We start from the raw sequence: 288,358 nt of genomic DNA, 5'->3' as shown, positions 1-288,358 counted from the left end.
TATAAGCTTAAAGTTGGTACAAAGACTATGACGCATGTATCCACTACATTTTATTTTGTTTTCTGTATGTTGTATACTCATGTACTGCTAATAAAACAAATTTAAAAAACCATAATAATATATATCTACTGTTATATTCCATTTACAGGTGCGGTCTCTTTTGTCCCCCAGTACATCTAATATCAAGAGCAAATCGTGGTTGAATAGGCTTTCAGATTTCAAGTTCTACACATATTGCACTATTATTAGCGTGGGAAAAAATATCGAATATGAAATAACATGCAGTTTTACCACTGGTAAAACCAAAATAACATGCAGTTTTACCACTGGTAAAACCAAAATAACACATGTTTCTACTCTTATTCTCTCTCTTGATAAATGAAATGCCTCCATGGACTTCAATGGTGTCAACCTAATCAGACACCTATATCACCCTAGGAAACTGTTTATTCCCTATTCACTTTAATAGAATCACTCTCTTAACCATCAAACTTAACTCACATTTCACAGTCAACAGTAAGGCAAGTTTGACCATATTTTACCCTTATTCCGGCAGGGAGTCTCCCAATCTAATTTCCTGCCTGTAAAAACGTATGCTGATAGTATTTTCCCTCGGCAGAATTACCATCATATTAACTTGACCTAACTCACAATGAGGGGAGTAGTACTCAATAGAGAAGGGGTTATGGACTGGCACAATTGTCCATGTTAAAGCTGAAATAAAGGGCACTTCGTTTGAGTGCAGAATGTGCAGCAATAACAATAATTGTTACCAATAGGGATGGAATTTACTATATATTTCAGGATTCCTGAGCATCAATGTAAGAAGTAAACACCACAAATATCAGCCTCTTCAACAAGAAGAAGAAACGGGTATGTCAACTATAGAAAGCCTGCTCAGAATTGTCTAAACATAGGGGCCGATTAGGATTGCGGTGATTCTGCATCCTCCAGGCCGGCGGAAGCCACCGCCTTCCCGGAGGATGCGGAATCACCGCAGCAGTGCCTCCAAAGACCTCCCGCCAGATTAAGATGGCTGGGGGGTCATCGGCGGACGGGAAAACCATCTGCCGCTTTTCCGCCGCTGTCGCCTTTCGACCGTGGTGGAATAGCTCTAATATGATGGCGGTGTCTATCAGACACCGCCAGCCATATTAGGATGGGGCTGAAAACATGCTTTTCCATGGCGGCTTTTCCGCCGTGGAAAAGCATGTGGTCTTTTCAGTTTGGGGGCCCGTTGTGGGCCTCCAGGGTGTCAGGGGGTGGGGGTGCACATGGGGGTACCTATGGTACTCCCCTGCATTTACATGAACAAAGCGGCAGGCAATGTGCGGTGCAGCGGCTTTGTGCATGTAAATGCAATACATGCATTTTTAACCTCGCGGCGGGTGCTGCTTCAAGCAGCACCCGCCGCAAGGTTAAGGATATGGGATGTGACCGCCAGGGTGGCGGTCACATCCTAATTTGCATGGAGAGACCGCCGCTGCCCATGCGGACGGTCCCTCTACCTCAGGGGTGTCTGTCCACCATCCTAATGATCCCCAAAGTACGGTGCCATTTTAGCCGGACTGCCACACCACACAACTATGTAGATATTAAGTAAATGAACAGAGCGGGAGAGTCTGCCTTGTAACATGGCAGCTTGCCTTGTTCAGGAGAGGCACTGAAAAAAGTAAACAATATATTAAGCTTCTTGAGATATGGGGGTTCTCAGAGTGTATGTTACTGTAACAACACTACTAGCCTCTTCTCTACTGTTATGAATGCCTCCTCCAAACCTTGCAGAACCAAGGACCTGATATAGATCTTGAGGAAGGGGAACACTCCATAACAAACTTAACAGATACATGGCTGGACTGGCCATAGCGGGCACAGGGTATTTCCCCTGTGGGCCGCTAGGGTGGTGGCTGTTTTTGTTACATGGCCGTTTTTGCAGCATAGCTGTAAAAACGGCCATGCAACAAAATCGGCCGAAACTGGCCCTGGCAAACAGCTCGGCCGATCCCAGGGGTGCCGGTCAAGCTCTTTGCCAGGACCAGTTTTGTTCCCAGTACGGCCCTGAACAGATATCCTGTACGCCGTATTACGATCTCATTATATCCTATGGGGAACGTAATATGGTGGATGGGATATCCGTCACGTTTGTGAACTCAGCCGAGATCTAGATCAGACCATATATCCACTGGGCCATCTTATCTACCTTAAAAGTCTGTGCGGAAAATAACCAAGTCAGCCACTTGGTCCCGAGTGAAGAAAACGTTCATGAAAATTTAGTATCTACCTTCTGTAGAGATGATTGTGTTGTGTGAAAAAAAAGAAACATGCACAAGCAAGGTTTCACACTTTGTTCACAAGATCTTACCCTACACTACGCAATCATCAATGTGGCTGCTAGATGGTAATGTTTCGCACTAATACGTAAGTAGTGATAGAAATACAAGTCAACATATAACAAACAAACATATATTTTAGGAGGCTGATGCAGACTTGCAAAAAGAGTGACACTGTTTAAATGTACAGCGTAAAGTTGGGTTTTAGGAAGGTGACACCCTCCAAATGAGGGTGAGTTGACTGGTATGGGTTTCACCCACAATCCAAGCCAGACCGTATCAGATATTTATAAATGCAGAGGAGTTGGTTTGAACAAACTAAAGTCACGTGCAAAAAGGTGTAGAAGGCGGTTTGCTTAGCTTGTGTGGGAACATTTCTGCTAGCTCTGCTTTACTCAGGAGTCCACTTGCGAGCTTCCAACCTAGGGCGGTTTTCTACAGTTGCCATGCCAAGCCTGAACTCTACATTATCAGCAATAAACACAAACACGCTATTTCAAGGAAATAAAAAGATGAAAAGGCTGTACAGCGAATGTTCCTGTTGCGTTACATCAAGCAACCTTTAAATGTAAAGGGGCATATTTACGTCTTCTGGCGCATCTCTGCAAATCAGCCGGGATGCGCCAGAATAGATGCATCACGTAATCCCCCCCATTGCGCCACCACAGATGCGTCGCATTTACAATGCGGCGCACCATGGTGCAAGGAGGGGCAGATGCATGACACATCTTGAGGCGCACGGGCGGCCCATTGCTGGAGTTACGTCCCAAGCGCGACGCAACTCCTGCAATGAACAGGGGCTGCCCATACTCAACATGATCCTCACTCCTTACGCCTGCTTCAAGCAGTCGTAAGGATTTGACACAGCAGTGTCGTAAAACTGACTCATTGAAATCTTGTAGATTTCACTACATCAGTTTTATCCGGCTTTCCTGCGATGGAACGCCCACCCTGCGACAGAACGCCCACATGAAACCTGACGCAGGTTTCATGTGGCGCAGGGCTTTACAACGTGACGCATCTGCCTAGATGCGTCACGTTGTAAATAAGTCGCAATGTGGCTCATGGTTTATGCCGCCGCTGCGTCACAAAATTGACGCAACAGCTGCGTAAAAGTGTCGCAAGGGGCTTGTAAATCTGCCCCAAAGTACTTAGCATTAGTATTCTGATTCAGATGTTCTCAGAGGGTTGTGGGGTGACAAAAAAGATGTGGAAAGATGGGGACAAGCAAGGACAATGCAGGAGGGATGGGTCAAGCAACAAGGATGAAGGGGTGGGAGAGACAGAGACGGGTAGAGAGGGCCTGTAAACACATATACTCTTATGACGTGCTAGTGTAAAAATAGAAAACAGTAACTGCCAGTGGGCGGCCTGTGGAAGGACACTGGCCTCAAACCAGGAAACTGTACTTGGTTCAAGCTTCATGGAAGACCGGAAGAACGAAAGAGAAAGTGGAAGGAGGTAGCGCTGCCCAGTGAGAAGCAAGGCAATGAGAGTGACATCAGATCCAACCAATGATAAGTAAAGGTAAGTAATAGGCGGGCTCTAAGCCAGTTTCTAGCTTTTTTAAAATTAACAATAGATTTCACAAAAACAGCGCAAGTGCTTTGCGGGCAAAATCTAAAAACAAGTTCCGGTCCACAAAAATGAGTGCGAGTGCACACTACTAGCAAATTTTAAGCACCAAACCAAATGATCCCCACACGCAGATCACAGTGCCCCATGACTCTCCTTTAATCTAGCAGTAGGTCGAATGTCTCTGACATCATTTGGCTTTGCAACAACCAAAGAGTACCAAGAAATAGTTTTGCAATAGCCTGGTAGGCCCCTGATTTTTGAGAGAAGAAATATCTTTAAAACGCTCTCTTAACTGGTGTGCATTCTTAATATCCATGCAGAGCTCCAAATAAAATGACTGGCTTAGATACAAACCACAGAGTTTGAAGATTGTTATGAGCTAACCATATGTTTCAGTCCAAGAGGAAAGTGTCCAAGTCCCACAGCAAGGGTTATATGTAATACGTGTTTGATCAGACAAACGTATCTAATGAACTAATAATAAATACTATTGCTTTACTGTAGTAGTAGTGGCAGTATTTTAGGCTAATTCTGATTTTAGATACTATTGCTTTAATGTAGTGGTCGTGTAATTTTAGGCTAATATAAATTAAAAATGACTTATTTAGTGTAGTAGTAGTGGTAGTATTTTAGGCTCAATATTTACACCATAAAAAACTACATCTTAAGACAAACATGTTTACAAAATCACTAAAATAATTTGATTCTCAAATTCATCACATTTTACAAAAGCTGCTTTTAGTGTGAAATGATCGTCTCACCTTCGATTATTAAACATCTAGGGGCAGATTTATGAGGCCGTTGCGCCTCTTTGCGCCGCAATTGCGTCACTTTATTTGACGCAACTGCGGCGCAAACAATGCGCCCTATTTACAATGTGACGCATCTAGGAGATGCGTCACGTTGTAAAGCACTGCGCCATAAGGAGGTGTTCCTGCGCAGGGGGGGGCGTTCCTGCGCAGGAACGCCTCCTGAAAGTGGCTGAGTGAAATCTATGAGATTTCACTCAGTCACTTTTAGGGCAATGCTGCGTCAAAACCCTGCGCCTGCTTGAAGCAGGTGTAGGTCTTGACGCAGCATTGTGCAGATGGTGTACCCCTGAACCTTGCTGGAGCTATGTCGCGCTTGCGACGCAACTCCAGCAATGCGCCACATTTCCGGCACAGATGCGTCACGCATCTGTGCCGTTTTTGCACCATGGTGCGCCGCATTATAAATGCGGCGCACCATGGGTGGCGGAGCTGTGGCGCACTGTGGCGCATGTTAACTGGCGCATCCCTGGGGATGCGCCAGTTAACATAAATCTGCCCCCTAATTATTATTTGCTTAAATGTGATATGCATACTATGTGATATGCATACTATGGCTCACATCCTATCTAATGAATACATCACAAAAAGTGGTGCATAGTAATGTGCGAAGCACTGATTTTTAACCAGTGGCAATTGCCATTCCTTCATCTCTGTTTTTAGCTTGTTGGTTCCCTCCTGGAAGGATGTCATCCTTGAGGAAATCAATCTTGGCACTGCCCCAAAAAAACAATAGTGCATGAAGTGGTAAGGGATGCACCTCTGTATTGACTAGAAGCAGCCACAGATTAAATTAGAGCACTTAAATACAGTTAAAATTTGTAGCCAGAGTGGGATCTCATCTGAACCTGCCTTTCACTGTTAGGAAGACTCACTGTGACAGTAAAAAAGTAACGAATTATAATGTATAGGGACAACGCTTCCCATTCACTAAGGGTTTTATTGGCAGTATTGTATGTCAATGTTTTACTACTTTTCTATTCTATTACAGAAGGCGACAAACCCTCCACAAAAGACATTCTTGACCCCCCCCCCCCACCCCTGCGCATCTGATATACATTGGGATCGATGAACAAAAAAATATGTAAATCTAAACTCTCAGTTGCATGATCGCAATGGGTGCAGATTTACGACTTATTACAGCTTTCGAGATTTAACAAATGTTTGCATAGGTTTGACTAACAACCTATTTAGACCTCCAGGAGCCCGTTTCCGACAGTGTGACAAGATTTACGCATGCGTACTTGTACATCGTGTAAAATGGATCAAGAGGGATGGCATCACCTTGATGCAAGGGAGCACACAGTCAAGGAGAAAATATATTTCTCTGCGGAGAAACACCACACCCTACTTATAACCAATTTCGGGGATGTTACTATCCCATTCCCGTTGTGGAAAGGATTCTTTGGCCATATTATCAAGAAAGGGCGATACATTATCGCCACTTTTATCAGCAGGAAACTGCCGCTAAGGCGGCGATAATGGGCTTGATAATATGCCCTTGTGAATTCCCATAGAAGCCCAGGTTAACACCAAAACCTGGGCTTCTATGGGAATTTACAAGGGCATATTATCAAGCCCATTATCGCCGTTTTAGCAGCAGTTTCCTGCCGATAAAGGTGGCGATAATGAATCGCCCTTTCTTGATAATATGGCCCAAAGTCCTGTGCTTATCAAAGGTACATTTTCAAAATTTTACAAAGTGAAATTGTGAAATGAGATTTTGTGAATACCCTCAAATATATGTTTGTGAGTTGGTGGCTGAACACAAACACACCGGTCATTACAGCCCTGGGACTCCAACTCTTCCCCATTCCCAGCCCATGGGTAGATTTATTCGTACAAAGATCCATAGGCAAACCCTTCTGTGAGAGCAAACCAAACGTTTTGTTTTTTTCAAATTTTATTTTAACTATATAGTGTGGTTTTGCACGCATTTGAAAGTTTATTTGCACTTGTAAGCCAAACTTAAATGTCTTTTGGTTATGTTTCCATTCAGTTGCGGCCTTGTAGCTGAAGCTGGATTGCTCCTTTTAGGGGCGTGGCCAGGTCTGATTTACATATAGTTGTATCAAGAATCCTCTCCTTCGACAATTTGTTGTGTAAATATATCCTGAGACACGCTCTCACTTTCACCTCCAGGCTGAATGTGTCTGGAATCGTCCTGCAGTGCAGGGCCCTAAGCTATATGGCTGGATCATAGTTTAACGGTGCTCTGTCACGATGACGTCTAAAACACTGTTATAAAACAGTTATTTTCTATTGACAACTCTTAATTTTCTTCTTGAGAAACCACATTTTTTTCCTCCTATCAAGAATAAGTTCACTGATGTGTGTGGCAACATCTTTGGAAGAAAAAAAGTTCATTCATTCTCCTGTGAGAAAAAGTGTTAGCTCTTAAAAGACCGAACCACATCAAAAGGCTCTTAAGCAGCACAACCTTAAGTCTTCACACACAGTTGGTGAATACACTCTCTGTTTCAGTGCACTGTTTTTGGGACAAAATACGTGGGGAAACTGTTTTGACTCTAGGGTGTCTGTGGTCTCACCTCTGGTTACATTTCTTCTATTTTCCAGTATCTTACTGCTTGAATTACCTAGGAATCCTGCATGGTACCTCCACTGTTCTCCCATTTAAAGATCAGAGGGTATACGTCAGAACATTCTGGTATATTTTGCATATTTTGCCTTGGATCCCTTTGGCAGGGTTCAATTGTTGGTGGAATTCTTGCTCTCGTGGTGGTGAGGTTGCGTCGATCACAGCGTGAACTGCATTGCTTTTCTTTCATTCACGGGCATACATTGCTTCACAACATCCGGGGTTGCACGTACTTTCAAGCCATTGAGCAACCATTAGCTCTTGATCCAAACGCCTTCCTTTCTTGTTATGAAAAGTATATGGTTTCTGTTTTGCCTGGTTAACACGAATCGTTTCATAAATTAATACTTTGGGACTATTTTCAAACAACGCTGGGCCTAAAACAGTGCAGGAACTTGTCTAAAAGAAGAGTAAACAGCGTCCTTTGTGCTGTGTGAAAATGAACCTGGATCCTAATTTATGAATTCAGATTAAACAGAACTAGTGCCCTGATCCACCTGCAAGTCCTCCATAAATAAGGACCTCATCTTTTTAGAATAAAACATACCTGGGTCTCATTTATGAAAAGTGACTCATCGCTGCAGGAAAACAGAGATGCGTCACTTTTCATTAGACCTCCTTACGACATGCTGGATGCGTCATGGCGCATCATGTCGCAAGGACTTACAGATACTTCCGTATTTTTCTGGCGTATCTGTAGGCGCAATAATTACGCATTGCTGGAGTGTGACACAAAAGTGACGCAACTTCTGCAATGGGCCATTTAACATGTTCAAGTCCCATTTCAATGTGCCTGCGTCCGTTGTACCCTGCTGTGAGGCAGGCGTAAGATAATGACGCATTTGTGTCCTATAAGTGACGCAGTGAAATTGCATAGATTTCACTGCGTCATTTCTACAAGGCTTACTTGCGTCAAAACGCCCACCCTGCATACATTATACCTGGCGCAGGCATAATGTGGCACAGGGTCTTACAAGTGACGCATCTACTTAAATGCGTCACTTTCTAAATATAACGCAACATTGAGCATTTTTAACCCTTCTGGTGCGTCACAAAAAGCGACGCACCAGCTGGGCACAAGTGAGGCAAGTGCTCATACATATGCCCCACCTGTACCCACGGCAGTATATGATTTTCTATAACACTGTTAAGGAGATTTCTGGCCTCCCTAGGCATATGAAGTGTAGTATAAATGCCCCCTACATGGACCATGCAGGGCCTTTTTAACTTGAATCAAGCCACCCCCCCCCACACTGCCCCCCTCCCCAGCAATCACTTGAATATGGAGCACATGTGGTCAAATATGTGATCCATCCTCAGGCCCTCTTTTATTTGTTTTTGTTGTAGGGCAAGACTGCAGGCCTTCCTGCAGCATTGCCCTACGGCAAAAGAAAAGAGCAGGAATATGCTGTGTCTATCAGATACAGCGCATTCCTGTCTTTTGCCCCTACATTGGCGCACAATGGGCGTGTGTGCGCCATTGCAGGCACCCTTGCACCATGGTGCAAGCGTGCCTGCGCTGAGAGGATGATTGTTTTTGTGCTGGAAGGGAAAGTGGCTTTTTTCTCTTTCTATGCATGCTGCAGAAGGCAGCACACATAGAAAAAGGAAAAATGAGGAGAAATAAAGACATTTCTCCTCGTTGTGCCTCTCTTACTCTTCCCATGGGGAGGTGTAAGTTTTTGGCCCTGCCTCAGATTTACGAATTCTCATAAATCTGGGGCTGTTTAAAAAAGAAATGAATGTTGCTGAGAAAGCCCCAGCAAAACCCACTGCACACCCCTTTAAGACAAAAAACTGCGTTAAAGGGAACAATATTTATCAGGCAGAATTAAGCCAAAAAAAGTTGCATAGTACTGCCTGATAAATATCACACAAGCTTCTTCACCAGGGAACATCACAAAAAGTGACGTTCCGTTGGCGCAATAGTGTCCGTAGAGCCTCATAAATGAGGCCCAACGATTTTATGGATGGCAAAACGGCACTCAAAGTTTGACATAAAAACTTTCAAAGTAACTTTTATTACAAAATCAATTTATATTAGAGATGCAGTTCTAAAGATCATTAATTCTTGCAGACATGTTTAGGTTACGTCCTCTTTCCAATACATGACGATATGAACACAGTGTTGCTTTCATCTGAGCAAAGAGCTGCTATCAACACGGAACATATATCTTAATTTAAAAAACTAACTTTATGCACGCTTGCTTAAAAATCCAAACTACAATACTGTAATAATAAACCAGTTTTCTTGAGAAAATGCTAAAGACCTACTGATTCAGGATTTCCTTATTTTTGTAACTATGGGAAAATCCTTTGTAAATAAGTGCCCGAGGCTTTAAGACGGTTGCCAGAAATAATAATCAAACGTAAACGTTACTGAACTAAGCCCGGACCTCTGATTAACATGCAGGTGCATTTTAAGAATGAATTGAAGAGAACTGCATTGAATTGTGTTAAGGCGCCACCTACTGACACGTTACTGAAATATTCCATCATCACTTCATTAGCTATGTTGCTAAACTGCTTTCAAGAATCAAGACAGTATGGGGAGACTCACAAAAGCATTTATTGCCAAAGACAATACTACCACGGGAGTTCTCCTATGTATCGTACATGCTTTCTTGAAAGGGCCCCTAAACATAAAACACAGGCTTGTAGGAGTAAGTCGAAGAGTAGTACTGGAGTATTATTGTACATACTTCTATTTTTTTTTAATAGGACCCATTAATTCGATCTTTGGCCTCGATATGTTTTTCCATGAATTATATTCACAACTTATTTTGGATCAATATGTGATTCTCTACTAAAAATTATTTGGGAAAAGTGCCACGTCTACGGCTACTTCGAAGAATACTCTGAGCTATAAGGAAAAGAGAACGCAAAGCATTACCTCTATGTATTTCTATTAGAGAGGGGCCGACAGCCTTTCTCTCCAAAACTCCCCCTGGAAACCTCAATCTAGACCTGTTTGGAAAACACTAGCCGACTATTTCGCACACACTAAACCCCTGACACCTACATATTGAGACACTCTACAACGACACAACTAGTCATTATCAGAATACTCAAACTCTCTACCAACTGTTTGCAACTTTTTCAGATGGATATTGTCTTATTCTATCCTGAAAAATGTCATGCCTTCTGTTATAGCTTTCTTTAATTTCACTTTAGTTGTCTGTTTCAATGCGATATGTTATATTATATTTTGCTATGGATTGTTATTCAGGAGACGATGTAAATCAAGATCATATTTTGTTTCCTTTTTTTTGGATCATCATTTCTCCTATGGTCACATGTTCATCAATACAAATGTATTGTACGGTCTACCTGTTGACCCCACATGCGCTTTGTACTACTGTACCATGTAACCTTTTGTTTGTCTCGTTTTTGTTGTTCAAAGTAATATAGCCTTTACAATAAAAAAACATTATTTTATGAATTTTAATGTATTGTATATGCATGAAATGTGTAAACTTTTCAATCTGCATTTAGTATTTTGGGGGCATATTACCAACAACTAGCGATAATTTTTGTCTCTAACTTGTTTAGAGACAAAAATTATCGCCGCACATCGGCGATTTTTATCGCAGATAAACCTTGCTATTAACAAGGTTTATCGCAAATGCGATAAAAAACGGCCGAAATGCATGAATATCGCTGAAAAGTCAGCGATATTCATGCATTATCGAGCAAATGCTCTTAGCCATGTTATCCACCTCCCATTGGATAACATGGCTAAGAACTGCTCAGGGCAGGTGTTAGCTTTTGGAGATATTCCCGCTTAGCGCGAATATCTCCAAAGGTTGGTAATAGGAGATAGCGATGTTAGCAACTGTTTTCAGTCTCTAACATCTTGGCACGCCCACTTTGCATCTCATTAGTGATAAATATCACTGACATGCAAAGTGGGGCCCAAGATGGTCGCTATCTCCTACTAGCTGTCGCTAACTGGTGTTAGCGACAGCTTGGTAATAGGGAGATAATTTTATCTCCGCTTTCTTGGCTTTTAAAGCCAAAAAAGCGGAGATAAACCCCCTTGATAATATGCCCCTAAGCTCGTTAGATGCATGTGCTACCAAGAAAAAACATCACACTTAGCCAGAGTAAAAACAATAGATGATGTAATATTAGATGAGAGAACAGTACAACGCAATGGCTCAGCTGTCAAAAGACCACGCATTGCTACACATTCTGATGTACTTCTCTATTGTGGTGTCTTCGTTTTACAATTAAGCTTTAAATGCGAACAACGGTGTATCTGGGACAGCTTAGAATAAGCCTGATGCCCACTCTGTGTTACCACGAAGTGTAACAAGTGAGGAAGTTGTTTGAACAAGTAAAAAACGACTCCGGAAGTCAATATCATGCAAATACTGTGGGGGATATTCACACGGAAGTGGCGGAGAGACACCTTAGCCTTCTTGGCTTAACGCCTCTCTCCGCCACTTAGGAAATGCAAGGTTGCACCATATTCACAAGGATATGGTGCAGCCTTCCGTTTCCCCCTGTGATGGTGCTAAGTTTAACAACTTAGCTCCAACGCAGGCACCTTTCGCCAGAGTGCAAGTGTGTCTGTGTGCAGGGGAGGTTTGATTATGTGTAGGAAGGTGTCCCTTCCTGCACATAAACAGTCCTAAATGCAATTCTCTCAGTTTCATGTGTGCTGCCTTATGCAGCACAGAGGAAAGTGACAGAATGGCTTTTTTTAAAAAAAAGGTTTGTTTATGTACAGGAAGGGACATATTCATGTACATACACAAACCAGGGCAATTTGCTTTTTCCATGTATGTTGCACAACGCAGCACACATGGAAAAAGCAAAACCGAGGAGAAATAAAGTATTTCTCCTCGTTTCAAATGTTTAAGAATAGGATTTTCCTGGTTTTAATTTTGGCACCGCCTCCTCTTTACGCTGCCCTTGCGAATAGGGGGCAGTGTCAAAACCAATGGATTTTGCGGTGGAACGCCCACCGCAACACCCATTACCCTCCCCTTTCACGCTAAATACAGCATGAAAGGATGCCTTATTCACAAGGCAGCGTTAAGTCATGTTAAGTGGCTTACACTGCCTTGTGAATAAGGCAAGGCCCGTATCGCCATCACAACATCACTGAAAGGGGCATTGTGGTGGCGATCGGGGTTTGTGAATATGCCACTGTGTGTTCAGTAGCTACCCTTTTGAAAGGTGGCCGTCCATAATATCTGAACAGTAAATATATGTTTGGCATGGCAGTGAAAATAAACGGGGCACATTAACATTTGCTATTTAGAACAACTGTACTATAAATGCATATTCTCATATTCATTACTGCAGCGCAAAGGACACATTTAAGTTTATTGCGACAGTACAGTAAAATGAACACGAGAAAAATGCTTTTTGCTACCGAACACATTACATGTATCAATCGCTTTACACAGAGGAACTGCTCCTCTAATAGCCATGACATATCTGGAAAGTGTAGTTACTGTTCGTACACATTTTAAATCTTTGCATCCTGCTTTTCGTAAAATACCTTTTGTTAAAAACAAGTGCACATGAAAAAATACTATGCCACAATCCATAAATAGAAATGTACAATATGCTAGTTATTACTATTATTGAGGGAGAAGAGGAGCTCTATAACTCACTCTAGGCTTGTCTCTTGTGAGCAATGAACAACCCCTCACCAGCAACAATGGTAATAAATAGAATATTTCAATATGTATATCTGCATGCAAACTATTTATGCCACGGTGATGCAAAACAGTGTGGTCTATTTAGAGTATACGTACTAATAAACAGATTCAAACATTTATTACTTCAGTACAAAGGTCTACTTTGAGTTGATTTACCGAAAAATTGGCATCAGAAGAACACGTTTCACTGCCTCAATGATTCCACTTACAATTACTTTACAACTGGAACTACTCTCCCAATAGTTACAAGGTCTCTTTAATCCGATTTTACCATATTTCACAAATAAATATAACCCCTTGCGTTGTGAGTTTGGTTAAATATCTTTTGTTTAAGCACCTACACATGAAAAATACCATGGCATTATTAATATGGAATTAATAATATGTGCAGATGTGAAGAGTATGATATGCCATTTCTTCTTAATATTGCCGAAGAAGGGGAGGGGCATCTTAACTGATCAGAGGCTTCACCTCCAGTGAGTCACTGCCCCTCTCCCACTCGAGACTGGTAATAAATACAGCAATTTAAAACGTTTAAATGCTTGGTTCTAATTGTGCCACACTGTGCTACTCCACTCACTATAAAAATGTTTGCCTGGTAGCTCAGTGGGCCTCCAGAGTGCACTGCCTGGAGTCGCTAAAATGGTGCTCTTCCTCCTTTTTTCTCATGAATGATGTATTCTTGCATTTTGCCTCCAGCCATACTTTTCCACCCTAGGAATACTTAAAGTGGCCAGTAAATGTACTGTAGATGGCTCCCAGAAGTTTATTCTGAAAATACGCATATGCAAGATGCTAAATCTAGGCAAAAAGCGACGTATTCTGGTTGAATATTTAAAATGAAACTATTGCATTGTTTTAAGTAGAAGCATTTTTTTACACACCGAATATACACAGAGTAATAGTATTTCTCAAAAAGTTCTTCCCAGTAGAAGAGTAACTTTTGCATTGCCCAACATCACTGTAAATAAATTATTAATCAACATATTTTTTCCAGATATTATAAGCCGTAGGCACTGGCGTGTTTTTATTTTCAAGGCATATCTACATAGACGTCCCATGTTATCTCATTTCACTGTGATGGAAAGAGGCTGGATTTATCATAATAATTTCTAAGCACTCAGGGCCACGTTTGCAAATCTTTTACCATATGCAAGTGTGATTAATACACAGAAATTTGTTTGGTAAATTACTCCTGCAGTTTTTTTACAATTCGTAAAATGATACTGTGCTTGGAGATGTTTCTGGATGTGCCGATTTGATGTAAACCATGTTTAAATTGGGTGATCCACAGGGATATATAAGAGTGCTTGGCCAGAAGAGTATCAGTGGAGGTACCTGGGCGCGTGTTTTAAGGGTTGGCATGCATAGGAATATGACTCTGCTTTTTTTAGGAAGAAGTGAATGCAGAAAATAATTTGTGGCTCTAATATATATTTACATCATAGCTGTAGGGTTAAGGAGATGACAGAAAATCACCTATCCTTGCGTTCATCATTCACTTCCCCGTAATGCACACTTGGGTCTGAAGGAAATAATTGTGAATGCTCAAACAGGCATAACAATGTATATTTAGGTATACTAAGGATTTCATAAAAGATGACTGTGCGCCTGATTTACAAATATTTTTCTGTGACGTAGTCTTGTAGTACTCCTGAGTTTACTCCTGATTCCAGAATAAAACTCAGAGTAAGCCAATCTCTTAGGCTTAGGCCAATGTCATATTTGCAAAGCGATTGTTGTTATTTAATGTTATATTACTCCCAACTCACTCATAGAAATCAGATGTTAGCTATGTGTGCTTTAGAAGTGGTGCAACAGTAAGTCACATCTGTACACAGCAAAATCATTAGGCATGGATCACAATGTGTTAGAAATGGGATTTCTGGTTGGCTAAGGCTTGCGCCAAAGCCAGGCAGAATCCACCACTCTAGCCAGGGCAAGGGCGTTACATGCCAAAGAAAACCCCTGCTCACCCCCTTGGTAGCTTGGCACGAGCTGTCAGGCTTATCCCGGAGGCAATGTGTAAAGCGTTTTGCAAACACCCACACAGCAGCAACACAGTAGGCACACCACAAAAGCAACTCCACACAAGGTTATATAAAAAAAAATAGCCTTTGTATTGTCATAAACACATTAGATCATAATCACACAAGGTACACTGTGCCAACTGGCACTAGGCAGTATTTACCGTGGACTATTTAAACAGGACAGAGCCAATGGGGCCACTGTCAAAACCATCACAAAGCACCAATTGTAAATGTAGCACAAATAGTAAATGTTGTGCACAACCAATAAATGTAGAGCACAACCAGTAACTACTGGTGAAATACTAAACTGAGACCTAGTTCCTGTAACATAAAATATAGGATGCCTAAATCATGTCAGGCATGAATCACATTAGCATAGACCACATTAGTATACCCACAGGGTGCACTAACATCCTATACATAAATATATTACACATGAGGTATCACCATTAGGCCAGAACATTGCGCATAAATCTCCTGACTTCACCCAGGCCTCTCCTCACCTGGCAGTATCTTCTATTCCCGATGGGGAAACTCTGCTCTGCGATCTCTAGAGGCTCCGGTCGGACCCTTCTCTTCTCGGGCTCCTCTTTCAGTGCCTGTCTCATGCGCTGTCCTAGGATCCTCTTGAGGCTGAAAACGTCGGGACTCCTGGTCAGCTAGAAGATGCTCGCGGGGCTCTCCTCACCTTACGGGAGCCCCACCACAAGGGCAGTGCGGTCGGTCTCTCTTTGTCTGGTCCCCCTTCTTGGGACCGGGACTGCACAGGGAAACCCGGGAGGCGCTGCATGGCTTCCCTCAGGCAGGGGAAAGCAGAAGTCGAGCTCACCAGGCCCCGCTCACAGTCGGGCAACGGCTCCTACATGTGTTCCCAGTCACCGCGGGCAGCGCGGCCACTCCCAGGCAGGGGCACGAACGGGCAGGTTGGGCTCCAGCTCTGGTTAAACATAAATAAAATAGAAATACACTGGGTGGGCACCCTTCGAATTAGCACAAATGCAGGATGGGCTCCCATAACTTAAGTGGCAAAAATGCAGGGTGGGCACCCGTGCATTACCACAAATGCCGCCAACGAGCACCGCAATGCGGGGTGTTATGTTATGTTATTATGTCTCTTTTATAGCGCACGGCTACCCCAAGGGGTATCCCGGCACTTTGGCAAAGAGAACTGGAGAAGAAAACACAACACAGCAACTTGCAGAAGCCGAAAGAAATCATACAGAAAAAAGCCAGGTCTTCAACTCCTTTCTAAAGGAAAGGAGATTGTTGGCTTTCCTTAAGGAAACAGGAAGCTCATTCCAGCAATGTGAAGCCAAGTATCGGAAGGAGCGACCTCCGATCCTGGTGAGTCTGATAGGAGGAACAACGGTTTTGGCCAACAAGGCCAACCGTAAAGTCCTCCTCGGCGCATAAAAGGCCAGGCGCTTCCCCATGTATTTAGGGCCAATCGAATGAAGGGCCTTAAATCAAGGGTCAAAACCTTAAAAGTAATTCTTTTAGAAATAGGCAACCAATGCAGTCTCTTAAGCAATTTGGAGGCTTTTGCGTTGCGCGGAAGACCAAAGATGGCTCTTGCCGCCGAGTTCTACACAATTTGCAGACGGGCCAGGAGATATTTAGGCAGCCCTAGATATAGGGCATTCGCATAATCCAGTCGCGATCCTATTAGAGACTGAACAATGATTTTTTTGTGCTGCAGAGACAACAGCGGAAGAAACTTCCGTAGCATTTTCAAAATGCCAAAGCATTTCCCAGACAACCCGATGATCTGGGGTCTAAAAGAAAGGCCATCATCACACAACACACCAAGGTTTTTTGCTTTTGCGGAGGCCACATCAGGTGGAAACATGTCCTGGGGCCGCCATGTTTTCCAGCTGGGATCAAGCGCACATCCGAAAAAAAGCAGCTCTGACTTATGGGAGTTGCATTTCAGACTGTGCCGCCGGAACTAGTCAAAGACCGCACCCAGGTAATCTTTGATCCGACTACCATCAAAAGCCTCTCCTTCTTACATGTAAAAAGGAGCTGGGTGTCATCAGCGTAAGATATGATCCGGGCACCGAAGAACTCCGCTACCGCCGCCAGAGGGGCCATATAGATATTAAAAAGGGTGGGGCTCAGGACAGACCCCTGGGGAACCCCCACCTCTAGCGGCGGCATTTCAGCGGAGAACGGAGGTGCCCAGACCACTTGACGGCATCCGGTCAAAAAAGATTTAAACAAGTTCCACACCCTCCGACGAAGACTGATGTCCCAGAGTCTGAAAAGGAGACCGTCATGAGGGACGGTGTCGAAAGCCGCCGACAGGTCCAGCATAACCAGAATAGCCTTACCCCCGAGGTCAAGAGTCTCTCTGATGGCATCGGTGATCTCAAGAAGGGCTGTCTCCGTGCTAAAATTAGCATGGAAACCTGATTGAGAGTAATGTAAGATGTTATTGCTCTCAATAAAGTTGGAAATAGAGAGCTGCACATGTTTCTCAATCACCTTTGCCAGAGCAGGGAGGAGGGAGATCGGCCTATAGTTAGCGTGAACAAGGGGATCCAAGGTGGGCTTTTTGAGCAGCGGCAAGATCAAAGCATGTTTTTTTTTAAGCCAAAGGTACCTCTCCCGTGATCAGGGAGAGATTGAGCAGCGGATTAAGCAGGATGTTAACTGCAGGCGCTACTCTTCCCAGGCATTTCGCTGGACAGGGATCAAGTGGCGAACCAGATTGAAGCCGGGACAAAAGGTCGAGCGAGGTAGCAAAAGGCAGAGGAGGAAATACCAAGAGAACAGGACCGTTCTCTTCCGATGATAAGGGGAAGGTAATCGGTTGACTAACCGTAGAACTGAGGCCAGCATCAGGGAAAGAATCCTGAATAGACTTAATTTTATTTACGAAAAAATCCCCAAGTTGGCTGATCCAAGCTTCGTGTGAGAATGAGAGGGCGAGCTCAAGGAAGGGGAGGTAAACTCCTTTACTATCCTAAAGAGTTCTTTACTGATATTTTCCGCCTCATCAATTCTGCGCTCCAAATATACTTTTTTTCCGTCAAAGATGTGCTTATGATAAAGCCTAATTGCATCCCGATATTTTGCTTTATCATCTGGATCATACTTGCACCTCCACACTCTTTCAGCTTTTTTACAATCTTGACGCATTTTCCCAAGGAGGGGGGTAAACCAAGGGGCCGAGACATGTCTGGCCTCGGACTTAGCTGGCTTAACCGGGGCTAGCTCATAAAATCTGGCAGTCAGCCACTTCTGGACCGATTCTAAATTTTCCTCCAGATTACCAGTAAGCTCACAGGGATGACGGCGAAGAGCATCGGACAGCAATTCCGCCGTAACTTGATGAAATGGCCTCACTGGCCGTTTCACATCTTTCAGCACTCTAGGGCCAGTCGTAGCAGAGGAAGGAATACAAAAATTGATTAAAAAATGGTCTGACCATAAGACTGGGAGCGGCGGGGACACATCAATCAGCCTGGTCGAGAGAATCTGATCAATAGTATGGCCTTTGATATGAGTGGGGCTGGTGATATACGAGATCAGCCCTAACGGAGAAACAATATCCTGCAACTTAATCGTGTCAGGATCCGCTGCATTGTCCATATCGAGATTCAGATCACCCAGAAAGATGCAATGCTCCGATCTCAGGCAGGGCACAGAAAGCGCCATCTGCAAATTAAAATATGCATGGAGAAATCCCTCGAAGTTGATTGCAGCTCAGCGCTGCAGGTCCAGAAACGGAGGCACTCCTCCCAACAATAAAGAGCAAAGCGCTCTTCCCAAATCTTGTGGTCTCTTACCTCCAAGACACGACCGACTTTATAAATAAGTTGGATGAGGTCAGTTTCAATAAAGGGAAGGATCTTTTGGTTAAATTGGATGTGACATCCCTTTATACTCACATTCCCCAGGACGAAGCAGTGGCAGTGCTTTCTCATTTACTAGAAAAAAGAAATAGCTCAGTATAGGTGCCAACCCAATTTTTAGTTGACTTGGCATATTTTGCCCTAAAAAAAAACTATTTTTGTTTTGTAAAGGAGTTCTTTTTTCAAATCAAAGGAGTGGCGATGGGGTGCCCATTCGTCCCAAAGCTGGCCGTACTGTTGTTGTATGAAGACACCTATGTCCACAATAATAATACATTATCAGAGGTCATCGGAACGTGGCTACGTTTTATTGATGACGTGTTTCTGGTTTAGACAGGTGGTGAGGAAAAACTCCAACTTTTCCACGATTGGTTGAATTCCAGAATAGTGGATATTCAGTTTAGTATCTCCCATTCAGGTAAAAAAATATCTTTTCTGGATGTTGAGGTATACCCTTCTGAAGGAAAGTTGGTGACTACACTTTATACCAAACCAACGGACAGAAACAAGGCCCTGCTATTTTCTAGTAATCACCCTAGAAGCTCAAAGGAAAATCTGCCGTACGGCCAATTTTTACGCATCCACAGGAATTGTTCCTTTAATGAAGACTACAACTTACATGCGGGAAACTTGGTAACTAAACTATGTGAACGAGGTTACCCTAAAAAATTGGTCAAAAATGCCATGAAAAGAGCAAAATGGACTCTAAGGGAACGTTTACTAGAAAGCAAGAGTAGACCACAGACACAGAGCCAAGTCTGTGTCACCACATTCTGTCCCAATTCTAACAAACTAAAGAGAGTCAGTGTACAAAATTGGCATTTAGTGAAGAACTTGGATACCAGCTTACAGTCACCACCTCTGTTCGCTTTAAAAAAAAGAAAGCAGTCTTTCCAATTACGTCATTAGGGCAGCAGCCCCCAAAGAGGTACAGCCCACACTAAGACAATTAATGGGCCTTACCTCTATCATCGGCCATCACAAATGCAGAACATGTGTGTGTTGTGATCTCACAATGGAAGGCTAACTATTTCAACATAGGGGAATCTTTTGAAACACGACTCCTTCATTAATTGCAAATCTAAATATGTCATCTATGGAGTACTATGCCCGTGTGGACAACTTTACATCGACAAAACCAACCAGGAAATTTGCCACAGGATCTCTAAGCACAAATCTCGTATTAAGAACAAAGTCGAGACTGCACTCCTGGTGAATCACTGTATGAGACAAAACCATTTAACCAGCGATCTCAAATGGACAGTTATTTCTAAAGTTGGAAGAGATCCACGTGGAGGGGATTTAGAGCTAAAACTATCTCAAAGAGAGGCCCTTTTGATTGTCAAATTTGAGACGGCTGTGTCAGGCCTCAACGAGCTGTCAGAAATGTATAAATTGTAAACATTTACAGCATTCTTGGTCGTTTATTATGGTTCTGATTCTTGTGTGTTTTTTAATTTCCCGCAGATTGACCTCTGCCCGTTGACACTAATCTTTTAACACATTCCCTGTCCCCTTTTCGGCCGTTTGAAGTTACAAGTACCCTAGTCCTGGTTGCCTGTCATACTACTTTTTCCATATGAGCGCCATTATTTTTATTTGGCTGCTGTGCCTTCAAAAATATGAGCATTTGAGTTATACTCACATGTGTCAATCGTAGTCATTGCCTGTGAAGAAGTTGATTCGACCCACTGTCCATATTGGAACTCTTCAATAGTGCTGGATCTCGTGTGAAGCACTCCTGGACAATTGCATATTCATTTGTGCTTATAGTATTTCCCCGTGCATGCACAAATTTGGACTACATTACCCAGTACCCCTACTGGGTGTGCATACATTTCGGGTTCGGTTCCCGATGCGGACTATAAAGAATACCTACAATTCCAATCATGGACATTTACAGGCTGCCATTCCGTTCATTGTATGATTATTCACAAACTATGTATCAAGGGATGTTCTCGATTGTATCAACATTTATGGTCATACTAATGCCGCCTTCTAATGAACTGATTCACCGCGCATGCGCCCACCCTGGACTACATTACCCGGCGTTCCATGCGGGTGCCGTATTGGTTTCAGCATCTTCCGGTCCGGATTCATACCGTGACACGGTTTCCCCTTCGTTGCATCATTGCAAACTCGGTAAGTGGTACAGACCATTTTGTAACTTGTGTAGGGACTTTCTGCCTCCATAAAAGCCTTCCTTACTACCTCCTTGTGCTTTTCAGCTCGGCGATTGAATCCCCGCTTGTCCGTCCTTCGAACTGGTAGTCAGAGCATTTTGAGCATCTCTTTACCCGGACGCACTTCCTGGCGCTTCATGGTAAGAGGCTCCCCAGTTTTGTTTGATTTCCCGGTTTTGTTTAAAGACCCGGATTTGGCTAACTACAGGGATTCAACTCCAGTCTAGTATAACTATATGCAAACTATCCATTTCCTCACTCCGATCTCGTCCTTTAACAGGTCACCCTGGCTCTTATGGGGTCAGTGCCTACTTATTGAATATTACGCACCACCAGGACACACGGTGGACTTTACTGAGGTAAGCCGTCAGTGCTCATGATATAATTCTGATGGCAGTAGGCTAACTAATGGGTTCACTTGGTTTTTTATTTGGAGTTGTCAGACACATAGTGTTTTTTTGTTTCCTTCCACAGAGTTGTTTGGCCCTGAGGAGATCCCAAGATTCATAGGGATTCGAAACGCGTAGGCCGATGGGTCTGCTGGTTTGCCCTTCTGCTAAATTGTTTATGCAATTGTATTGGCAATAAACCCCCAAACCTTGTTGCATATGTCTATATTAAGGTATTCAACTGCATCAGAAATGGTGTATTTTTCTTAATAATATATATTGTTTTTGATTCTGTGGCAGACCAAGTACTCTACATATTGGTGTATTCATTCTCCAGTTGTTTGAGTACACTGTTTGAATGAATGGATGTGAGAGGTTTGATTGTGATATGATTGAAGATTTATGAGTGACAGTATGTGTGATGTTTTGGTTCACTTTTGTGTCCTGCTTTTCATTATTGTCATATAAATTTGTCTGAGTTGCATTCTGAATTTCGAAAAGATTTTTGCATGTCAAGTATTTTTGAATAAATAGCTATTTCTTAGCACCCAGAGGTATTGAACTGTGGTCTATACATTTGTTACCATTGTTTTGCTTTAAATATAGTATCAGTATTGGCATTTTCCTTTGTTGTTTATTATACCAGGCTCAGCCTTACTGATTAGAGCATCCCTTCCTTTGTTACTAGACTTCCCAAATAAGGGCAAAGCGCTCCCAAGGCACTAGAAAGTTTAAAGTCTGAGGGGGGCAAAAGGCTGGACCCAGGCACACAGGGCCCTCCAGCAGGGAATCAGTTCCTTGTGGTGGTTCCTCCTGGAGCCCGGTAGCAGCAGCAGGCCCACCCCCCACAAGTCAGGAACAGCACAACATTTTCATGGGGTCACAGCCCCTTCTTTTATGGGGCATTTTCATTTGTGACTCAGCACATGGCTTGGGAAACCAGATGCAACTGGTTTTAGAGCACTCTGTGTACCAGGCTCCTCTTCCCTATTGTTAGGTGCCTGTTCAGTGATCAGACACACCAGTCACCATAAATCTGTGCACACCATTGCGCAGCATTTTTTCTCACAAGTTCATGATTAGTAAACTCACCCATTCACTCCTCTCATACCAGGAATTACCATGACACACATATCCCCATGCATTCATATGGGAGGGCAGGTCAATCTCACCACTTTACACTGGGCCACAGTGCTAAAGTGTGCAGAGGCGAAACACTACCAATATCAGGTCACAGAAAAGGCAAAAAGTTTAGGGGTGAATCTGCCAAAAGGGCCAAGTCCAACACAATGCACTGCCAAGTTTTTACTATAGTACAGCAAAAGTCACTTGAGTAAAAAACAATGTGTTGTCTCACAGGTTAAATGTTATATTGATTATACACGGAGTAATTTCTCTTTATAGTCTCAGAGCCTATTCACAGTGATATTATCTCACAGCACAAATGTAACCCCTTGAGACCTCGTTTTGGTTAAATTGTTAAATACATTTATATATTATTATTCCATTAAAAGTTTGTGCATATATTTATATATTATGCATCTACATATATATATATATATATATATATATATATATATATATATATACATTTATATATATATATATATATATTACCTACTGGCGGTCGCCAGTAGGTAGTTATAGTTAGGACCTAGCTACCATAGGAAATCCGCAACATTCTATTGGGAATATCTTTGGCGCCGGTTGAGGAATTTGCGTGTAATTTTCAAAAATTTTGGCCAGCTCTGCTCCGCTCCTTCCATGAAAGTTGAAAGTTTCAGGTGGATTCGTGAAGTGGGGGCTGAGAAAAAAAGGGGGGTCCCAAAACGTGTTTTCCCCATGTTAATTTCCATAGGACGGTCTGACAAATCTACAGCCCGAACCGCTGAACGGAATTACACCAAACTTGGTAAAATTGTAGGGACTAGTACGCAGATGTGCCTTTTCTATATTTGGTGAAAATTGCTCCAGTGGTTTTTATGAAAATTAACTTCAAAAACACATATATATCTATAGGCGTGCTCCGAGCGCTCACTGGTATGCGTACCTGGGAGAGCACTCTACGCGCTACGGGAGTGTGCGAGCGGAAAGCTGATTGGCTGTCGGATGTCTGTCAACATTTTAAACAGTCCGGAGAGTCCACCATCTTGTGTCTCGGTAGAATCGAGACATCTGAAGTGAAAAAAAAGGGGGAAATGATTAAAAGGGGGCAGGGTAGACACCCCGTGACCCCCTAGGTTTTCTGAGGGGGGCCTAGAAGGACCCTGAAGGCTAAAAAAACTATTTTTTATTTTTTATTTTCGCGGGGTAAGCGCTGGGTACGTTCCCCGGTGCGCTCTCCGGTGCGCGCACCCTGAGCGCACCACAGGGTAAAACAGTGAAAGAAAATATTTTTTAATAAGAATTTGGATTGCTTAGAGGTAGGGTAGCTCTAAAAAGAGCTGTTGTGTTATTTGGGTGATTTAAGTACCTACAAGTAGGTACTGATGCAGAGTCTAAAATTCAAGAGCAAAACTCTGTTCTCCTCATCTGAGAAATGTACATCGTCTCCTCTGTAGATATCTTGCTTGTTGTAATGCAAGTTATTGTGGTATATTCAACTCATACCATAGTCTCTCAGGAAAGCAGAAAAAGATCCTTTTGGGACCTACTGAGAAAGTCTAGGGGGTGAGGGGCACTCTACCCTGCTCTCTTTTCAAGTTTTGAAGAATTACATTTCATTCTCTTCAGAAACTGCACAAAATGGCGGCAATAGGGTGCATCAGAGACAGACAGTGGGAGAAAGGATTCAGAAAAGGGGGTGGTGATGAACAGAGTGTCTGAATTAAGCAGACCACTCTTACCCAGTCCAAAGATCAGGGCTTGATCCATCACTGTAATGTATCTCACTGCACCATCCCAGCTCAGAACCTGGCTATATGCAAATCAGTCTGTCCCTGGCCCAGTGCATCATGGAAACAGGGCAGACTAAACTACCAAGCCAATTCTTCACCAGAAAGGAGACAAGCTACCGGGGACCGGTTTCTGGCATTTCAGCCGTCTTTGGCCCGGCTTGCTTGAATCCTAATGGTGCAGTGAGAAAGGGACTCATGTCTGAGTATACCCTGCCACACCTATAGTGGCCAAAATCGATTCAGAAAAGGGGGTGGTGATGAACAGAGTGTCTGAATTAAGCAGACTACTCTTACCCAGTACAAAGATCAGGGCTTGATCCATCACCGTTATTTATCTCACTGCACCATCCCAGCTCAGAACCTGGCTATATGCAAATCAGTCTGTCCCTGGCCCAGTGCATCATGGGAACAGGGCAGACTAAACTACCAAGCCAATTCTTCACCAGAAAGGAGACAAGCTACCGGGGACCGGTTTCTGGCATTTCAGCCATCTTCGGTACGGCTTGCTTGAATCCTGATGGTGCAGTGAGAAAGGGACTCATGTCTGAGTATACCCTGCCACACCTATAGTGGCCAAAATCGATTCAGAAAAGGGGGTGGTGATGAACAGAGTGTCTGAATTAGGCAGACCACTCTTACCCAGTCCAAAGATCAAGGCTTGATCCATCACCGTTATTTATCTCACTGCACCATCCCAGCTCAGAACCTGGCTATATGCAAATCAGTCTGTCCCTGGCCCAGTGCATCATGGGAACAGGGCAGACTAAACTACCAAGCCAATTCTTCACCAGAAAGGAGACAAGCTACCGGGGCCGGTTTCTGGCATTTCAGCCGTCTTCGGCCCGGCTTGCTTGAATCCTGATGGTGCAGTGAGAAAGGGACTCATGTCTGAGTATACCCTGCCACACCTATAGTGGCCAAAATCGATTCAGAAAAGGGGGTGGTGATGAACAGAGTGTCTGAATTAAGCAGACCACTCTTACCCAGTCCAAAGATCATGGCTTGAACCATCACCGTTATTTATCTCACTGCACCATCCCAGCTCAGAACCTGGCTATATGCAAATCAGTCTGTCCCTGGCCCAGTGCATCATGGGAACAGTACAGACTAAACTACCAAGCCAATTCTTCATCAGAAAGGAGACAAGCTACCGGGGACCGGTTTCTGGCATTTCAGCCGTCTTCGGCCCGGCTTGCTTGAATCCTGATGGTGCAGTGAGAAAGGAACTCATGTCTGAGTATACCCTGCCACACCTATAGTGGCCAAAATCGATTCAGAAAAGGGGGTGGTGATGAACAGAGTGTCTGAATTAAGCAGACCACTCTTACCCAGTCCAAAGATCAGGGCTTGATCCATCACCGTTATTTTTCTCACTGCACCATCCCAGCTCAGAACCTGGCTATATGCAAATCAGTCTGTCCCTGGCCCAGTGCATCATGGGAACAGGGCAGACTAAACTACCAAGCCAATTCTTCACCAGAAAGGAGACAGCTACCGGGGACCGGTTTCTGGCATTTCAGCCATCTTCGGCCCGGCTTGCTTGAATCCTGATGGTGCAGTGAGAAAGGGACTCATGTCTGAGTATACCCTGCCACACCTGGGAGAAAGGAGGTAGGAGATGAAGAAGAGATGTCAAATATACATTGGTAAAAATACAGTGGGAGAAGTGCAGTAAATATGAGTAAACTTGCTATGTAACATGAAAATGTTGCACTCTATACTATAAGTATTACATTATACTACAATCACTTTACTTTTACCTCATAAATGAGAAACAAAAATGAATAATATGTCAACTACTTTTTAATTTGTAATTAATAATTTATTGTTCAGATTTCTCATAATTTACTAGAACTTGAAGTATGTCCTCATCTGGTATTTCATTTTCATTCATAAATTTAATCTCATCATGAAAATTGTTCATTGTTGTTTGTTGCCATTCTATTTCATCCAAACATTCAATTAATTCTTCATCTAGAGATTGATTTAAAAAATCTTTTAAGTCTTCTTCTCCTTGGAAAGAAATGGTGTTTTCATTTTCCTAGACATTTTCATTTTCAATATATGTTGATGTAATTTCAAATGAAATTTCCTTGCTCTCCTCCATTTTAATTTCACATTTCTTGCTGTATATTGCAGAAAAAAGTAATCACTTTCATTTATCGTTTTTTGGTAATATATAACATAAAACTAGCTTAATCAAGTATCTAGTTCTTTAAAATTATTTGGGCAGTGTATAGTATCAGGCAGGAACTAGAAATATAAAGCACTGCATGAGATGAAGCCTATGTTAATTCATAATTATAACAGAAGGGCTGTAAATAACTAACAGAAAACATTTTTCAAATTATCTTAAAGTGTACAACATAGTTCCCCTTACAAATTAACAACTCACCTTTTTGAAAGTAGAAGAGTAAGTACTGTGTATTTGAAAGTCCAGAAATTGACCAGCCAAAATTCCTCTCAAAAGTACCTCTGACAGGAGTATCACAAAATGGCGGTGTTTTCCTCTCATTTAAGATATATACATAACCAATCATACATCATCACATTGAAATTCAAAACGTAAGTTACATTTTGATTGGTTCTAATTTTCAATAGTTTCAAATGTGTTTTCCCCATGCAGTTTTCCATAGGACATTTAGATATGGCTACAGCCCAAACTGCTAAACGGAATTACACCGAACTTGGTAAAATTGTAGGGACTGGTACGCAGATGTGCCTTTGCTATGTTTGGTGAAAATTGCTCCAGTGGTTTTTATGAAAAGCAACTTCTTAAACACATATATATCTGTGGGTGCGCTGCGAGCGCTCACCGGTACGCGTACCGGGGAGCGCACCCGGCGCGCTACGGGAGTGCACGAGCGGAAAGCTGATTGGTTGTCGGATGTCTGTCAACATTGAAAACAGTCCGGAGAGTCCGCCATCTTGTGTCTTGGGAAAATCGAGACACCTGAGGTGAAAAAAAAAGGGGGAAATGTGTATAAAAGGGGGCAGGGTAGACACCCTCTGACCCCCTAGGTTTTTTGTGGATGGCCTAGAAGGACCCTGAAGGGTAAAAAAACTATTTTTTTTGTGCTATTTTTGCGGGGTAAGCGCTGAGTGTGTTTCCAGGTGCGCTCTCCGGTACGTGCACCCTGAGCGTACCACAGGGAAAAACAGTCAACAAAAATAGAGTAAAAAAATAATTTAGAGTGCTTAGAGGTAAATTAGCTCTGAAAAGAGCTGTTGTGTTATGTGGGTGTTTTTTGTACCTACAGGTAGGTACCAATGCAGAGTCTCAAATTCAAGAGGAAGACTTTATTCCCCTCCTTCACTCTTTTCCCTTTCTTTACACAAAATGATAGGACAGGTCTTGCTGTCTCCAAAGTGAAAGAAGAAGTGAAGGAAATGGGTGGGGTTTTCATTAGTTGTAAAAAAAACTGTTAACAACCAATGAATGGAGTTATTTTAAGGTCACATGACTTGACGCGCTCACGCTGCGCACTCCGGAGCGCTCACTGACCATGTCATGAATGATGTAATATGTGACATCTTCAGCAGTGGATTGCGGGCGCGCAAGTTATAGTGAGTCCAACTAACTATAACGTGGGAATTTCAATGGTTTTGTATGAGTAAAATGTCCAGCTACCTATAACTGGTGTTAAACCTATGGTTTTTTCAGTGAATTTCAAAGGTTTTTTAAATGCTAATTCCTAACTATAACGAGTGTTAAACCTATGTTTTTTTCAGTGAATTTCAAAGGTTTTTTAAATGCTAATTCCTAACTATAACGAGTGTTAAACCTAAGGTTTTTTCAGTGAATATATATATATATATATATATTCACTGAAAAAACCATAGGTTTCACACAAGTTATAGTTAGGAATTAGCATTTAAAAAACCTAGTAAATTCACTGAAAAAACCAGAGGTTTCACACCAGTTATAGTTAGCTGGAAATGTTACTGACATAAAACCATTGAAATTCCACGTTATAGTTAGTTGGACTCACTATAACTTGCGCGCCTGCAATGCACTGCTGATGACGTCACATATTACATCACTCATGACATGGTCAGTGACATCACTCATGACACTCATCACTCACTTCAATTTATTAACGCACAAACAGGACGCATTTTGGCGAACGTGCCTTTTTCCCCTGTTTCAACCTGATTACAGAGTCTGCCGCCATTTAAAGCATTTGAAAAGAGCAAAATCACATTTTTTTCTCTCGTGAATTCATTAAAACAGAAAAAGGACAAGTTTGACAATGTTACTTTGGCGGCCATTTTAGAGTGGTTATATGCAGTTAAAAAAGCAATCATATTACCGCATAATGCTATACAATACGTTGAAAATTGTATTACTCATAATAATAGCATTTCAATTCAAAGTTTAAATAAATGGTAACTCTAAGGCCATAATTAGCAGTTTAAAATCCTACGCATCTAAATTATGCAGAATAACAACACAATTGAGCCCTGTATGGGCAAAGTCACTTTCCCGATGGTGTTTCTAATTAATGCTGATAAAATAAAAAGATTATTCAAACATAGACATAACGATACATGGCACATTCATGCATCTCAGTCAATGACCATCCTAATTGCACTTGATACAGAGACTTATTTGTTGCTGCAAATAGAGAAGACTCAACCTTATGGGCCTGAGGAATCATGGCATTATTAGCCCAAGTGTATTGAGAGTTCTTCTTCAGAATCTAGACCAAAAGGAATAATGGTATGCAGATCAATAATGTACCTCAATTCAAGTCTGCGTAATCTTTGTAGTCTATATCCACCCCGTTTACTCACTGGGACATGGTCAATACAATAAAACTTCAGTAATGAGCGGTCACTATTGTGGATTTCGGAGAAATGTCAGGCCACCGGATATGTGGGATCCCTGTTCTCGATGGCTCGAGCATGCTCTAGAATTCTCTTTTAAGCAGGATGTTTTGTGCTGCCAACATACATTTTCATGCAGGGACATACTAAACAATAAACACAAAAAGGTTTGGTGCAAGTCAGAAAATGATTAATCTTTTTCGTGACATTTTTGCCTGGCAACTGGAATGTTTGAACCTTTGTGCTATTCTTGCATGCCTTGCATTTTGAGCAGGGAAAAAATCTTATCATAGCATCCAGCCTAGGGACAAAAGGAACTGGTTGATAATGACTCTTCGCTAAATGATCTTTCAGTGATCTACTTGGTCTGAAAGTAATCTGTGGTTGTTCTTCTAAGTCCTTGCCAATCACCAGATCTGCCTTGAGTATATGCTACTTCCGATGTAATATCTTTCTTAGTCCCTCAGCTTCTCCAGCGAACGTGGTGATAAATCTACTCAATTTTACATCACATTCTGTGGGTTGTCCGCGTTCTTTCAAAAGGCTGCTGCGTGAAATTTTCTTTACTTTTTCCAGAGCTTGACTAAGTAACCCACTCTTGTATCCTCTGACCTTAAAACGATCAATAGCATCTGTTGCTGCTTGTTCAAAATCCATATCATTTGAACAATTCCTCTTGATGCGAAGTAGTTCCCCATAGGGGATGCTATTCTTCAATGATTTCTGATGGCTGCTGCATATATATATATATATATATATATATATATATATATATATATATATATATATATATATATATATATATATATTCACTGAAAATAGTTAGCTGAACATTTCACTCGTACAAAACCTTTGAAATTCCGCCGATATAGCTACTAATTCCTCCATCCAGACACTTATACATCCACTCAGTCTTCAATGCACATTGCCATATATGTAATACTTATTTAAATCTCAAACCAAACCACATTCACTGGATGATGTCATCAGTGATGTCATTGGTGATGTCATTTGAGATGTCATCAGTGATGTTATCAGTGATGTCACTGATAATGTCATGAATGATGTAATATGTGACATCATCAGCAGTGGATTGCGGGCGCGCGAGTTATAGTTAGTACAACTAACTATATCGGTTGAATTTCAATGGTTTTGTATGAATGATATATCCAGCTAACTATAATACCCCTAAAACCTTTGGTTTTTTCAGTGAATTTCAAAGGTTTTTTAAAAGCTAATTCCTAACTATAACACCCCTAAAAACTATGGTTGTTTCAGGGAATTTCAAAGGTTTTGTAAATGACTAATTTTAAATGTATTTTTTGTTATATTTATTTTTTTATACTGATTTACTTCTTTTTATACACTATGTATTTTTAGATTTTTTTTAAATGACATTATACATTACATTACAAAATGTACCTTCTCAGAATGAATTACTTTAGTTTAAATACTTTGGAAATAGGATATAGACCTTTAAGTACAGTTGTTGCAATGGGCAACACAATTTCAAATACAATGCAACATTAAGCACAATGTGCATTTCTAGTTAAATGCAATTAGTTACTTTATGGATTACTTTTCTAACCACAGTTCTGGTACCTAGATTCAGTCCTTGGACATCTCCTGAGTTGAGTAAAAGCGTTTTGGTTACAGTAGTGATTTTTAAGGAATATTATTGTATTTTCACATAGAATTACCAATGTTATCATAAGGGAGGAAATTCACTTGGCAGGTAAGTAGTGTTATCGTTAATTTTTCTTACTCAGTGATGGATCCTGGATCCAGCACTGATGCATATCCTGTAAACAGTTGACAGAATGCGTTTAAGTCATACAGGCGATTTTTAAGGAATATTTGTAGTTTGTGAAAATCAACACTTAGAAACTTTTCTGGTGAAACCCAGACAATGGATTCCTATGCAAGGAAATACAAGTTACTGGTAAGTACAGGTTCAGTGCTGGGCTAAAAGATGCAGCATCGGGTTCTCTTCTGATAACATGTGGTAAATCGGAATTCGTTGTTCTGATGATTTTAGGTGAATATTTTAAAGTTTGAAAACTCTACACTTAGAAGAATTTCCAAGTGAAACCAGTCAATGTTAGCCTATGAAAGGAAATTCAAGTTACTGGTAAGTATGGTTAGAATTACTTTTCAGGATCAGTGCTGGGCTCAAAGATGCAGCACTGAGGTCTCTCCTGATAACAGGTAAGTAAATAAGAATCCGTAGTATATCCAGTAAGCGCCACAGAGCTGCGTAGCAGAGAGATGTAAAAAGGGGCACGGCCTGCACCACCTCTCTGCAATGCAGCGCTGAGGCGTTTACTGGAAGCACCTGGTGTGCTACTTGGCTCCCATGGTCCCTCAGGTTTGAAGTGGATTTTTTTCCCCAACTTAAAACGCGCCACAGGGCGTGTTTGCACACATCGCGCCAGGCCCCGTCCTCTCCCTTCGCCATTGTGTAAACGCACCCTGTCATCGTTCTAAATTGAGAGATTGAGTCCCCTTCAATCCTGAGGGTCCCTAGGTCAAACTAGCCCACTAGGTACCTCCAGTAAGTGCCTCAGAGCTGAATTGCAGAGAGGTGTAAAAAGGGACATGGACTCTTGATAGAGCGGGCAGGTCATCCGACTCAGTTTATCATACTCCCATGGGCCCATAAAACAACTCAACTTATTGTGAGTTTAATCAGATAACCTGTGGTCTTACTCTCATCAGTGATTTATGAATTTCAATTAGGACCTATACTATTGACTTAAGAATCCTCATCATCGGTACTTAGAGTCCTAAGGGATCAAAAGGAGTTTAGAATAATAGGTAGAATAATAACATTTGCACTTATTTAATAACCACAAACTGGGGAAAGGTTTGAACTCTTTATCTAAATTTCTTAATTGTCTTCATCCAAATATTAAACGTCAGGAATCTTGCAATAAAGAAAATAATGATTAGAATGAAAATATGCAGAAGTTTTATAAAGCAAACTTTACGCATTTGACATTAGGGTGGGAAGAGAGAAGGAAATAGTACAATGACATACCCACATTGAATATTTACCTAATATGGAGTGAAGAACTAACACTGGCCACGGGTCAGTTTAACGGACAGAACCCGAGAGTGCAGGCACCATTAAGGCAAGCAGGTGCAGATCAGAATCAGGACAGATAAAGCCAATTTGGATCAGGACAGGACCACCACAGGCTAAGATTGGCACCCGCAGTGAAAGTTGCAACGCCTGCGTTACTCCCTCTCTGCAGCTAACAGCCAGAACCCGGTAAGAGTTATCGATCTCTCCGACAAAGTGCTTCACCAGCACTTCAGCTCTCAAACACCGATCTCGGTTTCGAACCTTCTGATGGAGGGCTCTGCCAGCACCTCTGCTCCCGATCACCTGTTTAGTGCGTTGGGTCAGTGACAGGTCAGCTATTCGGACAAGTTGGACAAATTGACTAGCTAAGCCTACCCTAGTTAAACTATTTTACAGGTCAGTGTACCACCCCCCAATGTTGCAAGTGTAAGGATCCCCAATTTTGATTGGGCAAAAGGATAAGGGGAGGTCATCACAGCATACCAAAATGAAACTTTTAGAATGAATATTAATGTTTGCGTTCCCGCTCATCAATGTATTTTCCCATGCACTTTTATTCCACCCGGCAATCAATGTAACAATATCAAACAATGTATTTATGCTTGTCCAGTCCAGCTTCTTCTTGTGGGGTTGAAAGTTCACTCTCTCATGAGCATCATCTGGTAGGACAGGAGCTGGCATGGGTTCAATGCCACAGCTTGAGTTTTCGTGCAAACTTTGCACATGCGTGGATGGTGTTTCAAATGGAGTCACAGATACATTTCAGGCCCAAACACGAGCTGATAGTAAAGCAGAAAAGAAACAGTTTTAGAACAAAAAATAAATGAATGCACTGTATACCACTTATCTCTACTCTATTCCCATTACTTTATATTTAACTATTGCGTGAGAGTTAAGCCGAACGGACAGCTTGGCATAAGCAGCAGTGCAAGCTTCATGCATGCTTTAGGACACAGCCAGCCATCTTAGTTCTAGTGCGCAGAAGCAAAAGATTCCCTCCAAAGCAGGAAGTACGTCATGTCACGTGAGTGTGACAGATGCATGCACAGTAAGAAATCCTGACTAGCAGCGGCTTTATCAATGCAAGCGGATTATCGTTAGTAAAAGCACATATGCAAACTTCACCTAGATGTCATGTAATGCAATAATAATAGGACAAAACATGTTGATTAGGACATTAACGTTATGTCGAGAAGACTGAATACAAGAAAGTCGCATTACGTGCGAATCCTTGCTCCATCACTCTGAACACCAGTCTGCAACACAGCTCCCTGGCGCTTACTGGAGATACCTGTTGGGCTATTTGGCCCTCAGGGACCCTCGGTATTAAAAGAGAATTAATTCCCCAACTTAAAACGCGCCACAGGGCGTGTTTGCACAGTGGTGAAGGAAGGGGGCATGGCCTGAGGTGATACGTCTGCAAACACGCTCTGTGGCGCGTTTCAAGTTAGAGAATTCATTCCCACCAGGTACCTCCAGTATGCGTCAGGAGGCTGCGTTGCAGAGAGGTGTTCAGAGGCCACGCCCCTTTTTACAACACTCTGCAATGCAGCTCCGTGGGTCCTACTTGAGGTACCTGGTGGGCTTGTTGGCCCCCAGGGACCCTCAGGATTGACAAGGAATTAATCCAACTTAAACCACGCCACAGGATGTGTTTGCACACATGTGAACTCAGGTCCGCCCCCTCCATTCACCACTGTGCAAATGCGCCCGTGGCACGTTTTAAGTTGGGGGATTAACTCCCCTTGAATACTGAGGGTCCCTGGGGTGCAACAAGCGCACCAGCTACCTCCATTAAGCGCCACAGAGCTGGGTTGTAGAGAGTTGTAAAAAGTGGCATTGCCTCAGAACACCTCTCTGCAATGCAGCTCCCTGGCACATACTGGACGTACCTGGTGGGCTACTTGGCCCCCAGGGACCCTCAAGATTGAAGAGGAATTAATTCCTCAACTTAATACGCACCACAGGGCAGTGGTGTTTGGGTAGTTTAGGGGGTCGTGCCAGGGTGGTGTTTTAGGAATTAGGTTAGCTCAGTGGTGTTTGGGTAGGGTAGGGGGTTGTGCCGGGGTAGTGTTTTAGGATTTAGGGTAGCACACTGATGTTTGGGTAGTGTAGGGCATCGTGCCAGGAGTAGTGTTTTAGGGTTCAGGGTAGCGCACTGGTGTTTGGGTAGTGTAGCGCATCGTGCCAGGGGTAGTGTTTTAGGGTTCAGGGTAGCGCACTGGTGTATGGGTAGTGTAGGGGGTCGTGCCGGGGGTAGTGTTTTAGGGTTTAGGGTAGCTCAGTGGTGCATGGGTAGTGTAGGTGGTGTGCTCGGGGTAGATTTAGGGTTTAGGGTAGTGCAGTGGTGTTTGTGCAGTGTAAGGGGTCGTGCTGGGGTAGTCTTTAAAGGTTTAGGGTAGTGCAGTGGTGTTTGGGTAGTGTAGGGGTCGTGCTGGGGGTAGTGTTTTAGGGTTTAGGGTAGTGCAATGGTGTTTGTGTAGTGAAAGGGGTCGTGCTGGGGGTAGATTTACTGTTTAGGCTAGTGCAGTGGTTTTTATGTAGTGTAGGGGGTCGTGCTGGGGTAGATATAGAGTTTAGGGTAGTAGTCATGCTGAGGTAGACTTTTAGGGTAGTACAGTGGTCTTTGGGTAGTGTAAGGGGTCGTACTGGGGTAGATTTAAGGTTTAGGATAGTGCAATGGTGTTTGGGTAGTGTAGGGGTCATGCTGGGGTAGTGTTTTAGGGTTTAGGGTAGTGCAGTTGTGAATGGATAGTATAAGGGGTCATGCTTGGAGTAGATGTAGGGTTTAGGGTAGTGCAGTGGTGTTTGTGTAGTGTAGGGGGTCGGGCTGGGGGTAGTGTTTTAGGGTTTAGGGTAGTGCAATTGTGTTTGTGTAGTGTATGGGGTCGTGCTGGGGTAGTCTTTTAAGGTTAGGATAGTGCAGTGGTGTTTGGGTAGTGTAGGGGTCGTGCTGGGGTAGTGTTTTAGGGTTTAGGGTAGTGCAATGGTGTATGTGTAGTGTAGGGGTCGTGCTGGGGGTAGATATAGTGTTTAGGCTAGTGTAGTGGTTTTTATGTAGTGTAGGGAGTCGTGCTGGGATATATTTAGAGTTTAGGGTAGTACAGCGGTGTTAGTGTAGTGTAGGGGGTCGTGCTGGGGGTAGTGTTTTAGGGTTTAGGGTAGTGCAATGGTGTTTGTGTAGTGAAAGGGGTCGTGCTGGGGGTAGATTTACTGTTTAGGCTAGTGCAGTGGTTTTTATGTAGTGTAGGGGGTCGTGCTGGGGTAGATATAGAGTTTAGGGTAGTAGTCATGCTGAGGTAGACTTTTAGGGTAGTACAGTGGTCTTTGGGTAGTGTAAGGGGTCGTACTGGGGTAGATTTAAGGTTTAGGATAGTGCAATGGTGTTTGGGTAGTGTAGGGGTCATGCTGGGGTAGTGTTTTAGGGTTTAGGGTAGTGCAGTTGTGAATGGATAGTATAAGGGGTCATGCTTGGAGTAGATGTAGGGTTTAGGGTAGTGCAGTGGTGTTTGTGTAGTGTAGGGGGTCGAGCTGGGGGTAGTGTTTTAGGGTTTAGGGTAGTGCAATTGTGTTTGTGTAGTGTATGGGGTCGTGCTGGGGTAGTCTTTTAAGGTTAGGATAGTGCAGTGGTGTTTGGGTAGTGTAGGGGTCGTGCTGGGGTAGTGTTTTAGGGTTTAGGGTAGTGCAATGGTGTATGTGTAGTGTAGGGGTCGTGCTGGGGGTAGATATACTGTTTAGGCTAGTGTAGTGGTTTTTATGTAGTGTAGGGAGTCGTGCTGGGATATATTTAGAGTTTAGGGTAGTACAGCGGTGTTAGTGTAGTGTAGGGGGTCATGCTGAGGTAGTCTTTTTGGGTAGTACAGTGGTTTTTGGGTAGTGTAAGGGGTCGTACTGGGGTAGATTTAAGGTTTAGGGTAGTGCAATGGTGTTTGGGTAGTGTCCGGGTAATGCTGGGGTAGTGTTTTAGGGTTTAGGGTAGTGCAGTGGTGAATGGATAGTGTAAGGGGTCATGCTGGGGGTAGATTTAGGGTTTAGGGTAGTGCAGTGGTGTTTGTGTAGTGTAGGGGGTCGTGCTGGGGTTAGTGTTTTAGGGTTTAGGGTAGTGCAATGGTGTTTGTGTAGTGTATGGGGTAGTGTTTTAGGTTTTATGGTAGTGCAGTGGTATTTGGGTAGTGTAGCGGTTCGTGCTGGGGGTAGATTTAGGGTTTAGGGTAGTGCAGTGGTGTTTGGGCTGTGCAGGGGGTTGTGCTGGGGGTAGATTTAGGGTTTAGGGTAGTGCAGTGTTGTTTGTGTAGTGTTTGTGGGATTGTGCTGGGGGTAGAGTTTTAGGGTTTAGGCTAGTACAATGGTGTTTCTGTAGTCTAGGAGGTCATGCTGGAGGTTGTGGTAAATATTTGATTTACCGTCTTAATTTCTATGCAGGTAAGTACTTAAACAAAAATAACTCAATCGGAAAGAAAGAGGCAGAGTCCGTGGTGTTAGAGTTCTTAGGGGTTTTATTCCTTAAAAAGGAATGGTCATGGTACCAGATCGGATATCGGGTTCCTGCCACCACTGGGGTGCAGGAAGGGATAGAGCCATATTTTATTGACAATACATAGCTTATATACTTAAATCATATAATAGAAACCAATACAGTAGGCGTAACAGCTGAGAGAAACAAGATAAGAGCACACACGTGGTAGTGATACGTAATTAGAAGGCGTGAACTAGGCGTGAACTAGGCGTGAATATAGAAAACGTCACATGTAAGTGTCACAAGCAGGTGGGTACAAAGCAGAATATTGCAATGTCAGCAGAAATCTGAAGTCTGGATGCGCGCGCAGCTGCATGACGTGTGCATGACGTGTGACTGGAGGGTGCAGGGGACTTGACATTTACATAGCGGAAAGAGACAGAAGTCTGGCATGTCAGATCAACTTGTACCACTATCATATCTAATATCTGATGTTTAGGAACCATATTATCGAAAGGAAAAGGTCTCTGGGGCAGAAGCTATTCCATACTGACTGTGAGTGCGTGTATAAGCGTCTAAGTGTCTGCATGAGATTCGAGGGGGCATGGGCCTACCATGGTAACAGAGGCTATGAATTACTTGCACGGAGACAGTGAGGCCGGGCCCTTTGCTCTGCAGCTGGGGGGATGTTTACTTAAACTAGTAGGTAGGAATGTATTTTCGAGGAGCGGAACAGATAATGCGAAGGTTGAATTTGGTCTTGGCAGGCAGCAGGCTGAGCTAAGCGTCGTGAGCCGCGCAGGGAGTAAGGCAGAGGTCACGGGCACAGAGGCAGCCCAGGCTGAGGCGTTCAGAGTCAGAAGGCGGAAAAAGGCTCGATGGCAGAATTCAGGGCCTACTTCGCCAGAGCTGAAAAACGTGTAAAGTACACCACAAAAAGACATTGGCATAGCATATTTAGGAACTGAATATTCAACCCGTTCATGGCGGGTCTGAAAGAGGACATGTTAACGTTGGACGCAAATGTATTTGCGTCTTCATAGCTGGCACAGGAGGGAAGTTACATGCACTTTAAGCTGGTACATGGAGACGGTGGGGTACACGCTAGGGAACATTTCTTGACCATAAAATTTATATTTCCTCATTCCCTCCTTGTTCCCTACGGACCCTTCATGATATATCGATCCTCATGAATCGATCAGTCTGTTCTTGTAACATCATTTGCTCTTCTTTCTTCTTTTTGCGTTTTGAGTGAAAACTGGAATGTGCAATGCACGATGTGGCGCACAGACCGCAAATCGCTGGCCCACATTGTAGACATAAGCAACAACTGAATACTATGACAAGGGCAATGCCTAGGAAGGATAGGATCTTCCATCCCCAAGCAGTCAATGTTGTCCAGAACCAACCGGACCAAGTCCAGGTGCCTGGATTCTGATGTATCAAACTTGCAATTTTATGAAGACATGTAATAGCTTGGTATACCGTTGGTGCGTTTTCTGGAATGAAAACACAGCAACTTGACCCGATGACCTTACAAGCTCCGCCTCTATCTGCCAAGATGACGTCAATAACAAGACGGTTTTGAAGAACAACAACCCGCATGGCGGACTGCTCCTCTGTTAAGTTGCCTAGAGCGGAGGTAGTTTCATTCACTACTGCTTCGAGTGTTCTAGTTAATCTACGTATTAGTTTACTGTTTTGGACGGGGCCTGTGAAGAAAAAGAATCTTTTATTGAAATCTGTGTATTGCTCCCATGCCGTTTCAGTATAGTCGACAATCGGGAGATCTCTTCTGAGTCTACTCTTTACTAGATTTGTATTTCTGTGATAATCAGGAGGGGCTAGAAAAACAGGTGGCAGAAGGAAGGCAATGTAACAGGTACCATCCCAATCTGGAGGTAAGCGTATGTATGCGGTATGGCCACAGACAAAATAGGAATGACGAGTAGCTCTAAAGGAAGACTTACCATGATCACTGAATTCGACCATGGTAGTACATTTACTATGACCTAAGTGTACTGAACCCTTCTTTCTGACACATAAGTCACCTGTGACTGGTAATACTGACATAGCAGGGAGAACTGGTGCAGCTTCGGATTCAACAGTAAGAATCATGAGGTTAATTGTATAATTACCTAATCCATATACTTCATTTTCTAGATCAGTTCCTGTCCTAATGGGAAGTCCCTTCTTGTCAGGGTAGCAGACGATGAGCAGAACTAGGTTCAGGTTTCCCCAAATCCAATTCCCCTCGAAAACAGCAATATCAGAATCTAAAGAATTAATTAATCTAAACCATGCACCACAGGAGCCATTGTGAGTGAACGGGTACGGAAAAAGAGGCAGAACTCCCTTATATTTCTGATAGGGAGGGAGTCGGCCACATATCCAACAGTTTGTAGCATTGTTAGTCTGATGGGAGTGATGTAACATACTAATGAATGTGTTGTTGCGCAGCGCAAGTCTGTAAGATAGTTCATGAGGCGGTAATTCACTAAAAGAATGTTCGGCAGTTACATTGTAAGCAGAGTGTTCACGCTTGAAGATAGGGTAGTATATTGGCAGTAGTATACTAGCAACAATAATCAAAAGACTTAGAAAAAACATAACCAATAATGTCACTATACAGTGACTGCGGAGTGATTTACAGTATGTTCGTTTCTTGAGTTGTCTCTCTCTCTCTCTCTATCTCGATCTAGGGGATACATGTCAGAAACTATTTAACCGATTCACCTAGGGGAGGACTTAAACAATTAAACTGTCTGACTTGCTAGATCGAAGTTTTGTTTGGTACTCCTCTTGGGGAGTTTTCTCTCGCTTGGTAACTTTAGAGTCACTAGATTCGAGGCAGTCCTTTGAGGGGGTGGACGAGTCAGTTTCTGGCAGCAGTTCGTTGCATTTTTTAATATGACTCGTGTGGATCCACCTCTTTCAGCCTTCCACTTTAATCGCGGTCCTCGTGGTCAGAAGGACGATCTTCGGCTCTTTCCAGCGGGGCTCCAGCGGGCTTTTCCTGTCGAAATTGCGAATCAACACAGTATCGCCGGGACGGACATCGTGTGGCTTTACATCAGTGTTGTCGGGAAAGGCTGCGGCAACCTGTGAACGACATGATTGGAGTGCAGACATCAAGGAGGCAAGGTAATCTGTCAGCATATTACAACCAACATCGGTTATTTTCTTAGGCATGGGCGTCCCCCACATATTCGGTGGTCTGCCAAAAACCACTTCATATGGGGATAGCCCTGATCTCGAATGGGGGACCATTCTCATGTAGAACAGTGCAACTGGCAGGGCGACTATCCAGTCGACCCCTTTCTCTTTACAGATTTTGGCAAGGCGTGTTTTTAATGTCTGGTTATGCCTTTCTACAAGGCCAGCGGCCTCGGGATGTCGGACACAATGGAATCTCCACTGATATCCTAGCAGAAGGGAAACCTGTTTCATGAGCTCGGATGAGAATGGCTGTCCGTTATCTGAGTACACGATACGAGGCAAGCCGTACCGTGGGAAGAATTCTCGGACCAGCTGCCTGGCAGTGGTCGGGGCAGTATAATCTGGGACTGGATATGCTTCGGTCCAACGGGAAAGTGCACAAACAACTACGAGGACGTACTTAAATCCTCGACATCGGTCCATCTGGATATAATCCATCTGGAGGACTTCAAAAGGGTGATCGGGAGGATGAAATCCACCTTGCTCTAAGGGACGCTTTTACCTGGATTGAACTGACAACAGATCATGCAAGTACGCACTTTCTGTTTTGCTGCTGCTCGTAAGTGTTTGTTGTACCAGAGATTCTGTAAACTGTCTAACATAGCTTTTTCTCCTAGGTGTGCTGGACTATGTGCTGTATTTATTATGACTTGAACCATAGAGTCAGGGAGAAACCATGTAGATTTTCCCTTCGTCATCCATTGTTGATCTGTCTGAATCCCTCCTAGTTTAGTCCATTTCTTGATTTCTTCTGGAGTGGCATGTGTCTGAATATCGATTACATCTAGTGTGGGATCTTTAATTGTCATACAATGTGTCGGTACTATGGTCTTTGTCACATCAGTTGTCTGGGTGTGAGTCAATGCTGTATGTTTTGCTGTTTGGGTCTGCCAGGTTATTACCCTGGGAAACAGAATCTGTAACTTTAGTATGTGCTTTACACTTCATGATGGATATGCCTGAAGGCAGATGTATTGCTTCTAACAGGGCTTGAATGAGGGAACCGTGTTGGATCTTGGCACCGTGAGAGGTCAAGAAACCTCGTTCTTGCCATAACACTCCGAAGTCGTGTACGACTCCGAAAGCATAACGGGAATCTGTGTATATGTTAACATTTCTGTTCTTGGCTAGTATGCAGGCTCGGGTCAGAGCAATGAGCTCCGCCGCTTGAGCAGACAGTGTGTCAATACGATGTGTTTCTTTGACTTCAGTTTCAGTGGTCACTGCATACGCGGCCACTAATTCTCCTGTACTTGTTCTCATACATGAACCGTCCACATAAAGTGTCAGGTCTGGATTTGTCAATGGAACATCTGTTAAGTCTCGTCGGGGCTTTGTTACTGCATTAATGATCTCTATACAATCATGCGGGGCTGGATCTGTCGTAATCGAAGGTAACAATGTTGCGGGGTTTAGAATGCTACAGCGTCTGATTTCTATGTGGGGCTGGAATAGCGTCAATTCATAACCTGTCAGTCGTGCTATAGTCAAGTGTTGAGTCTGGGTTCGGTTTAGAAGGACCTCTACAGAATGTGGAACTTGTACTGTTAATGGATGTCCTAATACAATTGAATCGCTCTGTCTGATTGCTAGGGCTGTCGCTGCAACTGACTTTAAGCACGCAGGGAGTGCCTGGGCTACTGAATCCAATGTACTTGAAAAATAAGCGCAAGGCTTATGTGAACCTGCTTGATCTTGAGTGAGGACAGACAACGCTGTACCATCACGTTCTGTAACAAAAAGTGTAAAAGGTTTGCTGTAACATGGTGTTGCTAGAACTGGTGCTTGACATAAAGCTTTCTTTAATTCCTCAAAAGCCTGTGTATGTTCCTGAGTCCAAGGGAGGGCAGTCGAAGTCGCTGCCTCCTGTGTTGTCAACTGAATGAGTGGTTTAGCTAGAAATGCATACTGAGGAATCCATTGTCTGCAGTACGAGGTGAGGCCTATAAAGGCCCGCACTTCCTTTTGTGTCTGGGGTTGCGGCATATTTACAATTAGCTGGATGCGATCAGGAGTGAGCTGTCTCCCCACTTTGGACAGCAAGTGACCCAAGTACACAACTTGCTGAACACAGAATTGTAGCTTCGAATGAGACACCTTGAGTCCCTTGTCGGCCAGAAAATGTAAAACCGTCAGTGATGCTTGCTCACATTCGGGTTCACTTCGTGCGGTGATCAGCAGATCATCGACGTACTGTAGTAAGGCAGTGTTAACTGGCATTTGGATACAATCAAGCTGTCTTTTCAGTGCTTGGCTATAGATGCTGGGGCTTTCTGTGAATCCTTGAGGTGCGCGTGAAAATTTGAAACTTCGTCCATTTAAACTGAATCCGAAGAGATATTGGCTCTCTGGATCAATGGGCACACTGAAGAAGGCGTTCTTGAGGTCAATTACAGTAAAGAACGTTGCTTCTGAATCAATAGCAGCCAATAAGGATGAGATGTCGGGAACCACAGGGTACTGTGGAACAATGCATTTATTCAGTTCTCGTAAATCAATCACCAGCCGATATACTGGCGGTGCATTGGGATCAGTACGTTTAAGAATCGGAATGATAGGGGAATTACAGATATTGGAGTCGGTCTCTACGACCACTCCTTGGGCAATGAGCTCTTCAATGATTTCCAGTAAAGCCACTACAGCATCGGGTGGTAACTTGTATTGTCTGATTCGGGGTAAAACAACATCTGGCTTGAGTGTAACACGGTATGGTGTAATGTGCATGCAGCCTACATCGGTTGGGCCTTGTGCCCACAGGTGTTCTGGTACATTTTTCAATCTGACATCAAACTCTCGTAATACATAGTGACCCTTGAAGTCTCGCAAGAAAAGTCTAACTCCTTCCGGAGAACAGCATATCACAGCTCCTAGAGCCTTCAATGTTTTGATACCTAACAAGTTTTCTGGACATGATTTCGTGAGTAACAAGTCTGTAACACGTGATAATGGACCTACAGCTAGGGGTACAGGTTTCGATACTTCATTTACAATAGGCTGTCCTGAAAAACCAAGGGAAACATTCTGTGAAACTGAGAGGGGTGCCCCTGGGACTTCATCATGGCTGATTGTTGTGCGGCTTGCCCCTGTGTCAATTAAAAACTTTCTGTCTTTTCCCAATACTTGACTGTGTACATAAGGACCCTCTTGATCTACAGGAATCTCAATAAGAGGCAAGCCAACCTCCCTCTCTAGGCTGTTTCATGTGTATCGCTGATAATCGGGATAATCTGATTGGCATACTGGCACATCTGCCGTGAAACTTGCTGTGTCGCGGCAATGGGCTGTGGCTGTGATGCCGCTGCGGCCTGTCCTGTATGTGATGAAGCATGCATAGGTTGTGAATTCTGCGAAGTCTGTTGTTGGCCCTGGTCTTGTCTAGGCGGATGCGGTCTTTCTTTAGTTTTACCTGTTGCTATATTGTGTTTCAGGACTGGACATTCATGTACGTAGTGACCTGGCTGCTTGCAATAGTTGCATGTCCCTTTAACGGGAGCTGCTGAATTATTTGTCTGTGTCCCACCCTTTTTCTGACCGTCAGCCGGGGCTGTCTGGGCAACTAGTATTTTCATTTTCGTGTCTTTCATACGTCTTTGTTCATGTTCTTGTTCTTCTCTAATTCTGTTCTGATGATATTGTAACATTTGTAACATCTGGGATGGCGTATTTGCTTGCCATGTGCTTTCGACTTTATATACTCGATTCTTAACTTGCGTTAGGGAATTCTCTACTAATTTACTTACAAAAAGGTGTGGGTATGACTCGCTACTTGGTTTCAGGCCACTATTAATAATAAAACATTTCTCGAATCTTGAATAGAAGTCACTAGTATCTTCATCGTGTTTCTGTTTACAGGCTGAGATTGCGTCCCAGTCTTCCTTTTTAGTTGTCAATAATCTTGGCAGGACCTGTACTATCAAACCTGGCAATGCTTTAGCTTTTTCCCCAAGGCCTAGCCCTGGAGTACGAATTTTTTCCTCGTCTTCTATTTCAGTCCAACTAATCTTTTTATCTCCCACCTCCCATTCTCTTTCCTTGAGCTTCTCGTAGATGCCGGTAGGCAACAGAACCTTTAACAATTTCATAATATCAGTATAGGTGTAATCTCCCATGAGTAACATATCCTTAAGTTCTCTGTGAAAACCTGCGGGGTCTTTATCGTGACAAGGTACTAGTTTCTTCATCTCCAATAATTCTAACTTAGTCAGAGGTGTGTATACATACACACGTTTCAGTGTATTATCGGTGCCCATAACTGGATGTACTTCTCGTAATGGGTTCTGCCTTTCGAAATGCTCCATATGAAACATTTTCCTTTCTGGGGGCGGAGCGGAGACATATTGTGGGCCTAAGAAAGTGTTATATCTGTGCCGTTGTTCTAGAATTATTTGAATTAACTTGGTACTTAGGCCTCTCCATCTATTCATAAGTAGTGCTTCTAATGTATCAGGTAAGGGACCTGGATCAGAATGTTGATTTCTGTATAACGTGAGGAGGTGCTGAATCATGTATATACCTGCTAATTTCTGCTCGTCTGGGGAAAGGTTCAGAAATGTCTGTGCTACTGTGTCATCATTGTATATATTAGCATTGTCAGCCCATAGTACTGCTGACCGGGCTAGTTCTTGTTCAACCATAGAATTGAGTACATGGTACCCCATTCGTTCTCGAAGCATTTTATCAGTGTCTTGAAACAGATATTCAGGAGAATTCGGTTTTGATATGCCAGAGAGAAAAACTTTCTTGCTTTCTGGGCGAATGCCTTTCCTAAGGTAAGTTCCCTTACCTACATACGCTATCGTATCTGTAGTCGTTTCTTGTTCTTCAGGTCCTTCCTCCTCCTCGGAGGAGCCATTTTCTTTTTCTTTTTCGTGTATTTCTATTACTGCTCTTCTTATTTTCTTGTACATGCTGGATATGCAATTCTGTCTATCATGCTTTCCTTCGGCTATATTTTGACCCCACCTGTTTAGTGCTTCCATTTCTTCCTGGTCTACCCCAGGCCTGTCTCGGTCTCTTATTAAGCAATTTATGAAAAAACGTAATACATATGCTTGAGTGTCAACTTTCTGGTGTGCCAGGGCCTCCTTAATACTTTCAGGATTTTCCCCAGTCTGGACAAAATGATATATTCTATCTAGATGATCAGTCATCCCCGGGAATAACACTAGGTAATCTGTGGCTTGTCGCAAACGTAGTGATGCTATCAACATTCTATCGTCTTTACCGGGTACTGGATCATATCTGCAAACTGGAAGGGGTTCTTTGAGTATGTCGAGGCGGGGTGATTGGGGTGTATATGGCTTCAGCATGTCCCTAACGTGTAATCTGTGTATTGCTGGCGGGGTCTGAAGACCCCCCGTTGCACCTCCTGGGGCAGAGGCTTGGGCATTATCTCTCTGTGGAGTCTGTATGTGTACCTGAACTTGTCTCTTAGTAGGATCAGGCAAAAGCGGATTTGGTATTTTAACCTTAGGTGTGGGAAGTGGTGGGGGTGGAGGGACAGGCTGTCGAATGGGGGAACCCTGTTGCGGTAATGGCGGGATATGGTCTTGAGCCGGATTGCCACCTCTGTCACCGTCAGTAGGCGGTACACGGGCAGGTGGGTTGGTGTAAGCGGGTGCTACATCATCTAGATAGGAAGCCAGGAATATGTCTTTAGTGGTCCTGTGGTTTACTTTAGTTGGAACCAATGGTGGTGGCAGATTTTTCGGTATTTCTGAATTGGCTTCAGGCGAACCCTCGGCCACTAAGTACATGCCATTTACAAGATTGTTTCGTGCGCGGTCTACTTGTTCGGCTTTTACTCGGATCCCTTCTTTAACTAATTCATTTTCTCGGACTCTATCCGGCGCTTCTCTAAGTCTGTCTTCTTTTCGGAGTTCTTTTTCGGCTCGTTTATGTGATTCCATACGCCATAATTCTATGGCATCTTTCTGTGATTGTCTGGCTTTCTTTCTCCATAGTGCTTCTTCTATTTTCAGGATGCACTCGGCATCCCATGTTCCTGTAGCGGGCCATCTGTGTCTTTCTTCTAGGTGCTTAGTATAATCGGCCCATAAATCTAGATACAGTATGGCGTCTATGCCATGCTTATGGTACATGTAATTTCCAGGCGTGTCCCTAGGGGGGATAGGAATTTCTTCCTCTAGGATCCCTTTCCTAGTTCCTATCTGCTTTAACTTATTGAAAAACGGCATCTTGTCTATTTAGTACTGGATACTCAATCCTTGCTACTTAACTCTGAACACAACTAGTTACACAAAAACACAATAATGCACATTAAACAATCACTCATACCACGACATTAATCACATGAGAGAACATTTTGAACATATATTTCTACCCTCGGAACTAGATGTACTGCTAAACAGCACAGATACACTGTCGAAGACAGTGCAAGAACTTGAATAACGGATATACTGCTAAACAGTACAGATACACTGTCTAAAACAGTGCAGACCGCGTTTGTGTACCCAAACCCGTCTTTACCGGATACATAATAATGCACCCGTCTAGATACGTCCCAGCAATGGTACTCACCGGGAAGCACGGAAACAGAAGGCCTCGGAAAACTCGACTGAACTGGACCGGACTCAACTCGACTCGACACGTGAATACTTCGGAAACTGGTGGGCCTCTTGACACCTCGGACCTTGCTTCTTTCGGCTAGGCTCTGGTCGGGATCCTCCGCACTCCTCACCGCCTCGTCTGGGTGCTGATCGCAGTCTCCGTCACCTCCGTGGGCCAGAGGGAGATACAGGAAATCCTGCGGGTACGCGTAGTTCCGTCTTGACTGATGGCAGGGGGCAAAGCTTGCAACGCACCAACCGGCGCGTGGGGTGGGGGAGGGGTCCCTATTCGGGCGCCAAAATAATGTGGTAAATATTTGATTTACCGTCTTAATTTCTATGCAGGTAAGTACTTAAACAAAAATAACTCAATCGGAAAGAAAGAGGCAGAGTCCGTGGTGTTAGAGTTCTTAGGGGTTTTATTCCTTAAAAAGGAATGGTCATGGTACCAGATCGGATATCGGGTTCCTGCCACCACTGGGGTGCAGGAAGGGATAGAGCCATATTTTATTGACAATACATAGCTTATATACTTAAATCATATAATAGAAACCAATACAGTAGGCGTAACAGCTGAGAGAAACAAGATAAGAGCACACACGTGGTAGTGATACGTAATTAGAAGGCGTGAACTAGGCGTGAACTAGGCGTGAATATAGAAAACGTCACATGTAAGTGTCACAAGCAGGTGGGTACAAAGCAGAATATTGCAATGTCAGCAGAAATCTGAAGTCTGGATGCGCTGAGGTTCCGTGACAATTGTAAGTGGTGTTTTTTAACTCGCACGAATATGGTCGAGTCTAGTATCTATGAACCGCAAACGACGAGTTTTGTAAGTGTGCGCAGTTTCGCTGTGCTAACTTAAACCGTTCGTTTGTTATGTGGGTTTGTCATCTGTACCCACGGGTTCCATCTTAGATACGGCATCCATTTTGTCTCTTGCCCTCAAGTAGCCAGCGAACGGACGCTGTCCGCTTCGCGACCCTGGGACTCCCAAGATATGGCGGAAGACGCATGTTCTTTGTAAGTGTCTTTATGACGAGGGGGATGCTACTGTAAGGCAGATGGCGCCGCTCGAGGCTCATCTTGCCGCACGGGCTTATTGTCTCAGTCGTGCATCTCATTAGGCACGTCCCTTTGATGCCTGTATCTCGTGCTTCTCGACACTCCCCTTTTACACCCTTTCCGATCTCCCTACTGTCTCCGTCTTCCTCTGCACCTGTCTTCGTTCCTATTTCGATCTACTTTACTGCTGATTGGAATTTGCTAATGGTGGGAAGATGGGTTTTTACAGTTGGGAACCGCCAAATGTTTCCGCACTTATGTTCCGGATCTTGTGTGTTTCAAAGTGATCTAAGCGACCCCTCTGAGAGCGACTTGTGGGAACCAGGTTGTAAACTATTGTGTATCATGTTATCCTATGGGTAAAAACTGTATAAAAGGAGCGATCCACAAATACAATTTGAAGCAGTCTCCCCGAACTACACTCGATGTACTTCCTGTGACTTCTGTGTTCCCTGCAGTAAATAAACCTTGACTCTTTGACGCCGAAGGAAGTGTCCCGTGTCTCTGTGACTTGTACGCCGGAGCAGGTTACCCACGAAGGTTTCAGGTGTTGTGCCCTGGCACCGCTGGGTCCAAAGAACCCAGTCCTTCAGTTGGCGCCCAACGTGGGGCTGCATCAGTGGTACCGGTCCAAGCCCGACGATCGTGAGGAACTTCGTGTGAAATCTCCGAGGGAAGGTGCACCCCGCTTCATCGATCCTGTTGTCGAAATAAGTGGCCCGAAGACTTTTCCCGCGAAGATTCCCGCCTCCTAACGGCTGCGACGGACTGCTGCCCTGACTGTAGACCTGTTTTGGCGCCTGGCGTAGACCTTGGTATAGCGAGACGATTGACGGGCCTTCCTGAGGACGCCATTGATCTTTGAGTTAAGTATTTGTGGGTCGCTCCCAGAGTTCTTGGTTGTAGACACTTTAGCGAGTGTCTTTGTTGTAAACACTTTAGCGAGTGTTTTTGTTGTAGACACTTTAGCGGGTGTCTTTGTTGTACACGCTGTGTGAGTGTTTTTGTCGGTGACACTTTGCTAGCGTACTTTGTTGTTGTTGTATTTGTTTGACGACTGCAGCCGCCAAAGACCGAGGGTTTAGTTCTTTGCTGGGACTTGGTAAATCCCGAAATCCCGTAACCCTTGAAGTTTGTGAAACTCGGCTAGTGTGCAAGATGCCTGGTCGCAGTACTTTGTTCAGTTGCTTTAGACCTTGTGGTGCGGATTCCCTGCTGGAGGACTCGTGTCCGATACCTCCGGTTGGAACTCCTACATATGACTTATATAGCAAACATGGGCTAGGCCCGATTGCTTTTAACGATTATTGGATCAAATATACAAAGAAAGACGGCGATCTTCGTTGGCCACCTCACGGTAGCTTCGAAGCGTCGATCTTAGATAATTTGGAAATAAAGTTGTTCGAACGTAAATCAAGGCCGGCCATGTTTGATGCCTTTCGGTTCTGGCGCAAAGAAGCCCGACAGAAAGAGATCAGACAAAATAAACGTAGTCAGCGAGATACTGTTGCTACTATAGTGAAGAAAGCTGAGCAGTTTCAGCGTGATAAGGAGGATAAGGATAAGGAAGTGTTTGAGAGATTACAGCGTATGTCCATAGACAAATGCTATCCTGTTTTGCCTACGGAGTCGGATAAGAAGGAAGAGGCAGTTGAGGATTCTTTAATGTCCTATCTTATGAAGTCGCCACCTCCGTACGTACAGGGTACCGCAGCTCCTGTGGTCCCTGCCGTACCTGTTCTTCCACCTGTTATTCCTCCACCAGTTCCTCAACCTGCACCTGCTCTTCCGACTGTTCCTGCTCCTTTGCCTATTTCTATTCCTACTGCTCCTCCGCTTCCACATACTCCTGTTCCCGCTACTGCTCACGCTACTGCTCCTGTGTTGTTAACCCCTGTTGCTGCTAACGTCTCTACTCCTTCTCTTGTTAGTCCTGTGTCTTACTCTTCTCCCTCTACTCGTAATCGTGATTCTCCCCTTGCGACAAACTTCTTTCAGTCGCTCGGACCTGTTTTTGGGTCTGCAGGTTCTGATGGTCCACAGAGACGTAGCCAGCTTCCTGGTAATAGAGAACGTGTTGCGCTATACAATATGGCGATGGGTTGGATGATAAACCCTGTTAGAAATCCACCTCGTGTTGTCCTCGAAACGTTTGATCAATTCAACATACCTACTCAGAGATATGTGTTTGATGAAATGTGCAAGTTCTTACATGATCAGATAGCGGCCAATGCGCCTGACGAGGTGCTGACCGCCCTGTCTGAACTCCGGCTTCAGTTCGCAACTGGACTGATAGTCGACACTAATGTCCGACGTGCTATTGAGCGGTTGCTATCTCTTCGTCCCGCTCCTATTCCTCATGCATTGTTCGTTGAGGACATTGAACAACGAGATGGGTCTGGCCAATATCCTATGCGTGAAGTTCCGCCAGTTTGGGTACCCGCTGATAATACTAATGCTAATGCTCCAATACCAGCACATTTCCAGAGAGTGTGGATACACCTCCCTTGGAAACGATCGGAAGTGCTTCAGGTGAAACAAACTTTGCCTGATCCTCGCAAAAATCCTGCGGGGTATTACAAAGAATTATCGCAGCTCGTAGACGCTACGATAATGAATCTGGCCGATATCGACATGTTGTTTGGCAATGTCGTACCGCAACCGGTATGGGCCAAGATTCGTCACCAAGATCACGCGAATGAATTAGGTGGTGATTGGGCTGCCATTACAGCGGCAGACGCTGGACAAGTGGCTGCTACTAAACCCGATCAGTTGATTGAACTTCTTCCCCAGCGAATCATTACATTAATGAAAACGCTTATGCCAGCTATGAGGGTAAATTGGGACAAGTTGTCAGCCTGTAAGCAGAAGAAAGATGAGAGTGTTTCAGACTTCTTTACGAGGTTCGAGGAAACATTCGTCGATCATAGTGGGCAGGATATGGGTACTGAGGGTGGACAGAGGTTGTTTGTGGATAAATTCGTATCGAACTTATTGCCCGACTTGAGCCATAAATTGAAAAATTCAGAGAGTTCATGGGCCGTTTCTACCTCAGCTCAGATATTGGCTACGGCACAATATTACGAAAATAGAGAAAAAGAGGAAAATGACCGTGCCGATAAAAAGACGAAAGAGCTGAAAACTAAAGTGTTGTTACAACAAGCATATCCGCCGCGTTCTAATCAGAATGCGCCTCAGCAGAATAGATCGCAGTCGCAATCGAATCGATCGCAGCCGCGTAATGATTCATCTTTTCAGAGATCTTCATTAGGGTACAATCAATGTGCTTATTGTAGACAGGAGGGACACATTAAATTCAATTGTCCTGCTTTAAATGACCGTAGTGGTGGTAATTCGTCTAGAGGAGGTCGTGGTGGTGCACAGCACGCATCACGTGGTAGAGGTCGTGGTGCTCAGAATGATCGCTCTGACCATTCATCAAATTCTAATAACTGTTTCGATCAACGTGGATCATCGCAAGGACGATCTGCGCAGTACAATGTAGACGATTATTACGTCGATCAGGGACCTGACGATAGTAATTACTAGGACAGCCAAAGACAAGGAGAGGGAGTGGTATCAGTTCCGGTTGATCAGAGAGGGCCTTACGTCGCAGTTGCTACATCGGGCGTCGTTGAGCCTTTTCTGTTGGACACTGGTGCAGCGAAAAGTTCTATCATGCATTCGAAACTCCCTGGCGCACCTTTGTCTGGCTTAACAAATGTTTCCGTTGGATTCTCTGGCGCCCCCGTTAGCAATCCAGTTTCGCGCCCTTTGCCCCTTAAAATTGGGCCACGTGAGCTCGAAGCTCCATTGATTTTGTCTACTGGTTGTGGCGAAAATCTTTTGGGTCTGGATTTGCTTAAACGCTTGTATGCGACTTTGTATTGTTCTCCTGCGGGTGTAAAGCTTACGTTCGGAGAGAGGGTAGTCTCTCCCATGTACTTGTCCCTCGATAAGCTTCCACCGGAATTGAGTTCTCTTCCTGCATCTTTGTGGGCGACGGGTCCAAATGACGTGGGCCTACTTGATATCTCCCCTTATGTTGTTCAGTTGAAATCGAATGTGCGATTGCCACGTATTCCCCAATATCGTATCTCCCTTGATGGTGAACGAGCTTTGTTAGCGATCATCTATGATTTGATCGAGAAAGATGTCATTGAAGAAACTCGGGGAAACGTGTGCAATAGTCCTGTACTGCCCATTCTTAAACGTACTGATCCTACCAAACCGCCTGTTTATCGTTTTGTTATCGATTTACGGGAGGTGAATAAAATTGTGGTTCCTCAATTCCCTGTTGTGCCTGACATTACGGCGCTACTGACTCTGATTCCAGCTACAGCTTCATGGTTTTCGGTGATTGATTTGAAAAATGCGTTTTTCAGCATCCCGATTGCCGAAGAGAGCAGGGACCTTTTCGGTTTCTCTCTTGGTGGACGTAGCTTCCGGTTCAAACGCGCTCCTCAGGGCTACTGTGAAAGTCCATCGATTTACAGTCAAGCTTTGAAGGGTCAACTAGATGCGTTTAGGTTGCCGGTTGGTGCGGCTTTAATCCAATACGTCGACGACTTATTGGTGGCTGCTGATACTCAGGACATTTGCAAAATTGCTACAGTGTCGTTGCTGCAACATCTCTGTGAGTTAAATCACAAGGTGTCACCTTCTAAACTCCAATATTGTTGTCAAGAAGTAACCTACCTAGGTCACTTATTGTCAAAGGAGGGAAGGAGATTGACCCCAGAGAGAATTGCAGCGATTGCGCGCATGGCTGTGCCACAAACCCAAAGAGATGTGTGTGCCTTTCTAGGTATCACATCGTACTGCAGGCAGTGGATTCCTAATTTTTCATTGCTAGCGAAACCATTGGTGGCTCTTACGTGCAAGGATGTTTCGACTCCTTTACCATGGACGGAAGAATGTCAGAAAAGTTTTTCTGAATTACGTGATTCATTGTGTTCGGCTCCTGTGTTAGGTACCCCTGATTACAGTAAACCGTTCACGTTATATGTTCACGAGAGGGAAGGTTGTGCTTTAAGCGTCTTAACGCAACCTTTTGGTGGTAAGCAACGTCCATGTGCATATTTTTCCTCGACCTTAGACCCAGTAGCTAGAGCATTGCCGAGTTGTTTGAGAGCAACTGCGGCAGCTGCGGTCTCCATCCGACAATCAGCAGGATTGGTCATGGATAATATGCTTACGGTGATGGTTCCGCATGCAGTCGATACTCTTTTGAACCGTACGAAAACTCAGCACTTGACGAGTGCGAGGTTATCTGGGTACGAATTGACGCTCTTGGCAAGCCACATTCAGATAAAACGTTGTAATGTCCTAAATCCGGCAACTTTGTTACCAATTAGTGCAGAGTCAGATGCAGTAACAGAACATGACTGTTACTTGCGGACAGAGGAGGAAACAAAAGGTCGTGTGGACCTTAAAAACACCCCATTGGAAGACCCGGATGGCATCCTGTATGTGGATGGGTCATGTTTTAAATTGCCGAATGGTGATGTGACTACTGCTTATGCTGTGGTGACATTGAATACTGTTGTTGAGACTGCGAGATTGAATCAGAATTCTGCCCAAGCTGCAGAGCTGATCGCTCTTACTAGAGCATGTGTATTAGCAAAAGGTAAACGTGTGAATGTGTACACCGATAGTCAGTATGCTTTCGGTGTAGCGCATAGTTTCGGACGATTGTGGCGAGAACGTGGTTTCTTGACGTCACATGGCACGAAAATACAGCATGGCCAGCTTGTGAACGATCTTTTGGATGCATTGACTTTGCCTGCTCAAGTTGCAATTGTTAAATGTAGTGCGCATCGTAAAGTGACGGATGATGTTGGTCGTGGTAATGCGTTTGCAGATGAGATTGCTAAGGAGACTGCCCGGAACCTTAGCACTCGAATGTATGTGACGAATTCGGTTAGGTGGCCTACAGAATCAAGTATGTGTAAGAATACTATAGAGAGTGTGAAAGCAATTCAGAATGAGGCCACCGACACTGAAAAGATGAAGTGGAAAGAAAGTACGGGAAGGTTGGATGTGAATGGTTGCTGGATTGATTTGTCAGATCAGAAAAGATGGATGTTGCCTGATGCGTATGTACTGGCCGTTGTGCAAATGGCACATGGGTTAGCACATATTAGCGCGAAAGGTATTTGCAAGTTGTTGGCTGATGTGTGGAAGAATGATGGAATTACTAAGTGTGCTGAACGTTTGGTGAAGAATTGTATGGTGTGTATAATGTACAATCCTGGCAAAGGAACCCCAACTCCCCCTGGCAGTTTTGCTCCTCCTTTGTATCCCTTTGAGGTGATCCAATTGGACTTCATCCATATGGAGCGATGCAATAACCTGAAATACGTTTTGGTTGTGGTTTGCGCATTCTCCCGATGGATCGAGGCCTATCCCCTCAAAGACAATACTGCTTTGTCTACTGCGAAAATCCTACTGAAGGAATACTTTCCTCGGTATGGAATGCCTAGAGTCGTGTGGTCAGATAACGGAAGTGAGTTTGTTGGAAGTGTGATGAAGAGTGTGTGTAAGGGCCTTGGAATAAATCAGAAATTCCATAGCGCCAATCATCCCCAGTCAGCTGGATTGGTTGAAGGGTACAATGGCACCCTTAAACTAAAATTAGCGAAGATTCAAGCTACGACTGGACTTTCGTGGCCTGATGCTTTGCCTCTAGCATTACTGTCAACTAGGGCGACTGTACACTCCCGAATAGGGCTCAGTCCCTATGAAATAGTGTTCGGCCGTCCTGCGAATGTGTGGGGGGTTCCTAGGCCAGGAATATTCTCTGATCTTGAGTTTCCGATGTTGATTGATTACTTACATGACTTGACTGCTAAACTGAGGTTAATTCATCAACAGGTTTACGACGCCTTGCCGACGCAGACGGAGGGTCCAGGCCACCAGCTCCAGCCCGGAGATTGGGTGGTTACCCGAAATTTTTCACGAAAAAACAATCTGGACCCTCGCTTCACCGGACCTTACCAGGTGCTCCTGGCCACGAGGACTGCCGTTCGTCTTGAGGGGCGGAAAAATTGGGTACATGCTACCCATTGTAAGCGAGTCCCTATTCCTTTGTCGGCAGACCCGTGGGTAAGGAAAGGCATTGCGTCAACAGAAACAGAAACATTGCCGGCGTTTGTACCTTTTAGCGACGCACAGCTTGTTGGAGAACCCTCAGCGCAGCAGAAAGCCACTGTTGAACATTTGTCAGCAAGAGACTCAAGACCAGACCAACGAACTGATCAGCAGGACGCTGTCTCTTCGACAGATCCTTTGTTCGACGTGCAGACACGTCCCGGGAAACATCGATATTCTTTGCGATCTCACACTAAGGACAAATAAAAATTTGCTTGCTTTGCTGAAATTGATAACTGCAATATCTTCGTTTCCCATGATCAACTTTGAACATTCGTATCATTGAAAATTGTTTTGTATATATATATATATCAAGCTTCTTCCTTGTATCTTTTTCTTCCACAGCTGAGAAATATTGTGCTAATATATACATATTGTGTATTGAGGGCCGTAGGGCCGCGCGCGTACTTCCTTCTGGACAGTAGGTCTTGACACTAGGTTAAAGACCGTCGGTTCCTAGGAACTCCTGGGGATTGACTATTGCTGCACAGAACGAAGTGCGTCAAGAAACGTTGCGGACGGTCGTAGGGAAATGGCATTTTCGAAGCTGAATGATTTGGAAGGAGCTCAGGCATATAGAGTCAAGCTGCAGAAACTTAGTCGTACGAAATGTTTTGTATCCCAGTTGTTTGTTTTGTTTTTAACTGCTTCTGCATTTTTGGCGGGTGGGGTGTATTACACTATGTCTTACTTCTTACTTCCTACCCCTACTCCTACTCCTTACCCTAACATTACTTCTACTGCTTCTCCTCATTCCTTTCATATGTTACCAGAACACGAACAGGCTAGACGTGTAGAATTCCGCAACAATTCCTTTATCCAGCTCCTCCATCAGCATCAGTTAGTGGTTAACACTACTAATTGTTGGGTGTGTGGGTTGATGCCACATACTACGGGTAAGGGAATTCCATATCTGGTGTTACCGTATAGTTCCCAAGGGTCAGCTCGAGCATTCCAAACAATGCTTCGAAGCGCACTGGGTTTCCACCCCACTCCAGAACAACGTTCCCCCAACGCTGGTCCTACCTCGTATCAGTGGGTGCTATCGATGGCAATAGAGGAGATGGAAGATGAGATCCATGATCCTTTTCTTATCCCTAAAGAAGAGGTACAAGCCTATAGGGTCCTAAGTAGAGGGGAATATAGTATGTTCATTAATGAAAAGCAGCTTAAAAGCTCGTCTCCAATATGGGTCGTACCCCACACTGGTAATCTTTGTCTTGTGGGTCGTGGCTCGCAAGCCTCACTTGGAGTAAGTGCTTGCACTGAAAGTTACGTTTTGCCAATGTCCCCGTCCCCTGTGTTTCTGGCTGCCAAGGGTACATACTTTATCTGTCATGATCGTGCATACACATGGTTGCCCGCAGACTTCATGGGCTCATGTTTTGTTGCAAATCTGTTGCCTCCGACGTTTACTGTAGATGCCGATTATCATAAGACTAGAGTTGTACGAGGCGTAATTAGCGAAGAGGATACTGCCGGTCAAGAGGCAGGAGACTTTTTCAAGGGTTTCCTCCCGTTTTGGGGACCTATGGTTAATAGTAGGAACCTGAGACATTTGACTCGAGTGGTAGAATCGACAGCTAACATTACTGCCAGTGCCCTTGGTAATATCACCACAGAACTTCAGGCGGAGAGACTTATGACATTACAAAACCGTATGGTTTTAGATGTTGTCTTAGCAGATCGCGGTGGGGTATGTACAGTGATCCATTCGAGCTGTTGCATTTTCATTCCAGATAATGCTCCTACTGTCTATCAAGCCATCTCGAAGTTGCACAAGATCTCCGAATCCATACACGTGGATGTAGGGGATTGGACGCTACTTGGTTGGTTTTGGGGCCTGGTGTCGACTTGGGGTTGGAAGATTCTGACGATCATCGGGGTTGTGGTAGTGTTCCTGTTCACGTGTTGCCTTTGTGTGCAGTGTGGTCCTGCCTTATGTGGCCTCTGTGCTACAACGTGTATGAGACAACCATCTGTTACCAAGGGGACTCGGTTGGACAGAGCTATGCTACAACGACATCTTGATGGTCTGATGAATATCGAGTATGATTCCGACTAGTGCTTGCCTACATGAGGGCAAAAGGAGCGTCTGAGGTTCCGTGACAATTGTAAGTGGTGTTTTTTAACTCGCACGAATATGGTCGAGTCTAGTATCTATGAACCGCAAACGACGAGTTTTGTAAGTGTGCGCAGTTTCGCTGTGCTAACTTAAACCGTTCGTTTGTTATGTGGGTTTGTCATCTGTACCCACGGGTTCCATCTTAGATACGGCATCCATTTTGTCTCTTGCCCTCAAGTAGCCAGCGAACGGACGCTGTCCGCTTCGCGACCCTGGGACTCCCAAGATATGGCGGAAGACGCATGTTCTTTGTAAGTGTCTTTATGACGAGGGGGATGCTACTGTAAGGCAGATGGCGCCGCTCGAGGCTCATCTTGCCGCACGGGCTTATTGTCTCAGTCGTGCATCTCATTAGGCACGTCCCTTTGATGCCTGTATCTCGTGCTTCTCGACACTCCCCTTTTACACCCTTTCCGATCTCCCTACTGTCTCCGTCTTCCTCTGCACCTGTCTTCGTTCCTATTTCGATCTACTTTACTGCTGATTGGAATTTGCTAATGGTGGGAAGATGGGTTTTTACAGTTGGGAACCGCCAAATGTTTCCGCACTTATGTTCCGGATCTTGTGTGTTTCAAAGTGATCTAAGCGACCCCTCTGAGAGCGACTTGTGGGAACCAGGTTGTAAACTATTGTGTATCATGTTATCCTATGGGTAAAAACTGTATAAAAGGAGCGATCCACAAATACAATTTGAAGCAGTCTCCCCGAACTACACTCGATGTACTTCCTGTGACTTCTGTGTTCCCTGCAGTAAATAAACCTTGACTCTTTGACGCCGAAGGAAGTGTCCCGTGTCTCTGTGACTTGTACGCCGGAGCAGGTTACCCACGAAGGTTTCAGGTGTTGTGCCCTGGCACCGCTGGGTCCAAAGAACCCAGTCCTTCAGCGCGCGCAGCTGCATGACGTGTGCATGACGTGTGACTGGAGGGTGCAGGAGACTTGACATTTACACTAGCGGAAAGAGACAGAAGTCTGGCATGTCAGATCAACTTGTACCACTATCATATCTAATATCTGATGTTTAGGAACCATATTATCGAAAGGAAAAGGTCTCTGGGGCAGAAGCTATTCCATACTGACTGTGAGTGCGTGTATAAGCGTCTAAGTGTCTGCATGAGATGCGAGGGGGCATGGGCCTACCATGGTAACAGAGGCTATGAATTACTTGCACGGAGACAGTGAGGCCGGGCCCTTTGCTCTGCAGCTGGGGGGATGTTTACTTAAACTAGTAGGTAGGAATGTATTTTCGAGGAGCGGAACAGATAATGCGAAGGTTGAATTTGGTCTTGGCAGGCAGCAGGCTGAGCTAAGCGTCGTGAGCCGCGCAGGGAGTAAGGCAGAGGTCACGGGCACAGAGGCAGCCCAGGCTGAGACGTTCAGAGTCAGAAGGCGGAAAAAGGCTCGATGGCAGAATTCAGGGCCTACTTCGCCAGAGCTGAAAAACGTGTAAAGTACACCACAAAAAGACGTTGGCATAGCATATTTAGGAACTGAATATTCAACCCGTTCATGGCGGGTCTGAAAGAGGACATGTTAACGTTGGACGCAAATGTATTTGCGTCTTCATAGCTGGCACAGGAGGGAAGTTACATGCACTTTAAGCTGGTACATGGAGACGGTGGGGTACACGCTAGGGAACATTTCTTGACCAAAAAATTTATATTTCCTCAAGGTAGTGTTTTAGGGTTTATGGTAGTGCAGGGGTAATTGTGTAGTGTTGGGGTAGTGGCTTAGGGTTTAGGGTAGTACAGTGGTGTTTGTGTAGTGTAGGGGGTCGTGCTGGGGGTAGTGTTTTAGGGTTAAGGGTAGTACAGTGGTGTTTGTGTAATGTAGGTGGTAGTGTTTTAGCGTTTAGTGTAGCACAATGGTGTTTGGGTAGTGTAGGGGATCGTGCTGGGGTAGATTTAGGGTTTAGGGTAGTGCAGTGGTGTTTGGGTAGTTTAGGGGTCATGCTGGGGGTAGTGTTTTAGAGTTCAGGGAAGTGCAGTTGTGTTTGTCTACTAAAGGGGGTAGTGTTTTAGGGTTTAGGGTGGTGCAGTGGTGTTTGTGTGGTGTAGGGGCTTGTGCTGAGAGTAGTGTTTTAGAGTTTAGGGTAATGCAGTGGTGTTTGAGTAGTGTAGGGGGTAGTGTTCACCAGGGAGTTAACTGGAAGTCTACTGCTGGTATTTAAAGTGATTGTTCAGTCTGCATGTCAGAATTTTCAAATTAAATAGAAGAGGATTTGAGGTCTCTCTTGAAAAACATTCCCTAATTTTTCTTTCTACAACACTAACCATAATTTCTATGACAAAATGAACTCCCTCATCTTGTTCCTTTTTAAGTTAAATGTTTTAAGTGTTACCAGTTTATTCCAATCAAGATGGCTTCAGGTGTGACATCATTTTGTCACAAGTAAGACTGCTAGCGCTCTAGTTGTTCTTTAGAACACTCTGGGTAGCTGCAGTAGAACACAAAGGAATCAACTGCCAGGATGCTCCTGTTGAAATATAACAGGAAGATATTTGAGATCTCACTTTAAACATGTCCTAATTTTTCTTTCTGCTGCACTAACCATAATTTCTATGACAAAATAAACCCCCTTATTTTGTTCCTTTTTAAATTAAATGTTTTAAGTGTTACCAGTTTATTCCAATCAAGAAGGCTTCGGGTGTGCCATAATTGTGTCAATAGTAAGGCTGTTAGCGCTCTAGTTGTTCTTTAGAACACTCTGGGAAGCTGCAGTAGAGCACAAAGGAATCAACTGACAGTCTCTGCCCTTGTTGGATGTACATGTTTTACTGAGAATGTCAGACTTCATTATCTCATGACTGAGAAAGATAATGTGAATTTACAGAAAATATGCTCTCATTTTAGCTTCTGGAGCACCTTCTAAACCTCTGTGGGACAAGCATGAGAAAATAGATTTCTCTCATACATGAATCATGATATCCCAGCAGAAAGCTTTTTCACATGGTAAAATCACCTTAGAACACACCACAGTTCCTAAAATGAGTATGGTACCATCAACAAATGATTTATAATGTAACTAAAGTCTTTACACTTTCTATTAACTGCAATGCTTTTTAATGAGGTGCTATCATGTATATTGGTCCCATGGTGGCTGCTGCATGTGATAACAAGGATCCCCTGATTCTAAAGAGACTTCTAGGGGCGGGTCAAACAGTATGTAGGTATCTCCCTAGACAATCTAAACAATACATAAATGCGTCATGCAAGGGCATAGCAAGTGAATTGTCAAACAAACACAGCTAGATATAGAGGTTCTTTATTGTATCTTTATAAAAAAAGATATGAATTTATATTAAAACCAAACAAGATTAAAAATCTTTGTATCTCAAGATGCAGTACATAAAGTGTTCAATCATACAGTATGCATTAAATGGATATAAATAAATCATCATTAAAAAAATACATTATTCAGACAGTGCATAATATTATATTGTCAAGGGTGTGGCGAGATTGGGATTATTTCCGACACGCGTTTTGGCGCTATACCAGCGCCTTTTTCTGGGGAATCGAGCCACAGATTCCTGGAGGTAAATGAGAACAATGTCTAAGTTATTCTGTCCTATAGTTTGACAATAGTACAAAACAGTTTAGTGGCGATAACACTGTAAAATTAAACATCGGCTAGCATGACAAAAAAACATGATATTTTTTTATAAACAAAGAGTTATAAAGTGCCTTAGAAAGAAGGAGGGAAAAAATATAGGATGTGATGTAGAATGTATGAAATGATACTGAATGGGGCTATATTGCAAGGATGGAACTATGAGTTAGCTGTGTCAAAGCATCAACATAATGAATGTTGATGGACATGAAATTAATATGATGAATTTAAATTGATTCTGATGATTTATGAAGTAAATAATTCCATTGGAGTATATGAACTTTCGACTGGGTTGTCGATTATGTGAACATTAAGGAATACTGGTTGCACCCAGGAAATTACTGAGAAGTACACCTGGGGATGCTTTCAATGTTGTACTTGTGAGCACTACTTTCTTTACTACAAGGACGCCATAGGCAAGAGGCGCCACCCGGGCAGTACGCTCGAACAGAGAAGACTTTTTGAATTAGCCCTCTATCTAAATAGGTGCTGTGCGCTTTAACCTCAAACTTCACTCCAACTTAAAATGTGCCACAGGGCGATTTTGCACATATGTCACCTTAGGCCCCGCCCCATCCCTTTACCACTGTGCAAACGCGCCCCGCGGCACGTTTTAATTTGGGGGATTAAGTCCCCTTGAATCTTGAGGATCACTGAGGATCACTCAGGTACCTCCAAAAATCACCAGAGGCCTGCGTTGTAGAGATGCGGTCCAGGCAACGCCCCTTTTTACACCTCTCTGCACCGCAGCTCTGTGGCACTTACTGGAGGTAGGTGGTGGGCTAGTTGGACCCCACGGACCCTCAAGATGGAAGAGGAATTAATTCCCCAACTTAAAATGCGCCAAAGCGTGTGTTTGCACACATGTCACCTCAAGCCCCACCCCCTCCCTTCACCACTGTGCAAACGCGCCCTGTGGTGTGTTTTAAGTTGGGGGATAAAGTCCCCTTGAATCCTAAAGGTCCCTGGGGTCCAACTAGTCCACCATCCCCCAAGGGGTGACCCCTATTTTTTTAAATTTGTTATGTAATAATGGAAGTGGCCACGTGACCCCCCTCCCGAGGCCATATTTGGCCCAAGGGACCCCATCCCCCGGGGCATGGCCAATGTTTTTTTAATGAAAATTATTGGAGGGGGGCTGCGTGGCCCTCCTCCTCAGGCCATTTATGGCCCCTGGGACCCCATTCTCAGGGCCGGTCTTTGCGTAGTTTAAAAAAAAAAAGAATTATCATGAGGGAGGGGCGCTGCATGGTCCCCATCCCCCGAGGCCTGGCCTCTCATTGGGGACTGTGGGGCGGTCCCCAATTCCCCCACAGTCCTGCCGGCTTACCGCCTCCTGAAAATCTGGTTTGGTTTTTGGAAGAGAGAGCAGGTTCCTTGGTCTCTCTTCCAAAAACCAGACTTGCAATGACAGGGCGGGAACCTCGCGGCCCCACCCTGTCATTGCAAACAGCAGTGTCCCGAGGGTGGGCACCCCAGGACACTGCAGGAATCGGCCCTGGGGGGGGGGGGTTGGCGGTCCCCAGGGCCATCACTGGCTCCAGGAGGGGGGCAGTGCGGAGGAGGTGGTCCCCGACCCCCAAATTTGTATATTATTGCCCTTGGGAAGTGTCAGTCCGGGGGCTCAAGCCCCCCCCCCCCACACAGGTAACTTTTTTAAAGAAGCCCCGACGGTGGCGGTCCCCGGGGCTGCATTGGGGCAGTGTGCCCCGCGAATGTAATCAGTAAGCGCCTCAGGGGTGGCGGTCCCCGGGGCTTGGGGGGCATTAGAGGCCATCCACACATACATACATGAATGATGAGACATGACACAGCAGGGCATCACTGGATGTTTATTACACATCCAGTGCAGTTCCACAGCTGGAGTGGTACAGGTCACTGCCAAATACACCACACTATTTGGCCCGTGGATGGCCAGCCAGAGTCCATCCATGGAAGACAAGTACTGCGGCAGAGGAGGGGTGCAGTCCACACAGTCTTGTTGCAGTGTCATTGGTCATCAAACAGGATGTGGCGGTCCATGTCACTGTCCGAGGTGAGTGCATCTGAGTGAATCAGGGGTCGGTGGAAGGCCATGAGGCCATGTATGAGACCAACCAGGAACAGGCCAGGTGTCTGAAATTAATGCTACTGAGCCCTTCTGATCACAATCCCATCTACGTCCTTGTCCCCGGATGTGTGCCCTGCTCCACCCGGGGGTGTTGCTGTACCGGCTGCGATACTGTGTGTGACTGACACCTCAGGGGGATTGTCGGATGCACTGTTTGTCAATGACACTTCAGGTGCTGGAGGTGGATTGTCGGCCACACTGTGTGCCAATGACACCTCAGGTGCCGGAGGTGGGTTGTCGGCCGCTTTGTGTGGCACTGTAACATCAGGTGCCAGAGTTTTTAGGCCTGTCACACAGGGAGGCATAGACACACCAGCGGGCGGAGATGTGGATGGTGTGGGGACAATGCCATGATGAAGATCTACAGTGCATGGTAGATCCCAGCTACATTCCGCTGATGTGCAGCGGTGGCTGCCATCCTTTCTGCCTCCATCCGCACCATGTCCTCCATGAGCCTCCAATTGTGTGCAATCTCACGCAGGTATCGCTGGAGCCACTCTGAACAGACAGGTGTTCTTCTCTCGCGTCATGACTCCAGCAATGTCAGTCAGGGCTCGTTGGACACCATGGAGCGGGGCTACACACCCAAGGATAGCGTCAAGTTTGGTTGCCATGTTGCCGAAGCCCAACCACACCTGCTCTGTGGTCTCCCTCTGGCACTCCAGCACACGGCGTTGGAAGGCCATGTGTTGTTCCTGGGGGTATTGGGGGAGTGCCGGGGCTGTGGGTGCCTCCTGCTGGGTGCTTTGGGAAGTGGGTGGAGTCTCCTCAATGTAGCTGGCCTGCCCTTATCCTGGAGGTGAGTGGCGGATGAGGTCAATGATGTCTTAGATGGCTTGGGTGTCGATGCTGGTGTTGTCCTCCTCATCATCAGTGAAGAGTGGCTGGGACTGCTCTGCAGAGGTATTGATTGTGTCCCTGCGATGTAAAGGGGAGATGGTGTATTACAATGTGTCCACATGTATGAAGCCACATGGTACATGTTGACATTCAGACAGATTGGCATTGTACATTGTGACAGTGTGTAGATCTGGGCGAGGACCCAGATTCATTGTGGGTGTGCACTGTGCTCTGCTTGATTGTGCATGTGTGCCATTGTGCCCATCCCCACCCATTCACCCAGTACCTGGTGGTCACTCACCCTGTTGCGGTTGTATTGATTCCTGTCGAGCAGTGTCCAATCCCCCGACTCCGGCCACAGTCTCCACACTGATGACTATCGACACCAACTTCTCCATGTCATCCAGCGCGAGCTGTGGCACTGGGCCCCGACCTCCAGTCTGCGTTGATGCCTTCTTGTTGGTGGAGAGTTTATCCTTGGTCAGCCCTTGATGTCATTCCATCGCCTCTTGACCTCGTCCATTGTCCTCTTGTGCTCCCCAATGGCATTCAGCTTGTCCACAATTTCCCGCCATATTACATTTTTGGTGCCCAATGACACGTTGGAGGTGACGAACAGTTGTTGATGGTGTTCCATCATCTCCGTGACTATAATCCTGTTCGCCTGCGGACTGAACTTTGTCTTCTTCTTGTCCTTGCCTTTCCCTGTACCTGAGGTCCCGGGCTGGTCATCCGAGGTGCTTGTGGGGTTGCACTCGTCCTTTGCGCCTGCTCTGGCTGACTCCATGTTGCTTGGGTGTTGGTCAGTTTGTGTTTGGGTGTTTTTTCAACTTTTATAGTGATTTTCCCGCCTGCCAGGTGTGTGTTGCAGGCCTGGCGCTGCTTATCGCTGCTTTCCTCATCGCGCTTTGGCCGATTGCATGTTTTTTGGTGTTGTGGTTTGTGTTTTTGTCTCCATCAAGGTGGTTGTATCGCAATCATTTTCGGCGGGTTCGTCAGGCTATCGCATGCTACCGCTGTGTTATGAATTCCGCGTTGACACTGGGTTATTTTCCAGTGATAGGCTGCGATGTTGAAAGTTGCCTTACGCTACTCTTGCAGTAGTTATCACACGTTCTTGTGAATATACCCCTCTATACGCTATCATTCCGAATGCCTCATGCTCTATTCTGAGATGTAGAGATGTAAAGAACATAATTAATCAATATGTCTGAGACTCCCATAAACCAGGTCTGAAACTGATTGAGATCCCAGTGAACATCACCTACTAGAATCCTTAAATGGTCTTCACCAATTTTTATGAAAATAAGAACTATCTAACCTATTGCTTTGGAAAACAGAGAAACTATAACTGGAAATATACAAAATGCTTGAAATGAACAGATTAATTCATCGTTCTGTGCTAATATGAAGGAATGAGGGCCTTATCATTGACAAGAAATACTCACCTGGCCAGAATGGGAAGTCAGCGTAGAAAGCAAAATTGGACAACTCTTGACTGACTGAAAAAAAGGTGTTCTCAGATCCTAAGGACAAGTTGAATTTGAGTAATAATTAAGGCTCCCTGTTTTCGTTTTTTACTGATTTGTACAGATAAATACAGACAGAAAACAAAAATATTCTTGTTTGTATTTATTTTTAAATGTGGATAAAAATGGAAAATGGGTTGCTTTTTGAGTAATTCTAAATACTGTCTGCCATGACTGCAAGGCCAATAGATGTATGGATTGATAGATAAGAGGGTTAAAAAAGAAAGGAATTTTAGTAATGAGGTTTTAACAGCAGTAGATATGCCCAAGGTTGATATTATAATTTGCATATTTTCATGTTAGTGCACTGATTTTTCTTCTGCTAGTGTTGACAGCACTGAAACCTGGCAGACATTCAAGTATGAGTGCATATTTAAAAGTTAAATAAATGTGAAAATATGCTAATTTTAGCTTACATTTTCCACAAAACCCAAAATAAATATGGATAAATTCAAATAAAACTAGCAAAAACCAAATATGGATAAATACAGATGGAAATACCATAAAACCGGGAGCCCTAGTAATATTCAAGCACCGAGGTACCACCAGTTGAAACATTGTTTGCTTAGTAAATTGGCTGTCATGCCCTTTGAATTATCAGGCTCCCTGCTAGAACAGTACCGTGGGCACTACTGGAATTCCAAAGGAATGGTGACATGCTTTACAGCTTAATGATTGAAGCACTCCATTCCAAATGACACAGAAATACTCTTAAACCATTCTAGCAAGCCACACTTGTCAGTGAATACACGAATCAGGAACGGAATGGCACACAAGAGCATGGTATGAGAGAAGCCAGGTTGAAGTTCAGCTTTAAAATACTACAAGACTGACAGCAGTCCTTGCAGAATCTAACTTGAAAAATTCCTCCAACTACTGTAGATTTAGTAAGCAAGGAGCAGATATGGCGCACATTCTTGGTAATTCTGGCAACAAATATGGCCAACAATGAACTCAAATGATGGTCCAGAAAGAATTCTTTCTTCGGCACGAGCTATACTTCATGACACATTACAACTTATAGGTGGGACAAACCACTGGAAGCGATAGATAGACACCTCACTAGCCATGCCCAGGATGTGCATTTTGAGAAAGGTGAAGTATAAATCTTTCCCACACCCAAATGCTGGATAAAATACAGCTTTTTACCAGCATCTGATCAAAACGTGATTTATATACTGGTGAAGCAACAAAAAACTTGCAGTCACATTTGGGGTTAATTCCTGAAAGCTTCTGGTCCAGACAATCACAAAGAAAATGGTGTTTAAATCGCCCTGTCCTTATCAATTAATATCCTTTAATCAATAAATAGGTCAATGTCTGACTTTGAATCTTTGCTATCATTATACGTTTCAGTGGAGAATATTTCATTCAAGATAACAGTTTCATTTGTATTGCATAACAGTAACCATGTCTCCCTTCTTTCACTCTTTCATGGCATCTACCAGACACATTAGAAGCGGGTAAGGTGTGTCTAAAACATACCACTGATGTATTATCTGTTCCAACCCGAAAAGAACAATTAATTTAATATGCTACAGCATGGTTCGTGTATATGAAAACGGTAATGTCCATGCATTGTATGTATGCATACATATGCCAATTACCTCTTTAAAAAAAACGTCAAATAAGTGAATGAAGTTTCTTACCTGAATCTTTCAAATTATATCTTGGAAACTCTCGCTGGCAAGGAAGTTCAGGAATCAGGCTGAAAGTTGTTTGTCAGACCGACATGACGCCAAATGATGAAGGTGTGCAGCTTCTTCAATATGTGACCATATGCAAAATTGATGTGGACAGAGATCTTCGTGTACCAGCTTTTCTAAAGTATGTGATGACTCAACATGCGCTTTATGTCCTGAAGCAGTTCCGTAAAAAGTGGAACAAAACGTGTTGACTGTTTGTTTAATGTGAAATAAAAATAAATAAATAAATAAATAAAGGGATTCTGAGATTGGACTGGTGCATTGTATTGGTATTCGAACACAGAAAAGAGGGTGCTTCTCTTGTGAATTTGTAGTTTTCCTACAGATTCTTGTGCAGTGGTATTTTTGGGAGCTGGGTACTGGGCGAAGGAGCACCTCAATGGAGGATTCACTACAGGGACTAATCATGGAGAGTGCTTGCTTCTGTGTGCTCTTTTTCGTTCTTCTTTGGCCGCAGCTACCCACTGTCTGCAATTAAGTTCACGAATCAGACCTGCAAAAAAAATAAGGCAAGAATTCTGGAGAGGGTGACTTGGGATTACAGAGCAGAGCATGCTACACAGAAAAGGAGAGGAACAAATGGTACATTAAAACACAAACATCTGAGAAATATGGTAAAAATAATCCAAATGCTTTTGTGGCAAGAAAAGGATCTACATAACAAGATGTATTTTTTCGTATTGTACTGACATTATGAAGCCAGAGAGAAATGGTTGCAGTGGACAACAAAAACATCAGAAATCCAAAATACATAAATGTCTAACTTTTTCAATGGCAGGTGTGTTCGGAGAGGTCTTTAGGAGATCAGAAGTTTGGAAAATACCATAGAAAAGTAAGCTCAAGTAAACTCAAGTACGTACAGAGCAACCATCAATGCTAGTCGAAAAGGGGAGTATGATGATACAAATATGTACTCAATGCCTATTAATAATAGTCGACCGATGTATACAATAACTTGCAGCACAACTCTAAGAAATGATAGTGCAAAAAAGACTTAGGAGCTCAAGCAAAGAGTGGAATGCACACAACGTGACCCAGAAATGGAACCAATGAATCATACTGCAACTAACCATATCCTGCTTATGTATTTCTCCACCTTATACTCTTCTAAATGTTACTCCCACCTTTCATTTCTTCCCTGCTATCCCCTTCTCAAGCAATGAACAGTATCTGTTGCGAATTGCACCTCTCTGCTGATGCCAAAGTAATTCTTCTCTTCTTTGTATAGAATTGTAAAATATGACAAATAGTAAAGAGTACTTGACAAAGCAAGTACCTTGATGATAACTAAATTTACTACAATCCTTTAAATGCCATCAATATGATTCTAAGTATTAAGCAGAGAAATGTTACTAGCCTTTGAGCATTCTGATTAACCAAGACATGTTCTTGGCCTGCTTAACAGATAAGTGTGAACAAACCGCTGCCTCACTTGCACTTAACTCCTTAGCATAAGTAGACATACTTGGAAGCTATTAAATGATACTGCCAGCCTCCACTCAAACAGGAACAATCTTTCCCAGACCCCTCAAATATACTACAGCTCAAAAGTAAGCACCCACGTTGCAGTCCAAAAACCATGGATAAGACCAGACACCCTCTGATCAGCCACACTAAAAATAACAAAGTAACCTTACAATTTACCCTCCCCACTAGAAAAATGGAAGTCCACAAGCAATCCTCAAACTATAAGAATGATTTATTCCATAACAGACATAGATTGAGATGGAATTGATGAAGCTAAACCCTGCAGACCAAACCTTGACTACACTTCTACTTATGAACTGCTCCAAAGCTCCTGGCCTGTCTCGAGTTCCATTTTGTGGAGATACATATTGGAACATATTGGTACTGTGTGCAGCCATAGACGACAACATGTTTTGAATTGCTCAGAACCGTCATTCCATAGAAAGGTTCTACAGAAAAGTCTCCAAAACAATTGTACGCACATACGTTTCATCCTGTCAAGTTACAGGCAAATTGCCAAAGATTAGAGGAAGATAAATGGTGAACTAAAAGCTGAATTTTCATTGACATTTCTGCAGGGGATTTGTGACAAATTACTACGCATAAAGCGCTGTCTGCCGAGGAAAATTTCCGATTCACTACTGGTGCAAGGGAGGTAAGGCCAGGTGCTGGGCTCTCCCCATTAACAATGGATTTGTATTATTGTTTCACTGTGACACCTGGCATACTGGTTCCAAAGTTTTCATATTCTCCCGTATTCTTCATTCTGACAGATGTGTCTTCATCCCTATAAAGAAAGAGACAGGTATCCTGAAGCAGAGGCACTTCATGTCTGAAAGATACAAACAGTGATCTGCAGCAGTGAATTGACTATTTCTTATGGTTCGAATTGATTATCTATAATTCCTTTTAAAAAGCCAGGTCTTGAGCTACCAGGTAGAGGTGCGGGTATTCCATGATTAATAGAATAGGAACCCGAAAGTAAGGTCCTCCTGTCTTCCTCGATTATTTCAAGGTATGGATGTCAAACCTTAGATTAGAAGATGGCAAAGCTCTGGTTGGGTCGTGTGGTTGAATGAGGTGCCTCAGACAGAGTCTTGAACCAGACAAGGTTCTTACAGCCTGATTCATGAACGGGCCGTTTTGCGAGGCTCAAATAGCGAATCATAAGGAATCGCTATTTGAAACTCGCAAAACGGTATTCATGTAGGAATCGCAATATTATTTGCGATTCCCACTGATTCCTTATTTGCGATTAGCTAATTGCTAATCGCAAATAAGGAATAACTCCCCATGCATTCCTATGGGCCAAAAGGCCCATAGGAATGCATGGGGAGTCATTCCTCATTTGCAATTAGCTAATCGCAAATGAGATTGCGAGTACAAGGGTGCCAGGGGTGTCCAAAGGACACCCTGTAGCACCCCTGCAATGGAAATTAACACAGGTGTTGCACACACACATGTCCAAAGGACATGTGTGTGTGTAACGTGCAAATCAGAAAAATGCATTTAAATGCATTTTTCTGAGTTTTTGCAATTTACCACGAGGTTTGACCTCGCGGTAAATTGCGGCCCGAAATTGCGATTTCGCAATTGTAAAATGGATGATGAATTACATTTAAGGAATCTCAAATAGAGATTCCTTAAATGTAAATCCTCGCAAATATGCGAATTAGCAAATAGCGATTTTTGCATTTGGGATGTTGAATCCCAAATGCAAAAATTGCACTCGCAAAGGGCCAGATTCTCAGAATCTGGCCCTTTGCGAGCGCTATTTTCATTGATGAATCGGGCGGTTAGTTGTTAACTAATGCAGGTCCCGAAGGTGAGATGCAGCAGAAGTGTGTTTAGGAATGTTTATGAGAGGTTGAATATCCGCATTCTGGATTAATTGCAGTCGCTCCAGCAAGGTCTTTGTCAATCCCAAACATAACACATTGTTGTAGTCTAGTTAAGATGTTGTTAATGTCGGATCTATGGTCTCTTGGGTACGTGTTGGGAAGGTCCACAGAAATGTCCTCAGGCATCTGAGAAGACTAAAACCGTGCACAGACACAGAGCGTATCCGCAGATCAAAGGGTATTTTAAAATCCAGTCAAATGCCCAGGTTTTGGATTGCATGTTTAGGAGAAGAATGTGAATCCTGATCTGCAATCCCAGCACTAATAGGTTACTTGAGGTTGCGATGGACAGGGGTAAATCCAAAGTTTCAGGCTTTTTGCAATAGAGGGCAGGCCAGCTGCAGGATCCATGAAGGGCCCAGTGAAAATGTACCTTGGATGGAACAAGCGACAGTGTCAAAGACTCAATGCGTCAGTTGAGATTCACGCAGTCGGGTTGATGTGACAAAGTCGTCCCTTACAGTCGGGTTCTGAATTGTCGTTGAACCCCTTATGATGCAGCTAATGCGTCTTCATCGAGCTGCACAGGGCTGTCTATGCGTCGGAGCAGCATCCTCAGCTATCCTTGTAGTTGGGATTCACATCGCCATCAAGCGGCGCAGGGATGTCCTCGGATCGGTACTGTTTCGCCGTCAGATGGCACTGCGTTGGTTTTGATCGGCGCAAAGTCGTCACTGCATCACTTTTTGCAGAAAAACAGCTGTAGAACCCACTTTCAAGGCCACAGACTGGATTAGTACATCTTGGCACAGCAGGACTCAAAGTTGCAAGAGCTCAGCAGCTGATGCAGAGTTGAAGAACATTTTTGATGGCTCTGAAACTTCAACACAAGGAGCAAGCCTTTTGTTAAAAATGTGATTCCTGGTTGGCTGCGGTATGCACCCAGGCAAGGAAGCAACCACCACTCCAGCTGGGTAAGCTAGATACACACTAAAAGATAACTGGTGCTCCCCTCTGGTAGCTTGGCACGAACAGTCTGGCTTAACTAAAGAGGCAATATATAAAGTATTTGTGCAACATACACACAGTAACACAATGGATACACCAAAAAAAAGATTCCACAAAGAGTTCAAAAAATAGAGACTATTTATCTGAGCAAAATGAAACCAAAATGACAAAACTTCATTAAGTAGAAGTTGAGACGTGAATTTTTGTAGATTAAATGCATAAACAGTGTTTAGAAGTCACTAACAGTCAAAAGTTTACTTGAGGTTGCGTGGGACTGGTGCAAATCCAAAGTTCAGTCTGACCGCAATGGAAGGCAGGACGGCTACAGGACCCACAGAGGGCCCACTGAGAAAGTACCTTGGATGGCCGAAGCGTCAAATTTGGGGGCACGATACGTCAATCTTTTCCATGCAGTCGGTTCGCTGTGTTATCATAGAGCTTTGTTGAGGTGAAGGTAATGTGTCACCGCCGAGCTGCGCAGAGTGTCATCGCCGGGCCGTGCAGGCTGTGGAACTGCTGTCATCGAACAGCTGATGCGTCAACTTTGAAGGGTGATGCATCGGTTCCAATCGGCGCTGTGGTGATGATGCTTCAGTTTTGTAGCAAAACTGCTGCAGAACCCACCAATGAGTATAATCACACAGGGTAAAGGGAGAAGATACAGAGAACATGATAGAATCCTAGAGAACTTTGCAGGTGAACAGAACCTTATGGGACCTCGGTGTATCCATGTGAATGAACTGGTGTTGTTGGTACAGTAAAAGAAGGAGAACTAGTGAAGGATATTTCCAGTGAATCACATTGAAGACTTCAGTGTGTGGATAGTGGTGGGTTGTTAATGGTGCTAAAGATATTCAATAGGTCCTGTAATATCAGGCGTGAGTGGGTCATCATTATCTGTGGTCAAAAGGGTGTTGTGTTTGAATTATAAGGTAACTGTCTTACTGATGGGTCTGGTGGCTTAGTGGACTAATATATCTACTGGAGGGGCTTGTGCTTGACCTCATGGTCACAGGCTCAAATCCTGGCGGGTCCACTCAACCTTTCATCCTTTTTAGTTCCATAAAATGAATACCATTGTGTTGGGAAACAATAAACATCCTTTATTTGGCGCCTTGATACCTTTCTGAATGAACATGCGCTTTACAAATTCACTTTATATATGTGTATGATCCAGCATGATCTACAGATAGATTGATTGTTATAAAGAAGATGGTTGACATTGATGTAATCTTGAAGTTGTGAATGAACTGTTTTCTCTATGATGTTACCAATGAAGGGTATATGTGTGAATGGCCAGTAGTTAACAGTGTCATCAGGGTCTAGTGTGGAGTTTATCAAGAGTGAGATGATCTGGCCTGTCTTGAGAGCTTCAGGACAGTTAACTTGAGTCAGGGAGGGATTGATGATGATGAGTAGAGGTAAGATAGCTTCCCCGGAGGGGGCTTTAATGGAACTGAGGATGCCAGCAATGTCTGTAAGAGACTGACATTTGAGGGATGATTATTGTAAATTGCAGCACCAAGATGTGAGTGTCAGAGGAAAAGCAGACTTGTTTTGTTGATGTGCTGTCAAATTTTCTTTATTTTGTAACTGAAGAAATGTTTGATGGCATTGCATTTGTGCATGGTGTGTGGAATAGGCAGTGGCTGATTATGATTTGAAGAGTGATCTGCTTCAATTACTAGCTTCATTGACAGTGTTGGTATAGTACTTGTCAATTGCTGTGGGAATCTGTTGTGCAAACACCAATTTCAATGGGAATTCCCCATTTCTCATGGGGCTTTCAGGGTCCAACTCAGAATGCCATGGGATTACTGCACCTCATGATTACTGAGACAGGATAAGTAATTCTGATTGAAGGAATACTGCTGTGGTGTTCCCGAGCGACTTGGAATAGGAGTCTATGATATTATTCAGAGCAACATTCTCCAAGGAAGACTGCAATTATGGAACCACCAAAGTGTCCCTCACCACACCGGGTGACAGTAAGTGCTTAAAACCCATTAAATGTAGTGCTTGTATCCTGATGAAGTCCATAAAAATAGAAGTCGAGGAGTTCACTAATAGTGACAAGCATTATGCTGGTGAAGCTAACACTTGCAGATCTGCTGTATAAAATACCAGCCACAATAATAACCTCAAACAGTTGTTTGACTTTGCATGTCAAACGCTGGGTAAATGTTTTTATACAAAATAAATAGAATTGCTTATGAAGTGCATGAAAAAGGCTCTGCTTGGCTCATGAAGAGCTTTTCCTCCACAAGTATCAGTGTAAAATTTCAAAAAGGCTCTGCAAACAATCTAAGACCACAAAGGAGCCCATGAGGCACCACAATGCATCTTGTGTGTGAAAGATGAAGAAAATAAAGGCCCCAACTTTTAATCTCTGAAAGGTGCGGCTATTTTTCTGTTCCATAGTCATGATGCATGCCGGTTGTTCAGGATCACAGTACAGTTAAACCCACATTACAAGTGTAATAATACTGATAGGAGAACCAACACTTGCAATAGCACATTATCCAATTTTGAGGTGTGTGTATATTTTATCCCATCCCCTGGATACATTTTGGCAGGTCAAACATACTGTTGTGTCCTGTAGTAGGGAAGTGAGTGCCCTAGGGGTACCAGTCTGGGACCTACACTCCGGGGCATCTAATCCTAACTAGGCCTAACACGTGGCCCTAGAATAAACTCAGTCGGACACTGGGAATAACTTTGTTGCTTGGTCTGCGCGCCTCTGAACGCCTGCGTGCGTGCGAGACCTCTTTTTATTATCAGGAGTCACATGACTAGCGCGCCCCACGCCCGGGGCGCCGGGGGCGGACCTCCAGGAACATAACATTCCTCCTAAAATAAGGAAAAACCAAAACATAATCATAAACACACTTGAACATTTTCTTTTCAGTCTCAGGAAACATTAGGACCGATACCTTCAGCGTCCTTTAAACGCAGCGCCACTTTACTGGCTGCTCTGCTCAAACATATGCGTATTTAAATAGGAACAGTCTTACGTGAAGTAGTCTCTTAACCAGCCGGAGGGGGTGGGATTGTCTCGTAATCGACGTTGCGACCCCCTGTGATTCAGCATTTCCGCTCCAACCTCCAACTCGTGACTTGGCGCCTCTCTGTCGGCCCCCTCCGGATCTGGGACCTCCTCAAGGGCCTCCGCGTCACCTCCCACTTCTTCACTGGAGACCTGCGGCTCGTTACTTTGTCTGACCTCGTGACTGGTTGTTGATTCGACATGTGGCGAGTTAGTTGCGGTTTCGGTTTGTTCACCACCCTGCTGATGCTCTGACTCCGGAGCTGCGGGATGAAACAGTTTGAAATGAGACACATTGCGAGTCACCCTGTCTCGTCCTCGGATTGCTGTGAGACGGGTGCCTTTCACCCCAATCACTCGCCATGGTCTCTTCTCATAATTGAGTCTAAACTTGCCACTAGTGACGCGATTGCGAATGAGCACCACATCTCCTCTTTTAAACTGAGGGGGCACTGCCCGTCGTCTTTGACTGATTTTTGCAAACGTGGTGTTTCTTTTCCTCGCAACCATTTCTTCATTTACCACTTCAGGTGACCACTGGGGATGATGAGGGATGGAGTCTGTTATCACTCTTCCTAGGAGAAGGTGTGCTGGGGCCACCCCTGTTGTGGAGTGCGGGGTCTGGCGATAGCTTCGAAGAAACGTAAAGATGGCCATTTCCACGGACTGTCCTTTATCGTGAGCAATACGGATGACTTTGTTCAGTGTCCTCATGAATCTCTCGGCCTCCCCATTAGCTTGAGGCCACCGAGGTGTTATGCGCCTGTGGCGTGTCCCAAGAGATGACAAGTAGGCAGCGAAACCCTGACCTTGAAATGGCGGTCCATTGTCCTTTCTAAGTTCCTTCATAGCACCATGAGTGGCAACAATCTTCTCCATTTTGGGTATGACACAGTCTGCACTGGTACTTGTTACGATTTCCACTTCGGGGTACTTTGAATGGTCATCTATCATCACCAGAGTGTGTCTTCCATCCGGAAGACTGCCAAAGTCCATACTAACCCGCTCCCAGAGCCCTTGTGGTCGGGGCTCCACGATGATGGGGGCTTCCCGGGAGGTTTCCCCCGTGACTTGGCAGGCAGTGCACGACCTTACCACGCTCTCCACCATGTCGTCCATGAGGGGGAACCACACTTTGGTTCGCAGCCGGGCCTTGGTCTTGACCATCCCCTGGTGCCCTATGTGGGCTAGTTGGATCACTCGTCCCGTGAGAGCCGTTGGTATCACTAGGCGATGTCCTCGCAGTAGGCACCCCGCCGCATCTTCATTAAGTTCAGCCCTGACATGGTACAAACTTTCCATAATTTTCTGAGCCTCCGGGGTGAGCACCTTCCAGCCCTCCTTAGCTTTTTGCCAGTTGGCAGTTCGGAGAAGGTCCTTGGCCCGCTGTATGCAGGCATCTTGAGCCGTGGCGCTCACGACGTCCTCCAGGGATATGGGACGCGGGCATGACCTGGCCACTACCCACTTCACATATGCTTCTGTTTCTTCCGCTTCATCCATCTCTTCTGGAGTCGCGGGTCTAGGATGTCGTGATAGGTAATCTGCCGGATTCTTCGCCCCTGGTTGGTACTCGATGTTACAATTGTATTCCTGCAGTTGCAAGATCCATTTTTCAATTCTTGGTGGTGGTTTCGATGAGGTCCCTGAGAACAGAGCCAGCAGCGGCTTATGGTCAGTCACCACCGTGAATGGCTTGCCATAGACATACAGGTGGAAGTGGCGACATCCCCAATGAATTGCGATGGCCTCTTTCTCAATCTGTGAGTATCTCTGCTCAGTGTCCGTGAGGGACCTGCTGGCGAAGGCAACTGGGGACCAGTCTATTTCATCTCTTGCCCTTTGCATCAGTACGGCCCCCAACCCCGCCGGTCCAGCATCTACCGCAATGAGAGTGGAATGTCACGGGTCAAAGAACGCCAGCGTGGTGTTGCTGGAGAGTGAACTCTTGATGTCCTGGAACACCTTCTCCTGTTCCGGTCCCCAGCTCCACGGAGTGGAGTCCTTAGTGAGCTCACGCAGTGGGAGAGTTAGGTTGGCCAGGTCCTTGATAAAACGACCACAGTAGTTTACCATGCCAAGAAAACTCCTGACTTCCGTGACTGTCGTGGGCAGTGGCGCATCCTTCATGTCTTTAACTTTGTCAGGATCGGGGTTGACGCCGTCAGCTGAGAAAACATACCCAAAGAATCCCAGTTTGGTCCGCAAAAACTCGCACTTGTCTCGGTGTAGTGTGAGTTTCGCACTGCGGAGTCTGCTAAATACTTGCGCCAAACGGTGATTGTGTTCTGGGATCGTTCGGGCATGCACCATGATATCATCGCTGACATTTATTACTCCAGGTATGCCAGCAATCAGCTCCTGAATCACATTCTGGAAAACTTCGGCCGCACTGGAGATGCCAAAGCTAAGTCTGGTATATCTGCAAAGTCCAATATGGGTGGAGAAAGTCGTGATATTTCGTGACTCTTTGTCTAGCACCAGTTGGTGATACCCCGCCCGAAGGTCCAGTTTGGAAAACCAACAGGCTCCAGCCATTTCCCCAATTAAGTCATCTATCGTGGGGGTGATATGGCGCTCCCTCTTGATGGCAGCATTTGGGAGGCGCATGTCCACGCAGATCCGGACCGCTCCCGGCTGTTTCGGTTTCCTTGTGACTATGATGGGCGAAACCCAGGGGGTGGGGCCTGATACCTTCTCGATTATTCCAGCTGCTTCCAGCTTCTGCAGTTCTTCTTCCACTAGTGGCCTCAAGTGGAATGCAATGCGACGGTGTCGCAGGGCCACGGGTTGTACGGTGGGGTCCACGTGCAGATGTATTTCACGACCCTTGAAACACCCAATCCCCTCAAACAGATCTGGAAAGTCCATGATCAGCAGTTGCACCGACTCCTCATGTACCCCAAAGGCAAATGTGACCACCCCCAGGTCTTCGGCCGTTCTGCAGCTCAGGAGCATGCCTTGACCCTCTTCCGACACGAAGATGTTGGCTCTTGTGATCTTGTCCCCATGTCGGACTGCCGCTTTGAATTTTCCACGGATCCGGAGCGGAATGTCTTGACCATAGGCATACACCGTGATGGGGGTGGAGCTGAGTCTTGGAGGGGTAGACATGTTACTGTAGAGGGACGCACTCATAAGGTTTATGGATGCGCCGGTGTCTACTACCGCCATGATATCCTGATCAGCCACCTGGATGGGGCATTGGGGCAGTGTCCTGGTGCGTCTGGTGGCGGTGCCGATCATGTGCACCTTGTGTATGGATCGCTCCTCCTCGTCATCGTCATCCATGTCGCTGTTGCTGGGCTCACCTTCAGCGACCGTGTGCACCGTCTGTCGTGGTTTACGGAACCTCTTTGACCGGCATACTTTTTCGAAGTGGTTCATCTTGCAACATCCTGAGCATCTCTTGCCCCGTGCTGGACACTCTGGTGCCGGGTGTCTCGGGCCCCCACAGTAGCCGCATGACTGTCCTGATGCCCCACCTTGAGGGGGTGTCGCCCTTTTGGGCCATTTGGACGGTGTCTGGACCTGTATCTTATTGACCGGTTCCACTTTCACATGGGCTTGTAGTGCCGCTTCCATGTGGGCCGCCCTGGCCTTGGACAGCTCCTTTGTGCGGCCAAGGGTGAGGATGTCGGGTAGAGGCTTCCCCGATTCTTCCAGGATTCTCTCTCGCAACTTTGCAGAGGCGCATCCTTGAATTATCTGGCCCCTGATCTCCTCCGTTACATCCTGGAATCCACAAGTTAGTGCTAGTTTCTTAAGTCTGGAGTGATATGCATCCAGCGATTCTTCCGGCAGTTGCCGTGCTTGTCGAAAAATGAACCGTTTGTAGTCCTGGTTCGCCATTAGCTCAAAGTGTGCATTGAGAGCATTAATCAGGGTGTGATGAGTCTTGGGGGTCACCTCTGTGAGGGTCCGCGCTATAGAGTGAATGTCTTTGCCACCAAGGTGGAGGACCATGGCACGCTTCTGCTCCTTATGAACTTTGGTGGCTTCGAAGAATATTAGGAGCCTGTCCACCCACTCCTTCCATTTTGGGGCGAGAGTGGAGGGCGCACCCTCCACCACAAACGGTTCAATGGGCTCAATGGTAGCCATCGCCCAGGACGCGCTGGATCAGGCCCGTGGCCGGCCGAGGTGATGTCCAAAGAGTCACTCCGACGAGGCCGGTGATAGCTGGGACTTTGCATGGACGTGACAGTGCCCACCGGCCGGGCGGACAATGACAGCAACCGCAGCGGAGCGCGTGCGACCGGCGCTCCGGAGTCGGACGGCAAGGCAGCACCCAGGGACGAGTAGACACCACGTCCCCTCGAGCAGCTGGGCAGGGCCGGACGCCGTCCGGATCGCCTCGCCAGGCGTGCCGAGGTGCGATTCACGCACGTGCCACCGAGCACGGTGTGGCACCGGACCGGGAGGTTCTGCAGAGGAATGGCCTCGCGCGACCAATCGTGCTTCGATGCGCAGCAGGATAGCGCCGGGCAGCGCCGCTCACCTTCAAAGAGCCAGGGGTGGAAGTCGTCCCTCCAGGAGAGCTGTGTGGGGGTGTGCGTGGCAGCAAGGCACGAGCACCACGAGCGAATGGGAGCGCTCGCAGCCGCCTCACCCAAGAAGGGGCACACACACGCCCGTAGCGAGGGGTCGGCAACCACCCTCGTCGCCAATTGTTGTGTCCTGTAGTAGGGAAGTGAGTGCCCTAGGGGTACCAGTCTGGGACCTACACTCCGGGGCATCTAATCCTAACTAGGCCTAACACGTGGCCCTAGAATAAACTCAGTCGGACACTGGGAATAACTTTGTTGCTTGGTCTGCGCGCCTCTGAACGCCTGCGTGCGTGCAAGACCTCTTTTTATTATCAGGAGTCACATGACTAGCGCGCCCCACGCCCGGGGCGCCGGGGCGGACCTCCAGGAACATAACACATACCATAATTTACAGGAGAAAAAAGCAGAACATACTTGTACTTGCCCATTTTTATGTGGCAAGCACCTAAATCAGCCTACTTGTTATGCCACGTTTCGCAGGCAAAACATGCAATAGGCGCCGTTTATTGCACCCAGTAACTTCCAAACACTCCGGTGATCAATGTCATCTTGTACAATAATTATTGCACCGGGAAGTGGGCCACTGCTAATGAGGATCTTAGACTTTAGGCTACTCATAGTGCTTTTCTGCAGTGATGGTACATCATTGTTTGTGGATTGGCATATTTTCGAAGAGACAGTGACTACCACATCCTAGTTTTGTATGTTTAGTCAAATATGAATCCATTATACGAAAGTCAAAAGTATTGTCTTTATCAATGCTTGCTTCATTTGTTTTTACACTGATTCGTGCATTCAATAATACACCTGATGAGGAGGGATGCGAGAATTATTTTGTGGTTTGGATTTTTATGCGGGCACTTTTAAAAACAAAATAATTTAACAGAGTTCTGTCCAAAAGGGTGTGCCCAATGGAGATTTTCAGTTTATCAACATGGATTAGATTCGGCCTTCCTGGGCCTACTTTGGATACACTTGATTTAGCAAATTACCTCTTCCGAAGTCCCTCATAGGGCTTTGGAATGTTTTGTGGTTGATCACGCATAAACCCCGATTTCTTATTATACCTACCATAACATTTATATCACTTAAGATTTAGTATGAGCAGAAAACGTCTTTCGGAAACAATCTCGGGCAGCTGCGTGCACTGCCCTATAAGCGTTCCGTGAGCGACTTCTAGAAACATGATGGACATTGGTATCTTGCGAGCCTTTTTGATATGCAACTGCAAGTACTCGCCTCACATAAATTTGCTGCGCGACTGACTGAACAGTCGACAGTTGAAAGGAGAAGCCACTTGAGGTAACTTTTACTCCTGACTGGACGTGAAAATTGAGATCTTGCAAAAAAAAACAAAAAACGATATTGGTGTGGACACCTCCCCTGGATATTACATGTAAAATCTATAAATATCACGCACCTTCCAAGTATCACCACACAAAAAGTGGCGAGATTTTTCACACTCTTATTTTACATTTTAGCACTTTTGGCTTCCTCCTCGGGAGAAAATAACACGAACAACAATTGAAACGAGTTAATCATAATGATGTGCCACCATTTAAGGGACTATGTGGCTTCAATTACTTTAGTCCAATATTTTCTCCTACTGCATACTGCTGAGTACAGGTGCAATAAAAACTGACATTAACTGAGGTTTCTTCTGTGGTATAATTTTCTACAATGCTTTCAGAATAGATTTAGTGCAGTACAAACAGTTTTTCAGAGCTAAGCTTAAAGCCCATACTCATCAAAACGATAATATTCTGCATGTCTCTGCGGTCACACTTGCCCTCTCTATACATTCTGTGTTTGTTGAAGGCGGTCATATCACCTAATGCATGCCATCTTTTATCTTTTTGAAAATATTTTCGTTGTGACAGCATTTTAAGTGGAGCCTAGTCCTTTTGATATTCACTAAAATGATATATACATTGGTTTGGGTAATTGACTGGTATGTGAGCCCTCTTCATGTAGCAGCCACAATCCTTGGCAGGGTGAATCACAAAAAGTAACTAAGTTAACTTGTGCTTCACTCTGGGTAGCTTGGCACAAAAAGCAGCCAGGTCTAACTTAGAGGCAATGTATAAAGTATTTATGCAGCAGACAAAGAGTAATAAAGTGAATACACAGCTCATGAAAAAAAATCCCACACCAGTTTAGAAAAATGTTTATAAATTATTTGACACAAAATGCCAAAAATCCAATTAGTAGAACCGGACCATTGAATTTTAAAAAATGTATTGGAAAAACGAATACATATAATATCAAAGCGCCAACCGAGGACTTTTAGTAGTACAAGACCAGGGTTTATTGGAAAAAATGGCTGGCTGCAACGGAACATGGGTCAGATACAGGTTGTATGACAAAACCACACGTAATTACTTTGCATGCCTTAACAACGCGGTCTATACCACAACCCGTCTTTACCAAGCATGTCTTTACAACAAATTTCGTGGTAAAGGCATGATTATTGGTCAATGTTTAAGGCATTGACCATCGCCCAGGGTGCCCTCTATAAGTCTAGACCCCATACGTCAGGAGGCGTTTCGATGTCTATGTGCCATCTAGACATTTCCGGTCCACCGGACAATGCCTTGCTGCCATCCCACGCCACTGTCTCACCAGAATGGGAGGGAGCTCCCTCTCTGTTAGGGCAGCTAGGGCCTGGAACAGCCTGCCTTTTGAGCTTAGGAATAACCACGACCTTAGGCTATACAAAAAGCAGCTAAAACCTTACTTTTTGATTAGTCTCTTAAGCCGCGCCTTCCACTTCCGCTCCCCTCTGTACAGGCTTTCGCGCCGGGACACTTCCGAGTATCCGTGTGCTCTACAAATGATGGTTAACATAACATAACATAACATAACATAACATAACATAACATAACATTAGTAAAGGGATATGCGTGGTAAAAGTTACACACCAGGACCCCACACTGAGCCCTGAAACACACCCACCCTGCCCTGAAAACTGCCCAGGCCACAGCCCTTACAACACCACATCCCCCACCCTGAGCGCTACCGGGCCCCAACCCTTAAAACTGCCCTGACCCCCCCCCACCCTAAGCCCTAATAGCCAGGGCCTGGAACAGATTGCCTTTTGAACTTAGGAACAACCACGAGCTGAGGCTATTCAAAAAGCAGCTAAAACCTTACTTTTTGATTAATCTCTTAAGCCGCGCCTTCCACTTCCGCTCCCCTCTGTACAGGCTTTTGCGCCGGGACACTTCCGAGTATCCGTGCGCTCTACAAATGATGGTTAACATAACATAACATAACATTAGTAAAGGGATATGTGTGGTAAAAGTTACACACCAGGACCCCACACTGAGCCTTGAAATACACCCCCCTGCCCTGAAAATTGCCCAGGCCACAGCCCTTAAAACACCACATCCCCCACCCTGAGCGCTACCGGGCCCCAACCCTAAAAACTACCCTGACCCCCCCCCCACCCTAAGCCCTAATAGCCAGCCCTAAAAAAACCTGAAAAATCTTGCCAAACCTCAGGCAGGAAGGAAAGAAGCAAAAAGTCCAGGCAAGAGGTCTCCAATACTTGTCCCTCCCAGCCCATTTGCTCCAAGTTAGATCGCTGACTGGCATTACCACGCATATGTAAAATCAGAGCGAATGAAGCCATATGCAGAGCAAGAGGGCGCTGCTTCTTTTCTTGCTGCTCGAGGGGATTTTCTACTCGAGCAAAGCTTTCTCAATGAGAACAGAAGGTTTCTCAACATGAGCACTAGGACCATCTGCGACTGCCTGTATTAAGAAATCTGACCGCCTGCGTTGAGAAATCTCGCCAGGAGGTAGATTTTCCTCACTCACTCTCATCAATTTGATGTTGGCGAGCACGAGCGAGGAGAAAACTTCTACTATGCTAAGCACAACAGAGTTTTTCAGAACTCTCTATGCTCTGTGGAGTGCGGAAAACTCTGCATATTCTGCAAACAGAGCAAAGTTCACCGCCCAGGCCTAGTCGTCATCAGGGAACCGCTGGACAAAGTCGCGGTGAAGATTTCTGCTTTCAGTCCCTTTTTTGGAAGTCGAAAATTTCCAGTGGGATGAGACATGAGGTTTAAGCTGATGAGAGTTTCAGGAGGCTGGATACCCCTTAGGCAAAGGACCACTAAACAGGGTTTGCTTCTGCAAAGAAGAAAGTAGCAGGAGCTACCACAAAGCCGGGCTGATCGATTATGTACCTATTGGCCGGTGGTAGTCTCCTGCAATAGTGGTGAGCCGGCTGGCTCCCCCATGGCACTCACCGTGTTGCTTGATAAGTGCCCTGGGTGGGCACTGGGGCACCCACCTATAATAAAGAGATGCTCCGTCTCAAGGAGGGGGCCGCTTGACCCCATCCCCTTTTTAATAAGATACAGTTATGGGGGATGGGCTCCCCGGGGCAGAAGAAGGCTCAGGGAGAGGGATGTATGTCCCCTCCCCTGTTTAATTGGATTTGGCCCAGAGGGATGCGATCCCCTGGACCTAATGAGGCTTGGAGTGTTTAAAATTGCATGTGGCCCCAGGGGATTTAGTCTCTGCGGCCAAAGCAGGCTCAGGGAGAGGGGTTGCACATCCCCTCCCAAGTTTAATTGCTTTTGGCCCTGAGGGATGAGGTCCCCTTGGTCTAACAAAGCGAGGTGACGGTTGTCGCACATCCCTCCTCCCCTTAGTTACGGAATTTGACCATGAGGTATGGGCACCTTACTAGAAAACAAATAGCCTAGGGATTGGGGTTCCCATTCCCAAATGCCAACTGTATGCCACCTCACCCTGCGTGATGTTGTCTGCCTGCAGTGCATTGACTACAGATCCTGGCCACAGGCCATGTGCCGCGTGAGGTTGGCTGCTTGTGGGGGTGTTTGTCACTTTTGCAAGTGTTGGGCTGCGCACAGCTGTGGGGTTGACAATATGGGGTTGACCGCCTGCAAGGGGTTGGATGCAGGGCATGCAACCAACCTCACACTGCGCATGACCAAAGCCTTGCAGGGCATGGGATTGGCTGCAACTGCATAGTACCAACATTTTCTTCCTCCAGTGCCAAGAAGTGGGAGGGTAATGTGAGAGTGATATTTCTCCATGATAAAAAATATAGCTCACCATAGTAGAAAAATCAAGTAACAAGTGAGTAATGTTGTAAATTTTAGAAAAGGAAGGAAAGAAGGAAACCCATGAACAATAGTCTTAACCAAAGACTACTTGAGTAAAGAGATTTCAGTTAACCTCACAATATAGAACACACAACCAAGGGAAGAGGTGAATTCTGTATTAATTATCATGAAGACTTTCTGTGATAATTGCTTTATTTTGGAATGTTGTTTCACTGATTGATGTCTGCATTACAGGTTTAGGTGATCCAGTTCAGACACGGGGACAAAAAAATAGAGACATATATCACAGCAGGGGGCAGCATTAGGCTGCGTGCATCTAAACCAAAAAGGAAAGAATAAAACAAGGCCCAGTGATCTATATGGCAAACTGTGCAAGGCAGAGATGCTGTCTAATGAGTGAAATGATGCTAGGACGGCAGGAATAAAAGTTGATGACATAAGCAGCAGTTATGCAGTATTAGAGACAGGCACACTGACTGCTTCTGCACAAATACATCTTATATGCGAAGAGAGAACTGGTAATCCTATCAAGGTGGGCACCCTGAGCAGAAACAACACAAGTCTTAAAGACCCAGAGTCTCAATTACGATGTTTTGGTGCAGGGTAGTGTTGCAAGGAATCTTGTTGCGCTGCCCTGCGTCAAAGGAACACAGCAGGAATGTGCTGTATCCATGAGATATGGAGCGTTTCTGTCCTTTTTCCCTGTGCTCGAGCACAATGGGCTTCCAAGCGCCAACCCAGGCAACTTTGTTCCATGGTGCAAGGGTGCCTGCATTGTAGGGGGCGATTGTTTTTGTGAAGGAAGGGATGCCTTCCTGCACAAAAACCATCAAGAGAGGTGTTTTCCTCTTTCAATGTGTGCTGCAAAATGCAGCACACATAGAAAGAGGGAAAAAATTAGGAGAAATCGTTGCGCCTCCCTTACACCATCCCTGGGATAGCGTTAAAATCTGATGCCTTCCCAGGTTTTACGATTCGGCACAAATCTGTAAATGCTTCAGATTCCATGGGTGTTGTGTGGGAACACCTGCATGAACTCCCCTTTCACGCAATGTTTTGCGCAAAAGCGGCACATATTTCCAAGCACATGAAAAGCCACACAAAGTGGCTTTGCGGGGCCTTGTAAATATGCTGTGGCACATTACGCCACCGGAGCGTCAAAAAGTGACGGTCCGGCAATGCAAAAGTGTCACTAGGGGCATCATTAACTCCTTCGATGCGCGTGACAAGGTCAGCTTGTCATGGGCGTTACCTGCGCTGCGCGTGTGACGAGCTGACCTTGTCACGTAACGCGGGATTTTCAAAATCGCGGCACACAGCGGGAAAACCGCTAGCGCGCATGCGGTTAATGAGGACCCCAGATTTTATCTAGTGCTTGTAAGATAAAGAACCCCAACGTTTTCAGCGGAGATTAATGACTCTGGCCCCACTCATTCGCCAAAAGATGTTTTTATTAAAGTGTCCCATATGCACAAGAGATATGAAATCCATCACAGGATCTTGTGTGAAAAGAAAGAACTGCTCATGCTACTTAAATCGGTACTTTGAGATGACAGTGAGGTAACAAACATTTAAATCGCAGTAATGACATTATCTCGTTTTAAACTGGCTATGCATGTCTAAGTATCTTTTTTGTACTTTTTGACTCCCTGTTCTCCTTGGATGAAAAATGTTTATTCCACTTTTAAACCCAGTCCTTTATCATTTCCAATTATGCAGCAATTCCAGACACATTTTTCTTTGTTGCTTGTTTTGAATTGCAATGTTTCCGCCATCAATCAAAACACAGTTTTCAACCTGAGAAGGGCAGATTTCATAAACGTCGGGAGTTTTACTACTGATCAACCAGCAGATACACACAAAATGTTTTTAGTTAGTTTAGTTTGTGAACCAAAAACCTACCTCGGTCCGCAGACGGTTCAAGGTTTTAAGTAAGAAAACATGGTTCCCACATTGAAATATTTGCTAGTATCCTCTGCCCATAATAGGTATGTTTTTATAAAAAAGCAGGGAACTTAAAGAGCTTAGGATAAATTAAGCTGAAAAGTAAAACATGCCAAAACGACAGACCTTGCTTTAATTTATTCACACCATCAATGTATGGAAAATGTAAGTTGGTCTATTCTTCAACATGATGTCATGTGATTATCCTGATGTGTTCACTAGATAGTGCCTGATTTTTAGTTTGCCAAATAGGATATTCTGTCACAAGTGCATTTACTTCATTGGCGCTTGTAATATGGCAGACGGAATATCCACCACGAGTATCCTATTCGCCAAACTCTAAATCAGGTTCTGATTCACACTATCAAGGTTCTCATTATGAGATGCCATATAATTACAGGGAGAGATACTGGAGATGGAGTTAATAATGCCGTTTGTACCTCCCCTCAATCCGCAATAAGTGCTCATCCCCTGGAATGGGAAAAACTTGCAGGATCAGGATTTTCCAGGTCAATCATTGCATGCAGTCCCCAATTACGAGACTTTTTCCGTCCCCTCACATTTTCCACCTGCTTTGAGGATACTACATCTGGAAAGTGTTAAGAGAAAGTACATTTCTTGCTATTGCGTGCATTCTGTAGTGTCTTGTACATATATGTATAGTGGGACCATTCTGGTCCCTGATGGACTCCGTAGAATGACGTAATCGTTTGGGTGTGTTTGGGTGTGACTAATAAAGTTATGTTATATTAGTGGTCATTTATAACGCGTGCGGCTACTCGGAAGAGTGTCCCAGCACGTTGATGACGCAATGTATATAGTTAGTAAATGGTTACCCTCTGAAGAGTAATGACGTGCTCTACAGAGCTCCGTGGGTGGCGTGGTCATTTGCATGCTACCATGCTGGGGAAAATGCTACACATTCCAGCACAAAGTAAAACCTGTAATTAGGCGGGGCGCTATACCCACTTGGGATACTGCTCCATCCTACTCGTAGTGGGCCAATAAGTCTGAATTTCTTAAATGCTACTTATAGATGAATATATATACATGTCCCAATTGAGAAAATACTATGTTGGTGCTTATGAGAGTACAAAGCAGGTGGCACAAATACTGTTAAAGTGATTAAAACATAATCACGTAAACAATTCTGTAAGCGTGCCATGGTATCATCTCATTAGCCTGGGAACACAACAATTGACAGTGACTTCTGCAAGTGAGCGAAAAGAAAGTGCACACCCAAACACCAATTATATACAGTCCCAAGAGCAGAATCCCTTTAGGCCGGTGGTCTTCAAACTATTTAATGCACCAGTAAAAAAATAAAATTCATCGGGCCCGCCTTAGATTTTTCACAATTATTCCTTTAAACTGGCAATGTTTAAAAAATGTATCAACTTACTTAAACATGAGACATATTTAAACATTGCAGTGAAATTCTGTTGCCATTTTCGCCAGCTAGGATATAAATGAAAGAGACATGGAGACCCTAAAAGTCTGAAGGGACCAATGGTGGACATATGTTAAGAAGAACAATGGTCCCATACAAGGTAAATTGGTACAATATCACAATTTTTACAATAAAAAATGGAATTACGAGTGTATCAAATGGAAAGATAGAAACATTTATTTTAATTAAATTAAATGGACAAATTAATATACAGAAAGGTGAGTGAGCAGGCCGTGACAGGGTAATAGGAAATCACCCGATTTTCTTACCACAGGCATGTGACTTAAAAGTGACTTTTCTATTTGTGAAAATGTAAGTAAGCAAAAAAGTCACAATAAGATTTACATCTCATACTCCACAATTAGATACACATCACAGTATAGAGGTGAAGATATGTGTATTGACCCCATTTCGATCCCTACTAGATATTGGGATCTCATCAGGACTAACTGATGAAACAAATGCCTGGGAAGTTATCTGGGTAGTTTTAGGTGGAGAAGGTAGGGGAAAAGTGTGGAGAAAAATGGGAAGGGAAAGCAGGTTGTGTCCCATCCGGGACCGAAGGGGGACAATGCCATTAGGGTAAAGTAAGTCCAGGCCTAAGGGAGGGGAGTAATAATTAATTGTACGAAGAGCCAAGTGTCTGCTTTCCCGTTCTTCTCCTCTGCCGTATACTCAGGTAAGAGCACTCTGCTGTTCACCGCGGATCTGAGCAATTACTGGGCTCCCCACGCAACTAATTTTGGACTCCCACCCACAGACTCAATCTACTTCTCCATCGACCAACCGCTTATTCTGTCCTAGCTGGGACCTTCCCTACTCTCCATGGCTTTTGACCCACTGTGGTTCCGGGCTCCATGACACCGCAATTGCTTTTCTGGTAAGATCTTGGGCTATTTTGCTACATGCCTCCCTGCTCCTGTCATCTCACCCTTATGTAATCTCACATTCCCTTCACTTAGGCTCGCCGGCCGTCACATTGCCCCTTTCCATTGGGATTCGCCCGGGCTATTATAAGATCTGTTTCAGAGTAAGTCCGTGCCCCCCTGCCTTTCTGCATAGCGCTCCTTCGCTGACTAGATTCAATTCATTAGGTCACCGCTCCCTCTCCACTATCGGCCCCTCTGTACGGGTATACCCGGCCCGCCAAATTAACATCCTGCCTCCCTCTCTATTTCGACCAATGCATTGGGTCACCGCTCCCTTTCCACTCACGGTCCCACTATACAGGTACACCCGGCCAGCCAAATTAGCACCTTGCCTCCCTTTCTATTTCTACCGATGCGCACTTGTCTGGTACACTTTTCCTCTATTTTGCCTCAACCTATTCTCTGACTGCATTCGATAACTCTTTTGCATTAATTCACTCCACTATCCATTTGAACCTTCTTAATGGATATACTCGTAATTCCATTTTTGATTGTAAAAATTGTGATATTGTACAAATTTACCTTGTATGGGCCCATTGTTCTTCTTAAGCTAGGATATAAATGACAAAAGAAGCTAGTGATGGCCCATTACAGAGCATTTTACTGGCGCTCATTTTTCCCCACCGCTTACAGCACTGGCATCCGCATAATGCTTCTTTTGGCCAGAGCATGGCGCCCCCCCCCCCCCTCGGATCATTTGAAGCCCTGCTAGGGGGGCCCACTCCCCAGTTTGAAGATCCCCTGCTTTAAACCTACTGTGTGTCAGAGCCACGTACCGCAACACTGCAGAGTTTCTGCAGTTAGAACTCCCTCCCATCTAATCCATCAGAGTGCTTGTGGCCAAAAGAATGGTGTTGTTTTAGTGGTAGGAGCGAACTTTGACCACGTATTCAGGCAATAGAGTAGATTGAATACACCTATTTTTTCTCTAAACCCCAATTCAGAACTGACACGAGTGGTTCTGATCACAAGGAGCCAGTTTTTAATGGGTACCAGTTTGCAAGTACAGTAATATAATTTATTGCCCACCACTCTCAGCCCTTCTTTATAAGGTTAGAGCACACATTTCTGGAATTCGATTCATGGTTGTCTTTTGGTCCACAAAAATGCTGTGATTTCTGACTGCAGCGAGTGAAAAGAGGTTAGTGGCACATTATTTGCAAAGTTTTGTAGACCATACAGTAGGTGAGGAAGAGGGTTCATTTTGAACAGAGCACCTCCGCTCACAATATTAAGGGGGTGAAGTGCCACGCCTTTCTATGCCTTGTTTACCTTGAAAGATTAAGCACGCTATGTTCAAGTCCCAGACCCCTTGTCCACTCAGTGCAACATACATGCCAAGAAATTTGAAATGGTCTGTAGGCCTTTGCAAGCTTGTTTCTGCTCCAATTTTGTTGTGATCTCCAAGCATTGCCATATATATTGATTTGTCGCAGTTGACAGTCAGACAAGAGGCCTCATCATATATCTGCAGGCTATGCATTAATCTGAGCACAGAGGACGGTGGGTCCTATATATAGATTAGGATGTCATCTGCATATAATGAAATTCTGTCTCACCTTGCTGTCTTCCATTCGAATCCGCTGAGCAGTGCATCTCTTCAGATCCACTCTGCGAGCAGCTCGATGGTCAGTGTGAATAGGAGGGGTGAGAGTGGAGATACCTGCCTCTTTCTCGATTGTATATTGAAAGAGAGAGCTCTGTTTACTCTAACTTGTCCAGGGGTCAGGTGTAGGACCTGCACATATCTCCTGAAGAGAGGCCCAAATTTAATTCCAACCAGGAATCGAAACATAAAGGTCCAATGTATAGAATCAAAAGCATTTTCAAAATCCGTCAAGACCAAGGCCCTCTAGTCTCAGAGACCTATGAGCGTGCTTATTTACAAGACCCTTGCGCCACCAGTACATAACTGTCAATATGGGTAAAAGTGACGCACCGACAGCATCAGGGGTTTATAAATAAGCTCCTCAATGTTTAATCACCTGATGCAGTGGAATGCGCCTCGCCCCAGCATGAATCTATTCTGGTCTTTATGAATCAAGCTATATATCACAGCAATCAACCTGCGGGCAAAGACCTTAGCTAGAACCTTCATGGCTAGGTGGATGAAGGATATGGGCCCATATGAGGCAAAGTATGTTGGGCGTTTTCTTGGCTTTAAAATGACGATGAGTATTGCAGGTTGTACAGCAAGAGTTCTGTTTCATGGGTCTATTCGTATATTAGCAAGGGAGGGGGAGCCAAATGGGATTTATATCGGTTGAAGACTTTGAGTGGGAAGCTAATGGGCTTGTTACCACTGTTCACTCTGCTGAGTTATGCAAAACAGTAGGCCTTCAAGTTTAATGCCCCCAAAGATGTTTTTGGTCTTATCAGCAGCAATGCTTTGTGTGAAGTCATGAGCAGTACGGGTGGTAGTTAATACTACAGCCTATTTTTAATGGTACACATAAAATCTTAACATATCACCAACTGTTCTCCTTTCAGTCAATATGTAAATTCAATGAAAACACACAACAAATATTCCTGGTATACTATGTGTAATTCGTCATAATCAAAGGACAGTGCTTCAGGAAACTCACCTGTAACTTGTACTCGGTGCCTTGATTCTTCTAATATACCCTACAAACGTCTCGCCTCGCCTTTTTTCTCAGCCATGATACACATGTGCAGAATCTACTCAAACATGTCTTCGTGATTACAGTGTTTTCTTAGGTCCAGGATTTGTCCTCTGCTCACATGTTCTGATGCAAGGATTTCAATTCTGCTCATACACATTTCTGCCCAGGATCACAAGGCTTTGGGATCAGGGTCCATGTTGTACAATGATGCAGACTACAGCACGAAGAGCAGAATTTCTTCGATCAATTTACCAGATAAAGGACCGTATAATGATGAAGTCCTAGATATGTTGGCACAGAATCGATCATACCTAAGAAATCAGCACCACATGATACCTGACACGTCAACACTATAGAAATACATTTGAGAAATAACCCCTGGTGATGATGTCAGCTTCGGGATAGTCTGGTACCCGAGTTGAAACAGCAGGCAAAAGGCTTCTACTCGTCAACAATTGATGGAAAAAGAAAATATAAAACTTTCTGATTGCTTTAATAAATGTACTTCACAAACATCAAAAATTATATTTTATTATATTAAAACCTATCTAACTTAGGAGTCAGCATACCTTAACCATGCTTGCTAACTGACCAATCAGGTCACACCTTACATTTCCTAAGATATTTAACTATAATTGAAGATTGTTTCACATGAAGCACTTATATTGTATTTATAAACTATAAATCACAAGTATTCACTACTATCTAATGTATTGGTACTCAATGTATTGACCTCGGAAGGGCGAAAAGCTGATTTATCTTGGTAGGATGTGAATGTATGCCGGTAACGCAAATCTTAGAAGCAAACAGTTTGGTGAGCCTTCTTCTAATGATAATAGTACACGCTAGTACTATTAAAACCTAAGCGTAGAATATTTTGGGCATCAAAATGGAAGGGAGGAAACTCTGAGGAGCTTGCAAATGAGTCTATGTGGCTGAGGGAGAACATGTTTGTTTAAAATCCTATAGAAATTACATCCTGTGGAAATTATAGGCTGGAGAGAGTCCAATTAGCTTCAAATGTCACCTTGGTTACTTGTCTAAAATCCAGAGGTACCACAAACACAGATGGTTATATTATGCACTAATCCATTGAAAATGTATATAGTTTGTGAATGCTAAAAACGCCATTTTTCAATGTGATGGCATATCTTTCTTAGCAACAAATTCACCTGGAATTATATGAATACAATTAATTGCTCAAACCTCCTGTTTGCTGTTCTGACATTGAAAATGTTACACAGGCTGTTGTGCTGAAGCTGGCTTGTTATGTTCTCTCAGCATCTCCCCCTGTATTTGCTTACCATTAGCAGGCTATTTGTTTTGGTAAGGCTGACACAATGTACCTTAGACACGCTTGAGGACATTTTCCCAGGTTAATAAATAGATCACAGTGACAGAAATATTTTGAAACTGAAATAATAATGCATTAATTACCTTACAAACTACCGGATAAAACCTCTCACAGATGCAGAGAACCACAGGAATACATTCTTTATGCAGATATGCAAGCCTTTGCGTTTTTTGATCTCTGAATTCTAAAAGTGAATAAATCAAATGTAATTATGTAAATATCTTACACCTTATTGACAGGAGCACGTAGGCACCGCTGAGGCAGAACAGGAAAGCTGATGATAGCATTTATATTCCATTCGTGATTAGATGCTAGTTCATGTGGCATTTTCAATCGCTGGTTAGGAGATATATAGCAAGGTAATGTGATAGAGGGAGCATAACGTCCCAATGCACATCTGTAGCCAATCACTATAGGTATAGGGTGGTTGGAAAGATGCTATAGAATTATATTTTGGTTATTGGGTCTTTCCTCGGCCTCGTTAACCTAGTGTATGCAGTAATTGATTGGCCATGTGCAATATGTATCCGCGGGTCGCTTATTGAAAATGTATCCAGTGTGAGATACAGATGCTTCAGACCTGCAGAACTGCTTTGAAATATTTTTCTATTGATTTTAATTTTGTTCCTGACAGATATAGATATTTTGTTTTCATGTAAAACGCTTACACCTACAAATTTATGATAGTTATGGCCTTCAGGAATTCTTTCATGGGGAAAGTAACCTCTTTTATAATTGGAACAGCTTGTCTTTCTCTTTTGTTTCTCATCCTCGTCAGGAAAAAAAAATCAAATAACTGCATATCTGTCAAAAGAAGCTGAGATCTGCTTTTCTGTTTCGAACTGCATTAACCAATGCATGTTTGGGATATTATCGAGACCACTGGAATTGTGAGGCAATTGTGGACCAAACTATGTGGCAGGAATAAACAAAAGATGAACCAAGAAAAGACATATTGTACGGCAAGAAAACCTTTATTATGCAACATATCACATTTATAATAGCACACTAAGCAGCACATTTTATGGCATTAGCTAACTATTTTGGCCCTTTGACACACATTCACACGATTTAAACCGGAATACTACAAGAAATACAAATGTTTATGAAGTAAGACATCTGTACACATTCATCAGATCTTGCCTAAAAGTATAATTACCGATAAATACATTATCTTGCATGAAAGTACCGGATTGCCATTCATAATATAAATTAAAAAAGTGTGTAAACATATTACATACAAAATCATATAAAACATTACATTAAACATAATACAAATCTATGGGTGTTCATACTGTATTTTACACACCCCAGCGTTGTCACATTAGGGTTTCTCTAGTTTTCTATAAATTCGTTTTACACATCATTAACATAACACTAAGAAAAAACGAGGTACATACAGCAACACACTAACAACGTTACAGAGACAGACTGATACATCAATGCTTATCAGGTATCCCTTGAAAAGGCGCGTTTTAAAGAATTGATGAATAGGGAGAAGCTGAATCCCTGGAGCAGGAAAATATACTGTCTTGTACAATGATTTTGGTTCTTGGCGTCTTGGCTCAGCCTTTTCTGATCTTGGTTGAGAAATTTCAGATCTTTTCCTAGTGCTTTTTCCCACAGAGGACAAAGGGACATATTATCAAGACAGGTGATAAAATTATCGCCGCTTTAGCGGCAGAAAACTGCAGCTAAAACGGCGATAATTGGCTTGATAATATGCTCTATGGAATTCCAATTGAAGCCCATGTTAGATGTCCTTCACATTTAACATGGGCTTCAATTGGAATTCCATTGAGCATATTATCAAGCCAATTATCGCCGCTTTAGCAGCAGTTTTCTGCCGCTATAGTGGCGATAATTTTATTGCCTGTCTCGATAATATGCCCCATAGAGTCTATAAAGATCAGAGTGAGCGCACAGAGACAGCATTTAGGACCTGATTTAGAGTTGCCAGAGAGTTTCCTCTGTCACAAACGTGGCGGATATCCCGTCTACCTTATTTCAAGTGCATTATAATCTTTGCCTCTTGTAATACAGCAGAAGGGATATCCATTACATTTGTGACAGAGTCACCTGTCTGACAAACTCTAAATCGGACACTGAGGGGCATATTATCAAGCATGGAGTTAAAATTATCGCCGCTTTAGCGGCAGACAACTGCAGCTAAAGCGGCGATAACGGGCTTGATAACAAGCCCTTGAGAATTCCAATAGAAGCCCATGTTGACACCAGAAATGGCCTTCAATTGGAATTCTGAAGGGCATATTATCAAGCCCATTATCGCCACTTTAGCTGAGGTTTTCTGCCTCTAAAGCGGCCATAATTGTAAATCTGTTTTTCGATAATATGCCCGAGTTCCTTATTGCATGCATACAAAAATTCATATATTTTAACTTATTCATGCTTATTCCTCCAATGTGCTGAAAGTTAACTGGAAAATAAAATTATTAAAATGTATCTCTCTGAAACTCATAGGTTGTCATGATGAAATGTGTCTATAATATAAAGGGTTATGGGCCTTCCACGTAGATTTACTACAGTGGAAGAAGATTGATGAGGGCTGCTCTGCACAGTAGGTCTACATGCACACTCACACATCACTGCTTTCCCTTTATTCCATCTTAACCAGGTAATATCAATCAATTTTCGTGTAGAGCTGGGCACCATCACCCTCCAGCATCATAATTTTCATCCTCATTGGAGAGTTCACCCTCTTATTTTCTTACACGCAATGGGTATATTCATGCAGTCAGTTGCCATTATAAGGATCGGCTATACCAGACAGTGCCAAAGAATCCTCCAAAGTAAGAACATGCGCATTGGTCATCTCTGTGTGATCTTAGGCGTGCAGAGTGTTGTAGGTGGGCATTATATGGTCCCAGCAATCGTGGATATGAGCCCTGGTAGGCTAGTTTCTGAAGTTAAGCCATTGCTGCAGCAGAGGTGGGCCAAAAGGCTTGGTGAGTCCTAGGTTGGATGTGTCTGCACACTGTAAATAAGGTGTGAAGGTTGCATCTCAGGCTCCAGCTTCTCATGAAGAAGGATTTTACCCGTACCCTTATACTGATAAAGAGGCGTGTCAAGACCTGCAGTCCAGAGGTCCTAAACCAGTAGGGAAGCAGCCTCTAAACTTTGAATGCAGATATGCCCTTCTTGCAATAGCACTATTAGCATTTTTAAGTTTGTTGTCAGTCTGTCCCTGGCATGTGGTACAACAGACTTAGAAAAGCAACATAAATAATGACTTCTATAGCACTTGCAACACAGCAACACACATCAAAACACATGATCAAATTAGCAATATAAACATAAACAGATTAACTTCTTACAAAATTTAAAGTCAATGCAGGATGTTGTGCTAAGGTTGCCTGGTTTTGTGATATTTGCATCATAGTGATGTTACACTGGGCACAAATCCTATATTTTCTTGTGTGCGCAGTCACTCATACAGAGGCGCAAGCACATACAATGGGGCAGATTTACAAGCCTCTTGAGTCATGTTTGCGCCGCAGTTGCGTCACATTTTGTGACACAGCAGCAGCGTAAAAATGCGGACCATTTACAACGTGACGCATCTAGGGAGACGGCTCATGTTGTAAAGCCTTGAGTCACATTATACCTGCGTCAGCTATAATGTATGCAGGGTGGGCATTCCAACGCAAAAAGCCTCGTAGAAGTGACGCAGTGAAATGTACAAGATTATATTCTGCCACTTCTAGGATGCCACTGCGTCAAATTCTTACGCCTGCTTGAAGCAGGCGTAAGGAGTGGCGCAGCACAATGAGGATAGGCCTTCCCCTGCATTGCTGGAGTTGCGACATGCTTGGAACACGACTTCAACAATGCATGACTTTTGCGTCAACAGATACAGCAGGATTTCCGACCCATCTGCCAATCCTTGCGTCAAGGTGCGCAGTATTGTAAATACGATTCAGAAAAGGGGGTGGTGATGAACAGAGTGTCTGAATTAAGCAGACCACTCTTACCCAGTCCAAAGATCAGGGCTTGATCCATCACCGTTTTTTAGCTCACTGCACCATCCCAGCTCAGAACTTGGCTATATGCAAATTAGTCCGACCCTGGCCCAGTGCATCATGGGAACAGGGCAGACCAAACTACCAAGCCAATTCTTATACTGGGAAGGAAACAAGCTACCGGGGACCGGTTTCTGGCCCGGCTTGCTTGAATCCTGATGGTGCAATGAGCAAGGGACTCACATCTGAGTATACTCTTCCACCCCCTTTTCTGAATCGTTTTTGGCCACTATAGGTGTGGCAGGGTATACTCAGACATGAGTCCCTTTCTCAATGCACCATCAGGATTCAAGCAAGCCGGGCCGAAGAAGGCTGAAATGCCAGAAACCGGTCCCCGGTAGCTTGCCTCCTTTCTGGTGAAGAATTGGCTTGGTAGTTTAGTCTGCCCTGTTCCCATGATGCACTGGGCCAGGGACAGACTGATTTGCATATAGCCCGGTTCTGAGCTGGGATGGTGCAGTGAGATAAATAACGGTGATGGATCAAGCCCTGATCTTTGGACTGGGTAAGAGTGGTCTGCTTAATTCAGACACTCTGTTCATCACCACCCCCTTTTCTGAATCGTTTTTGGCCACTATAGGTGTGGCAGGGTATACTCAGACATGAGTCCCTTTCTCACTGCACCATCAGGATTCAAGCAAGCCGGGCCGATGAAGGCTGAAATGCCAGAAACTGGTCCCCGGTAGCTTGCCTCCTTTCTGGTGAAGAATTGGCTTGGTAGTTTAGTCTGCCCTGTTCCCATGATGCACTGGGCCAGGGACAGACTGATTTGCATATAGCCAGGTTCTGAGCTGGGATGGTGCAGTAAGATAAATAACGGTGATGGATCAAGCCCTGATCTTTGGACTGGGTAAGAGTGGTCTGCTTAATTCAGACACTCTGTTCATCACCACCCCCTTTTCTGAATCGTTTTTGGCCACTATAGGTATGGTAGGGTATACTCAGACATGAGTCCCTTTCTCACTGCACCATCAGGATTCAAGCAAGCCGGGCCGAAAAAGGCTGAAATGCCAGAAACCGGTCCCCGGTAGCTTGTCTCCTTTCTGGTGAAGAATTGGCTTGGTAGTTTAGTCTGCCCTGTTCCCATGATGCACTGGGCAAGGGACAGACTGATTTGCATATAGCCAGGTTCTGAGCTGGGATGGTGCAGTGAGATAAATAACGGTGATGGATCAAGCCCTGATCTTTGGACTGGGTAAGAGTGGTCTGCTTAATTCAGACACTCTGTTCATCACCACCCCCTTTTCTGAATCGTTTTTGGCCACTATAGGTGTGGCAGGGTATACTCAGACATGAGTCCCTTTCTCACTGCACCATCAGGATTCAAGCAAGCCGTGCCGAAGAAGGCTGAAATGCCAGAAACCGGTCCCCGGTAGCTTGTCTCCTTTCTGGTGAAGAATTGGCTTGGTAGTTTAGTCTGCCCTGTTCCCATGATGCACTGGGCCAGGGACAGACTGATTTGCATATAGCCAGGTTCTGAGCTGGGATGGTGCAGTGAGATAAATAACGGTGATGGATCAAACCCTGATCTTTGGACTGGGTAAGAGTGGTCTGCTTAATTCAGACACTCTGTTCATCACCACCCCCTTTTCTGAATCGTTTTTGGCCACTATAGGTGTGGCAGGGTATACTCAGACATGAGTCCCTTTCTAACTGCACCATCAGGATTCAAGCAAGACGGGCCGAAGAAGGCTGAAATGCCAGAAACCGGTCCCCAGTAGCTTGTCTCCTTTCTGGTGAAGAATTGGCTTGGTAGTTTAGTCTGCCCTGTTCCCATGATGCACTGGGCCAGGGACAGACTGATTTGCATATAGCCAGGTTCTGAGCTGGGATGGTGCAGTGAGATAAATAACGGTGATGGATCAAGCCCTGATCTTTGGACTGGGTAAGAGTGGTCTGCTTAATTCAGACACTCTGTTCATCACCACCCCCTTTTCTGAATCGTTTTTGGCCACTATAGGTGTGGCAGGGTATACTCAGACATGAGTCCCTTTCTCACTGCACCATCAGGATTCAAGCAAGTCGGGCCGAAGAAGGCTGAAATGCCAGAAACCGGTCCCCGGTAGCTTGTCTCCTTTCTGGTGAAGAATTGGCTTGGTAGTTTACTCTGCCCTGTTCCCATGATGCACTGGGCCAGGGACAGACTGATTTGCATATAGCCAGGTTCTGAGCTGGGATGGTGCAGTGAGATAAATAACGGTGATGGATCAAGCCCTGATCTTTGGACTGGGTAAGAGTGGTCTGCTTAATTCAGACACTCTGTTCATCACCACCCCCTTTTCTGAATCGTTTTTGGCCACTATAGGTGTGGCAGGGTATACTCAGACATGAGTCCCTTTCTCACTGCACCATCAGGATTCAAGCAAGCCGGGCCGAAGAAGGCTGAAATGCCAGAAACCGGTCCCCGGTAGCTTGTCTCCTTTCTGGTGAAGAATTGGCTTGGTAGTTTAGTCTGCCCTGTTCCCATGATGCACTGGGCCAGGGACAGACTGATTTCCATATAGCCAGGTTCTGAGATGGGATGGTGCAGTGAGATAAATAACGGTGATGGATCAAGCCCAGATCTTTGGACTGGGTAAGAGTGGTCTGCTTAATTCAGACACTCTGTTCATCACCACCCCCTTTTCTGAATCGTTTTTGGCCACTATAGGTGTGGCAGGGTATACTCAGACATGAGTCCCTTTCTCACTGCACCATCAGGATTCAAGCAAGCCGGGCCGAAGAAGGCTGAAATGCCAGAAACCGGTCCCCGGTAGCTTGTCTCCTTTCTGGTGAAGAATTGGCTTGGTAGTTTAGTCTGCCCTGTTCCCATGATGCACTGGGCCAGGGACAGACTGATTTGCATATAGCCCGGTTCTGAGCTAGGATGGTGCAGTGAGATAAATAACGGTGATGGATCAAGCCCTGATCTTTGGACTGGGTAAGAGTGGTCTGCTTAATTCAGACACTCTGTTCATCACCACCCCCTTTTCTGAATCGTTTTTGGCTACTATAGGTGTGGCAGGGTATACTCAGACATGAGTCCCTTTCTCACTGCACCATCAGGATTCAAGCAAGCCGGGCCAAAGAAGGCTGAAATGCCAGAAACTGGTCCCCGGTAGCTTGCCTCCTTTCTGGTGAAGAATTGGCTTGGTAGTTTAGTCTGCCCTGTTCCCATGATGCACTGGGCCAGGGACAGACTGATTTGCATATAGCCAGGTTCTGAGCTGGGATGGTGCAGTGAGATAAATAACGGTGATGGATCAAGCCCTGATCTTTGGACTGGGTAAGAGTGGTCTGCTTAATTCAGACACTCTGTTCATCACCACCCCCTTTTCTGAATCGTTTTTGGCCACTATAGGTGTGGCAGGGTATACTCAGACATGAGTCCCTTTCTCACTGCACCATCAGGATTCAAGCAAGCCGGGCCGAAAAAGGCTGAAATGCCAGAAACCGGTCCCCGGTAGCTTGTCTCCTTTCTGGTGAAGAATTGGCTTGGTAGTTTAGTCTGCCCTGTTCCCATGATGCACTGGGCCAGGGACAGACTGATTTGCATATAGCCAGGTTCTGAGCTGGGATGGTGCAGTGAGATAAATAACGGTGATGGATCAAGCCCTGATCTTTGGACTGGGTAAGAGTGGTCTGCTTAATTCAGACACTCTGTTCATCACCACCCCCTTTTCTGAATCGTTTTTGGCCACTATAGGTGTGGCAGGGTATACTCAGACATGAGTCCCTTTCTCACTGCACCATCAGGATTCAAGCAAGACGGGCCGAAGAAGGCTGAAATGCCAGAAACCGGTCCCCGGTAGCTTGTCTCCTTTCTGGTGAAGAATTAACTTGGTAGTTTCGTCTGCCCTGTTCCCATGATGCACTGGGCCAGGGACAGACTGATTTGCATATAGCCAGGTTCTGAGCTGGGATGGTGCAGTGAGATAAATAACGGTGATGGATCAAGCCCTGATCTTTGGACTGGGTAAGAGTGGTCTGCTTAATTCAGACACTCTGTTCATCACCACCCCCTTTTCTGAATCGTTTTTGGCCACTATAGGTGTGGCAGGGTATACTCAGACATGAGTCCCTTTCTCACTGCACCATCAGGATTCAAGCAAGCCGTGCCGAAGAAGGCTGAAATGCCAGAAACCGGTCCCCGGTAGCTTGTCTCCTTTCTGGTGAAGAATTGGCTTGGTAGTTTAGTCTGCCCTGTTCCCATGATGCACTGGGCCAGGGACAGACTGATTTGCATATAGCCAGGTTCTGAGCTGGGATGGTGCAGTGAGATAAATAACGGTGATGGATCAAACCCTGATCTTTGGACTGGGTAAGAGTGGTCTGCTTAATTCAGACACTCTGTTCATCACCACCCCCTTTTCTGAATCGTTTTTGGCCACTATAGGTGTGGCAGGGTATACTCAGACATGAGTCCCTTTCTAACTGCACCATCAGGATTCAAGCAAGACGGGCCGAAGAAGGCTGAAATGCCAGAAACCGGTCCCCAGTAGCTTGTCTCCTTTCTGGTGAAGAATTGGCTTGGTAGTTTAGTCTGCCCTGTTCCCATGATGCACTGGGCCAGGGACAGACTGATTTGCATATAGCCAGGTTCTGAGCTGGGATGGTGCAGTGAGATAAATAACGGTGATGGATCAAGCCCTGATCTTTGGACTGGGTAAGAGTGGTCTGCTTAATTCAGACACTCTGTTCATCACCACCCCCTTTTCTGAATCGTTTTTGGCCACTATAGGTGTGGCAGGGTATACTCAGACATGAGTCCCTTTCTCACTGCACCATCAGGATTCAAGCAAGTCGGGCCGAAGAAGGCTGAAATGCCAGAAACCGGTCCCCGGTAGCTTGTCTCCTTTCTGGTGAAGAATTGGCTTGGTAGTTTACTCTGCCCTGTTCCCATGATGCACTGGGCCAGGGACAGACTGATTTGCATATAGCCAGGTTCTGAGCTGGGATGGTGCAGTGAGATAAATAACGGTGATGGATCAAGCCCTGATCTTTGGACTGGGTAAGAGTGGTCTGCTTAATTCAGACACTCTGTTCATCACCACCCCCTTTTCTGAATCGTTTTTGGCCACTATAGGTGTGGCAGGGTATACTCAGACATGAGTCCCTTTCTCACTGCACCATCAGGATTCAAGCAAGCCGGGCCGAAGAAGGCTGAAATGCCAGAAACCGGTCCCCGGTAGCTTGTCTCCTTTCTGGTGAAGAATTGGCTTGGTAGTTTAGTCTGCCCTGTTCCCATGATGCACTGGCCCAGGGACAGACTGATTTCCATATAGCCAGGTTCTGAGATGGGATGGTGCAGTGAGATAAATAACGGTGATGGATCAAGCCCAGATCTTTGGACTGGGTAAGAGTGGTCTGCTTAATTCAGACACTCTGTTCATCACCACCCCCTTTTCTGAATCGTTTTTGGCCACTATAGGTGTGGCAGGGTATACTCAGACATGAGTCCCTTTCTCACTGCACCATCAGGATTCAAGCAAGCCGGGCCGAAGAAGGCTGAAATGCCAGAAACCGGTCCCCGGTAGCTTGTCTCCTTTCTGGTGAAGAATTGGCTTGGTAGTTTAGTCTGCCCTGTTCCCATGATGCACTGGGCCAGGGACAGACTGATTTGCATATAGCCCGGTTCTGAGCTAGGATGGTGCAGTGAGATAAATAACGGTGATGGATCAAGCCCTGATCTTTGGACTGGGTAAGAGTGGTCTGCTTAATTCAGACACTCTGTTCATCACCACCCCCTTTTCTGAATCGTTTTTGGCTACTATAGGTGTGGCAGGGTATACTCAGACATGAGTCCCTTTCTCACTGCACCATCAGGATTCAAGCAAGCCGGGCCAAAGAAGGCTGAAATGCCAGAAACTGGTCCCCGGTAGCTTGCCTCCTTTCTGGTGAAGAATTGGCTTGGTAGTTTAGTCTGCCCTGTTCCCATGATGCACTGGGCCAGGGACAGACTGATTTGCATATAGCCAGGTTCTGAGCTGGGATGGTGCAGTGAGATAAATAACGGTGATGGATCAAGCCCTGATCTTTGGACTGGGTAAGAGTGGTCTGCTTAATTCAGACACTCTGTTCATCACCACCCCCTTTTCTGAATCGTTTTTGGCCACTATAGGTGTGGCAGGGTATACTCAGACATGAGTCCCTTTCTCACTGCACCATCAGGATTCAAGCAAGCCGGGCCGAAAAAGGCTGAAATGCCAGAAACCGGTCCCCGGTAGCTTGTCTCCTTTCTGGTGAAGAATTGGCTTGGTAGTTTAGTCTGCCCTGTTCCCATGATGCACTGGGCCAGGGACAGACTGATTTGCATATAGCCAGGTTCTGAGCTGAGATGGTGCAGTGAGATAAATAACGGTGATGGATCAAGCCCTGATCTTTGGACTGGGTAAGAGTGGTCTGCTTAATTCAGACACTCTGTTCATCACCACCCCCTTTTCTGAATCGTTTTTGGCCACTATAGGTGTGGCAGGGTATACTCAGACATGAGTCCCTTTCTCACTGCACCATCAGGATTCAAGCAAGACGGGCCGAAGAAGGCTGAAATGCCAGAAACCGGTCCCCGGTAGCTTGTCTCCTTTCTGGTGAAGAATTAACTTGGTAGTTTAGTCTGCCCTGTTCCCATGATGCACTGGGCCAGGGACAGACTGATTTGCATATAGCCAGGTTCTGAGCTGGGATGGTGCAGTGAGATAAATAACGGTGATGGATCAAGCCCTGATCTTTGGACTGGGTAAGAGTGGTCTGCTTAATTCAGACACTCTGTTCATCACCACCCCCTTTTCTGAATCGTTTTTGGCCACTATAGGTGTGGCAGGGTATACTCAGACATGAGTCCCTTTCTCACTGCACCATTAGGATTCAAGCAAGCCGGGCCGAAGAAGGGTGAAATGCCAGAAACCGGTCCCCGGTAGCTTGTCTCCTCTCTGGTGAAGAATTGGCTTGGTAGTTTAGTCTGCCCTGTTCCCATGATGCACTGGGCCAGGGACAGACTGATTTGCATATAGCCAGGTTCTGAGCTGGGATGGTGCAGTGAGATAAATAACGGTGATGGATCAAGCCCTGATCTTTGGACTGGGTAAGAGTGGTCTGCTTAATTCAGACACTCTGTTCATCACCACCCCCTTTTCTGAATCGTTTTTGGCCACTATAGGTGTGGCAGGGTATACTCAGACATGAGTCCCTTTCTCACTGCACCATTAGGATTCAAGCAAGCTGGGCCGAAGAAGGGTGAAATGCCAGAAACCGGTCCCCGGTAGCTTGTCTCCTCTCTGGTGAAGAATTGGCTTGGTAGTTTAGTCTGCCCTGTTCCCATGATGCACTGGGCCAGGGACAGACTGATTTGCATATAGCCAGGTTCTGAGCTGGGATGGTGCAGTGAGATAAATAAAAGTGATGGATCAAGCCCTGATCTTTGGACTGGGTAAGAGTGGTCTGCTTAATTCAGACACTCTGTTCATCACCACCCCCTTTTCTGAATCGTTTTTGGCCACTATAGGTGTGGCAGGGTATACTCAGACATGAGTCCCGTTCTCACTGCACCATCAGGATTCAAGCAAGCCGGGCCGAAGAAGGCTGAAATGCCAGAAACCGGTCCCCGGTAGCTTGTCTCCTTTCTGGTGAAGAATTGGCTTGGTAGTTTAGTCTGCCCTGTTCCCATGATGCACTGGGCCAGGGACAGACTGATTTGCATATAGCCAGGTTCTGAGCTGGGATGGTGCAGTGAAATAAATAACGGTGATGGATCAAGCCCTGATCTTTGGACTGGGTAAGAGTGGTCTGCTTAATTCAGACATTCTGTTCATCACCACCCACTTTTCTGAATCATTGTTGGCCACTATAGGTGTGGCAGGGTATACTCAGACATGAGTCCCTTTCTCACTGCACCATCAGGATTCAAGCAAGCCGGGCCGAAGAAGGCTGAAATGCCAGAAACCGGTCCCTGGTAGCTTGTCTCCTTTTTGGTGAAGAATTGGCTTGGTAGTTTAATCTGCCCTGTTCCCATGATGCACTGGGCCAGGGACAGACTGATTTGCATATAGCCAGGTTCTAAGCTGGGATGGTGCAGTGAGATAAATAACGGTTATGGATCAAGCCCTGATCTTTGGACTGGGTAAGAGTGGTCTGCTTAATTCAGACACTCTGTTCATCACCACCCCCTTTTCTGAATCGTTTTTGGCCACTATAGGTGTGGCAGGGTATACTCAGACATGAGTCCCTTTCTCACTGCACCATCAGGATTCAAGCAAGCCGGGCCGAAGAAGGCTGAAATGCCAGAAACCGGTCCCCGGTAGCTTGTCTCATTTCTGGTGAAGAATTGGCTTGGTAGTTTAGTCTGCCCTGTTCCCATGATGCATTGGGCCAGGGACAGACTGATTTGCATATAGCCAGGTTCTGAGCTGGGATGGTGCAGTGAGATAAATAACGGTGATGGATCAAGCCCTGATCTTTGGACTGGGTAAGAGTGGTCTGCTTAATTCAGACACTCTGTTCATCACCACCCCCTTTTCTGAATCGTTTTTGGCCACTATAGGTGTGGCAGGGTATACTCAGACATGAGTCCCTTTCTCACTGCACCATCAGGATTCAAGCAAGCCGGGCCGAAGAAGGCTGAAATGCCAGAAACTGGTCCCCGGTAGCTTGTCTCCTTTCTGGTGAAGAATTGGCTTGGTAGTTTATTCTGCCCTGTTCCCATGATGCACTGGGCCAGGGACAGACTGATTTGCATATAGCCAGGTTCTGAGCTGGGATGGTGCAGTGAGATAAATAACGGTGATGGATCAAGCCCTGATCTTTGGACTGGGTAAGAGTGGTCTGCTTAATTCAGACACTCTGTTCATCACCACCCCCTTTTCTGAATCGTTTTTGGCCACTATAGGTGTGGCAGGGTATACTCAGACATGAGTCCCTTTCTCACTGCACCATCAGGATTCAAGCAAGCCGGGCCGAAAAAGGCTGAAACGCCAGAAACCGGTCCCTGGTAGCTTGTCTCCTTTCTGGTGAAGAATTGGCTTGGTAGTTTAGTCTGCCCTGTTCCTATGATGCACTGGGCCAGGGACAGACTGATTTGCATATAGCCAGGTTCTGAGCTGGGATGGTGCAGTGAGATAAATAACGGTGATGGATCAAGCCCTGATCTTTGGACTGGGTAAGAGTGGTCTGCTTAATTCAGACACTCTGTTCATCACCACCCCCTTTTCTGAATCGTTTTTGGCCACTATAGGTGTGGCAGGGTATACTCAGACATGAGTCCCTTTCTCACTGCACCATCAGGATTCAAGCAAGACGGGCCTAAGAAGGCTGAAATGCCAGAAACCGGTCCCCGGTAGCTTGTCTCCTTTCTGGTGAAGAATTAACTTGGTAGTTTAGTCTGCCCTGTTCCCATGATGCACTGGGCCAGGGACAGACTGATTTGCATATAGCCAGGTTCTGAGCTGGGATGGTGCAGTGAGATAAATAACGGTGATGGATCAAGCCCTGATCTTTGGACTGGGTAAGAGTGGTCTGCTTAATTCAGACACTCTGTTCATCACCACCCCCTTTTCTGAATCGTTTTTGGCCACTATAGGTGTAGCAGGGTATACTCAGACATGAGTCCCTTTCTCACTGCACCATCAGGATTCAAGCAAGCCGGGCCGAAGAAGGCTGAAATGCCAGAAACCGGTCCCCGGTAGCTTGTCTCCTTTCTGGTGAAGAATTGGCTTGGTAGTTTAGTCTGCCCTGTTCCCATGATGCACTGGGCCAGGGACAGACTGATTTGCATATAGCCAGGTTCTGAGCTGGGATGGTGCAGTGAAATAAATAACGGTGATGGATCAAGCCCTGATCTTTGGACTGGGTAAGAGTGGTCTGCTTAATTCAGACACTCTGTTCATCACCACCCCATTTTCTGAATCATTGTTGGCCACTATAGGTGTGGCAGGGTATACTCAGACATGAGTCCCTTTCTCACTGCACCATCAGGATTCGAGCAAGCCGGGCCGAAGAAGGCTGAAATGCCAGAAACCGGTCCCCGGTAGCTTGTCTCCTTTCTGGTGAAGAATTGGCTTGGTAGTTTAGTCTGCCCTGTTCCCATGATGCACTGGGCCAGGGACAGACTGATTTCCATATAGGCAGGTTCTGAGCTGGGATGGTGCAGTGAGATAAATAACGGTGATGGATCAAGCCCAGATCTTTGGACTGGGTAAGAGTGGTCTGCTTAATTCAGACACTCTGTTCATCACCACCCCCTTTTCTGAATCGTTTTTGGCCACTATAGGTGTGGCAGGGTATACTCAGACATGAGTCCCTTTCTCACTGCACCATCAGGATTCAAGCAAGCCGGGCCGAAGAAGGCTGAAATGCCAGAAACCGGTCCCCGGTAGCTTGTCTCCTTTCTGGTGAAGAATTGGCTTGGTAGTTTAGTCTGCCCTGTTCCCATGATGCACTGGGCCAGGGACAGACTGATTTGCATATAGCCCGGTTCTGAGCTAGGATGGTGCAGTGAGATAAATAACGGTGATGGATCAAGCCCTGATCTTTGGACTGGGTAAGAGTGGTCTGCTTAATTCAGACACTCTGTTCATCACCACCCCCTTTTCTGAATCGTTTTTGGCTACTATAGGTGTGGCAGGGTATACTCAGACATGAGTCCCTTTCTCACTGCACCATCAGGATTCAAGCAAGCCGGGCCAAAGAAGGCTGGAATGCCAGAAACTGGTCCCCGGTAGCTTGCCTCCTTTCTGGTGAAGAATTGGCTTGGTAGTTTAGTCTGCCCGGTTCCCATGATGCACTGGGCCAGGGACAGACTGATTTGCATATAGCCAGGTTCTGAGCTGGGATGGTGCAGTGAGATAAATAACGGTGATGGATCAAGCCCTGATCTTTGGACTGGGTAAGAGTGGTCTGCTTAATTCAGACACTCTGTTCATCACCACCCCCTTTTCTGAATCGTTTTTGGCCACTATAGGTGTGGCAGGGTATACTCAGACATGAGTCCCTTTCTCACTGCACCATCAGGATTCAAGCAAGCCGGGCCGAAAAAGGCTGAAATGCCAGAAACCGGTCCCCGGTAGCTTGTCTCCTTTCTGGTGAAGAATTGGCTTGGTAGTTTAGTCTGCCCTGTTCCCATGATGCACTGGGCCAGGGACAGACTGATTTGCATATAGCCAGGTTCTGAGCTGGGATGGTGCAGTGAGATAAATAACGGTGATGGATCAAGCCCTGATCTTTGGACTGGGTAAGAGTGGTCTGCTTAATTCAGACACTCTGTTCATCACCACCCCCTTTTCTGAATCGTTTTTGGCCACTATAGGTGTGGCAGGGTATACTCAGACATGAGTCCCTTTCTCACTGCACCATCAGGATTCAAGCAAGACGGGCCGAAGAAGGCTGAAATGCCAGAAACCGGTCCCCGGTAGCTTGTCTCCTTTCTGGTGAAGAATTAACTTGGTAGTTTAGTCTGCCCTGTTCCCATGATGCACTGGGCCAGGGACAGACTGATTTGCATATAGCCAGGTTCTGAGCTGGGATGGTGCAGTGAGATAAATAACGGTGATGGATCAAGCCCTGATCTTTGGACTGGGTAAGAGTGGTCTGCTTAATTCAGACACTCTGTTCATCACCACCCCCTTTTCTGAATCGTTTTTGGCCACTATAGGTGTGGCAGGGTATACTCAGACATGAGTCCCTTTCTCACTGCACCATTAGGATTCAAGCAAGCCGGGCCGAAGAAGGGTGAAATGCCAGAAACCGGTCCCCGGTAGCTTGTCTCCTCTCTGGTGAAGAATTGGCTTGGTAGTTTAGTCTGCCCTGTTCCCATGATGCACTGGGCCAGGGACAGACTGATTTGCATATAGCCAGGTTCTGAGCTGGGATGGTGCAGTGAGATAAATAACAGTGATGGATCAAGCCCTGATCTTTGGACTGGGTAAGAGTGGTCTGCTTAATTCAGACACTCTGTTCATCACCACCCCCTTTTCTGAATCGTTTTTGGCCACTATAGGTGTGGCAGGGTATACTCAGACATGAGTCCCGTTCTCACTGCACCATCAGGATTCAAGCAAGCCGGGCCGAAGAAGGCTGAAATGCCAGAAACCGGTCCCCGGTAGCTTGTCTCCTTTCTGGTGAAGAATTGGCTTGGTAGTTTAGTCTGCCCTGTTCCCATGATGCACTGGGCCAGGGACAGACTGATTTGCATATAGCCAGGTTCTGAGCTGGGATGGTGCAGTGAAATAAATAACGGTGATGGATCAAGCCCTGAGCTTTGGACTGGGTAAGAGTGGTCTGCTTAATTCAGACACTCTGTTCATCACCACCCCCTTTTCTGAATCATTGTTGGCCACTATAGGTGTGGCAGGGTATACTCAGACATGAGTCCCTTTCTCACTGCACCATCAGGATTCAAGCAAGCCGGGCCGAAGAAGGCTGAAATGCCAGAAACCGGTCCCTGGTAGCTTGTCTCCTTTTTGGTGAAGAATTGGCTTGGTAGTTTAATCTGCCCTGTTCCCATGATGCACTGGGCCAGGGACAGACTGATTTGCATATAGCCAGGTTCTAAGCTGGGATGGTGCAGTGAGATAAATAACGGTTATGGATCAAGCCCTGATCTTTGGACTGGGTAAGAGTGGTCTGCTTAATTCAGACACTCTGTTCATCACCACCCCCTTTTCTGAATCGTTTTTGGCCACTATAGGTGTGGCAGGGTATACTCAGACATGAGTCCCTTTCTCACTGCACCATCAGGATTCAAGCAAGCCGGGCCGAAGAAGGCTGAAATGCCAGAAACCGGTCCCCGGTAGCTTGTCTCCTTTCTGGTGAAGAATTGGCTTGGTAGTTTAGTCTGCCCTGTTCCCATGATGCATTGGGCCAGGGACAGACTGATTTGCATATAGCCAGGTTCTGAGCTGGGATGGTGCAGTGAGATAAATAACGGTGATGGATCAAGCCCTGATCTTTGGACTGGGTAAGAGTGGTCTGCCTAATTCAGACACTCTGTTCATCACCACCCCCTTTTCTGAATCGTTTTTGGCCACTATAGGTGTGGCAGGGTATACTCAGACATGAGTCCCTTTCTCACTGCACCATCAGGATTCAAGCAAGCCGGGCCGAAGAAGGCTGAAATGCTAGAAACTGGTCCCCGGTAGCTTGTCTCCTTTCTGGTGAAGAATTGGCTTGGTAGTTTAGTCTGCCCTGTTCCCATGATGCACTGGGCCAGGGACAGACTGATTTGCATATAGCCAGGTTCTGAGCTGGGATGGTGCAGTGAGATAAATAACGGTGATGGATCAAGCCCTGATCTTTGGACTGGGTAAGAGTGGTCTGCTTAATTCAGACACTCTGTTCATCACCACCCCCTTTTCTGAATCGTTTTTGGCCACTATAGGTGTGGCAGGGTATACTCAGACATGAGTCCCTTTCTCACTGCACCATCAGGATTCAAGCAAGCCGGGCCGAAAAAGGCTGAAACGCCAGAAACCGGTCCCTGGTAGCTTGTCTCCTTTCTGGTGAAGAATTGGCTTGGTAGTTTAGTCTGCCCTGTTCCTATGATGCACTGGGCCAGGGACAGACTGATTTGCATATAGCCAGGTTCTGAGCTGGGATGGTGCAGTGAGATAAATAACGGTGATGGATCAAGCCCTGATCTTTGGACTGGGTAAGAGTGGTCTGCTTAATTCAGACACTCTGTTCATCACCACCCCCTTTTCTGAATCGTTTTTGGCCACTATAGGTGTGGCAGGGTATACTCAGACATGAGTCCCTTTCTCACTGCACCATCAGGATTCAAGCAAGACGGGCCGAAGAAGGCTGAAATGCCAGAAACCGGTCCCCGGTAGCTTGTCTCCTTTCTGGTGAAGAATTAACTTGGTAGTTTAGTCTGCCCTGTTCCCATGATGCACTGGGCCAGGGACAGACTGATTTGCATATAGCCAGGTTCTGAGCTGGGATGGTGCAGTGAGATAAATAATGGTGATGGATCAAGCCCTGATCTTTGGACTGGGTAAGAGTGGTCTGCTTAATTCAGACACTCTGTTCATCACCACCCCCTTTTCTGAATCGTTTTTGGCCACTATAGGTGTAGCAGGGTATACTCAGACATGAGTCCCTTTCTCACTGCACCATCAGGATTCAAGCAAGCCGGGCCGAAGAAGGCTGAAATGCCAGAAACTGGTCCCCGGTAGCTTGTCTCCTTTCTGGTGAAGAATTGGCTTGGTAGTTTAGTCTGCCCTGTTCCCATGATGCACTGGGCCAGGGACAGACTGATTTGCATATAGCCAGGTTCTGAGCTGGGATGGTGCAGTGAAATAAATAACGGTGATGGATCAAGCCCTGATCTTTGGACTGGGTAAGAGTGGTCTGCTTAATTCAGACACTCTGTTCATCACCACCCCATTTTCTGAATCATTGTTGGCCACTATAGGTGTGGCAGGGTATACTCAGACATGAGTCCCTTTCTCACTGCACCATCAGGATTCGAGCAAGCCGGGCCGAAGAAGGCTGAAATGCCAGAAACCGGTCCCCGGTAGCTTGTCTCCTTTCTGGTGAAGAATTGGCTTGGTAGTTTAGTCTGCCCTGTTCCCATGATGCACTGGGCCAGGGACAGACTGATTTGCATATAGCCAGGTTCTGAGCTGGGATGGTGCAGTGAGATAAATAACGGTGATGGATCAAGCCCTGATCTTTGGACTGGGTAAGAGTGGTCTGCTTAATTCAGACACTCTGTTCATCACCACCCCCTTTTCTGAATCGTTTTTGGCCACTATAGGTGTGGCAGGGTATACTCAGACATGAGTCCCTTTCTCACTGCACCATCAGGATTCAAGCAAGCCGGGCCGAAGAAGGCTGAAATGCCAGAAACCGGTCCCCGGTAGCTTGTCTCCTTTCTGGTGAAGAATTGGCTTGGTAGTTTAGTCTGCCCTGTTCCCATGATGCATTGGGCCAGGGACAGACTGATTTGCATATAGCCAGATTCTGAGCTGGGATGGTGCAGTGAGATAAATAACGGTGATGGATCAAGCCCTGATCTTTGGACTGGGTAAGAGTGGTCTGCTTAATTCAGACACTCTGTTCATCACCACCCCCTTTTCTGAATCGTTTTTGGCCACTATAGGTGTGGCAGGGTATACTCAGACATGAGTCCTTTTCTCACTGCACCATCAGGATTCAAGCAAGCCGGGCCGAAGAAGGCTGAAATGCCAGAAACCGGTCCCCGGTAGCTTATCTCCTTTCTGGTGAAGAATTGGCTTGGTAGTTTAGTCTGCCCTGTTCCCATGATGCACTGGGCCAGGGACAGACTGATTTGCATATAGCCAGGTTCTGAGCTGGGATGGTGCAGTGAGATAAATAACGGTGATGGATCAAGCCCTGATCTTTGTACTGGGTAAGAGTGGTCTGCTTAATTCAGACACTCTGTTCATCACCACCCCCTTTTCTGAATCGTTTTTGGCCACTATAGGTGTGGCAGGGTATACTCAGACATGAGTCCCTTTCTCACTGCACCATCAGGATTCAAGCAAGCCGGGCCGAAGAAGGCTGAAATGCCAGAAACCGGTCCCCGGTAGCTTGTCTCCTTTCTGGTGAAGAATTGGCTTGGTTGTTTAGTCTGCCCTGTTCCCATGATGCACTGGGCCAGGGACAGACTGATTTGCATATAGCCAGGTTCTGAGCTGGGATGGTGCAGTGAGATAAATAACGGTGATGGATCAAGCCCTGATCTTTGGACTGGGTAAGAGTGGTCTGCTTAATTCAGACACTCTGTTCATCACCACCCCCTTTTCTGAATCGTTTTTGGCCACTATAGGTTTGGCAGGGTATACTCAGACATGAGTCCCTTTCTCACTGCACCATCAGGATTCAAGCAAGCCGGGCCGAAGAAGGCTGAAATGCCAGAAACCGGTCCCCGGTAGCTTGTCTCCTTTCTTGTGAAGAATTGGCTTGGTAGTTTAGTCTGCCCTATTCCCATGATGCACTGGGCCAGGGACAGACTGATTTGCATATAGCCAGGTTCTGAGCTGGGATGGTGCAGTGAGATAAATAACGGTGATGGATCAAGCCCTGATCTTTGGACTGGGTTAGAGTGGTCTGCTTAATTCAGACACTCTGTTCATCACCACCCCCTTTTCTGAATCGTTTTTGGCCACTATAGGTTTGACAGGGTATACTCAGACATGAGTCCCTTTCTCACTGCACCATCAGGATTTAAGCAAGCCGGGCCGAAGAAGGCTGAAATGCCAGAAACCGGTCCCCGGTAGCTTGTCTCCTTTCTTGTGAAGAATTGGCTTGGTAGTTTAGTCTGCCCTATTCCCATGATGCCTTGGGCCAGGGACAGACTGATTTGCATATAGCCAGGTTCTGAGCTGGGATGGTGCAGTGAGATAAATAACGGTGATGGATCAAGCCCTGATCTTTGGACTGGGTAAGAGTGGTCTGCTTAATTCAGACACTCTGTTCATCACCACCCCCTTTTCTGAATCGTTTTTGGCCACTATAGGTGTGGCAGGGTATACTCAGACATGAGTCCCTTTCTCACTGCACCATCAGGATTCAAGCAAGCCGGGCCGAAGAAGGCTGAAATGCCAGAAACCGGTCCCCTGTAGCTTGTCTCCTTTCTGGTGAAGAATTGGCTTGGTAGTTTAGTCTGCCCTGTTCCCATGATGCACTGGGCCAGGGACAGACTGATTTGCATATAGCCAGGTTCTGAGCTGGGATGGTGCAGTGAGATAAATAACGGTGATGGATCAAGCCCTGATCTTTGGACTGGGTAAGAGTGGTCTGCTTAATTCAGACACTCTGTTCATCACCACCCCCTTTTCTGAATCGTTTTTGGCCACTATAGGTGTGGCAGGGTATACTCAGACATGAGTCCCTTTCTCACTGCACCATCAGGATTCAAGCAAGCCGGGCCGAAGAAGGCTGAAATGCCAGAAACCGGTCCCCGGTAGCTTGTCTCCTTTCTGGTTAAGAATTGGCTTGGTAGTTTAGTCTGCCCTGTTCCCATGATGCACTGGGCCAGGGACAGACTGATTTGCATATAGCCAGGTTCTGAGCTGGGATGGTGCAGTGAGATAAATAACGGTGATGGATCAAGCCCTGATCTTTGGACTGGGTAAGAGTGGTCTGCTTAATTCAGACACTCTGTTCATCACCACCCCCTTTTCTGAATCGTTTTTGGCCACTATAGGTGTGGCAGGGTATACTCAGACATGAGTCCCTTTCTCACTGCACCATCAGGATTCAAGCAAGACGGGCCGAAGAAGGCTGAAATGCCAGAAACCGGTCCCCGGTAGCTTGTCTCCTTTCTGGTGAAGAATTAACTTGGTAGTTTAGTCTGCCCTGTTCCCATGATGCACTGGGCCAGGGACAGACTGATTTGCATATAGCCAGGTTAGAGCTGGGATGGTGCAGTGAGATAAATAACGGTGATGGATCAAGCCCTGATCTTTGGACTGGGTAAGAGTGGTCTGCTTAATTCAGACACTCTGTTCATCACCACCCCCTTTTCTGAATCGTTTTTGGCCACTATAGGTGTGGCAGGGTATACTCAGACATGAGTCCCTTTCTCACTGCACCATTAGGATTCAAGCAAGCCGGGCCGAAGAAGGCTGAAATGCCAGAAACCGGTCCCCGGTAGCTTGTCTTCTTTCTGGTGAAGAATTGGCTTGGTAGTTTAGTCTGCCCTGTTCCCATGATGCACTGGGCAGGGACAGACTGATTTGCATATAGCCAGGTTCTGAGCTGGGATGGTGCAGTGAGATAAATAACAGTGATGGATCAAGCCCTGATCTTTGGACTGGGTAAGAGTGGTCTGCTTAATTCAGACACTCTGTTCATCACCACCCCCTTTTCTGAATCGTTTTTGGCCACTATAGGTGTAGCAGGGTATACTCAGACATGAGTCCCTTTCTCACTGCACCATCAGGATTCAAGCAAGCCGGGCCGAAGAAGGCTGAAATGCCAGAAACCGGTCCCCGGTAGCTTGTCTCCTTTCTGGTGAAGAATTGGCTTGGTAGTTTAGTCTGCCCTGTTCCCATGATGCACTGGGCCAGGGACAGACTGATTTGCATATAGCCAGGTTCTGAGCTGGGATGGTGCAGTGAAATAAATAACGGTGATGGATCAAGCCCTGATCTTTGGACTGGGTAAGAGTGGTCTGCTTAATTCAGACACTCTGTTCATCACCACCCCCTTTTCTGAATCATTGTTGGCCACTATAGGTGTGGCAGGGTATACTCAGACATGAATCCCTTTCTCACTGCACCATCAGGATTCAAGCAAGCCGGGCCGAAGAAGGCTGAAATGCCAGAAACCGGTCCCCGGTAGCTTGTCTCCTTTCTGGTGAAGAATTGGCTTGGTAGTTTAGTCTGCCCTGTTCCCATGATGCACTGGGCCAGGGACAGACTGATTTGCATATAGCCAGGTTCTGAGCTGGGATGGTGCAGTGAGATAAATAACGGTGATGGATCAAGCCCTGATCTTTGGACTGGGTAAGAGTGGTCTGCTTAATTCAGACACTCTGTTCATCACCACCCCCTTTTCTGAATCGTTTTTGGCCACTATAGGTGTGGCAGGGTATACTCAGACATGAGTCCCTTTCTCACTGCACCATCAGGATTCAAGCAAGCCGGGCCGAAGAAGGCTGAAATGCCAGAAACCGGTCCCCGGTAGCTTGTCTCCTTTCTGGTGAAGAATTGGCTTGGTAGTTTAGTCTGCCCTGTTCCCATGATGCATTGGGCCAGGGACAGACTGATTTGCATATAGCCAGATTCTGAGCTGGGATGGTGCAGTGAGATAAATAACGGTGATGGATCAAGCCCTGATCTTTGGACTGGGTAAGAGTGGTCTGCTTAATTCAGACACTCTGTTCATCACCACCCCCTTTTCTGAATCGTTTTTGGCCACTATAGGTGTGGCAGGGTATACTCAGACATGAGTCCCTTTCTCACTGCACCATCAGGATTCAAGCAAGCCGGGCCGAAGAAGGCTGAAATGCCAGAAACCGGTCCCCGGTAGCTTGTCTCCTTTCTGGTGAAGAATTGGCTTGGTAGTTTAGTCTGCCCTGTTCCCATGATGCACTGGGCCAGGGACAGACTGATTTGCATATAGCCAGGTTCTGAGCTGGGATGGTGCAGTGAGATAAATAACGGTGATGGATCAAGCCCTGATCTTTGGACTGGGTAAGAGTGGTCTGCTTAATTCAGACACTCTGTTCATCACCACCCCCTTTTCTGAATCGTTTTTGGCCACTATAGGTGTGGCAGGGTATACTCAGACATGAGTCCCTTTCTTACTGCACCATCAGGATTCAAGCAAGCCGGGCCAAAGAAGGCTGAAATGCCAGAAACCGGTCCCCGGTAGCTTGTCTCCTTTCTGGTGAAGAATTGGCTTGGTTGTTTAGTCTGCCCTGTTCCCATGATGCACTGGGCCAGGGACAGACTGATTTGCATATAGCCAGGTTCTGAGCTGGGATGGTGCAGTGAGATAAATAACGGTGATGGATCAAGCCCTGATCTTTGGACTGGGTAAGAGTGGTCTGCTTAATTCAGACACTCTGTTCATCACCACCCCCTTTTCTGAATCGTTTTTGGCCACTATAGGTTTGGCAGGGTATACTCAGACTTGAGTCCCTTTCTCACTGCACCATCAGGATTCAAGCAAGCCGGGCCGAAGAAGGCTGAAATGCCAGAAACCGGTCCCCGGTAGCTTGTCTCCTTTCTTGTGAAGAATTGGCTTGGTAGTTTAGTCTGCCATATTCCCATGATGCACTGGGCCAGGGACAGACTGATTTGCATATAGCCAGGTTCTGAGCTGGGATGGTGCAGTGAGATAAATAACGGTGATGGATCAAGCCCTGATCTTTGGACTGGGTAAGAGTGGTCTGCTTAATTCAGACACTCTGTTCATCACCACCCCCTTTTCTGAATCGTTTTTGGCCACTATAGGTGTGGCAGGGTATACTCAGACATGAGTCCCTTTCTCACTGCACCATCAGGATTCAAGCAAGCCGGGCCGAAGAAGGCTGAAATGCCAGAAACCGGTCCCCGGTAGCTTGTCTCCTTTCTGGTGAAGAATTGGCTTGGTAGTTTAGTCTGCCCTGTTCCCATGATGCACTGGGCCAGGGACAGACTGATTTGCATATAGCCAGGTTCTGAGCTGGGATGGTGCAGTGAGATAAATAACGGTGATGGATCAAGCCCTGATCTTTGGACTGGGTAAGAGTGGTCTGCTTAATTCAGACACTCTGTTCATCACCACCCCCTTTTCTGAATCGTTTTTGGCCACTATAGGTGTGGCAGGGTATACTCAGACATGAGTCCCTTTCTCACTGCACCATCAGGATTCAAGCAAGCCGGGCCGAAGAAGGCTGAAATGCCAGAAACCGGTCCCCGGTAGCTTGTCTCCTTTCTGGTGAAGAATTGGCTTGGTAGTTTAGTCTGCCCTGTTCCCATGATGCACTGGGCCAGGGACAGACTGATTTGCATATAGCCAGGTTCTGAGCTGGGATGGTGCAGTGAGATAAATAACGGTGATGGATCAAGCCCTGATCTTTAAACTGGGTAAGAGTGGTCTGCTTAATTCAGACACTCTGTTCATCACCACCCCCTTTTCTGAATCGTTTTTGGCCACTATAGGTTTGGCAGGGTATACTCAGACATGAGTCCCTTTCTCACTGCACCATCAGGATTCAAGCAAGCCGGGCCGAAGAAGGCTGAAATGCCAGAAACCGGTCCCCGGTAGCTTGTCTCCTTTCTTGTGAAGAATTGGCTTGGTAGTTTAGTCTGCCCTATTCCCATGATGCACTGGGCCAGGGACAGACTGATTTGCATATAGCCAGGTTCTGAGCTGGGATGGTGCAGTGAGATAAATAACGGTGATGGATCAAGCCCTGATCTTTGGACTGGGTAAGAGTGGTCTGCTTAATTCAGACACTCTGTTCATCACCACCCCCTTTTCTGAATCGTTTTTGGCCACTATAGGTGTGGCAGGGTATACTCAGACATGAGTCCCTTTCTCACTGCACCATCAGGATTCAAGCAAGCCGGGCCGAAGAAGGCTGAAATGCCAGAAACCGGTCCCCGGTAGCTTGTCTCCTTTCTGGTGAAGAATTGGCTTGGTAGTTTAGTCTGCCCTGTTCCCATGATGCACTGGGCCAGGGACAGACTGATTTGCATATAGCCAGGTTCTGAGCTGGGATGGTGCAGTGAGATAAATAACGGTGATAGATCAAGCCCTGATCTTTGGACTGGGTAAGAGTGGTCTGCTTAATTCAGACACTCTGTTCATCACCACCCCCTTTTCTGAATCGTTTTTGGCCACTATAGGTGTGGCAGGGTATACTCAGACATGAGTCCCTTTCTCACTGCACCATCAGGATTCAAGCAAGCCGGGCCGAAGAAGGCTGAAATGCCAGAAACCGGTCCCCGGTAGCTTGTCTCCTTTCTGGTTAAGAATTGGCTTGGTAGTTTAGTCTGCCCTGTTCCCATGATGCACTGGGCCAGGGACAGACTGATTTGCATATAGCCAGGTTCTGAGCTGGGATGGTGCAGTGAGATAAATAACGGTGATGGATCAAGCCCTGATCTTTGGACTGGGTAAGAGTGGTCTGCTTAATTCAGACACTCTGTTCATCACCACCCCCTTTTCTGAATCGTTTTTGGCCACTATAGGTGTGGCAGGGTATACTCAGACATGAGTCCCTTTCTCACTGCACCGTCAGGATTCAAGCAAGCCGGGCCGAAGAAGGCTGAAATGCCAGAAACCGGTCCCCGGTAGCTTGTCTCCTTTCTGGTGAAGTATTGGCTTGGTAGTTTAGTCTGCCCTGTTCCCATGATGCACTGGGCCAGGGACAGACTGATTTGCATATAGCCAGGTTCTGAGCTGGGATGGTGCAGTCAGATAAATAACGGTGATGGATCAAGCCCTGATCTTTGGACTGGGTAAGAGTGGTCTGCTTAATTCAGACACTCTGTTCATCGCCACCCCCTTTTCTGAATCGTATTGTAGTGGCGCAAGGGTTTCTCAGGGTGGCGCAGGGAAAGTGACGCATCTTTACAGATGCGTCACTTTCTTGTAAATCTGCCCCCAAGCATTTTACACATTTCCTTTAACACACCTTCTGAGAGTGTCCTGATTCTCTTTCTCCCTACCTCTTTCTCACTCACAACTAAGAACATGCAAGCAGAAAACCGCTCACACAAAAGGCTCACACAGGATTAAAGGCCCTTTTAACTCCTTACCTCCACCTGCTTTCGTAATTCCTGCTCTAAAGCGGGCTCTCTGAATTTCCAGTGTTTGTGCAACTGGACACACACAGTGTGCCGGAAAGGACCCTCCCCTATAAATCACACAGTGACAGTGAGGTTTCCAACACCAGCAAATTCCAGTTATATAAGGCAAATTAGCTGCTGCTGGATAATTTAGCAGTGACTTTGCACAGGGCTACAATTCGGTTTGGGCTGTCAGAGTGGTACCTAAACAGTCTCCACTATGAGAGTCATCATCACTAGTGTCAATGAGTAGTAGATGAGGACTGGTTCCCAAGGAATAAAAATAAAGTGTTCCGGTACAACATCAAGCTGACCCAGCCTATAATCATCCCTCAAGGAAGGGAATGGGCAAAACTATTGAAAAATAGACAGGTGCTGCTCCTCTCTAAACAGAATACATTTGCACCCAATAAGTCAGAGGAAGGAAACTATCAGGCTTTCTATGATCAAATAACTAGTACTCTGGATCAGATCATTCCTGTTAAGAAGTTAAAGAATATGGAGAAACCATCTGCCCTGTGGTATAGTGAAGATTTGAGGCAGATGCGAATAAAATGCAAACAGGTAGAAAGAAAATGGAGAAAGCATTATGCAGAATCAGACAAACAACCTTAAAACAACTACAGACACTATATAAGGAAATGATCACTAGATCCAAAGCTGAATATTATGCAAGAACCATTCTGCTGGCACCAAACAGCACGAAAACTCTTTTTACTATAGTGAAAGATCTGTCCAACCCAGCCCGTGTGAGCAATAAGATGTGGAAAAAGATCTACCAACAATAGTGGTGATGGAACAACAGGAAGAGGTGTCTGATAGTTATCAAAAGGCAGGGCTAGAATCATTTCAAATTCCCACGGAGGAAATATTTAACAAACTAGCTCTAAGTGTCCTCCTGTTCGCCGCTGGATTCTCTCCCGCAGAAAATATGGAAAGCATTTGACTGAGAATTATTTCCCTGAATTTGGCTGATTTGTTGCCAATCTCTCGATACAGGAATTGTTCCGGAGTGCTGGAAGCAAGAGGTGGTGACTCCGCTACTCAAAAAAACAAACATTGACCCTATGTGTCCATCAAGTTTTAGACCTATCTCCCTGCTGCCCTATCTTGTAAAGATCTTAGAGCGAGCGGTCAGTAAATCGCTTTCCCACTTCTTGAAAGATAATGAATTGTTAGATGAGGCATAATTCGGGTTCCGTCCAGGGCATAGTACTGAGACTGCAATAGTGAAGGTACTCAATAATCTAAGAATGAGAGCAGACAATGGCAATGCGACAGTACTGGTATTACTGGATATGTCTGCCGCGTTTGACACGGTGAATCACTGCATCTTGCTGAAGAGACTTGACAATATCGGAGTGAAAGGCCTGGCACTGAAATGTCTACAGTCAAATTTGACAGGTAAACAACAGGAGGTGACAATTCCACCCTTTGCATCTCCAAAGACCCCCGTGCACCACGGGGTACCACAGGGGTAAGCAATTAGCCCAGTATTATTCAACATCTATCTGTGCCCACTCATGTCGATTATCAAGTCCTTTGGCATTGACCTAGTCAATTATGCAGATGATACACAACTGGGGTTTTCCCCAGAAGGAGATCAGGCAGTACCCCTGGCTAAATTCCAGGAGTAAGTAAGTACCTCAAAATGGCTCAGAAATAACTCTTTACAATTCAATGGAGAAAATACCAAGATTGTGTACTGCTCAACGACTTAAATTGCACGCCCCTTTCCCTCAGAATTCCGACTCACCTCCACAAACAAACCAGTGACCTCAGCGAGAACAGTCGCAACTTCGGGGTTATGCTAGATGATAACTTCCAGTTGGAGTCACAAGTTAATAAGACAGTGGGCACCTGTCTCTCCCAGATTAGAGCCCCATGAACAATCCTCCCCCTGCTGCCCACTACTACCAGGTCACAGATAGTGAGGAGTGTAATAATGAGCAGGTGGGATTATTGCAACTCGTTGTACTTAAGTGCACAAAACTCAGAAATATTGAAGCTGAAAAGGATTCAGCCTATAGCTGCCAAATTGGTGCTAAATTGGCAACGCAGATCCTCTACATCACTGGCTCTGAAGAGCCTTCATTGGCTTCCAATTTGTCAAAGAATTAAATAAAATCCCTCTGCACAGTGTTTAGAGCAGTGCATGGGCTGGGCCCAAAATCCTTGCAGAAAAAATGTAAGTGGTATGCTCCCAGGAGAAATGTATGCTAATCAGGCACAAATTTGGTGGCTACCACGAGTTTTAAGAAGGTCAGGATGGGCAGGAGAGCCTTTGGTGGTACAGCCACACGGCTTTGGAATGATCTCCTCACAGACATTAGACAAACCCAAAGCCTGCTTCCTTTTAGAAGGAGGTTGAAGACCTGACTATTCCCGAGGGAGGAGTAACCTCGGAGCCTTCAATATCTTCTAGACAGGTAATCTTTATGCACACGGACAACAGGTTAAGTCTCAGTGCCAGGATACCCGTGGTGTGACAGCTGCGCTATATAAGTGTACTTTACATTACATTACATTACTCAGTAACAGTAACGGCCCATTTAGAGCACGGTCAAGGAGTTTGCATCCTTCCAGCAGAGTGAGATGTGTGATCGGGAATTGTGGAGATGGAACTCAATTTTGCTTTTGTTTAGTTTCAAGGAGACCAGTGACTTTTGTCTTCTTCATTTTTATGGAGATTTATTAAATGCTATGTGTCTCATTTCTGTTAACTCAGAGAACTAGATTGAAGGGTGAGAAATACAGCATTATGAGTAGGTAAGAAAAAGTCCATACAGATACATGGATACCCATGTAAAAAATTATTTGATTGCAATCCATGGAATGTGGTAAGTTTGGTTAAAAAGGCAGTTAGGATAGTTCAATTTTTGAAGTTCCCCTGAACCATATCTAATTGATATCAGGTCTCAGACTTAGTCAAAAGGCATTTTATTCAATTAAAAAATCTTTATTCGGTTATACTATAACCATAAAAGTACATACTGTAATAAAAAACACATTTATAAATACATCATACAAAGAAGTTACAAAACACATTTCATGATACAAACCTGACCTAAATTCCAATAAAACACAACCCTCATGTTACAAAGGTTAAAAGAACTATGCAAGCATGGACTCCCTTACTCCTATTACAGTCTTTAAAAAAAAGCAAGGAACCTTTAAAATAATGGACTGGACTTGCCTAAACTTTAGTGCCTTCAATAAAGGAGTGATAAAGGTTTTCCTCAGACTTGTAGAATAACTGCAAACATCATGAAATGAAGGGTGTAATGTGGAAACTGATTGTCGCAGTCACAAAGACCCAAGGAACCAACAAGGCTCCAACCCCCCAAAAAAGCCAGAGGAGTATGTATCATATTACATTTCAGTGCCTGATTTAGATCTCAGCAGATGTGTTACTCAGTCACGACGGTAACGGATATCCCGTCTGCCAAAAGAAAATTCCCGTAGGATAGTATCAGATTTATATTTCAGGGGACGGCATATCCATCCCGAAGTGATGCAGTAACTCACCCACAGAGATCTAAATCAGGCCCTCAGTTTGGTCAAGAGAAATCTGACCCTATCACTCTTCACATCAGAAAGAGAAGTTTCCATGATCCGAACAGATTTTAATAGCATGTGCTCCCTTACTGTAGGTTGCAACAGTTCTATCTGCTCTCTCTGTAGTAACTTACAAGTAATCTATCCGTTACCCGTTTTACTTCTGCAGTGTTCATGGATTGAGGGCTGTGGAATAAATTATCCCTTCCGAGGCAACTAAAAGCACCCTTAGTGTAAGCCATCCAAGGAAACTTGGTGGTATTATTCATGGATATCTTCTAATCAAAAGGGGGGAGGTGGAATGGAGGATCCTTTCAATTTCCAAAAATTGTATACACTAATCAAGAGAGAAAGGATCACTTGTCCTGTACAAGCTTTAGGTCTGCAGGAGTTTGTTGGTCGGACGTCCCAAAGTAAAAGACCCTCATGCACGTGATGGGTATGATGGTATTCAAGCGGTATATCTTGATTCTCCGCTGTATATGTCACGTGTGTGCATAATCATTAGGTCATCGAGTTATGCAGCCTCCACCTGGAGGATCTAACCCAAGGTTGTGCCAGTAGTGAACCAGTGATAGGGAATCTTAAAAAGGCCCGGAATACCAGATACAAATATTTATTGGGTCTGGGTTCGGGTCTGAAAAACTCTATAAGTGTGCATCTTTGGATATGTTATGAGTCGTAGATGCACTCAGAGTGATGGATTAAAATATTGTGGGGGGGAGTAAGGAATGGTCAACATGTTTCTGCCCTCTCTGCCTTAGTTAGGGCTTACAGGCATTCGTCAGGACCGTTACGTGAATAGAGTGAGGGAAAAAAGTAATAAAGTGCTCTCAAAAAACGTGATCAGAAAATAGGATTATTTAACCTGTTTTCTTTAAGTAAAGGTCTCAATGTACCTTGCGCGTATATTATACTCGCTCCTATAGGGTGCAGGGCTCGGGATAGACTGTTGTGTCTGCTCCTCGCGTCTATGCTGTAGACGCTGCTCGCTGGGGTTAAGGCATTGGTCCATTGTTGATCTACATAACACAACTAAAGTATCCAAGGGTCTAATCAGACTCAGAGCAACTCTAGGCTTAAAGATACATGACCCTATTCAGAATGACCAGTATACAGACCTGGACAATCCTTTCAGGAGGACGGATTCCCATCACTCACCAAGGTGACATGCTTCATCTCCTAGCAACACGCTAGTGGTGCCAAGGGCTACAACCCTTTCAATGTAAAGGGGAGCTCATGGATGTTTATACAAATACTTATCGCGCTGTAGCGCACTCTATCAGATCCACTTGATGTGGACAGATGTTGATGTTTCATTAAAGAGTGATAGACGCAGTGCACAATAGTGAAAAGAGTGAATTAAAAATAAACAGAAGGAGTACACTCAGCTTTTTAGATGTGTGATACCTTGACAAAAGACTATAATTTGTTCTTCTTTCAGATGCTATCAGCATTCTTTATGCAGATAAGGATATGAAAACCTACTGATACAGGTTACATGGTTGTATTTGTTCCAACTCTGTTTTTATCACTTTGTATTTCACTAATTGCACATTTCATGCAGTTGCAATATACGTTTGGTATGGTCCTGAAGAAAGCCAAGGATTAATTTAATCAAAGTGGCTGAAACATGTAGACCTGTCTTTCTTCCAATCTCTGACAGTTATTATGTTAAACTGTCATTGCACTGTTTTTACTCTTGGCAGTAGGTGATACCTATTAAAGTTGTTCTCTCCTTCTGTTTATTATTAATTCACTCATTTCAATATTGTGCACTGCGTCCATCACTCTTTAATGAAACATCTCTTCACATCAAGTGGATCTGATAGAGTGCGCTATGGTGCAATAAGTATTTGTGAAAACATTGATGAACTCCCCTTTACATTGAAAGGGTTGTAGCCCTTGGCGCCACTAGTGTGTCACTAGAAGGAGACCCAGATGATGAAGCATGTCACCTTGGTGAGTGAAGGGAATCCGTCCTCCTGAAAGGATTATCCAGGTCCGTATACTGGTCCTTCTGATTAGGGTCAGGCATCTTTAAGCCTAGTGTTGCTCTGATTAAACCCTTGGGCACTTTAGTTGTGTTATGTAATTTGCTTGGGAAATATATCCAGGCCTGGTTTTAAAAAGTTCCCTAGGACCCCCTCTTCCTTTCGTATTGTTGCCATTGTTAATCTACCCTGCCTAAAACCACATTGGACATTCAAGATTATATTTTGCTCATTGCCTACCCCAACAGCCTATCACACACAACCCTGCCCATGACCTTTACCATTGTATCAATCAGGAAGATGGGTAGATAGCATTGGGGGTTATCGTTATACCCCTTCTTGGAAATGAGGATGAGTACAGCTGTGCACCACATTGGCGGGGGACCCAATATCACGAAAGCGTTTAGAGCCATTGTCATGACTGGACCCCATAGCTCAATCTCATCCAGTAACAAATTCAGGAGATTCCATTGGGACCTTGGGCCTTGTTAGGTGATAGAGTCCAAAGACCCTTGTTCACCTTCTCAAGAAGAGGTTTGGTCTTACTCCGAATAACCCACCTAACATGATGTTCTCACTCACCAATTCAACCCCATAGATTCCTTCAAAATGAACAATCCTTCAACCCTTAGATATATGATGGCATAAAACAGAACCATTATCACTCACAAAACCAGTATGGTTTATTATCCGCCAAAACAGAGAGCTATCTCCAACTTTACAGGCCGGGTCTGAATGTTCCTAGGTTTTCAATCTCAACCTGGCCTTGTGGTTTATAAGTTCCATTGTGTAAGCGCTAATGGAAGCAATGACCACATCCTTGTCTCTGGGAACCTTCTTAAAGCTTCCTTTAACCTGGATAAGGCCTTGGTGCAATTTCTACCAAACCATATGGAATTGTGGGGCTTATCCTACCTCAACAGGACCACCTATAATGCAGACACCTTCAGTGAAATAACCAAAATGGCAGTTAAAATTGACCCATTTGGGGTGCTTAAGTGCAAACACACGAGGATCTGATATCTACACTCTGAAAAATGTAAGTTTTTTAACTGGATGGGCTCCATTTGAGACCATCTTACATGCATCTTTTTGGGACAACACACATTGAGGCACCTGTTGATTCCTTTGGCAATCTCCTATCCCATCCAACACTAGCAAAAGTAGATTGTGGTCCCTAAAGGCACTATGGACAATGCCGCAGTTGGCTATAAAGAGGAACAAGGAAGCTGACACAAAGATGAAATCTATTATGAAACCACACTTCCTTCCCCTAAAGGTGGGAAAGATAGAGGATTAATGGAACTTGTAGGTTTTTCCAAAGCAAAAACCAGATAATAGCATTTAGCACTTAGCCTTCTCTAGTATAAACCATATGCAGGCCCTCTGCCAACCAACACTAAGACCTGCTATCAATAGAGATGCAGGGAAGACAATTAAAGTCCCCCACCAAGATTTCCTTATCCACCCCATGCTTGCTAGGATATCAATGGCAGAGCTAAAAAATACGAAGATTGGATGGAGCCTCTGCCCAGACTTTAGCATTCTAAAAGTTGATTAGTAGAAAAGACATGAAACCCTTGACAGATGATTTTAATCCCTGTAACAGTGGTGAATCCCAACCAGGGTTGTTAATTCTCAAGCACAAACCCAGTGAGACAAAGGTATTCAAGCCACCTTTGGCTCTCCCTGCCTATGTAGCCACTGCAGCAGTAAAGAAGGTTTTATACCCCTGCAAAATGAAGCAATTTGACTCTTTCCGCATTTCCTGGAGGCAGGTCACATGATATTGATACAATCATATATCTGCATCCCCAGATTAGAATGGCTATCTATCCAATGCACAACCTTATTTTTGAGTTTAACATAAGATTCCCCTGAATAACTACATATTGAGAGGCATCAGTAGGAAGGTTAATAGCATTCCCTGTGTTGGGGTGTGGATGGGAAGCACAGTAGGAGGCGAAAAACCTGGCAGTGGAACCGAGAGGTGAACAGGGGCAAAAAATCAGGATTCACCTAGCTGATAGGCTGGCGTACATCCAATGGCCGGTCGAGCCTTGCTCCACTAACCTGGTCTACCTCAGGATGGACCATGATGCCTTTACTGGATATACCAGGATTTAAAACACTGGGCTCACAAGACAAGTCGCTCCTTTTCATCAATTCCTCCATTTGAGCCAATTTTGCATCAATACGCATTAGCCTCTCGAGGATTGTGTTGTTGAAGGCCTGCATGAGCTCCTTCGACATGGCATCCGAGAGGGTATACTCTAAGGAAAAAGATCCACATGCAGGGAAGGGGGCTTCAGACTGCCTTTATTCCTGGTATTCTCAATGAAGGCAAGAAATGTTAAATCAAGCAGGACTAGTGTAGCCCTTCCTCCCTCATCCATAACCTTGCGTATTTCCTCTGCTGCCATAATCAGTGCTGTCTCCGTGGAATATTTTGCACGGAAGCCATGTTGTGTGTTATCGAGAATGTTGTTAATTTCTAGATAGGATGTTAATTCAGCATTCATGGCCTTCTCTAGTACTTTGGCAGGCAGAGGTAAACAGGAAATTCGGCGATAGTTTTTTTCGTCTAATGGATCCAACTTGTTTTTTTTAAAAGGGGACAAATACAGGCCTTTTTCCACTGTGTTGGATAGACTCCTGAGGTCAGAACTTGATTTAACACAGGAAATAATACGTAACTTATCTCTCCTGGGGCCAGATGTAATACATGCAGCGGACATGGATCCATGGGAGAACCTGATTTAATTTGGAACAATAAATTTGCGACTTTCTCCTCTGGCAAGGATGGAAATTGAGATAGGCCATAGTCTATATCCCTGAAAACAGATTGTGCAGAGGCATTTCCCTCTGTATCCTTTGGTGCTCTTCAAAGGAAGGTCATTATACACAGACTGAAACTTCCTTTGAAAAAAACTGGCTAACTTGTCTGTGAATTTCTGATCTGTAGTAAAGGTTGCATCCTGTGGACACTTCATTAGTGTAGCGACTGTTTGAAATAGTTGTTTTGTAGAGTTCACGGCCTCTTGAATTTTAATAGTGAAATAGGCAGTTTTAGCCTGAATAATTGCAATCTTGTATTCTTTAAGTGCCGCACAATAAACCTTCTTCTGTGCAGCATCATATTGTGACCTCCAGGCACGCTCTTTTTGTCTGCATTTGATTTTGGCTAATTTAAGATCTGCAGAGTACCATGGGGACAAAGCCTTTTTCAGTCGTAAGTTTAAAGGTCTTTCTAGTGCACCCTTATTGGCGGCTCTATTTAGCCAGTTATGAAGTTCTTCAGCAGCCTGGTTTGCATCAGTGGAAATCACAGGCCTGACATTAAGTGCAGACACAAAGTCATGTTTTTTTACTGCCTTCCATGCATGGTATTTCCTCATCAGAGGTCTCATTCTCCGTTCGTTGGCTACCGTTTTTAAAGTGACAGTAAAATGCACTGCAGAATGGTCAGACCAGGGGAGAGGGGAAACTTTTCTAACCTCTATCTTAGGGGTCTATAAATTAACAACCAGAAAAGGTTTCTTTGTTATTGGATTTTAACAGAAAAGAGATTGCTTCAGCACCAGCTAAATACTCCGAGGAGGTCATGACTGTGTAGATAGAGCGATAAATTATCACAATTCCTCCACCCTTTCCACTGTTCTGTCAGTATTGGCAACTACATATCCATTGGGTACAGCTAGCTGCCAATCAGGGTCACTGCTTTTGGTTGCCCACATTTCAGTAAGAAAAAACGATATATGGATCCTCTACTTGAATAAGACATTCTAAATAAAATTTATGTTTCACCATAGATCTAGTGTTGAGTAAGATACACCTGATAGACTTCGAGTTGTCAGTTGTAGTTAACAAAGTTTGCACGGTTTGACCCCGTGACTTAACACTGTTCTTATGCCAGTTGTTGTTAAAAGTAAAGTTGTTAGATGTTTGTACGTCATTAGTGATCTTTTTTTTTAAAAACTGTATTACACTTTAGAACTTTGAAAGAAGAATTCCAGAAGTAGAAACCACTTTTAGAGCGTCAATGTGTTGCCTTATACTAAAGGAACATAAAAGATCACTGGAATATCTAAATGAAAAGCATGAATGGGTATGTTAAAATTATGCCTGAGACGTGCAGTGCTATCTCATACTCCAGGAAAAGCCAAGGCAGCATTCCAACTGCCCAACTGATTGTGCAGCTAGATAAAAAGGACTTGGTGAAGCTTAGTGCAGGAATTGATGACTGCTATGGTTTTTTAAATTGTTCCATTGCTGATTTAAAGATGCTCTTTAAAATGAAGATGTCTTGGTTGATGACCTACAGTGAGTTGATAGTACTTAGCTATAAGACATACTGTGGAGAGGTGGAGTGTATGTTACCAAGAAAAAATGTGGATCATATTCTCAGAGTGAGTCCGATCTTCAGTTTAGGATTCCTCTTTGATCTTACTCTTGTTAGGGAAATAAAGACAATGGATACATTAAGACAAGTTTTCCTCAAAAAGCAAATTTCCATTGTCTTTGCACTAAACTCCAATTGATTGACACATGCTACCATATTGATAATAATATGAGCAGATTACAAAAGTAACAGATACGCAAAGCAGCTAGTTTGATATCTTAGCTCTAATCCCCAACACGTACAGCATGATACTATTCAAATGCTAAGATAAATTTATAAATTCAGATATATTCCCACAATAGCTGTTAATCTGCAATGACATATTCTGATCCTCTAAAACAAATGTAGGAAAGCTATGAAGCTGTACAGAGTGGTAGTGACAAATCAAATGGAGATGCTACTCTCTCTTGTATATTTCAAACCTAGAGAACACTCCTCCTAGAATAGCAAAAGCGATCTTTGAAGTAAGCCTGGGCAAAGCACTATGCTAAGCTCTTGTAGTTTGCAAAGTTTGCGCTACTTCGCACTACGCAAATTGCAAGTGGCACAGTGCAAACACGCGTAGCGTAGTGCAGCAGTCATTTTTTGCTTGCTTGCAGTCCTCAACGTCAAGTTGCCGACCGCGAGCAAGCAAAATGACTTCCCGGCGAGACTTTTTCCTCGTTCCCGATCAGCAACATCAAGTTGCCAATCACGTGCGTGCAAAATAAACCTCCCGAAAAGCTTCTTAACGTGGGGAGGTCAGGTTTCTCATTGCGAGTGGTCGCGTATGCTCTCGACCGGTCGCTATGAGAAACTACCAGACATTGTTGAGAAAGCTGCAGCTCGAGCAAAAATCTACTTGAGCGGCAGTAAAAGACATCTCGCACTGTGAAAGATGCCATATTCAATGATTGCACAGTGCGGACAAGCATCCAGCACTGTGCAATCATTGTGAACAGCTTACTACGCAGTTCGCGTAGTGCTACGCATAGCTCCCGTAGTGGGAAGTGCACTTTGCGGTGCTACGCGTAGGGCAACTATGCCCAGGGTTACTTTAAAGCAAAGAAAAATACATACCATCTCAAGTTGGACCTTTCATCCCAAAAATTGACAATTTTGCTTTCCAGCTATGACACAGAAGAATATCTTGTACCAGCATGCTATATATATATATATATATATATATTACCTACTGGCGATAGCCAGTAGGTATATATAGTTAGGATTAATTCTCTATGGAACTTTTGAAAATTCTATGTCTAATAACTTTGACGTTTGTGGACGGAATCGACTGAAATTTTCAGGAAAATGGCGCATTTTGTTTCTGAGCAGCCCTTGAAAATTTGGGGGGGTTTCGTCAAGGGGGGCCGAGAAAAAAGGGGGGTCCCAAAACGCGTTTTTCCCATGTTAATTTCCATAGGGCGTTTGGCCTCACTTTTAGCTCGAACGGCTGAATGGATTTGCACGAAACTTGGCAAAATTGTAGGGACTGTTAGCCCGATGTGCCTTTGCTGGGTCTCAATATATGTGCTCCAGTGGATTTTGAGAAATTAACGTTTTAATAAATTTATATATCTGTGACAGCGTCCCAGATAGCGCTCCAGATCGCGTACTTTTCGCGTCACGGAGCTTTGCGAAGCGATGCTGATTGGCTCTCCGGTGTCTGTCAACATTCTAAACAGTCCGGTGCGGCCGCCATCTTGTCTCTCGGTAGGATCGAGAGACAAGAAGAGGTGAAAAACGAAGGGGGAATTTAATGAAAGGGGGCAAGGTGGACCCCTATTGACCCCCTAGGAATGTTGTTGGGGTTATTAAAGGGTCCTGTGGGGAAAATAAAAAAAATTTGATTTTCTCACGGTAGAAGCGCTTCCCGGATCGCGAACCGGGCCGCAAACTGGTAGCGAAACGGGAATTCGCCATTTTGTGTTTCGATTTAATTAAATTACTAAGTATAAGGGGGTACGGGAGACGTATCCTGATTCCTTATGTTTTTTGAGGGTGGCTGAGGAGGCTCATATATGTTGATACATGTCTTCCAGCGGCTGTGCGTGAGCGTTTTAATTTTTTTGCTGCGTGACGTCTGTTAACGTTCGATTCGATGGAAATCAGGAAGTGTTGACCGCCATTTTGTCACTGCGATAAAATATTTTGTTATAAATTAATCCTTATTGATAAACATTGTCTGCGCCATCTTGCCTTTTTTCCAATGCCACAATTTTGTCGTGCACGGCAGCCATTTTAGATGCCTTGACCAGACCCACTCTCTGCACGCCGTCAATTCTCAGCACAGCTCCTCACCCTCGCAAGCATCTCCCCCACGCACTGGTCACCCCCGCTCTCTCTCTCATGCATGGGCCATAAACCTCCCCCCATCTGCGCTGCTCTTCCCTGAGAATCACACCCCGTGCCCGCCCGACACCTCCCTTTCACCCTATTCACTACCGCACCCTCTGACACTCCTCTTCCTCTGTGTCCGATTGTCCAGGCCGGTCCCAGGCTATCACCTAGCCCTGCGGATGTAGTTTATGGCCCCAGCTGTAGAGAATCCAGACATGCCAACCCTCCCGATTCAGGCGTGAGACTACCGATTTCAGTGCTAGTCTCCTGCCTCCCGATTCCTGCAAGCAAAAACCCGATTCCTCGGGGGTTTCAGCTGACAGGGCTTGGTATTGTGTAACGTGCTAATTCTTCCAGGAAACGTCAGAGGGCCGATGCAGGGGCTCTAGAAGGGGTGATAAACCATTTAAGCCTCAATAACAAGCGCATGGTCTTTTAAAGATCTGTGAAGTACTCGGGGCGGCGGTGTGTGTGCCCTGTTTCAGGAGCGGGTGGGGGGCGGGGGGGGGCACTGCCAGCAACTTGCCAGGCCAGGCAGTGTTCAACACTTGCACCACCCTTTCTCTGCCTGCTATTGCGCTCCATGCTTCGGAAAGGTAAGAAAAAGAACGTGCATTTGAGTTTGAAATGTCCGATCCTGCAGCAGCACACTTCCAAAGCCCACACATGACAATAACCCGATTCAAGGCCCCATTCTCCCGATTTTTTTTTTAAATCTCCCACTTTGCTCTTCTGAAATGTTGGCATGTATGAGAATCACCCCTCTTCAAAGGAGTTATAGTAGATGAAGGCCCCCACCCCATGAGATCCGTCACACCATACGGGTTCCTACTATCTGATAACCATCCTGTATTGTGCTTGGGGAGGGGATTCTCACTGTGAGGGTGTGTGGGACCGAGCCTGAAGCGGAAGATTCCAGGGATGCCTCTTTGTACATCAAAGTTTTTACAATTATGTGTCACATTAATAATATATAGCACTCCAACAAAGTAGTAGGATTATAAAACTTTAATAACTTATAAATATATACAACGCAACAAAAACAGTAAACACATTTAAACATTTTTTTGAAAAAAGAAGCAACAATGGTCAGTAGCTGTGTTTTGTGCGAATAGTCCCAAGGCAGCACAACGAGCTGAGTTCTGGACGGCACCCAGGTGATGTCATGTGGGTGCCGCACTGGTTTTTGGTATCCTACAATGCAGCTCCGAAAAATGGCGTGGGGCGTCCCTGGGGAGGTCTTGTCAGTGCCAATAGTTCCAAGGCAGCAGAACGCGCTGAGATGTTGATGGCACCCAGGTGATGTCCAGTAAACTGCCGCACTGTTTTTTGTATCCTATAATGCTGCTCCGAAAAACTGCGTGGGGCGCCCGGGGGGGGGGGGGGGAGGCGGCGTGAACGGGCCTCCCCAGGTGGCGGCTCGTGTGCTGTAGTGGGGCGCCCCTTTACCGTTTCAGTTGCCATTCCGCCCGCTTTTGGTACACTGTGCCAAAATCCGCCATTCAGCTGAGTTGCGCCTACTCTTGCGGTTCAGCGATAGGCGGCTGCCACAGGACTCTCAAAATGGCGGCAGGCTCTTTCCTTTTTGGGCCTGGTCCACTAAAATGGCCCTGGGACACCTTGGAACTCGGACGCTTGTCTGCTAGGTCTTGGACCCCATTCTCGAAAGCGTCCCCTCAGCCGTGAGGATTCTACAAAAGTCTTGGGGGCCCTCGACTCCTGCAGGCTTCCGGTGGGGAGGGGCTGCCATGATTGCTCGCGGAATGACCACGACGGAGCCACGAGATGGTGGTGCTTTCATGCTGACGCCAGCTTCAGTCTGAAACATCCAGAAACAAGGTGGGGCTTTCATCGTTTGGGAAAAAAAAATGTTCTAAACCAATGAAAAGTGTTATTTTTAGGTCATATGACCAAGCCTTCCATCATTAGGAAACCAAAAGTAAAATGAACCAATGAAAAGTTTTATAAACAAGTCACATGACCTGTTATGCGGCATAGGGCTATAAAAAGCGAAGAAAATCCGTTGGCACGTGAGGCGGCGTCAGTAGCGGACCGATGTGCGAATAGGCCGAAGGCAGCACAACGCGCCGAGATCCGGATGGCACCGAGGTGGTGTCCAGCAAGTTGCTGCACTGGTATGGCTATCCTACAATGCTGCGCCGAAAGTCGGCGTGGGGCGCCCCGTTGGCCTGTGAGGTCGCGTCAGTCAGTGGGGGCTGTTTGAGGATCTGACTGCATTGGAAAGCAATGTGATGCTGTGCGTCGCCCCCAAGATGGAGGCTCCTCGGCTGCAGTGGGGCGCCCCTTGGTGTTTCACTCGCTATCCAGTTGAGTTGCGTCCGCACTTGCGGCTACAGTAGGCCGAAGGAAGCACAACGCGCCGAGATCTGGATGGCACCGAGGTGGTGTTTAGCAAGTTGCTGCTCTGGTGTGGCCATCCTACAATGCTGCGCCAAAAGTCGCCGTGGGGTGCCCCGTTGGCCTGTGAGGTGGTGTCAGTAGCGGACCGATGTGTGAATAGGCCGGAACCAGCACAAGGCGCCAAGATCCGAATGGCACTGAGGTGGTGTCATAGTTGAGAGTTCTGAGCAGTGCTTGTAACACTGTCTGAAGCTTATTTGCACCTGCTGCAGCTTCACTATCGCCCTGGTGTGGCCAAAGATCGCCCATGACATAGGCGGCCGGCTCCCGGGGTCTGGCGGAACTTTTTTCCTTTTCCTTCCTGCATCTTGTCCCACAATCCGTTTGACCTGAAGACACGACCAGGTCCCTGAATGTGTGCAGGGGGACGCTATTGATTGAATCAAAATGGCGGCTTCACACAAAGCTGAGTCAAGCGTTGCTGTTGATGCTATACAGACAAAAATTGGTTTTCAGTTTGTACATTCTTCAGGATTTTTTTTTCCATCCAAGGCTGGTTGAGAGTTTGTAGAACAATGGCTTCAGATTTTCAACATACTACTCTTCAACATTCTTCCTAAATGTAACAATGTGAGACTCACTAGGAGAACGGCTGTTTATCTTTCCTTTCAAAATGCTGCCAACAATATTTTCTGAATGGAAGACACCATCTTGTAGCATAAAGGGCCGAAAGGGGTTCTGGTCCGGCCGCTGGTTGGTGGAGACATTTTGACTATATCCTGGACCTGCCCGGCCTCGCCCAAAATGGCGCCGGTATAAATGGGACTCGTAACTCCTTGTTGTGTACTGGTTGAACAACCTTGATATCACGAGATACGAATGCAGTTTTGAAGCACATGGCGGGCGGGGACGAGAATTGATTGAATATTTCGACATCCCTATTGATATTAAGTTCTGATGTGTTATTGATTACTGTACTATTGAAAGTTTGAATTAACTTCACCCATGGTACTTGCCCGCAAATGTATATCTAGATAATTTTATTGAAAGTGGCCCTGTCGTATTTTAATTACAAAATGTACGTCCACCGATTCCGCAACTGTTAGACACCTTAGTTCTTGCAACCTAATGAAGTGAACTGTTCAGGGGTTTTTAAGAAAACTCAGATACTAGGGGCGCACTGCCTCAATTTCTACGTTACAGTGTGTCGTGTAAATAATCGATGGGTAGTGCGTGAAGAGCAGACGGAAAACACCCTTAACCGTCTAAAAAAGTCAATGACTTAACAACAATTACACAGCTGTGCTCTCGCAACTACAGTAAGGTGTCACAAAACTTAGTACAATGACCAATGTGATTCAATGAACAGAAGCAGATTCTTCAGTGTATTTCTTGTCACAACAAGATGACGGTTTATTGTATCCAGACTTGAAGAACAGTCTCAGTAAGCCGACACGTGTTTCGTCGTGTACAGTTGAGTCAACACGACTCTTCAGGGCTTTAGACTCAACTCCGAACGAATGGGTTGAGAATAGTCTGGAACTTGTAGTGGTGTTCTATGTGGGTAGATTAGAGAGAGACACTGAGTGTTCAGGTTCAAATTTTATTAGTAAGTAGGAGTGGTATATCCAGTTGGATCAGGTGCAAGAAATCAATCTTGCTACTATAATCCGCCCTATTAGGTGGGTCAAAGTCTTCAGAACGGTCCGTTTACGAAAGACGGCGACCGGGAAACACCAGAGGAGGGATACCGCACTACTGCATACCGCGAGTGAGAGAACGCACCTGTTTTCTGAAGCACCACAACAGATGGATCCCCTCCCGGTTACTGCCTGATACATACCCGTATCAAGTGCTAATTTCTGAAGACTTTGACCAACCTAATAGGGCGGATTATAGTAGCAAGATTGAAGAGTCGTGTTGACTCAACTGTACACGACGAAACACGTGTCGGCTTACTGAGACTGTTCTTCAAGTCTGGATACAATAAACCGTCATCTTGTTGTGACAAGAAATACACTGAAGAATCTGCTTCTGTTCATTGAATCACATTGGTCATTGTACTAAGTTTTGTGACACCTTACTGTAGTTGCGAGAGCACAGCTGTGTAATTCTTGCAACCTAATGGCCCGCTCGTTACGTTCCTCTACAATGTAAATGTCTCCTCATCATATACGATTCCAGTTTGCTCCGTGGCCGGCCCACGTGGTTATAGGCCCGTATTTGTATACTGACATTTTCACAATAAAGGTTTTTAAAACAAAACATGGTAGTAGTATTTACATTGGTAAAGTTTTTAATTTTAGTCACTGTTTTCGAATCAGTAAAAGGCAAGTGAAATAAAGCAGTCCAATTACATGACGGATAAAAGGTATAATACGCAGGAACGCAGTAAAGATAAATGGTCGAGGGCAGTTGTGTTTTCCACTCCTGCAACATAAAGTGATCGATAAGAATCTGATAATCAGGCGTATCGGCGACTAAGACAGCAGGCCGAGCCTCTTTTACTCAACGGCTCCGTCATGGGACGAAGAAACGCCCTTTTTCTCGAAAAAGGAATATATTTTACTTGCAGGACAGTTGTAAATTTTCCGGGAAAGTACATTAGCCTGGAACATTATAACATATATGTTTAAGAAAAAATAATGTTCGAAACCAATAAAAAGCGTAATTTTTAGGTCATATGACCAAGCCTTTCATCATTAAAATAACAAAAGTAAAATGAACCAATGAAAAGTTTTATTAACAAGACACATGACCTGTTATGCTTACGTTACGCGCTGCGGGCCGCGCCCCGGATCGCTTCCGGGAAGCTGCGCTTCGCGCACCGGAGCACTTCCGGGTGCGCTAACGCGGCGTGTCATATAACGCATTACGCAACAACGTAGGTCCAGAATATAGTCAAAATGTCTCCACCAACCAGCGTTCGGAACACAACCCCTTTCAGCAGTCTAAAAAGTTCTGTTAAATGACAACAGAAGGGACAGGCAACAAGAACCATCAGTCAAAGAGGGGAGGGCAAGTTCTTCTCTACCGGGTCATGTTGGGGCGCTACCGGAACTGATCGAATTGGTAGTCTACATGTTTCTGGATGTTTCAGACTGAAGCTGGCATCAGCATGAGAGCACCACCATCTCGTAGCTCAGTCGTGGTCATTCCACGAGCAATCATGGCAGCCGCTCCCCACCAGAAGCCTGCGGGAGTCGGGGGCCCCCAAGACTTTTGTAGAATCTTCAAGGCTGAGGGGACGCTTTCGAGAATGGGACCCAAGCCCTAGCAGACAAGCGTCCGAGTTCCAAGGTGTCCCAGGGGCATTTTAGTGGACCACGCCCAAATCTGAAGATCCGCCATTTTGAGAGTCCTGTGGCAGCCGCCTATCGTTGCATCGCAAGAGCGGGAGCAACTCAACTACATGGTGAGCGAGACGCTGTAGTCGCAAGAGCGGGCGGTAAACAGCTGAATGGCGGAAGAGGCACAGTGTAGCAAAAGCGGGCAGAATGGCAACTGAAACGGTAAAGGGGCGCCCCACTACGGCGTGTCTTCAGGTCAAACAGATTGTGGGACAAGGTCCAGAATGGAAGAGTCATCAAAAGGCAAAAAGTTCCGCCGGACCCCGGGAGCCGGCCGCCTATGTCGGGGGCGATCTCAGGCCACACCAGGGCAACACGACTTGGGGAGGGGGCAGGAGCTAAGTGCCATCTCACCGCCCCTCGGGGTCCTCCGTCAAGCGGTTCAGGGAGGCACCGCATCACATTGTTTAACAATGCAGTCAGGTCCACAAACGGCCCTCACTTACTTTGAGAATAGTGAAGCTGCAGTAGGTGCAAATAAGCTTCAGACAGTGTTACAAGCGCTGCTTAGAACTCTGAACTATGGCACCCAACATCCAGGACTTATGCCATTTGAGCATGGCAGTGACATCGAAGCAACTCAGGGACCAAAACCATGAACGTACACTCACGTATGAAAATCTTACTTGAGGAGGGGGCAGGAGCCAAGCGCCCCCTCCCAGTCCGCGCCACCACACCGTATGTTGAAAATCTGAAGCCATCGTTCTACAAACTCTCAACCAGCCTTGGATGGAAAAATCTAGAAGAATGTACAAACTGAAAACCAGTTTTGGTCTGCATAGCATCAGCAGCAACGCTTGCTATCAGAGTGCATGAGTTTCATGCTCGATCGATTGAGCTAGCCGGATCGGGCAACAAAAAGTATAAAATAGTTATGTAAATAGTTATTTAATAAAATGTTTTACCCTGTTACTTTGCTGGTGTGTTGTATATATTTATAATATTTGCATAGGGTTTGTCGTTATTTTGGGTGGGGGGGGGTGGGCGGCAGAGTCGAGCTGTCTTGCAGCCATCATGGTGTGGAGCTAAGTTCATCTTACTAGTTTCGTATTTCTCATGAGGGGTTGTTCTTAATGTTTCTATTTTAGCGAGGTCAAAAACAGATCCCATTAGTGGCCTACTGATTTTGCTCGATTCCTTTTGTTTTTTTAAACTATTTTTCACTATCTGCAAAGACTAAACAGAGTATTGCGACTCTGTGCTTGTTTGTAAATACAGAATGAACCAAAGAGAACAAATTCTAAAACAGTAAATGCTTGGATAGCAATCAATCAAATAGAGAGAGAAGCAGGCACGACGGATTACAACGGGGGCAAAGGCCTGCGTTAGCTACCCTTCACTATCTGCAAAGAGAGAGTACTGCTAAGAGAAAAGAGGGGGGGGGCAGCGTTCAAAGCACATCAGTGTGCATAAACACGAAAATGTTTTTACCTATCATGTACTTGACATTTGACAGCATTTGATATTTGCTATTAAAAAAACATTGAAATTCACTGAAAAAACCATAGGTTATAGGCCATATATAGTTGGGGATTTGCATTTACAAAACCTTATTTTACTCACACAAAACCATTGAAATTCGCATATATAGTTAGATGCGCTAACTATATATCGCGCACCCGCAATCCACTGCTGATGATGTCACATATTACATCATTCATGACATGGTCAGTGACATCACTGATGACATCACTGATGACATCTCAAATGACATCACTGATGACATCACTGATGACAACATCCAGTGACTGTATGTTTCTGTAAAATTAAAATATGTCTTACATATTGATGAATGAGTGGATGTATAAGTGTCTGGATGAAGGATTTAGTAGGTGCGTGACTGACTGAGTGAGTGAATAAATGTGTCTTACTGAATGCATGGATTAGTGACTAAACTGTCTGAAAGTGTGCATCAATATGTCTGTTGTTGTGCAAACTGCTGCATGGTTTGATCAGTAGCTATATGAGTGGCTATATGGGTTATTGATTGGTTGCCCAAGTATTTGTATGGAAGACTGAGTGTGTGTGTGGCTGGCTGGGAGGTGTGTGACTCTGTGCACATCAATGTGTACTTGTATCAGTAATTGTATAAGAGAGTAAGTATGTGTTAGTATATGTTTGAATAAATAAGGTGTTCTGTGTTTAACTGTATAGATGAGGAAATCGAAGTGTGATTGATTATTTACAGGACTGACTAGGTGTGTGAGTAACTCTATGGATGAGTGGCAGTGTTTGAGTGTCTGCATAGGTGTATGAGTGCATATGATAGTGTTGTAATAATGAGTGACTGTATGTATGAGTGATTGTATGGGTGAATGAGTGAATGTTTGTGTAGACGTAGGAATCAGTGAGTGCGTATGTAGTAACTGGTATTGGTGTGTCAATGGTTCAAAAAATGAAACTCTGTATTTAACACTGGGTGTAAGAGAGGTTATTTTAGAGTGTGAGGAGGTGCATTGTATTATCACATCAATTATATCATCAGTGACGTGATTATTGATGTCAAATGAGATGTCATCAGTGATGTGATCAGTGATGTCAATTGAGATGTCATCAGTGATGTCATCAGTAATGTCATTTGAGATATCATCAGTGATGTCATCAGTGATGTCATCAGTGATGTCATTTGAGATGTCATCAGTGATGTCATCAGTGATGTCATTTGAGATGGCATCAGTGATGTCATCAGTGATGTCACTGAGCATGTCATGAATGATGTAATATGTGACATCATCAGCAGTGGATTGCGGGTGCGCGATATATAGTTAGCGCATCTAACTGTATATGCGAATTTCAATTGTTTTGTGCGAGTAAAATAAGGTTTTGTAAATGCAAATCCCTAACTATATATGGCCTATAACCTACGGTTTTTTCAGTGAATATATATATATATATATATATATATATATATATACATATATATATACATACATACATACATACATACAGATATACATACATATATATATATATATATATATATATATATATATATATATATATATATATATATATATATATATATATATATATATATATATATATATATATATATATATATATGCTACGATTATCCAGGCATTCACTGCTTCCACCATACCGAGAGTTGCGTCGTCACCAAGAGACTTCTTGAACTGAGTCTCGCTTACACCTCCATTGAACGACCACGCCGTGTGAGATTTTCAAAGATTTCTTTATTTAGCCGCTGCCATACGCGTTTCGACTACACAGTAGCCTTGATCACTGGTTACGGTTTTGAAAAGCGCGCGGCCATTATTTAAAGAAAAAAAACATTCATGCAACGTCATTGGAACTACCTGTTAATCGACAGGAAAGACAGACTTTCAATTTGCTTTGTTCGTAAATGTCGTCTTACACATTTGCCTCAACTAAAATAAAAACATTTTAAAAAATGCATCGTGTGTGTCAGTTCATTATTTTAAGCATAACTATATGTTTGTTAAATCATTGGTGCAAGTGATACTAAGGTTCAACTCAAATGTCAACAAAACTTTATCGGCATAGACAACCAACTCTGAAGCTGCACTCTAAGCATAGACATGCTGCGCTCGTTTCTTGCACATGTCGCATACCAAACAATTCTGCCCAAGTGGGCCTGCCGAATCATGCTGAGGTGGTTGCCTCATCATAGTATAGACCATAATGTTCCCAACAGATGGGGTTTTGTATTCCCCATTAACAATCAACTATATCGGCATAAAAAAAGGAAGCTTTTCTAAATATTGCAAAGTGAGTTGATATGCATACATGCACCAATTACACTTTATAGGTGGCTCTAATAAAGCTCCAGTGAGCAAACACATAGATTATAACTTTATAAACAAGCTGGCACTATGATCATTTTCAAACAATCGTTGACTGCCAAGTGTAATTCACATTATAAGAAGTACTGTCCACAAAATTGTACCTGATCAAAATAAATATCAACAGTATTTACAGCAGATGCTACTTGTCGTTACCGACTAACTGATATCATAAGTGTCTATGTAAATCTTCTTCAATATTCAGACCGTTAGGTTGCTTAGTGTTCAGCTTGATTATATATCGTGACTCAAGCTTCCTTAGCTTGTTCAGTCTATTGCCCCCTCTTTGACTAGCTGGAATAGAGTCAATTACACAATATGTCAATCCTTTCGTGTCCTTATTGTGCATTATTTCAAAATGCCTGGCTACAGGATAAGCCCTGTCTGCATTTTTTATTGCTCGCAGGTGTTGTAGTATCCTTTTGTAGGCTTCGTTGATTGTGCTGCCTACATATCGAAGCCCACAAGGGCACTCGAGAATGTAGATAGCATAATCAGTCTTGCATGTATATTTGTTCTTTATCTTTTCCATTCTATTGGAAAGGCCCAATCTGTACTTGCTACAGTTTACGCCATGATTACACGCCTTGCATTTTGTGCATTTTACGAAACCATTTTTGTCAAGCCAAGTCTTTTTGGGTAGGGGTTTCTTTAGGGTGTTGCTCACTAAACAGTCTTTGAAGGATTTCGCTTTCCTAAAAGTGATTTGAGGTCTCTTGGGGACTTCTTTCCCTAGCACGGGGTCATTCTTAATGATGTGCCAATGCTTGTTGAGTATTCTTCTCACCTCAACATGTTGGTTACAGAAACCTGTTATGAATCTGCATTTATTTTCATCATTGGTTACCTTTCTATTACTGAAGAGGATTTGCTCTCTTTTCAGTTTTGAGGCTTTATTTATTCCCTCTGCTATCCAGGTGTCAGGATAGCCCCGTTCTTTGAATCTTGTACTGAGTATCTCTAGTTCCTTTTCAGTTTCCATAGGAGTACTACAGTTGCGCATGACTCTTAGACTTTCCCCATAGGGTATACTGCTCTTGAGGGCCTTAGGGTGAAAACTTTTGCATGCAACAAAGTGTTGCCACTGGTAGGTTTTCTATAAAGTTTAGTTTGTATTTTACCATTCTCAACATACACTGTTAGATCTAAGAAGTTGACACTGTCTTTGCTTATGGTACTGGTAAAGGATAAGTTTAGCTCATTTTTCTGAAGATTTGATATGAATGTGTTGGCCTCAAGTTCAGTGCCTTTCCAGACCAAAAATAGATCATCGATAAAACGACTCCAGTGAACAATATTTTCTTCCCACTCTTTCTGGTACTGCGTCCGGACCACCTGCTCCTACCACCAGCCCATATGCAAATTAGCATAGCTGGGGGCAAAGCAGGTGCCCATGGCAGTACCACAGATTTGATGAAATAGTTGTCCATAGAATAGGAAGAAATTGCTAGTTAAACACTTGTCCACCATTTTCAGGAGCATTTGTGTGTGTGATCATAAGCTAATTGCTCTTGTACCCAAGAAATGTTTGACAGCACGAATTCCATCCGCGTGCCTAATACTTGTGTACAAAGTGGCCACATCTATAGTGATCAATAGGTAGTCATCTTCCCAAGGTGTGTCGTAAATTTTTTTCAGAAAATCACACGTGTCTAACAAAAATGAAGGAAGTGTTTTTGCCAAAGGATTCAAAAAGGAGTCAACAAATTTGGAGGTGTGTTCAAGTGCGCTGTCTATTGCTGAAATTATTGGGCGGCCCGGGGGGTTCAATAGATCTTTATGCACCTTTGGAATTAAATAAAATACTGGAGTAGTTGGAAAATCAATTGTAAGATACATGTATTCATCATGTGTCAGGAGTGAAGAATCATACCATTGCTTTAGCTCTACATTGAATTGTTCATGACTCTCTATCATTATTCTTTCTTCAATGCGTGTGTAGCATTTTTTGTTATTGAGTTGCTGGTATGCTTCAGATAAGTATTTTGTCCTATCCCAAAGGACTACATTGCCCCCCTTATCTGCATTGCGCACTATGCAATTATTACACTCTGCCAATTTTCTGATTAAAGCATAATACTCTTGTTGCTGCTTAGTGTTTGCTTTATTCGGATTCATGTCCCTTCCCAACTTCTTTAGTTCATTTAGGACCAATTCATTATAGACATCAACAGTGTCTTTAGCTGGTGACGGTGTAAAACGTGATCTTGGTCTGAAAGGTGTTGGGGCATCTTGGTTGATATTGATGTCTTCCTCCTGGGCAATTCTATCCGCAATTTCTTCAGGTTCCACATTTAGGACTTCCATATTTGTTGCTCTTAGCTCCATCATTAAATCCATGTCATCCACCCTTAGGTTATCCTCAATAGCAGTTCCAACCACGGGGGTCCCAGTTGTCTTGCGGCTTGGGTTAACAAGGAAATGTTTTTTAAGTTTAAGCAGTCGTATAAACTTAAAAAGGTCAATGCGTGTTTGCACAAAATCCATATCTGCCTCCGGGCAAAAAGATAAGCCTAGTTCCAAAATCCTCTGCTCCCCATTTGTCAATTGGATGTTTGTAAGATTGATGATGGTCATTTCTTTGGTGGAATTCTCAATTATTTCACCGATATATATATATATCAAAGTCATCACAGGTAGCCCATTTGAAGCAGATCCACACGGAGTGTGGTTATTGTGAGGTCTAAGAAGCAGCCCCACTGTGGGAAGAGGGTTAGTACACTACAAGGCACAGAAGGTGGTTCTCGGAGCAGCTTGGGATGCGAGCTGCGAAATGGATGCAAAATAAAGAAATGTGCTTATTCAACTCCGTGTGGATCTGCTTCAAATGGGCTACCTGTGATGACTTTGATATTTTCGGCTGCTGCTCAGTCGAGAGGCGGACCCCACCTGTGACCAGGGTCCAAGGCGGGCTTCACTCATGAAGGCCGCTACGGAACGGAGTAAAGACCAACGCCATTGCAGGTGGTGCTGTCTATGGCACGAATTTGCAGCTACAAAACGCCCCCGAAGGCTCCAAGCGCTGCCCTTCACCCCACTGGGGGAAAAATTGTGGTTATTGTGAGGTCCAAGAAGCAGCCCCACTGTGGGAAGAGGGTTAGTACACTACAAGGCACAGAATGCAGGGCAAGATTGGCCACGCCCACTTGGCAGGTGATTTGTATTTGAAGAGGTGTACGACCAGAGACTGTTTCATGAACCTTCGAACCTTTGCCTCTGATGAAAGGACAATTCCTGAAACGCGTCAGGCTCATATGTAAGACAGTGGTTCTCGGAGCAGCTTGGGATGCGAGCTGCGAAATGGATGCAAAATAAAGAAATGTGCTTATTCAACTCCGTGTGGATCTGCTTCAAATGGGTTACCTGTGATGACTTTGATATATATATATATATATTTTTTTTTTTTTTACTGAAAAAAACATAGGTTTCAGCCAAGTTATAGTTAGGAATTAGCATTTAAAAAACCTTAGAAATTCACTGAAAAACCATAGGTTTCACACATGTTAAAGTTAGCTGTTATAGTTAGTTCAGCTAACTATAACTTGCGCACCCGCAATGCACTGCTGATGGCGTCACATATTACATCACTCATGACATGGTCAGTGACATCACTCATGACATCACTGATGACATCTCAAATGACATCACTGATGACATCACTGATGACATCATCCTTGTGAAAGTGTGGCAGACCTCCTCTCACCGTAATATAACCTTTGATACACACATTCAAAAATAGAAACTCAAATTTTCAAAAAAATGGAGATACCAACGCAGCCCACTGGCGCATACTGGAGGTTAATTTATTAAATCACAACAGGGTTTCTAATGGAGAATTATCACCATCCATGGTACCACTCCAACATATATTTCTCACAAAAGGTAACTGGATGGGTATTCAAGGAACAAGAAGGAAAAAATGTACACCAGGTAACTAAACCAAAACAAAGGGCATTTGCTTTTTAAAGACGAGAACACTCACTCACCTATAGGGTGACATGCTTCATCATTGGGTCCCCTCTTGCACACACTGCCCTCAAGGTGCACAATGTGGGCAACAACTCTCCCTTAGAAGGGGAGCGTGAGGTGTTTTCTACTCCAATGTGATGTGTGAGTGAGGGGCAGAGTGCTAAATAAGATGTGCACGTTAAAACCACCTAATATGAGGAAAACAACTTTATTCAATATCTCAAATGGATGGCATTTGAAACAGTGTAACAATAGGGATAAGGATGTTTCCTATTTGACTAGGTCAATATGTTTCTGCTAAATGATGTAAATTCGTAGCATTCTTCAGAACCAATGTCTTGTCACTCTGCAAATATTTGTGAATGGTAATCTAAAAAAAACATACTAAATTGTTGGTATGGAAGTTTTCAAGACCAGCTTCAACATGGTCCACCCTCTGCAACACAAAAATATATAATCTCAAATTCACAAACAACTCAATACCATGGTGCCCAAGTGCAAGTGAAAAAGTGCCAAAAAACGCGTGACATGATACCCACTACAATATAGATTAAGTTAATGGTCTCACCATTTGCAGATCAATTCTCTGCTTTTACCTTCGAATAGGTCCTCTTATCTAACACTGGGAATCTTAAGGAACAAAGATCAACACAATGTGAATAACAATCCTTCACAGTATACTTAATCAGAGCTCTATTTGCCTTAACTGTGTTCATATCTATTCAACAGCCATATTATGGAAAGGGGCGACCACTCGGTCCCCCCGAACGTATGGCAGAGTACCTCGATCCCCCCGGGAGGCCATTTTTGGGCGGGAGGCGCGTCTCGGCTGGTATGCCCGAAGCGGCGTAGCCGGGGCGCGCTCTTTCCCGCCCTAGAGTGGGCTGGCCTAGACACTGACGCGGCTGGCCACGCCCTCGGGGCAGGCAGGGGCGGGTTTACGCCCGCCCTGAAGACGGATAAAAAGGGACACAAGACCGGAAGACATCCTCTTGTTCCTGTGCTCTGAAGCTGCACCTCCTCGCTGCACGTGAGCTCGAGACGGAACGAAGAGCCAATTTTGAGCGTTGTAATCTTTCTTTTTGTCTTACAGATACTCGGTCGGAGAAATGCCCAAGAAAGGCGGGAAGAGAATGACGACCGAACAGATGGTTCGGGTCCTCATGAAGGAGATGACCGAGCTGAAGAAGTGGGTAGCGGAGAGAGACGGGGAAGGGGGGCCGGAGCGTCCGTCGGCTGGAGCAGCTCCGGGAGGAAGAGCCAAGAGGCCAAGGAGGGGACCAGCTGGGGGAGACGCCCCGGTTCCCTGTACCCCGCTCGAAGCGCCAACCCCAGTACCAGTGGAGGGGAATCCGATTCCTGTGGTGGTCACCCCGGTGTCCAACAAGGATATGCCGCCCGAGCTGGCAGCACAACTTGCAGCGCGGTTGGGCGACAGTAGTGAGGGCGCCACGGCTGCCGAGGCCCAGGCGCTGATGATGCAATTACGCGAGAAACGGGATGCAGCCAAGGCGTCCGCGCCGGTTGCAGTTGTTGACAAGCCGCAAGGGACGATTGCGACCGCAGATGCAGCGTCCGGTGCAGGTAAGCGGCCATTGCCGATTGCGAGGGATGAGTCAGCACCCTCTCGTAGAGAAAGGTTGGGTCAACATGTGCCTTTGGCAATTAAGGAGAAGATTTGGGCGGGGGAGTACGTGAACATCTTCTCGTTGCTTGTTGATCATTATGAGGTGGAGCATGTTAAGGGTCAGAAAGATCTTATGCATCCGAGTGTTTGGCGCGCAAAAATGGCCGCCTTTAAAGTAAATGAGACTATCGGCAATTGGGGCAATGCATGGGGAATTTTTACGTCAATCTTGGGGGAACGTAGGCCTGAGTTGCTTTCCGAGTTGCCGACCTATCAGTCAAGAATCATGGGGTACTCGACATCACACCAAGGTAACCATTGGTTCTGCTACGATAATCTTTTTAGAAAGGCAAAAGAGCATAATAAAAGCTTAACCTGGGATTGTTATGATTCTTTGACATGGGATAAAATGAAGGAGACAGGTATGTTGAAAATGCCATTGGTAGGAAGTAATGTTGGCGAATCCTCCCGCCACTATGGGGGGACGCCCTTTCGGTCAGGTACGAGTACCGACGATTACTCGAGACCTGCCAGCAATACAGGAAAAAGGGGGTTCTGCTTCAATTTCAACAAAGGTAAATGTACCAGGCCCCAGGGATCGTGTAAATTTAAACATGAATGTAGTAGGTGCGGGTCGTCCCATCCTGAGTCCACGTGCAGAGCCAAAACGGGTGATAACGGGGGGAGAGGAGGCACCAAACAGGTCTAACGTAGTCCGAGGGGCGCCTTTACCTACCCCGATTGATACCCTGGCGATGATTCCCTGGCTCAGTGAATACCCGGATCGTACTTCTGCTGGGGTGCTGCGGAACGGATTTTCGAATGGTTTCCGCATCCCGGTAGGGGACTTTCAGGGCGTGGAGAAGTGTAGAAATCAAATTTCCGTCCTGCAACATACGACCATGGTTCAGGAAAAGATCCGGAAAGAGGTTACTCGAGGTCGGGTCGCCGGCCCATTTAGTGTACCCCCGGTACAGAATTTTGTTTGTTCTCCTTTAGGGGTGGTCACCAAGAAGGACCCGGGTGAGTTTCGACTGATTCATAATTTATCAGCTCCACATGGTCTTTCTGTAAACGATGCAATAGACCCAGAAGTGTGTTCGGTGCGGTACGCATCCTTCGATGAGGCCGTAGCCATTTTGAATCGCCTGGGGCCCGGGGCGCTGATGGCGAAGTCAGATATCGAGTCAGCGTTCCGGTTGCTCCCGGTACACCCGGACGATCAGCGTCTCCTAGGTTTTATGTTTCAGGGTTATTATTACATGGATAAGTGTATGCCGATGGGGTGCTCTATATCTTGTGCTTATTTCGAGAAATTCAGTAGTTTTCTACAATGGGTCTTCACAAAGAAGACGGGTTTCCAACATGTAATGCATTACCTTGATGATTTTCTGTTCCTTGGGGCAGCCGGGGATCTCGAATGTGGCCGGGCCTTGGCCGAATTTTGTGTATTAATGAAGCAGTTTGGTGTGCCATTGGCACCAGGTAAGACGGTGGGTCCTGCGACTTGCCTCGAGTTTCTGGGGATCGAGTTAGACTCCAGAGAAGGTTGTTTACGTTTGCCACCTGACAAAGTGTGGAAGTTCAGGGCAGCCCTGCAAGTGTGTTTAAATGGATCTAAAGTTACGCTGCATCAGTTACAGCAGTTGGTGGGACAGTTGAATTTTGCCCTGAGAGTTATACCGATGGCCCGCCCCTTTTCTCGTTCAATTGCCCAAGCTATGGTCGGCCTAAAGGAGGGCCATCATCGCACGAGACTATCGGCTGAGGTCCGCCAGGACGTGCGTATTTGGTTAGCATTTCTGGCGGACTTTAATGGTCGAGTCATCTGGAACAAACCAGCCGTATCCTCTGAAGAGCTGGGGCTATGGACAGATGCAGCAGGTAGCATAGGTTTTGGTGCCATCTTCGGCACAAAATGGTCGGCACAAAGGTGGCCGACATGGTGGCATGACAATGGTCTGACAAGTAATATTGCTTTCCTGGAACTTTTTCCCATTTTGGTGGCCCTGAGAACCTGGCCAGAAGGGTTCAAAGATCACTCTGTGATATTTTGGTCTGACAATATGACCGTGGTCGAGTGCATCAATAGTCAGGCAGCACGATGTAAACTGATTTTAAGACTGCTCAAAGAAATTGTTTTACTGTGTATGCAACTGAATGTGCTGTTCAGAGCAAAACATGTCCCAGGGGTACTGAATCAGGCGGCTGATGCACTGTCTCGTTTTCATATGCAGGCTTTCTCGGGTTTCCTTCCCTCAGCGGACCCAGAGCCGGCACCCTTCCCCGAAGCTCTCTGGTCTCTCGGTGCCCCGAACTTCGTCACCTCGTGGGAGAGAGTCTAGCACCACGGACGAGGAAAGCATATGAAGGGGCGTTTAGGTCCTATTTAGCCTTTTTGGGGACTGATAGAGAGAGGCTTTGGGGCCACGAGGAAGGGGTAGTGAATTTTCTGATGTCCTTACGTAGGGCCGGGAAATCTGTGGCTACGGCCCAGAGGCATCGTGCTGCTATTTCCTTTGTTGCCAGGGCTCATAGTATCCAGGACCCGACAGCGTCTTTCGTTGTACAGAAAGCGCTGCGTGGGTGGCAACGCCTTGAGGGTCGCAGAGTAGATGAGAGGCGCCCGATAGGTTTGGATAGGTTGGCCCAGTTGTTGGCTACGCTCCCTGCCACATGTTCATCTCAGTTTGAGGCGGTGTTGTTCCGAGCCGCTTTTACGCTAGCATTTCACGGGGCGATGCGAGTAAGCGAACTGGTGGCAAGGAACAAACAGGATGTGGCAGGGGGTTTGTGCCAAGAACACGTTCAGATCAGAGGAGAGGCAATGACGGTCTCCTTTGTCAGGTCCAAGACCGATCAAGACGGGATGGGTGACTGCATAATCATACGCAGGATTCCCGGGTCCTCCATGTGCCCGGTAAAGTGTTTAGAAGATTACCTAGCACGAAGGGTGGCATTATGGGGGGGGACCTTGTTGAGACACGTGGACGCCACCCCACTGACGAAGTTTCAGTTTCAGCGGGTGCTTGCGATGTCAATTGCCGCTGCGGGCTTGAACCCGGGCGAGTTTGGGACCCATTCCTTTCGGATAGGGGCTGCTACGGAAGCTACAGCCAGGGGTCTTAATGTTGAACAAGTGAAACGAGTGGGGCGTTGGTCCTCCAATTGTTATAAGAGGTATGTGCGGTTGCACATGTTGTAAAGCTGTAATGACGTACTCACGCCTCTTGTTTTTGTTTGGTTTTCAGTTGCGCAAGCCTACGAGGCGGGGCGGACTATGCAGTCGACCCAACACCGGGCCAGCGGTCAGACATCACCGGCTGTGAAAAAGGAGGTGTGGGTCGTGGGCCACTCATACGTGAGGCGTGCCGCGGACGTATTCAAAGCAGGTGACATGATTCACGTAGCTGGGGAATACGGGTACAGGGTGTCCTTCTACGGAAGAGGCGGTCTCTGTATTGACCAGTTTCAAGCATATTTTGAGGATTTGTTAGGGCGGACGAGGTCACCGCCGTCTATAGTCATAGTGCATTTAGGGGGCAATGATTTGGTCACCACCGGTAGACGACTTCTCCTGGAGGCAATGCTTTCCACTGTAAGTTGGTTGGCGAGGAGAGTTCCGGGGTGCACAATTGCGTGGTCCCATATGATCCCACGAAAGGTGTGGCGGGGGGCCATTTCTATTCCTGCTTTGAATCAGTCTGTTAGAAAGCTTAATAACAAAGTGAGTAGGTTGTTCCGTTCCGGGACATTGCATTCTATTTCGCATGGCTGTATTAATGATGACAGTATGTATTCGGGGGATGGTGTGCATTTGTCTCGGGTGGGGAATGAGTTACTCATAGGAGACTTCTTAGCATGGTTAAAAACGTTAAAGCATGACCTTTAGGTAGGAGCTTTGTGGGGGGTCCGGATAGCCGGTCAACTATCCGGACCTGTGGCGGTAAGGTCATGATCGGTGAGCAGTAATTGGAAGATCCCTATGAGTGGGCGTCACCCAACACGGATGGGAGCGCTCGGGAGAGGTGGCCTTTGGCCCCTCAACGGGGAGGCGGTCCTGTCTAAGGAGAGGCCGCCGGAAGGAAAGGAAAGGCGGTCAAGGCCCCTTCCTGTGTAGGAGGGGTTACAGCCCCCTCCTGGGGAATTTCCCGGGGCCAGTGACGTCTGCGACGGCAGATGTGGTAAGTTGTGTGGGGTTTGGGGGGAGGTCTACGCTACCTTCTAGATCTCACACGAGTACTCGAACGACCTTTAAGTGGCGTCGAGTTTATTGGGGCCCCCGTCAAGTCAAGGGAAATTGGTAGTTGCACTTGGGGTACGCCTCAGTGCTGTCGCCCCTCCCAAGTGGGGGGGGTATTTCTGGTTAGGGATCTTGACACCGGTTACGACCTTGCCGTTGGCCCTTAAACGTTAGGATGTACAATTTCATTATTTCAAGAAAATGTTTTGTAGGTTGTTAGTTCGGCTAGGAGAACCTCTGTATTAGAGAATCTGTTAAGGTTAGCCAAACATCGCAATGTGGTTATGAAATTGTACATTAATATGAAACTGTTTAACGTTTAATTTTTTGTTTTAATAAATACGGCCGGGGAGGGTCACTCCCTCCCTCTTCCAAAAACTTCAAGAACTGTTTCCGGTTTCCCTCCTTTGGGGATTGTGTTGAGAGGGGGTGGCGGGTATCTCAGCCATATGGAAAGGGGCGACCACTCGGTCCCCCCGAACGTATGGCAGAGTACCTCGATCCCCCCGGGAGGCCATTTTTGGGCGGGAGGCGCGTCTCGGCTGGTATGCCCGAAGCGGCGTAGCCGGGGCGCGCTCTTTCCCGCCCTAGAGTGGGCTGGCCTAGACACTGACGTGGCTGGCCACGCCCTCGGGGCAGGCAGGGGCGGGTTTACCCCCGCCCTGAAGACGGATACAAAGGGACGCAAGACCGGAAGACATCCTCTTGTTCCTGTGCTCTGAAGCTGCACCTCCTCGCTGCACGTGAGCTCGAGACGGAACGAAGAGCCAATTTTGACCCACCCACCAGCCCCTGAGGACAGCCAGTTGTTTTAAAAATAGATCGATAATTCTATTTTCGTTTACAGGTTGTGGTATTATCATGTTGATATTGAGTGTGTAATAAAGTTGGTCGATTTTATGTATGTTTTGTGATTAAAGATATTCGGTTTTTAGTGTCCGTTTATAAGCATGATTATTCTGGTCATAGTGGCCAATGTATTGTTGGTTTAGTTAGCATTGTCGTATTTATTTTGGTCGGGCGGTAAGGTCATGATCGGTGAGCAGTAATTGGAAGATCCCTATGAGTGGGCGTCACCCAACACGGATGGGAGTGCTCGGGAGAGGTGGCCTTTGGCCCCTCAACGGGGAGGCGGTCCTGTCTAAGGAGAGGCCGCCGGAAGGAAAGGAAAGGCGGTCAAGGCCCCTTCCTGTGTAGGAGGGGTTACAGCCCCCTCCTGGGGAATTTCCCGGGGCCAGTGACGTCTGCGACGGCAGATGTGGTAAGTTGTGTGGGGTTTGGGGGGAGGTCTACGCTACCTTCTAGATCTCACACGAGTACTCGAACGACCTTTAAGTGGTGTCGAGTTTATTGGGGCCCCCGTCAAGTCAAGGGAAATTGGTAGTTGCACTTGGGGTACGCCTCAGTGCTGTCGCCCCTCCCAAGTGGGGGGGGTATTTCTGGTTAGGGATCTTGACATCGGTTACGACCTTGCCGTTGGCCCTTAAACGTTAGGATGTACAATTTCATTATTTCAAGAAAATGTTTTGTAGGTTGTTAGTTCGGCTAGGAGAACCTCTGTATTAGAGAATCTGTTAAGGTTAGCCAAACATCGCAATGTGGTTATGAAATTGTACATTAATATGAAACTGTTTAACGTTTAATTTTTTGTTTTAATAAATACGGCCGGGGAGGGTCACTCCCTCCCTCTTCCAAAAACTTCAAGAACTGTTTCCGGTTTCCCTCCTTTGGGGATTGTGTTGAGAGGGGGTGGCGGGTATCTCAGCCATATTCCCTCAGGTAACCATTCTTAGCTGTAGACATCATTGCCCTCCTCCTCACTGAAAACTATTCGGGAGATAGTGCTAAAAATAATGCTAAAAATAGCATACACCTTTAGCCTCAAAGCGCTTCACAATTGCATCAAATAGTCACCCCGTACTAACTTTCGGCTAATTAAATATGCCCGTTCCGACTCTCGCCTCAAGCCGGGAACATAAAACCTGCCGTCTTCCTTAAGGAAAAGAAAGCACCACTCACCTATGTTCCTAGTGTATTTCCACAGGAAGAGAGGTCAGAAGGGGAGACAGGGTGCTCCCATTAGCCGCATTTAGCCTTCCGCGCATCTACTGAACCCGAACCAGTCGATTTAAATTCTGGGTTCAAGGGTGCATCCAAGGCAATTGCTGAGAAAACTGACATTTTGCTAAAAATCTAACTAGCAATGTCCTAAATTAAATCGTGTTTACTAACACATTCTACTCTCTGAAAAAATTATAATCAAATAGAGTGAAATACGAGGATTGTGAAAAGATGTATGTATAAAGAGCATTACGGGATACGCAGTCCTAACATGCTATCAAGAACACGTACCCATGCTTATCATATCTAGAAGAGGGGTTAATGTCAAAACCATTTTGCAGCGCCCCAAAGACAGTCAATGTTTATAGAAAAAGACACCATATTTCTTTAAATTACAGATATATTTGATTCAGAAATAAAATGACAAATCCTGATATTTATTCAGGAAAACGATGTCAGAAACAGAGGAGTATAAGAGTTGTATAAAATAACACCTCTTTATTGTTAAACAGTGTCAAACACAAGTACCATGGAATATCTAAAGCAGGTTCCATGGGATATCATTGTTTAATCCTGTAATATGACTCTTTAATCGGAACACCCATCTTTGTTCTCTACGTAAGAGTACCTTATCTAGGCTACCCATATTAACGTCATATTTTGGTTTGTCAATTATAAACCAAACAAAATCATCATCAGTGTGTGTGATGTCTACATAATGTCTTGTTATACAGGTGTTAGTCTTTTTACATCGAAAAGCACTTTGATGCTCCACCATCCTCTGTCTCACCTTCCTTGTGGTCATTCCTATGTAAATAAGTGAACACGGGCACAAGATCATATACACTACACCACTCGTGTTACAATTCGTATGCGAATTTAACAATGAAGGTGTGCTTAAGCCCAAGTCCAATTCTGTCACTTGTTTGGTAAACGGGCAAACAGAACCAGCCCCACATGGGTAATGTCCTACAACTGGTGAGGCTCCCCATAACGTAGTTTGTCTAATCCCTTGTTGTTGTGGCTTAGGTCTAGTGTGTACTAACATATCTCGAATGATTACTACTATGTTACAGTGCAAAAAGTGGTTTGTCCAAAGACAAGGCCCTGTATTCAAGATGTGCCATGACTTGTTAACTGCTCTCTTAATATTCTCAGTCAAATTACTGAAAGTTGTCACGCACACCAACCTCTTGTTTTCAGCTTTCTCATAGGTTTCAAGGAGTGCCTCTCTACTATTATTATGGGCTCTCTTTTGAGCACCATACACCAAATTAGAGGGATCATTCCTTGCAAGGAGTTCTTCACTTAAATTCTGTGCATGAATTTTGTATCTCTGGACTTCGCTACAATTTCTCCATAGCCTTATAAATTGACCAATCGGAAGAATATTCCATAATGCTTGTGGGTGAAAACTGTAGGAGCTAAGTAAAGAATTCCTTGCCATCGGTTTCCGATATAACTCAGTTTGGATTTTACCGTTTTTAGGATAAAGTCTTAAATCTAGATAAGAAACATTCCTATTGCTAGATTCACCAGTGAATCTTAAATTAGGGTCTTGATCATTTAGCCAATGTGAAAGACGTCAAGAGACTCCTGGTCACCTTTCCAGATGACAAGGATATCATCTATGTATCGTCTCCACAATTTAAGCGTTGTACAAAGGGGTGACCAGATGTAAAAATAAACCTAGTTTCAAAACCATACATGTACAAATTAGCTATACTAGGGGCACAAGTGTTGCCCTTAGAAGTGCCAGTAGTTTGCCAAAACAGGTCTCCATCATAACTGAAATAATTTTCCTTAAATGCCAATCTGGCACATTGCATATCAAAAGAATTGGATGTTTGATCTTCTCGGGGATGACTCTCGAGTAGCTGTTCTATGATGTTCAGTGTGTCCTCCTGTGGAATGCTTGTATATAACAATTCTATGTCATAGGTCACCATCATATTTACAGTAGGATCAAAAGACACTGTATCTAAAAGTGAAGTACATGTTTAGTGTCTTGCAAATATGATGGCATGTCAGCCACAATTGGACAGAGAAACTGGTCAACAAACTTGAATAATGGCTCCAGAACCAAACCAATGCCCGACACAATTGGTCGTCCAGGTGGCGGTCTCTGTTGTTTATGTATTTTAGGAAGAATATAAAATCCTGGCACCCAAGGATGTTTTTGAATCAAAAATTTGCCTTCACTTTTAGTGATCCAGTTGGACTCTCTGCCTTCATCCACCAAGGATTTAATCTGTGTCTGTAATCTTGTTGTTGGATCTTGTAGGATTCGAGTGTAGAATTTGGGATCATTCAATTGTCAAAGACATTCTCCCCAATAAACCATAGTAAGACGGTAGCACCGACTTTATCTGCTGGCTTAATCGTAATATTAATATTGTTCCCCTATTCTTCAATACATTTTCTTTCCATGTTAGAGATGTTACAATATGTCTTCTTAGTAATATGCATACTAGATTCATATTCTTTTAGAACTGCTTTCTCAAACGTACTAACTTATGAAGAACCTTGTTGTAAGGATGGCAAGAAAGTGGACTTATTCCTCAAACCAGTGTTGAGAACAACATTGGTATCATCCTTATTTTGGTTAGCAAAAAAGAAATGCAGACGGACTTTCAAAAAAAGTCAAATAATTCTTTATGGATCAATCATCCCCTAGTTTGGTGGGAACAAAACCAAGTCCTTTGGATAAAACCTCATGTTCTAAAGGTGTAAGGATTTTAGAGCTGAGATTTACAACTATACATTCTGGTCGCTTGTGGACGCTGTCATACTCCCAGTCACTCTCTGTTCTATGGATGGGTCCCAACTCACTTGTTGTTGTTGTTGTTGTGGCCTGCCAACCATTCTGCCCCATTGTTGCCTCTTTGACGACCTCTTCTTCCTCTGACCTGGCCAAAAAAGGAGGGTAATTAGGACCTCCAAAAAGTAGACCAGGATTATACGGGTGTGGTGTATAGGGCCACGGTTGTGGTGGCCACAATGGAGTCTGTTGAGAAAATGTTTGTAGAGTCCCTCTTCCTCTACCTCTTCCTCTTCTCCCAAAATTAGCTGCTCTATATTCGTAGTCTTAATCATTCGAATCGCTCCATTCATAAGAGTTAGAAGTCCATTCATCCGTATCTTTTCGCCATCCTCTGTTATTTCTTTTTCCTTTAGTTTTTTTCACGGAAACTTGATAATCATCCGCTATATAAGGATAGACTTTCTCCACGGTAAATCATTCTAAATCCTACTTAAATTTAGTAATTTTAAACTTAACCAATCATCTTTGATCTCATTCAAATTTTTGGAGATTTCATCCAGTCTCCCAGTGAGTCCGATATTCACCTTAGGATTTCTCTTTGATCTTACTCATGTTAGGAAAATAAAGACAATGGATACATTAAGACAAGTTTTCCTCAAAAAGCAAATTTCCATTGTCTTTGCACTAAACTCCAATTGATTGACACATGCTACCATATTGATAAGCCACTCACTCTTGTAAATGTCAAGCCTGGAGCACACTCCTCCTAGAATAGCAGAAGCGATCTTTGAAGTAAGCCTGGGCAAAGCACTATGCTACGCTGGTGTAGTTTGCGAAGTTTGCGCTACTTCGCACTACGCAAATTAAAAGTAGCACAGTGCAAACACGCGTAGCGTAGTGCAGCAGTCATTTTTTGCTTGCTAGCGGTCCTCAAAGTCAAGTTGGCGACGGCGAGCAAGGAAAATGACATCCGGGCGACACTTTTTCCTCGTTCGCAATCAGCAACATCAAATTGCCGATCGCGAGTGTGGAAAATAAACCTCCCGGCGAGCTTCTCAACGCGGGGAGGTCAGGTTTCTCATTGCGAGTGGTCGCGTATGCTCTCGACCGGTCGCTATGAGAAACTACCAGTCCGTGTTGAGAAAGCTGCAGCTCGAGTAAAAATCTACTCGAGCGGCAGTAAAAGACAGCTCGTACTGTGCAAGATGCTGTTTTCAATGATTGCACAGTGCGGACAAGCATCCTGCACTGTGCAATGATCGCGAACAGCGTACTATGCAGTTCACGTAGTGCCACGCGTAGCTCCATCTCAAGTTGGACCTTTCATCCCAAAAATGGATCAATTATGCTTTCCAGCCATGACACAGAAGAATACCTTGTACCAGCATGGTAAGATATTGATATATATATACATATATATATATATATATATATATATATTTATATATATATTACCTACTGGCGGTCGCCAATAGGTATATATAGTTAGGATTTTTTCTCTATGTAACTTTTGAAAATTCTATGTCTAATAACTTTGGCGTTTGTGGACGGAATCGGCTGAAATTTTCAGGAAAATGGCACATTTTGTTTCTGAGCATTTGGGGGGCTTTCGTCAAGGGGAAGCCGAGAAAAAAGGGGGGTCCCAAAATGCGTTTTTAACATTGAGTTTTCCATAGGGCGTTTGGCCTCACTTTTAGCTCGAACGGCTGAATGGATTTGCACGAAACTTGGCAAAATTGTATGGACTGTTAGCCCGATGTGCCTTTGCTGGGTCTCAATATATGTGCTCCAGTGGATTTTGAGAACTTAACATTTTAAAAAAATTATATATCTGGGACAGCGTCCCGGATAGAGCTCCAGTTCGCGTACTTTTCGAGTAACGGAGCTTTGCGAAGCGAAGCTGAATGGCTCTCCGGTGTCTGTCAACATTCTAAACAGTACGTAGCGGCCTCCATCTTGTCTCTCGGTAGGATCGAGAGACAATAGGAGGCCAAAGCGAAGGGGCAAATGACCATAAGGGGGTATAGTAGATCCTCCCTGACCCCCTAGGTTTGATGTGGAGGTTTTTATAGGGCCCCGCGGGGCTAAAAAAAAAAAAAAAAAATTGTTTTTTTTTCGTGGGGTGCGCCCGGTACGCGTACCGGAAAGCGGTCTGGGGAGCGTACTATAAGGAAACAAGAATGATTGACTTTTAACTTATTGTATGTTTATTGATTGTTCGTTTTGTTGTTTTTTTTATTTTTTTATTTACGTAGCAACATGTAGGTACCAATGCAGAGTCTAAAAATCAATAAACGCTGTTTCCTTTGTAGATATCTTGCATGTTGTTACAGAAGTTATTGTGGTATATGGAATTCATACCATAGTCTGTCAGGAAAGCCGAAACAACATGGAGGCAGGAGATGATAAAGAGATGTTAAATACACATTGGAGATAATATAGTGGAAGAAAGGAAGTAACTATGAGCAAACTTAGTATGTAACACAAAAAAGTTGCACAGTATATTTAAAGTCTGATTTCACGTTATAATCAATTTGCTACTAGTTTACAATATAATATAAAAATGAATAATGTGTCAAACAATTTTTGAATTATGAAATAAAAATTTATTATTCTGATTCTTTCTCAAAATTTAAAAGAAATTCTAAAAAATCATTATCATTTTTTTTTTCATTTTCCAGTAGAAAATCTACTGCTTCCACACATTGCAGAAGTTCATTGTTCAGTGAATCGTCATAGAATTCATGGTCAATTTCCGACTCGTTTTTTGTTCCTGCTTCAATTTTCAAGTTATTTTCCTGTTGTCCTTCCATTTTGTATGCTGAAAAATGAATTTTTAAAAAATATATCAGTACAGATAGGGCACTGTTGGGTTTCAGTACAGACAGGCAGTTTGGTTATTTAAACAGTGATTTTTTCGTTGGGCAGTGTATGGTATCAAACTGGAAGTAGAAATATGAAGAAAATTATCAAATAAACTCTTAGTCAATTCTGAATTATACATACGAGTCTAACTCCATCCATAACTAAAACAGAGAAGACTATTTTATTCTCTAAGTATTACAGAATAGAATATAACTATCAGAAAATGTTTTCCTAATTAGCTTACATGACAGAACATACTTTAGTTTTTTAAATAATATGTTACCTTTTAAATACAACTTGAAGTTATCAGTTGAAATTTAGTGGATATGCACTTCAAGAAGTAGGAGTCAAAATGGCTGTGTTTCTCTCTCTTTCTTTATATATATTCAGGTACATAACCAATCAAATGTCATGATATAATAGTAGAAATTGAAAGTAATATTTTAATTGGTGGTCAATTCCAACACTTCCGATATGTTTTGTAAAGTAATTTACCTCAGGGATTTTAGAGAGGTGTACATGCTAAATGGCTAAATGGTATTCCAACGAAATTTGTGTAAATGGTAGGGATTGGTATGTAGTATGAGCTAATGTTTAATTGGTGAAAGTGTCTCCAGTGGTCTTTCTGTAAATTACTTTCCCACCTTTTTTGAGCGAGTGCTTGTCAGTGCGTGTCCCCGTACGCGAACCTGCAGCGTTACAGGAGTCCTCCATTTTGTGTTTCGGTAGAATTGAGATACAAGATGGAGGGTAAATAATGTTCAGAATGGGTAGAAGGGGGTACTTTAGACGTATCCTGACCCCTAAGTTTTCTGAGGGTGGCTGAGGAGGCTCATAAATGTCAAGAAAATAAATTTAATTTTTCGCGTGGTTAGCTGCCGGTACGCGAACTGGGTAGCGAACCGGAAAGCGAACATAAGTGAAAATTAGTGAAAAAAGGTACATTCGAAATTTCAAAAGAGTAAATAAAGTTAAGGTAGCTCTGAAAAGAGCTTTTGTGTTCTGTGTAAGTTCTAGATACTTATAAGTAGGAACCAATACACATTCTTAAATTTAGTATGAAAACTCTGTTCCCCTCATCTGAGAAATGCACGCCATCTCCTCTGTAGATATCTTGCATATAGTAACGCTAGTTATTGTTGTAGATGCAGCCCATTCCATGGTCTCTCATGTAAGCTGAAACAGACTTATTTACATGCTTCCTCGATTTCTCAATTTGTGGACAAAATTGATTGGACCACCTCCATTTTTGTCTTTGGCATATATTGGAATATACCAAGGTAGTTTGAGGAAAAAGTGTCATCAATTGCTCAATGGTGTCTTTTAGGAGCATTTCCAGACCTACCCCAGTCAAAGTGCCCAAATCGTTTCCTCCACAGTGCACTATTATGAGGTCAGGGTTTGGCAAATGTAAAAAGGTTTTCACCAATGGTATCAATTGGTGACATTTCAATCCTCTTCGGCCAATCCATTTGATTTCCACATTTTATAAATTGAGGTTGTGTAAATTTCTGTTATCAGCATACCTGTGAGCCCAGTGGATGTAGCTATGTCCAAGAATCCAGACTGAAAACATGGCTAGAGGAGTTTTTGCTGCAGTCAGATGAAGTGTGGGAATGAAATGGCAGTTGAAATAGGGAAGTTTGTAATGAAAAAAAACTGTGGAGTTTAAGTGCAAATGATTCATTAGCAGTGATTGGTGTATTTCCATTGCTGAAAACAGAAAGTTAGGGTGCATGGATGTGTTCTTTGAAAGATGTAATTTGAATGGTTAATAAAAAATGATGTTATGAAAGATTGCAGTGGATTAGCAGGTGTACTGAGAGTTCAGAGTTCATTTGAAACATTGTTGTGTGAACTTGTAAACATGAGAGGTCTGGCAGGCGGTAGTTGCTATGGAAAAAGGTCAGAAAGGGCAGAGGGGGGAAGGGCGTTGATTTGAAAATAGTGAGGGAAGAGTTTTGATTGGCTGACATGAGAGATATGTGTGATGAATATCAGCGTTTCAGTGCCTTTGTTGGTTCCAGCCTCTGGAGTGCATACCTTTAATTCTGCTATAGAATAATTGGTGTGTTTCTGAGACTGTTTTGAAATTCAAAAAGAATTTGTAAAGGTGAGTTATCGTTTCTATATTTTAGATAAAGACTAGTATGCTTTTTTGAGTAAATAAGAAAGTCAGCTGTGTATTTAAAATGATGTTTTGCGTCAAGTATTTGCATTATGCTTTCAAAGGCGATTTTGCATTCTTTTCCCAATTGTAATTGTAGTTAATGTAAAGTATTAGTACTGATAAGGTGTGTATGTACATAGGAGCTGTGCTGTGTTTTTTGAAATTATGATCAGAAAATCGTTTTGGACATTGATGATGTTCATATGCTCTATTTATTAGAGTAATACTCCTCTCTCCACATGAAATTAATTTGCCACATTGTATACATGTCAATTTCATCTGCCCAAAGTTATTTTGGAGATTTGGTACCGTTTCCCTTGCCTCTGATTCAGTTATTGCTAGTTCATTGGTGGATGTATTGGCCGGTCGGGGGTTATCCACCAAATCTCTAATTTGTGCAGCACTATAATTAAGAGGGTGCCACCTCTCCATGTGTCGATGCATGGTATGATTACCATAACTATATTTTTTTTCGGTCCCTCTGGAGAGTTTTTCGTGGCAGATGAGGCAGGTAACGTACCTGGCATTTACTTTCTTTTCAAGTTGAGGAAAAGAAAAAAATTGCCAAATAAAATTGACTGGGATGTCCTTGGCATTTCTTTCAAAAACCCCCTTGTCCCTTGCTCCTGTTCCTCGTCTTCCTCTTCTTCCTCCTCTTGTTGGAAGATGACCTGGCCAGTTGGTCCTCTCTTCTTTGGTGGTGGTGGAGGTGGTGGGGATCCACCAGCTGCAGCTACTACAAATGCCATGACTAAGCAAGCAAAAACAGGTCTTTCTCTCATAAAAATGAAAGTCGGAGTGAGGAAAAAAGGTGGGACTTTCATCATTTGGGAAAAAAAAATGTTCTAAACCAATGAAAAGTGTTTATCTTACGTCATATGATCAAGCGTTCCATCATTAGGAAACTAAAAGTAAAATGAACCAATAAAAAGTTTTATTAACTAGTCACATGACCTGTTATGCTTACGTTACCCGCTCCGCGCCGTGCCTCGGATCGTTTCCAGGGCTCTGCGTTTCGCGCCTTGGTTCGCGTTCCAGAACGCTTCCGGGTGCGCTAACGCGGCGCGTCATAAGGCGCATTACGCAGTAACGCGATACGTTGCGATTACGCGACGCGTCACGATGTTGCTTTCTAACGCGGTACTTGCACTAACGGAACGTTTACCGGTTCGCGGACCGGCAGCGAAACAAGAAAAAAATAATTTAAACTATAATATAAATTGAATTTAAAAAATATAATACAAAAATATATAAAATATATTTGTGAATTAGAATAAGAATATATTTTACAGCTATAGATATTAGCTTTTAAAAAACCAATGAAATTCACTGAAAAAACCATAGGTTATAGACCATATATAGTTAGGGATTAGCATTTACAAAACCTTGAAAATTCACTGAAAAAACCATTGGTCATAGACCATATATAGTTAGAGATTAGCATTTACAAAACCTTAATTTACTCGCACAAAACCATAGAAATTCGCATATATAGTTAGTTGCATTAACTATATATCGCGCACCCGCAATCCACTGCTGATGATGTCACATATTACATCATTCATGACATGGTCAGTGACATCACTGTTGACATCACTGATGACATCTCAAATGACATCACTGATGACATCTCAAATGACATCACTGATGTCATCACTGATCACATCACTGATAATATCATTCATGTGATAATACGATGAACCTCTTCAGACTCTAATATAACCTTAGATACAATCAGTGTAAACAGACACTCACAGACTGTCACTCATCCATGGAGTTACTCACACACCGAGTCAGTCATGCAAAGAATCAATCACACCTCCATTTCCTCAACTATACAGTTATACACACCTTACTTATTCAAACATATACTAACACATATTTACTTTTATACAATTCCTGATACAAGTTCACAATGATCCATACAGCCACTCACACATTCACTGGCTCTTATGCACAGTTATTTATATATGTCAACTCTCACATGTACTGTGTTTTACATATGTACTCACTTTGACATGTAGCACTGAGATATCAATTCACTCACCAATACACTCATACACACAGTCAACCGCCCATGCAGCTGTTTCCACATGCACTTTTGAACCCATACATCTAGTGAATCAACGGCCCACACCTCTATGCACAGAGTCATACACCTCCCAGCCACCCACACACACACTCAGTCTCCCATACAAATACTTGGGCAACCAATCAAAAACCCATATAGTTACTCATATAGCTACTGATCAACACATGCAGCAGTTTACAGAACAACAGACATAATGATGCACAAATTAAGACAGTTTAGTCACTAACCCATGCACTCAGTGAGACACATTAAATCACTCACTCATACAGTCAGTCATGCACCTACTAAATCCTTCATCCAGACACTTATACATCCACTCATTCTTCAATATGTAAGACATATTTTAACTTTACAGAAACATACAGTCACTGGGTGTTGTCATCAGTGATGTCATCAGTGATGTCATTTGAGATGTCATCAGTGATGTCATCAGTGATGTCACTGACCATGTCATGAATGATGTAATATGTGACATCATCAGCAGTGGATTGCGGGTGCGCGATATATAGTTAATGCAACTAACTATATATGCGAATTTCTATGGTTTTGTGCGAGTAAATTAAGGTTTTGTAAATGCTAATCCCTAACTATATATGGTCTATAACCAAAGTTTTTTCAGTGAATATATATATATATATATAACAACAGGATACATCCAGAACACGTCAGGCTCAGAGCTAAGTATAGCGGAAGGATGCACAGCAAGTAAAATATTGGATCTAGGTGAAGAAATAGATTATTTTGTGGAGGACCGCTTGCAAACTCTCCGCCCCAGAACGCGGAACAACAAAGCAGGAAAAAGCGCAATGCGAGGCGGAGAGCAAGGAGAAAATGCCGCAAAGCCGCCACAACAGAAAAAGAAACCTTGGTACAGCAACAAAAAAAGCAATGAATGACTGTACAATTACAAATCTGTCCACTGTAACCTAAACAGCAGCTGAAGAACAACTCTTAGCCTTAGGCCTTAATTTCTGCCCTGAGAGTACTTTCAGTTATACTAACATGAGGGCAGATGTTTTTTGCTTTATAAGAAAGCTTAAGTTAAAAAGATTTTTTGCAATAAAATCAACCAACGCTGCAGAAGAAGAGAGTAGCAGTGTATCTGCAAAAACTCAACGCAAACCTCCTTCAACCGCGGCTGCGGATGCAAAATTGTTATTAACACTGTTTGATTTGGGTAAAGCACCTAGTCTAATATCAGAATCAGAAGCGATGGAATTACCAAGTACTCAGAAAGAGTAACAAGGAATGGATATTGTGCAAAAAGGAGCAGGGGAAAGCCCTTACAAAGTAACAAGTATGTTTGTCCCTATTATGCCTAAAGACGCAGTAGATATATTTCATGAATGTGTAGTGGAAGATTTAAAAAAGTTAAATCGAAAAGTGAAGAGTCATAAGCCCATCCAGACCTTCAATGAAATACAATATGCAAACCTAATGGAGAAACTCAGCAAAAACCACGAGGTTGTAATCATTAAATAAGACAAAGGAGGGAACATTGTACTCTGGCAGAAAAAGGATTATGTTAATGAGGCCATGAGACAGTTGGGAGATACTGATCGCTATGTTAAAACGAATGGTCTGGAATACAAAAAAGCGAGGGAAGGATTGAAAAAGCGCTTGACATCATACAAAAGAGAAAATTTGATATTGTCTACAGAGTTTGGATTTCTCCATTTTGAAAATCCTGTGATGCCAAATATGTATTTGATACCAAAAGTACATAAGATGAAATCTCCAAATCCCGGAAGACCGATCATCTCGGCAATCGGCAGTATAAGTGAGAACATTTCCCGATAAATTGATTTTTATTTGCAGGATCTTGTAAAAAGTCTACCTAGTTACATCAAAGATACTGGAGATTTTTTAAACAAATTGAACCTAATTAATTGGCAGGAGGATTGGTGCATGTTGACGTTAGATATAGAGGCCTTATACACCTGCATTGATCACGACAAGGGAATAGAAGCCATAAAGTATTATCTAGGACGTAGACCCTGTGAATATTACTGCCACAACAAAATGTTATGTGAATTGGTGAGCTGGTGTTTGCATAATAATTTCTTTATATTTGGCAAAGACATTTGGAGGCAAATCAGGGGTGTGGAAATGGGTTCCTGCTTCTCTCCCAGCTATGAGTGTTTACATGTACACCAGGTTTTAAACAAGTAAGGCATTGGATGCAATTTATTGACGGTGTGTTTTGTGTGTGGGAGATAGATGAATTAAGTGCCCAAAACTTTGTGGAGTCACTTAATATAAATCAATTCAATCTCTTTTTTACATCCAATGTAAGCAGAATCACATCTGAGTTTTTGGATGTTAAGATTAAAGTAGAAAACCACACTATTACAACATCCCTATTCCGTAAACCCACTGCTGGCAATAGCATTCTGCATGCCAGCAGTGGACATCCAAGACATGTGATTGAAAGTATCCCCTATAGGGAGCTCCTGCGTCTTAAAAGAATATGTAGCGCTCTTGAGAGCTTTGAGGTGGGAGCCAAAGAAATGGTGGAGCACTTAAAAGCAAAAGGGTACAGTGATTCAACACTATCAAAGGCTCTGTCTAAAACCCAGGAAAAATCTATTCAAATGAAAATTCATGTTCTTATAAAAATCTAATTAAATTCTATAGAAAGTTGTGCAAATCTTCTGTCGTGTTTAACCCATTGGGGTATTTGCTGTTCAATTCCACTATGTATTTTGTCTCCTTTCTCCTTAGTATCTTTTCCCTATTTCCTCCTCTTTTGAGGGGGGCCACTGCATCGATTACAAAATACGTAAGGCACGCTAAGTTGTTGTCATGTATGGATTCAAAATGATGTGCAACCGGATAAGCATTGTCGTTATTCACGATTGCCCTGAGATGCTGCAAAATCCTGACTTGCACCTGCAGCTTGGTGCTGCCCACATAGCGTAAGCCGCAGGTGCATGCCAGGACATACACAGCATACTCAGTCCGACAGTTGTAATTGCCTTGGATAGCAGTCTGAACATTTGAGAAAGGGGTATCAAAATGGGTAGTTTTTGTCCCAAATTTGAACACTTTCATTTTTAACCAGGTACTGCCACTACTTAATTCAGGATTTGCTTTCACTAACCTGTTGCGCATGCTGCTTGCCCTCTTGTAGGTAATGGTAGGGGTATCGGATAGTCTATTGCCCAGGATTCCATCAGTGATTATCACTGTGGGCCTGCTCTGTCCGGTTGTTGTTGAAGGTCAATGCTGGAAACAGACTAGAGTAGAAGTGATGCATACATGCCGGCCCGGAAAGTGTTCTTGTTGCACTACACCATAACTTGTGCATTTCTTTCAAATTTGTTTCTCAATATCCCTATTGTTTTTCCATCTACAATTACAGGCCGGGCCTTGCCCTATACTTGGGAAAACATTACAATGCACACTTACCTTACCAATAAATTTACATTTTCCAGGCAGGCAGTGGTGACAGGCGACACCCAGGATTGATGGAGGAGAGGACCAAGAGGAATGCTGCGATGCAAATCCAGTCCACATTTTTGACCAGGATAACACAGTAACAGTATCAACTTTCATCATCTTTTAAATAATTTGATTCATTTTTTTGTCTACAATCTTTACAACAGTGTGTTCTTCTTGTTGTTGTTATTATCATAAGGTTTGCTCTCTGTCTATGATTCATCCCTACCAATATTTAAAAATGTTATTTGCTATCTGTAAAAGAATTAAGCCCTGAACAACTGAACAAGAAGTGTATGTAATCCGGGTCTCCTTATCAATCATCCTCATGCATGCATTTCCTTGTTCTCCCTTAACATATTGATATGGATATGGTAGTCTACAGAGTTTGTTGTTTGGTGTTTGACAATGCGTACTGTCTGTTTTTCATTTTCAAACCTTTCCCCAAAGCCCCCCTTCCCACCCATTTACCAAACCCTAACCCTCTTCCCCAGGGCTGTGTGACTTATTGAGGTGTGACTAAATTAAATGTACGCCAATAATTAAACACACACTTGCTGGGGCAGATGTGGCAAAAGCAACAGTACTTCAATTTCAAGGCAGAGCGATGATCTTCTTCTGCTTGCCTACCCATGAACAGTATATTTTAGAGGTGATTTTTATTTAACAAAGGAACATATACCTCCGTATTAATTGCCGGCATTGATTGGATTTGTTGTCATCCTCATAGACAGCACTAACTGTTACGCTGTAGGCCTAGTCAAGTGACTCGACACAACTATGGTTTGTAACTCTGTCTAGTAGGCTATCCCACCACCATTATGTTTTGTTGTAAAATATTTTTGCATATTAATGTTGCTCTGTAAGTTCTGTACTGTACTTCATTCTACTACTCCTGGAACAGTCTCTCAAAGGTGACTGACTGTCTCATTTTCTTTTTTTGCAAATGCTGCTGCCCTGCCAGTTTCTACTACTACTACCACCACCACCCCAATCATGGCATGTTAGAAAAATGAAATGATCATCACCATGCAGCCATCTCTGTGCCTAAGTTAAACATGAAGCAAAGGTAAGAGAAGTTTGTTTTCAATGAATTCACACACCCCTTTGAGTCCAGATAAAGAATGCATACACTAGAAGAGAGAGACTGAAAGTACTAGTAGGACAACTCATTCAGTGAGGGGTGTCACATCTATCTGTTTGTGTCTTACACAGTAGCCAATTAGTTAAATCAAACACTGGCTATTGGCGGCCCTGCACCAGCAAGGAAGCAGTGTGATGTAAAACAGTAACCCCACCTACAAAAATATTACCAACATTGTATGTAAAGTAGAAATATAGATTTAATATAACCCTAACAAAAATAAACTATGTGAAAAAAACACAATAGCTAACCCACCCTCCTCCCTAACCCCAACCAATGTCCGTAACGAGAAAGTCCAAATGTCTAAAACCCCAACGCCCAATTCCCACCCATCAAAACAAGAATGAAAAAAGGGGCAATAGACAGGGACTCTATGTGTGGCGGGATAGGAGGACACGCACTTGCTCCTCTAGTCGGGCGACGCATCACTTTAGAGCACGGCAGTTGCAGCCACAGTGGGGGTGGGGCACCAGAGATGGAAATGTGGTGGCGGGCGGCCGCCAGATGGTGGCGCTGTACCGCTGAAGGGGTGGCTGGTGCCTGGGGAACTGGAGGAGGCTTCAAGTGCTGCAGCCTCCTCCTCCTCCTCTTCCAAGACCACCAGCTGCCGATATTCTTGCTGCATTGCCTCCAGCTTGCGGCGCCGTGCCTTGGCGGCCAACTCCTTCTGATCATGTTTGGAAGGAGTAGCTGTATATCAAAAAGAAAAAAAAAGACAATTGTAAAATATACTCTTAAAAAACAGTAAGACAAGTTAATTATACACATAGTGGCATGGCAGCACTATAAAGCACAGTACATAACATTTGTGGTATGTATCTATCCTCCCACTTGCTTGGGCTTTAACATTTGCAGGATATTTTTTCAGGCATTCAACCAACCATGCATCAGATTCTTTACTATCAGCCACCTTTGCAATTTGCATGCTTGCATCACACGTATCCTTCTCTCTGTCAGTCATAAATATTAAATCTCGCCCGTCCTCCTTCCTTCCACCCGTCTTTCACTTTATAGTACAACACCAGGTGATCTGATTTGACTTTAGTCTTCTCCATAGAACTTTCAAAGTGGAGTTGAAATCACAGATAGATTGGTTACTCAATACTCCCGCCCCTAATGCCTTTACTAATGCCAATTAAAGGGTGTCTTCACTCTTCAAACGTTCACAACAACTCTTACTTTCTTAGGGCATCATTAGGATGGCGGGCGGACTAATGTAAAACATTACACATTTTGTAGGCATCATATACACCTCCCCCTATTGGTCAGTAGCAAGATTGAAAAATGAGTTAATTGTATACAACATACATCACTAGAACAAATCAGGTAGTAGTAGAGTAGACACTAGTAGTTATATATGGTCCCTAGGGTCATTCTAGCCTTTGCTTAGTTAGCTCGAGCCATGCAACCATTTTACCTTTGTGTCTTTTATTTTTGCACATGTGACGTTACCTTGCAGCTTGTTGTATAAGACACCTTTGAGCCCACATGACCTCATACTGCTACTGTCTAAGCGCTGCGTACAAGCGGTCAACCAAAACATTAACAAGCCACTTTTTTTTGAAGTTCTGGTGTACTGTTGTTAGTCCATATGGCTTATCCATAAATGCTACACTTTTTTGCACGGCTGAGAAATGCTTGCAATATACTAACGCACACCATTTCATTTTTCGCATTACAGACGGAAGATTCACTTCTATGAACCAGAGCTTTGCAGAGCCTATGATGCAACAAATACCAGTACTAGGTTCTTGTAAGGTGAGGGGTCCCCAGAATTCATTCAGAGATCTTCATTTATAAATTTATGTAAACTATATTCCTACCTAGGGGATGGTGTTGCTTCCACCACTGTTCAGTTATCATGATTTATTTCCCAACTGTAAGTAAGGGTAACAATGTTTATTATTTTAATGGTATTGATTTTCCTGTTGGTGTTGCATTATAGAACATCGTACAGAGCTTGTCAATTCAGAATAAAAAATTTGAACTTACATAGACTTGGTGGTATTTGGTGTGGACTTACACGAGTGAGCGAGCGAAAGGAAGGGTGTGCATGTGCATTCCTTCCACGACTGAGAGGTTGGGTGTGTTATGTTCTGGGTTGTCTACTTGTTGGGTATCTTGGGGGGAGGGTTCGGAGAGCTAATAGTTATGACAAGACACTTCTATAACTAGTCGGGCAAGGGGATTGTGGTGGGTTCTGAACTTCTGATTGAGGTGTGTGAGGAAGGTCCAACCTCCCATCACCAACATCCTATTTTCTTGTGCACAGTTCTGTATGTGCAAAATCCCTACAACAGTACTAGTATGTCCTATCATATCAAAATAGTAATAAATCTGGTTGGGCATTTGTTGGTGTGAATTGTCAAAGCCTCAAGATTAACAAAGACTCAAGATCAATAAGACTAGAGGTAGTACAAGAGGACGACCCAAAGGACTGTACTCAATGGCTAGAGCTACTGGTGCTTCTGAGTTTTATTTAAAACCTTTTAAATAAAGAGTGGCCAACTGGGCAAGCTTAGCTACTACAGTACAAACAGACTAATAGTAGTAGTAGTACAGAGAGTCATCATAGCAGAGGCATGGATAACAATATTTTCGAAACAGTACAGATGGAAGGATAATTGTTGGTAAAAAATAGCATTAGGAAACGGAAACAATAGTTCAGGAAAAATATGGTGCAGTAAAAGTTATGGAATAAGAATTATTATTAAAAACAAGAAGACCTACTAGGGCCAGCAGAAGAGCCCGCATTGGTGTCCTCCTCTTGCTGTTCTTGTCCTGCCGACTGCACCCCTGTCTGCCTGCCCCTGGGTGCTGAACAGGAAAGATATAAGAAAGAGACAAACATTGATGGATGGTGTCAAAGAAATAAAATATTTTTAAAGAACGGTCAAAAAACAGTTATGTAAACAACAATTGCAATAACTAAATTGACCGATCTCATCTGGTCAACAAGTAGTATCGGGGGAATTCGCGGATCGACTACTTACTATTTATCAACACTAATCCAGTCTTCCATTCAGATTCCAGAATACTAACTAAGCCTAAGTAAGACGCACCACCTGACCTAGCCCACCTATTCCATGCGTGCCAATGGGACATTAAGTATGCATTTCTACTTCTTTTAGTCCTCAACAATGCATATGGTCAAATGGAGGACACATGTCTACATTTTTGTATACACCAAATTTTTGGTTGATTCATTGATGCTGATGTTCTGCTAGTGCTAAGCCTAATACCACTCAATTAACAAACTAGAAAAGGTTCTAATAAAGATTAGGGTACTAGCAGCACGTAACGTAACAGAGGGGGCATCACGCATACCACAAAAAAATTACAAAGTAACTAACCCTAAGTATCAATCCGCCCCTATCTCTTAGTGACAGGACAAAGTAAGGACTAGAGTCACTATAGCATTATGTAACTTAATTTCTCTAAAATAAACTCCTACATATTCACGCTAAGCGAGCGCAAACGCAAAGTTGCAAACAAGTAAGATTAGTAGTAGCGCAGAAGAGCACCTGTGTCATAACAATCACAGAAGACTTTTAAACATAATTAACCTGTAATGTAAGCAGCAGCATTCTAGCTGGTTGGACAAAAAAAGATATTCGCAATATAATTACATAATTAACACAGAGCAGAAGAACAGACACAAAGTAGTAATATTTAAATAGTTACTCAACAAGACCCTGGACCTCCACTCCTAGCAGGTCCAGCACGACCTGCTCCTGGTCCAGGATGTCGGACCACCGGTGCGTCAACTGGGCCTTGGTGTGCCTGACCACATAGCAGAGGAACACTGCCCGGCACACCTTCCACCACCGCTGCCGACGCTCCCGGAGCCCAAACCCGGACCCAGACCTGCCACTTGCTGCCAGGGTTGAGGGGAGGTGGCACTGTACAAAGAAAATGATTGCAGCCAACTCCACCTCCCCAAATAAGGCCCGTGCCTGCACGCCTTGTGGGCGCCGCCTACAGCAAGGAAGGCGGTCGCAACTCTGGCTGCGGCGAGCCCTACCCTAAGACTACTAGTACACTTTGACTTCACTTCATGCACAACAAACAAACAACAAAAACACAAACACCAATCGCTCAGAGTCAGGTGTCCAATGCATGACATTAATTTTCAATACCTGTTCCTTCTCATCTTAAGTTAACGTGCCGTTCTTTTTCGCCATCATAATCATGGACGGTGCTGTTGTCATACTCAGTGTGCAGATTGAGTCCCCTTCTTGTATTGAATGAAAAGCAATGTATCAAGCTGCAATAGAAGTACACATTTCTTATTAAAAATAGTTGCAAGAAGGGGAAAATTGCCTTGAATCACGTTTAGTGTGTACTGTAAAAAGATGATTAGAGCACAATGAAATAACTTCATGCACGATAAACAACAACAAAATCACTCAGTCTGCGTCCAATGCATGGCATCAATCATTACCTGTTCCATCTCATTTTCAGTTAATGGGCAGTCTCTCTGCTCTGAAAGGAGGATAGCTATAGTAGTCATCATCCTGTTCCACTTCTTTTGGCGGGACGAGGAAAGTCTTTATTTTTTCTTCTATTTTCCATCATCCAATCATCATGAGGGCAATGGATTTAGGGAGATTCAGTATGATGGAGTGGAGGAGCTGGATTCGGAGGACTGTACTGTCAAATGCAGACACCTGAAACATGTATATTGAAACAAGAAGAGTAGAATACTGTGGTAATGGATTTGTTGTGATTCAAAGTTTGTAACTGGAATGACAGACACACAAATAAAGGAAAATAACGGAGGAAGACAGAAAGTGAAAGTCTAATTGTCAGGGAAGTATAGCTTGTCCTCAAACTCTGGGGGTTCAGCCATTAGTAGGTAATCATGTGACACACTACTTCCGTCCACAAAAAATCAAAAGGGGGAATGAAGAGATAGTGCGCACCCTCCTCCAGTCAATGGTATAAATAGACAACAAGGTCCACCTCTAAGAGATTTCCTGTGAGCCAAGATATTGTAAGCATGCACAGTATTTGTTAAAATACCCCTCACACACCAAAAGGGCCCTTGGTGTCATGCTTCATCATCGGGGTCTGCCCGTTGCGGGACGGGATGTGCTACGACTAGCGACTACGCTGGAGCACTTAGATATTGTAAGTGCTATGTGAGGTATTTTGAGTGAGTGTGAGTAGGGTCAGGAGTGATATGGAAAAGTGAGAATAAAAAGAATACCTGGCCTCATGAAAGCAAAAATTATTTATTAGTCATAGGCTGGTATCGTTAAAAACTGTGTAGCGGAGAAACTTTAGCTTAACTATGGGCTAGTTCTCCTGGTGATTTCAACATGTTTCAAGGTTGAATGCCTCTTTGTCAGGATGGGTTCAGATCCCTCTATCACTCACTAAAGTTGCCATCAATGTGTGCTATGTGTATATACAAGTGAAAGGATGTAAGTTATAATACCACTGCGGTATGCGATTCAATTGATAATTACAGCCCTATCAGTATTTCTGAAGCGTGGGCTAGAATAATTAGGAGTCAGTGCCCCATGAGCCAATCTGGAGGAGGGGTACATGGAACTTCCATTAATACTCGAGCAGTCCTCGCGTCCTCCCTCATCTGCGGAAGCCGCGGATGAGGGAGGACGCGAGGACTGCTCGAGTATTAATCGAAGTTCCATGTACCCCTCCTCCAGATTGGCTCATGGAGCACTGACTCCTAATTATTCTAGCCCAAGCTTCAGAAATACTGATAGGGCTGTAATTATCAATTGAATCGCATACCGCAGTGGTATTATAACTTACATCCTTTCACTTGTATATACACATAGCACACATTAATGGCAAGTTTAGTGAGTGATATAGGGATCTGACCCCGTCCTGACGAAGAGGCATTCAGCCTCGAAACATGTTGACATCACCAGGAGAACTAGCCCATTGTTAAGCTAAAGATTCTCCGCTACACAGTTTTTAACAATACCAGCCTATGACTAATAAAGATTTGTTGCTTTCATAAGGCCAGGTATTCTTTTTAATCTCACTTTTCCATATCACTCCTGACCCTACTAACACTCACTCAATACACCTCACACAGCACTTACAATATCTAAGTACTCCAGCGTAGTCGCTAGTCGAAGCACGTCCCGTCCCGCAGCGGGGCGGGAAGACCCCAATGATGAAGCATGACACCAAGGGCCCTTTTGGTGTGTGAGGGGTATTTTAACAAATACTGCATATGCCTACAATACCTTGGCTCACACTACTTCTGTCACCTGAGCCGCTGTCCTCATCTTCCTCGCTTGCTTCATGTATTGTGTAATTCGGTGGTATGAAGTGGTGATTCATTTTGATCATTGTTAACCTGTCCACGTTTTTGGGCGAGAGACTGGTCCTTCTCACTGTTACAATGTAACCAGCAGCACTGAAAACACGTTCGGAAGAGACACTTGCGACAGGACAAGCCAGATAGCTCATCGTCAGCCTGCTGAGCAGGGGCCATTCAGCCCTTTTCCTATACCAATACTGCAATGGGTTTGATCAATGTAAACCTCTGTTGGGTGGTCCAGATATGCCTGGACCATCCGCTCAATGTTCAGGGGTGCTGCTGCAAACCTTTTGGGCTCCTTTCTCTGTGCGTCAGCACTGTGCTTATTAATGCCTAACTGTAAATACCAATCGTGTAACGATTCTACTGGGCCTAATGATCCAGGTATTGTTGCTGTTGTTCATAGTGATGGTGAGTGTTGTGAGCCAAGCGCACGGCCCTCAGCCTCCGAAGTTGCACTTGATACCGCATGCCCTGCTGCAGTACTTCTTGTGGGTTGATCATGCGGGCTTTTGATTAACAGCCGTTCATTTTCCAACTAACTTGCTGCCTCAGCTATCCAAGTTTTGAAGCGGGCAACATCCATCTCTGAAAAATGAATGAATGTCTTCAGTCCCAATTTTGCCTGTGGATCAAGAATTGTGGCAAAAATGTAATGTTCTTGTTACAAAATCTTATTTTGCATCCTTGTATTTGCAGCTAAGCGATGGGCTAAACCAAGTCATAGGCTTCCTTTTTGTCCTTCACACCTTTGTATGATTCAGACACCTTCTTCAGCTGATGCTCTAGCATTTGCAACAATGGGATAGCTTGGCCCATTGTACAGTCCTCCTTGTTGACTTCACGTGTGAAGACCTCAAAAGGACGAAGCATCTCAGTCAGGCATTTAACTAGGCACCATTGGTCCATCTGAAGGGTCATGCATTTCGCAGTAGCATCCAGTCTTTGCATGACATATTCATTGAGTGGCTTGTACTGCTCAAACAGACGATCAAGTATGTAATACGTTGAGTTCCAACGTGTTGCCACCTCTTGGATAAGTGCTTTGACTGGCATCTTATATTCACATTGAATGATCCTCAGCTGCTTCCGAACTTCAAAAGAATGGCTGAAATTAGTACATATTCTATGGTAGATGGTCAGTAAGTTGCTGACTATGGGTTCTTTTTTCAGAAAGTCTTAAACTAAAATGTTTATGCAGTGCGCCAAACACGGAACCCTGAAATAGTAACCAAGCTCCATGGCCTTAAGTATATTACTGCCATTATCTGTGGCAACAAAACCAATACTAAGCCCTCTTGGGTGCAGCCATTCAAAAACCTTGCTGCGAAACTCTTGCAAAATGTTTACAGCAGTATGAGATTTCTCCATGGCGAACATGGCTACAGTTGCATGTTTCCAAATAGCTTTAAAAATCTCAGCTGTGTCAACAGCACCTTGATCAGATAGCTTATCTCTAACCCCCACAAAAGAGACCCAGCGTGCACTGATGCACATGTAATCTATGGCTTGGCAACTGGTCCACATGTCTGTTGTCAGGTGGATATTGTGAACAGCACTCTGCTGCAAAGCTTATCCAACCAATTCCAGCACATCATGATGTAGTGCCCGAACACCAATTGTTGCTAAATAGGACCATCTGGGAACCTTCCATTTAGGGCAGATGGCTGACACAAATTCAAGGAAGCCCACTCCATCCACAAATGAAAAAGGGAGAAGGTCCAGTGCTAACATTTTAGCCAGCTTTGCATTATACAACCGTGCCGTTGGGTGGTTGCGTTGGAACCGCCCCTCCAACCTAGGCATGCTCTCAATGGTAGGCTGGATTACTTTCCTTTGTTGTGCTGTTGTTTTCATTAACCCACTTAGGCTCAACGACGCAGTTTGTCTCATTGCGATACTCGGTCGCCTTGGTGTCTCAGCCTGACTCTGAGTATGGCTCTTACTGCGGTGCCACTCAGATCTGTTACTGAAGAGGATGTGGGCGGTCCCACTACACTACTGGGGACAGGGCTAGAAATGCCTCCCTCTTCTTCACCTTCCACCGCAATAATATCGTCCCCTGATTCTTCATGACCAACTTCAATGGGTTGAATTTTTCTACTTTGTTTTAAGTGAAGTAGGTGATTCTCCCACACGATAGTGTGGTGTATTCTGAGATGACTTGCTTGGCCTCCGGTACCATAGTTTGTACCAAGCTTACCGCGCCAAACACCTGTGCGACAAATTGAGCATATAGCAACGTTCTCCTCCTTGGTGCTAACAGAAAAGAAGTCCCAAACTGGGGAGGAGAACTTTCTGGCACTACTGGATGTGCCACTTTCAATACCAGATGAACTGGAGGGTGTGCTTGGAATGTGACTCTGTGCAGCTACACTGTGACTTTTACTACCACTACCTACTGAGATGGTTGAGCTGGATGTAGTAGGTCCCTGCCGGGCCTGTGAAAATATGGCAGCTGGAGGTCGTGGTGGTGTAACCTGTGTTGCTGGTATCCATGCAACATCCCACTCAGTAGCAGCCTTTCTGGATAGGGTGAGAATGTTGGTCTCCATCCCCTTTGGGGGCGGGAGTGATGTGTGTGATGACTGGCTCGTCTTCATCAACATCATCCCCCTCTTCTACATCTACCTCCATAACTCTAAGTTTTTCTGGAACCTTCCTTTTCAGAAGCATTGTCTTGTGGCGTGCATCACTCTCAGACTGAGCTGGTGGCTGCCAAGTGGCATCACGATCATCAGAAGCGGGGCTTGAAGAAGAAGATGATGGACTAAGCCTAATTTTCCTTGCTGGTGGTCTGGAAGACAATAGATCTTCCGAAACAGTGGTTTGCTCCACTTTGTCTGCAGGAAGCTTGATTTCCTGAAATGCCCCAACGTCAGGAGCAACTACTATTGTGGGCTGTTCTTCTGGCTGCTGCTGCTGTTCTTGTTGTGGCTGCTGCTGTTCTTGTTGTGGCTGCTGCTGTTCTTGTTGCTGCGGCTGCTGTTCTCGTTGCGGCTGCTGCTGTTCTTGTTGCGGCGGCTGCTATTCTTGTTGTGGCTGCTACTGTTCTTGTTGCGGCTGCTGCTGTTCTTGTTGCGGCTGCACACTTATTTGCTGAGTTTTGGCCTGCGTTGATTGTGTACTGCTTTGCGATAATGACATTTCAACATCGCTGCTCGTTAGTAGACTCGCTACCTCTGCGACACTCAAGAGCTTGGGCCTAGGTTGGTGGTGTTGGACCACTGGTGTGGAGATGCTGCTCCCAGCTTGGTTCCCGGACAACGCTGCTGCAGGTGTAACTTTTTTGGTTGCAAAAAAAATATTGGCCGGCACACCAGTCGTAGTTAATGGCACTTCCTTTTTCTGTTCCTTCCTCTCACCGGCAAATTTCTTGGTACTGGACCTGGTACGTTTCTTTGGGGCCATCTTCTTCAGATGTCAGGAATGACGCAGATGCACAACAAGTTGTGGTCACATGTGGACGTGATGCGCAGCAGGACTTCTGTCTGGCTGGCAGTACAACGGGTGATGATGATGACACCTCCTCCTCTGGCTTTTTTTGCACCTTAAAGCAAATAAGGCAGGAGAAGAACATCAGTGAAATGTTGAATTTGTTGTTGTGGTTCAGTTACTTATTACTGTACTAGTGAAAACAAAAGATATAGTTTAGCCATTTCTGAGACTTTGTCAACAAGCTCTATGTTAGACTACTGTGTACACACACTACACTCTCAAGAAGGATAGGAAAGAGAAGATGAACCACCAAAATAAAAATGTACTGGAAGTGGGGTGGACCCTATTTGCCATTAAATTATTTGAGCACCACATCATTCATGGAGCTGCTGCTGGCTGAGGGGGTGGATGGATGGAGTCAGTAAGCCAATATGAAAACCATGCAGGCCTATATGGCAAAAGCAGTACACTAACAACTCCCAACACAAAAAAAGGCAACCAGCCACATGGACAGTCACAAATCACAAGCAACAAGCAGGGGGTCTGGGAAACACCAGGAGCTGAGGACAAAAGGCCTATAAAAGCCAGGCAAAGGATGCATGCTAAAGCACACTTCTCTGCCTTTTTAATGCAAGAAAATGCAAATACGAAAATTCACAGGCCGCAAAAATGTCTGCAGGGTGCATGCATTGCACACCAACACACCCCAGACACACACAACAAAGGCATTTCTTTAAGACGCCCAATATCAGAAAGCCCACCCCAAAAAAACATACTTGCCAACTCAATCCAATGCCATCCATGTCCTAAATGATGTCTAAATTCAACAGACCACACAGAAACACTTGATTAATAAAGCTGTGGCTACCTGCTCTGAGCCTACTGCATGAAAGCAGGCCTGTTGGCAGACAAGGCCAGACAAGCTTGCAGGCCTAGGCTTCAAAATGGCCACCAGCCACATGGCCAGGCCCAACATCAGAAAGTCCACCCCAAAAAAGAACACACTTGCCAACTCAATCCAATGCCATCCATGCTGTAAATGATGTCTACATTCAACAGACCACACAGAAACAGTTGATTAATAAAGCTGTGGCTACCTGCTCTGAGCCTACTGCATGAAAGCAGGCCTGTTGGCAGACAAGGCCAGACAAGCTTGCCGGCCTAGGCTTCAAAATGGCCACCAGCCCCATGGCCAGGCCCATCATCAGAAAGCCCACCACCCAAAAAAAACACACTTGCCAACTCAATCCAATGCCATCCATGCTGTAAATGATGTCTACATTCAACAGACCACACAGAAACAGTTGATTAATAAAGCCGTAGCTACCTGCTCTGACCCTACTGGGTGAAATCAGTCCAGTTTGCAGACAAGGCCAGACAAGCTTGCAGACCTAGGCTTCAAAATGGCCACCAGCCACATGGCCAGGTCCAACATCAGAAAGCCCACCCCCCAAAAAAACACACTTGCCAACTTAATCCAATGCCATCCATGCCCTAAATGATGCCTAAATTCAACAGACCACACAGAAACCACTTGATTACCAAAGCGGTGGCTACCTGCTCTGAACCTACTGAATGAAAGCAGGCTATGTTGGCAGACAAATCCAGACAAGCTTGCAGGCCTAGGCTTCAAAATGGCCACCAGCCACATGGCCAGGCTCAACATCAGAAAGCCCACCCCAAAAAAACACACTTGCCAACTCAATCCAATGCCATCCACGCCCTAAATGATGTCTAAATTCAACAGACCACACAGAAACACTTGATTAATAAAGTTGTGGCTACCTGCTCTGAGCCTACTGGATGAAAGCAGGCCTTTTGGAAGACAAGGCCAGACAAACTTGCAGGCCTAGGCTTCAAAATGGCCACCAGCCACATGGCCAGGCCCACCAGCAGAAATCCCACCCCCAAAAAAACTCTTGCCAACTCAATCCAATGCCATCCATGCCCTAAATGAGGTCGAAATTCAATAGACCACACAGAAACACTTGATTAATACAGCTGTGGTTACCTGCTCTGAGCCTACTGGATGAAAGCAGGCCTGTAGGCAGACAAGGCCAGACAAGCTTGCAGGCCTAGGCTTCAAAATGGCCACCAGCCACATGGCCAGGCCCAACATCAGAAATCCCACCCCAAAAAAAATACACACTTGCCAACTCAATCCAATGCCGTCCATGCCCTAAATGACTGATCACATCATCCAGTGACTGGTTGTTTCTGAAAAGTTTAAGAACGTTATCTATATATACACCAAGGTGTATTCTAAGAATGAGTTAGTGTATGAGTGTCTATATGGATGATTTTGTGGGTGTATGTCTGACTGTATAAGTGAGTGAGTAAACGTGTCTTAGTGACTGCATGGGTGAATGACTAGTCTGTGTGAATGTCTATATCAGTCTGTCAGTTGGTGTGTAAGTTGCTGCATGGGTTTGTGAATAGCTACATGAGTGTCTATATGGGTTATTGATTGGTTGTCTAGGTACCTGTATGGATGCTTAAGTGTCTGTGTGTATGGGTGGGTGAGTGGGGCGATATAATTCCCTGCATGGATGTGTGAGTGGGTGATTTAGTGGGTGTATCAGTTCATGAGTGCATCTGTGAGAGGCTGTATAGGTGAGAAAGTTTGCGTATGGCTGCGACGGTAAGTGAATGGATGTCTCAGTGGTTTATGTGTGAGTAACTAAATATGTGAAAGGCAGTATATGTGAGTGTTGGAGTATATAACTAACTATATGTAAGAGTGAGTGATTGGGAGAGTGGCTGTATGCATGAGTATGTGCTTGTGTCAGTGATAGTATAAGAGAGTAAGTATGTGTTAGTATCTGTATGAATAAGTGAGGTAGTGTGGGTATAACTGTGTAGGTGAGTATGTGGGAGTGTAATTGACTCTTTGCATGACTGACTAGGTGTGTGAGTAACTCTATGGATGAGTGCAAGTGTGTGAATGTCTGTATGGGTGTATGACTTCATATGCTAGCAGCTGTATTGATGAGTGACTACAAGTATGAGTGATTGTATGGGTTAGTGAGTAGATGTATGTGTAGATCTAGGAATTAGTGAGTGGGTAGGTACTAACTGGTATTCGTGTATCTATGGTTTTGAGAATTACATTCTGTATTTTAGACTGGGTGTATCAAGGTTATATTAGGGTGTGAGGAGGTGCATCAGATGCTCACATGGATGATGTCATCAGTGATGTCATTTGAGATGTCATCAGTGATGTCACTGACCATGTCATCAGTGAAGTAATATGTGACGTCATCAGCAGTGCATTGCGGGGGCGCGAGGTATAGTTAGTTTAACTAACTATAGCGGTCGAATTTCTCTGGTTTTATATGAGTGAAATGTCCAACTAACTATAACGTCTCTGAAACCTGTTTTCTTTCCGTACATTTTTAAGGTTTTTTAAATGCTCATTTCTAACTATAACGTCCCTGAAACCTATTTTTTTTCAGTGAATTTCAAAGTTTTTTTTTAAATGTTAATTTTTAACTATAACATCCCTGAAACCTATGTTTCTTTCAGTGAATTTCTAATGTTTTTTAAACGCAAATTTCTAACTATGCCTACAGAGGTAGGACATGTGCAGAAAGAGGAAGAAAGGCGCAGAAAGAAGCAAGAAAAATGCAGAAAGAGGCAACAGAGGTGAAGAAAGAGGCCTTGTTGCAAAGTCATCCTGTGCCCTAGACACCCCACAACGTTTTGCTGACTGGAACTGGTGGTAACTTACTCTGACTGACCCTGGGCTCTGCCTAACCAGCCCCGGAGCCAGTGCTATGCTGAAAAGTACTTAGAATACAGTGAAAACACCAATGGGTTTGGCTACACCTGTGATTGGCATGACCTCCCATGTAAGGCCCTAGTACATAATAGGGCAGGGGGCCTAAAAATACCTCTAAGTCCCTAGCATATAATAGGGCATGGCAGTTTAGAGGCCAGCAGCCCTTTTCTGCACTTGCATGTGTGCACTGCTGAGCTTGGGGTCAGTTTAAAAGTAGCCCTGTGTGTGCATAAAGAGGCTTGAGATGTACAAAAAGAGGCAAGAGAGGTGGAGAAAGAGGGCAGAAGAGTGCAGAAATAGGCAAGAGAGGTGCAAAAAGAAGCAAGAGAAGTGCAGAATGAAGCAAGAGAAGTACAGAAAGAAGCAACAGAGGTGCAGAAAGAGAGAAGAGGGGTGCAGAAAGAGGCAAGAGAAGTACAGAAAGAAGCAACAGAGGTACAGAAACAGGCAGAAGAGTTGCAAAAAGAGGGAATAGGGGTGCAGAAAGAGATAAGAGGGGTGCCGAAAGAGGCAAGAGGGGTGCATAAGTTTACAAGAGAGGTGCAGAAAGAAGCAAGAGCAGAGCAGTAAGAAACAGCAGAGGTGCATAAGGAGGTAAGAGGGATGCAGAAAGCAGAAATGGAAGTACATAAAAAGCAAAAGAGGTGTAGAAAAAGGTAAGAGAGGAGCAGAAAGAGGTAAGAGAGGTGCACCCAGAGGGACGAGGGATGGAGAAAGAGGCAAGGGGGTGCAAAAAGAAGCAAGAGAAGTTCAGAAAGAAGGAACAGAGGTACAGAAACAGGCAAGAAGGGTGCAGACAAAGGCAAGAGACGTGCAGTAAGATAGCAGTGAGGTGCAGAAAGAGGCAAGAGACATGCAGAAAGAAGCAACAGAGGTGCAGAAAGAGACAATAAACCTGCAGAAAGAGGCAAGAGATTTGCAGAAAGAGGCAAGAGAGGTGCAGAAAGAGAGAACAGGTATACAGAAAGAGACAAGAGTGGTACAGAAAGAGGGAAGAGAGGTGTCGAAAGAGGGAAGATGGGTACAGAAAGAAGCAAGACGGCTGCAGAAGAAAGCAACAGAAGTGCACAAAGAAGCAAGAAAAGTGCACAAAGATGCAAGAGGGGTACAGAAAGTGGAAGAAAAGTAAAAAAAAGTAACAGAGGTGCAGAAGGAGGCAAGAGAAGTGCAGAAAGAGGCAAGAGTTGCAAAAATAGGCAAAAGAGCTACAGAAAAAATCAAAAGCAGTGCAGAAAGAACTAACAGAGGTTCAGAAGGAGGCAAGAGGGGTGTAGAAAGAGGAAAAAGGGGTGCAGAAATTTGCAAGAGAGGTGTAGAAAGAATCAAGAGCAGTGCAGTAAGAAATAACATAGGTACAGGAGGAAAGAGGAGTACAGAAAAAAGCAAGAGGGTGTAGTGAGGATACAGGATCAACTGCAGACATATGTTAGCATAAGTGAGGTATATGCTTAAAGGCAATTTGCTGCATTTGCTGCTTTTGCACACAACACTTTATGGCTCTCGTAAATAATCTGCTTGTGCTCTTTCACGTGAGAACTGTCTGTTTTTCACAAATCTAGGTGCGCTCTGTGCCCTTAGTCTGCACAGCGCGTTCAAAGTCGAATAACAATGTATGCTGTGAATTCATGTTGAACAGTCCCACACACATGAGACATAACAGAAAACACAGCTGCTCAAACTCAAACTCAGGTGCTTTTAATATTGCATTGCATGCATGAGGAGGCACTTGAAGACAACCTTTCCAAAATTGAGGCGCTGTTCTTGCCATGGGATGTGAATCATTTCATCTGATCTTGGAGGTATGGAGTCACCCATCAAAGCCTAGAGGTCTTTTTCTATTATTAATTAAAAGGAGCTCCGAGCAAGGGGAGGGTGGTAACGACACTATAATCCTGTTTCCACTGTCATTTATAATAGGATTTCCCCTTTTGTGTTTTATAGAATTGTAACAATGCTGATCATATTATTCTTATGAATCTTATTGTTAGTATTGGCAAATGTACTACATCTTAGAGCATGTTAGTTCAAATAAACATTTTAAACTATACCGTATCTCTGATTACTTACGTTGTGGACTGGTACGAGAGCCAGAATGAAAGAGTGTTCTTGATTCCCACAATTCCTGAGAGTTTACTAAGTCACATGTTCTAGGTTATCTAATTATTGGTAGCTTTGCTGTAGTACGGAGAACGAATGATACACTAATGCTAGTCGGATCAGGGTTCTGGGCACTGAGGTGGGTTTTTGGTACACCACAATACACCGAGGTCCTAGTTTCCTGCTCATAGTTCTGTGCATGAGCAGAATCGCTACAACAAGGGATGCAGACATTTTGAACGAAGGTGCAGGAAGAAGCAAGAGCAGAGCGGAAATAACCAACAGAGGTGTAGAAAGAGGCAAGAGGGGTGCAGAAAGAGGCAAGTGATGTGAAGAACGAAGCAAAGGAGGTGCAGAAAGAACGAACAGAGGTGGAAAAAGAGGCAAGAGGGGTACAGAAAGGGATAGGAAAAGTGCTCAAAGAGGCAGGAGAGGTGCAGAAAGAGAAAAGAGGGGTGCAGAAAGAAGAGAGAGATCTGCAGAAAAAAGCAACAGAGGTGCTGAAAAAGGCAAGTGAGATACAGAAAGGGGCAAGAGATCTACAGAAAAAAAGTAACAGAGGTGCTGAAAGAGGCAAGTGAGATAAAGAAAGAAGCAAGAGAGGTGCAGGAAGAGGCGATAGAAGTGCAAAAAGTAGCAGCAGAGGTACAGAAAGAGGCAAAAGGGGTGCAGAAAGAGGCAAGAAAAGTGCAGAAAGAGGCAACAGAGGTACAGAAAGAGGCAAGAGAGGTACAGAAACAGGTAGGAGAGGTGTAGAAAAAGGGAACAGGGATGCAGAAAGATGGAAGAGAGGTGTAGAAAGAGAAAAGAAGGGTGCAGAAAGAGGCAAGTGAGGTGCAGAAAGAGGCAAGAGATCTACAGAAAAAAGCAACAGATATGCTCAAAGAGACATGTGTGGTGCAGAATGAAGCAAGAGAGGTGCAGAAAGAAGAGAAGTGCAGAAACAAGTTACAGAGGTGCTGAAAGAGGTGCGAAAGGTGCAGAAAGAGCAAGAGAAGTGTAGAATGAAGCAACAGAGGTACAGAAAGAGGCAAGAGAGGTGCAGAAAGAAAGAAGGGGTTTAGAAAGAGGCAAGAGATCTGCAAAAAAAGCAACAGAGGTGCTGAAACAGGCAGGTGAGGTACTGGGAAGAGGTGAGAGATCTGCAGAAAAAAGCAGCAGAGGTGCTGAAAGAGGCCAGTCAGCTGCAGAAAGAACTAACAGAGTTGCAGAAAGAAGCATCAGAGGTGCAGAAAGTGACAAGAGGGGTATAGAAAGAGGAGTGTGAAGTGCAGAGAAAAGCAAAAGAGTGCTCAAAGAGGCAGGAGAGATGCAGAAAGAGGCAAGAGCAGTGCAGAAAGAACCAAGATAAGTGCAGAAAGAAGCAGCAGAGGGGCTGAAAGAGGCACGAAGGGTGCAGAAAGAGGCAAGAGAAGTTCAGAAAGAAGCAACTAGGTGTACAAAAAGAGGCAAGAGTGGTGCAGAAAGAGGGAAGAGAGGTGTGGAAAGAGGAAAGAGAGTTGCACAAAGAGGGAAGACAGGTGCAGAAAGAGGCAAGAGGTGTGCAGAAAGAGGCAAGAGAAGTGCAAAAAGAAGCAAGAGAATTGCTGAAAGAAGAAACACAGGTGTATAAAGAAGCAAGTGAGATGCAGAAACAGGACAGAAAGGTACAGAAAGAGGGAAGACAAGTGCAGAAAGAGACAACAGAGGGGCAGAAAGAAGCAAGACAGATGCAGAAAGAAGCATGGAAAGTGCAGAATGAAGCAACAGTGGTGCAGAAAGAGGCAATAGAAATGCAGAAAGAAGCAGCAGAGGTGCAGAAGGAGGCAAGAGACCTGCAAAAAGAGGCAAGAGAGTTGCAGAAACAGGTAAACGAGGTACTGAAAGAGGGAACAGAGGTGCAGACAGAGGCAAAAGAGGTGCAGTAACAGGTAAACAGGCATGCAGAAAGAGGCAAGAGGGGGCAGAAATTTGCAAGACAGGTGCAGAAAGAAGCATGAGCAGTGCAAAAACCCAACAGAGGTGCAAAAAGAGGCAAGTGAGGCGCAGAAGGAGACAAGAAAACTGCAGAATGAGGCAAGAGAGTTGCAGAAATAGGCAAAAAGGGTACAGAAAGAGGGTACAGGTGGGCAGACTGAGGCATGAGAGGTGCAGAAAGTGGGAAGAGGGGTGCAGAAGAAGGCAAGAGGGATGCATAAATGTGGAACGAAGGTGAAGGAAGAATCCAGAGCAGTGCAGAAGGAACCAACAGAAAGAGGCAAGAGGGGTACAGAAAGAGGCAAGTGAAGCGCAGAACAAAGCAAAAAAAGGTACATAAAGAACCTTAAGTGGTGGAAATAAAGCAAGAGGGATACATAAAGGGGTAGGTGAGGTGAAAAAGAGGCAAGAGGGATACAGAACGTGTCAGGAAGGGACAGAAAGAGGAAGAGAACAGCAGAAAGAAGCAACAGAGGTGCTGAAAGAGGCACAAAGGGTGCAGAAAGAGACAAGACAGGTGAAGAAAGAAGGAAAAGAGGTACAGTAAGAGGCAAGAGTGGTGCAGAAAGAGTAAAGAGAGATATAGAAAGAGGCAAGAAAGCTGCTCAAAGAGTGAAGAGGGGTACAGAAACTGGCAAAAGGGGTGCAGAAAGAAGCAAGTGAGGTACAGAAATAGGCAAGATAGGTGTAGAAAGAAGCAAGAGAGCTACAGAAAAAGGAAAGTGAAGTACAGAAGGAGGCAAGAGAACTGATGAAAGAGGCAATAGAGGTGCATGAAGAGGCAAGTAAGGTACAGAAAGAAGCAAGATAAGTGCAGAAAGAAGCATTAGAAGTGTAGAAAGAGGGGCAGAGAGAGAGGCAAGCGGGGTGTAGAAAGAAGCAAGACAGGTGCAGAAAGAAACAGATGAAATGCAGAAAGAAGGAACAGAGGTGCAGAAAGATGCAAAAAGGGTGCAGAAAGATGTAAGAGGGCTACAGAAAAAGGCAAGAGATGTGCAGAAAGAGGGAAGAAGGGTGCAGAATGAGGCAAGAGGGGTACAGAAAGAAGTAAGGGAGTTGCAGAAAGAGGCAACAGATGTGCAGAAAGAGGGAAGAGAGTTGCAGAAAGTAGAGGAGATTTGCGGAAAGAGGCAACACAAGTGCAGAAAAAGAAAGAAATGTGCAGAGAGAAGCAGCAGAAATGCAGAAAGAGGCAAGAGGGGTGCAGAAGGAAGCAAGAGTGGTTTGCACACCATTAGTACCAATTTAACACCCACATTTGGCAATGAGTAACAAAGGATGAAGTCCACTTATGTCCTGTGGTCCTCAGGACACAAGTGGACCTCATCACCCCATCAGCAGTGCCCCACGAGGTGTGTTTGTAGAGTGGTGTAAAAAGGGGCATGGCCTCAGACCACCTCTCTGCAATCCACCTGTGTGGCGCTTACTGGAGGTACCTGGTGGGCTAGTTGGAAACCAGGGACCTTCAGTATTCACATGGACCTAATTCCCCAACTTTGAACTCACTAGAGGGCGCGTTTGAAGAGAGCTGCAGGGAGGGGGCGGGCGTCCATTGAAATGCTGGTTTCTGTTTCCTTTTTCATATTTTTGCTTTTCTTAATGGGAGGGGATTGCCTGCCCCCCTTCCCTGGGCCACTTTTGGCTGCTGGGACCCCATCCCCGGGGCCTGACAGCCTTGTTTGTTTTATCAAAAATTTTAGGAAGGGGCTGTGTGGCCCCCCTCCAGAGGCCAATTATGGCCCCAGGGACCCCATCCCCCAGGGCCTAGCCAGACATCTTTTGTTTGAAATATTTTTGGAGGGGGGCCGCATGGCCCCCTCCTTAGGCCAATTCTGGCCCTGGGGATCCCACCCCCTGGGGGCTGACCTCTCCGTTGGGGACCGTGAGGGGAGCCCCAATGCCCACACGGTCCCGTCATTGCTTTTAAGCAAGGGGAGCTGCTGACATGCAGCTCCCCTTGCTCAAAAGCAATACTGCTTTGCTTGATTGAAGCGCGGCCCCAACCTTATTTTAATTATGCCCGGGGAGGTGGCTGTCCCCGGGGCTCCGGGAGGCCATGTGCCCCCATGCATAATTCATAAAGCCCCCATGGTCCCCCACACCCTAAATAGTATTGCCCCCGGGACCTGGCCCACCGGGGCCTTTTTTTGGGCAGATTCACACACAGAGCACAAATTTACCCGAAATTACTAAAAAAAATGCTTTGTTTGGCCCTGGAGGTCCTTGTGGGGCCCCCTGAGCAGGCTAGGGGGTCATGGTGTTTCTACCCTGCCCCCTTTTCTTGTTTTGGCTTTTTTTTACTCGTTTCTGAGTCACAAGATGGCTGCCAAACCTACCTGGTTTGGGGTGTTAGCAGCCAATCAGAGTGAAGCTCGTGCTGGGGAGGAGTTGAGACTCCTCCTTGGTGCGAGATATCAATATTTTTACTTTTTAAATTGCTCAGCAACTACTGAACGGAGTTACACCATTTAAAAAATGAGATCTTTCTGAACCAAGACCTACCTTTTTGCCAAATTTGGTGTAATTCCGTTCAGCAGTTCAGGCTGTACTTTGTCTAAAGTTCCTATGGAAATGAACATAGGGAAAGTGCATTTGGAACCCCCCTTTTTTCTCGGCCCTTGCTTGCCGAATCACCCCAAAACTTGCAAGACAGGAGCTGACAGGAGCGGGCCATCTTTTTTGAAAATTTCACGAAGATTTGCCAAACGGACCCAAAGTTATTTGCAAAACTAAAAATGCATTTCCTATGGAAAACAGGTTCTAATTTTAACTACCTACTGGGGACTGCCAGTAGGTAACATACAAATATATATTTATATATAATTCATTTTATAAACAAACATACAGGACTATAAATTAGATGAAGGCAAGATGGCCGCTGACCAGCCGCAGGAGCAGTCGCACCGACCCTCTCTCCCGGTGATCTGAAATGGCTGTGGGTACAGTACAGAATGCTCAGTGAATTTTGCTGGCTAAGAGGCTTTGCAACTGAACTGTTCACCCCGATACACCGCTGTGTATTACAAAAGGCTTTTCTATGATCCTGTGCAGCTGTGAAGGCCAGATTCCTAAGAGTTGTCATGGCGCCCAGGGGGCCAAAACCCAAAGATACAAAGGAACCAAGGGACGCTGCAAGCATTGCAACCGATCCCCTGCCGCTACCTGGAGGTCCCTGGTGGTTACAAGAAAGCAGACAGCTAAGAATACAGGCACCACAGAGGACCCGGTGGCCAGAAGCAAGGGGCCAAAACAAAAGGATGCCAAGGCGGTCGTGAAAAAATATACCAAAGGGAAACAGAAGGATGTCCAAAACAATGTGATTACACCGAAGGGGAAGCACACTCCGGCAGCCTACCTTGGCTGAATCCTTCTCCGCCGCTGTGGGGAATGTTGTGAGTCTCGAGGATCATGGTGGCACTACATCGGGCATCACCGCTCGTCCAGGCAGCTGTTACTGATGGAGGCGCACGCACACGGAACACCGAGCAGGATGTTCCCCGATGTGCGGCTAACAGAGCAATCAGTCCAGGCTGCGGGCAGCGAGACAGAACAGTTGCCATCAAGAACAGAGTCTGGCGAAGCGCGCAATGAGGTAAGTGTTGTAAATAGATTTAAGTATGCAGCAGGACACGTCTTCTTGTAGATAGGATGTATTTATTAAGTTACAAGGAATAAGTTAAGATAAGTTAAGACACAGAACAGTAGTACCCCACAGCTGACCAGACCAACTGCCCATAGTAGAATCCCCAACACAACAGATAGAATACAGCTATGTAAGAAGACAGAAACACAGAGAAAGGACTAAGGAAGCTAAGAAGCAATGTAAGAATGTACAACAGTAAGCCACGCTGACTCCACATCTGAGGTCCTGGCAGAATGGGGTTTGGAGCAGGATGGAACGCAGGGGTAGGAATGTGACAAACCGCGAGCTGATTTAGTGCCGGCAGGCGATGGCGCGTCTGTGCAGCAGCTCCCTAAACCGACCTCCTTGGATAAAAGTGCTCTACGACAGAGTTGCTATGGGTCAAGTGATGGGATGCTGGGTAAGAGATGCATCGGTCCAATCCTTCCTGTAAATGTACACAGCACGCTGGGAGAAGAGGGAGCAGAGGGGACAGAGGGGAAAACAGAGGCGACAGCTGAGTCAGAGGTAGAGGGCCCATTACCAGAAAGGCAAAAAGGTAACCCCCCTCTGATTGCAGAGCCTGATATAGACTTACTCCTAGCTCCTGGCTTACCAAGCGATGATTGCTTCTTCTCAGTCAACGATGATACTGGCTCGACATCTGAAGAACGCGGCGGGTTGGGGGAGAGCTACACTGGCAGCACAGAATCTGATTCTGACTCAGACTTGCCAGCCGCTGAGAGCACAATTCAGAGGACTTCTCTAAAACAAAGGGTAAAGCAGCAGAAGAGCCGACCGCGCCTAAGGCATAAGATCCCCAGCAGCCCCTCACAAATAGATGTGACAAAAAAATAGACTGGAACTATTCTGCCTCCCCTCATTTATATGAGCAGCCAACATCGGCAGCAGGCACACACTTCATCCACCACCTCTCAGGACCAGGCGCCAACTATGGACCTACTCTACGCAACAATCAAGCAGATGCAGGGGGAGGTTAGAACCGAGAGTAGAAGAGCCAAGCAGGCAAACAAAATAATTCAAGGCTCCCTAAGTAAAATGAATAAACTATATGCAGAGATGGCGGGCAGAGTCACGGAGGTGGAAGAGAGGACTGGGAAGTTGGAAGACGAAGTAACAAGATGGCAGGAGTTTAAAGAGGCTCAGGAAAAAGCAGGGGAGGACATGCAGTGGAAGTTGGAAGACTTTGAAAACCGGCAAAGACGCAATAACATCAGGCACCTGGGAATTCCGGAGGGTGCAGAGGGTCAGGATGCAAGGGCCTTTGTTATCTCACCGTTAAATGGAGCTTTCCCAGAGATAGCAGCATGGAATTGGGAGACAGAGGTCCAGCGGGCACATAGGTTCCCTCTAACGCAGAAGAAAGCCCACGCTACATCTCAACCAGACAGGCCCCGGGCAATGCTGGTTTTTTGTGGGGAATTTTCCAGTTAGTCAGGAGATCATGGATAAGGCTAAACCTCAGTCCCGCAGACGTTTTAATGGGATATCCTTCTTTGCACGCCGAGACATTTGCCACCTCACAGTCAAAAGGAGGTGGCGATTAAGCCAATTGATTGCCCCTTTCCAGAAGATGGGATGTGAAGCTTATCTCCTGTTTCAAACCAGACTTAAAGTATTAATAGATGGCCAAACTAGGATGTTCTTTTCAGAGGTCAAAGCTCAGGCATTCCTATCAAAGATAAAGGAAAGAAGGGGTCTGATGAGTACTATTCGAGCTGAGCGGTAGACAAAGATAGAGATATAGGGGTGTAGCTTCAGGGTAACCGTATGAGTATTTCACTATCACTATGAGTTGCAGAGCGTTAGACGGATTGGGATGGTATGTCCACAGCCGAGGTGTTCTTTTTTTGTTGTTGCGGTTAGTAGGGTGGAGGGGGGCAGCGACGTCCCACGGTCTAAGAAGCTGTCACACATAGGTCAGGATTAACCTATTTGCCTGTAAGGAGTGTAAGGGGGGTGGGAGTCTGGGGGGGCTGGAGGGAGGGGGGGCACAGGACATAGGGTACTTTTGCAACTTTTTACGAATGAAATTTATGGAGAAGGGTCAACACAATTAAAGGTAGCAAGACGGCCAGGTAGATCTTTCAGAGGAGGTGGAAAACAAGGTCCTGGTAGGATGGGAGCAGATGGCTCAGTAGATTGTTTAGTTGGAAAATCAAAGGATGTGAATAAATGAATATGAACGTAAAAATAACAACGCTTAACGTATGCGGGCTAAATGATAGGATGAAAAGGCAATGTGTAGCACTGCTGCTTAAAAATAAACGTGCAGATTTCGTATGTCTCCAAGAGACCCATATTGAGGTCACCAAGGCTTTCTTGCTGGAACAACTGGGTTCCATCTGCTAGCGCATTCAAGGCAAGGGGAAAAACTAGAGGGGTGACTATTTTATCGAGGCTAAGCAATGTGACGATAAGAAAGAAACTAGAAGATCAGTGGTGTAGGTGGGTCCTGATAGAGTGTTTGATCAGTGGGGATTGGGTCACACTGGGCTCAATTTCTGGCTCTACTAAAGATGACCTGGAACTGTTTGACTTCCTAGACCTAGAATTGGCCACATGGGCCCCACGGGTCATCCTAGCACGAGATTTTAACATCAATGGTGCAGCAGGGCTAGGCTTGGATGCTAGTGGGAATTATCAAGGACGTAAAAAGAGAGTCTGTCGTGCAATCCTGAGTCTGGTGGATGTGTGGGGCAAGTTAAAACCAGATGATCCAGGGTTTACCTATTACTCCGCCCCCCATAAACTGTGCGTCAGGTTAGATTATTTTTTGGTTTCTTGCTCCTTATTATCCAAACTGCAGGTAGAAAGCCTTCCGCGAATTGTATCTGACCACAAACTGTTAATATTATCAATAGAGGCTGGGGCAATGCAAAGGCAGGAGCGGGGCTGGACGTTTGAGAGGGGTTTACTGATAGACGCTGACTATGTTAAACATATGAACACATGGATAAAAGAATTATGGGTGATCAATAGAGGAAGAACGGCATCAGGGAATGCTTGGGACACATTTAAGGCGGGGGTTCGAGGAGAGACACTTAGCTTTAGCCTGTCTTAGCAGAAAAAGAGCGATTAAGGTCAGAACAACTAAATACAGCTCTACTGGAGGCTGGGCAGATGCTGGCACAATGCACGATAACTGGGGAACATCTCGAGCAGGGGCTACTTGCGGTTGCCAGGGCAAAAGCAGAGGCAGAAGAAAGAATAGCAACCAGGGCGGCCAATATTTTTTTAACGCAAAAGGAAAAATGCTATGAATGTAGTGAAAGGGTGGGCCATACACTAGTGATGCGGACCAGGGGAAATTAAAGAAATAACGGACTCTAGTGGGAATCTTGTTTCAGATACGGAGGAAATTCAGTAAGTCTTTTGCCAGTTTTATTGTAAACTGTATAAAGAGGAGCAAGCTAGGGACCCCGGAGAAATCCATAGACACTTGCAGGATCCACCCAGTTATATACTATCCGAGGAGGACAGGGAAACACTGGATGCTCCTTTGGGGGAAGAGGAGATTAATGCCGCCATGCTAGGCTTACCCTCAGGCAAGGCCGCAGGACCGGACCAGATTCTGTGGGAAGTCTATAAGGTTTTTTTCAAGGCGCTCAAACTCGACCTAGCTAGGACAATTCAGGAGGCGCAAGCAGGCTTGTCTATACCGGCTAGGTGGTCAGGCGCAGACAGAATAATTATTCTTAAAAAATGGAAACCATCTACTGAGCCAGGGTCCTACCGCCCAATAACCCTGATAAATTCAGACGTAAAAATGTTTTCAAAGGCATTGGCAGTAAGATTCTCTAGAGTCATAGGCACTTTCGTCAGTATGAACCAACACAGTTTTATACCAGGTAGAGGCACTACTCAGCACATTCGGAAGGTGATTACACTGTTTGACGCCACAGAGATCCCAGGAGACCTGATGGCAGTTATGCTTCTGGAACCCGAAAAAGCATTTGATCGGGTCTCTTGGGATTTTCTGTGGGCAGTCCTAAGGCGGGGGGCTGTGGGGAGGGCTTTATTAAAGCTATCCAGACACTGTATATTGCACCCACAGCTAGTATTCGGGTGAATGCTGGTCGTACTGCTCCTTTTGAAATTACCCGTGGCACACGACAGGGGTGCCCATGTTCCCCACTGCTGTTTGCTATGTACATTGACCCATTGATCCGCAAACTGGAACAAAACTATCAGATTCCCCCATTGGTAACTAAAGGGGGTCTGTGTAAGGTGCTTGCCTACGCCGATGACGTGGCGGTTATCACACCCTTACCCATAGAGGCTATTATAGCAGTAGAGGAGGAAGCAGAGCAGTTTGGTCTGGTCGCAGAGTACGCCCTGAATAAGTCTAAAACCCAAATCATTAAAAATGTTTAGGCAATATGCACAGATTCACGGGTGGTTCTGGCTGGGGTTTATCTAGGGGTGAATATCACAGTGGAGCTTGATAAACTAATAGAAATAAATATAGGCCCAGTAGTTAATAAGGCGAAAAAGGATCTGGACAGGGTTCATAATCTCCACATGTCAATAGTAGGACGGGTCAATTTTGTAAAAATGACCCTTCTACCCAGACTTTTATACTTATTCAGGGCAATTCCGCTCATGTTCAATGCCAAATGGTTTAATTTAATAGAGCAAATGATAAAACGTTTTGTATAGGCGCATGGAAAAACAAGAAGAGCACTGAGATTCATGTCACTACCAAGAGATAGAGGGGGGTGGGCACTGCCTGATCTTAGATTATACTACTGGGCAGCAGCCCTTCAGCAAATGACGGGCCTTAGAGGGGGAGCGGAGTCTGAATCAGGGGTCCATTCTGGGTCTGTTTCTATCTACGGATTAGTACTCGGGATGAAGTAGAGAATGCTTTCCTGAAGTATACCGAACCCAGCTACTTCCAGAGAACTAGATTCAAAACAGTGACTGCAGCATACAAGGTCTGGAAGGCTTTTACGAAAAGATTTGGGTTGGGAAGATTCAACGCCTATACTAGGTTATATCAGAACCCTACACTACCACAGGAGATCTTTTCAGATACAGTATTTTTAGAGTGGGGAAGCCGGGGGCTGAAGAAAGTGGGGGATGTGATAGGGCCCGAAGGAATGCGCCAATTCACTGAAATACAGTTTACATTTGGCATCAGCTCAAGGAACTTCTTTAATTATCTACAGGTTAGGAGCTTCCTTTCTAGAAAAAAAGGGGGATCAAGGGAGTTCGACAAAAACACAATTTTGGGGATCAATGAGGGGGGACATGGCTGTACAATTAAAAAACTGTATGCCGGGCTTATTGTAAATAGAGAGGATGACCTTGAAAAATGTGAGTCTAAATGGGTAAACAAGCTAGGAATAGAGCAGGAGGTATTTCGGAAGTCACTGCAGCTAGGACAGGAGATTCTCTGCTCAGCAGCCCTTCAAGCACAGCATTATAAAACTATTTACATGTTATATTACATACCGGCAGGAATCGCAAAATAGGGAGGGACACAGGGGATCACCTGCCCCCACTGGGACAGTTCAGAAGGAGATATAATACATATATTCGCCACTTGCCCCCACTTACAACCTCTATTTGAATCTATTGAATCATTCTTGGAAAGATCATTAAGAATAGAGGTTAAGCTAACTCCAGGTAGGATCTTATTAGGGGTGGCGGAGGACACCCCTCACTCCCAAATTGACTACTTCCTATTTGTGGCCATGGCAGTGCTCCGAATCTGTCTTGCATCAGCTCGACTGGACCAACTCCCACCCACATTCCATCAATGGGTAGCCAGGCTGCTAGGTGTCTATAATTTAGAGAAAGGGATTTATGCTAGAAACGGTAAGAGGGGAAGAGCTCTAGGGTTACAAATATGGGATCCACTCAGTAAGTGGAAGGAAAGGTAACTACTCTCTGTTTAACGTAGTCAACCTAATTTAGGTATTTAATTTCACCACCTACACCAAGACGCTTTATGACTATTGTTTTGCTTTTCCTCTCTTACATGACCTAAAAATGTATAAGTAGTCTTAATTAACACAGATTTTTACTTAAATAATTTAACCTAAGGATACTGATTTAAGTGTGATATATATGGATGTAGGTATATTGTGTTTTTTCCTGGTGTGTGTTTTTTCTTTTTTCTTTTTCTCCTTCTCCCTTCTTGTGTTAAAATGTCTTGTGCGGGGGGGTGGGTTAAAAAAATTGTTGGAAAAAAAATATTTAAACAAAAAAAAGGACTATAAATTAGACATAAATAGAAAAACGCAAATTAGCTTTTACCATAGTGAGGTAATCTGAATTTTTATAGTCAAGAAATGTCCCCTAACGTGTACCCCACCGTCTCCATGTACAAGCTTAAAGTGCATGTAACTTCCCTCCTCGACCAGCTATGAAGACGCAAATACATTTGCGTCCAACTTTAACATGTCCTCTTTCAGATCCACCATGAATGGATTAATAATTCAGTTTCTAAGTATGCCTTGCCAACGTCTTTTCATGGTGCACTTTCAAGTTTTCCTAGCCCTGCAGAGCTAGGCCCTGATTTCTGCCATCGAGCCCTTTCTGCTCTCTGTCTCCGAAAAGCTGCAACGTGGGATGCCTCTCTGACCTCTGTCCTACTCCCTGCATGGCGAGCGGTGCCCGGCTCGGCCTGCTTGCCTGCCAAAGACATTATTTTGCCTTCGAGTTATCAGTATAGCCGAGCTCAGCTCCTCGAAAACACATTCCAGTCTAGCAGAACAGATAAACACTTCCCCGGCTGCAGAGCAAAGGGCCCGGCCTTTCTGTCTCCATGCAAGTAATTCATTGCTCCCGTTACCATGGTAGGCCCATGGCCCCTCTTCTTTCACGCAGACACGTAGGCACATAATGCACGTATTAATAGTCAGTATAGAGTAGCCTCTGCCCGAGAGACCTTTACTTCTAGATAATATAGTTCCCCAAACACAAGATATCAGATATGATTTAGGAACGAGTCGATCTGACATGCCAGACTTCTGTCTCTTTCCTCTAGTGTTAAATGTCAAGTCCCCTGCACCCTCCAGCCTCATGTCAGTCACACGTCATGCTGCTGCGCGCGCATCCTTGCTCCAGATTTCTGCTGACACTGCAAGATTTCTCTATGTATCCACCCACTTGTGACACTTTCATGTGACGTTTCTAGCACACACCTCTGTGTACGCCCTCGTGCACGCCTTTCTGCTACGCACATGTGTTCTTATCTCGTTTCTCTCAGCTGTTACGCCTTCTGTATTCATCGCCATTATATGCATTTACTATAAATATTATGTTCTGTCAATAAAGTATTGTCTATCCCTTCCTGATCCTTGATGGTGAAAGGAACATGATACCTGGTTCGAACCATTCCATTTTATGGAATAAACCCCTTATAAACTCAGATACCACGGATTCTGCCTCTTTATTTCCGATTGAGTTATTGTATTGAACTTTACCACATAGAAACTCGGACGGTAAATATTTATTTAGCACATTAATTTGGCACCCGAACAGGGACCCCTCCCCCACCTTACGCGCCGGCGGTGCGTTGCAGACCTAGCCCCCTGCCACAGCCGAGACGGACAATTACGCGTACCCGCAGGATTTCCTGTATCTCCCTCTGGCCAACGGAGGTGACTGAGACTGCGATCGACACCCAGACGAGGCGGTGAGGAGTGCGGAGGATCCCGACCAGAGCCTAGCCAAGAGAGCAAGATCCGAGGTGTCTAGAGGCCCACCAGTTCCGACGTGCCTGTGACGTCACGAGTCGAGTCGAGTCCAGTCCGGTCCAGTCCAGACGAGTTTTCCGAGGCCTTCCGTTCCGTGCTTCCCGGTGAGTACCGTTGCTGGGGACGCATCTAGACGGGTGCATTACTATGCATCCGGTCAAGACGGGTTTGGGTACACAGACCCGGTCTGCACTGTTTTAGCAGTGTATCTGTACTGTTTAGCAGTATATCAAGTATTCATGTTTTCAACGGTTCGATTTTGTTTTCATTATAGAATTCAAGCACAGTTAATATGTGTTCAGAATGTTTCTATGTGATTAATGTCGTGGTGTGAGTGACTGTTTTGATATATATTACCGTGCTCCTGTGTCAAAAGTGTGTTCAGGTTCAAGTAAGTGTCAAGTACCAAATATCAAGATGCCATTGTTTTCCAAATTAAGACAGATAGGAACTAGGAAAGGGATACTAGAGGAAGCGATTCCTGTCCCACCTAGGGACACTCCTGGAAGTTTTATGTACCATAAGCATGGCTTAGATGCCATCTTATATCTAGATTTATGGGCCGATTATACTAAGAACCTAGACGAGAAATATAGATGGCCCGTTACAGGGACATGGGATGCAGATTGCATCATGAGAATAGAAGAAGTGCTATGGAAAAAGAAGGCCAGACAATCTCAGAAAGACGCCATAGAATTGTGGCGTAAAGAATCTCATAGACGTACAGAGAAAGAATTCAGGAAAGCAGAGAAACATAGAGAAGATTCAGACAAAGCCCGAGAAAACGTACTAGTTGAAGAAGGGATACGAGTTAAAGCAGAGCAAGTAGACCGACAACGAAACGCTCTTGTGAATGGTATGTATCCTCTTTTGGCCGAGGGTTTACCTAAGGCCACTCCGGAAATACCGAAAAATCTGCCCCCTCCATTGGTTCCGACTAAATTACGTCACAAGACCGCAGCAGACATTTTTATTTCTTCCTATTTAGACGATGTAGCTCCTACATACAATACTGCACCTGCCCATGTACCCGTACTACCTGCACCTGCTGACGGTCTCCCACCTCATGATCATCCGCCCCGAGGTCCGCAACAGCAGATCCTTGCAGCTCCGTTACCCGCACCCGTTCCCGTTGTCCTCCCTGGCACCCAACAACTGCATCCATTAAATCCTTTTGGGACTGGCGTGGTCCAGGACCCAACCCAGCTACCGCAAGTAACGTCAGGTTATGCTCAAGCCTCCGGTTCGGGAGGTGCTACAGGGGGTTATCAAACACCCCCACAGATACACCGAGTTACAATGAGAGATTTAGCAAAGGCGCGGACACCGAAAGGCGTTCCGGCCGAACTACTTAGAAGAGAACTTACAGACTGCAGATATGACCCCGTGCCTGGTACGTCAGGCCCCATGTTATTAGCGTCCCTCCGTCTGAGACGCGTTACAGATTATTTGATGCTACTACCCGGAATGACAGAACATCTAGACAAGTTGTATGAGTTTATTAGAACAGGAGAAGGGCCAGAGTCTGTTGCTGAAGCCATGTCGCGTCAGAAAGTTGAAACTAAAGGTTTAATAATGCGATTTTTGGTTAATTGTTTAATAAGAGAACAAGATCAGGCAGGCTTCCCGCAAAATGAGATGGATAGACTGAATAGATGGAGCCAGAATATGTCAGAGGGTAAACATGAGAGGGAGAGACAAGTACATCACATGGTTAAAAAAATCCGCAAAGAAATAATAGATATACATGCCGAGCGAGCACCTGACGACGATCTTGACTTAGACGATCCAACTTCCTCGCAAGAGGAGGAGGAAACAGAGGATCTGACAGAAACTTCGCAACAGTCAGACAAAGAGATAATAGCATATGTAGGTAAGGGAAAATACCTTAAGAAAACAATACGTCCGGAGAGCAAAAGACTTTTCCTCTCTGCCATATCAAATCCGAGTTCTCCTGAACATATGTTTCAGGCTACCGATAAAATACTTCAAGATCGAATGGGGTACCATGTACTCAATTCCATGGATGAACAAGAACTAGCCCGGTCCGCAGTACAATGGGCTAACAATTCTAGTACTTATAATGATGATGCAGTAGCACAGACGTTTTTGAGCCTTTCCCCTGATGAACAGAAATTAGCTGGTGTATACATGATTCAGCATCTTATTACGTTATTTAAAAGCCAACATTCTGATCCAGGTCCTTTACCGGATATATTAGTAGAACTGCTCTCTAATAGATGGAGAGGCCTAGGTACTGATTTGATTAAAGAAATTCTAGAACATAGACACAGATATAGCGCTTTTCTGAAACCCCAGTTTATGTCAGCTCCACCACCCTCAGAAAGAAAAATGTTTTACTTTGATCGACAGAATCCCTTACGGGAAGTACATCCGGTCAGAAAAGACGATAACACACTAGAACGTGTATTCGTATATACACCCATCACTAAAATGGAATTATTGGAAATGAAGAAAATAGTGCCCAGTCATGATAAAGACCCTGCAGGTTTTCACCGAGAAATAAAAGATATGTTACTCATGGGAGATTACACGTATACAGATATTATGAAAATGTTAAAAGTACTGTTGCCTGCTGGCATTTACGAGAAATTAAAGGAGAAAGAATGGGAGGTGGGGGACACAAAGATCGATTGGGCTACATTAGAAGTCGAGGAAAATGGTCGTACTGCAGGTTTAGGCCTTGGGGATAAAGCTAAAGCATTACCAGGTTTATTAGTACAGGTTCTACCTAGACTATTAGCAACTAAAAAGGAAGACTGGGACGTAATCTCAGCCTGTAAACAGAAACACGATTAAGATACTAGTGATTTTTATTCCAGATTCGAGAAATGTTTTATTATTAACAGTGGCCTGAAAACAAGTAGCGAGTCATACCCACACCTCTTTGTAACAAAATTAGTCGAGAATTCCCTGCCTCAAGTTAAGAACCGTGTTTTAAAAGTAGAAAGTACATGGCAAGCAAATACGCCTTCCCAAATGTTACAAATGTTACAGTACCACCAGAATCGAATTAGGGAAGAACAAGATCACGAACAGAGACGTATGAAAGATACGAAAATGAAAATGTTAGTTGCTCAGTCAATTCCAGCTGACGGTCAGAAGAGGGGTATGACACTGTCTAATAATGCGGCGGCTCCCGTTAAAGGGACATGCAACTATTGTAAACAGCCAGGTCACTATGTGAATGAATGTACAGTCCTGAAACACAATATAGCAACAGGTAAAACTAAAGAGAGACCACGTCAGCCTAGACAGGACCAGGTCCAACACCAGGTTCAGCAACATATTCCACAGAACGTGCAGCCTATGCCTGCTACACAACAGACAGTACAGACAGTAGCGGTACCACATCCACAGCCCATTGCCGCGACACAGCAAGTTTCACAACAGATGTACCAGTATGCCCAATCTGATTACCCCGACTATCAGCGATACTCATGAAACAGCCTAGAGAGGGAGGTTGGCTTGCCTCTTATTGAAGTTCCTGTAGATCAAGAGGGTCCTTATGTGCATAGTCAAGTATTAGGAAAAGATAGAAAGTTTTTGATTGACACAGGGGCAAGCCGAACAACGATAAGTCATGACGAGGTTCCAGGGGCACCCCTCTCAGGCTCACAGAATGTTTCCCTTGGATTTTCAGGTCAGCCTATTGTTAATGAAGTATCGAAACCTGTTCCCCTAGCAGTTGGTCCATTGTCACGTACTACAGACTTATTACTAACGAAATCATGCCCAGAAAACTTGTTAGGTATCAAGACGCTAAAGGCTCTAGGAGCAGTGATATGTTGTTCTCCGGAAGGAGTTAGACTGTTCTTGCATGACTTTAAGGGTCACTATGTATTACGAGATTTTGATGTCAGACTGAAAAATGTACCAGAACATTTGTGGGCGCAAGGCCCAACTGATGTAGGTTGTATGCACATTACACCATACCGAGTTACACTCAAGCCAGGAGTTGTATTACCCCGCATCCGACAATACAAGTTACCACCAGATGCTGTAGTGGCTTTGCTGAAAATCATTGAAGAGCTCATTGCACAGGGAGTGGTCGTAGAAACCGACTCCAATCTATGTAATTCCCCTGTCATTCCAATTCTTAAACGAACTGATCCGAATGCACCTCCAGTTTATCGATTAGTTATCGATTTACGAGAATTAAATAAATGCATTGTGCCACAGTATCCTGTGGTCCCCGACATCTCATCCTTATTGACTGCTATTGATTCAGAGGCGACGTTCTTTACTGTAATTGACCTCAAGAACGCCTTCTTCAGTGTCCCCATTGATCCGGAAAGCCAATACCTTTTCGGATTCTGTTTAAATGGCCGTAGCTTCAAATTTGCACGCGCACCTCAAGGATTCACAGAAAGCCCCAGCATCTACAGCCAAGCTTTAAAAAGACAACTTGACAGTATTCACATGCCAGTCAACACTGCCCTACTTCAGTATGTCGATGATCTGTTGATCACCGTCCGTAGCGAGCCTGAATGTGAACACGCATCACTGACGGTTTTGCATTTCTTTGCGGACAAGGGACACAAGGTGTCTCCTTCAAAGCTACAATTCTGTGTTCAGCAAGTGGTGTACCTTGGGCACTTGCTGTCCAAGAGGGGGAGACAGCTAACACCTGACCGTATTCAGTTAATTGCACACTTACCGCAACCCAAGACACAAAAGGAAGTGCGGGCCTTCATTGGCCTCACCTCTTACTGCAGACAATGGATTCCCCAGTACGCATTTCTAGCCAAGCCACTCATACAGTTGACAACACAGGAGGCAGCGACTTCGACTGTCCTCCCTTGGACTCAGGAACACACACAGGCTTTTGATGAATTAAAGAAAGCATTATGTCAAGCGCCAGTTTTAGCAACACCATGTTACAGCAAACCTTTTACACTTTTTGTTACAGAACGTGATGGCACAGCATTATCTGTCCTCACACAAGACCAAGCAGGTTCACATAAGCCGTGTGCTTATTTTTCAAGTACATTAGACCCAGTAGCCCAGGCTCTGCCTGCGTGCTTAAAATCAGTTGCAGCGACAGCCCTTGCGATCAGACAAAGCGATTCCATAGTGTTAGGACATCCCCTGACAGTGCAAGTTCCACACTCTGTGGAAGTTCTTTTAAACAGAACACAGACTCAACACTTGACAATAGCAAGATTGACAGGTTATGAATTGACATTGTTTCAGCCACACATAGAAATCAGGCGCTGTAATATACTCAATCCTGCCACATTGTTACCTTCGAACATTACAGATTCAGTTCCACATGATTGTATAGAAATCATTAATGCAGTAACAAAGCCCCGACGAGACTTGACAGATGTTGCACTGACCAACCCAGACCTGACACTTTACGTGGATGGTTCATGTATGAGAACAAGTACAGGAGAATTAGTGGCTGCATATGCAGTGACCACTAAAACTGAAGTCAAAGAAACACACCGTATTGATACACTGTCTGCCCAAGCTGCAGAGCTCATTGCTCTGACTCGAGCCTGTATAGTAGCCAAGAACAGGAATGTCAACATATACACAGATTCACGTTATGCATTTGGAGTCGTACACGACTTCGGTGTACTCTGGCAGGAAAGAAGTTTCTTGACCTCTCACGGAGCCAAAATCCAGCATGGTCCCCTCATTCAAGAATTACTGGAAGCAATATATTTGCCATCAGCTATAGCTATCATGAAGTGCAAGGCACATATTAAAGTTACAGATACTATTTCCCAGGGTAACGACCTGGCCGATCGAACTGCGAAACACACAGCTCTGACACACACACACGCAGCTGATATGACAAAGACAATAGTTCCGACACCAACACCTTGCATGACAGTTAAGGATCCCGCACTAGATGTAATCGACATACAGACACATGCTACTCCAGACGAAATAAAGAAATGGACTGAACTAGGAGGGATCCAGACAGATCAGGGATGGATGACGAAGGGAAAAGTTACATGGTTTCTCCCCGACTCGATGGTTCAAGTTATGATTAATACCGCACACAGTCCAGCACACTTAGGAGAGAAAGCCATGTTAGACAGTTTACAGAATCTCTGGTACAACAAACATTTACGAGCAGCAGCAAAACAGAAAGTGCGTACTTGCATGATCTGTTGTCAGTTCAACCCAGGCAAAAGCATTCCTGTAGAGCAAGGTGGATTCCATCCTCCCGATCACCCTTTTGAAGTCCTCCAGATGGATTATATCCAGATGGAACGATGTCGAGGATTCAAATATGTCCTCGTAGTTGTATGTGCACTTTCCCGTTGGACAGAAGCATATCCCGTCCCAGATTATACTGCTCCGACCACTGCCAAACAGTTGGTTCGTGAATTTTTCCCACGATACGGTTTGCCTCGTGTTGTGTACTCAGATAATGGTCAGCCGTTCTCGTCCGAGCTTATGAAGCAGGTATCACTCCTGCTAGGATATCAGTGGAAATTCCACTGCGTCCGACATCCCGAGGCAGCAGGTCTCGTGGAACGCCACAATCAGACACTAAAAACACGTCTTGCTAAGATCTGTGTCGAGGAAAGGGTAGACTGGATAGTCGCCTTGCCAGTTGCATTGTTTTACATGAGAATGGTTGCACACTCTAGAACAGGGCTATCCCCGTACGAGGTGGTCTTTGGTAGGCCGCCGAATATGTGGGGGACGCCTCTGCCTCGTAAAATCACAGATGTTGACTGTAATATGCTGACAGATTACCTTGCTTCCTTGATGTCTGCACTACAATCATGTCGTTCACAGGTGGCTGCAGCTTTTCCCGACCACACCGAGGTGAAGCCACACCAGATTGTTCCGGGAGACCTCGTTTTTGTAAGAAATTTCGACAGGAGGAGTCCGCTGGAGCCCCGCTGGCAGGAGCCGAAGCTTGTTTTACTGACTACAAGGACAGCCGTGAAGTTGGAGGGCCGCAAAGGCTGGCTCCACTCAAGTCATATAAAAAAATATCATGGACTACCGCCAGAGTCAGACTCCCAGCCCGGCCCCGTTTCAAAGACTGATACCAAACTCCCCCTGGTAGAAAAAAACTCCTTCTCAAGAATTCCGCATGAAATTAAGGTCTAGCAAGTCAGACAGTTTAATTGTTTAAGTCCTCCCCTAGGTGAAGCGGTTAGACAGGTTCCTGACATGTACAAGTTAGACCCCAATAGAGAGAGAGATAGACAGAAACAGATCAAGAAACAGAAACATTGTAAATCTCTCCGGAGTTATTTTATCATTACGTTATTGATTATGTTTTTTCTGAGTCTTATGGTTATTGGCATTAGTGTATTTTTGCACATGTTCTTTCCTATTGCACACTCTATTCCTAATAACACTGCAGAGCACACGTTCAGTGAACTGCCTTCACATGAAGTGTCTTACAGACTTGCGCTGGGCAACAATACATTCATCAGTATGTTACATCATTCCCATCAGACCAGCAATGCTACAAATTGTTGGATATGTGGCCGACTCCCTCCCTATCAGAAATACAAGGGAGCTCTGCCCCTCTTCCCGTACCCGTTTATACATAATGGTTCCTGTGGTGCCTGGTTCAGCTTAATTAATTCTGTAGACACTGATTCCATAGTTTACCAAGGCAATTGGGTGTGGGGAAATCTGAACACAGTCATGCATCGAGCATGTTTCCCAGACAAGGAGGGTCTCCCACAAAGGACAGGGACCGATCTAGAAAACGAAGTATATGGATTAGGTAATTATACACTTAACCTCATGATTCTGAATGTCCAGTCTGAAACCGAACCAGATTTGCCCTCTATGTCATTGTTACCCGTTAAAGGCGAATTATGTGTTAGAAAGAATGGTTCAATACACTTAGGTCATAGTGAATGTACTACTGTGATCGAATTCAGTGATAAGGGCAAGTCCACATTCAAAGCTTCCCGTCATTCCTATTTCGTTTGTGGTCATACCGCATACATACGTTTACCTCTAGACTGGGATGGTACCTGTTACATTGCATTCCTACTGCCCCCTGTTTTCCTAGCTCCTCCTGATTACCATAGAAATCATCAGCTTATACAATCTAGACACAAGAGAGAACTCCCAATTGTCGACCAGACTGAAACAGCATGGGAACAATATACAGATTTCAATAGAGGATTCTTTTTCTTTTTAGGACCTGTCTCTAATAGTAAATTGATACGAAAACTGACCAGAACCCTTGAAGCAGTAGTGAACGAAACTACTTCCGCCCTAGGTAACTTAACGCAGGAACAGTCTGCTATAAGACTTGTTGTTCTTCAAAATCGTCTCGTCCTTGACGTCATCCTGGCCGATAGGGGCGGGGCTTATAGAGTCATCGGATCGAGTTGCTGTGTTTTCATTCCAGAAAATGCGCCTTCAGTATATAGAGCCATATCCCGTCTTCATAAGATAGCTGATCAGATTCATCAGGATCCAGGCACCTGGACTTGGTCCGGTTGGTTCTGGAGTACGATAACAGCCTGGGGATGGAAGTTACTTTCTTTCCTAGGGATTATATTGGCCATAGTATTCAGTTGTTGCCTCTGCATTCAATGTGGGCCTGCGATATGTGGCCTGTGTGCCACGGCCTGCATTCCCCGTTCAAGTTTACGCTCTACATCCCGCCTGAGAAAGGATGAGCAAATGATGTTATATGAACAGATAGATGGATTAATGAAGATCGATATATCATGAAGGGTCCGTAGGGGACAAGGAGGGAATGAGGTAATCTGAATTTTTATAGTCAAGAAATGTCCCCTAACGTGTACCCCACCGTCTCCATGTACAAGCTTAAAGTGCATGTAACTTCCCTCCTCGACCAGCTATGAAGACGCAAATACATTTGCGTCCAACTTTAACATGTCCTCTTTCAGATCCACCATGAATGGATTAATAATTCAGTTTCTAAGTATGCCTTGCCAACGTCTTTTCATGGTGCACTTTCACGTTTTCCTAGCCCTGCAGAGCTAGGCCCTGATTTCTGCCATCGAGCCCTTTCTGCTCTCTGTCTCCGAAAAGCTGCAACGTGGGATGCCTCTCTGACCTCTGTCCTACTCCCTGCGTGGCGAGCGGTGCCCAGCTCGGCCTGCTTGCCTGCCAAAGACAGTATTTTGCCTTCGAGTTATCAGTATAGCCGAGCTCAGCTCCTCGAAAACACATTCCAGTCTAGCAGAACAGATAAACACTTCCCCGGCTGCAGAGCAAAGGGCCCGGCCTTTCTGTCTCCATGCAAGTAATTCATTGCTCCCGTTACCATGGTAGGCCCATGGCCCCTCTTCTTTCACGCAGACACGTAGGCACATAATGCACGCATTAATAGTCAGTATAGAGTAGCCTCTGCCCGAGAGACCTTTACTTCTAGATAATATAGTTCCCCAAACACAAGATATCAGATATGATTTAGGAACGAGTCGATCTGACATGCCAGACTTCTGTCTCTTTCCTCTAGTGTTAAATGTCAAGTCCCCTGCACCCTCCAGCCTCACGTCAGTCACACGTCATGCTGCTGCGCGCGCATCCTTGCTCCAGATTTCTGCTGACACTGCAAGATTTCTCTATGTATCCACCCACTTGTGACACTTTCATGTGACGTTTCTAGCACACACCTCTGTGTACGCCCTCGTGCACGCCTTTCTTCTACGCACATGTGTTCTTATCTCGTTTCTCTCAGCTGTTACGCCTTCTGTATTCATCGCCATTATGTGCATTTACTATAAATATTATGTTCTGTCAATAAAGTATTGTCTATCCCTTCCTGATCCTTGATGGTGAAAGGAACATGATACCTGGTTCGAAACCCCTTATAAACTCAGATACCACGGATTCTGCCTCTTTATTTCCGATTGAGTTATTTTATTGAACTTTACCGCATAGAAACTCCGACGGTAAATATTTATTTACCACAATAGAAGGATTTAACTGATAAATAAATGCATACTAGAATGTCCTTTTGTAGCTTCTAGGGATGTTGAGATACTGTTTTGATGATTCTACTCCTTTCTCTATGTTATTTATTGCACAGTCAATTTTTCCTTTTATCTTACATACACTTATTTTTGTTTTTGCTCCAGGAGGAAAGGAAAAGACCCATTCTCCTGCAGAGGTATCACCTGCGCAGGTTCTTTCCGTTTTCTTCAAAGTTTTCTTCAGAGGTACTGTCCGGTGCCACAGATAAGATTCCTTTACATTTCTGGCATTGAGAGTTCAGTCTATCCCGGATTTTGGAGCATTGATATGATTTGTTTCCCTTATTTTAATATTTTCAGCAGTTGTGGTCAATATGGACGCTAGTCCCCTAATAGATAACAGGTCCTTCATTAGGAGCAGCCTATTCCTTCACCCTGAGATCGCCACTGGAAATCTTTGAGATTAGTAATCAGGAATTCACAATATTGATGTTTGCATTTGTTACATGTGACATTTAACTTTGAGATCTTCACTGGTTATCTTAGGCATTAGCAATTGGGAATACACAGCATTGAGTTCATGATTTTTGTATATAACACATGTGACGTGCACGGAATTATTTATCGGAGAAGGGGATTGACATTGCAGTATGCCTTTTGCAGGTCTATGAGCGTGAGTCTTCCATTAAGCACTATGCAGTTTTTACCTTGTTTATGTCCAGGGTTGAGGACTAGGTGCCAAATTGGCATGCTGTAAGAACTTTGACTATGTATATGTATGAACTTTGTTTCCACATCCAATGATTTTTATTGCTTTCCAGGTTTTACCTATACATGTGTAGAGACATTTGGGCATTTCAATACGGCCGATATTATACTAAGGATCCGACTTGTGTTTTTTGACAGTATGCAATTTGAGAAAATATATACTAAAACTAATATATATATTGAGTACTGTTTAGTTGCATTTATTTACTTTTTCCTTTCATGAACTTAACTAAGACATTGTTATTCCTTGGACTTTAGGACACTAAACTTGATGTAGCTATGAACTTCATGCATCTGTTTGCATTGTGTAAAATGGCGAACATGTATGATACAGAGCACAGGAATGCAGTCCTGTGCTTATGTTAAAACTCTTCTTCTAAAGAATGATGATGGATTAAACCCAGATCAATTGACTGGGGGTGAGTGTTTGCAATGTTCAACAGTCCATCCCCTTTGGTTGTGCTCTATCCCTTTTGGATTTGCAAAACTCTTCATTAGAGCACTTTCACAGTGGTGACTTTAGGTGTGAACAAGGCTGCGGGACAGCCGAAACGCCTTATGTGAAGCTCAGTAAAACTTGAGTACTGGAATCATCTCTATGTGTCCTGAGAGTGTGTTTTTCTTTGTGAAAGATTGTGGTGAGATTTTTGTCCATGCGCTTCGCTGACACATGCACCACTTTCCACGGGTCAGTGAGTCCAGCAGAAGCAACGATGCACAAGGAGTTTAAGGAGGTCCCTGTTGGGACCGGGTGCTCCTATTCGGCAACTCCTGTCAATTCGCTAAGGAACACGACTGGGGCATACCGCGCAGATGTGTCTCAGAGGAAAGCCTAGAGTAATGCATTACTGCAGGGGGCGGGATGGGTGACAATGGAGGTCGCGCAGTGATCCGGAATCCAGCAGTGGGTGATGGGCTGTTTGGCTTTACGTTTCTGACTGGCATCTGGGATCAGTTGAATACTGGGAGTTGTATAAACGTGTGAAAGGCAGTCCCCGACTACAAAACATTTTGAGGTGACACAATTTTGCCTATCGTGAGGAGCAGCAGAAAGAACCTGGCATTGGTCGAGGGGGACACGCAGTTGCTCATATTTTGTAGTACTTAATATACAGTGATAAGGATTTGACTTATCAGAACGACTCAACTATGAAGGAGGATATGGAAAGAATAGCGGCAGCACAGTCACTGTTTGCCCAAGCTCCAGGTGTAGGTGACACCAGATACAAAGACACTAACAAAAACCAACAAAGTGAGTATAAACTTAAGAGATTTGAGAAATTCCGCAAATCCGAATATCTAAATGATGGGAACCCATCTCATTACAGGACTATATCGATAAACGTATGGTCCCAAGAGGTCTCAGAACATATACCTTACCCTCATATGACTCACAAAACCTAAAGATGTTGGAGGAATGGGTGGAAAATTCAGCTTCCAGCTCTAGGAGCATGTTGGAGATCTTGGTGAAGTATGCCTGGATCGACAGAGATTAAGGGTGGGTGTAAAATCCGTTTTGCGGGCGAATTTGTGGATTTTCTGCGATTTCGCAATCCGTGAATCTCGCGAAATCGCGGTAAAATCCGCGAATCAGCGGGGACGAATTTTCAGCCAAGCAAGGGTTACAGCAGCAGGTGCAAAAGTTGAACTTAATTTCTTTGTAACCTTTTACAAAAGGGTTACAAACAAATTAACTTCAACTTGGACACCTGCTGCTAATTGCTTTCTGGCACCTCTTTGCCTACTTGCAACTATTCTCTGACCCTGCTCTGACCTTTGAAGCAGGGTCAGAGAATAGTTACAAGTAGGCAACGAGGCACCTGTCCAAGGAATTAAACCTCATCAGGAAGCACTTACAGACATAAAAAACAGGAAGAAGGGAGAGGATGGCAAATACACCCATTTTGAGTTGTCAGGAGGGGTTAAACTAAAAGAGACCTTAACAGCACAATTTTCATATGCATTTTGCTAAAAATAAAAAGCTGTATGTTTTGTAGGGGCAACTCAGGAATCTGGCCCTTCAGAGATCCGGCCTCTCTTTCTTTCTCTCGTTCTCTCTCTTTCCCTCTCTTTCTCTATCTATCTATCTATCTATCTATCTATCTATCTATCTATCTATCTATCTATCTATCTATCTATCTATCGATCTATCTATCTATCTATCTCTCCCTCTCCCATAAACGACTGCATGGGTAACTTCGCTATGCAAGCGGCTCGCGAAGACGCAAAAATCCCCGCGAACACGCAAAAAAACCCCGCGAACAGGCAAAAAACCTCGCGAACACGCAAAAAAACAAAAATCCGCAAATTCGCACAAATTCGTGAATTTTGCGGATCGCGAATTCGCAAATCCGCAAATTCGCAGATCACGAATTCGCAAAATTCGCCCATGCTTAACAGAGATGCACTACTCCTGGAAATTAAAACAATCAGAGAAGATCTAGAGAAGAACTTAGATCAGGAGGAGTTGAACAAAGCTTTGGAGACAATAAAAGGCCACTTTAAGAACTATGACGATGACATCAAGACAAGGAGCACTGGAAATTACATAGAAATTGTTAAGAATATGAGAGTGGCAGGATTTTTACATTTAGTAGAAGATATGATTACGTGTTTAAATCTCAAACCTCAGGCACTGGGTTCCAATCTCGGCCTCCTGAGAGTTCTGCATCTGAGAACACCACAATCAGTGGCAGTGAGACGGACACTTCTGGCACATCTGGCAGCTATGTGTCAGGACGTGAATTGGGAAATAGACCATCCACTTTTTTAGATGAATAATGGCTCCTACGACGGGGCCGTCCAACACGAAGGGAACCCCAATTCAGAAAACAAGGGGCCAGAGAGGACATGGCAGGGGAAGAGGTCAAGGTGGAGTCAGAAGAGGAGGAAAAGACTCAGAGAAAGGTGAGAAAAGAGGCAGAGGAAAGGGGCGCATGAGAATCAACACCAAAATCTCCAAGGAAATAGTATGATGGATAAAGATACGGTGAATAGAACCATCACTAATCTTTCAATAGACATTTAAGCGAAGTGGGAAAAATGACTCTCTGTTTGGGACTATCTTTCTTCCCAACCTCTGTAGTTAATTATCCAGATACTCGCATTGATCTTTACAAATTTATTTTGAAACTTAAGCTGAAAAAAATGACATTATCACAAGTACAGGAATGTGAGTGATAGGATAGGATATACAGGTAGTGTACCTGAGTTGTATCTCAATATTTGGTATATTGACACAGTAGTTGCACTACAAGACTGACAAACAGAAACTGAGACAACAGCAGGTGCAACAGCGGTAGAGAATGTTTTGGATGATTTGAAAATCACTTATGATGCTACTGCCAAGACACTTTTTAAACCACGATCTACATTTTATCCTGTGCTAGCACTTTACAACATCAATACTTTTCACAATAATGTCACAAACAATCTTATTAAGATTCAACATAAGAATTGGTTCAGACGCCGTTCCCCACAGAATCTACATACCAACAAAAACAAGCCCTCAAATATCTAGCTGAAGACAACGGCATTGTCTTATGCCCTGCGAACAAAGGGAGCTATGTTGTTCTCCTTAGCAGAGAAATGTACATCACTGAGGCCAATCGGCAACTCAATGATAAGAAATTCGACACTATTGTTCCTAAAGAAACATACTCAAATAGTACAGAGGAAATATGGGAGAAGATTAGTGAGTGGAAAGATTAAGGGATCCTAGAATGGGAGGAATACTTCATTTTGAAAAGGGGTCATCCTATACTCCTGATTCTATATCTACTCCGCAAAGTACATAAGGATCCAGTGAACCCACCGGGTAGACCGATAGAGTCCTCCAGGGGGACTGCCCTAGAAAATGTCTCTAAGTATGTAGACTACTCCCTAAAAGAATTGGTGTGCAACCTACCTTCCCATGTTAAAGACATTAAGGATTTTTTTGGAAAGACTTGAAAGTATACAAAGGGAGGGTGAGTTGTTCCTGATCACCTTGGACGTCAATTCATTATATACGATTATTGACCACCAACATGGGACCCAAGCGTGCAAACATTTTCTCCAGACTAGGCACATTAGGTATAAAGAAGACACTGATATGATTCTCAGTATGATTGAGCAAGAACAATATCTCTCGCTTGAATGGCACCTTATTCAAACAATTCTTGGGGCTTGCCATGGGGACATGGTTCGCCCCAAATTTTGAAAATTAATTCTTGGGACAATGGGAATAGGAAATCTTTAAAGACACTATGAACTTTCCGGAGTTCGAACAGGTCTAATTGTTGGTACGGTACATTGATGACCATTTCATCATTTGGAAGGGAACAGAGGCGGAGACCAACTTGTTTGTTGCAAACTTAACACCAATATACGCAATATTCTTTTTACCCGTACCATAAGCGACACAACAGTAGACTTCTTAGATGTCAGGACTGACATCATTCAAGGTAAAATACAGACCAAACATTTACACAAGGAAACAGTGGATAACAGTTTGTTGCATGCCCTCAGCAGTCACTTGGAAACCCTTAAATGGAGCATTCCATTTGGGGAACTACAGAAGGCAAGACGTAATTGCAATACTGATGAGGCTTTTACAGCAGACCAAAAGATTAAGATTGAAAGATTCAGAGGACGCGGGTACCTACAATGGGTTCTCAATAAAGTGATCATTAAAGTCACCAAAGTTCAGAGAAAAGACCTTTTTTATTCACATCTAAGATCATAGATGAGGAAGAGAGTGAGAAGAACACCAGAATTATCCTTACTTATAATGACAACTTGAAGGATATTCAACATATCCTTACCAAAAGCTGGGATATACTGACGAGTGATCCCACTATTGGACACATGATTCAGTCCGAAGATAACTTACGGGATAGGTCATAGCATCAAGGATGTTAGTCCACAGTGACATCACGGAGCCCACAACAGTTAAGGAACATATTCTACAGGGTTTTATTCCGTGTGGGCATTGTAAAGCCTGTAGAAACAGTTACATGTGGAAGGACTATACAGTAGGGGTAGGACTTAAGAATACCAAGTACAGATCCCAATTCCCTATGTGTCGTACGTCCTATGTTATCTATGTCCTGGAGTCCACTGGCAAAATGAGATATGTTGGCAGTACAACCCAGATGATCAAAAGGAGAGTTTCGGAGCACATGAGAGCTATCGCTAATCAAGACCCACACTTCCCAGTATCCCATCATTTTCAGAACAAACACTTTTCTGACAGTTCACAACTCACATATTTTGCCATGGGGCAAATACAGAATACACCCAGGAGAGGAGATAGGACTCTTAAACTCAGAAAAAAAAATCTAAATACATATTAGATTTCCAAACAAAAAGTCCTGGGGGATTGAACCTGGATGAGGAACTTGAAGATCATCTACGCGAAAACTAGACTTACACTCACCTCTTTCTTCCTACCCTCCATATCCATTGTAGTTTTAGGGATGTTGAGATACTTTATTGATACTTCTACTCATTTCCCTATGTTGTTTTATTGCACAGTCATTTTTGCTTTTATCTTATATACACTTATTTTTGTTTTTATTACAGGAGGAAAAGAAGGGACCCATTCTGCTCTACCGGTATCACCTGCACTGGTTCCCTACCGTCTTCTTTGGATGCACTGTCGGGTGGCACATCCACAGATAAGATCACTTTACACTTCAGGCATTGAGAGTTTTGTCTACCCTGGATTTTGGAGCACTTGTTTTAATATTTTCAACAGCTGTGGCCAACATGGGCACTAGTTCTCTAATAGATAACAGGTCCTTCATTAGGAGTGGCCTATTCCCTCAACCCTGAGAACTCCACTGGTCATCTTCAACGTTTGAAATAAGGAATTCACAGTATTGATGTTTGCATTTATCACATGTGACCTTTAACTTTGAGATCTTCACTGGTCATCTTCGTCATAAGCAATTAGCAATACATAGCATTGGGTTCATGATTTTTGCATATAACACATGTGACCTGTGAGTAATTGTTTATCGCAGAAGGGGATTGGCAGCGCAGTATGCCTTTTGCAGGTCTATGAGTATGACTCTTCTATTAAGCACTATGCAGTTATTACCTTTTTTGTGTCCAGGGTTGATGACTAGGTGCCAACTTGGCATACTGTAAGAACTTTGACGATGTATATTTATGAAATTTGTCTCCACATTCGATGATTTTTATTGCTTTCCGGGGCTTAAGTATACACATGTTAAGGCATTTTAATATGGCGGATATTATACTAAGGATTTGACTCATGTTTTGTGACAATATGCAATTAGAGAAAATATATACTAAGATATGGTTATTCCTTGGACTTTAGGATACTAAACTCGCTGTATCTATAAACTTCATTTATCTGTTTGCATTGTGCAAAATGGCCGACATGTACAATACCAAGCACGGGAATGCAGTCCTATGTTTATGTTGAAACTCTTCGTTAGAGCACTTTCACTGTGGCGATTTTACGCACGAACCAGGCTTGCGGAACAGCCGAAACGCATTATGTGAATCTCAGTAAAACGTGAGTACTGCAATCCTTTCTACGTGTCTTGAGAACGTGTTTTTCTTTGTGAAAGATTGTGGCAAGATTTTTGTTGGTACGCTTTGCAGACACATGCACCACTTTCCACTGGTCTGTGGATCCAGCAGACGCAACGATATGCAAGATGTTTTCAATCATCCCTGCACCCCGTGGCAGGCACCATGCGTTGCCTCCTACATGATGCCAGGATGTTCAGGAGTTCACCACAGGGGCCCCCAGGGCCCATAGAAGAGGGCCACAGTGGACAGGGGGCCTGCGAGGGGCCACAAAAAAACCTTTCCAGCAGAATTTTCACGTCAAAAGAACAGACATGAAATGGCTGGCGGCAAGGTGGATCATAATCCACCGCCTCCATTGTGGGGAGTGCAATCAGGCTGACCAAAGCCCATTGGAAGCTCTCAGTCAGTCCCTAGGCCAATGCAGTCAGATGAACCGCATCCCAATGTAGTGGTCTGACTGAGCTTAAAGATGTCGGTGGGACTGACACCTGCGGCACATCGGTGTCGATCACACCAGCAACATAATCAGCCCCTAAGTGTACATGAATAAATAAATAATGATAAACTCACCCAAATAACAAACAAAAACAAACCTAACAACCTAACCCCTACAAGCTATCAACAAAGTGCCATTTAAACTGTAACTTACACATTTTTGGTTCAATCAACAGAAACTAAAGCACCTTCTTCACAATAAAACATCTCCGCGGGAAAAGCTGCAAAACTAGGAGAAATATCTCATCAGAACATACATGTAAGCATGAAAAATAGAAGTAAATGAATTTTTGGGCATTTTAATGACAAACATGCAAAACTTTTAAGATAATATCGATATTATAAACTTATTCCATTGAAATTCTTAAAGATACAATGACAGGAGCAGCTGAATGGGTAACTTCATAAAAAAGAGGAAAGCAGTAACTAAAGTGTATGGGATACACCTATAGCCATGAAAGTGCATCATCAGAAACAATAAACTGGAAATGTACGAAATATTATAAAATACTATGCTATGCGAGGGCAACTACAAAGGATGATGTAGTAATTCAAGTAAAAAAGCACAACCGTTCCACAAATCTAACAGAACTATATTTTGTCTAGAGTCCTCGAACACATAGCAGAGCAACTACCACCTATACCCACTTTAAAAAGATTAATTGCATGAACTAAAAAAGCCACCAGTGACACCCCACTTTTCCCTAGAAGATACCAAAACACAGACATACCTGAACAATTATAAATTATACATAGTGAGGAACCTTTCTCTTTACATGACAACCTAAATAGTGGGAAATTAATTTCACTATTATCTACAGCAACAACGTATTGAAACTTAGCCAATGTCAAACATGGATGATGGATGGGACCTTTAAAATGTGTCCCAACCCATGTATTCAGATATACACCATACATGGTGAATATCAAAACAAATATCCCTTTTATATATGGCCTACTACCAAATAAAGTAATTAGCACTTAGTATGAGCTCTTAAACCTTAAATCTCTGGCCTGTAGTTCAATATGAACAAATCACTACTGGTTCTGGTGGAGGGTGAAGCAAGAGGTCATGTCTGTAGTACCAGTATGGCATCTCTTCTTTAAATACGTAGGTGTCTATATCTCACACTTCCCAGAGCTGGCAAGGACCCTTAATTTTCAACATCTTATGTCAGCCTTCAATAGGGATCAGCAGAAGTTGGGTCCCCTACCTCCGAACCCTATAGGGCGCAGAGCCTTATTCAAGATGAAGTACCTTCCTCGCTTCCTATAGGTTCTAGCAAACTTCCCTTACCCAATCCCCAGAAATTGTTCCAAACTCTTCTCTTCTTCTGGGCGGGGGTGCTATCGGGTGGCCTTCATCTCCGCAAGAAAATACCCACATGAAGGGGGCCTCGGAATGACCGATATTTATGGGCACTACCTTGTTTCACAAACTGCAATGATCAATGACTGGTTTAATTGGGGCTGAGACGACCCCACTTTCAAATCAAACTACATCTTCAGGGTCTTAACAGTCTCTTAGGCCTACTCAATAGTACACAGATACCACACATGCTTACTGACAGAACCCAGGTGACAATACTCTGTTGGAGAGCAGCTCTATATTTTATTCATTCTGATCATAGACTCACAGGAATTACTGAAATTGTAGCAGAGCACGTGGCTAAGGCAGGTGTAGTCAAGTCGTCAGGGCTTTACTTAGTGAATACGTTTTACCACTCCTTGAAGTTTAATGTGCTAGATTGTTTCCTGGTTATGCAACATACATGGGAGGTTTGGGTGGGCGAGCTGGATAACGATGATTGGCAGAAGGTATGTATGGCCCTGACAGAGTTGGTAATATCTTCATGCCTCCAAATTAACTATCTCCACATGACATATCTAACCCCCCAGCTAATTCAGTTGACAGGCCGGGCCGTTCAGCCGCATGTGTGAAGTGCTTCCTACCTGCAGTGGACTTTTTCCATAAGGTCTGGTCATGCCGAGCGTTATCTATCTTTTAGGGAGATATAGGTGGTAAGCTGTCTGTAGTACTGGGCCGCCGGACTGATCTTGGACTTTGGGTGGTCTTGCTGGGTGTCTTGAAGGAAGTTTAGGGGCTAAGAATGGAAAGTACAAGTACTGGAGTAACATCTCAACTGGTTTCCTCGACAGAGAAAAACAGGGGGGGGGGGCTGGGAGCTGGATTAGAATGTCCAGAGCCTGTGTTCCTAAAGCTATATCACAATCTCAAAAAATGGGCTTCTGTTCCAGTGAGAAGAAAAGAAAGAATCTAAGCAGGTTGTGTGCGACCAGAGCGATATCATGGAGACAGTCAACAAGACTGCTTCATCTTGCCATCACATATCCCCAAGGGATGTCATGTTACATCATAGGGCAGTGCTACTCATCGGCCCAGTGCTGCAATGCCTTATGGGTCCCCCGAAGGGTCACTTTAGTGGAGATCTTTTTTTAGAAATTGCTGTATAGTAAATACAAACGAGGTGGTAAGTGCAGTGGAGTAGAGAGTGCATGGCTGTGGATTCAAACTGATCGGGGAAGTCGCAAGCAATCCTTTAATAAATGGACCGCCCTGTCAGGAATAAAAACCTATTACAGGCAGATGCTACCATACAGGTTTAAAGGGAACCCGGGTAGTCAGTGTATAACCTGGGTAAAGAAAAGTACCCTATAGGGTCACAGGCACAAATATGGTGAAAATCACATAGAGATGCTGCAACATGCACCTCCAGACAACAAATGGCATCAGATTTCACGCGAAACATACAGACCAGGTCAGCCTTGGAGTGGAACAGCCACAACCATCACACGCCTTTTGGCTTCTGCGAAAGGTTCAGATTTCTGTGAGGTTTATTATTAAAATTGCAAATCTTCATGTTCAGACAACGCAGGCTCCAGTGGTAGTCTCCCTTAGGTTTCTCTCTCAGTAACTGGTCAACATGTTTTGTGTCTCTCAAATGGTCTTAAGGATCCATGACGCTTCGTCAGGACTGAGAATATATAATGAATAACAACCCCCACACATATCTGGTGCCCTTAAAGTGCTACCTATTATGATTAAAGAGAAACTTTTAGATTTTATGATTGCTATTCCTTCCGGGCACACATAATGAAGGCCACAAATCTAGTTATTTACTCACCCATCTTGTTAACCTCATAGCCTCACATATTACTCCCCTCTGCTTGGTTGGTTTTACCCTCTTAAACAGTGGCTTCTACCCAGTCTTACATCAATAATGTTCTCCTTAATTGCTATGGTATTTGTATTGAGCACCAGCACGACCTAACATCAACGAGTTTTGTATGCCTATCTGACTGCTCTGTAGATTTTAAGGAACACAGACCTCCAACCCTTTCAGGGTTTACATGGATAAATAGTTCTGGGTCCTGTTGGTAAAGGAGTGGTGAGTGTTCAGAGAAGGAGCATGGAAGAGAACAAGCAGGAGGGGTAGATGAAGTTTCCTTCCATGTTGTGCGGTGTTGTATTTGATTGTGTATATGTGGTTTAATACTTAGAGCACGTGACATTGGAGACACAGGCCAGATTGATATATAGAAAGACAGCCTGCCGTTCCGCCATTGGGACAGAGTAAATAACTCCATGTCCATGATAGAGGGACCGCCCATCAAATTTATAAATGACTGTGAACAAGGCAATGATTTATAAAGCATTGGCAGGAACCCTGGCAAATGGTTTCTGTCAATGCATCTCGCTGTTTGGTAGCAGCCTGCATTAACACACGCAACCATGCACCTAACAGTTTTCTTTTTTATTTTCAAATGAAAAAATTGGATTTTCTTTCAGAAAATCAAAATGTAATACTCTCCCCACCAAGGGAGTGATTTCCCATGGCACGGGTTGTATTATGTGGATTTGTCTGCCCCTCACCACCAGGGTTTGCCTGGCAGTGATGGACAATAAGAAAATGGCTACATGTCCGCCCATCCTGAATCGGTAAGCAGACATGTAGCCAGCTCTCTGATGGCCCTTACTCTGGCAGATTTGGCTATGGCGGTGATAGAGTAGTCACTGCTGGAGCCAAACCGAAGGTCCACCTGCATTTAAATCAGCATGCAGAACTTCATGTTAGCGATATGTATACCCCAACGCCATTGCAATGGAGTATACATACCGTCAACATTTAAACCTGACCCATGGTACATATTAAAAATATATCTGTGTATAGAGAAAGCTGAATAGGGGCATCTCTATGGTGAGGGACTAGATGGGTGCCTAGTTTACTAACTGATCACCTGCTTGATTAATTTATTGTCAGAGTTTAGCAGAAAGTGGCTATGAAGTTTGGGAATGGATGAGGTAGTATTGGTCGTGGTTTCTAGAACTCCTATTTCAAAAATGTCTTTAAAGATATACAAATCTTCTGCAAAGTTTTCAAGTCAATATTTATGAGATGAATTTAGGAGTTATGGGTAGGCGGCTGCAGTGCTGGGGGAAGGTTAATTTTCTAGTGGCTTGTCTCTTGAAAACTACTATCTTTTGGTAGCCTTCTCTTCTGTCTTTAGCCCACGAGGCATACTGCAAACTCAAGGATTTTAGTCGAAACCCATTTGATGCATACGACAAAATACATTTAGTCTGCGTGCTCCATAGTAAAGCAACTCCCTCTTGTGCCAATGTAATGATGGTTGTGCATATCGCAGAGGTGGGTTACACAGTTAAATCCAGTGAATTTGCAATAAGATATGAAGTTAGGTTTTGGGCTGAAGGGAACAGTAAAAGCATGTGGTTTTGGGGGTGTGGTGAGGCTGTGGGAACATATGTATCAGACCGTTCTTGTCAAATATATAGGGTTCTGGAGTTCTTTTGGGGCTATTGGGTGCACATTTAAATTGTGGTACTGACCCCAGTACACACCACTCATCATTCTCTCTTACTCTCATTAATTCCATTCCCCTTGCAATACTTTATCCTTTCTACTTCCTTTAGCACCCAATCCCTATCTTCAACAGATATTTAGAGATGCAGTAGGTTGAAGAGGGCAGGGTTGTCATGGAGGGCCCCATAGCCCCCAATATGGGGACGGCCCTCCGGGTTCTTTGTTTTGGAGGGGCTCCCTCACCTTCCAAAGCAATGCCATTGCAGTCTTGCAGAATGTGTGCAACGGCATGGACTAAGAAATAGGTACACTCAGGGAAATTCACTCTGCTTCCCTGAGCAGGTCACCTGCACCATGGGGGTGGAGGGGGGCCAGGTCCCAACACTTCTAGGGGACCCCATGACCCAAGACAAATTAATATCTGTGTGACCTGGGAAAAGATGGGCTCCCATCACATTTTGCGAGGGCATCGTTTTGTGTTATGTAACTAGCACTGAAAGGTAAACAGTTTCATGGGCTTTTCTGCCAAGTTGCAGACTGTCACCTTCAACACAGTTCCCCAGATCACTGCTCTTGCTTCCATAGCAGCTGTGCCAGTTGATTGCTGATCCCAGTTCAGCATGGCCGGAGTATGCCATTGCAAGATTCTTTTCTGCAGGAAGCCCAGAATGAGCTGCACTGCATAGTCTATGCATCTTGACAGCTTTGGTCAGTACAGCATTCTCAGCCTTCAAAAAGCCTAAATGACTTGATGTGATCTTGTGTAATGTAACTGGTTCTCAAATAAAGCACAATGAACAATTGATGGACAGAATGCAGAACAATGACATACATTCACCCAGTAGAGAGATATGAGCCTTAATCCATCGTTTTATTGCTCCCCATGCCATTCCAGTTTAGACCCAGCAATATGCAAATCAATCTTGACCCTGTTCCCAATGGAACAGTCCAGCCCGGACTGCAAGGCCAGGTCCTTTCTGGACTGGAAACAAGCATCTTAGGACTGGTTTGGGGGTATCCCCCCCATCAGCAAGGCTAGCTTGGCTCCAGTGGCATGGAGAGCACTGGTCCCACGTCTGGGCATACCCCTCCCACATGGAGTGACAAATGCAAAAAGAACAATTGATGGACAGAATGCAGAACAATGTCATGCATTCACCCCAGTACAGAGATCTTGGCTTGAATCCATAGTTGCTTGCTCCCCATGACATTCCAGTTTAGATCCAGCCATATGCAAATCAGTCTTGACCCTGTTTCCCATTGGAACAGTCCAGCCCAAACTGCCCAGATGTGGGTCCTGTGCTCTCTATGCCACTGGAGTCAAGCTAGCCTGGTTGATGAGGGGTGAGAGCCCGAAATTGGTCCTAGGAGTCTTGTTTCCATTCCAGGGAGGACCTGGCCTGGCAGTTCGGGCTTGGCTATTCCCATGTTGTTATTTGTGGGGCCGCTTCAAGTTTCGTAACACGATTAGATGGGACCACTAACCTGTTTTTGTCCTTTTTTTCTTTAACCAAAGAACAGGTTGGTGACAGGGGAGAGGAGAAGGCAAATGAAGACAGGCAGAGTAAATGTTGTTATTGATTGTATGTATGTGACTAATGTGACCTTTTCCCTTCACATGTAAAAGATCAAGGGGATAGCTTGAACACTTGTTGCCAAGTTTGTTACCAACGACTGACGAATAAATAGGGTGTTGTGGAAGGTGACGATAGATGTATCTGAACCAGAAACAACACCCTGGCAAGAGGAAAAAAAACAAAAAGAATACCACCAGATGGCTCTTATCCCTCCTGGCTTAGCATGCGCTGTAAAAATGCAATCAAAAATACATTACTTAATACACAAAAACATTAAAAAAACAGTATTAGTGAGAGTGAAGGATGGGAAGGAGATCACTTGAACTATTTAAAAAAAAAATTCAAACGGCGATTTCTCATATATATATATATATATCACATGATTGCTAACTATCACACTTACCGTAGTGTTTTATTTGAAAATGTGCAACCGTTAAACATTTAAGAAAAGAATCTGCTTTATAATGTGGATGTAAAGTCCCTTTAGTTCTGTGAGAAAATGTACATTTCCCATGGAGCGACAGCCAACCCTTTTTTGTGCCAACATCCGATTTTCTCTCTCACTCCTTCCACGAGGCCGCTGTTCTTTTCTGCAAACAGATTTAATTTCCAAAGCCAGCAATGCATTTTCTTGATGGTTATTTTCACACAGGTATAGTACGAAATGTCGTTTTAATATGCACTTGGCAGAGTTTCCTCTTCTCCAAACGCCTCGTGGTCTGGGATTTTCATAGCCTATGCCATCGCAGCTTCCTTGCTGTCTGCGCTCCAGTTGAAGGGGTTCAGTAATACCTTCTTTGTCATTGGCTCTCTTCCTACTTTCCAAGAGGAAGGCTGCCAGTGCTGGCATGTGGTTGTCAGCTGCACTCCTCTGGCTCCATTTCCCTGACCACATCCTTGGCATCAAACACGTGCCCGAGGCCTTGGAAAAGGGCCAAGAAGTGATTGTCTTCCACAGTGTCCTTTTTTTTTTTTTTACTTCAAGCAAGAAGAATGTGCTCAATGAATGTTGTGACCTGTAAATTCCGTATTCATGTGCACGGAAAAATAGGAATGCGGTGTCCATAGGAGCTGTTTGGGCCTTTTATGAACCACAATATAACATGGTAGGGATGCAATTGTTTAGTCATAGATGGTACTGCACGATCTGTCCATGTAAAGCAATTAAAACGCTGTCTGGTATAAACATATATGAATGCAAAAAAAATGGTTACATTAAATGGTCTTGGTGTTTTTAATTATGGGCAAAGCTCTTGCAATGCATACTTTGAAACTACTTATGTATCAATGTTCTCTATATTAAAACAAAATGGCGTTACTAATACTAATATGTTATATTTAATTTGTTCTGCAGATTGTAAGTGGTGAGAACGTGCACTCCATGGGCCTCATTTATGAAAAGTGACGCATCCTTGCGCAAACGCAAGGATGCGTCACTTTTCCGTACGACACGCTGCGTCAGAAACTTGCGGCGCGGATGCGTCATATCTACGGAATGACGCACCATGCCGCAAGCGGAGGCGCAAGGCGGGGAAAAGTGACGCAGACGCGGCTGTCCTGATGTAGCGAAAAGACACGCAAGTGCGGGAAAAATGCCGTAAGTCGCATTTGCGGAACGACGCAAGTGTACGCATCGCTGCGTCACTATTACGTTGCGTCAGAATCCGAAAAACGCCAAAAACACGCGCATCTATCACCTAATTCTCCCGCAAATGGAAAAAATTGCCACCATGGAGCCTGAAGGACAGAGCAGCAGCCAAGGAAACCTTCCACATGGCAGCCAGGATGCCCAGCCTGCAACACAGGGAGAAACTCTTGGAAAGAGGAAGCGCAAAACAAATTTCAGTGCTGAGGAGAACGATACACTGATAAGTGAGGTAACAGACCACCAGCACCAGCTGTTTGCTAGTTCCAAATTGCCACTATCCAAAAAAGAGGCTATTTGGCAGGACATATTGACCAAGGTGAACAGTGTGGGCCAATCTAGGCGGACAGTTATTGACCTAAAAAAACGGTGGAATGATATAAAGCGCCGCACTAAAGAAAAAATGGCCAAAAACCGGAAAGACTCTGGGCTTACAGGAGGAGGCAGCCCATCACAACAAGAAGAGCTGGATGACCTTGAGGAGCGGGTTGCAGCGGTCATCCCAGAGGAGTTGGTTGTTGGAATCCCAGGGCAGGACAGTGCACTGCATGAGGAACTGGAAGAGACACAGGAAGACACACAGGGTAAGTCCCTACAAGGGGAAATGTGCAAATAAGGTAATGTTGTGCTGTGCATAAAGTAAGGTGGCTGGTTCAATTACTGACGTGTTGTGGAAAGAGAAATCATGCAATGTCATGAACTGTGAAGGGTCTACAAAAAGTATTGTACCAGGGACATGCACATGTTACATTTGGGAAACAGCTACCCCTGTGTAAGTAAACATATATGTCCAAAGTGAAGTCCCAGCCCACTGCTGCACCTGACAAGTGCCACACGCAGGTGCAAAGATATAACTACCCTCCTGAAAATAAAATCACACAACATCCTGCAACAGACCGAGTTTCACACTTGTATGACTTGGACTGCTACCACTGTGCTGGCAGGATGTTATTTTGTTCATGTAGTGGTGCCACAATGTGCCACACCCACAATAATAGGCCACAGACAGCCATGTAACATAGTACAACATATCATGTCATTGCATCATTCCCACATTAAAGTGTCAGAAAGCGCACTTCCAGGGCTGTTGCTAAGGGTATACCCAGAAACATCTATGTCCAATTGACAATGTACAATAGGAACGTCAAAATGTAACTATCATGCTGCGCAACAAAGATATGCATACACAGGGTCTGTGTAAGGCATGCACAACCTGAATTAAAACTTAATCTCCCCTCCATGATAAAACCAACATATCTCTTTTGCATTCAAGTGGACACATAGAAAGGTGAAAAATCTTTTCATGACTGCATCATGCAGGAATGTGTCCCTTCCATGCACACAAACACTGCTCCCCTGCACTGCTGGACCCCCTGCAACATGGTGCAAGTCTGCCTGGGTTGGCGCATGCCAAGCATTGTGTACCTGTGTTGTTGTGAAGGACAGGTGTGCTGCTGAGTATGGCCATGGGCCTGGTCACGATAATGTAGTTGTCGTAGTACATGGTCAACCATGGCACATTAGAGTGCCTGCTCATTCTGAGTGTACCAGTGTATGGGTTAACAATGCCTCTTTGATGATTGTCGTGCTGCCACATGCAGGTGACACAGAAGTTGTCAGTGACAGTGATGGTGATGTTTGTAGCAGAGTTATGTCCTGGCAGGTGAGGTGGCATACAGGGTTGAAGGTGAGGAGGTCCCTGACATTGTATTCTTGCAGTGTTCAAGAGGAATAAACCTTTGTTCACAGTGTGTACCTGAGCCAGTCAAATGCAAACAGCGTACAGTATGGTAGCCGTTGTGTCATGCGATGACCATTTCAATGTATGCTGCACAATGTCAACTATGCAATGCATGTGTTCCAAAATAATATATCGAAATTCTTCTTCTTTGTGACCCCAATTATGTTGTGATATAAGTACTACATGTGGTAATGTGTGTCAGTATGTTAAAAAAAAAATATTGACAAATGTTAAAGAGTAATAAAAATGTTGTGCATTTATGTGTCAAACAATAACAATTGGTTGTGTCATGGGGGACATATGTCTGAACTATTATTTGGATAGGTGTACATCATGAGAAATATGGGGTAACATCACAGATTATGAACTAATGCTGTGTACATAATTTTTGGCTATGAAAAATGGTGTGTGCATCACTCACTAATCTGACTCCATTGTGTGTGTTGTGGTTGTTCATAAAGGTATTTAATGCTTCAGGTCTGGGTGTGTGGTGACAAGGAAACTCAATACATGTACTCACTGAACTTTGAACAGTGTATTTAAAGTCTCCGCTGTGAAACACCTACTCTACAGTTGCAACATGCCTAGTATGAACAATGAATGAAATGGAATGTCATGACACGGCATGTTTTGGTATAATGTATGTGCCTTTTTGTACAAGAGTGTCACACCTGTTGTCCATGGGGGCACAGTGTCAGACATTGGCAATTGTGGAGGGAGAGCTGTGAGTTAACAAATGCAGGACAGAACAATCAATGTCTCATGGTTGCAGGGATGTGTGTGTGAGTGTGTGCAGCAAAACATATAGAGGCCCATTCACAGAATGAACTCAAGACTCAATTCTAATCTTACTACTATATTGTAATTCACAGAATGCAGTTACTACTTTTTCACATTCACAGAATGAACTTAATACTTTTGGTATTCACAGAAGTTACGATTTTGCCTAAAGCGTCTCTGAAGACAGACTTAAGATAGAGTAAAGGCAAAATCCTAACTCCTGTGAATACCAAAAGTACTAAGTTCATTATGTGAATGCCCAAAGTAGTAAGTGTATTCTATCAACACCAAAAATGTATCAAGTTAACTATTGAGTTTCAAGTTTGTTTTGTAAATCTGGAACACATTGAGGGAAGTCACACCTCAAAGATGTGTCCCAGTTCTCTGCAGCCTATGCAACCCTGCCTTTGTGTCACGTTAAAGGAATCAGCCAGCCAGGCTCACTACTCTGAGTCAATCACAATGCTGTGAAGTGATGGTGTGACTTGTAATAGTAAGTGGGACAATACATGCTGGAATGTTGGCCATGTTTGCCATGGAGGCTGAAATGCAGCCTGTATACCAAACATGGAAGTGGGTATTACTGCTCTGGTCATCATGGATGGTACCTGAGTCATCTTGCCAATATGCACATGAGCCACATCATCTAAGATGCCCCCTACCCACCCTCCCATGCCATGATGACACATAGCATTATCACATCAGTCACTCATCCCTTGGGTCTCCATAATAAGTCATTTCAGTTCTCTCATCTGAGCCCACATTCCACATATGGTCTATGAACTACCACTAAGGCCACCACCCCTGTGTTCATGTGTTCGGTCATCACTGAATATTGTAAGTCACAATTAGCCTACTCAATGTCAGCTGCTGTGCAAGCCCACAGCAGACGGATGTACATGGTGTGCTGAAGCCACACCTATGGAAAGTCTGAATGTGCCCATCTGGGTCTCAAATGCAATCATTTGCAGCAGCAACTGATATACAGTCATTCACTGATGCAGCTCAGCCAGCCTCCATGCACTCATACATGGAAAACATTTGAGAATGACAACAGGCCGTTCCAAACATGACCCACAGACATTGCACATGCCTACACTGCTGACAAACCTCTAACACCACCCTGGTCTCAAACACAGCCTACACCAGCGTTACTGCAAGTGAAAGTCACACCTGGATACACAACTGTGCATACCACACCTCCACCCTCTGCAAGCCTAACAAACAGCACTACAGGGACACGGCATGGTAGAGCACTGATCTCTAAGAAGCAAGAGGCACCAGCAGATACCTTGGTAAGAACTGTATAAACACCAAGACACCTGAAATGTAAAACACATACATGGACCCAATGAGGGAGAACCACAAATAAACAATCCTACATAATGGAAAGTCCTGCCAACTAGTCAAGGTCCTGCATTTATACAACAACCTATGCTGCAAAGCCACAGACATCACCCTGGCACTACAGACCTGTGATAAGTGTCCAACAAAGTTCACCATAAACAACAACAATTTCACTACAATAACTTTCCCGTACACATGAGATGCCACAGGCAGAACCACCCACACCTCTCACAACACAACAGCCATACTACCATACCCACCGGGACACCAGTCACAGCTCAATGCACACCCTCAAACATGAGATACAGCCACCTGTGGGATCACTACAGCCCTGTCCTCATTATATCAACAACAGCACCAAGATCACCATATTCACAGCCACAGGTGACATCTCCACCCTCCGGGACCAGGAGCTGTGAGTGTGCTCCAACACAGACTAACAGCAAACAGATTTGCTACACTACATGATGCAGGATTCTAAGGAACATTGCTTAACTGGGTCACTCACCCCAGCAAGAGGTTCAAGGATCAGACTGACAACCTTCGCCTTCAAATGCACGTTATTCCAATGCTGAATGCAAGAGGGACCATCTATGTGTCTGACCCTTGTCAAAATCAACAGGGCTGCCTCAGCACCATTTCTAACCAAATACAGCCTCAACATTGTATCCATTGCTGATGACAGACTACTCATACTCTCTCACACCTAAGACTACACCAACTAAACACATGAAAAACAGTGAGGAATGCAGTACGTCCCAGTCTGCATCAACCACAGCTGCATGTAATCAAAATCAGAGAATACAGAATTCTGTGTCCTTGGAACAACTCCTTCAGCATGTGAAAACACATGTTGCATCTACCACTCTGATGGGAAGGGGCTGCCACTAACGCTCAAAGAGATACGTCTTGATGAGTCCTCTGAATGGGAGTAGGTCCTGGGTGTGCCGTAGATGGCCTGGGAGTGCAAGGTCTTGGCGGTGAGGTAGGACAGGGTACTGCTGCTGGAGGTTGGTCATACTATGCGGTGGACAGCGGTGAGGGGGAGGCTGGTGGAGTGGACGTGGCGTGTGGGGGTGTAGAAGCTGAGTCTGCTGCACATGTAGGGTGGTCCGGCCTAATGGAGTGCATTGTGTGTCTGGGTGTGGAGCTTCAAGCTGATCCACTTGCTGATGGGGAACCAGTGTAGGTCTCACATTTGGGGGATGATGTTGCTGTGGTGGGGGACGTTGACAATCAATGAGCCGTAAGTGCATTGGATGTGTTGCAGTAGTAGTAGGTCTTTGTCAGGGAATCCTGCCTACAGTGCGTTGCAGTAGTCCAGTCTGCTGGTGCTCAGGGCCTGCGTCACAGTTATTTTTGTCTGGGGTGGGGATCCACTTGTGGATCCTGCATAGCATGTGGAGGCAGTTGTATCATGAGGGGAAGATGGCGTTGACCTGCTCAGACATGGAGAGGGAGGAGTACTGGAAGTATTGTAAGTTGCGTGTATGGTCAGTGAGTGTTGTTGCTGTTCCCAGTGTGGTTGCCCGACAGGAGTTGTCCCAGGCTCAGGGTGTGGGTCCGAGGATGATGACCTGTGTCATCTCCAAGTACAGTTTCACACTGCTGCTCCTCATCCAGTTGGTGAGGGACTTCATTTCCACGTGGAGGTTTGTTCATGGTGTGTGTGGGTCCCTGGTGATGGAGTGCAAAATGCCACATGCACTTCCTACTGTGCTGGAATGTGTCCCCAATACACACCAACTAAACAGACATCAGGACATGCACTCAAGTAGAATGTTGCAAGTGTGCAAGCACTGTCTGCCCATGTGCCATGTTTTTTTGTAAAGTTTGTATCCATCAAATGATTAATGCCATGTCACTTTTTGTACACATGAGTGATGATGTGTCGCTTGAACTTTGACATGTTGAAACACAGCAAAGTCAAAAAGGGTAGATGACTCTAAATTGTGCATTTGTACACCACATGTCAGACATAATCATAAACATACATCTATTTTTGATTTCAGGCCATGGTACACCTACTCTGGAGCTGGAAGCCATGTTTGAAACGGACAATGAGGGTGGTGAAAGTGTAACAAGTATGGGCCCAGGAATCATCCAGGACATAATACAATCACTACAAACTCCCTCTCCACCCACAAGAAGGCAAAGCAGCCCAGTGGGATCTCTGGTTGGCCAACAGGGAAGCACTCCTATGCCACCTCCCACAACATCTGTGCCTCACCAGTCGCCAAACACACTAAATTCATTTGAACAGCGTGTAGTGGATGTGCAGAGTCAGTTGGCACAGGAGGTGCGTAAGGGCATTGAGAGCATGGCAGGGACCCTAGAGGGAGTGCTCCGGTGCCTAACATCAAATACTGCCAGTGCGGAAACTGGTAGCACCACTGAAGCACCACCACGCACTTTGTTTGACGCCATGACTGAAATTTCCGAAGTCATGCAGCAGAGGCACAGACAAATGCCCACCACAAGTGCCAGCTCTGAAGTGGCCAACACTCTGAAGGAAATACAGGACACCCTCAAACAAATGACAGCCAAACAGGATGCATACCTCACAAAATTGGCTGACTATCAACGAGATGTGACAGCTGTGCTTGAGAACCAGCAAATAATGCTGAATGCATTTATGCGGTACCTGATGGGCATCGAACATGTTGCAGGTCCAACACCATCAACATCTGCAGTCCATGAAGTGGCTATGCCTACTGTGTCGACTGCCCCACTGGTCACACCATCAGCTGTGACAAACCCATCTGATGAAGATGAATCTGAAGAATTCCCAGTCCTCCGCAGAACAATGCGTTAGAAGCACATATTGTCAGTGTTATATCTTTGTAATGATGTAATGTTCTATGGTCTCTGTGCTCACAGGATTCCAGAGTGTGGAATCCAGGGGGCAGTACACAGATGAACAGTTACTGTGAGAGTTGGTCCTTGGATCTCCCTGGGGTTGTTACTTTGAATAAACTACATTTTCTTCTACAATCCACTGTACTTCAAGTCATTGCAGTCAGGAGTCGGATTTTCCTTCACGAGCAATTGTTGTCATCACAAGCTACATGTTCCACAAACCCTGTGATCTGGGTGGAGTATATAAGGGTGGAACCTTCGGAGAAAGACGTTGGATTATTTTTGTACCTGACCCGGAGGTGGAGTAGGAGGTTCATCCTTGGGAGTGCTTGTTCCTTGTGTTTCCTTGTCTTGGTCCTCTCTCCTGCTCCATGACAAACAGCATCAAGAGGTCCCTCCTACACGCCACAGCAAAATCCACACAATCCTCAAAGTCGGTCACACTGCCAATCCATAGACAATATACATTGCTTCATTTCCAGAAACAATGTTCCACAACACACTAGCTGCCACACTCCACTATGGCATGCGGCAAGGTAATACACCACACTGGATTGTCTCCTCCCTTGCAGACCAGAGCAGATGATTCTGCATAACACATTTCACAGTACAACACACAGAGTACTGATGCTGAGTCCCTCAGTGACTGTCCATCAGTACCTTTGTCTACTATGTGTACATGGCCCCACTTGCTGAGAACATCAGTGGACATGGACTCTGCATAGTACCCTACGCCTAATACACCCAGCTCTGCCTCTCCCTCACCAAGGTACACAACATCACAGGACACAACTAACCACAATGGATGCAAGATGTGCCAACAAGTATGTGCCTCAGCTGGACAAATCTCCATTTGTTGTCGAAAGAGGTCATCACCCTCACAACAACCACTACCACATGGGACTATACCTGGGGGTACCCTGGGCTGGATAAACAGTTCACCACTCATATGTCTAACACAAACTATACATTGTACAGAACACATCCCTCACCCTGTCAGTACGGATAATAGTAGTATCCTCACCATAGTTCTTCACCCTCTGCAAACTGTGCAAGAGCATCAAAATTATTGTCAACTGATGCATTGATTAGCCCTGCCACACATCCATCATCATCATCCGGTTCAATGTTAATGCCCTCAATATCAGTATCAAAAATACCCTCCGGACAAAAATGATTAACGTCCAGACAACCGTAGGTAGACGTTCCCAGTGGCTCCCATGATTATACCACTACCGCCAGCACATACAGGATAACTACTGCATCCACACCCATACAGATATACTGACACTCAAGGAGTTCACACACACACACACAGTCAGCCACAACCCTGGGCAACCAAACCTCTACCAATGAATCTGCTTCGAGTCCCACAAGACATACGTCTGGAATACAGACCTAGCCATGGTCACATTTCTCTGCATCTAAATAGCCAGCTTGTGAACCAGCTTTATTTTCCACTTTCAGGAAAGACGTGGGTCATAGTGGCCCTGAGCATTGTGAAACACTGCAAACATTGAGCTACAGTCTCAATACCAGGTGGCCCAATTGATGACGGCCATTGTGCCATCTGACCCTCACTTGTTGTGACGTTGTGTGACGCCTAACCCTGCCTAATAGTCATCATCCATCACCAAGGCACATGGTCATGCGATAATGCTGCATGCATCAAATCTGACCCTTACACGCCTTGTTCTGCGTTACAGGCACGTGCAATGGGTGTTGCTGGGTGCCTTGCCAACAACATCCATTTGCTTTTCACACTGGCCCAGATGTAATAGGAACATGAAATGGTAAGCTCTGTCCAGAAATACACAGACCCAAGGCAGGCTTGAGGAAGGCTCAATGTTGAGAATTATGAAGAAGTCTACTTGTCTCACCTTTTTCACACAATGCAGTACATATTGTAAGAGGAAGAGCCCGTTGTGATGATTGATTAACTGAGAGGTGTCCGTTCCTGTACAAGTCTGACAGTACCCGCAAGGCAGACACACTTGCCCCATTGTGCAAAGGTGACTGCGTTAGCGAAGAACAGGACATTGTACAACAGTGATGGTGAGAACAACAGGACTGCGCTGTATCTTGCAGACATGGCACGGTCCTGCCCCCCCTCCTGCAAAAGGGTAGCGCAACTGGAAGGGCTGCTGTGCTCCACTATGGAGAAACTTATTGAAAGAGGTCCCATAATCTTTACACATGATTGTTGTTCACATGGGCTCACCTGAGACGCATTAGCTAAAGTCCCTCAAGGGTGAGTATTGGCCTGTATGAATTAGTGATAGTGTAAGAACAACTGGCTTACAATAGCTAACATGTAATGGTAATCTCAGATATGAGATCATTGTTGACATTCCTTGTCCAGCAAGGATAACGCTCACCCAGAGCTTATTTCACAACTTCATATGCCTACAAGTCAGAGTCATTGTGAAAGAAAAATATGATTTATTTCCAAAAAAAGTTCACACTAAATAAAATCTATGCTAAACTACACTACACTTATCAAAACTATAAATAAAATCCTACACTAAGCTAATCTAAGGCGCTAACATCTACACTTATCTTGTCTAACTGATCCTACACCTACCTCACACATACTACACAACACACAGATGACCCCCCACCCCCTATTCAACAATCACACATCAGGCACACATACACTTAATCTAAACACATACTAATTAACCTATCTAACTAAACAAGGATATATATATATATTTTTTTTTTAATTTTTAAAAACATTTAACATACACTATACATCAACCCCCCCACCCACTCCTAATAACTTAACACTTATCCTAACACTATTCCTAAGTACTAAAACTATCCTAAAAACTATCTGACTACTTAAACATGTAAACAAGAACAAGGTTCGTAACTTGACAGGTGCAACACCATGTCATCAACAACAACCACAGTTCTTCAATGTCTTTATTCCTGCTCGTCCATTTGAGCAATGGTGGCCTTCATGTCGGCAACCATGGACAGCAGGGTGACCAGCTGCAGCTGCATGCCCGCAACCTTCAAAGTCAACTCCTTTTGGCCCTTTTCAAAAGTTTCCATTTTGGCCTCTATTTTGTCAATCTTGGCCATCAGGAGCACACAGTCTATATCTGCTTGCGCACAAGCCTGTTTAGGTGGCGCTACTGCAGCTCCACCTGTCATTGTCCCAAGGGCCTGTGCAGTGTTGGTTCCTGATTTTGGATGAGTGCTTGTCACTGGGCTCAGATTAGAGGCATGTCCAGATGTGGAACAACTTGCTGATCCTGCAGATTGACTGTCCATTTGGGGGTCTACATCTACATGTGATCCAGTTGCTGGTCCTGAGTCAATGTGTGACCTTTTCCCCTTTTGCTTCCTGCTCCGCATGTTGCATGGGGAAGTGGGAGTTGGTGATCTCCAGGCTCCTTCAGCACGTAATACCTCATGTCGGCGTCCCATCTGTCTGAATGCACGACCAACATTGCGTATGTGTCTGTATCTTTCTAGACGGATGCGATAATGCCTCTCCTCATCTTGTGACATGTTGTCTGTAATGGAGCAATGACATCCACATCAGTCTGCACTTACACATTGACACCTGTACACATGCACATTATGCGATCTTCAGAACATTTTGGCAAGGGCCTATCGTTAACAGGGCATCTATTTCAAAGCATGGGGTCATCATCATCGATTGTCATACACAGGGATGCTAAGTGATGTTGCGTAATACCTAAGATGATAATCACTGTAGATGACATGTAAGGCATCAATACATATGAGATGGTACATTCAAATGCATTTGTCCTGGGCATGAACCCAATGCCCCCCATTCACATATGCAAGCTCCTTCTCAACATGATGCAAGAGCATCTGTGTGCAGGCAAGTTTTCTCTAGGCATTGTAATTTGACACTTCATACGCAGATACAAAGCAAGGTATAAGGACCATCAGCCCTGTATGCTGCACAAGGCAACACACATGTGAAAAGCACCATGTAAACAAAACATGGGCACATTAGCATTGTATTGGAAGGAGAAACACAGGTGTGCACTGCAATAGATTTGGGGACTGACTCCTATCATGTAACTCTTGTACATGGGGTGCTGCTTGGGAGTAAATATGTGGTGTGTTTTCACACAAGGCAACACACACTGCACAACACTTCCATGGTAGACGCTTCTTGACAGGGGACAACATATAGACAGCATTAAGGGCTGGTATGTGGATTGACTATGCATGATCATTGATGCAATGGACATTTAAGCACATATACATCATACCATATCAACTACTGATGTCAATAGGGAATTGTGCCGGTGACCCTTTTAGTAGCATAGGTAAGTGCATGATTGTTGTGCTAATTAATGATGGACTTGCAGCACTGTTCCATCCCTCTAACAATGGCAAGTACTGACACACGTGGGGCACAAGGAAATCGAACTTGTAGGAGGAATATCTATGTAGTACTACAATGAGCATGTCTCATGTAGCCATGGTATGAATACACTGACTGTCACGTACCCCAAAGGTCCTTGCTCAGCACAACAGTCTTCGACATCTCCATGAGCACACTTGCCACCATTGCATGCACACACCACCACAACATAATATCCAATGCCAATGACACCCATCTGGTACTGTGCCTCACCCAAGACCCAGCCACAACCAAACACAACCTCCATGAAGGAAAGATAGCCACTGCAGAATGGAAGAAGGTCAGTCAGCAGATACTGTAGACACACAATACAGAGGTTATCATCCTTGGCAAATCAACAAGCGCCAGGGACGCCGCCTATTGGTCCACAACAATGGTTACTGCAACAACACCCACGGACCATACACCCCACTTGGGATTCTTCCAGGTCTACTCACTCACAACTAACAAACAAGTGGGCATCATGTCATCCTTCTGATTTTTCACCCTGCGCATGCTCCAATAGATATTCAGGTGGATCACCATGGGAGCGTGTGAGACGGTCACCCAGGCCCTCATCAACACCCAACTGTACAAGGGGAATGCCCCATACACAGGAATCAATGCCAGACTTCACTTAGAACTACTACCCATAGTAAAAGCATCGGCACAACTCTTCTACGACATCGGTCACCACTGCAGCATTTCTACAGGCCATAATCACCAACACTGGGTCACCGTCAACACAAGGATCACGTTGAGGCTCCTCACACACACACACATACATGACATGGGCCCAGAATGACTCCTCAAGGGGCTCTTGTTCTCTGATCCTACCGGCCACCTCTGCTCCACCAGCCTCCCACTAGCCACCATACCAAGGATTGACTGCTCCACCACTGGAGGTAGATCACCCTCCTACCTGGCCACCAAGACATGAAACACCCTTGGGGCACAACTATGACAGACCAGGACCATCTTACCTTCATTTAATTACTGAAGACCTAACTATTTCATGAGTAGCAGGACACCCCCTCCCTTCAGTGACTTGAGACCCTCACACCTGAGTATGGTGCTCTATGGAGGGCTAGATGTATTGTTTGATTGTGGTCTATTTTTGTGTGATGTATACTTACAGCAGCACAAGAAGTGTTACTGTGTTCCATGCACACTGTAACACCTCATACATGTGACACTTATATTTGTGTTCATGCATTTCCACATGGTGCCATTGAGTCCTTGACACTTCCATGCACATGTGATGTGTAAACATGATGCATGCAAGAATGATGCATTTCGACTGTCTGCATACATGTCATGCATGAGGAGACATTGTAAGCATACAGACAAAGATAGTAATGATTTCACACTCACCAGTGGCCTTAGGATTCTTGAAGGACTCCACCTCTTCCCTTGTGTATGGTGGTGGCCCACCTACAAGTGAAAGACAATATACCAGAATGTCAGCGTATGCAGCATATTTCCACACAGTACAGACATTACATGAGAGTCAGTTGTATCTTCAAGATTGGCTTACGTGCGTCCCATGAGTCAACGTAAATCAGACAACAGTCTATGGCTAACTGCTTCACATGTGAAGCACACTCTTGCACTGCATGTATTACACACATGTGATCCCTTGTTTGTGGTGTCACATTGAGATGGCATTTGCTAAAAATCTGCACACTTGGTCCATTGAGAAAATATGTTATTGTCATGTAGATGTATGTGATTGTGCTTTTATGGGGGACGTTGGTACAATGGTGAATGTGAACATATGAGTATTCACAGATGTGGCAGCAGATTAATGCCTCACACAACACAAAGTCAACTATCCGCCATATGTATTCAAACAATTCTTGATTTTACGTTGCCTTTTTGACAATTAACTCCTCCCCAATACATATATGGCTTATCATTTGCTTATTCACCATTCACAGATGTACTGGCACCCTTAGATGTGTCAGTGTGTCAGCTTCATTGATGGGTGCAATGTGACAAGAACTGCAAGCAACATGCATTTACACACATACACATTGATGTGTGTGCAAATACAACATGTACACGGTATTCACATTACATGCAAATTTCCAGGCCTTGTAGATGTGTGCCTATTTCCAACGTGACTAAGCACAAGAGTGGATTACTAATATGATTGATATTGTTGTTTTGGCACAACAAACATGTCATCGGACATCATCCCAGCTGTATGATGTATCCTATGTTTGGGTATGCAAACAAACCTTACTCAGCCCATGGTATGCCATCATGTGTGCACATTGTTGCATGAGTGTATTGTCATTATCATGTTGTTTTCCATTCTGCGCTGCATTTTACATCACAAGTAGTTAGTGTACATCCAGTCATTGTGTCGAATCCAAGTAATGAAATGTGATACTTCCTGCACACAGTCATGTAGGAGGGTTAATGCCATTGCATGTTTTGCACTCAATTGACACTTGTGCATCTTCTTTGCACACATATGGTACTGTAGCACATTGTGTATTTAGAAAAACACATACAAAGACGTGTGTGGATAGAATTAGAACCACTACAGGGTTACTTGTGATGTTGGAAGACATATGCTCCTCTGAGGTGATGTCCCTGTAGATTATTACTCAATGTACAGGGCCTACACTGTTTGATGGAGTGTGGAGCATGAAGTTTGCATCCAAGTAGCTGTTGATGTTATGCAATACTTAGTATGTTTAGACCCATTTTCAATAGCATATTGTCACTGCGTGACATATTGTCTCAAGAATCCTTCATGCATACATATGATATACCAGGATGGAACATGTTGTTCCCTTAAGCTAGCATATTTGTGCCTTTCCCTGGCCTTGACCACAAAGTGCTGTCATGCAGTAGGACAATACCTATTGCACCATGATGCAAGGGTGGCTGTGTTGCTTTGAAGAATGTATTTATACCGTATGGGATACCTTCCTGTACGTCAATGGTCAAACTGCATACACATTTGTTGTTGTGTGCTGCACAATGCAGCTGCACACAGGGAAATATGACATACATGGATACATTTAAACTTCACTCCCTGTGGCGCCTCACTTACACCTCCCCAGGGCAGGCATGTGTTTTTTGCGCTGCCTCACACTCGTACATCTCTGGCCTTATCTTCATAGGGCTTGCGCCGCCAGAGCGTAACTTTGACACATGTTAATGAGTGTTGCTGCGGCGGCAGAAGGCCTTCATTACAGAGGCCCCTGGTGCATTGACTAAAGTCCATGGATGTTGGTGTGAAGATGGCAAAGAACACCCATTGCACGCCCTTTTGACACATAACAATGCATTGAAAGTGCTGACCTTTATCATGCATGATTATGCCTCAATGAGCGGCATAGTCCAGCATGGTGAAGATCAATCTTGCTTGTGCGTTACCACTACGTCAGTAGAGGCCATGTGTATCATGCCTTTTGTGAATTGCTAAGTCTGACAATTGCAGGATTTTGCCGTTGGAGCATTTCAAACTGACTACTTCCATGGCTTAGGATGTATGAAACATTTGGCATTTACGGAATTGGAAAATTTTTCAAAACCTCATTTTGCCATGGCATTTTGGTACTTGCAAATTTGCTATTAGTTAAGTGCTATGGGCCTCATTTATGACTTTTTGCCGTAGGGAAGCGCAGCAGGCCTTCCTGCTGAGCTTCCCTATGGCAAAAGAAAAGGGCAGAAATGCGCCATATCTATTAGATATGGCGCATTCCTGTCCTTTTCCCCTGCGCCGGTGCACAATGTGCTGCCTGCGCCAGCACAGGCACCCTTGCACAAGTGCAAGGGTGGCTGCGTTGCGGGGAAGATTATTTTTGTACAGGAAGGTAAACCTTTCAGTACAAAAATAAGCACAAGAGCCTTTTCCTCTCTCTATGTGTGCTGCAGAATGCAGCACACATGGAAAAAAGGAAATACGAGGAGAAATAATGACATTTCTCCCTGTTGCGCCTCCCTTACGCCTCCCCTGGGGAGGCGTAAGCTTTTGGCACTGCTTCAGAGTTACGATTTCTGGTACATGTGGGGCAGTGTCAAAAGGGCATGGTTGTTGCTGGGAACGCCCCCAGCAACACCCATTGCACGCCCCTTTAACGCAGAACACTGCGTTAAAGGGACTGATATTTATCAGGCAGCAGTACGCCACCAAAACTGGCGTACTGCTGCCTGATAAATACCACGCAGGCTTCTGCGCCACGGAACTTCATGAAAAGTGAATTTTCGATGGCGCAAGGGGCCTCATAAATGATGCCCTATGTATGTATTTTTTTGTGTATCAAATTATGTTTCAGATTTAGCTAATTGACAACAACCTGGATTTGATGGTAAGTAGCTATTTTAGGGAAATATGCTCCATTGCACATTTTTGAAGGTGCCATGTGATGCACACACATGGCCATAGTGCATGTATGTGCACCATATGCACACACATCATTTTGATGGGTCCAGCAGGGTTTTTTTGAGAAACACCTGCACCCTTTGGAGAAATCACAATTTGCAACTAGCTAATGGCTGATTTGCTATTACAGTATTTATTGAAAAGTGATTCCTATGTCCCTCCTGGGCCATGGGAATGAATTTTGATTGATCCCTTACTTACAAATTAGACAATGCAAAGTAGCAACTATGGGAGATTATCGAATTCCTACAAAGTAGTGATTTTTCTTTATACATACCATTTTGCGATAAAAAAAAAGCGATTCCATTAGAACCTACATTTATTTGTTGAGAAAGGGTTTGTTGATAGATATGGCCCTATGTCTGACTTTACAGGGGCACAAGGGGATCATCAGTGAGGCCCCTGTGGTTTGACATTTGATTAGCTTTACCATAGGATACCGTTGTTAATACATGAAATAAATATATATTGACTTACCAATTGTTCCATCAACCTCAATGCCAAGGTGGTCCAGGAGATCCTGCTCACGGTTGATGAGATCTGCTCACCGATGTTTGTACTGTCTCAGGGTCCGGTCCACTCCAAAGATTCTCAACATCTGGTACCGGACCCTCTCCCACCTCAGCTTCCTTTCTTGGGTTGGGTAACCCTGCACTACCCTGCCTCCACTCCCAATCATATTTGGGAGGTAGTGGAGTATCAGCCACAGTAGCCCCCCATACTCCTTCTCACTTAGGTTCCTAGACCTGGGTGGCATTGTGACAAAGCACAAGCCATGCTGTGTGAATGCCACAAAAAAAATTTTGCTGGCACAGAAATCCAAATAATACACAATTTCTCCACTTAACAGTACACTACTCCCCCTATTACTAACTATGTAACAACCCCTAAACAGAACAGTAATCCCCCTATGAAAAAAGTATTAAAACCCCTAAACAGACAGACACCCCTTGACACACAAGACACAGTTAGACAATACACAACACTACAGACACTATTTGGACACACTTACCAAGACACACACTGTAAAACAACTGCAGGACAGGACAAAACTCTCAAGCACTTTTCAAACACACTCCTACACCTCTCAGAGACTACAAAGGAGTGAAATAGAAAGTGAAAGTATCATATAACTTCCTGTTTGTGAGCAGGGCAGGCTGGGTACATCATTTCCTGTTGCGATGCGACTCGTTTCCGGCGATGCGTCATTTTTTGACATGTGAATATAACCGATTTATGTCGCATCGGTGTTTTAAGCATGGTACACTGATAATACATTTTCCCTTACAGTGCGACCTGTTATCGTGGGAGCGTCATTATTGTGATGCGACCAAATCATTATTGTGTCGCATCGTTATTTGAAGCATGGGTGACTGATGCCATATTTTACCATGAAGGTGCGACCAGTTGCAGTAGAAGCGTCACTATTGGCATGCGACTGAAACCTATTTATGTCGCCTCGCTGATTAGACGCAGGGTACAGTGATGACATATTTTCCATTACGGTGCGACCTGTTATCGTGGGAGCGTCATTATTGTGATGCGACCAAATCATTATTATGTCGCATCGTTATTTGAAGCATGGGTGACTGATGCCATATTTTACCATGAAGGTGCGACCAGTTGCAGTAGAAGCGTCACTATTGGCATGCGACTGAAACCTATTTATGTCGCCTCGCTGATTAGTCGCAGGGTACAGTGATGACATATTTTCCATTACGGTGCGACCTGTTATCGTGGGAGCGTCATTATTGTGATGCGACCAAATCATTATTATGTCGCATCGTTATTTGAAGCATGGGTGACTGATGCCATATTTTACCATGAAGGTGCGACCAGTTGCAGTAGCAGCGTCACTATTGGCATGCGACTGAAACCTATTTATGTCGCATCGCTGATTAGACGCAGGGTACAGTGATGACATATTTTCCATTACGGTGCGACCTGTTATCGTGGGAGCGTCATTATTGTGATGCGACCAAATCATTATTATGTCGCATCGTTATTTGAAGCATGGGTGACTGATGCCATATTTTACCATGAAGGTGCGACCAGTTGCAGTAGAAGCGTCACTATTGGCATGCGACTGAAACCTATTTATGTCGCCTCGCTGATTAGACGCAGGGTACAGTGAAGACATATTTTCCATTACGGTGCGACCTGTTATCGTGGGAGCGTCATTATTGTGATGCGACCAAATCATTATTATGTTGCATCGTTATTTGAAGCATGGGTGACTGATGCCATATTTTACCATGAAGGTGCGACCAGTTGCAGTAGAAGCGTCACTATTGGCATGCGACTGAAACCTATTTATGTTGCATCGCTGATTAGACGCATGGTACAGTGATGACATATTTTCCATTACGGTGCGACCTGTTATCGTGGGAGCGTCATTATTGTGATGCGACTACATCAATATAATGTCGCATCGTTATTTGAAGCATGGGTGACTGATGCCATATTTTACCATGAAGGTGCGACCAGTTGTAGTAGAAGCGTCACTATTGGCATGCGCATTAAACATAATTATGTTGCATCGTTGATTTGTTGCATGGTACGCTACTTCCTTATTTCCCCTTACGGTGCGAGCAGTTATCGTCAAAGCCGCATTATTGTCATGTGACCAAATCATTATTACGTGGCATTGTAAATTTGAAGCATGGCTGAGTGATGATATATTTTCTCCTCAAGGTGTGACCACTTTTACTACATGCAACATTATTGGCATGTGTCACAATATTCAGTAATGGGGCATTGCATTTTTTTATCTGTCAATGTTGTTGCATATATTAGCTGCTGTTTTTTTGATGGTGGGCAAAAGATGCATGTTTACGCTTAGCATGGAAGTGTCTCAACAGGGACAAACCATGTTAGCCTGCAGAAAATGTGTGTTTCTATATTCAGCTGAGTCAGACTAAGACATATGTTGACCATAGTCACTTTTGGGCCTTGTGTTATGTCACTTTTGTGCCTAGAGTCAGCAAAGCATGGGTCAGTTTCAGACTTATGCAGACCTAACGTCTCCCATCTCCCTCCTCCCGTCTTTCTCAACATTAATGTAGGACCATGTTACCCGATGTCTATCACACTACATCGAATCCTCCTGTCACATGGAGCCCAATCAAGGTGGCTTCAGACCTGCCCACTCAACAGAGGCAGTTATCTTGCCACTCTTGTACACACTGAGGGGCAACGCGGACGCAGGGTCCCCCAAGCCCTCTTACTCCTGGACCTGTCGTCCGCATTCAACACGGTGGACCATAACATCCTTCTCCACCTTGGAAAACATGCAGGCATCCAGGGAACCACTCTTGAGTGTGTCGAGTCCTTCCTAACTGGAAGAACTGAAATGGTCCGCCTGGGACCCTATAGTGAAACAAATACCCCCACGTCCTGTGGAGTCCCACAGGGCTCCTCCCATTCACCACTCCTGTTCAATCTATACCTTTGGGCGCTGATCCATTCTGTACAGAAATGGGACCTTATTGTGTATTACTACGCTGACGACTTACAGATCATCCTCCCGCTCAATTCACCTCATGCCATCAAGATGTTCCACGCTGTCATGTTCCACATCCAATTATGGATGTACCAGTACCTATTGAAGCTTGACCCCGTTAAAACAGAGCTCCTCCTCCCTGGACTCAGTCATGGCCACTGTGGCCCTCAGTTCTGCCCTCAGAGCTAGGTCCCCCCCCAGCCCTGGTAAAATCAGTCAAGGGTCTGGGAGTCATCATTGAGGCTGAACTCTCCCTCAGGCCACAAGTGGGTGCGCTACTTTCTTCCTCTATGTACCAGGTCCGGAAGATCGTTACAGTCAGTCACTTACTCCCTCCCACCGCACTTACCCAAGTGGTGTTCTCACTCGTGCTCTCACGCCTGGACTTCTGTGAGTCCATCATCTACGGTCTCCCACGATCCCTGCCACACCGCCTCCAAGTTGTCCAGATTCAAGCAGCCCGTCTAATTCACATTACACCCAGATGGCAATCAGCCAAACCTCTACTCCACAGTCTTCACTGGCTCACAATAGACCAGAGGGCATCTTTTAAGGTGACCTGTCTCACATTCTAAGCCCTCCACTGGTCCCGCTCCACGTTTCTCAATTATCTTATCTGCCCTCACCGCACAACACAAACACTCATATCAGCTCACCGTCATCTGGTAGTCCCTCCCAATACTAAAACCCAGAATTTTGGTGGTTGCACAATTTGTCATCTGCCTGCTGGGGTTTGGGATCTCCTTTCTCTCACCTTCAAATCCTCCCCTTCCCTTCTGGACATGTGGTAATCGCTTCAAACACACCTTTTCCCTTCCATGTGCTAACTCTCGGCCACTCACGCTTCCTTCCTCACTCACTCTGTCTTATGGCGCCAGCAAGCCTATGGTCTCTGTGCACTCTATAAATTTCACCTATGAGAAGGTTACATCAGATAACGTTGCTTTTCTGCTTTGAGTCAGGAATGCATGGCTCAGATTCTGACGTTGTCAGACCTATCGTCACTTATGTGCGTGGAGTCAGGAATGCATGGGTCAGATACTGAGGTAGGCAGACCCAACGTCACTTTTGTGTGTTGAATCATGAATGAGGTTATGAAGTATGATACACTAACTTCATTTATGTGCCTACCACATTTGTTTATTTGTGCAAACTTGTGTGAGCACTGAAGGCTACTTTTTGATGGATGGTCAGATTTTGACGCACATCCACTGTGTAACATGTTGATGATTGTAATTTTTGACATATTACTTATTTACTTTCATCATGACTTTGCAACATACAAGTACTTTGTTGTTATTTTTCCTGCTGTGTGATTTCATTATGTGGACTCCTCTTCACCAGTGCTTTATTAAATTTCTGCACCACAACATATGGATGCTAAATGTTGCTTTTTGACAATTGTGAATCTACAACCTAATTTATGACGTATTTGCGTATAATATTACTGCATGCATTCCTGCGGCACTTCCCTACAGCAAGCAAATAGGGTGTGAAGGTGGTGTGTCTATGACGTATGGGAGATTCATGTGATTTTCATGTGTGCTGACGCGCAATGGCCGGCCTGCCTACCTGCAGTATGTTTGCTGTGTTGCATGGAGGAATACTTTTGTACAGGAAGGGTCACCTTCATACACATGTGCATTCATACCCTGCACACCGAGACACATGCACTATGGTGCCAGGGTACCTGTGTTGGCCAGACACTGGTGAGTGTCCGCATTGCAGGTGAAATTGCAAGGCAGTACAATGTAAATGGATGTGTGGGCTGATGTATGTCTGATGTCAGCCTCCAGACATGAGAGTAAGTGTAATGTATGAACTCCACATATGAGATTGTCATGCAAATTGCAGTGTGAATTATTGTCAAATAATCATGCACAAGGTACATAAGGTTGTATGAAGTATTTTTATTTGTGCAAACACAAATGTAGATGCATGATGCGGATGTTATTAGTGACATTCTTAAAAAAAATTGCGCACTATCTGAGCACGTCTACGGATGCCTGCTGCTGTGCTTGGATTTACAGGAGCATGGCCATCCTCCTGGTCATCCTGTGGCATTTCTGCATTCAAATCTGGATCATCGTCCCAGGTAACACGTGTGAGAACACAAATATTGTGCAGTATTGCACAGGCCAAAATAATTTTGCACACTGTCTCTGGTGAATACAGCATGCGTCCACCAGACTTGTCCAGGCGCCGAAACCTGGCCTTGAGCAGACCAAATGTTCTTTCCACAATGTTCCTGGTCCAGCAATGTGCTTGATTGTATGCAACTTCCTGTGGTGTCTGTGGGTTTCCATACGGTGTCATCACCCACGGCTGAATGCCATACCCCTGGTCAGCTGTAATAGAATAAATGAGAAGGTACAATGAAAAGTTTGATATGGTTGGGGTAAAGTAGAGGCCATATGTTGTGGGTAATATTTCATTTGTCAGTGTCCATTGGGCATGGATGTTGCAGAGAACACACCCAGGGACTCACATGCAAGACACCTTTGCAACATAGTTCTGCTGTGCAATGGACACATATTTGGAAGAGACAGGTAGTGTAGGCAAACCACTGATATTAACAGCATATCATTCCATAACATAAATTTATTTCTTAAAGTAGATAAGTATGAAGTCCTCCTATGCATTTTGGCCAGGAGGCCCTTTGTCATGGAGCGTTCATATCCACGCATTGCAAGGACCGTTACTCGGCTGTTCTAAGACCGGTGTGTTCTGTTATGCTGGTCTTGGAACAGCCAAGTAGCAGTCCTTGCTACGCGTTGCTATGAACGCTCCTTGACAAAGGGGCTTGTAGAAATGTATTTTTGCTATGGATTGATATGCTGTTGATATCATCGATAACCCATTAACTTGAATACTTGTGAATTAAAAACAGAACTTGGATTACAACTTCTTTGAATCATTTTCATGATCATGTACGGAGTTCCTCGCCAAGGGGATGTATTTGCAGTGGTTTGTGTACACTACCTGTCTTGCACTTTTGTTGCTTTGACGGAAGCACCACCCTTGGGAGCACCCTCAGCTGAACAAGATTCTACATACTTCGTTTACTACAGCTGTGCACCACCCACATCCTTTTGTATTTTCTCGAATTTGGAAGGACATGCATTGACTCCCTATAAGCCTCTACATGACCGTGGGCCTCATTTATGAGGGACTTGCACCACTGGTGCGTGACCTTTTGCCATTTTAGTTTTAACGCACCAGCAGTGCATGACCGTCATTAATTATGGCCCTTCTATTAATGTCTATGTATATGCTATTACATGGGTACTCACAGACTTTATCTCGGGGCCAAATTTACAGTGTGGCTTGTGGCCGAGGGCCGCAGTGGTGGGGCCGGGGTCAGTGGGGGAGTGGCCGGGGCTAGAGCCACAAATACAAACTGACCATGAGGTTGGACACAGGCCGCAGCGACAGACGCCTTTGTCTACTGAGCGACCAGACCTGGCATACACATCTCTCACACTCACTCTCTCACACTCACTCACTCACTCACTCACTCACTCACTCACTCACTCACTCACTCACTCACTCACTCTGTCTGTTTCCCTTCCTCTCTCTCCCTCTGTCTGTCTGTCTCCTTCCCTCTCTCTCCCTCTGTATGTCTCCCTCCCTCTCTCTCCCTCTGTGTCCCTCTGTCTGTCTGTCTCCCTCCCTCTCTCTCCCTCTCTCCCACTCTGTCTGTCTGTCTGTCTCCCTCCCTCCTCTCTCTCCATCTGTCTCACTCTGTCTGTCTCTCTCCCTCCCTCTCTCGCCCTCTGTGTCTCTCCCTCTGTCTCCCTCCCTCTCTGTCACTCTCCCTCTCTGTCTCTCTCTGTCTCCTTCCCTTTCTGTCTCCCTCCCTCTATGTCTCTCTCTGTCTCCTCCTCTCTGTCTCCTTCTCTCTGTCTGTCCCTGTCTGTGTCTGGGCCTGTCTCTGTCTGGCCCTCCTCCCCCTCCCTCTGTCTTTCTGTCCTTGTGTCTATCTCTGTCTGTCTCTGCCGCTATCTGTCTATGTATGTCTGTTTCTGCCCCCATCTGTCTCTGCCCCCATCTGTCTCTGCCCCCATATGTCTCTGCCCCCTTCTGTCTCTGCCCCATATGTCTCTGCCCCCATCTGTCTCTGCCCCCATCTGTCTCTGCCCCCTTCTGTCTCTGCCCCATATGTCTCTGCCCCCATATGTCTCTGCACCCACGTGTCTCTGCCCCCATGTGTCTCTGCCCCTATCTGTCTCTGCCCCTATCTGTCTCTGCCTCTGTCAGTCTGTCCCTGTCTCTGCCTTTCTCTGGCCCTGCCCCTATCTGTCTCTCACACTATCTGTCTCTGACACTCTGCCCCTATCTGCCCCTCCCTCTATCTGCCTCTGCCTCTATCTGTCTCTGACACTCTGCCCCTGTCTGCCCCTGTCTGCCCCTGCCCCTGCCCCTGTCTGCCCCTGCCCCTGTCTGCCCCTGCCCCTGCCCCTGTCTGTCTCTGCCCCTTCTGTCTCTGCCCCTTCTGTCTCTCGGGTAGTGCACACATACTGTGTCTACACGTCCCCGTCACCAGCCCAGAGACAGCCTCCCCCCTGTAATGTACAAGCCAGCTAGTTTTCTTTCAGAATTTGCTGCTTTGTAGGGTCTGTGTCCCACCACTTGTCACATCATGGCACCCCCAGCAGTGAGGCCAACGCCCCCTTGGCGCCAGTCAGCGGAGTATTTAACGGCTCTTTGAAAGACCATTTAATTGTTAATGAGGCCTTGTTGAATTTGATCTCTTCTTAGCGCCCCTGCATCTCCACCCTATGCCTGAAATCACCCGGCCCCCATAAATCAACAACCGGTGGTGTTTGCAGACACTTTGGAAAAAATTTAAATTTAACAGAGGTACATGTCTGCAAGGTCCGCGGGCCGCATAGGAAGGCTTGCCGGGCCGCTGACGGCCCGCCGGCCGTACTATGGGTACCTGTGTGCTAGTACAACATTATTACATCCTGAACCTCTTTTATGCGTCATTACAGCAATATTAGCAGCATGGTAGCATGGATGGTGCATTGTATCATACTCTTTTGATTACCTACAAGTAGTCCATTTCCATACTGGCCATTCTTGAAGCGATCATTTATGATGCAGTTCCTGAAGATGAACGCATCATGTACACTGCCAGGGTATTTTGCCAGCACATTAGTAAATAGTCCACGGTGATCCACGATGGCCTGTACATTAATTGAATAAGTGTGTTTCCGATTGATGTACAAATGTGCAGTTGCTGCCGGAGGTACTAATTGCACATGCGTACAGTCCATGGCACCCAGCACATGGGGTGAGCCTGCTATGGCATAGAATCCTTGCTTTATCTCCATCTGCTCTTGTGCATTGTTGGGAAAACGGAGGTAGCGGGGTGTGAGATGGATGATGGCATCCAGGACAGTTGGCAGGAATGATGAAAAAGCTGGCTGGGATATTCCTGCCAGTTTGGCGACTGTTGTCTGAAAGGAGCCCGACGCTAGCATGTGCAACACAGCCAGGAGCTTTGCCTGTGGCGGTATGTTTGTAGGCCTGTTGCTTCCTACCTCTAGCCTTGGTCCAATGAGTCCCAGTAGATGTTCAATGGTCTCCTTCTTCAGGCGGAATAGAGTTATGACCTCCTCATCCCTGATGCCTCTCAGGACGCTCCTTGGACGGAATAACCGCTCCTTTCTGCGGCGTTGCCTTGGGGGTGGGGGTGGATTTTGTGGTGCAGTGGGTTGTGGTGGTATTCCTGCAGCTAGTCGTCTCCGTCTGGCAGCTACTCTCAGCATTACGACCTCCACGGTGTGGGTATGGTTGCAGCAAAGTTCAATGGCCTCCTCTCCTCTCTCCTCTCCTCTCGCTATGTGCCGATGCGTCATTTCCTGCGCGTCCGTTTTGTAGGCGCACCAATTCCGACGCATCCGCAACGCTGCGCCATTTCCGTCGCGGATGCGTCAAAAGCGGGAAAGTTAGTAAATGCGGATGCGTCATTTTTGCGCAAGTTTTTCCGCGGTTACGCCCACATTGCATACATTATTATTTGCGCGTCGCAGGGCATTCTGACGCAGTGGGTTTTTTAGCGCAGTGAGGTAAAAGTGATGCATCGCCGGAGATGCGTCACTTCATTAATATGGCGCATGCGGTGCGCCGAAGATGCGTCATTATTTTTGACGCATCTTCGGCGCAAGCTCTTCATAAATAAGGGCCCATATTTGGAGACAAGGACTTTGACTTATTTTATCATTCAACTTTGATTCACAGTAAGATGGAGAAATACACAACGAGAGTAAGGAGGAAAAGAAAGACAGGAAATTGTGACAAAGAGGAAATCCGGAATGAAAAATATCATTCGAGTGAGATAGAGACAAGAAGTGAAGGGTGATGGAAGAAAGAGTCATAAGATAGACTAGGAAGCCTTGGTATTCGGGCACTCCAGCAATCAGTAGTTCTGGCAGTGGACCCCTAAGAAAAACTTTGGTACACTGCAAATATGTATTTTTACAATGTAAAGCAAATGTACATCGAAATGCAGACCTGTTGGCTTATGGACTTTTCTTTAAATAAAAATTTGAAGGCCTGCAAAGAATTACATCCCTAATATTAGAACGAATAAGTTACAGCCCATTAGACATTCTTGGGTTGCAGGTGTTGTTACATTTTAACATAAGCATGTTTGCTTTTACCAAAATATAGGGTTTTCATTAGAAAAACTATATAGCTTCATGCCACCAATAAAATGGCTGTGTAAAATTTCCCACAAGACTAATAAGTGGGTGGAAATCTTTTTCCTATGGGGTGAAAAGGTAGGGTGAAGCCGTTACCTTATCCCTTGTGAGTTGGAGGGAATGGGTAAAACCACCAGATTCCACGTACTGAAAACTCAACTCTGTATCCGTGAAGATCAATGGAGGTCATGCGGATGGATAGCTTATTCAAAGTAGGGGACCTAGAACCATTGGACTATTTCAAAGCCCAAAATAGATCATGATGGACAACTTGTGACGGACCTGCCTAGCAAAGAGAAAATGGAATTCAAGAAGAGGAAAACATGGTCCAGCTGAGAATAAGAAACTGAGAAGCAAGGTCAATTGTGGTGCAACAGTTTTCAATTCCGCCCATATATGTGGAGACGTTAATTATCTGATTACCATTCAAGCAAAAAAGGTTTATGGACAGTGAAGACCCTCGGTAGAGAGGGCAGTAATCTGAGACAATACGTTTCCTTTTCTGTTAGAAACGGGCTCCTAAGGAACATGGTACCATGGGCAACCTGGTAAGAAATGTTTCATATGTTTTCTTAGTAACTGTTAGTCGTTACCTCATGCTAACTTCTAATATATATTTTTTAAAACAAGTGTATCGAATTTGTAAGCTTTATACAGTAGGATGTGTTAAAGCAGCGTGGATTAAAAAAACATGCACAAAATATGTATTCTATGAAGAAATAAACCTGCAAATGCTACATTTTGCAGGAGAATTCTCGCTTGAAAACTGGCGTAGTATGTAAATTGTAAATTGATACTTGTATAGCGCACTACTCACCCGCAAGGGTCTCAAGGCGCTTGTCCGAATACCACTATGGAACCCATCCTGGCTTTCTCTGTGAGGCGTCCACTCCTGGGCACCCCCAAGGTGGAGGCCAGGCATCCTTAGCGTTGTGGGGGCCGTTGTGGAGATTGAGCAAGCTATTGCCCAGAGTTGCAGAGTGGGACTCTATGATTGGAATAGGCACCGAGGCGAGAATTATCAGGTCCGTGGAATTTTTGAGCCCAAGACCCACCGAGGCGGGGAATTGAACCCTGGTCCCGGGCTAGACCTCTGCATCAGGGTCTGCCGCTCTAATCACTGACATGTTTTAGAGAACAGTGGTCCCTATTTTGGAAGGAAAAATGGACAAGCACAATAATCATATGCTTAAATAGATTGTATGTCTTTTGTCCAGCCGGACAAGAATTAATTTTAATATAAGTTCAGTTGATTGTGATTCAAAACATTAAATATCAAGTGGGCACAGCCGTGACCCACAGAACACAAGACAAACCAACGAAAAACAGAATGGCCAAAGGCAGGGTATAAGGTGTGTCTGTTTGTTTGTAATCACTATGACAGACTTAAATATCCCTTTTCACACCATTGATCATTACAATATTATAAAATCATATTGCATATGGTGTGTTTAGTGTCGACGACGTTTCGCTGCTGTTTACAACATATAAAGCATCATCTTCAGGACAAGGAATAAATCATTGTTGTCTGAAGCTTAATCACATATTTTGCCTATATTGCATTAGTTTGAAGGATGAGCTAGGTACAACGGTAATGGAACGCTTATTGGCATGTGAGGTGACCAGCGCCAGCAGGAGCCCCCGTGCCCTGACTTTCCGCCGTTATTCAAGAGGTGCAACCTGGCACCTAGCGGATTTGTTACTTAACCAAAAGCCTCCAGTGCGATCCGGCACTGACATATATTGATATCAGGAATTCAACCTTTAGAGGAAGGCCCATGGCCTATTAACGATATAGTGGCTGCCAGCGCTCGTTACGGATCTACTGGGCCGTAATATAAGCGTTCCATTACCGTTGTACCTAGCTCATCCTTCAAACTAATGCGATATCTGCAAAATATGTGATTAAATGATGTAAATAGCATTGAAACGTCGTCAACACTAAAAACACCATATGCAATATGATTTTATAATATTGTAATGATCAATAGTGTGAAAATGGATATTTAAGTCTGTCATAATGATTACAAACAAACAGACACATCTTATACCCTGCCTTTGGACATTCTGTTTTTCGTTGGATTGTCTTGTGTTCTGTGGGTCACGGCTGTGCCCACTTGTTATTTAATGTTTTGAATCACAATCAACTGAACTTATATAAAAATAAATTCTTATCCAGCTGGACAAAAGACATACGATCTATTTAAGAGTATGATTATTGTGCTTGTCCATTTTTCCTTCCAAAATAGGGACCACTGTTCTCTAAAACATGTTACTGCCCAAGGTCCCTTTGGCATACCTTCTGGGTTTCCCTTGTTTTGTAAAATAGCTCTAATCATTGAGCCACACTTCTCCACTGAATGGATGGAATGGATGGATGGAAAATATAGAGCAAATTATTTTTTTTCAGGAAAGGTGCCATGGTCATTGTGGGATGCTAATGAGTTGTTCAACTTAACAAAGCTGCAGAGATGTCAAATTCATATTAAACTGAAGGAAGAAGTATCAAACATACCGAGTCAATACACATCGACATTAGACAGCATAAATAATTATTCATAAAATCCCATCTAAAACAAACAACATACTTTTAGCATCAAGAGCATATAGATATAAGATATATGTCCTGATTACGAGTTTGGCAGTGCAGCAGCAGAGTGGCATGCCACCGCCCGCTCCCACACCACCAAAGTCATCAACCGCACGCCTGCTAGATTAGGAGTTCTCACTTGGTCTGGTGGGTGGTCCTTTGGGTCCTTTGGCATTCACACGACCGTGTTTTTCAAAAAGCCACCACAATGGGAACTTCAAAGCATGTTCCTGCATGCCATGGACTGTGAAGTTCATGCTGTGCTGGAAAGGGGATGCATGCACTTAGGGGGTCACACCAAGTGCCCTCTGCATATATCCCATTGCCATTAGGCCACTGTCACCCTAGCAAATGTGGTCTCATCACCATGTTTAGGGTTACAGTGAGGACACTTGTAATATGCTTGGCAGTGCCGCAGCGGCACTGCCGAGCATATTGCTGCCTCATGACTGCACCAGCGCTGGGGACAGAGGAATCCTGGGGGCTGTGGTGGACCAATCACGGTCCAATCAAAGTACTCGTAATACAGCAGTCAGACCACGGGTGCGGCGGTCCCCCGAGGCTGCCATACCTCTGCCGAACTCGTAATCAAGCCCTAAGTTGTTTAAAATATATTAACATTTCAGAGATCTTGAACGCCTATAGAATCTCAAAGTAGTAACCATAACTCACGCAATTTGCGACAATTGGGATTTGTCTTTATAATAATGGACTCCAGCCCATACAATAATATAAACTCCTGTCACCAAGCCTTAGAATCAGCAGGATCTATTTGAAGCCATGTCCAGGTGATGCCCAGCCTGGCCACCATGATAGCCACAAAATGAATCCTCTAGTATGAAGAGGGATCTTAATAAAGTCGTAAAGCAAAATCACCATGGGATCAGGGCGGACATCAAGATCCTATAAGTATTTAATTTAGCAAATACCTCAGACCAGTAAGAAAGCAGTGAGGGACAGGTAGCAAAAACATGTGTGAAGTCTGCATCCTATCCCTGACTTTGGAAAAACTTGAAGGTCAGCCTTCCCGGCATCCCATTTTGAACAGCCAATACGGTGTAAAATACATATCATATACTATTTTAAATGAATGAACTCTGAAGTGAGACAGATTGAGAGCTTCCTGTGCCAATGAGTTTGAGTGACTAATATCTTCAGAGGTAATTTACATGGCCAAACAGTTTGACTACTTATCTGCCTGTTTATCAAAATAAAATGCTTATGGGTGGTTACTCAGCAAGATCTGGTAAAAAGTACTGGTACAACCTCACTTATGACCATTGCCAAAAGCATGTAAGAAGGGATTTTGATTGAGGGAGACTACCAAAGGGGGTAGATGATTATGATATCCATGGACCTGAAGATAGCAACAAAAAGCCTGTTAATGCAAACCAAGCCTGCTGCAGTTCCTCAAAAGAAGGAAAAATGCCTTCAGAAATAAAACTGGCCCAGCCGTTCGAATATACCCTTCCTGACTGATAAGTGAGAGATTAGGGTTGGAGTCACGAGCGGTGTAATATTTGTGCCTGGAGATTTTACAATGGCTACATATATATTGCCAGAATTTGTCAAAAATGGCAAAGGTCCTCAATCTAGTATGTTTGAAATATATAGTGTTGACAACCCCTTGTACAGATCATTGAAAAATCTGAGAATGAAAATATTTAGAAAAGAAACCTGCCAGCTGCCAATTCCCAGACCTCATTACCACAGAGAGATGCAACATGAAAGAAGAAAGAAAATAAACTAAAAGGATGGTAGTGTGATGCCCCTTTTCTCCAGAGGGAGCAGCAGGTAGTGAATAGTGCACTATGGTTTCTTATTTTACCAAATACAGTGTTGCCAACTGGTGTTCACCATCCTAAAAAAAGGTTTTAGGTAAGAGAAGCAGAATTGCATAAAACAGATAAAAAAAGCGTGGTAATATGATATTTTAATTAGGTTACATCTGAAGATAATTTTCAGATGCAAGCAATTTAATTTCGTAAAAACAGCTACGGATTCTTGGTACAATGTTTCATGGTTGAGGAACCAACATTTGTCTAGGAGTGCAAGAGATGTGAACAACCAAGATATATCGCTGGTGTAACATAACGATGGTCCGGCCTCAGATTCGTGATGAACTAAGTTTTGTCCACATTAAGCTTATATCCAGTGACTCTCTGTAATGACTCGAAGGCAATATTGATGCTTTTCAGAATTATCTTTATTGACAGTTCCCACTGCACGTCCATGCACCGGCCGGGTACACATAAAATGGCAGAGTAACGACATTAACTGTAACTGCCTCTCGCGTGCCAACGAGCAGCACGAGAGCCATGCCTGAAGCCTCGCGCGCAGGGCGTGCGAGGCAAATGAGCCCACTACATATCTCCTTTCCCTAAAACAGAGAAAGAGAAAGAGAGAGAGAGAGAGCGAGAGAAAGAGAGAGAGAGAGAGAGAGAGAGGGAGAGAGAGAGAGAGAGAAAGAAAGAAAACTGGAAAAGTGCACAGAAGAAGGAAAGAGACTTAACGTCGGTATCTAACAGGAATTCTGATTTCTCTAGTGCTCCTCCTCACAGTAGAGGGTTGAGAAGAGGAACCCTGAAGACTGAGATCACTTGGAGGATTAACATGTGAAGCATTTTTTTCATCAATAATACCTTTCAAATCATTTTGAACATTTTTGACTTTTACCACTTTGTTAACATTCCACCAATTTTGTCCGTTAACCCGAACAGCACTTCCACACACTTTGTCAACCACAACAGTTTCACCGAACTTAGATTCACCTTTTTTCACAAAACCTGGTTTCTTTATTCTGACACAATCTCCCATGGCAAACTCTCAGATTTTAACCCGCTTCCTCTCATTGAAGTATTCCTTCTGTTTGGACTGGACTTTTTCATTCGTGTTTCTTACTCTTTCATCAATTTCTTGAGGAGTGGAGTTGGATTTAAACCATTTAGACATCCAAGTGGGCCTAAATTCTGTACATGGTTTTCTGCCTCTCAAAAGTTCAAAAGGAGACACTCCTGTAGAGGAATGGGGGGTGGTCCTATAGAACCAGTACACACTGGTGAACAGCTTTGTTGTGTTCTATAGCCCATTTGACACAATCATCAATGATTCTATTGAGTCTCTCCACCAAACCATTGGTTTGCGGGTTGAAAGAGAGCTTTTGTTGCGAGTGATGACTGATTCTTTAAGAAACTCTTCAACTTCAGCAGACACAAATTGTACATCCTTGTCGGAAATAATGGATTGAGGGAACCCTTCTCTCATGAAAATGTCTTTCATGAAGTCAATAATTTCTTTAGAGTCAACCTTAGATACAAACTTGGCTTCCGGCCACTTGGTATAATAATCCATCATCACAATTGCAAATTTGCATTAATGTGGTAGACTATGGAAGGGTCCTAACACATCAATGCCAAGTTTTTCCCACGGAGCACCAGGAAGAGGTATAGGCGTGAGAGGGGAACAGGCAGTACGGTGACATTTGTCACTAGAGGAACAAACAGTGCACTCCTGCACCATTAAATCAATTTCTCTGTCCATCTGTGGCCACCAAAAGTATTATCTTACTCTACGTTTGGTGAGAGTGGCTCCAAGGTGCCCCTCATGAGCTTTGGCTAGAAGAATGGATCTGATGTTTTCTGGAGGTACAAGTTTATCTAATATAAATATCAGACCATCTTCAATAGAAAGTTCTTCGCACACCTTCACATAGGGTTGTAATGCCACACTCACATTCCTTTCTCTAGGCCACCCTTGGGTAATATACTTCATCACCTCTTTTAAAACATCATCACTTGCTAGAGCCTCCTTCCAACCTTCTTGTCATACTGTACAAATATTCATAAATTCAACACTGGCTATGATAAGACCGGTGTGTTCTGTTATGCTGGTCTTGGAACAGCCAAGTAGCAGTCCTTGCTACGCGTTGCTATGAACGCTCCTTGACAAAGGGGCTTGTAGAAATGTATTTTTGCTATGGATTGATATGCTGTTGATATCATCGATAACCCATTAACTTGAATACTTGTGAATTAAAAACAGAACTTGGATTACAACTTCTTTGAATCATTTTCATGATCATGTACGGAGTTCCTCGCCAAGGGGATGTATTTGCAGTGGTTTGTGTACACTACCTGTCTTGCACTTTTGTTGCTTTGACGGAAGCACCACCCTTGGGAGCACCCTCAGCTGAACAAGATTCTACATACTTCGTTTACTACAGCTGTGCACCACCCACATCCTTTTGTATTTTCTCGAATTTGGAAGAACATGCATTGACTCCCTATAAGCCTCTACATGACCGTGGGCCTCATTTATGAGGGACTTGCACCACTGGTGCGTGACCTTTTGCCATTTTAGTTTTAACGCACCAGCAGTGCATGACCGTCATTAATTATGGCCCTTCTATTAATGTCTATGTATATGCTATTACATGGGTACTCACAAACTTTATCTCGGGGCCAAATTTACAGTGTGGCTTGTGGCCGAGGGCCGCAGTGGTGGGGCCGGGGTCAGTGGGGGAGTGGCCGGGGCTAGAGCCACAAATACAAACTGACCATGAGGTTGGACACAGGCCGCAGCGACAGACGCCTTTGTCTACTGAGCGACCAGACCTGGCATACACATCTCTCACACTCACTCTCTCACACTCACTCACTCACTCACTCACTCACTCACTCACTCACTCACTCACTCACTCTGTCTGTTTCCCTTCCTCTCTCTCCCTCTGTCTGTCTGTCTCCTTCCCTCTCTCTCCCTCTGTATGTCTCCCTCCCTCTCTCTCCCTCTGTGTCCCTCTGTCTGTCTGTCTCCCTCCCTCTCTCTCCCTCTCTCCCACTCTGTCTGTCTGTCTGTCTCCCTCCCTCCTCTCTCTCCATCTGTCTCACTCTGTCTGTCTCTCTCCCTCCCTCTCTCGCCCTCTGTGTCTCTCCCTCTGTCTCCCTCCCTCTCTGTCACTCTCCCTCTCTGTCTCTCTCTGTCTCCTTCCCTTTCTGTCTCCCTCCCTCTATGTCTCTCTCTGTCTCCTCCTCTCTGTCTCCTTCTCTCTGTCTGTCCCTGTCTGTGTCTGGGCCTGTCTCTGTCTGGCCCTCCTCCCCCTCCCTCTGTCTTTCTGTCCTTGTGTCTATCTCTGTCTGTCTCTGCCGCTATCTGTCTATGTATGTCTGTTTCTGCCCCCATCTGTCTCTGCCCCCATCTGTCTCTGCCCCCATATGTCTCTGCCCCCTTCTGTCTCTGCCCCATATGTCTCTGCCCCCATCTGTCTCTGCCCCCATCTGTCTCTGCCCCCTTCTGTCTCTGCCCCATATGTCTCTGCCCCCATATGTCTCTGCACCCATGTGTCTCTGCCCCCATGTGTCTCTGCCCCTATCTGTCTCTGCCCCTATCTGTCTCTGCCTCTGTCAGTCTGTCCCTGTCTCTGCCTTTCTCTGGCCCTGCCCCTATCTGTCTCTCACACTATCTGTCTCTGACACTCTGCCCCTATCTGCCCCTCCCTCTATCTGCCTCTGCCTCTATCTGTCTCTGACACTCTGCCCCTGTCTGCCCCTGTCTGCCCCTGCCCCTGCCCCTGTCTGCCCCTGCCCCTGTCTGCCCCTGCCCCTGCCCCTGTCTGTCTCTGCCCCTTCTGTCTCTGCCCCTTCTGTCTCTCGGGTAGTGCACACATACTGTGTCTACACGTCCCCGTCACCAGCCCAGAGACAGCCTCCCCCCTGTAATGTACAAGCCAGCTAGTTTTCTTTCAGAATTTGCTGCTTTGTAGGGTCTGTGTCCCACCACTTGTCACATCATGGCACCCCCAGCAGTGAGGCCAACGCCCCCTTGGCGCCAGTCAGCGGAGTATTTAACGGCTCTTTGAAAGACCATTTAATTGTTAATGAGGCCTTGTTGAATTTGATCTCTTCTTAGCGCCCCTGCATCTCCACCCTATGCCTGAAATCACCCGGCCCCCATAAATCAACAACCGGTGGTGTTTGCAGACACTTTGGAAAAAATTTAAATTTAACAGAGGTACATGTCTGCAAGGTCCGCGGGCCGCATAGGAAGGCTTGCCAGGCCGCTGACGGCCCGTCGGCCGTACTATGGGTACCTGTGTGCTAGTACAACATTATTACATCCTGAACCTCTTTTATGCGTCATTACAGCAATATTAGCAGCATGGTAGCATGGATGGTGCATTGTATCATACTCTTTTGATTACCTACAAGTAGTCCATTTCCATACTGGCCATTCTTGAAGCGATCATTTATGATGCAGTTCCTGAAGATGAACGCATCATGTACACTGCCAGGGTATTTTGCCAGCACATTAGTAAATAGTCCACGGTGATCCACGATGGCCTGTACATTAATTGAATAAGTGTGTTTCCGATTGATGTACAAATGTGCAGTTGCTGCCGGAGGTACTAATTGCACATGCGTACAGTCCATGGCACCCAGCACATGGGGTGAGCCTGCTATGGCATAGAATCCTTGCTTTATCTCCATCTGCTCTTGTGCATTGTTGGGAAAACGGAGGTAGCAGGGTGTGAGATGGATGATGGCATCCAGGACAGTTGGCAGGAATGATGAAAAAGCTGGCTGGGATATTCCTGCCAGTTTGGCGACTGTTGTCTGAAAGGAGCCCGACGCTAGCATGTGCAACACAGCCAGGAGCTTTGCCTGTGGCGGTATGTTTGTAGGCCTGTTGCTTCCTACCTCTAGCCTTGGTCCAATGAGTCCCAGTAGATGTTCAATGGTCTCCTTCTTCAGGCGGAATAGAGTTATGACCTCCTCATCCCTGATGCCTCTCAGGACGCTCCTTGGACGGAATAACCGCTCCTTTCTGCGGCGTTGCCTTGGGGGTGGGGGTGGATTTTGTGGTGCAGTGGGTTGTGGTGGTATTCCTGCAGCTAGTCGTCTCCGTCTGGCAGCTACTCTCAGCATTACGACCTCCACGGTGTGGGTATGGTTGCAGCAAAGTTCAATGGCCTCCTCTCCTCTCTCCTCTCCTCTCGCTATGTGCCGATGCGTCATTTCCTGCGCGTCCGTTTTGTAGGCGCACCAATTCCGACGCATCCGCAACGCTGCGCCATTTCCGTCGCGGATGCGTCAAAAGCGGGAAAGTTAGTAAATGCGGATGCGTCATTTTTGCGCAAGTTTTTCCGCGGTTACGCCCACATTGCATACATTATTATTTGCGCGTCGCAGGGCATTCTGACGCAGTGGGTTTTTTAGCGCAGTGAGGTAAAAGTGATGCATCGCCGGAGATGCGTCACTTCATTAATATGGCGCATGCGGTGCGCCGAAGATGCGTCATTATTTTTGACGCATCTTCGGCGCAAGCTCTTCATAAATAAGGGCCCATATTTGGAGACAAGGACTTTGACTTATTTTATCATTCAACTTTGATTCACAGTAAGATGGAGAAATACACAACGAGAGTAAGGAGGAAAAGAAAGACAGGAAATTGTGACAAAGAGGAAATCCGGAATGAAAAATATCATTCGAGTGAGATAGAGACAAGAAGTGAAGGGTGATGGAAGAAAGAGTCACAAGATAGACTAGGAAGCCTTGGTATTCGGGCACTCCAGCAATCAGTAGTTCTGGCAGTGGACCCCTAAGAAAAACTTTGGTACACTGCAAATATGTATTTTTACAATGTAAAGCAAATGTACATCGAAATGCAGACCTGTTGGCTTATGGACTTTTCTTTAAATAAAAATTTGAAGGCCTGCAAAGAATTACATCCCTAATATTAGAACGAATAAGTTACAGCCCATTAGACATTCTTGGGTTGCAGGTGTTGTTACATTTTAACATAAGCATGTTTGCTTTTACCAAAATATAGGGTTTTCATTAGAAAAACTATATAGCTTCATGCCACCAATAAAATGGCTGTGTAAAATTTCCCACAAGACTAATAAGTGGGTGGAAATCTTTTTCCTATGGGGTGAAAAGGTAGGGTGAAGCCGTTACCTTATCCCTTGTGAGTTGGAGGGAATGGGTAAAACCACCAGATTCCACGTACTGAAAACTCAACTCTGTATCCGTGAAGATCAATGGAGGTCATGCGGATGGATAGCTTATTCAAAGTAGGGGACCTAGAACCATTGGACTATTTCAAAGCCCAAAATAGATCATGATGGACAACTTGTGACGGACCTGCCTAGCAAAGAGAAAATGGAATTCAAGAAGAGGAAAACATGGTCCAGCTGAGAATAAGAAACTGAGAAGCAAGGTCAATTGTGGTGCAACAGTTTTCAATTCCGCCCATATATGTGGAGACGTTAATTATCTGATTACCATTCAAGCAAAAAAGGTTTATGGACAGTGAAGACCCTCGGTAGAGAGGGCAGTAATCTGAGACAATACGTTTCCTTTTCTGTTAGAAACGGGCTCCTAAGGAACATGGTACCATGGGCAACCTGGTAAGAAATGTTTCATATGTTTTCTTAGTAACTGTTAGTCGTTACCTCATGCTAACTTCTAATATATATTTTTTAAAACAAGTGTATCGAATTTGTAAGCTTTATACAGTAGGATGTGTTAAAGCAGCGTGGATTAAAAAAACATGCACAAAATATGTATTCTATGAAGAAATAAACCTGCAAATGCTACATTTTGCAGGAGAATTCTCGCTTGAAAACTGGCGTAGTATGTAAATTGTAAATTGATACTTGTATAGCGCACTACTCACCCGCAAGGGTCTCAAGGCGCTTGTCCGAATACCACTATGGAACCCATCCTGGCTTTCTCTGTGAGGCGTCCACTCCTGGGCACCCCCTAGGTGGAGGCCAGGCATCCTTAGCGTTGTGGGGGCCGTTGTGGAGATTGAGCAAGCTATTGCCCAGAGTTGCAGAGTGGGACTCTATGATTGGAATAGGCACCGAGGCGAGAATTATCAGGTCCGTGGAATTTTTGAGCCCAAGACCCACCGAGGCGGGGAATTGAACCCTGGTCCCGGGCTAGACCTCTGCATCAGGGTCTGCCGCTCTAATCACTGACATGTTTTAGAGAACAGTGGTCCCTATTTTGGAAGGAAAAATGGACAAGCACAATAATCATATGCTTAAATAGATTGTATGTCTTTTGTCCAGCCGGACAAGAATTAATTTTAATATAAGTTCAGTTGATTGTGATTCAAAACATTAAATATCAAGTGGGCACAGCCGTGACCCACAGAACACAAGACAAACCAACGAAAAACAGAATGGCCAAAGGCAGGGTATAAGGTGTGTCTGTTTGTTTGTAATCACTATGACAGACTTAAATATCCCTTTTCACACCATTGATCATTACAATATTATAAAATCATATTGCATATGGTGTGTTTAGTGTCGACGACGTTTCGCGGCTGTTTACAACATATAAAGCATCATCTTCAGGACAAGGAATAAATCATTGTTGTCTGAAGCTTAATCACATATTTTGCCTATATTGCATTAGTTTGAAGGATGAGCTAGGTACAACGGTAATGGAACGCTTATTGGCATGTGAGGTGACCAGCGCCAGCAGGAGCCCCCGTGCCCTGACTTTCCGCCGTTATTCAAGAGGTGCAACCTGGCACCTAGCGGATTTGTTACTTAACCAAAAGCCTCCAGTGCGATCCGGCACTGACATATATTGATATCAGGAATTCAACCTTTAGAGGAAGGCCCATGGCCTATTAACGATATAGTGGCTGCCAGCGCTCGTTACGGATCTACTGGGCCGTAATATAAGCGTTCCATTACCGTTGTACCTAGCTCATCCTTCAAACTAATGCGATATCTGCAAAATATGTGATTAAATGATGTAAATAGCATTGAAACGTCGTCAACACTAAAAACACCATATGCAATATGATTTTATAATATTGTAATGATCAATGGTGTGAAAATGGATATTTAAGTCTGTCATAATGATTACAAACAAACAGACACATCTTATACCCTGCCTTTGGACATTCTGTTTTTCGTTGGATTGTCTTGTGTTCTGTGGGTCACGGCTGTGCCCACTTGTTATTTAATGTTTTGAATCACAATCAACTGAACTTATATAAAAATAAATTCTTATCCAGCTGGACAAAAGACATACGATCTATTTAAGAGTATGATTATTGTGCTTGTCCATTTTTCCTTCCAAAATAGGGACCACTGTTCTCTAAAACATGTTACTGCCCAAGGTCCCTTTGGCATACCTTCTGGGTTTCCCTTGTTTTGTAAAATAGCTCTAATCATTGAGCCACACTTCTCCACTGAATGGATGGAATGGATGGATGGAAAATATAGAGCAAATTATTTTTTTTCAGGAAAGGTGCCATGGTCATTGTGGGATGCTAATGAGTTGTTCAACTTAACAAAGCTGCAGAGATGTCAAATTCATATTAAACTGAAGGAAGAAGTATCAAACATACCGAGTCAATACACATCGACATTAGACAGCATAAATAATTATTCATAAAATCCCATCTAAAACAAACAACATACTTTTAGCATCAAGAGCATATAGATATAAGATATATGTCCTGATTACGAGTTTGGCAGTGCAGCAGCAGAGTGGCATGCCACCGCCCGCTCCCACACCACCAAAGTCATCAACCGCACGCCTGCTAGATTAGGAGTTCTCACTTGGTCTGGTGGGTGGTCCTTTGGGTCCTTTGGCATTCACACGACCGTGTTTTTCAAAAAGCCACCACAATGGGAACTTCAAAGCATGTTCCTGCATGCCATGGACTGTGAAGTTCATGCTGTGCTGGAAAGGGGATGCATGCACTTAGGGGGTCACACCAAGTGCCCTCTGCATATATCCCATTGCCATTAGGCCACTGTCACCCTAGCAAATGTGGTCTCATCACCATGTTTAGGGTTACAGTGAGGACACTTGTAATATGCTTGGCAGTGCCGCAGCGGCACTGCCGAGCATATTGCTGCCTCATGACTGCACCAGCGCTGGGGACAGAGGAATCCTGGGGGCTGTGGTGGACCAATCACGGTCCAATCGAAGTACTCGTAATACAGCAGTCAGACCACGGGTGCGGCGGTCCCCCGAGGCTGCCATACCTCTGCCGAACTCGTAATCAAGCCCTAAGTTGTTTAAAATATATTAACATTTCAGAGATCTTGAACGCCTATAGAATCTCAAAGTAGTAACCATAACTCACGCAATTTGCGACAATTGGGATTTGTCTTTATAATAATGGACTCCAGCCCATACAATAATATAAACTCCTGTCACCAAGCCTTAGAATCAGCAGGATCTATTTGAAGCCATGTCCAGGTGATGCCCAGCCTGGCCACCATGATAGCCACAAAATGAATCCTCTAGTATGAAGAGGGATCTTAATAAAGTCGTAAAGCAAAATCACCATGGGATCAGGGCGGACATCAAGATCCTATAAGTATTTAATTTAGCAAATACCTCAGACCAGTAAGAAAGCAGTGAGGGACAGGTAGCAAAAACATGTGTGAAGTCTGCATCCTATCCCTGACTTTGGAAAAACTTGAAGGTCAGCCTTCCCGGCATCCCATTTTGAACAGCCAATACGGTGTAAAATACATATCATATACTATTTTAAATGAATGAACTCTGAAGTGAGACAGATTGAGAGCTTCCTGTGCCAATGAGTTTGAGTGACTAATATCTTCAGAGGTAATTTACATGGCCAAACAGTTTGACTACTTATCTGCCTGTTTATCAAAATAAAATGCTTATGGGTGGTTACTCAGCAAGATCTGGTAAAAAGTACTGGTACAACCTCACTTATGACCATTGCCAAAAGCATGTAAGAAGGGATTTTGATTGAGGGAGACTACCAAAGGGGGTAGATGATTATGATATCCATGGACCTGAAGATAGCAACAAAAAGCCTGTTAATGCAAACCAAGCCTGCTGCAGTTCCTCAAAAGAAGGAAAAATGCCTTCAGAAATAAAACTGGCCCAGCCGTTCGAATATACCCTTCCTGACTGATAAGTGAGAGATTAGGGTTGGAGTCACGAGCGGTGTAATATTTGTGCCTGGAGATTTTACAATGGCTACATATATATTGCCAGAATTTGTCAAAAATGGCAAAGGTCCTCAATCTAGTATGTTTGAAATATATAGTGTTGACAACCCCTTGTACAGATCATTGAAAAATCTGAGAATGAAAATATTTAGAAAAGAAACCTGCCAGCTGCCAATTCCCAGACCTCATTACCACAGAGAGATGCAACATGAAAGAAGAAAGAAAATAAACTAAAAGGATGGTAGTGTGATGCCCCTTTTCTCCAGAGGGAGCAGCAGGTAGTGAATAGTGCACTATGGTTTCTTATTTTACCAAATACAGTGTTGCCAACTGGTGTTCACCATCCTAAAAAAAGGTTTTAGGTAAGAGAAGCAGAATTGCGTAAAACAGATAAAAAAAGCGTGGTAATATGATATTTTAATTAGGTTACATCTGAAGATAATTTTCAGATGCAAGCAATTTAATTTCGTAAAAACAGCTACGGATTCTTGGTACAATGTTTCATGGTTGAGGAACCAACATTTGTCTAGGAGTGCAAGAGATGTGAACAACCAAGATATATCGCTGGTGTAACATAACGATGGTCCGGCCTCAGATTCGTGATGAACTAAGTTTTGTCCACATTAAGCTTATATCCAGTGACTCTCTGTAATGACTCGAAGGCAATATTGATGCTTTTCAGAATTATCTTTATTGACAGTTCCCACTGCACGTCCATGCACCAGCCGGGTACACATAAAATGGCAGAGTAACGACATTAACTGTAACTGCCTCTCGCGTGCCAACGAGCAGCACGAGAGCCATGCCTGAAGCCTCGCGCGCAGGGCGTGCGAGGCAAATGAGCCCACTACATATCTCCTTTCCCTAAAACAGAGAAAGAGAAAGAGAGAGAGAGAGAGCGAGAGAAAGAGAGAGAGAGAGAGAGAGAGAGGGAGAGAGAGAGAGAAAGAAAGAAAACTGGAAAAGTGCACAGAAGAAGGAAAGAGACTTAACGTCGGTATCTAACAGGAATTCTGATTTCTCTAGTGCTCCTCCTCACAGTAGAGGGTTGAGAAGAGGAACCCTGAAGACTGAGATCACTTGGAGGATTAACATGTGAAGCATTTTTTTCATCAATAATACCTTTCAAATCATTTTGAACATTTTTGACTTTTACCACTTTGTTAACATTCCACCAATTTTGTCCGTTAACCTGAACAGCACTTCCACACACTTTGTCAACCACAACAGTTTCACCGAACTTAGATTCACCTTTTTTCACAAAACCTGGTTTCTTTATTCTGACACAATCTCCCATGGCAAACTCTCAGATTTTAACCCGCTTCCTCTCATTGAAGTATTCCTTCTGTTTGGACTGGACTTTTTCATTCGTGTTTCTTACTCTTTCATCAATTTCTTGAGGAGTGGAGTTGGATTTAAACCATTTAGACATCCAAGTGGGCCTAAATTCTGTACATGGTTTTCTGCCTCTCAAAAGTTCAAAAGGAGACACTCCTGTAGAGGAATGGGGGGTGGTCCTATAGAACCAGTACACACTGGTGAACAGCTTTGTTGTGTTCTATAGCCCATTTGACACAATCATCAATGATTCTATTGAGTCTCTCCACCAAACCATTGGTTTGCGGGTTGAAAGAGAGCTTTTGTTGCGAGTGATGACTGATTCTTTAAGAAACTCTTCAACTTCAGCAGACACAAATTGTACATCCTTGTCGGAAATAATGGATTGAGGGAACCCTTCTCTCATGAAAATGTCTTTCATGAAGTCAATAATTTCTTTAGAGTCAACCTTAGATACAAACTTGGCTTCCGGCCACTTGGTATAATAATCCATCATCACAATTGCAAATTTGCATTAATGTGGTAGACTATGGAAGGGTCCTAACACATCAATGCCAAGTTTTTCCCACGGAGCACCAGGAAGAGGTATAGGCGTGAGAGGGGAACAGGCAGTACGGTGACATTTGTCACTAGAGGAACAAACAGTGCACTCCTGCACCATTAAATCAATTTCTCTGTCCATCTGTGGCCACCAAAAGTATTATCTTACTCTACGTTTGGTGAGAGTGGCTCCAAGGTGCCCCTCATGAGCTTTGGCTAGAAGAATGGATCTGATGTTTTCTGGAGGTACAAGTTTATCTAATATAAATATCAGACCATCTTCAATAGAAAGTTCTTCGCACACCTTCACATAGGGTTGTAATGCCACACTCACATTCCTTTCTCTAGGCCACCCTTGGGTAATATACTTCATCACCTCCTTTAAAACATCATCACTTGCTAGAGCCTCCTTCCAACCTTCTTGTCCTACTGTACAAATATTCATAAATTCAACACTGGCTATGATACAATCTTCTTTTTCATCATAACAACAGTCGTCATTACAATGCAAGGCTTGACTAGTCGTGGCCGGCAAACGTGACAATGCATCTGCCCTCACATTCTTTACCCCAGCAATGTGATTCACATCAAAATTGAATTGTAAAAGCTTTGATGCTATACGGGCTATGCGGGGTGTAGCATTGCGGCTGTTGGTATTACCTAAAATAGAAACCAAAGGTTTGTGGTCTGTTTGAAGTGTAACCTTTCGCCCCCACAGATAATTTTTAAATTTTTCAATGACCCACCAACATGCTATAAGTTCTTTTTCAATCACTGAGTAATGTGTTTCTGCCTCTCTAAGTACCCTGGATGCAAAACCCACTGTGTGTTCATTAGAGCCAACCATCTGTGTCAAAACGGCCCCTAAGCTGTAGCTACTAGTATCCACAGTCAGTGTGCATGGGACATCTTGCACAAAAGGTTTCAATGCTTTTACGGTACCCAGCTGTTCTTTTATCCAATTGAACGCAAGCTTGCATTCATCATCCCACACAAATTCACTTTTGTCCTGTAGCAATCTTGATATGGGGCGTATATTAGTGGCATAGTCTTGGATAAATCGGGCATAAAATTCAGTGAGACCCAAAAGAGATTTTACTCCAGCTTTGTCTTTTGGTGGAGATGCATCAATTATGGCTTGAACCAAACTCGGCTTTGGTGTGACTCCCTCACTTGAGATGGTGTGACCAAGATATTCTACGCTGTCTTTAGAGAACACACACTTGTCCCTTTTTAGTACCACACCATGCTCTTGAAAAATTGACAAAATCTTACTCAGCACAAGGTTGTGTTCCTGTTGATCCTTAGCATATAACAGGATGTCATCTTGGAATATAGCAATGTTTTTGATTCCCTTGAGCAGATTGACCATTACTCTCTGAAAGACAGAGGCTGCTGAAGCCAGGCCAAAAGGCATACGACAGAATTGAAAAAATCCTGAAGGGGAGTTAAACGCAGTGAAGTGGCGTGAATCCTTGTCTAGTTCGATTTGGTGATACGCAGAGGCCAAATCCAGTTTAGTGAAAACTTTTGCCCCTGCAACTACCCCCAACATTTCAGATATATTTGGTAATGGGTGCGAATCCACCCAAATAACTTTGTTAAGGCTGCGCAGATCAATGCAGATTCTGAGTTCATTGTTTTTCATCCGTGCTACCACTAAAGCCGAAGACCAGTCCGAAGACTCAATGGGTTTGATGAGTCCTCTATTCTGCATGGACAACAGTTCTTTTTCCAAATCTTCTCTTATGCTGAAGGGTATACTTCTAATTTTGTGTTTGACAGGCACAGCATCATTTATTATCTTTATTTTGTGCTTGAACCCGTTGATTTTTCCTAACTCTCCAGAAAATACTTTCGGGTATTTATTGAGCAATTCTTCCACATGTGACTGGTCGCGAATAACCAATATTTGTTCTTTTGCTCCCGGGCATAGCATCATACTAAACAAACCTTGATGGAACCATCATAATATGTCTAGTCCATGCACGGCCACATATATTTTCCCATATATGTGCCTGTTTTTGAAAACCAAGACATCTTCGAAATACCCTAGAAGGTCTCTGCTCCTCCCTTCATAGGATACAGGTTCTCGATCTGGAGGTTGCAGGGGTCTATTTCCCCATTTTTCCCTGAATAGTCATTCATTGATCATTGTGATCGTAGCTCTAGAGTCTGCCATTAGTCTCAGATTCTTTTCACCAACTCCAATGATCGCATAGGGATCTATACAGTCATTAGGATCACCACTTCTTATGTTTCCTTCATTGACCACCATGACCATGTCTTTTAGTTCGCTGAGTGTGTCCTCACTGTCACTGCCACTTGAGTCCTTTACACATGCATCTTGGTTTGTATTTTTTTTATGAGTTTGACAAACTTTGTCAAAATGCCCTATTTTTCCACATTTACGACATGTAGGATTCCTCGCAGGACATGGTCTTCCACTTTTTGCATGGGAGGGATAACCACACCTGAAGCAGATGTCAGTTCTTTTGAAGAAATTGTTCTGTTGATAATATTTTCTCTTCATAAAATGTTTTATGAGCACAGGTGTGACCACTTCTGCATTTTTACTTTCTAGCTCCTTTATAGAGGATTGTGAAGTTTCAATGCTCTTAGCTATACGGATGGACTCATCTAGAGAGGGATTTTCCAAGGACAGCAACTTTTGTCTGATGGTTTTATCTAGACATTTTCCTATTAACTGGTCACGTACGAATTGTTCACTGAAATTTTCAAATTCACACTCTGCCACCATCTTCCTCAAGGCAGTAATGTACGTGTCAACATCTTCCTCTATCTTTTGCACTCTTTTAAAAAATGTATGTCTTAATACAACGACGCTGGGTTGCTTGTCATACCTTATTTTCAACTTTCTCTCAGTGACTTGGTATTCATCTGTTTCTTCGCCAACTTCACCTGCAACATCGGGTAAATGTTTGAGAGTTTCTCTTCCTTCAAACCCCAACGAGTGAAGTAGTAAGAACATTTTCCTTTCTGCTCTGAACCTGTGCGCTCCAATTGCTCCCAAATAATTTTCGAATGCATCAAACCATTTTCTCCATGCTTCTGGCGGTTCACCAGGTGTATCTAGAAAAGGGGGCGGAGGATGATTTGACTGCATCATGTTTTAACCAGGTCTAATAATTTTTCCAGGAAAGAGACAGCGTTTTATATTAAAAGTCACTGAACATTTTTTTTTCCTTCAGCAAACTGTGCATAGGTATATTCGCAAGTCTCCAGTTATTTCCACACCAAACAGTAGGAAATTCCAACACTACCTAGTGCTTTGGTTCACAGAACGCGGCAAGAAAGGTATATATTCTTTCTAACTTCACTTCATTTGAAGTCATCAGCGTGTTATTGTTATTTATATATATTTCAACTTTTTTACTGACGTGCTTTAACTCTTTATGCCGGATTTTAATTGAATTGTGCCCCAGCGGTGTCGTTCTTGCACGACCCTTTCAAATAAAGTCTTTACTTTGAGGCATACTTATCGGCACACTTAAGCATCAGAAAACTTGTCGCTTCTCCTTAGAGCTGAGCGAGATTTTATTACCTAACAAGATCTGTGAGGTTGCATGGTGAAGGCGGGGTCTATTCATGCTGATTTCACGTACCCCCAAGAGCGTCGCTTTACTCCTCACCTCAGCTTTGTTCTTCTTGGTGGTCAAGCGGAGGAACACACACAACGATTCTCCCCAGCAACGCCTACCCTCAGCACACAGACACCAAATGCCCAACTGCACCAACGCCAAATCGATTCCCCATGCGATGCTCCTCCTCATCGCGACCAGAAGCCAGCTCCGTCCACCATTTCTCCGACAAGGTAAACTTACTTTGATAAGTTTTTCTTTCTCGTGGGTTCTTTGTGGGAACCGTCCTCGTCGCCAAAATCGAGTGTAATGACTCGAAGGCAATATTGATGCTTTTCAGAATTACCTTTATTGACAGTTCCCACTGCACATCCATGCACCGGCCGGGTACACATAAAATGACATTAACTGTAACTGCCTCTCGCGTGCCAACGGGCAGCACGAGAGCCATGCCAGGGCGCGTGAGGCAAACGAGCTCACTACACTTTCCTCAGTGATAATTTTGATGTTAGGGTGAGCTAAAGATGAAGAATAAGTCATAATGGCTTTGTCATCTGCATATGTTAATACATTAGAGCAAAACCCATTAAAGCCTCAAAGGAGCAATGGAAGCAGCTGCTTTAAACTTTGACTAAATGGTTTGAGATAAAGGGACAAAAGTGAAGAGGATAAATGATATCCCTGTCTTGTGCCGCGATGGATACTCAGCTTGTCAGACATCTATCACATTAGGAGGATACAAGCTGATAATGAACAATGAAAGAACTTAGCAGATACAAAGCTTACAACCAAGCCCAGCTGACCCATAATCACGCATAAGAATTCCCAGAAGACCTGTTGAACACTTTGGGGCAGATTTACAAGCCCTTTGCACCTCATTTACGTGGCCGTTGCGTCACTTTTGTGATGCAGCGGGGGCGCAAATCCTGCGCCATGGTGCGGGGTACTTACAACGTGACGCATCTGGGAGATGCGTCACGTTGTAAAGCCCTGCGCCACATGTAGGCGTTCCTGCGCAGGGGGGGCATTCCGGCGCAAGAACGCCTCCTAAAAGTGACTGAGTGAAATCTACAAGATTTCACTCAGTACTTTTAGGCCCATGCTGCGTCAAAACCCTGCACCTGCCTGAAGCAGGGGTAAGGATTGACACATCATTAACTAGATAGGGCCCCCAAAGCATTGCTGGAGCTGCGCCGCGCTTGCGACGCAACTCCAGCAATGCGCCACTTTTACGGCACAGATGCGTCGCGCATCTGTGCCGCTTTTGCCCATGGTGCGCCGCATTGTAAATGCGGTGCATCCATGATGGCGGAGCTGTGGCACACAGTAACTGGCACATCCCTGCTGATATGCAGGGATGCGCCAGTTATTGTAAATATGCCCCTTTTTCTTCATCCAACAGGATCATCACGGCAGGTACACATAGTTCTTCCATAACCTCCAGAGCAGAAATGGCAAGATTGATGTGAGCCAAAGTATCCCACAAAGTGATTAACCCTTGCTGCTCCAGATCAACCAGGGAGGTATAAATGGATGACGGTCTGTTGGCCAGAACCCATGTATATACTCTGGTATTAGAGTTCATCAGTGAAATGAGCTGCAACTAAGAGAGTCTTTCCGCTTTTTTAAAAACAGTGCAATATGCTCCTCTCCCAAGACCTCGGTATCGCAGCAGAGAAGAAAGAGGAATTTGCTAGCTCCACAAATGGCGGTATAACAATTTCAGAAAAGATCTTATCAATTTGATCGGAGTAGAGTAAGGACCAGAAACTTTGGCCAATCTTAATCGAATGAGAGCTTTCTTAGTTTCCGCTATTATTAGTGGAGTGCCCCATGCTGCCCTCGGAATATCGGTGGCCATCGGCAGATTCACCCCAGCGACATACTGAGCAGCTTTCAACATAGAAATCCTCTCGTCATATGGAGCAGTATAAAACTACTGAAAAACAGCAAAGGCTGCATCACTACCAGAGACCACTCTTTAAGAAGGCGACCGGATGCTGGTTATGACATTCTTAGACTGCCGGTCACAAAACTAAAAGGTGAGAGTATGTCCCATTTCCTCACTGTTTTCAAAACTGGCGGCGTGCCTACTGCACCATTTTTGCTAGCCCTGTCCCACACTATAATGAAGATGCAAGGTTTACTCTTAACCTTTTATTTGGTAGATATTAATCCAAAAGATACAGGTGAGCGCCAGGTGAGATTCTTCACTCCAAGTCCTCCAGCACAACTGACACATATTAGAACCAGGTAGAATCACACATTCAGTAACATTCTACATGACATACTGCCACGAGCATTTAAAGAAATACTACTTAATAATACAAATATCAATACAACCCCCCCCCTATAACAAAAGTAAGAATGAAAGCAGAAAGGAAAAAGAAGGAAAGGAAAACAACCTGGAAAAAAATATATAAATATACAAGTTACATAACATATCCTTTTAGCCAACCAGGTAAAACTCTTGTTCTTTTACCCAGAGCAGCTTCAACAACATCAGAATTACAATCACCAATCCTTCCCCTCCCCTTACAGGAAGAAGAAATACCCTCACCCAAAAGATCACTTCCATTTACATCATTGTCAGCAAGTTCAGATTGCAAACAGCTATTTTCAAAATGGTCCTATATCCAATCAAAATGTTTCTCATTGTTAATATCTTGTGAATCACAGATCTTATTCTGTTCAGGATTAATTGCAATACTCTTAAGGTTCCACACCTTCCCATCACTTAGTCTCACTGAATTTCTTAAAACCTCAACAACTTGTCGCGGTAGATCAAAACGACTTTCTCCTTTAGATACTTTAAAAGGTTTCTTGACTCGGACCCAATCACCTACCCTGACTTCCACATCCTTAGTACCATGATGTCTGTCATAAAACTCCTTGTTTTTAGCATGAACAACTTCCAGATTTTTCCTGACATCCACTGGAGACCATTGTGCAACTTTACCATCCATAAACCATCCAGGATTGACTTTGCATCTAGGTAATCTCCCTCTCATTATCACAAACGGAGATAATCCAGTACTGGTTTGAGATGTAATCCTGTAAGACCAAACAGTCTTTTGCACTTGGACCTTCCATTCCAAACTCTTGTTAACTGCATCTTTCTACTGTGCCATTGCCACTTGGATTATATAAGGCAGTGGTTTTATGTTTGACACCACACTTCTCAAAATAATCCTTCGCTAAATTTGACATGAACTGTACACCGTTGTCTGTCAAAATACAGACAGGTAAACCTTCCATTATAAAAATGCTGTCCAAAAACTTAAGCACAGTCTGTGTGTCAATTTTATCCACAAAACTTACAATAGGCCATTTGGTGAATAAATCTATAGCCACCAGACCAAATTCTTTCATTTCACCAATAGGTCCAACAATGTCTACAGCCACAGAATCCCATGGAAGGTCAGGAATTAAACCTTCACTCATGCTGGGTTTCAAAGTTTTAAGAGTTTTGTCAGCAGAATTACAAACATCACAATTTCTGACAAAACTTTCTGTGTCCCTATCAATTCCTGGCCACCAAAACATGTTTTTCACCATTAACTTACTTCTTACAATGCCAAAATGTCCCTCATGACACAACTCTAAAACTTTCTTTCTCAGAGAAACCGGAGGAACCACCCTATCACCCCTAAAGAGTACATCTTTTTCAATAGATAATACCACCCTGACTTCCCAAAAACCACACAATTCTCCCCTTACGAAACTCTTTTAGGCCAACCTTTACAAATGTAAGATATAACATCCTTCAAAATCTGATCTTTATCTTGTTCTTCCATCCATTCCTGATTACTGATTGCAGTCGCACCAGAATCATGCACTAGAGCTACACTAAAATTTCCCCAAGGGTCATCAACACATTCCTCAAGCTGAGATGGCAATCTAGATAAACAGTCTGCAATAAGGTTTTCTCTCCCTGGTGTAGTGTATTTCCTATTTTCCCAATAGGCTCTGCGTATTGGAATAACATAAACAGCAGTGTAGACGTAGGACTGAGGTTATCTAGGTCTCTACTGACTATGTTAAACTTAATTTAGGATTGCGCCAGCTAGCTCAGAGGTCACTGGAAACTTTCTTGAATGAATAGAGAGGGATAAGCTCCCTTGGCTCAGACAAGAAGGGATTCAGTTTCCGACAACCGCATAAACATGACAACTTTGCTGTCTCAGAATAAGAGTATATCTCTAGAGTTGTGTGAAAACAATAGGCAGCTATTTCACTCAGTCAGCAGTGCATACTTAGTTTCACCAGAATGCAGAGAAATAGAGAGACCAGCGTTTTCAATAAAAGGTGTTATTTATTAAGCAGTCTTCTTTCTCATGTAAGAGAAATTAATTGCCACAATTGCAATACTTAAAGTAAAGTAAAGTGCGTACAGTAAAAGTAGTATTAGGAAATAATACTGTAAAAGCATTGATATTGTTTCTTAGCCATATGATACTTTAAAATGGATAAAATATATACATACATAAATACATTGACTAACGTACTCAACTGGTGCTTCTAACTAAGCCTACCCCGGTGTACCTGACCTAAGCCTAATACTAGGGAAGGGATGAGTAAGTAGCAGTTTAAGTTAAGTTGGTTAAGAAAGATGGCCGCTGTAGGGGAGCTCTAGTGAGGAGCTCCGGGGCAAGGGATCTCCAAATAAGGATTAAATCCCTGAATAACCCCTGAACACCCCCTAAGACGACCCAGGTCCCAGCGGAACCACTGTTTCATGATCTGAACAACAGAAAACGCAAAGGAACGAAGGAGAAGCAAGACGCGGGAGGAAATCCTTTACCTGGTCAGTAGAGAAGACTGCCTCCGCGCCTGGGACCCCTCGGACGTTGGACACCGCGTGAGATGAACGTCCTGATGTGGAGCGGCTGTGGAAGACATTGAATAGCCTCCGGATGCTACCCTGGACTGCACAGGTCGGAGATCCCTGAAAAAACGATCGCCAGCAGCTCCGGTGCCTGTAGACGGACGGGTCATCTCGGAAGGCGGAGCGGAGTGGCCTCGGTTATCCAGACCATCGGAAAAAGGTATGGTCATCCTTGATACCTACGCGGACCTACCAGCTCGCAACTCGCAACTTCCCTAGCACATGGAAAGGGGAAACGCAGGATAACTGAAGCGAAGGGACTGAGTTGCGGCGCGCCTGACCTTAACATGGCGGCCGCATAAGACGTCTGCATTAAACAAACATTACACAAGTGATTCCACCGATCAACACCACAGGAGCAGAATCGGTGCTAAAGGACGGGCGATCTGAGGAAAGGGAGTGAGACAGCACAGACGCCCCCCCCCCCCGAACAGATGAGAAAAAGGGATAGGTGACCAACAATACTTAGGAGTGAAAAGAAAGTAAAGACTGGGAAAACGGAAAAGGGACTACACTAGCACAAGGGAAAGTGACTGAAAACGGAAAATGGACTACACTAGCACAAGGGAGAGTGACTGAAAAGAGAGAAAGGACAAAGAAAACCGAAAACGGACTACACAAGCCTAAGGGAAAAGAGACTGAAAAGAAAGAAAGGACAAGGAAAAAGAGGGAAGGGGGACTACACAATCCCAAGAGGAAAGAGAAAAAGGACAAGGAAAATCTGAAAAAGGGACTACACAAGCTCAAGGGAAAGAGAGAAAGTCCTCCCCCCCCCAGGAAATCATCAGGGCAAATTTAGATGACTTCTTGCACTGACCTACTATCCCAAGAGGGATAGAGAGAAAGGACTACGAAAACTGAAAAGGGACTACACAATCTCACGAGGAAAAAGAGAGAAAGTTCTCTTCCCCTCAGGAAAGCATCAGGGCAGATTTGGCTGACAGCCTGCACTGGCCAACATATCACCAGATAGCGCTTGCTCACAAAGAAGGAGAGTCAATTAATTAACTAATTACTGGTGAGAACACCATAATTACAAAGGATGGATTAGAAGAAGTAACACTATTACAAAGGATTAACTAAAGAACCTTCAGACAAATTCCTCTCACAAAGAGAGATAGTCAATTAATTAATTATTTTACTGTTGATGGCACCTAAGTACAAAGGATTGATTAGAATAAGGTAACATAACCATAATGGAGTAATTAGAGGATTCCCACTTCAGAGCAACGACACATACCATTACGAAATAATAATCTAGAAATCACTCAAACCTCTTTATCTTCCATGTTTACAAAGGTATAAAAGGAAACGGAACCACAAAATAACTATACCTACCAACACGAAACAGCAGTTCTGGGGACACTTAGAAACTACTCAGGCAAAGGCTTTCTGAAGACTTACAACACAACATAAAGGTGAAGCGGAAATGGATGAAAGATACCGAGGATCGACGGGATCCAATGCAAAGAATATAGAATATCCTCCGACTCTATCCAAACATGCTGCCAAAAAATTCAAACATAACACCTTGAGAAAAAACCCGAACAGCCTGTTCTCCGACCCATATTTCGATAGAGTTAAAGGCGTCATGATGAATGACCTGATATTCTACACAGACAAAACGGCCAAATGGCGCAATATCATTACAAATAGGCTGTTCACAAAAACCATAAAAAACATACCACATGGCACAAAAATAACGACTTCACTAACTAAAGGATGTAGCTCAGAATTATTCATTACTATGTACAAAACGGGAATAGTGCTGATACAAGCAACTAACAAAGAACTTCAGAAATTTGAAGCAGCTTTCCAAACCTTAAAGGAATGCATAGAAGGACAAAACTACCAGCAAAACAGGACCCCACCAGTTACCACAATTGACAACAACGACTCTATCACCAGAGATGCTAATCTAACCAACTGCCAGAACAATCAAATCTCTAACGCTGGAGATTTACCGGAAACGGCGATGGCAACAACGGAGAAGGAGAGTGAAATGACTGCGACATCTAATAACCTTGGAAACAAAGAAAAGAAAATGGCCCCAATGGAAATTCGAGAGTGGAATCTCCTAGATCCCTATCCACAAAGGCACCCGTTACACATCGCAATATAAGAAACAATGAGGTCAGTCCTAGTAGAGTCAGGAACAACAACCAAACCAAGGAGTCAATGGAAAGATCTGGGGACACGAGAACTAACCATTCACGAAGAAGAGCAAAATGCAGAACCCAAACAGGCAAGCCTAGCTCACATAAGAAATCACCCCGAACCCAGAAAGAAATCAAGGAACTCAAGAAACTAGTAGGAAACCTGGCACAAGATTCGATGAAAGTCGCACAGACAATTGGAAAAATCTGGGAGATGACGATAAGTATGCACACGAAGGTTTCACACATCCAGAATCTTGCACTCCGACCCAACAGACCTAACAGGACCTATCCTTTGTCAAATGAAGAAACCATGGTGCTACTTCGATCTTATGAACATCCGGCCCAGGGAAGTGAGGAGAATATCAAAATAGTACCCATTGACTCCAATAGAATGCCCAGAAAGAATAACAGGAAAGCAATACACCACAACCTACAACACATTCAGTTAACTACAACGGAAACCGAAAGCAGTAATGTCGATAATTCACAGAAAACCCTGAATTGCCTACTACTCAACTGCCGTTCGGCAAATAAACATGCATCAGACATAGCCGCACTCATCATTAACAATGATATCGACCTGGCCATCCTCACAGAAACATGGCTCAACGAATCATCATCTCCTACCATTGATCTCCTAGTTCCACCACAATATAACATCGTTAGGTCAGACAGACCAAAGAAAGTGGGAGGAGGTATAGCGTGCATTCACCGCTCGGAGATCGAGGTCAGCCAATTCCAATCTGACCCCATAGAGTCCTGTGAATACCTTGGTCTTAATATAAGAGCACTAAATAAGCAAAGCTGCAACCTGCATGCATTCTACCACCCACCTGGAGATAACTCAAAGTTCACAGAGGAACTAATAGAGATCATAACGGCCAACTCAAACCCGGATGCCAACAATATATTCCTAGGTGACTTTAACCTACACTGGAACGACGACAATGACAAGCTGGTTAACACGATGAAAGACTTCCTCAATGAACTAAACCTTACTCAAGCATGCACCCAGCCCACTCACTCACAAGGAGCGACGTTAGACTGGATTATCTCAAGAAATAATGTGACATCGATCCTTGCTATAGATCCATGCGATTGGTCTGACCATCACGCCATAACATTCACGATACCTACAATAAAAAAGGGCAAGACCGTGCAACCCCACAAGTTCAAAAAACTGATTCGTGAGACAAAGGAAACCAATATTCAACAATTGGTTGAAAGATGTGAGAAAGACCTGAAGCCACCCAATAACAGGCAGAATGTCAATGAGCTGACTGACCACTACATAACCTCGATCGGCAACATCGTCAATGACACCATGCCTCAAAAACTGAAAAACGTCTCAGAGAAGCCAAAAAATCCTTGGTTTAATGAGGCACTGAACGAGGATAGGCGAAAACTAAGAATGGCCGAAAGGAAATGGAGACAACATCCCTCCGCCCCCGAGTTGAAAGCCCTCAGAAAAACCAGAAAACAATATAACAAAAAGATAATCAACTACAAAAAAGAATTTATAAGGGCTGAACTGGATAATGCCATAAATAGACCACGAAAACTCTTCGAGATCCTAAAGCAACAGTCAAACAAACTAACTAAAACGACCCAAGAGCACCCAAAAACTCCCATAAGCTGCGAGGAATTCTCCTCATTTTTCTCGGAAAAAAACAAACTACTAGAAGTTGAGCTCACAAGTGCAGCAGCCAACCTTGTGACCCTTCCTTCACCTAAAAATAAGGCTAATGAGACAACAGAGGGTCCTCAAACAAAATATAAAGCAAACTGGGACACATTTGAACTATATGACCAGGGTAAGATTGCCAAAAAGCTAGCCGAACTTACACCGAACAACCACTATCAAGACCCTCTACCGTCAAAGTGTGTAAGAGAAATTAGCCACACTCTAGTTCCGATCTGGACCCAGATAATAAATGCTTCAGTTACACAAGGGACCCTCCCTGACTGCCTAAAAACGGGGCAGGTAGTGCCCATCATCAAAAAACCAACAGCGGATGCGACAGACCCGAATAACTATCGACCAGTGACCAACATACCTTTACTGGCCAAACTTATTGAGAAATGCGTACAAGGCCAACTGAGTCAACACATCGCTAAGTTCGCATTACTAGACGACTGCCAATCAGGATTTAGAACAGGACATAGTACCGAAACTGCGATCCTGCACATTGTTGATGACGCCTTACAAGCCCTTGACCAAAATCAGGCATGCCTACTGATCCTACTAGACCTGTCATCAGCTTTTGACACGGTAAATCACGAATTACTAATAACCAGGCTTCAAGACAGGATGGGTTTGTCCGGAAACGTACTGAAATGGTTCAACTCTTTCCTACAGAACAGGACTCAACTATTCCTGATTAACCAAGCAACCTCCTCCCCATGCCCTAACACAATCGGGGTCCCACAAGGCTCAACTCTATCCCCAGATCTATTCAACTTATATGTAGAACCCCTTACGGAGATTCTTCAAAAATCACGGATATCCTACCACATGTATGCAGACAACACGCAAATATATATAAAGATCGCCTCCCGTGATGACATCGACCGAATGAATGACACACTAAAGAAAGCGTTGCAATGGTTAACAACTAATCACCTGAAACTAAATGCCCAAAAAACTGAATTCCTGCTAATCTCACCAACAAGGAGCCAACCTGAAGTAAAGGAATGGGTGAAATTGGTGACTGCGTTAAACTGCACTCCGACCCTAGTTAACTCAGCTAAATCACTGGGAATCACGTTAGATGAGAACCTCGACATGAAAGCCCACATTAACTCAATGGCTAAGAGCGCCCGCTTCCATTTGAACTATTTGAGAAAACTAAAACCCTTTATCTCTGAGGCGGATCTAAAACTGGCCACTCAATCGCTAGTTATCTCGAGAATTGAATATGGTTGTACCACGTTAGCTGGCCTACCCAAGACATCCATAGCACCACTAAAAGCCTGCCTCAACGCAGCGGCAAGACTCATCACGGGAACGAAGAAATTCGATCATATATCGCCCCACCTGAAAGCCCTAAACTGGCTACCTTACGAGGCCAGAATTCAAATGAAAATGGCCTGTATTACCCACAAAGCGGTTCACTACAACATGCCTAGATACCTAGCCAAGAAAATTAAACTTTCGGGAGGCAACAGACCAAGCAGAAGTGCCAAAGAGCTGCTGTTGCGACCGGCCTTCTTCCGCAAGAAAAGGACCTATGATCGGGCCTTCTCCGGAGCTGCACCCAGAATCTGGAATTCACTCCCTCCAAGCATCAGGAAGATTCAAAATACGGAAACATTCAAACGGGAACTAAAGAGCCACTTGATGAGTAAATACCCTACGTAGAGAAACTACAGACTATTGATATGAACATCTACACCAAAGAGGAGGTACTCATCATGAATAATTGGAAGTTCAATTTCAAACAAATGAAAGACTCCCGTCCGAGCCTCGGCTACACAATGTACTGCTACCTCATATATTTGGGAGCTTATATACTGTATCTCACAGCTCAAACTATATAACCTCTACCTCACTTTATTATGTTTATGACTACTATGACAAGCCAAACCTACGCAACTCCTAATGGCTAACTATATAGGCAATTGTATTGATTATGTTATATAACCCTACCTCAACGAGCTTGAAGATATGACTATGACACAAGCTGAGACCAATGCACCTCTCAATGCCTTTTATCTAGTCACCCTTTTACCACACCGCTTCTACCTCATAACTGTTTGTTGTTATAATTGATGTGATAATTGTCAAGTCTGTAATCTTTTTATGTTCAGCGCTCTGATACCCACGGGTCTTGTTCGCGCTATACAAAACACTATAAATAAATAAATAAATAAATAAGATTATTTTGCCAAGAATCTACATCAAGAATTCTCTTAAGGGTTTAGTCAGCTCTGTACCTTGGTAATAGACTGTGGGAGGTCTGGTATCTCTTTTCTTAGGACTCGATATCCCAGCAACCCGCAAGGGTAGGCTGGAAACACCGGAGCTGGATTTTCTCGGCTGGAGAAAAAGACAGCGTCTCTCTCAGTGCGTCAAACAGGAGGGGCGGCTTCCGTGGGCTCTCGCATCTGCTGGGCTCTCAGGCAAGTAGATGGCCGCTCTGTTCCAAACCACTGTGTGTTTGCTTAAGGCAACTGTTGGTATTTTATACCTGGAAGGTGCCGGGTTTGACATAAGGTAGGACATAAGACGTCCCTAAGAACTAACAGTTCTTTCTAGACTTCAGGAGTTCTTGTTCAAATCAAAACAAAAGCAGGGGGGATTTCCCGGGCTGCTGGAGGATTGGTTTGTTTAAAAAACGCGTTGTGCTTTCTAGGAGTCGATGGGTTTAGCCGTGCTGTGCTTTGGACTGCATGGGCTATTACTGAATATGGATCTGATTCTTATGCCTTTATCAGGATATTTATTGATTATAACCTCACAAGGGCATAAATCGTGAATATCGAATTAGGGTCCTAGATATAAACACGACACCCACTCCACGGATTGATGTCCATCATTACTAAAAACTAAGCAATAGTAAACATTCAACGATGCATGTGTGTTTTCCGACTCACCCCAAAATACATATTTTGCATTTGAAATGGTATAAGGTAAATACACGAAATTTAGTGTTGGTACTGTACGCTTTTCAAGCAGTGTCATCATTCAGATAAATGCATATATATATCGGCTGAATGAATTGCGAAAATTACACATGAAATGGCTCTACATACAGAAAAGAAGGTTGAGACTATTTCATCACATATTTATACAGGATCACTGACATAATATAGAATGACAAAATATAGATTTACCAAAATATAGTCACCAAAATATAGAATGCCAAAATATCGAATTCCTATCTACAAACAGGTAAGTACAAAAATATTGAATCCAAAATATAGTCTGTCAAAAATATAGTCAGTCAAAATATCGATTTTTTTTAAATGTCTTAAAAGTAATTTAAAATTAATGAAATAATAAATATAATTAACTAAAACATACTTAAAAATACTCAAATAACCTTAAAATTAAGATATAATTAATTTAAGTTATTATTAAAAAATGTACAATATTTTAGCGTAGGATAGCAGGAGGGTAACATTTAATATTACCACTCCAGTGAGTACAACAGTAGGGAAAGCGTTGGATAGCGTAGGGGTAAAAAATACTATCCCCACTCCAGTGAGTGCAACAGTAGGGAAAGCGTTGGATAGCGTAAGGGTAAAAATTACTATTCCCACTCCAGAGAGTGCAACAGTAGGGAAAGCGTTGGATAGCGGAGGGTTAAAAATACTATTCCCACTCCAGTGAGTGCAACAGTAGGGAAAGCGTTGGATAGCGTAGGGGTAAAAAATACTATTCCCACTCCAGAGAGTGCAACAGTATGGAAGGCGTTGGATAGCATAGGGGTAAAAATTACTATTCCCACTCCAGAGAGTGCAACAGTAGGGAAAGCGTTGGATAGCATAAGGGTAAAAATTACTATTCCAACTCCAGAGCGTGCAACAGTAGGGAAAGCGTTGGATAGCGTAGGGGTAAAATTACTATTCCCACTCCAGAGAGTGCAACAGTAGGGAAAGCGTTGGATATTGGAAGGGTATAAATGACTATTTCCACTCCATACAGTACAACAGTAGGGAAAGCATTGGATAGCGTAGGGGTAAAAATTACTATTCCCACTCCAGAGAGTGCAACAGTAGGGAAAGCGTTGGATAGCGTAGGGGTAAAAAATACTATTCCCACTCCAGTGAGTGCAACAGTAGGGAAAGCGTTGGATAGCGGCAGTGTGAAAATTACTATTCCCACTCCAGATAGTGCAACAGTAGAGAAAGCTTTGGATAGCGTAGGGGTAAGAATTACTATTCCCACTCCAGAGAGTGCAACAGTAGGAAAAGCGTTGGATAGCGTAGGGGTAAAAAATACTATTCCCACTCCAGAGAGTGCAACAGTAGGGAAAGCGTTGGATAGCGGGAGGGTGAAAATTACTATTCCCACTCCAGTGAGTTTAACAGTAGGGAAAGTAATGATTTAATATATTATTAAAAATAAATTAAATATCAATACCAATAAAACATTAATTGAAATTAATAACCAATTTAATATTATGTAATAATTAATTAGAAATACAACGACATATTAGTTATTACAAATTATTAACCTATTCATAATTATTCAACAACGAATTAATTTTAAATAACAAAAACTAATTAATAATAAAAATTAATACCAATTAAAAATTAACAGTAAATTAATTATCACTACACAAAAAGTATTTTTAATATGTAATTAATTACAATTACATTACTTCCCACCCTATTCCCCTATAAACCCACATCCCACTACAGAAAATACATTAATACAATTATCATAATTATCAAATATTTAATTAATACAAAATAATTACCAATTAATAAAAATTAATTGCCAATTAATAGAAATTAATTACCAATTAAAAATTAATTAACAAAAAAATTAAAATCAATACGAATAAATGAAAAAAATATTTACTTTATTACAATTAAATTACTTCCCACCCTATTCCCCTATAAACCCACAACCCACTACAGAAAATAAATTTAGAAAATTAACATAATTAACAATTAATCAATTAATACAAATTAATTGGCAATTAATAAAAATGAGTTACCAATTACAAAATAACAATAAATTCAAAATGAATACCAATAAATAAATAAAAATATTTCATTAATTACAATTAAATTACTTCCCACCCTATTCCCCTATAAACCCACAACCCGCTACAGAATTAAATTACGCAAAAATTAAATAACATAAAATTCATTACTTCAAATACATTAAACATACAATACAAAAATTAATATACACTTTTCACACATATACTAACATACAAAACACTTTAAAAAAATTGATATTATTAAAAAATCGATATATTTAATGCCTATATTGTATATTTCGATATTTTGACTTCTATATTTTGAAAATCGATATTACTTACCTTAGATTCGATATTTTTAACCACTATATTGTGTCCATTCGATATTTTGTCCATTCTATATTTTTACTTCGATAATATGTCCATTCTATATTTTGGAATAGATATTATGACTGTTTACCATTTATACAAATTGCTGTATATGTGCTAGAGGCTGAGGTAAAATATTGTCTCTAGTATCCTAAAATTAGAAGCTCTGTTCTCTAAGAATAGTTCTACTTTAAGCTGAGTACCTTGTGCCAAAAAAAGGTAATTATTTTGAAAAAATGGGCAAAAATAATTTCGCTTTCAGGGAAAAATGACTTCCAAATATTTACTGTAGCTTTGTTTATCAAAAAACTGAAGGCCGAATTCAGAGTTCAGGGAACGCTGTGTGCTCATTGTTTTTATTAAGAGTTATTCTCGTTGATTAGAGAGAACATTATTTCAGACAGACCCGCAAAAAATTGGTCTACCACATCAGGTGAAAGTTCGACCAAGTTCGAAAATACTGCAACTGTGCAGTTCTCTGCGTGATTGCTATCATCGATGGTTGGATCAGCAATGCTCACAGAAGGCTGTACCTGTTTGGTGCTGCTTTCCTCTCGTACTTCACCGCCACCTATTCGTAGTGGTGAAGTCTCAACGAATGCCGTGATCAGAATCGGTAGCCGCTGGGGACAACACGATGCATGAGTCGTTACAGGACCTAGCAAAGTATCGATATCCATTGGTACTGCTGATTGTAGTGTAAGACAGACGTCCAACACGCATTCTTCTCCACATAGCAGACATCAGGTATGATGCAATCTTGCAAGATCGGTCTGAATGAAAGAAACCAGGTTGTACTCAGATCTCTTAGCCGGGCCAATCCGAGGACCTTAGTGATACGGTCTCGGTATCGTATTGCTAGGATCGTTTCTTCCATCGTTGCTAGAGTCTTGTCTGTGGATTGGCTTGCCATATCGGTGCAGAAGGAGCAAAAATAAAATTCCTGCCATGAGTCCCAAGATTAAGGGTAGGCCGCCAAAGACAGAATGGACAAAATTCGGGAAGATGCCCAGAACTGTTTCAAAGGGTGCTAACAGTCCCGAAAAAATTGTCTTAAATACATGTGCGATGACACTGGTATCAGACATGTTTAAGATTTGGCTTAGTATTTCCACGAAATGCACGGGGCAATTTGTCGATAAAAGGGAATGTATCTCTGCCGATGTCCTTGCCACTCTCAGATCAATCATTTCTTTTGATGACGTTAACGGCACAGTTGTCTGTAAAAGAATAGACGTCATTCTGCTTAAAGTATCAATTCGAATAGAAGAGATATTCAACCGAGGCCATAACACAGCCCCCATATCTGGATTGCTGTGTGGATACAATACTTGCATACAGCAAATGGCCCTGGAAGTTACAGTTGTCAGATCGGCTTTTCCTGGCAGCATGCCACAACAGCTGTGGTCCCTTATTAAAGCGTAACTGCTGTTAGAAAGTGGTCTAAAAAATGGCTCTATATGTTTTGCAGGCATGCCATGCAGGTGACATGAAAGGTTATTTGAAGACCCTTCGCAGGCTCCATGCAAATTAATACCTTGACACAGAAGTGTACTGCTTAGTGATTTTTTTACAATTTTTACCACTAAGAAATACCTCTTGGTCCCTTCACTATAACATCTGTGTGTATAAGGTAAATCCCAGGTTGATTTTATATATTCTTTACCCAACCTTTCATACTGGCCTACAGGTATATACTCTTGACAGTATTTAAACTGGAAAGTTGTTATAGGAAGTGTAATCGTTCTATGTATTATCCATTCAATGACAGGTCTCTCTGACATTGTCAATGGTAATCTCTCGAATTTTTCAATGCTCAGAATCGTATAGTCTGCTCCTTTTTGTGCCAAACTGATTTGTTTATCAGTAAGGTTAAAGATACCGAATAATGATGTTGTGTTGATTAAACGCCATGGTACGTATCCTGAACGCAGATTTTGCAACGTCCAGCCAAGCTGTACAATAGAACGTAATTGAGACTGACCATGTTGTAACATTAGTAAGTCCTGCTCTATTATATCAAAAGCAGATGATACAATGCTGTCCAGTGAATATATTCTGGAGGACAGAGTCGTTAACCCATTGTCCACAACAGAAAGTGATTTTCCCAAATTTATACAATCAATTTCTTGTATTTTTTCTGCTGTCTCAATTTGCATTACTTTCCATGCTTCGTTGTACGCAGCGTATATACTGGCCACTGTGAAACGTTTTTGACGCTGTTTGCATGGTCCCATTATGAAATCACGCAAGTCAGCACCGTCTTTAAGTAAAGTCAAGTGTTGCTTAATTTCAGCCAGTGTGGATTTCTCTAGCCACTCAAGGCATAGTTTCCCTACACTGTATGTTGTAACTATCCCTGGATGTTGTCTCAGGGAGTATCTAGGGTCTGGTCTGGTCATTTTGAACCCCTGTGTTTTGTTCAGGAATCTATATTGACAGTTATTCGTGTCTGTTGGCCAGATCAACCACTTTTTCCAATCAGGATGTGTTCTGTTTTGGTGTAAAATATGGGATACATCTATCTCCACATCTGTAGTGCTGTCACTATCAGTTATGGGTTTCGGAATGTGTATTTAAATCTTTTATCTTAGCTAGGCCAAGACAAGTAGTCTGTTGAATTGTGTCATTCAAGAATATTATTTGTTCTGGGATCATGCAGGCCCTAAATAGTGCTCCTAGGCCTTGTACTTGCCAATTTTTGGAACCCCAGATCGTTTTTGTTTCAATGGTGTTTTTCCAAAATTCGAAACCAAATGTAGACATTTTGTCATAAAATTTTTCAGAATAAATCAGTTTAGTATTTGTCAACATTGTTTTCATTCATGTCCTACTTAACATTTTGAAATAAAACGTTTCTGGATCACTGTTATTAAACACTGAGAAGTATTGGAATTTCTCAAAAAATGTTTTCAAACTGCCTTTTTGGTGGAGTTGGACAGTGTTCCCACTGGTTATAAGATAAAACATTTCTAGGCTGAGCAGTTTTATGCAAATAGTGATCACCATAATGGTTCTAACAGTATAACTCTTCATAATTCGATGAACCATGCAAGTAATCATGTTCTGTAAATTTGGCTGACATTACTAAATCTGACATCATATTATTAATGTTTTCAAAGTCCCAGTCATCAGAGAAGGTACTTGGTGTCACTAAGTCACTTAATGAAACCTTGAACTGGTGTGGATACTTCAAGAGCTCAACCGGGCCAAAAATGTCATAATCAGTTCTGTCCCATGCTACCCCACCGGGTATTGGATTGGCTGAGATGTTTACTGATGACAGTTCTCTTTTCTCGATGTGAGAGGATGTGTGAGGCTTTAAGACCAAGTTGATGTTCTGACTTGCTGTGTCCATTGTACTATAATTTCCATCAATGAATTTTCCCAAACAGAGAACCATGATGAGCCAAAGCAGGAGAGTAAGTACACCTAACACAATCCAGAATTCAATCCATGGTGAAATCAGATATGTTTCTTTTAGTTGGTGAAAAAGTTCAATTACTTTGTCTTTGAAAGTTTTTGTTGGAGGCGTTTCTTCATGCTCGCTTGGATCTTCAGAGAAGTCGTCGAAACTGATGAAGTAGCCAGATGCAGTTCTGTCAATTGTTGGAATATTTTCCGGATTTTCATTTGCTTTTGCACTTTTCTTTGTTTCATTAGCATAGTCAGCAGCTACATCATTGTAGACTGGTGTTTCTTGACGAACTGTCATTATTTGGGTTTCAAGAGGCACTAGTTCCATGGCATTATTGCATAGTCCTTTGTTATTCACTGCAGGTTTATCAAATGTGATTAGTCTCTCAGTATGAGCCTCTTGAATTGTAGCAAATTTCGGTATTCTGCTATTTCTTGGGAGTCAACTTGGCCCACTACTTATTATTGGCCACATGATTTTGGTTTTACCAGGTCGATGGATATAACTCTGTTCTCCCTTTTACCAGCAAAGGGCGGTAGTACAACTGATCTTGTTCCACTGATAGCTAAGACAGGTACTACTTTTCTGTAGGAAGGCCCAAATTCCTTCTTTACCGCAATCTTTTCTCTTACCAGATCCCCAATCTTTGGAATCCAGACAGGTCTTGCTGGGACAGGTGGTTTTTCTTCAGTGGCTGTCGGCTGTAGTTTCAACTTTATGTTACTCAGGTTTTTTCTTGTTTCATTTAAATCCTGTAAAACAGCCAAATAATCTTTGATATCAAAGGATTTTTCTTCTACCACTGAAGTATGACTATCAAGATCCTGAATAAGCATTCTAGTCCAGAACAATAGTTCGTATGGAGTGAGACCTTTTAGAGAATTTCTTGGCAGATTATTAAGACTACGTTGGACACTTGTTAAATGTTTGACCCACCCATCACCCGAACCTAATACCCTCGTTGTTATAGATTGCTTTAAGTCCCGTTTTTTTCTTTCCACATCCGCATTTCCCTCAGGATGGAAGGGAGAAGAGTACTGCAATGCGATGCCCATGCTGTTCATGGCCTCTTTGTAAGCTCGAGAGCTAAAAGCAGGACCCTGATCAGAATGTAGCATGCCAATTGCGTATGTGCTGATATAGACTCGCAAATCTTTTTATAACAGTTCTGGCATCAGCCGAGTGCTGCTGGTCTACATAATCAAGTTAATTTGTCTTAATAATTATTGAGACGCATTTCTCTGGTTGGATTTCTGTATCATAGAATGCCTGAAGATTTCTAACAAAGATGTCCGGGCAGTATCCTGGTCCGGTTCACAGCTGCGATCTCTGTTGCAGTCTGGACAATCCATTGCAAATTTGTAAATTTGCACGCTCATTCCCGGCCACCAGTACTCTGATTGTAATTCTATTAAAGATTTCAAGATCTGTTGGTGCCTCGGACCTAGTCCCATGTGTGCGTCTTCAATCAGGAAGACTCTCCTGTTCGTGTTTGGAATTACTCTATCCCCCACTCCAGGGATTTGAGCAAAAGTAACGGAGTATGCATCAATTATGAATGTATTACTGAGTGGATAGTTGAGAGGTAATGCTGCATAATCGCCTTTTAATGAGGCTTTTACCGCCAGCATGGTTTCCCCATCTAGTGTTTTTCTGAACGCTTTTCAGTGGCTACGGAAGCCGGTTGACCACTTCTGCTGTGGCTGTGTTAGCCAATAAATTCCCTGCAACGTGAACGCCATCACGTTGATGACTCAGTGCGTGTATCACGTGAGTCTTTCGTAGTTCTTTCTTTACAAGAGCTACTTGTTCCCAAAGCGTTTTATGCTTTATTGTAGCACCTGTGTCATCTTTGTAACCGTTTTTGATCCATGTCTGCATGTCACTGTTGTATGATTTGATGCAGAAATACGAATCGCACACTATTAGTGTGGGGAATTTGCGATCGGAATTTTCAAGCGCCATCTTTAAAGTTCTTATTTCAGCTCGTTCAGCTGAACAGTTTCTGATTGATTCAGTTTTGGTAATCATCGGTCTGAATTTACCAGAGCGCCAGCGACCCTTAATAATTGCACATGCTGCTTTGTACGATTTTTCCACTATATTGTAGAGTTGTGCAAATCTGTCCATGTAGATTACACAAGTGTACTTTTCTAGAGGCAGAATTTCGATTGGCAGAGGATATTCTTGTTTGTACTCTAGATCATCTAGTTTCTTCAGTTTCGGGTCAAAATAGTATTTCACGTCTTCTGCAGCAAGAGAATTTTCCCATTGTATCCATTCTGGATCTAATGCCACAGCATTTAAATTGCGTGTGCACGTTAATGCCTCAAGGGCTGATTCTGCTGTAAAAACACTTATCCTTCTGCCTTGGGCTTGAGTTTTTTCTTTTGCTACAGCAGTTTGAACCGCTAATAGAATTTCTTCTGTAGAACTGAATTTTATTTCAGCTTGAGTGTACAAATGAGATTTGTAAGCTATAGGTACCGATTCCCCCTCATTTGATGTCAGGTATGTGAATCCGCATCTTCCTGGGATGACTCGGATTACAAGATTGAGTGTGTTTTCACGTGTTTGCAATTTTGTTTTAGTTAACATATCTGTTTGCAATGATCTCAAAATCTCTGTGTGTTTCTGAGTCCAATTGGTTTGTTTGAAATCTGGTCTTATTAATTCATAGAGAGGTTTAACCCTCTCGGCATAATTTAGAATGTATGTTCTTCCGAAATTTAGGAAACCTAATATTGATTGTAAATTCTTCAGTGTTTTTGGTGCTTGGAGTACAGCACATTTCTCTAAGAAATTGTCTGCCAGGCTTTTGCCTTCACTTGATAATTCATATCCTAAAAATAGGACAGTAAGATGGGCAATTCGTGACTTTTTAAAGTTGAATTTGTAACCCTCTGACGCGAACCCAAGTAATATGGTGTTCACCCTTTTTAAGTGAGTCTCCAGGTCATCATCAGTGAGATAGATGTCATCAACATATGATAATGCTTCATCATCATATATTTGAAGTAACTCTGTTACCCTTTCTGAGAATAATCCTGGGCTATTCTTGAATCCCTGTGGGAGTCGGCAAAATTGTTTTTGCCATCCAACTATTGAGAAAGCGGTCAAATACCTGCTTTCAGGTGCAATGTTTTGACAGAAGAATCCATTAGAGATATCTAATGTCGTTTTATATTTTTTTCGCACAATGTTATTCATTAGTGCTGCACTATGTGAGTTTTGTACTGCAAATATTTTACAACAGGAGTTAAGGTGTCTGTAGTCCAAAACTAGACGATATGAATGTCTGGCTTGGAGACAGGAAACAAAGGATTGTTCATTTGAGAGGTGCATGTTTCGATCACCCCTTGATATTCAAGTTGATCTAAGATCTCCCTGACTTGCTTTTTAGCTTCTTGTTTAACTGGGTACTGCCTTTGTGCAGTGGGCTGATTTTTTAACTGGATTTTGAGGTGAGGTGAATCCTCATCCCATCCTACATGATTTTTGTATAAAGCAGGAGCTTGGGCCACTGCCATTTTCTTGCCAATGTGTATTTTTTATGAATCGGGATATGATTCGAGAAGGCAGGCATAATCATTTCTTCGCCATGAGGGCACTCCCTGACAAACTCTGATGGCCAGTCTTTCGCAGCTAACAGAATGTCATAGCCTTTTTAAAGTTTTTCCCAAAAGAGACCTTTTATTTTCTCTGTTTTATCTCCCTCTATGCGTAATGTTATTTCATATAGTTTATGGCGCACATTAACTCGTGTGTTTGCAGTTTCCACCTGAATGTACTCATTCCTGTCCACTGTCTCTAGAAGATTCATCTGGATATTGCGAGCTATGGTCACTTCTGCTGTGCTGTCTAGCATTGTCTGTGCCCACTCTCAGTTTTTCAGTTGTATCCTCAGAATTCTCGGCATGTTTAATCTTAATACTTGCTACCTTCTT

This window comes from Lissotriton vulgaris, chromosome 4_1 (assembly GCF_964263255.1).
Source record: "Lissotriton vulgaris chromosome 4_1, aLisVul1.2, whole genome shotgun sequence".
Classification (NCBI taxonomy): Eukaryota; Metazoa; Chordata; class Amphibia; order Caudata; family Salamandridae; genus Lissotriton; species Lissotriton vulgaris.
This window is presented reverse-complemented; position numbering follows the sequence as displayed.